The sequence below is a fragment of the Emys orbicularis genome, chromosome 19 (genome assembly GCF_028017835.1).
Source record: "Emys orbicularis isolate rEmyOrb1 chromosome 19, rEmyOrb1.hap1, whole genome shotgun sequence".
NCBI lineage: Eukaryota > Metazoa > Chordata > Testudines > Emydidae > Emys > Emys orbicularis.
Genome location: NC_088701.1, coordinates 22,344,394 through 22,616,083, shown reverse-complemented (window position 1 = coordinate 22,616,083; position 271,690 = coordinate 22,344,394). Strand labels below are relative to the sequence as shown.

The 271,690-nt window shown below is 60.8% G+C and overlaps 16 protein-coding genes and 2 non-coding genes across 23 annotated transcripts; 5 read left to right on the top strand and 13 right to left on the bottom strand.

Annotated features, from left to right (window-relative positions):
- The first annotated feature begins 11,246 nt into the window (after window positions 1–11,246).
- IL23A (interleukin 23 subunit alpha) lies at window positions 11,247–20,866 on the top strand. The gene is made up of 4 exons (XM_065419250.1): window positions 11,247–11,420; window positions 19,753–19,845; window positions 20,285–20,428; window positions 20,717–20,866. The coding sequence occupies exons 1-4, from the start codon at window positions 11,247–11,249 to the stop codon at window positions 20,864–20,866; spliced, it is 561 nt and encodes a 186-aa protein (XP_065275322.1).
- Window positions 20,867–22,756: 1,890 nt separating this feature from the next.
- STAT2 (signal transducer and activator of transcription 2) lies at window positions 22,757–33,547 on the bottom strand. Its single transcript, XM_065419249.1, has 23 exons — window positions 33,417–33,547; window positions 32,887–33,052; window positions 32,616–32,714; window positions 32,269–32,361; window positions 32,029–32,107; window positions 31,184–31,269; window positions 30,699–30,847; window positions 30,019–30,177; window positions 29,582–29,674; window positions 29,299–29,358; window positions 29,018–29,038; window positions 28,464–28,557; window positions 27,955–28,011; window positions 27,497–27,580; window positions 27,313–27,411; window positions 26,866–27,001; window positions 25,290–25,339; window positions 25,119–25,207; window positions 24,656–24,795; window positions 24,178–24,366; window positions 23,701–23,758; window positions 23,112–23,374; window positions 22,757–22,896 (listed from the first exon to the last, which is right to left on the bottom strand). Exons 1-23 carry the CDS (start codon window positions 33,545–33,547, stop codon window positions 22,757–22,759), a joined length of 2,535 nt encoding a protein of 844 aa, XP_065275321.1.
- Window positions 33,548–39,406: 5,859 nt separating this feature from the next.
- Window positions 39,407–40,169, bottom strand: APOF (apolipoprotein F). Its single transcript, XM_065419248.1, has 2 exons — window positions 40,154–40,169; window positions 39,407–40,067 (listed from the first exon to the last, which is right to left on the bottom strand). The coding sequence occupies exons 1-2, from the start codon at window positions 40,167–40,169 to the stop codon at window positions 39,436–39,438; spliced, it is 648 nt and encodes a 215-aa protein (XP_065275320.1). The 3' UTR covers window positions 39,407–39,435.
- Window positions 40,170–44,292: 4,123 nt separating this feature from the next.
- TIMELESS (timeless circadian regulator) lies at window positions 44,293–59,621 on the bottom strand. The gene is made up of 29 exons (XM_065419446.1): window positions 59,525–59,621; window positions 58,879–59,032; window positions 58,236–58,350; window positions 57,647–57,709; window positions 57,362–57,463; window positions 56,788–56,943; window positions 56,272–56,408; window positions 54,836–54,923; window positions 54,357–54,533; window positions 53,876–54,093; window positions 53,384–53,487; window positions 52,697–52,866; window positions 52,180–52,308; window positions 51,511–51,662; window positions 51,260–51,357; window positions 50,829–50,949; window positions 50,208–50,409; window positions 49,614–49,765; window positions 49,106–49,191; window positions 48,849–48,972; window positions 48,408–48,490; window positions 48,094–48,236; window positions 47,350–47,554; window positions 46,937–47,005; window positions 46,405–46,523; window positions 45,316–45,508; window positions 45,109–45,166; window positions 44,719–44,801; window positions 44,293–44,387 (listed from the first exon to the last, which is right to left on the bottom strand). Exons 1-29 carry the CDS (start codon window positions 59,619–59,621, stop codon window positions 44,293–44,295), a joined length of 3,693 nt encoding a protein of 1,230 aa, XP_065275518.1.
- A 12,067-nt stretch (window positions 59,622–71,688) lies between these two features.
- Window positions 71,689–76,891, bottom strand: LOC135891607 (lens fiber major intrinsic protein-like). The gene is made up of 4 exons (XM_065419217.1): window positions 76,520–76,891; window positions 74,187–74,351; window positions 73,628–73,708; window positions 71,689–71,874 (listed from the first exon to the last, which is right to left on the bottom strand). Exons 1-4 carry the CDS (start codon window positions 76,889–76,891, stop codon window positions 71,689–71,691), a joined length of 804 nt encoding a protein of 267 aa, XP_065275289.1.
- A 3,963-nt stretch (window positions 76,892–80,854) lies between these two features.
- LOC135891637 (aquaporin-4-like) lies at window positions 80,855–84,548 on the bottom strand. The gene is made up of 5 exons (XM_065419246.1): window positions 84,534–84,548; window positions 83,057–83,416; window positions 82,154–82,318; window positions 81,918–81,998; window positions 80,855–81,070 (listed from the first exon to the last, which is right to left on the bottom strand). The coding sequence occupies exons 1-5, from the start codon at window positions 84,546–84,548 to the stop codon at window positions 80,855–80,857; spliced, it is 837 nt and encodes a 278-aa protein (XP_065275318.1).
- Window positions 84,549–91,008: 6,460 nt separating this feature from the next.
- On the top strand, window positions 91,009–93,625 carry SPRYD4 (SPRY domain containing 4). The gene is made up of 2 exons (XM_065419592.1): window positions 91,009–91,099; window positions 92,428–93,625. The coding sequence occupies exons 1-2, from the start codon at window positions 91,009–91,011 to the stop codon at window positions 92,973–92,975; spliced, it is 639 nt and encodes a 212-aa protein (XP_065275664.1). The 3' UTR covers window positions 92,976–93,625.
- Window positions 93,626–105,518: 11,893 nt separating this feature from the next.
- On the top strand, window positions 105,519–130,289 carry RBMS2 (RNA binding motif single stranded interacting protein 2). The gene is made up of 14 exons (XM_065419051.1): window positions 105,519–105,601; window positions 118,988–119,169; window positions 121,493–121,551; window positions 122,519–122,610; window positions 123,319–123,476; window positions 124,586–124,665; window positions 125,588–125,697; window positions 126,809–126,855; window positions 126,991–127,084; window positions 127,863–127,913; window positions 129,071–129,181; window positions 129,271–129,351; window positions 129,776–129,862; window positions 130,203–130,289. Exons 1-13 carry the CDS (start codon window positions 105,536–105,538, stop codon window positions 129,854–129,856), a joined length of 1,212 nt encoding a protein of 403 aa, XP_065275123.1. The 5' UTR covers window positions 105,519–105,535; the 3' UTR covers window positions 129,857–129,862; window positions 130,203–130,289.
- Window positions 130,290–131,321: 1,032 nt separating this feature from the next.
- BAZ2A (bromodomain adjacent to zinc finger domain 2A) lies at window positions 131,322–170,812 on the bottom strand. Its single transcript, XM_065419050.1, is given in 32 exon segments — window positions 131,322–131,417; window positions 131,419–131,453; window positions 131,455–131,478; window positions 141,658–141,739; window positions 142,136–142,279; window positions 142,419–142,651; window positions 142,883–143,029; window positions 143,336–143,468; window positions 143,811–144,094; window positions 144,442–144,599; window positions 144,695–144,850; window positions 145,301–145,511; window positions 146,037–146,590; window positions 146,680–146,818; window positions 146,945–147,004; window positions 147,326–147,488; window positions 148,403–148,477; window positions 149,238–149,452; window positions 149,666–149,920; window positions 150,269–150,475; window positions 150,574–150,639; window positions 150,790–150,851; window positions 151,622–151,838; window positions 152,170–152,271; window positions 152,605–152,713; window positions 152,839–152,899; window positions 153,000–153,182; window positions 154,009–154,230; window positions 155,243–155,428; window positions 156,196–156,768; window positions 158,436–158,573; window positions 170,769–170,812. Coding segments are annotated over 31 exon segments (5,283 nt in total). The 5' UTR covers window positions 158,572–158,573; window positions 170,769–170,812; the 3' UTR covers window positions 131,322–131,326.
- Window positions 170,813–175,850: 5,038 nt separating this feature from the next.
- On the bottom strand, window positions 175,851–181,132 carry ATP5F1B (ATP synthase F1 subunit beta). The gene is made up of 10 exons (XM_065419245.1): window positions 181,000–181,132; window positions 180,118–180,300; window positions 179,415–179,589; window positions 178,782–178,903; window positions 178,239–178,423; window positions 177,824–177,982; window positions 177,432–177,554; window positions 177,076–177,288; window positions 176,457–176,658; window positions 175,851–176,078 (listed from the first exon to the last, which is right to left on the bottom strand). The coding sequence occupies exons 1-10, from the start codon at window positions 181,130–181,132 to the stop codon at window positions 175,981–175,983; spliced, it is 1,593 nt and encodes a 530-aa protein (XP_065275317.1). The 3' UTR covers window positions 175,851–175,980.
- Window positions 178,514–178,587, bottom strand: LOC135892098 (small nucleolar RNA SNORD59). Its single transcript, XR_010562292.1, has one exon. It is a non-coding gene; the product is annotated as a small nucleolar RNA SNORD59 (small nucleolar RNA).
- Window positions 179,992–180,065, bottom strand: LOC135892099 (small nucleolar RNA SNORD59). The gene has a single exon (XR_010562293.1). It is a non-coding gene; the product is annotated as a small nucleolar RNA SNORD59 (small nucleolar RNA).
- Window positions 181,133–190,591: 9,459 nt separating the features above from the next.
- On the bottom strand, window positions 190,592–203,129 carry PTGES3 (prostaglandin E synthase 3). Its single transcript, XM_065419125.1, has 8 exons — window positions 202,990–203,129; window positions 195,315–195,428; window positions 195,078–195,147; window positions 194,239–194,337; window positions 193,840–193,929; window positions 192,891–192,953; window positions 192,376–192,400; window positions 190,592–191,779 (listed from the first exon to the last, which is right to left on the bottom strand). Coding segments are annotated over exons 1-8 (483 nt in total). The 5' UTR covers window positions 202,992–203,129; the 3' UTR covers window positions 190,592–191,759.
- Window positions 203,130–208,013: 4,884 nt separating this feature from the next.
- NACA (nascent polypeptide associated complex subunit alpha) lies at window positions 208,014–223,696 on the bottom strand. Of its 4 annotated transcripts, XM_065419133.1 has the most exons (10): window positions 223,610–223,696; window positions 221,547–221,618; window positions 219,411–219,554; window positions 216,987–217,067; window positions 211,398–211,483; window positions 210,836–210,913; window positions 210,154–210,300; window positions 209,668–209,796; window positions 208,751–208,873; window positions 208,014–208,141 (listed from the first exon to the last, which is right to left on the bottom strand). In XM_065419133.1, the coding sequence occupies exons 2-10, from the start codon at window positions 221,614–221,616 to the stop codon at window positions 208,127–208,129; spliced, it is 873 nt and encodes a 290-aa protein (XP_065275205.1). In that variant the 5' UTR covers window positions 221,617–221,618; window positions 223,610–223,696; the 3' UTR covers window positions 208,014–208,126. The 4 variants fall into 4 exon arrangements, with proteins under 4 accessions (XP_065275205.1, XP_065275206.1, XP_065275208.1 ...); XM_065419134.1 differs by lacking the exon at window positions 216,987–217,067; XM_065419136.1 differs by lacking the exon at window positions 219,411–219,554.
- Window positions 223,697–226,751: 3,055 nt separating this feature from the next.
- PRIM1 (DNA primase subunit 1) lies at window positions 226,752–237,245 on the bottom strand. Its single transcript, XM_065419498.1, has 13 exons — window positions 237,142–237,245; window positions 236,385–236,565; window positions 235,611–235,717; window positions 235,210–235,283; window positions 234,296–234,432; window positions 233,766–233,824; window positions 233,124–233,233; window positions 232,312–232,412; window positions 231,570–231,687; window positions 230,853–230,922; window positions 229,998–230,089; window positions 229,017–229,115; window positions 226,752–227,683 (listed from the first exon to the last, which is right to left on the bottom strand). Exons 1-13 carry the CDS (start codon window positions 237,243–237,245, stop codon window positions 227,664–227,666), a joined length of 1,272 nt encoding a protein of 423 aa, XP_065275570.1. The 3' UTR covers window positions 226,752–227,663.
- A 3,069-nt stretch (window positions 237,246–240,314) lies between these two features.
- LOC135891717 (17-beta-hydroxysteroid dehydrogenase type 6-like) lies at window positions 240,315–243,746 on the top strand. 2 transcript variants are annotated; one of them, XM_065419355.1, is made up of 5 exons: window positions 240,315–240,404; window positions 241,089–241,410; window positions 241,973–242,231; window positions 242,610–242,773; window positions 243,526–243,746. In XM_065419355.1, exons 1-5 carry the CDS (start codon window positions 240,315–240,317, stop codon window positions 243,744–243,746), a joined length of 1,056 nt encoding a protein of 351 aa, XP_065275427.1. The 2 variants fall into 2 exon arrangements, with proteins under 2 accessions (XP_065275427.1, XP_065275428.1); XM_065419356.1 differs by lacking the exon at window positions 240,315–240,404 and having other exon boundaries at window positions 241,098–241,410; window positions 242,610–242,770.
- A 4,365-nt stretch (window positions 243,747–248,111) lies between these two features.
- LOC135891713 (retinol dehydrogenase 7-like) lies at window positions 248,112–251,174 on the top strand. Of its 2 annotated transcripts, XM_065419349.1 has the most exons (6): window positions 248,112–248,289; window positions 248,356–248,365; window positions 249,063–249,388; window positions 250,005–250,263; window positions 250,566–250,729; window positions 250,957–251,174. In XM_065419349.1, exons 1-6 carry the CDS (start codon window positions 248,112–248,114, stop codon window positions 251,172–251,174), a joined length of 1,155 nt encoding a protein of 384 aa, XP_065275421.1. The 2 variants fall into 2 exon arrangements, with proteins under 2 accessions (XP_065275421.1, XP_065275422.1); XM_065419350.1 differs by lacking the exons at window positions 248,112–248,289; window positions 248,356–248,365 and having other exon boundaries at window positions 248,974–249,388.
- Window positions 251,175–259,857: 8,683 nt separating this feature from the next.
- Window positions 259,858–267,767, bottom strand: LOC135891694 (retinol dehydrogenase 16-like). Its single transcript, XM_065419317.1, is given in 8 exon segments — window positions 259,858–260,075; window positions 261,456–261,619; window positions 263,742–264,000; window positions 264,547–264,874; window positions 267,484–267,522; window positions 267,524–267,556; window positions 267,559–267,743; window positions 267,746–267,767. Coding segments are annotated over 8 exon segments (1,248 nt in total).
- Window positions 267,768–271,690: the final 3,923 nt, after the last annotated feature.

The following is a 271,690-nucleotide window of genomic DNA, read 5'->3' as shown; positions in this document are numbered from 1 at the left end:
CATACACCCCTCTATCTATCTATCCCCATACACACCCATCAATCTATCCCCATACACACCCATCTATCTATCTATCTATCTATCCCCATACACACCCATCATCCATCTAATCTAATCTATCTATCTATCTATCTATCGCCATACACCCCCTCTATCTATCCCCATACACACCCATCTATCTATCTATCTATCTATCTATCTATCTATCTATCCCCATACACACCCATCATCCATCTATCTCCATACACCCCCTCTATCTATCTATCTATCTATCTATCTATCTATCTATCTATCTATCTATCGCCATACACCCCCTCTATCTATCTATCTATCTATCTATCTATCTATCTATCTATCGCCATACACCCCCTCTATCTATCTATCTATCCCCATACACACCCATCAATCTATCCCCATACACACCCATCATCCATCTATCTATCTATCTATCCCCCACACACCTATCTATCTATCTATCTATCTATCTATCCCCATACAGCCCCTATCTATCTATCTATCCCCACACACCCCATCTATCTATCTATCTATCTATCTATCCCCATACACACCCATCTATCCATCTATCTATCCCCATACACACACATCTATCTATCTATCCCCATACACCCCCTCTATCTATCTATCTATCTATCCCCATACACCCCCTCTATCTATCTATCTGTCTATATATCTGTCTCCATACACCCCATCTATCTATCTATCACCATACACCCCATCTATCTATCTATCTATCCCCATACACACCCTCTATCTATCTATCTATCTATCCCCATACACACCCATCATCTATCTATCTATCTATCCATCCCCATACAGCCCCTATCTATCTATCTATCCCCACACACCCCTCTATCTATCCCCATACACCCCCTCTATCTATCTATCCCCATACACCCCCTCTATCTATCTATCTAGCCCCATACACACCCATCATCTAATCTATCTATCCCCATCCACCCCCTCTATCTATCTATCTATCTATCTATCTATCTATCCCCATCCACCCCCTCTATCTAATCTATCTATCTATCTATCTCCACACACATACTCTATCTATCTATCTCCAGACACAGCATCTATCTATCTATCTATCTATCTATCCCCATACACCCCCTTATCTAATCTATCTATCTCCACACACACACTCTATCTATCTATCTATCTAATCATGTCCCCTATCAACCGAGTAGCTCATCACATCTACCCAAAGACACCGGCTTTTGTCTATTGCTTTATCAGGCAGAGAGATGGGCTATTAAAATGAGCAGCCTTTCGCTAGCCTCTCTAGGTCACAACCCTTCTTGAGCCAGATTCTCATCGTCATCGACACTGCTGTAAACCCAGAGTGAGACCTTCAAAGTCACCAGCAGCGCTGAGCTCACACGCTGGCCCCTTAGGTCTCTCAAACCCCAGCATCCATCCCAGCTTCCAAGGACATGTCTAGGGCTTCAGAAGGAACCCAGGTTTGTTGCTCTAAGGTGGTGGTTTGCCATCTTTTCCCTACTGGGACCCCTTCCCATCTAGCGATACAATTGCTGGTAACTCTATATATGGAGATATACCCATCTCCTAGAACTGGAAGGGACCCTGAAAGGTCATCGAGTCCAGCCCCCTGCCTTCACTAGCAGGACCAAGTACTGATTTTGCCCCAGATTCCTAAGTGGTCCCCTCAAGGATTGAGCTCACAACCCTGGGTTTAGCAGGCTAATGCTCAAACCACTGAGCTATCCCTCCCCCTCCTGATAGCTGTTCCCCACCCCCTGGGGTGTCATGCCCCAAAGGCTGAAAACCTCAAGGGAGAGGAGGGACCTCACTAGTGACGTGTATGTCGTTATTAATCATGTATCACTAGTTAGTCTAAATGTAGGTTATTACAAACTTGCCTTCCCTTTTGGGAGACACTTATTTACAATTCCGTCCATGCACACAGCGCCCGGAGAACACGCCGGTGCTTCTGGTTATTTATTTACTGACACGAAATGTTCAAGCCAATTAAGGAAGTTCCTAGGAAATCTCTGCTTTCTATCAACCAGCGGCAGGTACCGAGGGCCAGATCCTCAGAGGGCTTTAACTCCCATGGGCGTTAGCCACCCGAGTGACATCTCCTTGGTGACCCTGGACGGCAGCTTTGGAACTTGTCTTCTGCATTAACATTCTGTGTTATGCTCTATGAGACGATGCTCATTGTTCATTCCGATGATTCATAGTTTCCAGCCAGAAAGGGCCACTGACCTCCTGGATCAGGGCGGCCCTAGGACTGCCCTGAACCGAGAGTATTCCGGCCTCGTACAGAATACTTGATGGGCATCGTCAGGTGCAAACTGTCAATGTAGGTTGTAAATCCAGGAGCCTTTCGGGCCGCAGGCAAACAGCCACCAAGCGCGGCTCTGAACATACTGACCCCTCCTCCTTCCACACCTGCCTTATGGCTCGGCCCACACTGGAACCAGTCCCCCGGGGAGAGAGATGCTGCACAGTGGAGGACAAATGCCTTCTTTGCCTGATCCCAATCTGTGGCTGTGCACTGGATTTCGCTGACCTAGTTTCCCTTGCTGTGTACGTCCCTGACACCTCGTCCGATTTCAGACCACATCCTGCCTGCCCTGCTGCCCCCTAGACCTGCTGGGATGAAGAGAGCTTCCTGAGGGACAGGGGACAGGGTGTCCTTAGCCCGGAGGCCCAGGTCCTCCAAGGTGTATAGGAGTTAGGTGCCGAAATACCTCGAGGGCTTTCCTGCCGGCTGGGTTTCCCGGGTCTCTAGGCTGCTGGATCTCCTGGCCCACAGAGAAACCAGGGAATCCCCCCACCTGACAGATCAGGGAGGCAGGAAACTCCAGGGTGACTCTACGGGACAGGCGCTGGCTGGAGCTGCCCCCAGTGACATGTCACTCACCCGGCTAATGGATCAAAGTGACAGGTTCGACTAGTTGGTGTCTGGGTGGGGTGGCGGAGCCGAGCGAAGGGCCCAGCTGGCCTGGTATCCTATGGCCGAGAGGGAGGTGCAAGACACGCAGCAGAAGGGGGTTCTGGGATAACTGGCCTCCAGGGAAGGTTCCTCCTTGACCCCGCCTCTACCCGCACCCCATCCTAGAGTAGAGGCCAGGTCCTGTCCTGGAGGTGGTCACTGGTTAATGGCTTTAATCCCTACCATTGTCATTCTGGAAAGTCTTGTCCCCATCACCGGTCTCCATAAATCCCGCTCCGTCCATCGCCTGCTTTCCCTCTCTCTACTCTTCTCCCTCTCTTCAGCCCCACCCATCCTGGCCACGCCGAAATCAGAAGCAGGTGCCAGACCCCAAGCGCCGCCAGTGAAAGCAGCCGCTCTGGGGTGGGGAGACTGCAGGGGCTCAGGGCCGGGGGGTGGGCAGTGGCGGTGTCACGAGGGGGCCAGGTCAGAGCTCTACCCCACAGGCTGGTTGGGTTCTGGTCGCAAAGAGCCAGTTTCTCTTTCTGTCTCCCCATCCGCCTCTAATCTGTATCTCCCTACAGGCCCATCTAGCCATCCATCCCACTCCGCCCAGCCGCGGCATCAACATACCGGGCTATGCTGGCGTTCCCGCCCTGCCCTGGGCCAACAGCGCGAGGCCGAGGTTACGCACTTCCCTAGCCTCAGCGTTCCCCCTGCTTTCCCCCTCCACGCCTGCCGAGATCAGCGAGCCCATTGATAAAAACCCAGAGAGGGAAGTCGGTCTACTATAACATCCCATTTCCCCTTTAGCACCGCGGCCCTGCGGCTGCTGGGGTGGGGACGGGCCCCAGAACACAGGGAGTCGCGAGGGGTTCAAGATCTGCCCCCTCCCCCAATTCTGTCCCTGCCCCACGGCCAGGATTGCCGGCCGTTTAGGCCAGACCCATCTCACGACAGTTGCCCCACCGCCCAGAGTGGGGTTTGTTTGAGGGGAAAGCCTGGGAGAGTCCCCAGGATGAGAAAACTCCCCCTTGGCCCATCCCCTGGGTATCGTCCCAGCTGGCACCTCGGCCCTGCCGGGCTCGGGAAGGGCTGTGTTGCAACCTGTGGATTTCACAGCTGCGTGCAGTACACGCCTGTGCAATGTGGGATTGCAGCGTCCGGCGGGCGGGGGGGATCGGTTTCGCTGCGTGCGCCTTGGAATTCCCATGAGACCCGGCAGCCAGCGCCCTCCCCTTCCCACCCCCCCGCACCTGAGCGGCGCTCGCTGGCTCCTGGGCCCCTGCCAGCTGGCAAGGGCTGCCAGGAAACGTGCCAAGGCCGCTCAGCACAGCCCCCCCCCCCGTGCTAACGAGTCTTTGCTCCCTGCCCCCGCTCCTCCCCAGAGCTTGCCGCGTGCCGTTGGGGGCCAAGGGGCAGTCAGCGGGTGCTGACAAGGGGGGGGGGGGGGCTGTGGCGGTTTGGAGTGGGGGGGCAGGGGTCCCCTCCAGAGGGCTGGCACGCCCCCCTCCCGCACAGGGGCCGGGCACTCCTGGCAGGGTGGCTGGGTTTCTAGGAAGACGGGTGTTTTTCCTCCCACTTGTTCCCTCGAGGCCCTTGCCGGCTGCGGCAGCCTCTGGGGTTCCAGCACTGAGGGGGAAGCCCCTGACAGTGCCAGCTGCGGCCGCTTGCCCTGCAGTGAGACGGGGCCGTCAAAGCGCCAAAGCCACCGCTTGGCAAGGCAGGGGCCTCCCCGGGAGAATTCCTTTCTGGCCAGGCGCCAGCCTGGTGGGGGGGGAGGGGTACGCTGGGCCGACCCCCCCCCCCCCCGGGTTCCCCCGATTGTGGGGGGCCGGCACACGGCAGCAGGTGGCTGAGGGCGAGGTGTGTGGGGCTGGGACGTGTCTGTCACCGGGCACTGGGGGGCACGGGAGTGAGGGGGCAGCACGTGGGGCGGCCGAGCTCTCTGCACCCAGCACGGCCGGACAACGGGCTCCTGCCTGGCGCTGCTGTGGGGCCGCCTGGCTCCCCTCTCCTCTGTGTGTCCCCCATGCTCCCCCCTCTCGCCCCTCTGCCCCTCATGTGCCCCCTCAGCCCCTGTGAGCCCCCTTTTGCTTCCAGCCCCCCATGTGCCCCCTCCCCTCCCTGTGCTCCCCCTCTAACCCCTCAGCCCCCTCATCCTCCCCCCGCTCCCTGTGCTCCCCTCAGCCCCCATGCTCCTCCTCCCCTCCCTGTGCTCCCCTCAGCCCCCATGCTCCCCCTCCCCTCCCTGTGCCCCCCTCAGCCACCTCATCCTCCCCCTGCTCCCTGTGCTCCCCTCAGCCCTCCATGCTCCCCCTCCCCTCCTTGTGCCCCCCTCAGCCCCCCATCCTCCCCCTGCTCCCTGTGCTCCCCTCAGCCCCCATGCTCCTCCTCCCTTCCCTGTGCTCCCCTCAGCCCCCCCAGCTCCCCCTGCCCCCTGTGCCCCCCTCAGCCCCCCATGCTCCCCCTCCCCTCCTTGTGCCCCCCTCAGCCCCCCATCCTCCCCCCGCTTCCTGTGCCCCCCTCAGCCCCCCATGCTCTCCCTCCCGTCCCTGTGCTCCCCTCAGCCCCCCAACTCCCCCTGCTCCCTGTGCCCCCCTCAGCCTCCATGCTCCTCCTCCCCTCCCTGTGCTCCCCTCAGCCCCCCTGCCCCCTGTGCTCCCCTCAGCCTCCCATGTTCCCCCTCCCCTCCCTGTGCTCCCCTCAGCCACCTCCCCCTTCCCCTGCTCCCTGTGCCCCCCTCAGCCTCCATGCTCCCCCTCCCCTCCCTGTGCTCCCCCCTCTAACCCCTCACCCCCTCATCCTCCCCCCGCTCCCTGTGCTCCCCTCAGCCCCCCATGTTCCCCCTCCCCTCCCTGTGCTCCCCTCAGCCCCCCCAGCTCCCCCGGCCGCCTGTGCCCCCCTCAGCCCCCCATGCTCCCCCTCCCCTCCTTGTGCCCCCCTCAGCCCATCCTCCCCCCCTCCCTGTGCTCCCCTCAGCCCCTCATGTTCCCCCTCCCCTCCCTGTGCTCCCCTCAGCCCCCCAACTCCCCCTGCTCCCTGTGCCCCCCTCAGCCTCCATGCTCCCCCTCCCCTCCCTGTACTTCCCCCTCTCACCCCTCTGCCCCCCATTCTCCCTCTCCCCTCCTTGTGCCCCCCTCAGCCCCCTCATCCTCCCCCCGCTCCCTGTGCTCCCCTCAGCCCCCCATGCTCCTCCTCCCCTCCCTGTGCTCCCCTCAGCCCCCCCAGCTCCCCCTGCCCCCTGTGCTCCCCTCAGCCCCCCATGCTCCTCCTCCCCTCCCTGTGCTCCCCTCAGCCCCCCCAGCTCCCCCACTCCCTGTGCTCCCCTCAGCCCCCCAGCTCCCCCTGCCCCCTGTGCTCCTCTCAGCCCCCCCATGTTCCCCCTCCCCTCCCTGTGCTCACCTCAGACACCTCCCCCTCCCCCTGCACCCCCCTCAGCCTCCATACTCCCCCTCCCCTCCCTGTGCTTCCCCCTCTCACCCCTCTGCCCCATTCTCCCCCTCCCCTCCTTGTGCCCCCCTCAGCCCCCTCATCCTCTCCCCGCTCCCTGTGCTCCCCTCAGCCCCCCATGCTCCTCCTCCCCTCCCTGTGCTCCCCTCAGCCCCCCCAGCTCCCCCCACTCCCTGTGCTCCCCTCAGCCCCCCAGCTCCCCCTGCCCCCTGTGCTCCCCTCAGACCCCCATGCTCCCCCTCCCCTCCCTGTGCTCCCCTCAGCCCCCCCGGCTCCTCCCACTCCCTGTGCCCCCCTCAGCCACCTCATCCTCCCCCTGCTCCCTGTGGTCCCCTCAGCCCCCCATGCTCCCCCTCCCCTCCCTGTGCTCCCCTCAGCCACCTCCCCCTCCCCCTGCTCCCTGTGCTCCCCTCAGTCCCCCATGCTCCCCCTCCCCTCCCTGTGCTTCCCCCTCTCACCCCTCTGCCCCCCATTCTCCCCCTCCCCTCCCTGTGCTCCCCCCACTCCCTGTGTCCCCCTCAGCCACCTCATCCTCCCCCCGCTACCTGTGCCCCCCTCAGCCCCCCATGCTCCCCCTCACCTCCTTGTGCCCCCCTCATCCCCCTCATCCTCCCCCCGCTCCCTGTGCTCCCCTCAGCCCCCCATGCTCCTCCTCCCCTCCCTGTGCTCCCCTCAGCCCCCCAGCTCCCCCTGCCCCCGTGCCACCCTCAGCCTCCATGCTCCCCCTCCCCTCCCTGTGCTTCCCCCCTCACCCCTCTGCCCCCCATTCTCCCTCTCCCCTCCCTGTGCTCCCCCCACTCCCTGTGCCCCCCTCAGCCACCTCATCCTCCCCCCGCTACCTGTGCTCCCCTCTGCCCCCATTCTCCCCCTCCCCTCCCTGTGCCCCCCTCAGCCCCCCCAGCTCCCCCTGCCCCCTGTGCTCCCCTCAGCCCCCCCATGCTCCCCCTCCCCTCCTTGTGCCCCCCTCAACCCCCTCATCCTCCCCCCGCTCCCTGTGCTCCTCTCAGCCCCCCTGCTCCTCCTCCCCTCCTTGTGCTCCCCTCAGCCCCCCAGCTCCCCCTGCCCCCTGTGCCCCCCTCAGCCACCTCATCCTCCCCCCGCTACCTGTGCCCCCCTCAGCCCCCCATGCTCCTCCTCCCTGTGCTCCCCTCAGCCCCCCATGCTCCTCCTCCCCTCCCTGTGCTCCCCTCAGCCCCCTCATCCTCCCCCTGCTCCCTGAGCCCCCCTCAGCCCCCCCATGCTCCCCCTCCCCTCCCTGTGCTTCCCCCTCTCATCCCTCTGCCCCCCATTATCTCCCTCCCGTCCCTGTGCCCCCCTCAGCCCCCCATGCTCCCCCTCCCCTCCTTGTGCCCCCCTCAGACCCCTCATCCTCCCGCCGCTACCTGTGCCCCCCTCAGCCCCCCATGCTCCTCCTCCCCTCCCTGTGCTCCCCTCAGCCCCCTTCATCCTCCCCCTGCTCCCTGAGCCCCCCTCAGCCCCCCCATGCTCCCCCTCCCCTCCCTGTGCCCCCTCAGCCCCCCCAGCTCCCCCTGCCCCCTGTGCTCCCCTCAGCCCCCCATACTCCCCCTCCTCTCCTTGTGTCCCCCTCAGCCCCCTCATCCTCTCCCCGCTCCCTGTGCTCCTCTCAGCCCCCCTGCTCCTCCTCCCCTCCCTGTGCTCCCCTCATCCCCCCCAGCTCATCCTGCCCCCCTCATCCCCCTCATCCTCCCCCCACTACCTGTGCCCCCCTCAGCCCCCCATGATCCCCCCCACTCCATGTGGGCCCCTCAGCCCCCTCATCCTCACCCTCCCCTACCTGTGCCCCCCTCAGCCCCCCATGATCCCCCCCGCTCCATGTGGGCCCCTCAGCCCCCTCATCCTCACCCTCCCCTACCTGTGCCCCCCTCAGCCCCCCCATACTTCCCCTCCCCTCCTTGTGCCCCCCTCAGCCTCCCCCCGCTCCCTGTGCGCCTCTCAGCCCCCCTGCTCCTCCTCCCCTCCCTGTGCTCCCCTCAGCCCCCCCGGCTCCCTCCACTCCCTGTGCCCCCCTCAGCCACCTCATCCTCCCCCCGCTACCTGTGCCCCCCTCAGCCACCTCATCCTCCCCCCGCTCCCTGTGCTCCCCTCAGCCCCGCATGATCCCCCCCACTCCATGTGGGCCCCTCAGCCCCCTCATCCTCACCGTCCCCTACCTGTGCCCCCCTCAGCCCCCCCATGCTTCCCCTCCCCTCCTTGTGCCCCCCTCAGCCTCCCCCCGCTCCCTGTGCGCCTCTCAGCCCCCCTGCTCCTCCTCCCCTCCCTGTGCTCCCCTCAGCCCCCCCCGGCTCCCTCCACTCCCTGTGCCCCCCTCAGCCACCTCATCCTCCCCCCGCTACCTGTGCCCCCCTCAGCCACCTCATCCTCCCCCCGCTCCCTGTGCTCCCCTCAGCCCCGCATGCTCCCCCTCCCCTCCCTGTGCCCCCTCCGCCCCCTCATCCTCCCCTCCCTGTGCTCCCCTCAGCTCCCCATGCTCCCCCTCCCCTCCCTGTGCCCCCTCATCCTCCCTGTGCCTCCCTCTGACCCCCATTCTCCCCATCCCCTCCCTGAGCCCTCAAGCTCCCTCTCGCCCCTCATGTCCCCCATCCCTCTGCCCCCCATGCTCCCCCTCTCTGTGCTCCCTCTTTTCTCCCCACCCCACACTACCCCTGTGCTCCCCCCCATATCTCCCCTCCCCCCAGCCCCACCCATTCCTCCCCCTCCCTCCCAAGGACCCCAAGGACCTGGAGTCAGTGCCCGGCCCCGGCCCCGGCCGTGCCCAGGTGCCCGAAGGCTGGTCCCTGGTGCCTCACCTGTCCATGGCTCCAGGGGATCTTGCCCCCCCCCATCCCCCCCCGGCCACAGCGGGAGGAAGTGGCTCCTTCCCGGTCTGCCCTCGCCCGCCCCCGCCAGGCGCTGGCCCCAGGCGCTGTGTTTTCCTCGCCAGGCGGGCGCCCGGGATTCCTGGATTGTGACAGGCCTGGAATGCCCGGCTCCCCGGGGGTGGGGGGGAAGTGCCCAGCTCCCCCCCCCCCCGCCATGCTAAGCAGGCGTCCCCCCCATAGACTGAGTGCTAGGCTCCCCCACATCAGCCCCACTTGCCTATGGGGGGGTAGAGCCCTAACCCACACATCCCCCCATGGTACTGCTAGGTCAGGGCCCCCACCCAGGCATCAGCGGCCCCCACCTGGAGCTGGGGTCCCAGGGCAGCATGAAGGCGGAGCAGCCTGTGGGGGGTGCAGGGGGCTGCCGGGGGGGGTATCGTCCTGAGCCCCCCTCATCCAGTGCCAGCCACCAGCCCCATGGCTCTCGGATCCCTCTCACCAGGGGAGGTGTCATCCCTCCACCGCCCCAGGACCCTCTGCCCCCTGCCCCCAGGGCCCTGCCACTTTGCTGCCCCCCCCCCCCAGTAAATCCATCCCTTCGCCCCTGCCCAAGAGCCACCCCCAGGGCCCTGTCCCTTCACCTCCCCACCCCCTCTGGGCCCCATCCCTTTGCCATTTGCCCCAGGGTCCTGTCCCTTCACCCCCTGACCCCCTTTTGCCCCCCACCCCCTCTGGGTCCCATCCCTTCGCCCCCCTTCCCCAGGACCCCATCCCTTTGCCTGCCCCCTCCCCAGGCCCTGCCCTTTGCCCCCTGCCCTCCATGTTTTTTTCTCATTCCTCCTTGGTTGGAGCGCAGCTCCCCGCTGGTGGGATGAGCCCCACCCCACCCCGGCCGGGCCCCAAGCTGGGCAGCGAGCATTGCGAAGGGGGTTACTGTGGGTTGATGTTTGATGCCTTGGGGAGACCTTCACTGAATCAGCCCAGAGCCCCACCCCCCACCCCCGCCTGATCGCTGGGGTCTCAACCACATCCCGCCCAAATAACAGGGGACACTGCCCAATAGCTGGCTGTGGCAGGGAAACTGAGGCCTGCAAACTCAGCCGGGGATGGGGGTGGGGGGCATAACTGGTTGAGCTGAGAGGGAGCAGGAGGGTCCAGTGCAGAAACCCAGGAATCAGGACTCTTGGGTTCTCTCCCAGCTCTGGGAGGGGAGTGGGGTCAAAGGGTTAGAGCTGGGGGGGCTGGGAGCCAGGACTCCTGGGTTCTCTCCCCAGCTCTGGGAGGGGAGTGGGGGCTGGTGGGTCAGAGCAGGGGGGGCAGGGAGCCAGGACTCCTGGGTTCTATCTCCAGCTCTGGGAGGGGAGCGGGGTCTGGTGGGTTAGAGCAGGGGGGGCTGGGAGCCAGGACTCCTGGGTTCTATCTCCAGCTCTGGGAGGGGAGCGGGGTCTGGTGGGTTAGAGCGGGGGGGGGGGGCTGGGAGCCAGGACTCCTGGGTTCTCTCCCCGGCATTGGGAGGGGAGTGGGGGCTGGTGGGTCAGAGCAGGGGGGCTGGGAGCCAGGACTCTGGGAGAGCAGTGGGGTCTAGTACTTAGAGCAGGGAGCTGGGGCCAGGACTCCGGGGTCTAGCGCCTGTCGCTGACTCCGGGATGACATACTTAGCGGTAAGAAAATACCTTGGGGTTTGTTGGGTTTGGGGAGGGGGCGCGAAGGGGGATTTGGGAGCCGCAGGGTGTTGAACAATGGAGGCATCACTCTCTGTGGGGAGCCACAGGGAGCCAAGGAGCTGGTACGATCCCTGGGTCCCGCTGCCCCCCCACCCCACCCCCGGTATCGCTTCTGCTTTCGCGGGGAGGCAGCGATTTCGCAGTAACTGGCCTCGGGCTGCGATGACATCGTGCTCAGCTGGGGCTGGAGCTGACACCATCCCCGGGGGTGCTACCTGCCGTCCCAGGGGAAACCCCACCTGCCCGTTGAGTCACCTGCAGCCCATAAATACAGCCCGGGCTCAGCCCAGCGCCCCACACACCAACCCACGGGGACACAGCGACATGCCGAACCTCAGGAGCCACTGGTCCAGCGCCCTCCTTTGCTTCCTGGGGCTGCTGGCTGCGTCCCGGGAGAGGGTCCTGCCGGGGGGCCCCGGCCCCGACTGGCAGCGCTGCAAGCATTTCTCCAGCCAGGTCAACAAGCTGGCTTGGGACCTCGAGGGCCACATGAGCTTGGTGAGCGGGGCCGGGCAGGGACTGACGGGGGGGGGGCTACTGGGGGCCAGAGAGGGGGGGCAGGGGAGCCCCTGCCGGCTGGAGGCGGATGGTGTGGGGGGGCCGCGCCGTCTGGGCTCCAGGGTCCCAGCCACAGATGGCCCTGCCCTGCCTCACAGCCACGGGGATGGGCTTGACCTCTGCAGGGCAGGCAGAGCTGACCCAGCTGGGGGCACTCGCCCGGCTGCTGTCTGGCCGTGGGTCCAGCCCCGGCAGCGGCGCGACGGTCAGCGAGAAAGGGGCTTTCAGCACATGGGCAGCGCCAGCGCCAGGAGCGACAAAACACAGGGGGCTGGACGGATGGGTTTCTAGGATGGACAGACAGATGGGAGGAGGGTGAAGATATGGGGTGGGACGGCTGGGGGCGCATGGCTAGAGACAGACAGATGTGGGGGGGTGGACAGGCTGCGGGTGGAACATGTCCAGTGACGGACAGACAGACGGGGTGTATGTGGACAGGCTGCGGGGTGGGGCGTGTCCAGTGACGGACAGACGGGGTGTGTGTGGACGGGCTGGGGGGGACGTGTCCAGTGATGGATGGACAGACAGGGTGTGTGTGGACAGGCTGCGAGTGGGACATGTCCAGTGATGGACGGACAGACGGGGTGTGTGTGGACAGGCTGGGGGAACGTGTCCAGTGATGGATGGACAGACGGGGTGTATGTGGACAGGCTGGGGGGGCGTGAACAGTGACGGACGGACAGACCGGGTGTGTGTGGACAGGCTGCGGGTGGAACATGTCCAGTGACGGACAGACAGACGGGGTATATGTGGACAGGCTGCGGGGTGGGGCGTGTCCAGTGACGGACAGACGGGGTGTGTGTGGACGGGCTGGGGGGGACGTGTCCAGTGATGGATGGACAGACAGGGTGTGTGTGGACAGGCTGCGAGTGGGACATGTCCAGTGATGGACGGACAGACGGGGTGTGTGTGGACAGGCTGGGGGAACGTGTCCAGTGACGGACGAACAGATGGGGGGGGGTGTGGACAGGCTGGAGGGGCGTGTCCAGTGACGGACGAACAGATGGGGGGGCGTGTGGACAGGCTGGAGGGGCGTGTCCAGTGACGGACGAACAGATGGGGGGGCGTGTGGACAGGCTGGAGGGGCGTGTCCAGTGATGGATGGACAGACGGGGTGTATGTGGACAGGCTGGAGGGGCGTGTTCAGTGACGGACGGACAGATGGGGGGGCGTGTGGACAGGCTGGAGGGGCGTGTCCAGTGATGGATGGACAGACGGGGTGTGTGTGGACAGGCTGGAGGGGCGTGTCCAGTGACGGACGGACAGATGGGGGGGCGTGTGGACAGGCTGGAGGGGCGTGTCCAGTGATGGATGGACAGACGGGGTGTGTGTGGACAGGCTGGAGGGGCGTGTCCAGTGACGGACGGACAGACGGGGGGGCGTGTGGACAGGCTGGGGGAACGTGACCGCTCCAGGAAGCAGCTCCAGAAATTCACAAGGTGTCTAAAAAAACCCAGCGCATGGGACTATCCCGGTTCTGAGCTGGGCCTTTCCTGGGCTGGGAGGCGCCAGCCTCGGACAACTTGGAGGGCAGGGGGAGGGGCTGGTATTGCATCCATCTAGGGGGTGACCCCCCGAGCCTTGGGCCCCGGGAAGGAGGGGGGCGAGCAGGGGCAGGTGCACAGAGGAGTGTGCAGCAGCTGAATGGGAATGAATGGGGGGGGGGAAATGGCTGCGGATGGGAGCCATGGGGACGTCTGGAGAGATGGACGGAGGTGGGGAGCAGCTGGGGGTGATGGATGGAAGTGGGGAGCTGTGGGGGCCCCAGCTGCGGCAATGGATGGAGGGGGGCTGTGGGGGGAGCGGCTGTGGCGATGGATGGAGGGGGGCTGTGGGGGGAGCGGCTGTGGCAATGGATGGAGGGGGGCTGTGGGGGGAGCGGCTGTGGCGATGGACGGAGGGGGGCTGTGGGGGGAGCGGCTGTGGCGATGGATGGAGGCGAGCTGTGGGGGGCCCTGGCTGTGGCGATGGATGGAGGGGGGCTGTGGGGGAAGCGGCTGTGGCGATGGATGGAGGGGGGCTGTGGGGGAAGCGGCTGTGGCAATGGATGGAGGCGAGCTGTGGGGGGCCCTGGCTGTGGCGATGGATGGAGGGGGGCTGTGGGGGGAGCGGCTGTGGCGATGGATGGAAGTGGGGGGAGCGGCTGTGGCAATGGATGGAGGGGAGCTGTGGGGGGGAGCGGCTGCGGCGATGGACGGAGGGGAGCTGTGGGGGGGAGCGGCTGCGGCGATGGACGGAGGGGAGCTGTGGGGGGAGCGGCTGCGGCGATGGACGGAGGGGAGCTGTGGGGGGAGCGGCTGCGGCGATGGACGGAGGGGAGCTGTGGGGGGAGCGGCTGCGGCGATGGACGGAGGGGAGCTGTGGGGGGAGCGGCTGCGGCGATGGACGGAGGGGAGCTGTGGGGGGAGCGGCTGGGCAATGGACGGAGGGGGGCTGTGGGGGGAGCGGCTGCGGCGATGGACGGAGGGGGGCTGTGGGGGGAGCGGCTGCGGCGATGGACGGAGGGGGGCTGTGGGGGGAGCGGCTGTGGCGATGGATGGAAGTGGGGGGAGCGGCTGTGGCAATGGATGGAGGGGAGCTGTGGGGGGGAGCGGCTGTGGCGATGGATGGAGGGGAGCTGTGGGGGGAGCGGCTGCGGCGATGGACGGAGGGGGGCTGTGGGGGGAGCGGCTGTGGCGATGGATGGAGGGGAGCTGTGGGGGGAGCGGCTGCGGCGATGGACGGAGGGGGGCTGTGGGGGGAGCGGCTGTGGCGATGGATGGAAGTGGGGGGAGCGGCTGCGGCAATGGACGGAGGGGAGCTGTGGGGGGAGCGGCTGCGGCGATGGACGGAGGGGAGCTGTGGGGGGAGCGGCTGCGGCGATGGACGGAGGGGGGCTGTGGGGGGAGCGGCTGCGGCGATGGACGGAGGGGGGCTGTGGGGGGAGCGGCTGCGGCGATGGACGGAGGGGGCCTGTGGGGGGAGCGGCTGCGGCGATGGACGGAGGGGAGCTGGGGGTGGGCCCTGGCTGCGGCAATGGATGGAGGGGAGCTGTGGGGGGAGCGGCTGTGGCGATGGACGGAGGGGAGCTGTGGGGGGCCTGGCTGTGGCGATGGATGGAGGGGAGCTGTGGGGGGAGCGGCTGTGGCGATGGATGGAGGGGAGCTGTGGGGGGAGCGGCTGCGGCGATGGACGGAGGGGGGCTGTGGGGGGAGCGGCTGTGGCGATGGATGGAAGTGGGGGGAGCGGCTGTGGCAATGGATGGAGGGGAGCTGTGGGGGGAGCGGCTGCGGCGATGGACGGAGGGGAGCTGGGGGGGGGCCCTGGCTGCGGCAATGGATGGAGGGGAGCTGTGGGGGGAGCGGCTGTGGCGATGGACGGAGGGGAGCTGTGGGGGGCCTGGCTGTGGCGATGGATGGAGGGGAGCTGTGGGGGGAGCGGCTGTGGCAATGGATGGAGGGGAGCTGTGGGGGGAGCGGCTGTGGCGATGGATGGAGGGGAGCTTTGGGGGGAGCGGCTGCGGCGATGGACGGAGGGGGGCTGTGGGGGGAGCGGCTGTGGCGATGGATGGAAGTGGGGGGAGCGGCTGTGGCAATGGATGGAGGGGAGCTGTGGGGGGAGCGGCTGTGGCGATGGATGGAGGGGAGCTGTGGGGGGAGCGGCTGCGGCGATGGACGGAGGGGGGCTGTGGGGGGAGCGGCTGTGGCGATGGATGGAGGGGAGCTGTGGGGGGAGCGGCTGCGGCGATGGACGGAGGGGGGCTGTGGGGGGAGCGGCTGTGGCGATGGATGGAAGTGGGGGGAGCGGCTGCGGCAATGGACGGAGGGGAGCTGTAGGGGGAGCGGCTGCGGCGATGGACGGAGGGGGGCTGTGGGGGGAGCGGCTGCGGCGATGGACGGAGGGGGGCTGTGGGGGGAGCGGCTGCGGCGATGGACGGAGGGGAGCTGGGGGGGGGGCCCTGGCTGCGGCAATGGATGGAGGGGAGCTGTGGGGGGAGCGGCTGCGGCAATGGATGGAGGGGAAGCTGGGGGGGGCCCTGGCTGTGGCGATGGATGGAAGTGGGGGGAGCGGCTGCGGCAATGGATGGAGGGGAGCTGTGGGGGGGAGCGGCTGTGGCGATGGATGGAGGGGAGCTGTGGGGGGAGGGGCTGTGGCAATGGATGGAGGGGAAGCTGGGGGGGGCCCTGGCTGCAGCAATGGACGGAGGGGGGCTGTGGGGGGAGCGGCTGCGGCAATGGATGGAGGGGAAGCTGGGGGGGGCCCTGGCTGTGCCGATGGACGGAGGGGGGCTGTGGGGGGAGCGGCTGTGGCGATGGACGGAGGGGGGCTGTGGGGGGAGCGGCTGCGGCGATGGACGGAGGGGGGCTGTGGGGGGAGCGGCTGCGGCGATGGATGGAGGTGAGCTGTGGGGGGCCTGGCTGCGGCGATGGATGGAAGTGGGGGGAGCGGCTGTGGCAATGGATGGAGGGGGGGGCTGTGGGGGGCCTGGCTGCAGCAATGGACGGAGGCTGGGGGGCTGCGATGATGGACGGAGGGGGGAAGCTGGGGGGGCCTGGCTGCGGTGATGGACGGAGGGGGGAAGCTTGGGGGGCTGTGGCGATGGATGGAGGGGAGCTGTGGGGGGAGCGGCTGCGGCGATGGACGGAGGGGGGCTGTGGGGGGAGCGGCTGTGGCGATGGATGGAAGTGGGGGGAGCGGCTGCGGCAATGGACGGAGGGGAGCTGTAGGGGGAGCGGCTGCGGCGATGGACGGAGGGGGGCTGTGGGGGGAGCGGCTGCGGCGATGGACGGAGGGGGGCTGTGGGGGGAGCGGCTGCGGCGATGGACGGAGGGGAGCTGGGGGGGGGGCCCTGGCTGCGGCAATGGATGGAGGGGAGCTGTGGGGGGAGCGGCTGCGGCAATGGATGGAGGGGAAGCTGGGGGGGGCCCTGGCTGTGGCGATGGATGGAAGTGGGGGGAGCGGCTGCGGCAATGGATGGAGGGGAGCTGTGGGGGGGAGCGGCTGTGGCGATGGATGGAGGGGAGCTGTGGGGGGAGGGGCTGTGGCAATGGATGGAGGGGAAGCTGGGGGGGGCCCTGGCTGCAGCAATGGACGGAGGGGGGCTGTGGGGGGAGCGGCTGCGGCAATGGATGGAGGGGAAGCTGGGGGGGGCCCTGGCTGTGGCGATGGACGGAGGGGGGCTGTGGGGGGAGCGGCTGTGGCGATGGACGGAGGGGGGCTGTGGGGGGAGCGGCTGCGGCGATGGACGGAGGGGGGCTGTGGGGGGAGCGGCTGCGGCGATGGATGGAGGTGAGCTGTGGGGGGCCTGGCTGCGGCGATGGATGGAAGTGGGGGGAGCGGCTGTGGCAATGGATGGAGGGGGGGCTGTGGGGGGCCTGGCTGCAGCAATGGACGGAGGCTGGGGGGCTGCGATGATGGACGGAGGGGGGAAGCTGGGGGGGCCTGGCTGCGGTGATGGACGGAGGGGGGAAGCTGGGGGGGCTGTGGCGATGGATGGAGGGGAGCTGTGGGGGGAGCGGCTGCGGCGATGGATGGAGGGGAGCTGTGGGGGGAGCGGCTGCGGCGATGGATGGAAGTGGGGGGAGCGGCTGCGGCGATGGATGGAGAGGGGCTGTGGCGATGGACGGAGGGGAGCTGTGGGGGGAGCGGCTGCGGCGATGGACGGAGGGGAGCTGTGGGGGGAGCGGCTGCGGCGATGGACGGAGGGGAGCTGTGGGGGGAGCGGCTGCGGCGATGGACGGAGGGGAGCTGTGGGGGGGAGCGGCTGTGGCGATGGACGGAGGGGAGCTGTGGGGGGAGCGGCTGCGGCGATGGACGGAGGGGAGCTGTGGGGGGAGCGGCTGTGGCGATGGATGGAGGGGAGCTGTGGGGGGAGCGGCTGTGGCGATGGATGGAGGGGAGCTGTGGGGAGGAGCGGCTGTGGCGATGGACGGAGGGGAAGCTGGGGGGGGCCCTGGCTGTGGCGATGGACGGAGGGGAAGCTGGGGGGGGCCCTGGCTGTGGCGATGGACGGAGGGGGGCTGTGGGGGGAGCGGCTGTGGCGATGGACGGAGGGGGGCTGTGGGGGGAGCGGCTGCGGCGATGGACGGAGGGGAGCTGTGGGGGGAGCGGCTGCGGCGATGGACGGAGGGAAGCTGTGGGGGGAGCGGCTGCGGCGATGGACGGAGGGGAGCTGTGGGGGGAGCGGCTGCGGCGATGGACGGAGGGGAGCTGTGGGGGGAGCGGCTGCGGCGATGGACGGAGGGGAGCTGTGGGGGGAGCGGCTGCGGCGATGGACGGAGGGGAGCTGTGGGGGGAGCGGCTGCGGCGATGGACGGAGGGGAGCTGTGGGGGGAGCGGCTGCGGCGATGGACGGAGGGGAGCTGTGGGGGGGAGCGGCTGTGGCGATGGACGGAGGGGAGCTGTGGGGGGAGCGGCTGCGGCGATGGACGGAGGGGAGCTGTGGGGGGAGCGGCTGTGGCGATGGATGGAGGGGAGCTGTGGGGGGAGCGGCTGTGGCGATGGATGGAGGGGAGCTGTGGGGAGGAGCGGCTGTGGCGATGGACGGAGGGGAAGCTGGGGGGGGCCCTGGCTGTGGCGATGGACGGAGGGGAAGCTGGGGGGGGCCCTGGCTGTGGCGATGGATGGAGGGGGGCTGTGGGGGGAGCGGCTGCGGCGATGGACGGAGGGGGGCTGTGGGGGGAGCGGCTGCGGCGATGGACGGAGGGGAGCTGTGGGGGGAGCGGCTGCGGCGATGGACGGAGGGGAGCTGTGGGGGGAGCGGCTGCGGCGATGGACGGAGGGGAGCTGTGGGGGGAGCGGCTGCGGCGATGGACGGAGGGAAGCTGTGGGGGGAGCGGCTGCGGCGATGGACGGAGGGGAGCTGTGGGGGGGAGCGGCTGTGGCGATGGACGGAGGGGAGCTGTGGGGGGAGCGGCTGCGGCGATGGACGGAGGGGAGCTGTGGGGGGAGCGGCTGTGGCGATGGATGGAGGGGAGCTGTGGGGGGAGCGGCTGTGGCGATGGATGGAGGGGAGCTGTGGGGAGGAGCGGCTGTGGCGATGGACGGAGGGGAAGCTGGGGGGGGCCCTGGCTGTGGCGATGGACGGAGGGGAAGCTGGGGGGGGCCCTGGCTGTGGCGATGGATGGAGGGGGGCTGTGGGGGGAGCGGCTGTGGCGATGGACGGAGGGGGGCTGTGGGGGGAGCGGCTGTGGCGATGGATGGAGGGGAGCGGCTGTGGCGATGGATGGAGGGGAGCTGTGGGGAGGAGCGGCTGTGGCGATGGACGGAGGGGAAGCTGGGGGGGGCCCTGGCTGTGGCGATGGACGGAGGGGGGCTGTGGGGGGAGCGGCTGCGGCGATGGACGGAGGGGAGCTGTGGGGGGAGCGGCTGCGGCGATGGACGGAGGGGAGCTGTGGGGGGAGCGGCTGCGGCGATGGACGGAGGGGAGCTGTGGGGGGGAGCGGCTGTGGCGATGGACGGAGGGGAGCTGTGGGGGGAGCGGCTGTGGCGATGGACGGAGGGGAGCTGTGGGGGGAGCGGCTGTGGCGATGGATGGAGGGGAGCTGTGGGGAGGAGCGGCTGTGGCGATGGACGGAGGGGAAGCTGGGGGGGGCCCTGGCTGTGGCGATGGACGGAGGGGAAGCTGGGGGGGGCCCTGGCTGTGGCGATGGATGGAGGGGGGCTGTGGGGGGAGCGGCTGTGGCGATGGACGGAGGGGGGCTGTGGGGGGAGCGGCTGTGGCGATGGATGGAGGGGAGCTGTGGGGGGAGCGGCTGTGGCGATGGATGGAGGGGAGCTGTGGGGAGGAGCGGCTGTGGCGATGGACGGAGGGGAAGCTGGGGGGGGCCCTGGCTGTGGCGATGGACGGAGGGGGGCTGTGGGGGGAGCGGCTGCGGCGATGGACGGAGGGGAGCTGTGGGGGGAGCGGCTGCGGCGATGGACGGAGGGGAAGTTGGGGGGGGCCCTGGCTGTGGCGATGGACGGAGGGGGGCTGTGGGGGGAGCGGCTGCGGCGATGGACGGAGGGGAGCTGTGGGGGGAGCGGCTGCGGCGATGGACGGAGGGGGGCTGTGGGGGGAGCGGCTGCGGCGATGGACGGAGGGGAGCTGTGGGGGGAGCGGCTGCGGCGATGGACGGAGGGGAGCTGTGGGGGGAGCGGCTGTGGCGATGGATGGAGGGGAGCTGTGGGGGGAGCGGCTGTGGCGATGGATGGAAGTGGGGGGAGCGGCTGTGGCAATGGATGGAGGGGGGCTGTGGGGGGAGCGGCTGTCCCCAGCCCCAGGCTGACCCCGAGCTCTGCTGTCCCCAACCAGGTGAACCTGGTGGAGGAGAAGCCCAGCGAGGACCTGAGCCCCCAGATCCGGTGCAGCGACAACTGCGACCCCGCCAAGCTGGGCTCTGACCAGGTACCAGCCGGACGGCCCCCAGGGTGGGGGGACGGATTGGCGAGCTGGGGGCAGAGGGGGAAGGGCAGATGGGCGAGCTGGAGGGATGGGGGGGGAAGGGCAGATGGGCCAGTTGGGGGGGGAAGATGGGCTAGCTGAAGGGATGGGGGGGGGAAGGGCAGATAGGAAGCTGGGGGGCAGGGCAGGAGAGAGATGTAGAAAATAATCATTCAGCCCCCCCTCAAATAACGTGCTCAGTGAACGAGGGGGACGGCGGGGCGGGGGGAGGGCTGATCTCCCCCCATAGCCGGGCCGGGGTCTCCCCCAGCCACGATCCCCCTGGACTCGGGAACAAGCCCCTAGTTGGGGGTGGGGAGCAGCAGGGATGGGGGGGTCCTAATGGAGTGGGAGCCAGAGACACCCCCCCCCGACACCACCTCATACCCCTTCCCACCCCCAGAGCTGCCTGCGCCGGATCCGCAAGGCCCTGCAGCATTACCAGGCACTGCTGGGCTCCGACGTCTTCGCCGAGTTGGGGGGCCCCAACACCAGCCCCGTGGCCACACTACAGGGCGCCCTGGCCCAGCTGACCAGCCTCGTCCAGGTGAGAGGGGCCCCGCGCCGCGGGATCCAACGGCCCTGGGGGGGGGGAGGGCTGGGGCCCACACCCCACGCGGGGCAGGGGGAATAACCCCCCAGCAGCAGCCAGGGACCCCTGTCGGCTCCAGCAAGCAACCTTAGGGGGGGCCCCTCCAGGCCTTGGTGCCACCAAGCGCCCTGTGCCATCTTCTAAGGCCTGTGCCAGCCTGGGGGGGGGGGGTAGGGCTGGTTCCAGCTCCTGGGCCGGGGGCCACAGCGCCCAGTGTAACCCCACTGTCCTTTCGCCCAGCAGGACGGCAGCTTCACCGAGGGGTCGGGGACCCCGCCGCAGCAGAGCCAGCCCTGGGAACGGCCCCTGCTGCGGCGCCGGATCCTCCACCAGCTCCGCTCCTTCTCAGCCGTGATGGCACGGGTCTTCGCCCACAGCGCGGCCACCCGCTAGGCTGGGGGGAGCATTTACCCAGGAGCCACGGAGCCGATTCCACCCCAGCCGCGGATGCCCGGTGAAGCCAACCCTAAGCTCCGCCCGCTTCTGGACTCTGTTTGGCGTAAAACGCCACCCCCCCCACCCCGTGTATTTATTGCCCGGCCAGCGGGTTATTTATGAGCAGCCGCTGTCTATTTATGCCCCCGCGGGGTGGCTATTTATGCTATTTATCGGCTCCCCAGCCGCCAGGGCCTATTAAAGAGGTTTGATTTGTACAGACCGGCTTACGCCTTGTGCTGTTCGGGGGGTTTATTACACATCTAGGAAGCCCTTGGGGCAGCACAAAGAATTGGAAAGTCCTTGGGGGTCACTCCAGAGCCCAACGCCGAAGGGTCCGCGGCTTCCAGCAGCCCGCACTTAACAACGGTCCTTGGCCCCCCTCAGTCCTGTCTTCTGTTCCCGGGCAAACCTCAGCACCTGGCCTTCCTCCTCCTTGGCTCGTTGTTCTCCAGCTGGTCGCACCTGGCCGGCTTCCTGCAGAGGGTCAGCCAACCAGGGGCAATAGTTGCTAGGATCCAAATGCCCGGGCCGTTGTCTTCTGGACCTCTCCGGGGCAAGGGGCCCAGGCCCCAGCCAGCCAGGCATCGTCAGTCACACCTGGGTCGCTGCACGGAGTAAACCTCCCCCCATGTCCCCACACCTAGTTAACTATGCAGCACCTGGGGAAACTGAGGCACACACAGTCATCATACAAAATATTATGAAAAATTCCCAGCCACATGACTGGCACCGGGTGGGGTGGGGGAGCTGGGGGTTGCAAGGGCCACAGCACCCTTGGGCCACCAAGCTCAGGACAGGACCATCTCAGAGACCAACACCCAGCCCCCCACCCCAGCCTCCCTGCAGCAGCTCCCCGGGAATGGGTCAGGGCCTCTCCAAGGACAGTGCTGGGGGCAGGGGCATCGTCCTCCCTGCTCAGCCCCCCCCCCCACTTCGGGAGGAGGCAGTGTGGTTGAGGGGCAGGGGGGACACAGATGGACTGAGGGGCAGGATGCCTGGGGTCTGCTCCCAGCTTTGACACCCTGGGAAGCCTCAAGCCAGTCCCAGCCCCTAGTGCACCCCCGGGGGGAGGGGCTGCCTGGTAACACAGGCACATACCCCTCCCCCCCAGGCTCGGCCCTCCCTGCTCCTCCCCACATCCAGGCCCCTCCCCCCGCCCTGGAACCAGCCCAGCCTGGGGGCCTCAGGCCCCGGCAGCCAGCCAGGGCCCTGCTCCTGGCCTGGGGGGGGGAGCAGAGTTCTGCTTCGGCGAAGGGCCAGGGGCTCCCCTCCAGAGGGGGGGAAACCCCCCAGCTCTGCAACCTTGGGGGGGCGGGACGGGAACAGTAGGAGAGGGTGTGGTGCCCTCTGGTGGCCATCCAGAGCACAACAGCCCCTGGCAGCAGGAGGGTGCAGCCCACACAGGCCCCCCCAAGGGTATTCACCCACGAAAGCTCATGCTCCAATACGTCTGTTAGTCTATAAGGTGCCACAGGACTTTTTACAGACCCAGACTAACAGGGCTCCCCCTCTGATACTTGACAAGGGGGATAGACAGTTCGGGGGATGACCTCCCCCCACCCCCCATCAGCACCACAGCGAGCTGGGGCGGGGCAGGTTTATTTACAAGAGAAAGAGTTTGTCTCACCCCCGGGGGGAGCCACCTGCACCCCCAGCACTAAGGCCAGAACCCCCCTAGGCAGGAAGGCCCGAGAACCACAGCCCCTCCAGGCCAATGGGAGGCCACGGGGCCTAGCCGGAAGGCAGGGGAAGGGCAGAGCCAGGGCCACCCCCCAATAAACGGGGGTGGGGAAAAGGCCCTGGCCTCCAAGCCCCCCAGCGAGGGGGCAGCTCGGGGAGACGCTGTCACTGGAAGTCCTTGGAGTCGACCTGGAGCGGGGTGAGGTCGTTGGCCCCCAGGAACAAGGCATTGGCAGGCAGCCCTGGTGGGGGCGTGTCGTCCGGCGGGGGCAGATAGGGGTCCCCGCCTCGGAGCACGTTGGAGCCTGCAAGAGAAGGGGAACCGGGCTCAGGGCCTGGGGAAAAGGAACACAACTGGGGCTGGGACAGTGGGGGCTGCGGGTCGGGAGTGAGGGGCACCGGCAGAGCTGGGACGAGGGGGTTGGCCTCTTTACTCCCCGCACCCTCTTGGTGCCAAGCGCCCTCCCCCGCTAGGCCCAGGCCCCGGCCCCCTCCCCCAGGGCAGGAACTGGAGACTCACCAGCCTGATCAAACCTCATCAGGTCCAGTTCTTGCTCCAGCGCCTCCAGCACCTCTTGAGTACTGGCCCCCGGCTCCAGCGCCGGCTCGAGCCCACTGGCCCCCGGCTCCAGCGCCGGCTCCAGCCCATTGGGTCCCAGCTCCAGCATCTGCTCCAGCGCATAGGCCCCCAGCCCCAGTGCCTCCAGGTGATTGGCCGCCAGCCCCTCAGCTGCAGGGGGCGCCACCACCATGTCCTCCGGGAGCCACGGCTCATGGGGCTGCCTAGGAAGAGAGGGGGCCTGGCTTAGCGGGTGTGCGGCAGGGGAGGGGGTGCTCTCAGGAATGGGGCAACCCCACCCAGGCCCCAAGCCCAGCTGGAGCTGCTCTGAAGGGTGGTGAGGGGAGGGGATTCGAAGGGCTGCGTAGCCCCGACTAGGGATGGGAGGGGAGGGGGTGTAGCTGGGAGTCCCCCGGGGGAGCTCCTGCGGCAGTGGGGCGGCCCGGCCAGGGAGAGGGGCTGGGCCCTTGGATGGGGTGGGGGAGAAATCAGGTACTTCCTCTGAAGGGTTGGGGCAGCACGCAGGGACCCCGGCATCCAGCTCCCTCACCTGGAGGACACTCTGATCAGGCGCCGGTTCAGGTACTTCCTCTGCTCCAGCAGGTCCACTGGGGGGAAGGGGAAGAACAGAGGGGTCAGAGAGAGGGGAGCCGAGGCGGGAAACCCCCCCCCCCGCCACCAAACCAGCCGGGCAGCAATTCTCACCTCGGCCGCACATAGAGTAACTGGGAGTGTTGTACCAGGGCTGGGAGGAGTGAGGGGCACCGGCACAGCTGTGGGGCGGGGGGAGCCCAGGGCTGCGGGTCGGGACTGAGGGGCACCGGCAGAGCTGCGGGGAGCCCAGGGCTGGGCTAGCAGGGGGCTGCGGGTCGGGAGTGAGGGGCACCGGCAGAGCTAGGGAAGGGGGGAGCCCAGGGCTGGGCTAGCAGGGGGCTGCGGGTCGGGACTGAGGGGCACCGGCAGAGCTGGGTGTGGGGAGCCCAGGGCTGGGCTAGCAGGGGCTGCGGTGGGAGGCGACCGGCGGTACCTTCCCTCCTCTCGGTGTAGTACTTCCCGAAGGCCTTGTCCCGGGGCGTGCCGGGGTACAGGAACTTGAGGGGGTTCTCGGGGATGTTCTCGGCGGCCACCAGCTGGTAGTCATGGATGATGTCAGGCAGCGGCAGTGACGTCAGCTCCGTCCTGGTGTAGGGCTCCACGGAACGGACCTTGGGCTGACCTGGGAGGGGGAGTCGGGCACAGCGGGGGGAGGGGGGGGTCACTGCCAGGCAGAGCCCCAGAGATGGGACAGGCTGCACCAAGATCTCCCAGCGCTGGGAGGAGAACCCAGGAGTCTGGGTTCACAATGTCCCATTCCAACCATTAGGTAACACTGGCCCCGCCCCACGATAAATGGCACCCAGTGAGGGGCGCAGGGGCCTGGGAGTCCGGACTCCTGGGTTCTCTTGCCCAGAAGAGCCTGGCTCCGGGCCTGGGGAGCAGGGGGCCGCGCCCTGGGGCAGACCCACCTTTCTCCCCGGGCTCCACCCAGCTGCAGGTAATGCCGCCCTCGCGGCTGCTCTCGCTGAAGCGCAGCAGGAAGGTGCCCATCTGCTTCCTCTTCAGCAGCTGCCGTTCCCGCTTGCGGCTCACGAAGCCCATGATGTGCCTGGAGGGGAGCGGAGGGGAGCCCGGGTCAGCTGCCGGCAGGGCCCCCCGGAGGAGCCCCCCCAGCGCCCCCTCCCCACCACGCTCCTCCGGGGCTGCACAGCCCCTGTCCCCTTTAGCTGGGGGGGGCAGCTGCTCCCCTAAATCCTCCTCCGCCCCTATACACAAACCCCCATAATGGGCTGAGCCGGGCCCGGTTCAGGGTCTGGGGAAAGCCAGTGGGGGGAGCAGCTGCAGTTCTGGGTCTGACCACACGGGGGAGCAGGCACCCCATGCACTGCTCATATCAGCCCCCCCCCCGGGTCAGCCCCCGCCAGCCCCTACCCGTCCTTCCAGAGCTGGGCCAGGTGGTCTCGGATCAGGCTCAGGATCCCGTCCAGCCAGGTCCAGAAGGAGAAGATGGGCGGGTTGTCCTGCAGCAAAGAGGAGGCGAGAGGCTGAGGGGGGGTTACGGGGGGAGGGGGAAGGGGACAGGCACACTCAGCAGCCACCTACCTTGGCGAACTTGGCCCAGGTCAGAGTGCTGGCGGGGGTGGCTTCCGGCCCTTTAAGATGGGGGCGGGAGGGAGAAAATTGCAGGGTGAATTATCGCAGCTTCTCTGGGATCCTCGTCCCCCTCCCCAGACTCAGCACTGACCCCCCCCCCCGGCAGGGACCATCGCTGTGACTGGGGGAGCGCCCTGTAACCCCCATATTCTGCGGGGATGGTGGCAGGTGTCGGGGCAGGGTTACCAGCTGCTGAAAGCCGCTGTTCTAGCTAGGTGTGTGTATCATCAGAAGTGCGTTGTAGGGTTGTGGGGCTGGGAAGCGCCCAGAGACCAGCTCTCCAGAGACAACGACAAGGGGGAGAACCGACGCCCGGGGGGGGGAGGGGGGGGCCTTAACGGACACCGTCCAGCAGAGAAATTACACACCAGGGTAGTGTGTCACCTTGTGACTCAACAACACCCCCCCAGACATGCCTGGACCTGCGTTCGCCAAGCACCGGGACTGAGGGGATAAAACAGAACTCAGGGGCCCCATGCTGGGCCTTTCTCCTGCCCCCACCTGTGCTGCCAGCAACAAGAACGCTCAGAAGACTGAAGACGCCAGCAAAGGAGACTGGCCCAGTTTCAGGGATGGAACCTGTGTACTATGAACGGCAATATCCCGCGGGGTGAGGAAAATGGCTTCGTCGATGCTGCCCCGTCTCATAGGGTTCAGAGTTTAGACTGCGGGCTTAGGTCTTATTTTCTCTTGGTAACTAACTCGGACTTTTTGCCTATCACTTAAAATCTCTCTTTTGTAGTCGATAAACGTGTTTATCTTTGCCAGCGTGTTTGCCTGAAGCATCTGGTAAGGGGGTTTACTCAGGTTGGCAAAGGCTGGTGTACGTCCACTTTCCATTGACGAAGTGGGGAACCAATTAATAAATTCGCACGGCTCGTCTTGAGCGGAGCAGGACGGTATATTCCTGGGGTACAGGGCTGGGAGCTGGGGGGATTTGGCTGGTTCCTTTCTCTGTGTGATTCACGAGTGGCTCTGGGAGCGTTCACACAATGGAGCTGGGTGTGGGGCTCCACACGTGGTTGCGCTGAGGGATCCCAGCACCTGGAGAGGTTTGCTGCTCGTCACCAGTAAGGCATTGCGAGAGACAGCCCAGATTAGTGAGTTAACGGGGGCACAGTGCTGCACCCCAGGGATCCCGTCACAATCCCTCCCCCCCCCCCAACGCCGCAGAGGGGAAAGCGGGGTACAGGGAGGAGAAGTGACTACCCCAAGGTCAGACTCAGGAGGAGAACCCAGGTGTCCCGGCACGCCCTGTGCCACTCCTCCCACCCTCGCTGCCCGCCCCACACATATGGGAGGGGGCAGCGCAGAGGCCAGGGGGTCCGGCCCAGCTGCTCTGAGCCCCGTGGACTTGGGGGTCTTCCCTTTAGGCTCACTCTCCCCTCAGCGCTGCCCAGAGACCCCGGTGATGGGCTACGGCCGGGACAGGCCTGGGCCTTCCCCCCCCCAGGGGAGTCTCCGCCTTGCAGCCCGTAGGGGTGCTAGCCAGGTGCTGACCCCCCGCTCCCCCCATTGCCGTTACCAAAGAGCTTTTCCGCCAGCATGTGCAGCTGCTCCTTGTCCAGCCCGCGCTCGGTGGCGGCTGAGAACTGCCAGCTCATCACCTCGGCCAGCTGGGCCCAGGAGGCGGCCGGCGGCGCGGAGAAGAACAGCTGGTTCTGCGGGGAGAGAGCGGGGGTTACGGAGGGAGCTGGGACACCCCGGAACCAGATCGGGGCCCCGCCAGGCCCTGCTGCTGGAGCGGCATGGGGGGGCATATGGGGCCACAGCGACGTGGCTGCAAGGGGCCCCCACACCTGGGCATAGCCGCGGCAGTGGTGGGGAACGCAGCCCACCCTGGGCCGAACTGCACAAGAGGAGGAGATGGCCCCCACCACAAACTGTGGTGTCCTGACCCCCCTCCCCCAGCCTCCCCCACACCGTGCCGAACTCCAGCCCCTGGCCGGCCTGCTGGGGGGGAGCCCCTCACCTTGGGGTCTGGGCTGAGCATGTTGAACCAGAGCACGGAGGCCCAGGCGCTGGAGAGCTGGTTATTGCTGGAGATGATCACCACGGGCAGGGTGGATGTCTGGGGGGGAGGGAGAGCCGTCAGCGGGGGAGGGGGGAGCAAACGAGACACCCTCCCCTCCCCCCCCCAGCCCCTCCTCGCCCACCTGCAGCTCCAGCGCCAGCTCCTGGTACTTATAGTCCAGTGTGAATGTGATGAGGTGCAGCTCCTCCGTGACGGCCAGCAGGCCCTGCAACAGAGACCGGGGGGGTCAGCCAGGAGTGACCCCTCCGGCCACAGGGGGTTTGGCGCCCCCGGCGCTTCAGCGCCTCCCAGGGGGTCCCCGCAGAGGGGCGACCGCACTGGGTCCGGGTTCGTAAGGGAGGTCGTGACCCAGCGGGGGAGGGGGCTGGGCACATCCAGGGGCGGCAGTGGGACCCACCTGGGGTAGAAGCCCCCCAGGGGGCAGCATGGGGGGGGGCTGTCCCCATTAAACCCACTGTCAGCTCTCCTCCCCCTGCCCAGCTCTGCCCTGGGGCTGGACCCCCCCCAGGCATGGCTGTAGGCGCCAATCCCCCCCCCCACCCCACCCCCTTCCCCCACCCCCGCCAGCAGGAAACCCACCTCGTTAGCACCTTTGCTGCCTTTGCCCGAGGCCCCGGCCCTCTGGTCCTTCAGCGACTGCAAAGGAGAGAGGGTGGGGGTCAGCGCTTGGCCCCGCCCCGCCCAGCCCGCAGCTGGGGGGCCATGGGGCTGAACCACCTGCCTGGGGCAGGGCTCCCCACTCCCCCCTCCCGAAGCTGAGAACCCAGGCATCTGGGCTCAGCACCCCACCCATCCTCTGCTCCCCCGTCCACTGAGAACCCAGGCATCCAGGCTCCCTAGCCCCTGCCCCTCCCCAAGCTGGGAACCCAGGCGTCCGGGCTCAGCACCCCACCCACCCTCTGCTCCCCCGTCCACTGAGAACCCAGGCATCCAGGCTCCCTAGCCCCTGCCCCTCCCCAAGCTGGGAACCCAGGCGTCCGGGCTCCGCACTCCACCCGCCCTCTGCGCCCTCTCCCACTGAGAACCCAGGCATCCGGGCTCCCCAGCCCCTCCCCAAGAGTCCGGTCCCCCCCGCGCCTAGCCCGTACTATGTGCCGGAAGTCGCAGACCAGCCCCTCCATCTGTGGATCGTCCTGGACCAGCGTCTTGCTGGTGGACGTCAGGATGTTGAACTTCCGGAACCTGCGGGGAGAAGCGAGAGGGTGGGGCCGTGAGGCAGGCCGGGCTGCGCTGGGGCAGAGACCCGGGTTCGAGTCCCGGCCGTCATACGGCAGTAAGGCCCTGGGCTGGGCAGGGCCAGAGACCCTGGGGATGGGCGCCCAGTAAATACCCAGAGGCCCTAGGCCAAGCGCATGGGGGGCGCTGCCGGCCAGAGGGCAGCGATCAGACCCAAGGAACCTCGGCTGGAGCAGAGCCGGGGCTGGGAACAAACTGGACCCCCGCCCCCTGCCCCGGGGCCACGTCAGGGCTGGTGCCCCCTAGAGGGGAAAGGTCCCGAGCCCCCCTCTGCCCCCGAGCCAGCCAGTCCCTGCCCTGGGGCCGGATGGGAGCCAGTGCCCCCTAGAGGGGAAAGGCCCCAGGTCCCAGTCCGGCCCGTCCCCCCCCCCCCCCCGCCCAAAGGTCTCTCTGGCCTGGCGCTCACCCTTTCACGTCGGGGGGATGCCTGCAGGAGGAAAGACAGGATACCATCAGTAAACCAACCGCTTTCACCGGGGACCCTGCCCCCCCAGGGCTTCCCGAGCCTGTTCCCCCCCCCCCCAGGGTTTCCTTGTGCCCTCAGTGCTGGGTTCCCATCCCCCAGGCAGAGCCCTCTGTCCCCTGCCCCCCACCCACCAGGCTCCCTGCCTTGTGGCCTCCAGGCCTTGGGGAGGGGGGGAAGGGGGGTTAAGGCCCTCACGGGGGGGGGGGGGGAAGATGACTCACTGATCGAGGACGATTTTCACCTCAAGCCGATGGCTTCGATCCTGCAGCTTGACCAGGAGCCTGCGGGGAGAGGAGCCCGTCACCCTGGTCACTGGCCTGGCAGGGCACATGGCCTGCATGGGGGGGGGGGGCAACTCTGCCCCCAGGGCTCAGCGGCCCACCCGCTCCCAATGGGGCCCATCCTGCCAGGGCCAGAAGCAGGGATCTGCCCCCGGGGGGAGGCTGTGGAGTAAGCGCCAGCCCCCCCCCCCCGCACAGGACGGTCGGGGACAGACGGGCTCACCTGGCGCGGACGGAGAATTTGCTGCCAGTTTTCAGCACCAGGGGCCTCCGGTTGGGGAACGGCATGATGGGCTGGATTTCCACCACGAAGGCACTGGGGGGGAGGGAGGCGTTAGCACCCTGGGGTGCCCCCCAACCCCCTCCCCCAAATAGCCCAGCAACCACCAACTCTGTGGCCTGAGCCGGCCACGTCTCTGCACCAAGGAGCCCCTCCCATGCATCTGTGGGGCGGCCCACACCCCTCCCACCCCAGCCCCCCACGCAGCCCCATGCTCCTAGGGGCAGCCCCCCACCCCCGCACATATCATCCCACCTCCTCCCTCGCTCCTAGGGGCAGCCCCTGCTCCCCTATGCACCAGCCCCCCAGGCACACCAATGCTCCTATGGGGCAGCCCCCCAGCCCCCCATGTACCACCTCCCAGGCACTGCCCCCGGCACCTCCGCAAGAGGCAGGAGAGCTGCTCCTGCAGCCGGCTCTCCAGCAGGGGTCGCTGCGTTGTCAGCGGGTCGTGCTGGTAGGTGAGCTTGTCGTGCTGGTCGTGCAGGGCCCGCAGGAGACGCCAAAGCTGGAACAGCACCTCGGCCGCCCCCGTGAACCTGCGGGCGGAGAGGAGCCGGGTCAGCCCGGGGTGGGGGGACCCCTCCGGGCCGGGGAGCCGCGTCACCCAGCGGGATACACACCAGGCGGCCCAGAGACCCCCAGCCCGGGCACGTCCCCAGAGAGCGGCTGTGACTGTCTGCCCGTGGGACCCGCTTCCCCCCAGGCAACCACTCGCTCGTTTCTCTTCCCTAGGTAATCAACCGCAGGCTCCGGTCGGACGGGACTGGCTAAAACCGCCGGCGCCGGGCCCGGATCTCGGGGGACGCGGAGTCACCTGAACATTGGGGCGATAAGGGACCGTCGATGCCGAGGGAGGGAGACAGGCCGCAGAGGCCCAGGGGCGGGCTGGGATGCCGGGGGGGGTCACCCTTGTCCCTGGGTTGGGGACCTCGAATTGCAGACTGTACAGCCAGCCTGGGGTTTGGGGTCTGCCCAGCGCCTGACCCCCTCCCCCAGCTGGTGAAAGGGTCCCAGACTCCCAGGGGGAGGGGGGGCAGCATCCCCAATCACCCCCTACCAGGTCTCCAGGCGGCTCAGGCTGGTGTCGCAGGCTGCCCCGATGCAGGCCCTCCGCTGCCGGTCCTTCCACTCGGCTAGCTCCTCCAGCAGGAAATCCCGCAGCGTCTCACAGCGGCCCAGCAGCTCCTGCGCCCGGGCCAGCACGTCCTGCCAGAGACACTGTCCGTTGTGACCGCGCGCGACCCACGGGGGGGCGGGGCCCTGCCCTACCGGCTCCTGAGAACCCCATGGGGAAGACACCAGCCCCCCTGGGGCGACCGGCCGTGCACAGCTCCCAGCACGACACTGAGCCCGGCCCAGCTGGGAGGCAGCTCCTGGGAAACTGAGGCACGTCCGGACAAGACCAAGTGGGGAAGGGACCCAGGAAAACCAGCCCCCAGAGAAGGTGTGTGTGGGGGGAGGGGTGACTGCCGCCTTGATCCAGCTGCCCCAGGGACCCACGGAGCCCCCCAAGCAGGGGGCTGGCCCCATGCGGAGCCTCACCTTGCGGCTCCGGTCCAGGGTGTTCAGCATGGCCTGCAGCTGCTCCGTCTGGCGGGCCAGCTCGGGGCTGGGGGTGGCGCCGTTGGCTGGGGAGACGGCGATAGGGCTCAGTGAAAGGGGGGGACAGGAACGGCAGCCATGGGTCACACCCCTGCTGTGCCCCCCGCCCCCGGCCCCCTGCAGCACAGCGCCCCCCATTGAGCCCTCGCCCCCCCCCTGCAGCGCCCCGCCCCCTGCTGTGGCCCCCCGCCCCACCGCCTGCAGCGCCCCGCCCCCTACTGAGCCCCCCCACCCCACCCCCTGCAGCGCCGCGCCCCCCACTGTGCCCCCCGCCCCCTGCAGCGCAGCGCCCCCCACTGTGCCCCCCGCCCCCTGCAGCGCAGCGCCCCCCACTGTGCCCCCCGCCCCCTGCAGCGCAGCGCCCCCCACTGAGCCCTCTGCCCGCTAGCTCCTCTCTAGAACGGGGGAGAGGGGGGAGCAGCGCTGACTGCAAGGGGAGAGCGCCCCCTGCTGAACCCCAGCCCATAGAACAGGAGGCCTCAGCCCCCTAGCGCCGCACTGGGGCACGGAGGGCGGCGCTGGCTCTGGGGAGGAGCTCTCCTCTCCGAGTCGCCCCCCACCCGCTCCTGGCCTGGCTCTGCCCCTGTTCAAAGGGAAGACAAAGGCCTGCACCCACCGGGCTCTCCAGCGTCCCCAGCCCGGCCGCTCCAGCACGCTGGGGTAGAGCAGGCAGGGGGGACCCCCCCACCCCTCTGACTACCCCTCGCCCCCAGAGCTGCTCGGCCCCCCCCCCCCCCCGCCAGCCAGCCGGGCCCTGTCACGCTCTGCCCGCCCGGGCTCCTCACCAACCATACGGTGCATCTTATAGCGGAAATCGAAGGTGTCCTGCAACTCCTCCAGGTCCCGCACTTCGCGATCCAGCTCCTGGGGGGGCCCAAGGGAACCGGTTCAGGGGCAGGGAGCGCCTGGGGCACGGGCACTGGCACAGCCCGGCTGGCACCTGGGGCTTGGAGCCACCTGGTCGCAGGTTCAAAGCCAGCTCCGGGCGGGGAGGGGGGCATACGCGATAGCCGGGCCGTACCCACCTGCACTGCTGCCCTGGTCTCCGCCAGGCGCCGCTCGATCTTCTGCTGCCGGTCCGTCTCCATGGGGGCACTGGACGGTGGCTGCGCTGCGGCCTGCAGGGGGCGCACAAGGGACAGGCCCCTTTTAGCCCCACCGGTGCCGCGCCCCATGCTGGGATCCCTGCCCCACCCCCCAGACAGAGCCAGCCGCAGGCCGGGGGAGGAAGGGCCCCGGGGGAGGAAACGGATACCCAGGAGATGGGCTCTCCCCATATGCTGTGCTAGGGGGTGCTGTGCTGCGGGAAGCCGGGGGGGGTGGGGGGAGAAATACCACAAGCCCCCGGATCAGCCCCCCCGGCCCTGCTTACCTGCTGGGCCGCAAGCCCCCTGCTCAGAATGGCCTTCTCCTCCCGCAGCAGGTTGGCGATGACGTTGGCCAGCTGCTCCGGGCACTCCTGGTAATTGGCCTGGAAGAGAGCATGGGGGGTGGGTCAGCAGGGCCCCGCCCCCCCCCCCCAGCAGCCCCCCCCCCCCAGCAGCCCCCCCCCCCAGCAGCCCGCCCCCCCCCAGCAGCCCCCCCCCCCCCCAGCAGCCGCCCCCCCCCAGCAGCCGCCCCCCCCCCAGCGCCCCACTCCCTACCTGCAAGTTGAGCTTGGATTTGCGCAGGTTGTGCTTGAGCACGAAGTCGTCCTCGCTGGCCCCGAAGCGGCTGTACTGGTCATCCAGCAGGGCCAGCAGGGTGTGGAAGAGCATGTGGGCCTGGGCAGAGTGGGGCTCGGCCGCGGGGGGCTCGGCCGCCCGGCTCCTGGGGCAGAGACAAGGGGGCGCACTGCAGAGCCCCAGCCTCGGCGCAGCGTCCCATTCCTGCCTGTTCCCCACAACTCCAACGGGGGATCCATGGGGCCACGCCAGGAGAGGCACCCGGGGGGCTTTGGCTGCATGCTCTGGGGGAGCCCCCAGCTGAACTAATTCCTGGGGACCCACCCACCTTCTCCTGCTCTCCCTTCCCTCGCGTCGGGGGGCATCTTTCCCCTCCCCCCGAACCCCCAAATCAGACACACTCTCCCCACGTTAGAGCTGAGACAACCCCTGTGGATTGTGGGTCCCAGCTGTTGACCCCCCCACCCCCACCCCTCGGTTAACCCTTCCCTCCCCGGCCCGGCAGTTACCAGTTCTGGTCTTCGAGCCAGGGGGCCAGGTACTGCCGCACATCCATGGGCAGGTGGTCCTCCGAGTACAGCTGGTGCACCTGCTCCAGGTAGGTGTTCTCCAGCTGCTGGACCTCCTGCCACTGGGCCATGGTGGGGCCGTCCCCGGCGTCTGGGAAGGCAAACCAGGGCAGCAGGTGAGCGGGGGGCCCCCCCTTCACACCCAGCCCAGGACACCAGCAAGACGAGGACCGCGGGCCACAGAGACAGAGCCAGGGGCTGGGACACGGGGCCCGTCCCCTCCGATCCAGCCCCAGGGTGGGGACTGGCTGGCGGGGGGGCTCCCCAGGGGTCAGGGCCCAGCTCGCCCCCCCCCCCCAGGCTGTTCTTAGAACCACAGAGAGGCCCAGAAGTGGTGCAACACCCTCCCCCCCCCCACCCCACCCCACATCCCTGCTCACATCTGGGGCCGCTGCTCCTGGCTGGTGGATGCAGCTACATCAGTGACACCTTATTTTGGTGGTTGGCATTCCCGCCTCCTCCCTCCCACCAGCCAGTCCCCACCCTGGGGCCAGATGGGAGCTGGCACCCGCTGGAGGGGAAAGGCCCCGTGTCCCATCCCCCCTGCCAGCCAGTGCCCGCCCTCGGGCCAGCGCCCCTAGAAGGAAAAGGCCCCGTGTCCCTGACTCACAGGGAGCACCCACGCCTGGGGCCTGCGCCGTTCCCAGCTCTGCACCCACCACGGGAAACAGCCGCTGCTGCCTTGGGAGGATCAGACGCTGGCCCGGTGGCTCTAAGCCAGCCCCCTCCCAGCCCTGACCCCCAGGGTGCCGCTGGGCCAGGCTCTGCTCTGTATGGAAAGGGGCTGCTGGAGACACGCCCCCCCCCCCCCCAGCTCAAAACAGCCCCTGCTTTCCTTTGGGGCAAGAATCCAGCCTGGGCTCCCCCCCAGCGCTGCCGGTGCCCCTCACTCCCGACCCACAGCCCCTGCTACCCCAGCCCTGGGCTCCCCCACAGCTCTGCCGGTGCCCCTCACTTCCAACCCGCAGCCCCTGCTAGCCCAGCCCTGGGTTCCCCCCAGCTCTGCCGGTGCCCCTCACTCCCGACCCGCAGCCCCTGCTACCCCAGCCCTGGGCTCCCCCACAGCTCTGCCGGTGCCCCTCACTTCCAACCCGCAGCCCCTGCTAGCCCAGCCCTGGGTTCCCCCCAGCTCTGCCGGTGCCCCTCACTCCCGACCCACAGCCCCTGCTAGCCCAGCCCTGGGCTCCCCCCAGCTCTGCTGGTGCCCCTCACTCCCGACCCGCAGCCCCTGCTAGCCCAGCCCTGGGTTCCCCCCAGCTCTGCCGGTGCCCCTCACTCCCAACCCGAAGCCCCTGCTAGCCCAGCCCTGGGCTCCCCCCAGCGCTGCCGGTGCCCCTCACTCCCGACCCGCAGCCCCTGCTAGCCCAGCCCTGGGCTCCCCCCAGCGCTGCCGGTGCCCCTCACTCCCGACCCGCAGCCCCTGCTCTCCCAGCCCTGGATCCCAGCCCAGCATAAAAGGAACCCCCAGGTGGATTCAAAGCAGCAGAGTGATTTGGTGCAGTTGGCAGAGGGCACCCCTTGCCCCTCCCAGGTCGTTACAGTCTCCCTAGCTTTGCCCGTGGGGGCCTGGAGGCCGGAACGCCCCACTGCTGCCAGCAGGAGCTGCCACCTCCGCCCCCAGCCTGGCTTCGTTCCCGTGGGCATTCGAGAACTCGCCCAAACAGCAGCATGTGGATGTGAAACTAGGAGAGGAAACTCGGGCGCAGACAGTACCAAAACAAACCATGTGCCCCCAGCCGCGGCCCCGGCACCCGACAGGCCCTACGCCCCCCGAGTGCCCGGGCCAAACCCTGGGACGTCTTGGGAGAGTCGGGAACATGAGTGCTCCAGTTACAGCAAAGCACCCCCAACTGGCCCTGACTCAGTGGGGGCTGGGGGCCCTCTGCAAAGCCACCAGCCGCTCGCTTTGGGGCCCTGGAGCTGGAAAATGTTTGTCTCTTTAAGGGCATGAACAGCACAACTCCTTGGGAGCCCAGGGCTGGGCTAGCAGGGGGCTGCGGGTCGGGAGTGAGGGGCACCGGCAGAGCTGGGGGGGAGCCCAGGGCTGGGCTAGCAGGGGCTGCGGGTCGGGAGTGAGGGGCACTGGCAGAGGTGGGGGTGGGGAGCCCAGGGCTGGGCTATGGGGGCTGCGGGTTGGGAGTGAGGGGCACCGGCAGAGCTGGGTGTGGGGAGCCCAGGGCTGGGCTAGCAGGGGCTGCGGGTCGGGAGTGAGGGGCACTGGCAGCGCTGGGGGGGAGCCCAGGGCTGGGCTAGCAGGGGGCTGCGGGTCGGGAGTGAGGGGCACCGGCAGAGCTGGGTGTGGGGAGCCCAGGGCTGGGCTGGCAGGGGGCTGCGGGTCAGGAGTGAGGGGCACTGGCCGAGCTGGGGGGAGCCCAGGGCTGGGCTAGCAGGGGCTGCGGGTCGGGAGTGAGGGGCACCGGCAGGGCTGGGCTAGGCTAGCAGGGGCTGCAGGAAACAGCCAGGGTCTAGTTCCGTCCCTAACTTCCGCGCCAGCCTCCCTCCGCTGGCCTGGCTCCCAGCAGCTTGGCACCGTCAGCACTTCCAGCCATTTCCCAACCCCCCCCCCGCCGCCGAGCAGGGCCCAAATCGTGTTCAGAGCCCCGAGGCGCCTTGTTCCCCTTCGCCGACCCGCCAGGGAAGGGACAGGCCTGGGCCTGGCTAGACACGACCCCATGGGACCTTCTGGCCTCCAAGCCTCTGTCGCCCCAGGCCTGCCGGGGCAGAGCACGAGCCCTGTCCTCTCCTCCTCGGACCCCCCCGGTCGGCTCCCCCCGGCTTGGCTCCCGTGGGGTTAAACCCTTCGGGGTGGGCAGAGGAGGGATTCGGTGCAGCTGAGGGCAGCGCCAGGCGGATTTCTGCCCCCGCCCAGGGGCTCAGGCGAGGAGTTCAGAGCCGGCTTTCGGGCAGGCTGTCCCAGCTACCCCGAAGTGGGGCTCGCTCGTCGGCGTTTGGGATTCCCCAGCGAGCTCCCCAAAGGGAAGCCGGGGGCTGGTCGGGAGGGGCCCTGCGGGGGGCACCCAGCTGCCCAGCGTGGCTGGGATCTCACCATGCACAGGCAGAACGGGGCAGCGTCGCCTGCATCACCAGAAACCCGGGGGGGGAAGGAAACTGAACTCGAGTCAGTTCCCTGATCCGGAGGGGGGGGCTTTTCTTAGCTTCGCCCCACAGGGGACACCTGCTCGGCAGCCGGTGCCAGCCGCTGCCCAGAGCTGCGCCACCTCGCCCCGGTCATGCCAAGGCAGCCCCGTCCCGCCCCCGTCCCCACAGGGGCTCAGAACATAGCGGTTCGGGAAGGGCACGTGGGGGGTAACATTGGCCAGGAGGCTCCTGCCCTATGTGGGAGGGCACCATGACAGCCAGCCCCCCCCACACACACGCTGGTGCTGAAAGACTCATCAGCTGGCACTGAGACCAGCCCCCCAGATACCCCTCCCCTGCCCTCTGCTCCCCTGTCCTGCCCCCAAACTCCCCAGTGCCCCCCAGAAACCCCCCATAGCCAGGCCCTCCAGAAAGCCCTCCCCTGCCCCGCCCCCAAACTCCCCAGTGCCCCCCAGAAATCCCCCATAGGCAGGCCTCCCAGATACCCCTCCCCTGCCCTGCCCTCTGCTCCCCTGCCCCCAAACTCCCCAGTGCCCCCCAGAAACCCCCCATAGCCCGGCCCTCCAGAAACCCCTCCCCTGTCCCCAAACTCCCCAGTGCCCCCCAGAAATCCCCCAAGCTCCTCATAGCCAGGCCCCCCAGATACCCATCCTCTGCCCCCTGCCCCCAAACTCCCCAGTGCCCCCCAGAAACCCCCCATAGCCGGGCCCCCCAGATACCCCTCCCCTGCCCTCTGCTCCCCTGCCCCCCAGTGCCCCCCAAAACCCCCCCATAGCCGGGCCCCCCAAAACCCCCCCATAGCCGGGCCCCCCAGATACCCCTCCCCTGCCCTCTGATCCCCTGTCCTGCCCCCAAACTCCCCAGTGCCGGGCCCCCCAGAAACCCCGTCCCCAGACCCAGCCCCGCCCCCTCACCGAGCCGGGCCAGGCCAGGCCGCTACCTCCCAGCTGCGCGGACCAGCTCGCAGGTCCCTTAAGGTTGCCGTGCCGGGCGCCGCGCTGCCCTCCCGCCGCGCAGGGAGCCGCTCTTCCGTGTGCGGGAGGAGACCCCACCCCTGCCCGGCGCTGGTTGGTGGAGAGGCGGGGCGGGACACACCCCTCCCGGCAGCTGCGGCGGGAGGGGAGGCGCCGGGCGGAAAAGCCGAGCCCGAAGCAGGAGCGAGCCGACCGACTTCCCAGAAGTCACGTCCCCGGGAAGGAGGGGCCTGGGAAAGGGGGCGGGGCCGAAATGGGAAAAAGAGAGGGCAGGAGGGGGCGGGGCCTAGAGAAGAAGGGGAGGGGGAGCAGACATGGGGGGGAGGAGCAGGAGAGGGAGGGAAAGGGAGGGAGAGAGAAGGGTGGAGGTGGGGGAGTGGGAGAGAGGGGAGCAGGGAGGGGAAGGGTGAAGGAGGGGGAGGGGGTGGGTTGGGAGAGGGAGGGGGAGCAGGGAGAGGAAGGAGGGGAGAGGTGGGAGCAGGAGGGAGAGAGAAGGGCGGAGTGGGGGAGCAGGGAGGTGGGAGCAGGAGGGAGAGAGAAGGGGGGAGAAGGGGGAACAGGGAGGGGGTGGATGGGGAGGTGGGAGCGGGAGGGAGAGAGAAGGGTGGAGGGGGAAGGAGAACACCCACAGCCCATGCACTGCACCGGGCCCAGGCACTGAACCAAGGGGACGGGACCTTCCACCGGTTGCCTGGAGCCAGAGTTCACCTGCTCACAGGCGGGGGGACCTGGCAGCCGGCTGCTTTCAAGCCCTGCCCTTGTGTACCTAGCGCTGGTCACCTGTGGATCTCAAAGCACTTGACAAACGGGCCCAAGTTAGGACCAGAACCCAGGAGTCCTGGCTCACAGGCCCTGCCAGGGCCGTAGCAACAAAGAACGTGGCCCCCTCCGAACGGTGGCCCCCTCCGAACATATGTCCGGGCGGGGCCCCTTACAATGCAGAAACTGGAATGCGGTATTTATTTTGCCACTTTTAGGGGCCCCCTTCCTTGCGGGGCCCCCTCCGGCCGGAGGGCGCTCGCTACACCTCTGGCCCCTGCTTTCCAGCTGCGCTCACTCCCAGCCCGGAGCCGGGCACAGAACCCAGGAGTCCTGGCTCCGACTGCCCCGCAGTAATGACTAGCCTGCACTTTCCTGGCTGGTAACAAAACCCTGCGAATGCCGAGCTCCATTAGCCAGGACGAGGCCGGGCTGGGCAGGCCACAGGAAGCGATTTGACCCCAGGGTCGTCCATGACTCAAGTTGCAGTGGGGGAGGTCTAGGTTGGATATTCGGAAACACTATGTCACTAGGAGGTGGTGAAGCGCTGGAATGGGTTCCCTAGGGAGGTGGTGGAATCTCCTTCCTTAGAGGTTTTTAAGGCCTGGCTTGACAAAGCCCTGGCTGGGATGGTTTAGTTGGGGTTGGTCCTGGTCCTGCTTTGAGCAGGGGGTTGGACTAGATACCTCCTGAGTCTATGATTCTGGGAGAAATTTGGCCGGCCGGCCCCTTTGAGACCCGCTGATCTTTAGACTCGACTCGTGGCAGCTGGCTGCCCTGGGTCAGGCTAACCCTGGCGGGAGATCACATGCCCATTATCGATTTCAAGCACAGGTGCTCATGCTGAGTTGGCAAGTGGCGGGCGGGGTCCTTCCCTCCTCCCCAGAGCACCCCACAGGGGGCTGGAAATTGGCCAGAGTGACTCCAGCCCCCGTGCCCACTGCGGCTGAGAGAGCCGGCCACCAGGGCCTGGGCTGAGACCCACCAAACTCGTTGCACGTGGAGGCCCCGGCTGGGCATGCAGCTGGGCTGGCTGTGAGCCAGCTCCCCTCCCCACCCCCCCTCCCAGCCGCTCCCATCATGGACACCAGCACTGGGTTCAAAGAATGGGCAGCACCCTGCTTTATTCACACCCAGACCGATGGCGGCACGAAGGAGCTGGCTGTGGTGACGGGGCTGGAGGAGCTCGTGGGCGGGGGGTCGGCCGGCTCCACCTGCCGGAAGTAGCTGATCAGCGACCGCACCCCCAGTTTGACGGCCGGCTTCAGCCCCACAGCTACGCCGACGCCCAAGTTGCCCCCTGCCGTGCCCAAGAGCCCCAGGAGGGCGTCGTAGCTCAGGTCCAGGGCCGCCTCGATGCCCCGCTCCTTGGCCAGCTCCGTGCAGTTCTGGAAGGCGTAGTAGATGCTGGTGCCCACGTTGTAGTAAGTGCTGACCACGGGCACCCACTCCAGTATGCCGTGCACCTTCCGCTCCCGCGCGCTGCTGCAGGCCTCCGGGCTCCCACGCCGCTTCCTCCCTGCCCCGCGGCACCGGTGGAGCCAGGCCTGGACCCCGCGGCCCGGCAGAGCGTAGGCGCCGGGCTGTCCGATCACCGAGAAGGAGGTGGTCCCGTTGGAGGTCACGCCGGCACAGGCAGAGCCCAGCCTGTGGCAGGCCACGGCGGCAGCTGGGAAGGTGGTGTGGGTGCTGGCCACCAGGCCCAGCAGCTGGGAGCTGTCGATCTGGGCCAGGCCCGAGCAACGCCGGGGGCCCACCCCTGCCAGCTGATCCACATTGAAGAGCAGGGCGGTCCTGCCTCTCTTGCCCTGGCTGGGGCTTCCTGGGCGTCCTGCTATCCCCAGCAGCAGCGCGTTGGCATCATCCACCCCCACCGCCCCGTAGAGCCGCAGCACCAGCCCCTCGGCCTGACGGGGGCAGCCAGCCCCTTGGAGGGAGAGGGCTAAGGCCGCGCTGGCGAGGGTCTGGGGCAGCGGCGGGAGCTGGGAGAAACCCTCCAGGGCCTCGGGCAGCAAGTCCTGGCAGGAGACCCCTACCCGTGGGAGCCCCGGCTGGGGAAGCCGCCCCGGGAGGGAGTCAAGCAACACCCTGGCAGCGGCCTGATGGGAGCTGGGCGCGTCGGGAGAAGTGGGGAGGGGAGCGACTTCCATCCCTGGGGGCTTGATGGTCCCAGCGGCGCCTCCCGGTGGGACTGTGGGGGGCAGCCGGTGCCCATGTAGCTCATGGCACAGTAGGAGGAGGCAGAAGCGGAGAAGTGGGTGGTGCATGGTGGGCCGGTCCTTCGGGGGCGCAGCACAGACCCTGCTGAAGAGGAAACGTCACAGACAAAAATCGGGAGCCCCTCCCCGCAGCAGGGGACCCTCCGGCAGGGGACGCCGGCTACTGGCACAACTGGGCTCGAGGGACCAGCCTTTGGCCTCTGGAGTCCGGGGTTCAAATGCACGGTGCCTGGCTGGGAGAGGAGACTGCGGGTCGGGGTGACCGCAGAGCTGTGGGGCGCAGCGTAGCCTAGTGAACACAGCACTGGCCGGGAACTTGGGAGGCCTGATTTCTATTCCCAGCTCTGCCCGGGCCTGGGCCTCAGTTTCCCCACTGTAAAGCACGTCAGTGGGACGTGCGAGCCAAGAACCAGGCGTCGTTATCCCAGGAGAGCAGGTGGCTGCAGGTTGGGATTGAGGGGCACCGGCCGTCCCTTTGAATCCCCAAAGGGGGCCCATAAGCCAGGGCCCCCGGGAGCCGAGCATGGGGGGGGCAGGTTCCCCCAACATATGAGAGTTCAGGCAGCAAAGCAGGTCCTCATTTCCTAGTGTTGCAGCAGCTGCACTAAACTGGGGGCGAGGGGGGTCGGATGACGCACCAGGGTGGAATTCTCCCCCCGCCCCCAGGGAAGAGTGAAGCTGGTGGGCACCAATTTGGCCATTCCCATGGGGGACTGAGCTGCCTGAGATGGGAGAAGAGCCCCCCCTCCCCTCCCCGCCAACAGCAGCAGCCCAGGGCAGGGGGCAAATGCCGCCCCCTGCTCAGCCACATGGGTCCACACAGCTCAGTGTGTCTGATTGACACAGGCAACTTCGACTCCTACCCCACCATGGGCAAATGGGGCATTCCCCCCCCCCGCCCAGCTCAGTGGCACCGATTTGCACGCCCATAGCAGTTCCCCCCGCCCCCCCAATGACAGAGCTGCCCCCTGCCGGTCCCTGCTGGGGTTCGGAGACCAACCCTGGTGCGAAGGCCTCGTGTAAACGTGCAGCGAGAGCAGTGGGGACAAACCACCGAGGCAGGGGGGTTACAGCCTCCGCTCACCTGGGCACAGACGTGATCAGAAGCTCCTGGGCGCCAGGAGGGATGGCAGGATGCCTGGCCCAGAGCCTGCCTGGCCCCTTTTATAGCCCGCCTGGGGGAGGCCCCCAGGCCAGGTGATCCCTTATCAGGCAACTGATTGCAACAGCCTCGGCCCTCCGGTCCCTGCTCCCCCCTCCCAGGGGCCGGCCTGAGAGCCTTCCCCTCTGCAGCCCCCACATGCTCTGTCTCTGCAGTAGGGCCTCGGCAGGGGCTGGCCCCTGGGGATCCCTGGCAGGGCGTCCGCTGGGCAGGCAGACACAGGGTAAGGCGGGCACCACGGGCACTGGGGAGCCAAGGCAGTGGCCCTGGGAGGGGAGGGCAGCAGGGGCCAAGGGATCTGGGTGAGGCCGGCCCGGGCGTCGCCCCTGCCCTGGCTGGGTTCAGGCCAGGGTCTCTGTTCATCTTGTTTGTGCAGCTGTTGATTAAAAAAAAGTCAACCCCCACCCCCTGCAATGTCACCAGGCTGGGCCAGGGCCCCTTCCAGCTGGGGGCGGGGACGGGACACGCTAGGGAGGGGAGATCTGAGCCGGGGTGAGAACAACAGGCCTCCGCTCCTGTGACGTTATTGATATAATCTGGGACCATATAGATCATTGTTGCAACCAAGGTCCTGTAGTGGCACGCAAATCTTGTATAAAGGGGGTCAAATGGGGTGTCTAAGACAAGGTTATGGTTTGCAGGTTATGATTATGCTGTCTATATGTGTGTATCAGTTTTGTAGTTGAAGTTATGAATATTGGCTCTATACTGTCTGTATTTCAAACTTATGCTATGCTGCTGGGTGACATCCCAGACAAACTGGTGTTAGCTCTGCCTAGCCTGCTTGATGGCCCATTAAGGACCATCAGCTATACAATGGACCCATTGAGAGAAGGCAGATAGGCCTTGAGACTCAGCAAAGTATGCAGGAACTTGCCCATGTGACTCCAGACTCCATTTTGCTGTAATTTTCCACAGTGAGAACAAAGAGGTGTTTTTACACCTGGAAAAGACTATAAAAGGCTGATGCCTCATCTCCATCTTGTCTTCAATCCTGCTTCATACCTCTGGAGGGACTTTGCTACAAGCTGAAGCTTTGAACAAAGGACTGAGGACCCATCCCAGCTGGGGATGTTCCAGAGACTTGATTTGAACCTGCAGTTTATTCTATCGCTGCTGCAAGCCTGAACCAAGAACTTTGCCATTACTGTATGGAATTGATTCCATTTAACCAATTCTAGCTCTCATCTCTATCTTTTTCCTTTTATGAATAAACCTTTAGATTTTAGATTCTAAAGGATTGGCAACAGCGTGATTTGTGGGTAAGATCTGATTTGTATATTGACCTGGGTCTGGGGCTTGGTCCTTTGGGATCAGGAGAACCTTTTTCTTTTACTGGGGTATTGGTTTTCATAACCATTTGTCCCCATAACGAGTGGCACTGGTGGTGATACTGGGAAACTGGAGTGTCTAAGGAGATTGCTTGGGAGACCTGCGGTTAGCCAGTGGGGTGAGACCGAAGTCCTCTTAGTCTGGCTGGTTTGGTTTGCCTTAGAGGTGGAAAAAACCCCAGCCTTGGGCTGTAACTGCCCTGTTTGAGCAATTTGTCCTGAGTTGGCACTCTCAGTTGGGTTCCGCCAGAACCGCATTGTCACAGCTCCCCTCCCGCACGTGGAGCCAGGAGTCCTGGCACACACACACTCCCCCGTCCCGGCCCCAGCAGCCCTGGCCTGCCCCACACCACTGCAGCAGGGAGACAAGAGGGAAGGTTGAGCCCATTTTATTTTGGCCTTTGCCCATTCGTAATGACACAGCAAACAAACCGGGGGTGGGGGTGGGGGGTGGATGTTAACTCCTGCTGGAAGTCAAACCACAAAGGGGGCTGGGGGATGAGGTATGGGAATGGGGGGGGGGGGGGAGGAGTTAATGCCCCTCCCTGTCTGGCTCGCCCCGGATCTCCTGGGACAGAAGGACCCAGTGCCCACCCAGCAGGGCACGGCTTATCCGGGGCCCAGCCGGGCCCTGGCCCAGAGGAGCTGGGCCCTGCCGGGGGTAGGGCAGCTCTAGCCCAGGGCCGGGAGTGGGACAGCCTAGGCCCCCTTTTGGCTAAGCCACCCCAGCCGCCCCAGGGGAAGGGCCAAGGACGTCCCCTCCACACATGGGGACGCAGCCCCCAGCCCGCCAGGGAGCACACGGCCCTTTGCTTCCTTTGGGGATCACGACCTTTAACCCTGATGACACCAGCAGCTTGGGGGGGGACGGGACCACATTGTGGGCGACAAACCTTGGAACCCAGAACCCAATTCAAACCGCGTCACCCCCCCGGGGTGGGGGGGAAGTGACCCCTCTGGGGGAATTACAAGCAAAAGGAACCAGGAAGGGGAAGGGGCAGGGGCTGGCTCCTCAGTGCCCCCCCCCCACGTCTGTGCCCCCTACAGCCTGGCCCCAGCGCTCCCCCCCCCCGGCTGTGCGTGGCAGACAGGCGCGGGTGGAGGGGAGTGTCTGAAGCAGCTGGTCATACTGATAGCAGTCTGGAGGAGCCTTGGGGGGGGGGGGGGGCAGGCCAAGGCGACGTACGGGGGGGGGGTCTGGCCAGGCCCCTTTAATCCTCCTCCTCGATCCGCAGGCGCTTCCTCCAGCAGGGGGGGGGGGGGGGGTGTCCTTTAATCCTCCTCCTCGATCCGCAGGCGCTTCCTCCGGCGGGGGGGCCGTGTCCCCTCCCCGTCCGAGCTGGGGTCCGGCTGGGCTGGCGCCGCAGCTGAAAGGGAGAACAGACGAGGGACCTCAGGGCTGAGTCCCCCACCCCCCTCCCGGCTCAGCCCCCTCCACCCCACAGTCCCCTCAGGCTGCCCCCCCGCACCTCCCTCCAGCTGAGCCCCGCACTCAGCCTGTCAGCACTCCAGAGGCTACTCCCACCCCCCAGAGCAGGGGGCACCTGGGGCCCCACTTGGCTCTGCCCCGGGGTGCCCCCGGACGGCAGCTGCCACCAGTGCCCATCCCCTGTGTGTGTGTGTGTGTGGGGGGGGGGCGGCTCTTGCACCCAGGGCCAGGCAGGCTGCAGGGAAGGGCAGAGGGAGGCGCTCGGAGACCTCGGCTTTCGGGGTCCTCGTCCTCGTCGCTGTGGATCACACGGCTCCGCTTGGGGCCCAGCTGCGACTGGACAGGAGAGTCCCTGCGATGACGAGGGAAGGGATTAGGGGCAACCCCGGCACCCCCGACCCCCAGCTCCCCGCCCCAGCCCAGCCCCTTATGAACACTAGACCTCAACCCCCCTGGATGGGACATCATTACCTGTTAGAGATGGGGAAACTGAGGCACAGAGCGGCAGGAACTTCCCAAGGCAGAAGGGAGTCAAAGGCAGGAGTCCTGGCTCCCAGTCCCACCAGGCCCCACCCCCCTCCCAGAGCCAGGGACAGAACCCAGGAGTCCTGTGTGGGCACAGAGCCTGGGTGGGGGCGGGGTTACCACCCCTGACTCACCTCTCCAGATCAGACCCTGGGAACGCTGGTGGCTGCTCCGGGCCAGGTGTTTCCTCCTCTGAAATGGAACAAGAAAGTGAAAGCATCGGGGGGGGGGGAGGGGGTGTGCGCGCGCAACACAACAGTCCCCCCACCCCCACCCCACTGCTCAGCCTGTCCCCTGCCTCCTGGGGCAGCCTCCCAGGCCAACACCCACCCATCGCTCACCTGGCACGGCTGGGGCCCCTCTCTTCCTCCGGGCCAGCTGCAAGGTCTGCAGGGCCTGGGCTCTCTGCTCCGGGCCGGCGTCCGGCCCCCCCGGGGAGCCTTCCTCCCCCTCAGGCTCCTCCTGGGCGATGGAGGCAGCCGCGCGCCGGAGCTGTTCGGGGCTCAGCTTGGCCGGGATGCGCCAGAAGGATTCCTGCGGGGGGGGGACGGGGGACGACAGTGTTAGTGCCGCGGGGGGGGGGTGTCCCAGTGGATTGGACCCCCCCCCCAAAAAACATCCTTTCCCCTCCGCCCCAGGGCACATACCAGCCACCCTCACAATGCAGAGTGTGTGTGTGTGTGTGAGTGAAAGAGAGAGAGTGTGTGTGTGTGTGTGGGGGGGGGGAACGTGATGAAGTGGGAATGTTCTCAATGTTTTCTCTGAATACTGTGTGGGTGCCTCAGTTTCCCCTATGCATTTCTTAAGTATCTTGGTGGTGGAATAAGGGGGTGATTGTTGCAGAGCCCTAGAGGGCCACTGTGATGCTGTCTGCAAAGAGAATGGCTGACACCCTGTCTTCTGGCCCCTCCCCTGCAAAGGTGCCAACTGAAGGTGTTGGAGAACAAAGAGATCAGGTGGCCTCCTGGCCCGGGAAAGAGACAAAGGCAGAGGAGGGGCTGGCGAGTTTCAGTTTGGAGCTGGCTGGGGAAATGAAGGGGGCCCAGACGGGGCTCTGGCCTCTCTGGCCACCCAAGATGGACCCGACTGAGGGGTCCTGTTCTCTGCACCTACAAGCTCTGTTTGGACCGTGTTCCTGTCGTCTAATAACCCTTCTGTGTTACCGTCTGGCTGAGAGTCGAGTCTGGCTGCGGAGTTGGGGGGCAGGGCCCTCTGGCTGCCCCAGGACCCCGCCGGTGCAGACTCGCTGGGGGAAGCGCACGGAGGGGCATATGCTGAATGCTCCCAGGTCAGACCCAGGAGGGTGAAGCTGTGGAAGCGTCTTGCCCTGGAGCCAGTCTGCTCCGAGAGGAGGCTCCCCAGAGTCCTGCCTGGCTTCGTAGGGAGCAGTTCCCGAGCGTCGCCCGGGGACTCTGACAGGGGGTAATTACCTGCTCGTTAGCTGGGGCCCGAACCCCGACCTTTCGCAGCAGCTTCTGGAACCCCTGGTTCTCCATGGCGTCCTCGTTCTCCTCCAAGAGCGGCACCAAGGGCACGGGCTGGGCGGTGCCTGGGGACAGGGGGCACCGTGAGGATGAACCCGCCCCGCGCATGGGGGAGAGGGGGGTCGGGGCTACAGCCGGGGGATCCTTCGAAACCGGGAAATGCCAGGTGGGGGTGCTAGTGCCGGGGGACTCGGGGGGCTCACGTGGGCGCAGCGTAGGGGAGAGATGCACATGGATCCCCTCCCGATGCCCCGGGCTGGCCCCAAGGAGCATCTCACCCCAGTTGGTATTGGGGTGCCCCCATTTGCCCCAGGAGGGAACAGATCCCATTCACGAGCCATCCCCCCGGGACCTTCCCTGCGGCACTGCCGATGTCGGGAGCCCGGGGAGAAGCCGCCAGCATCTCCCGAGCGCGGCAGGGCCATGCCCGGCGCCAGCCGCCCTCCCAGCACCGATCCTGCCCCCCGCGGGTACTAACCATCTTCCTCCCGGTCCTCGGCCGCTCGGTTCAGGCAGTTCTGAAGCCACAGCAAGGAGCCAGCCAGGCCTGCAGGCACAAGGGAGGGCGGAGGTGAGAGATGGCCCCAGGAACACTCCGAGCTGGAGACTCACAAGCCAGGGATCCCAGCGGGCAGTGGCCCCTTTAAGGAGCCGTGGGGCTGCACTCTCTGGGGTTGGGGGGGGCAGTGCGGGCACAGGCCTTAACCTCTGTGTGTCTGGGCCAAGGAGCCGAGGCAGCCGGCATTCGCTGCCCCCCATCCCACCCCCAACAGAGGCCCAGTGGCCCCCAGCCAAGCAGCAGCCCGCATGCCCCACCCAACAGCTCCCCAGGCCAGCAGGAGGCGCTCACGGGTGCGCCGCCGCCACTGGGGGAGCCAGCGTGCTCCTCACCTCCCTGCCTCAGGCGGCGCGCCAGGCCCTGCACGTCCTGCTCCAGCGCCAGCTGGTTCTTGCTGCCCTGCTCCTGGCGCTCGTCTGCGGCCCTGTCACCTGCGCCCCCTTCCTCCCAGGCCTCCTCCTCGCTGTCGCTCTCCTCCTCTTCCTCCTCTGCAGAGTCCTCCCGGCCAGCCGCACCCCACGGGGATCTGTCCTCGCTCTGGAAGGGATGGGAGCGACGGTAAAGTCATATGCCAAGAGCGGGGGGGTCCTGCCCAGGCTCCATTGGGGGGAGAAGGGAGGAGCTGGGTAAGAGAGGGTGCCCAGCCCAGACTCATAGCTGCATCTGATCATAAAGGAGTAGGGTCCAGTGGGCTCGAGCCGGAGGGGGGGCAGCATTGGGAGCTAGGACTCCTGGGTTCTATCCATCAACATGTGAGTCATGCCCCCCCCCATGCCTCAGTTTCCCCATGCATACAATTCGGGACAGGGCATGGCTGGGGGTGGATCAGGGTCTATAAAGTGCTTGGGGACCCTCCAGAGAAGCCGGCGAAGGCAACCGCACCCATTTGGGAAGGGATCCCCAGGACAGGGGGGGCGCCTTCAGAGCCCCCCCATAGGCCTCAGCCCCACGGAAACACATCCCACACAAACGGGGGGGGGGGGAAATTACCCTCTGACCACCCCTCCCAGCAGGGGCAATGGGAGTGTGCCCCCGACAGCAGGGGGGACACCCCCCCCCCACACACAGTGCTGTACCATGCCAGGCAGGCCGGGCTTCCTCTTGCGTTTCTTGTACAGCTCCTTGCGCTCTGCCACCAGCCCCAGGCTTAGAAGCTTCTCCACGACGCGGGCTTTGGAGCGCTTGGCCGTGAGGTGCTTCATGATGTTACCCAGGATATCTGCCGGGGGGCGGAGAGATTCCGCATCAGGCTGGAGAGCCCCTTCATTACACTGGGCGCAGGGATACGAGGGGGTGAGGAGGTTAATGAGTCCCAGCTGATCAGGGACCCCCCCCCCCCTCGATCAATCTGCTCCTGCCCCGTTCTGCCCCCCGGGGTCCCTCCGCTTACCGTCTGCGCCCTGGAACTCCTCGAAGAGCCGCTGCAGCTCCAGCTCCTGCTCCTCCGTCCACAGCACGAGGCACGTCCCCTTCCTGGGCCAGAACACGGGCACTCAGGGGCAGGAGGGACGCCCAGCCCCCGCGCCCCCCAACCACGGATCGCACCGCGCTGGGATGGGAGGGACTCCCCCATGGTCACAGAGCATCAGTGACACAGCTGAGAATAGAACCCAGGAGTCCTGGCTCCTAGTCCCCTCACCCCAGTGCCCACCTCCCCCTGGATACCCCCCGCCCCCCATGCAGAGAGCAGGGGATTTACTGTCCCTGCCACGCAGAGTCCCCAGTGCACGGACGCTGGGTTCTTTTCACTTTGTGGCCGGCTCGGGGCTCCCCCTTGCCCCCCCCCCCAGCCCCTGCCGTTCAGCTCCCGAGAGGCCCAGGGGGCACCCACCTCTCCCGCGGGAAATCCCTCGCGCTCTCGGCCAGCCCCAGCCGCACCAGCTGCTTGACGACCTGCTTCCGGGTCCGGCCGGGAGCCCGCAGGTGTGCGAGGATGCTGCCGACGACATCCGCACCTGGGGAGAGGCCAGGGCGCGGTTACAAAAAACGCCTCCACTCCCCTCTCAGAGCTGGGACAGAACCCAGGAGTCCTGGGCAGCTCCCCCGAACCCAGACGCCCCGGCGGGTCATTAACAAGACGGCTGGTACCTTCCACTCCCTTGTATTTCAGGTACAGCTCCCGCAGCTCCTCCTCCTCCTGCGGAGTCCACTTGGGGGCCCTCCGGGCACCAGAGCTGGGGGAAGCAGAGACCCGGTGAGGTGCTGCTGGAGTCGGAGACCCTCCCCTCCTCGGCTGGGACCCTGGGGCTCTAGCCGCCTGCAGCACGTGGGGTGGGGAGGAGGGTCGCCCTGCCCTAGGGTCACCGTCCTGCAAACCGGCCTTAAATGGGGTGCCAATGTCCCTCCCCTGAGAACCGCCCCCGTGCGCAGGGCCTCCTGGGGATCGTGTGCAGCTGGTGTCAGGGCGCTGCCCCTGCCCTAGCAAAGCGGGCACTGCACCAGGGGAAGCGGAGCAGAAGCGAGAGCAGCCCCAAGGCTGCTCTAAGTAGTAGCAAGCAGGGCCAAGAATACGGGTAACACAGAGAGGACTTTAACGCTTCACCCCCACCCCATCCCAGGGCCTCCTTCAAGCTGGCAGCCTTCAGCCCAGACTCACCCCTCTCCTTCCTGCAGTGAGCTGTAGCCCTCCGTCATCTCTCGCACGGTGGCCGTGCTCTTCCAGAACAGCAACTCCACATAGACCTTCTTGTTGGTGGCTGCCAGGGCAAAGAACTTGCCCAGGACGTACTTGGCAAAGGTCACCAGCTCCTGGGAAGGCAGGGGGTGGGGTGGGGTGGTTAGAGGCTTCACGGCGCCATAAACACCCCCCTTTCCCCAGCACCAAACTGGGAACCTTTCTGGACTGAACGCATGGGCCTGGACCGCTTGAGCCAACAGAGCAGCTCCATTGGAGGCAGCAGTAGCAGGGCTGTTATCTCCGTAGCTGGAGCGTAATGGGCTAGCACAGCGCAAGTGCAGAGGGGAGAGGAAGATTATGCATGGCATCATGGGTATTCTCTGCTTCCCTGGGCCTGCAGGGAGCGGGGCTTAGCTTAGAGCAGCCCTAAGGCTGCTCTAACTGACAGGGGAGCGTGGAGGTTCGAGGCCCCTCTCCCCGGCATTGGCTGTTCCCTGCTGGCGGGTTGGTGACGCAGGCGTAGCCTGGTGAAGGGCGGGCCCTGCCTGGGGCGGCTCCCCAGGGGCCCCTCACCTTGTAGGCGGAGGCCGAGGGGTCGCTGAGCAGGCGGTTGAAGATGCAGAAGACGGAGAGCTGGAAGAGCAGCGCCTCCATCTTGAGGTCGTAGGCGATGCGATGCAGCATCTTGGCCACGCAGTGGTTGGTGTGGGCGCTGTTCTGCCGGTAGCCCCGGAGCAGCAGGACGTAGGCCTTGACCACGCTGGCGCTGGCAAACCTGGCCCCCACCAGCCCCCAACACACAGGTGAGTGAGCAAAGGATCATGGGACAGCTCAGCCGAGGGACGGGGCCCCTTCCCCCCCAGCTTAGCTTCCAAGAGGCAAGGATCAGCCTCCCTGTACCCAATGGGGAAACCGAGGCACAGAGCAGGCAAACGACTTGCTCATAGCCACACAGAGCCAGGAATAGAACCCAGGAGTCCTGCCTGCCCCCCAAGTCCCTCCACATGCCCAAGAGTCACCCCACAGGGTGACAGCGCCTGCCAGCCGGAGATGTTCTGCCCAGCCCAGGGGCTCAGTGTACCCAGCGTTAGGATCCAGGGCACCTCGACCTACATGGCCCAGCTGGCCTCCTGGAGAGAGCGTGTCCCAGCCCTGCTGCCCTGACCCGACCTCCCACTGGCGCGTCCCACTCACCGTTTCAGATAATCCAGGAAGTTGAACTCTTTTTCCGACACCTGGACAGACGCCAGTTCTTCCTCCACCTCCTCCTCCTCCTCCTCCTCCCCCGGCTCCTCGACCTCGGGCGCCGCTTGCCCTGCAATGTCCAGACACCCAGGGATGACGGGGACGCGGCACCACCAGGGAGTCGACGGCAGCACACACAGCCGGCTCCTTACCCCGGGGCTGCCCACCCAGCACCACCCCGCAGCGGGGCCTGCCCACGCCCAGCCCGGGCACTCTGGGGTTAACAGGGCTCCCAGCTGTGTGTGGGGGGGTGAATGGCTGGACTGAGCCAGGCTGGAGCAGTCAGGCTTTGTGTGTGGGGAGGCGGCACTGGGGTGATGGGAGAGGACCCCCCCCAAAAAATGACACCCCCCCCCCCATCCTCTGGCAAGGATACTCACGAGGAAGAGGAGCGAAGAGAATCTGTCTCAGCAGCTGGATCTCCTCGTCCAGGGCTGCCTGCGGGGAGCCGAACACGTCCTGTTCGGGCCACACCTCCCTGGGAAGGGGACACAGACAGGTCGGGCCGGGGTGCTGGGGAAGTGAGAGGCCCCCGCGCGACCCATCGGCCGGGGGTCCCCACAGCCCCCCCAGCACCGACGGCGGGTGGGCGCATCGCCCTGGTGACCCCCAGCGGGGCCGGCGGCAGTACCTGGCAGAGCGGAGCAGGGTCAGGGCGGCCGGCGCCCGGCGGCCCAGCAGGTTGTCCTGGATGCGCACCATGGCCTCCGCTCGCTGCTCCTCCACCGGGGTCTCCGAGGCAGCGTCGAAGGGGACCACGTCTTCCGGGAGGGGCTCAGCCCCCTGGCAGGGAAGTGGGGGGCGGGGGAGAGGCTGGGGTGACTCAGTGCCTGGCAGGGAGGGACCAGATCCAGCCCTGCCCACAGAGGTACCACAGAACAGCACCATGTCCCATTGGGGGGCTGGCCCCAGGCAGGGGGGCACCAGCCCACTGAGCCCAGCCCCCCCAGAATGCCACCTGCCGCCACTGAACCAGGCCCCCCACCCCTGGTGGGCTCAGCCCCCCAGAGCAGCACCCCCCACCCCCCATGGATTCAGCCCACCTTGGTCCCTGGGGACGGGCGCCTGTCCTGCCCCCCCAACACTATGGGGATGCAGCTGCACTTTCACGGTTGCCCCAGATGCCCACACCAGGGGGGCCCCACAGACTCCCCTGCCACCTAGCGTGGCCCACAAGGGGCGTGGCCTGTGCATGCGACAAGGCCACACCCCCGGTGATGCCCAAGCCACGCTGGGCCGGGTCCCCCAGGGCAGCCCTGACCCAGACCGCGCAGGGACCCCAGGCGCTGCCCCCTCCTACCTGGGCGCAGGCGCCGAGCTGCTCCGCCAGGCTGGGCCACAGCTCCTCCAGCTCCTGGGGGGCACGGGGCTGTGCAGGGGGGGCTGCCCGGCCGGCCCGGGGCTGCTTCTTCCTCCTCACCCTTTTGCTCTGCAGGGAGGAGATGGCGCGGTGAGAGGCCCCCGCAATGCTCCCCCTGTACGGCTGGCAGACCCCAGGACCGAACCCCCTGCCCCGAGGCACACAGGAAGCCGAGCTTCTGGCGCCCCCTGCCGGCCACTAGGAGTGACTGTCAGGTAAGGGAGAGCTGGCCACAGCTGGGGGGGAAATGTGGGGGCCGTGGGCCAAACCAGGGGCCAGCCCCGCTTCCCCTGTACCCACCCGGGGAGGGTGGGGGAAAGAGAGGGGTTAGCATGGCCCTGGGTCAGATCAGTGGTGCCTCCCCCTGTCCAAGGGGGGCAAATAAGCAGGTGCCCCCCCCAGACACAACCCCCCCGAAGCACCTCCCCCCAGCCCAGCCCGCCCCCTCCCCAGCTACCTGCACCACCAGGTTGTTCCTGCCTCGGCAGAAGGCCTCCAGCATCTTGAGGAAGAGGTGGGTGGTCTCCACCAGGTCCCGCAGGAAGCAGCGGGGCTGGCGACTCTCCTCGAACTTGCGGAAGAGAGCGAGGAAGAGCTCCCGGTACTCCATCAGGTAGAAGATGTTATCTGGGGTGGGTGGAGCGCGTCACAGCAAGGGAGAGTGAGCGAGCGCCCTGGCCTGGCCAGGGGGCAGCGCCCACCAGGCAAAGGGGCTGACACAGGACTGGTGGGGCTGGGCAGCCTAGGGGAATGAGGTGGGGGGGGGGGGGGCTTTTCCCTCTAGAGGGCGCTGGCTCCGATCTGGCTGCAGGGCAGGGGACTGGCTGGTTTGGGGAAAGGGGGTAGGAGATGGGGCACCAGGCCTTTCTCCTCTAGGGGGTGCCAGCTCCCATCCGGCCCCAGGGTGGGGACTGGCTGGCTCAGGGCGGTGGGGAATGGGACCTCCCCCTTCAAGGGGGAGCTGGCCCCGATCCAGCCCCAGGGCAGCCATGACCATGTCACCCCATGTCATAGCTGGGGGGCCCAGTACCGAGGGGCTGGGAGCCCCAGTTAAGAGCAACCCCCTCCCCCCAGCTGGCTCCAAGGGGTGGGGGTGGGGGCTGAGTGCCTGGGGGGGTGGGGACTGGCCCGGGGGTGCACTCACTCTTAATGATCTTGCTGCATTCCCGCACGGCCTCGTCCGGGGAGCGATCCATCTCCTGCACCGTGGTCAGCAGCTCCCGGTAGGCCTTCAGGGCCAGGTGCATTCTGGGCACGGAGCAGAGGCTGGTCAGGAGAGTGCCCCCCCTTGGGCAGCCGCTCTTGGCACCTAGCTCAGGTGTGTGTGTGTGGGGGGGGGCGGGACACGGCCCCCCTGGCCCCCCAGGGGAGGGTAAGGTGGCAGGTGACAGGCAGAGGGTGAAGGGAGTCAACCGAGGACTCCTGGAGTTGAGAACTGGGGAAAGAACCCAGGCATCCTGGCTTCTAGCTCCACCCCCTTCTCTAAGCCACTAGACACCCCCCCTCCCCTCCCCTGGCTCCCGGCCCCCCCAGCTCTAACCACTAAACCACACTCCCTCCCTGCACTGGGCCGTTCCGGTCCCATTCAGCGCCCCCCCAGGCCCAGTGGAGAGGGGCGGCCGGGCGCCCTGCTCACCGCCTGGCCCACGACGTGGCCTCCTTCTTGTCCAGGAGCATGGCCTCGTAGTAGGCGGTGAGGTTCTGCTCGATGAAGTGGAAGGCGCGGACGCTGACCGTCTCGGACACCAGCTCGGGCCGGAAGCGCCGGCCGCGGTTGAAGGCCATGAAGAAGGCCATGGCCCACAGGTAGTAGGTCTCGTCATGCTGCTGGCTTTTCTCCCGGAGCAGCTGGTCCTGGGGAGCACATACAGGTTGGGGGGGGCAGCGGGGACCCTCCTGCCCAGCCCCCACCCCCGAGACCCTCCCATGCTGCTCCAGGGGCGCTGACGGGATTGGAGCTAGTGATGCTGAATAGCCAACCCCTGAGCTGCCCCCCACCCCAACGCCCCCTGCATCACTGTCCCCCAGAGGGCAGGGGAAGCTGCCCAGCTGGGGTCAGAGGCTCCCAGCTGTGCCCGGGGGGGCCCGGTGCTGCTGCGACCACCGCCCGCGCTCACCTTGACCAGGCGCATGAGGGGGTTGTAGCAGCTCTCCAGGAAGTCTCCGCAGAACTCCCGCAGGAAGAGGCGGACGTTGAGGGCCGAGCGCCGGCGCGGCTCTGCTTCCCGGGCCAGCTGCCGGCGCTTGGGGACCCGCCGCGGCTCCTTGCCCAGGTCGTGGCTGTGCTCCTTCAGCTGCGGAGGGGTGGGGGGGAAGAGTGAGGAGAGGAACATCCCATCCACAGCCCTCCCGCCCCTCCCGATCGCTCTGTCCCGGATCCACAGGGTCCGGTCTATGTCCCAGCCCCCAGGCACATGGGATCCAAATGGCCTCGGGCCACCACGGAGCTGTCGGATCAGTCTCTGCTGCCTTCCTCCAGCCCTGCTCCTTCCTCAGCTCCCAAGGGAGAGCCCCCCCATCCGTCACCCCCCCCAAACATACACAGAGCTCCCCTCCCCCCGGTAAGGCCGGCCAGGCGTGGGCAGAAGGCACCTACGTTGTGCAGCCCCTTGTGGAACACGAGGTCCCTGTCGCCGATGGATTTCAGCCCCTGGACCACGTAGGAGCCGCCGAACCGGGAGTGCCTGGGGGCACAGAGGTTGGGGTGAGCCAGGCGAGGGGGGGGAAGAAGATGGGCTGCAGCGCCCCCCCCCCCCCCCCCCCCGAAGGCAGCAGCCTCTGGCACACAGGAATGCGGTGCCCTCTGAACTGAGGGGCAGGAGAAGGGTGGGCCAGAGCAGTTCCTGCACAGTTCGGTGCCCCTCAACCCCGACCCATAGCCCCCTGCTAGCCCCGCCCTGGACTCCCCCCTCCCCTCAGCTCTGCCCGTGCCCCTCAACCCCGACCCATAGCCCCCTGCTAGCCCCGCCCTGGACTCCCCCCTCCCCTCAGCTCTGCCCGTGCCCTTCAACCCCGACCCGCAGCCCCCTGCTAGCCCAGCCCTGGGCTCCCCCCTCCTCACAGCTCTGCCCGTGCCCTTCAACCCCGACCCGTAGCCCCCTGCTAGCCCCGCCCTGGGCTCCCCCCTCCCCTCAGCTCTGCCCGTGCCCTTCAACCCCGACCCGCAGCCCCCTGCTAGCCCTTCCCTGGGCTCCCCCCTCCCCACAGCTCTGCCCGTGCCCCTCAACCCCGACCCGCAGCCCCCTGCTAGCCCCGTCCTGGGCTCCCCCCTCCCCTCAGCTCTGCCCGTGCCCTTCAACCCCGACCCATAGCCCCCTGCTAGCCCCGCCCTGGACTCCCCCCTCCCCTCAGCTCTGCCCGTGCCCTTCAACCCTGACCCGCAGCCCCCTGCTAGCCCTGCCCTGGGCTTCCCCCTCCTCACAGCTCTGCCCGTACCCCTCAACCCCGACCCGCAGCCCCCTGCTAGCCCAGCCCTGGGCTCCCCCCTCCCCACAGCTCTGCCCGTGCCCCTCAACCCCGACCCGCAGCCCCTGCTAGCCCAGCCCTGGGCTCCCCCCTCCCCTCAGCTCTGCCCGTGCCCTTCAACCCTGACCCGCAGCCCCTGCTAGCCCAGCCCTGGGCTCCCTCCCCACAGCCCTGCCGGTGCCCCTCAACCCCGACCCGCAGCCCCTGCTAGCCCAGCCCTGGGCTCCCCCCTCCCCTCAGCTCTGCCCGTGCCCTTCAACCCCGACCCGCAGCCCCCTGCTAGCCCTGCCCTGGGTTCCCCCCTCCCCTCAGCTCTGCCCATGCCCCTCAATCCCGACCTGCAGCCCCCTCCTACCTCAGCCCTGTGCTCCCCCCTAAACCCAACCTGCAGCCCCCTGCTAGCGGCTGCCCACTGCACAAACAGCACACCATGGAGATCTAGATGGTGTATGGAGCCCCAAACTCGTGTCGCCAGGCCGGTGTCGAGCCCACTTCTCCGAGGGGAGGCACCTGATCCCCCAGCCTCCTTCCCCGTGCCTCAGGGAGCCAGCTGCAGCCCCAGCTCACCTGCTCCCTCGCTGGAACGCCCGGCTCTTCCTCTCTGCTAGCTCCCTCTGCCGCAGCACCTCCAGGTCCCGCACGTCTGCCGCCTGCTCCTTGGCCGGGCGGGCCTGCCCCGTGGCCGCCAGCTGCTCCGGATCCTGCTGGGACAGCAGGCTGGTGACCTGCCCATCCTACAATACGGCCACCCCTGGGGGACTACATATCCCAGAGGGCACTGCTCCACCGGGCTGGGGGGCAGGGTGAAGGCCCCGCTGAGACTCCTTGCGGGTGGGGTGGTGAGGCCAGCTGCCAGGGGCTCCGTGCTGGGCCTCTTGGAGAGATGCCAACACCCCCGTGCACAAAGGTGTGGTCCCCCAGCCCCTTGGCACAACTGGCTGCCGTATGTTCTGCCCCCAAAAAACATGCATCGCTTCCCTCCCTACCCCCCGGAAATGGATGAATCCAGCCAGCTTCCAACCCAGGAGTACAGCGGGGGGGCGCCCTCCTGTCTCAGGCCCCCCGCTCCCCACCCGGGCTCACCTGGTCCCTGAACATCAGCGAGATGATCTCCAGCACGTGCAGGCCCCACTGCTGCTCGGCCGAGGAGCTGGCCAGGAACTTCAGCAGGTCGTCCATGCCGCTGACGTGTATGGCCCAGAGCACCCGGTCATGGGTGCTGGCGTCGTCGTCCACGCTCTGGCACACGGGAAGGGGTGTGGGGCTGAGCGTGGGGCAGGGGCCCAGCCTCCAGCCTCCCCTGGCTACCGCCCCGCCACCGGGGGGAGCTCACGCCACACAAGAGCAGAGCCTGGCATCTCCCACCCTTCCCCAGGGCACGGTGTCCCAGTGGGGAGATCCCGGAACTCGCTACCTGCCCCCCACGCGGGGAGCGAGAACCGGCTGCAAGAGATGACAACCCCCCCCACACACACACTCCGCCCCTCCCAGACTGCCTCCAGTGAGAGCAGCTCCCCCCAGCCCTCCTCCTCACACCAGGGCTGCTGGCCATTCGCCAGCCACACGTGGCAAGGAGACGGAGACCCCTCCCCTGCCCACCAGGGGGATCAGCCCCCACGCCCCCTGAGCAGGGGATCAGCCCCCCCCCCAACATTACCTTCTCCTCCTCGGGGTCGGCGGGGATATGAAGCACGTTCCGCACCAGCAGCAGAATTCTCTCGACCAGCAGGTTGTCCTCTTCCTGCCTCTGCTCCCAGTCCTGGGGGGACCAATGAGAAAGCGACTGATGGAAACCCGCTGCCTCCCAGCTCATCCCAGCCCCCCGGGGGCAGGTTTGGGGCCCATCCTATGTGGCCTATGGGAATTAGGCACTTGACTCAGTGCCAGACTCCCCTTGCCGTCCCCTCCCACCCCCCTCCCCGCAGGCCGGGGCCACACTCACCAGCTGCAGCAGGTCGTAGAGTTTCTCGCTCAGCACCCCGAACACCTTCTCACTGGCGAACGCCTGGCGGGGAGAACCCAGCATGAGGGCCGGGGCCGGGAGGAGAGCGCCCCCTGTGGCATGGGGCGGAAGGGGTATGGCCCCGGGATGCCAGGGTTACGCTGGCTGATGCAGAGCCAGCAGGGGGAGCTTAAAGGCAGACAGGCCTTGTACCTACCCTTCCGGCTCCAGGGCGCAGGAAGCCCCAGTAAAAGGTGGCCAGCTCTGGGGGGGAGCAGCCAGCCAGGGGGCGGAGAAGGGTAATTTTAGCTCCGGGCACCTGGACACGGATTTCCCAGTCACCCAGAGGCCCCCCACTCCTCCCGGTGGCATGAAGGGGGCATCCAGGGCTGGAAAGACCCATGGATCTCTGTGACCACCCCCCTCCCGCCATTCAGCCCTGTGTCAGACTGGGACAGGTGGCTACTTTTAACTAACAGGGCCACCTTGGCTCACCCCCCGCTGGGATGGGGGCAGCTGCCCCCCTTCCCCACAGCCCTGTTATCCCGGGCGGGGGGGGGGGAGGGGGGAAGAGGGCAGGCAGCCTCACCTCTTTGTAGGCCTGCAGGTAGGACACAACCTGCAGGAAGCAGTGCCGGGAGCCGGGGTCGTGCGGGACTTTGCCGAAGCAGAGCAGGGCCGGCTGGGTCAGGTTCACCATCAGCCTGTGGGGGGAGACGGGGGGGGACACAGACATGGCAGGAGCCTCCGGCACCCCCCGGGGCGCAGCCACCCAGCTCTCGAGCGACTTCTCGCCAGGTGCAGGACCCGGCAGAGCGCCTGCTGGAGGCCAACAAGCTTGCTGTAGCCTTGGGATTTAGATCCAGAGGTCCCAGGTTCAATCCCGGCTCACCCACCCAGGGCTGTGGGTTCCTCTCCCAGCCCAGCCCTCTGCACCGCAGCCACCCAGGAGCTCCAGAACAGGGACTGGAGCCGACAGTTCTGCTCCTTGGGACCCAGGCAACGCTCCCGCGTGGGGGAGACAGATTGTCCCAGACTGTGGAACTACCCGCCACAGGATCCTACAGTTTCCTGCGTCTGCCTCCTCCGATATGAGCCCAGAGCAGCACGGACACTGTAGCTATAAGACACCGCACTCCCCCCACCCCCCCGGAGGGACACTAGCCATGTGGCTTGGCGCCAGGCTGGGCAGAGAAGCCCGCAGGCTGGGAGTGGACACCGTGGGGCCGTACCTAACGACAGCGTCGAAGAGCAGCTTGTCCTGTGGGTACTGGGCGATGAGGGGCAGCAGGTCGTTCTGCAGGATCTGGGCCGCGCCCAGCTGCTGGCGGACGTCCCGCGTCTCATCCTCATAGCGCAGGTAACGGATCAAATCCTTCACGCTCTCTGGGGGAGGGGGGGGAGCAGAGGGTGTGACCCCCACAAGCGCCCAGCCTGGCTTCTCTGCCCCACCCACACAGAGTCCCGGCCCTGCCCACACAAGCAGCCGGTCTCCTCCCCCGCAGAGCTGGGCGCATCCAAAGGGACCACGCAGTGGCTGGGATGGAAGCCGCTTTGAAACACCCTTCAGGCGGGGCGCTTCTTCCTTTGGGGTCAGGGGAAGGGCAGAGCTGAGGGTCATTACCCTTTTAAGAAAGTTCTCAAGCACCCAGTGAGGGGGAAAGGGTCGGTCAGCACCCCCCTACTGGGGAAAGGAAGGCACGGAGAGGAGAAGGGACTGGAACCCAGGAGTCCCGGGGAGCAGCTCGAGACCAGGAACCCAGCCATCCCCTCCCGGGTCGGCCTGGTGAGCCAAGGATCTTCCCACCCAGGGACTGGCTCCCCACAGCCTCAGCGATAGTCAGCCCCCCATTCTGGGCTGGCCCCTCGCCGGCGTACCCAAGCAGTCGGGCTCCTTGTGGTACACGTCCCCCTCCAAGTAGCCCAGGGCGCTGCACGTTGCCAGGAGCTCGCAGTTCATCATGTACAAGTCCATAAATCCCGGCCCGGCTAGAAGAGGGAGCGGCCAGAGAGCCAAACCTGCAAGGACAGAGCCAGTGAGGCCTCCCGCCACCGCCCAGGACGGGACCCGCCAGCCCCACCGCTCACTCCAGCCCTTCGCACATCTACAGCACCAGCCGCCCCAGGGTCTCCGAGCCCTTCGCCAGCAGTCATGAGGGGTTGGAGGTGGAAATCACTCTCCCTCCATGACCAAGTGGGGAAACTGAGGCAAAGCAAGATTAAGTGACATATCAAGGGTCATGCAGTGATCCAGGAACACAGCTAGGGGGTAGAACTCAAGAATCCCAACTCCCAACCCCCTCCCCCCCACCACCAACCACTAGACCCCACTCCCCTCCCAAAGCCAGGGACGGAACCCAGGAGTCCTGGCTGCCAGCCCCCCCACTCTAACCACTAGTCCCCGCTCCCTGTGAACCCAGCAGCGAGCAAAGACCCAGCTGAGGACGGGACGCGGACGCACAGGCAGGCACTGGGGAGCTGCCAAGCGCTGGAATGAGCGGCAAGCCTGGGGGACCAGCCCACGACACCCATCTCTGGGGAGGAGCCCTCCCCCCACAGCCCGGCTGCCGGCGGGGGAGTTGCTATGGAAGCAACGCCCGGTGCCCTGGAGACCAGGACGAAGGCAGCAGGCTCAGGTGGCCTGCTAAGCAACGCGGAGCCGGCTCCCTGGCAGATGGAGACACGTGGCAGCTGTCCCATTAGCACCTCCAGCTTCCCCCATCCCGCCCCCCCACGCTGGGGCCCAGCCGCAGAACAGGGACATTCACTCCCTGCCCTGGAGCACAGCCCCTGACAGTTCCCACAGCCCTGTGGCTCGGGAGCAGGTCGCTTCCCGCTCCCGAGCCGGGTGCTACCGGGACACAGTGCCCCGGGAGAGGAAGCGACCCGCCTGGGATCACACAAGGAGTCAAGGGAAGAACCCAGGAGTCCTGGCTCCCAGGCCCCTGCTCTGCCCACTCAACCCCTCACTCCCTGCCCAGAGCCGGGGGCCTGGCTGTTAGCTACGTGTGTCACAACCAGGCTGTCCTTCCAACAGGCCAATTCAAACCTGCGAACAGGAAAGGCTGTTCCCCACCCCATCCCCACAGCCCTGTGAGCCTGTGGAACTCGCAGCCACAGGAGATCACCGAGGTCAAGCACGGAGCAGGACCGGGCATTAAAAAACAGCCGAGAGCTCCAGGCCACAATCCACCCACTAACTACCACGGCCCGAAGGAAACGGCCCTTTGCACCTGCCCTCAGCGGAGACGGGATCCCGGGCCGGATGGTCCCCCGGGTGATGCAGCCTGGCCAAGATTCAGGAGTGACACCCAAACAGCAGCAACACCCCCCCAGGGGAACAGCCCCCCTTCCCTCCAGTACAGATGTGAATCTAAGGGCCCAAGAGGGAGGCAACCAGAGCCCTTGACCACCAGAGCCAGGCTGGGCCGAGGGTCCAGCAGAAAAACTGCACAGTCCGGAGCAGCGTTTGCTCCAGGATCTCCCCCCAGCCCACGCCTCCTTTCCCTGCGACCCCCTTTCTGCTTCTAGCCCAGCCGGTTCCCCCGCCACGGCGTGCACTCACAGAGCCGGTCCTCCCAGGCGCTCCACCAGTCTGCCCCCACCTGCCCTACAGATCCTGGCAGATGAACTCTCTGCTGCCGGCGTCCGCCCTAAAAAAGGCCTTTGCTTCCCCTCCCTCCCCCCCCCCTCCCCCCCGCAGCGCACCGGCACCACCCCCGGGAGCTGGCACATCACATAACTCACTTATGCAACTGCTCCACTTCCCCCGAGCACTGCCCGAGCTAACCCATTGCCCTGCCGCTGTCCGAGGGGGGCCAGGCCGGCCCGGGAGGGGCTGGCCGCGCTAAAGCGGGTCACTGTGTCGGGGAGCGGAGACGCCCCCTCCCCAAGGCCAGACGGTTTATATTTCACCCACTGGCTGCGCGCACCTCAGCCTGATGCCCCATGCCGGGCCTGCCCGCGGCACCCAGCATCCAAGGAGTCAGGCAAAAGGCACCGATGCCAGCACGAAGAGCTTTGGGAAGGGGACAACCTGGCCGACCCCCCAGCGAGGGGATTTACACCCGCTTTAGGGGGCTGAAGTGATTCATGGAAGGTTCAGCAGAACACAGGTGGGAAGAGAACCCAGGAGTCCTGACTCTCCTCCCCCCAAACCCGTTCTAGCCACTAGACTGGCCCCCCTTCCCCAATTAAATCACCCCGCAAGGCAGCCAGACAGACAACAATTGGGTGATGGTCACCCGCCTCCTACTTCAGTCTGAGCCCCAGAGAGCAGCTGAGACACCAGCCTGCCCCGGGCACTCCCCTGGCCTGGGGTCTCCCCAGCCTGCCCCAGCTCAAGGCTGGGGGTTTCAGAGGTGCCCCCAGAGAGCCGTGGCATCCTGCCCCCCACCCAGGGCCTCCAGCTCTTCTGACCCCCATGTGGAAGGGTTGGGCTGGTGCCAGGGCCCCACCCCTTTCCCAGGGAACCGCACTAATCCCCCTGTTGGGAAAGCCAGCCTCAGTTTCCCCTAGTGGGCTGCTCCAAGGCCAGTGCTCCAGCTGGGGTGAGGGCAGTTCCTAGGGACCTGACCCGACATTTCTAGTGGGGAAAAGCAAAGTCGGATGAGAGGGTGGGGCCTCTAACATCTAGCTGGCCTCAGTTTCCACTTCCCCACTTTGTCGATTACCCCTCAGCCCCCCACAAGCAGCCCTCCGCTGCCTTGGGGCAGCAGCGAGGGGGGGGGATGATCGTGTCAGACGGCACCTCTCAGCGATGTGGCGCTGTGTAAGGGACCTGGCGTCTCCTCTCCCGCCCCCAGCCCCAGCCCGGCTCCGTTAACAAAGGCCGAGTGAGGAGGCCGAAATAAATGGGTCACGAGGCACAGCGTGAGGCCTGCCGAGCGCACGAGGCACCGGAGACGTCACCGTCGCACATGGGCCCAGCTCCACGGCGCCTGCCCTGCTCAGCATCCCTCTCCCCGGGCCACGTGAGACGGCGCCGAGGGGAGGGGGAACGGCACCTCTGATCCGGGCCCCATCTCTGCTGCCCCCCCCCCCCCCCAGCTCCCTCCCCCGCCAGTTCCCTTTGCCACGAGAAAACTGTGCTGGTTCGAAGCAGGTTAGTTAAACGGGCGCCAGCCACTGGAAGGATGCTCTGGTTCCAGTCCAAGAACCGCTTCCGGCCAAACCCTCCGGGGACACGCTTCAGCCGAACCGAGATCGGAGTGCCCACCCGCCGGTTAAACTGAACCGGTTTTAAAAGACCAGTTTACACTGGTCCAGATTCCCCACGCAGCCAGGACCCCATCCCACGGGGCAGCGGCTAGCCTGAGGACAGGGAGAGGAGAAATTGCCGCTCTCAGAGGCCCGGCAACCCGGCAGCTCCAGGGCATGCGGCAAACCGGCGGTCAGGAAGAAACTGCCCCCAGCAGCCAGACGACTGTCCACTAGGGGCTCCCTTGCAGCGGTTCATGGCGCTGGCTCCTTGATCTCATGGGGGCCAGGCAGTTTATACCCCCCACCCCCGACTATCCGGAGGCCAGACCAGCCTTGCGGGGCTGAATTGAGGAGGCAGGTGTGTGGAAATTAGCTCCCTGTATTCACTCCCCTCCATCCCTCTCTGCAGGACAAAGCTGCTGCCAGCGAAGTGGGGGCAGCGTCTGCAAACAGGCCTAGAGAGCGGGGAGCCAGCGCCCCAGACACCCAGGGGACCCACAGCTGGCCTGCTTCCAGCCCAGACAGAACCAGAACCAGGCCCAACGACAGAACCAGCGCTGCCAGGTTTATCCCCCCACTTCCTCACCCGCTTCCCAGCCTCTGGAATTTGCTGCCCCGACTGGTCGAGGGGCCCAGATTGGTTGGTCTCTGGGGCACGGTGAAGGGGGATCCTTTGCCTACGAGGGGGCGGGAGGGCACCGACTGGTTGTGGGAGCCCGGCCGAGCCGGATCGCACACCCGGAGCCGGGAGGAAAGACGCCTTTTGATAAAGCTCAAGTAAATTATGAAACAATAAAGGATGCAACCGATCCCCACTCGGGCTGGCGGGGACGTGTCTGGTTACATTGATTCCTTCTGCCGCGCAGGGCCACGGGCCGTGAAACCAATCGCCAACACTCCAGTCTAGACGAACCCCCCGAAGGAGCTCCACAGCGATCCCCGGTGCTTCGAGCCGTGGTGAGCGTCAGCCGGGCAGCGCGGGGTGGGTTCCCCACACGCCAGCCGAGTGGCGACACGTTTTCTGTGCTCCCCGTGCCCTCGGCCCCAGAGATCCCAGCGCCGCTCGAGGGCCCCGGGAGGCAGCTGGGAAACTCGCGCTCTCATCCAGCAGCCGGAGAACTCGGGGTTCAGGTTTTACGGGGAGGGTCTCCCCCCATCACAGCGCTGGAAAATCAAGGACTGGCTGGAAATCGCTACCTAGGTGTTCGCTATTGTTGGGGACCCTAAACCGTCCCCGTCTCCCCCCAGGCAAGGGGCATTCGACACCAGCAAAAGCCCTCTGCAGCTGCAGGGTCTGGCTCCCAGGCTGACCCCCCCATCCCCCATTGCTCGGGATTCACCCCCCCCCCCCCAAACAACACTGTCCATTGCTAGGTGCCGGCAGCCCCGCATGGCGCACACCTACACGCTCACAGGGGCGCCCACCAGAAGGCAGCCACCTCTGGGGGGGAGGAGGGAGCTGATGACCAGGCCGGGAAGGGGGGGGGGGGGCAGGAGGAAAAATACGGCCCAGTTCTTGCCACCAGCACCTCGTGATCCGAATGCACCAGTCCCTGATTCAACACCCCCAAAAGCTACCCCCCAAAATCTCTGCACAGACACCCCCCTGTAGTAACCCCTATAAAAAACACAGCACAGCCTTTCCCCGGGAACCCCCCAAACCCCAGCTCAACCCCCCCATCTGGGGAACCCCCCCAAACCCTGACACAGCCCCCCAATACCACCCCAGGAACCCCCAAACCCCAGCACAGCCCCCCCAAACCCCGGCTCAGCCCCCCCCTCCGGGAACCCCCCCAACCCCAGCTCAGCCCCCCCTCCGGGAACCCCCCCAACCCCGGCTCAGCCCCCCCCCACACCAGGAACCCCCCCAAACCCCAGCTCAGCCCCCTCCTCCGGGACCCCCCCCAACCCCGTCTCAGCCCCCACACACCAGGAACCCCCCCAAACCCCAGCACAGCCCCCCCAAACCCCGGCTCAGCCTCCCCATCCGGGAACCCCCCCAACCCCGGCTCAGCCCCCCCAAACCCCAGCTCAGCCCCCCCATCTGGGATCCCCCCAAACCCCAGCTCAGCCCCCCCCACGAGCCCCCCGAAGCCCGGCGCCCCCTCCCACCCCGGGATCCCCCCAAACCCCAGCTCAGCCCCCCCCCGTCCGGGAACCCCCCCAACCCCAGCTCAGCGCCCCCCACCCCGGGATCCCCCCCAAACCCCGGCTCAGCCCCCCCACCACCACCCCCCGAAGCCCGGCGCCCCCCCGCGCCCCCTACCCGGCCCGGGCTCCCGCGGCGGCACCGAGCCTCGGATGGCGCCGAAATCCTGCCAGGCCTTAAAAGGGCAACAGCAGCCGCCCCCTGCATCCCCCCGCCCGACCTGTGCAAAGTGGAGCTGCGAGCTCCCCCCCTGCTGGGGAAAGCGGCGAGTCTCCCCCAGAGGGGAAACTGAGGCAGGGACAAGGAGCGGGGCGGCTCAGCTGGGGCTGCATCTCAGAGCCATGGATAGAAGAACCCAGGAGTCCTGGCACCCCCTCCCGCTCTAACCACTAGCTCCCACTCCCCTCCCAGAGCTGGGAACAGAACCCAGGAGTCCTGCGCTGCCCGCTGGGGGGGCGGGGGCGGCTCTGGATGTCCTCATCAGGGTCTCCTTTCTGTGGGGACCACAAACCGGGATAACGACACTGCCCCTTTTAAGAGCCGGCCAGTCCCCTCCCTCCTGAGGCCCAGCATGATGGAGCGAACCACCCCCGGAAGGTGGGGGGGTGAACGCACACCCCTACCCCAGGAATGGGCTGCTCCAGAGCCCCAGACAGGGTAACGTGCGTGGGGTGTGCAAGGAGGAGCGTGCCTGGGCAAGGGGTGTGTGTGTTGGGAGAGGTGAGTGTGCAAGAGGAGGTAAGTGTGAAAGGAGCAAAGTGTGTATGTGCAAGGTCTTTTACTGGGAAAGATGACCGTGCAAGGGGCGTGTGCTGTGATAAGCAAGTGTGCGAGAGGAGACGAGTGTGCACGCGTGGAAGTGCTTTCACTGGAAAATGAATGTGCAAGCATGGTGTTCTAGGACATGTGAGTGTGCCTGCAGAGATGCATGTGCAACGAGGAGGATGTGGGTGCAAGGGGTTTTACTGGGAAAGGAGAGTGTGCAAGGGGGTGTGTGCTGGGGGAGGTAAGTGTGCAAGGAGAGTTTGCCAGGAGGGGCGAGGTTTACTTCTGCAGGAATTCTGCGCCAAAAAATTAAAATGCTGTGCACAATAGTTTACAATTCTGCATATTTTATTTATCAATAAATAAATGTGGAGCCTCCAGTGCGCCAGTGCTAGGTAAGTGTGCAAGAGGAGATGAGTGTCCAAGGAGAAGGGCCACTGGCTGCACGGAGGTGGGGAATCACCCTGTAGCCCCCCCACACACACACACACTCAGTGAGGCTGCACCTGACCTTGACACCCCCCGCGGGGCCCTGCCCCTCCACGCCAGGTGCACCAAGGTAGCAAAGGAGAGGGACAGCGTCTTGCACACAAGCCCAGCCCTGGCCCCCGAGCCAGGTGTGGGGCAGGCAGGTTCAAGCCCCAAGTGTGGAGGGGCTTAGTGTGGGAGGATCCAGGCGTGGGGGGAGAGGGTTCTGGGTGCGGACAGCTCTTTGGGGGGCGCGGGGGGATCTGGATGCACAGGGGCTCATTGGAGGGTTCCAGGGCAAGAAGAATAGGACTCTGCAGAGGGGTCCAGGTGAAGGTGTTTGGAGCTCGGGGGCGGGTTTCTGGGCGTGGAGGGCTCAGCGGGAGGGGTCCGGGTGTTGTGAGACTCGGGCTTGGTGGGGTGGAGATCTGGGTGCAGTTGGTTGGGCCTCAGTGGGTTGGGGGTCCAGTTATGGGAGGCTCATTGGAGTGATCCAGGTGCCGGGGGGGAGCTCGCCGGGGGGGGTTGAGTGCAGGGGGCTCAGTGACGAGTGGTCTGGGTGCAGGGATGGGGGTCTGGATGCAGCAGGTGGGACTCAGCAAGGGGGCCTGGGTGCAGAGGGGGTGAGGATCAGCGAGGTGAGGGTTTGGATGCAGGGGGCTCAGTGGGGGGGTTCTGGGTATGGGCGTCTGGATGCACAAGGGCTGGGCAGACAGGGTGTGCTCCCTGTACGGTGACCTCTCCCCCCGTAGCTGAGGAACGATGGGGGCAGGAAGCAGGTGCAGGGGTGCAGAGCTTTCTGTAGCCAGGGGAGGTTTCTGGGAGAGGATCTGACCTGGCCCAACCACTCCTTGCAGGGGAAGAAGTCCCGTCCACCCCCAGCCCAGCCAGGGCTAGCAGCTGAGCCCAGCGCACGATAGGAGCCACCAGCAGGGGTGTCCCCAGCCCTGCCTCCCTGCAGTGATTTACCTCTCTGCCAGCTGCTCCGGGCACCCAGAAAGATGCGCTCGCTTTGCTGGGAAGGGGCGCGTGACCGCTCTTGTGGCTTCCCTTTGCTTCCCCGTCAGAAAGGCATTTTTCTGCGGAGAAGCAAAGTAATCTGCAGGGGGACGTGAATTCTGCGCACGCGCACTGGCGCAGAATTCCCTGAGGCATAACCCAGTAGCTATCTATGGTATTTATCTGGCCCCCCGCCTCTGCCCATGGTATCTTTAAAGCATCGGTCATTGCAAATGCCCCTGTAAAGTGGGGCAGGGCTGTTATCCCAGATGTGAAATTGAGGCACAGAGATGCTAAGGCCTAGATTGCCCAATGTATTTAGGCACCTAACTCTCATTTTGCTGGTGCAAAACCCAAAGGGAAGGTGATGAGAGGAGAGGGGGCAGCTGGACCCCCAGTAGCCTGGGCTGTGGCTTGACCAGTGCGGGGGGGGGGGGGGGCGGTGTCATCCTTTCCACACGGCAGTTTTATTCCCTGGGGTTTGGGGTTTTTTCAGTTCATTCTTTTTTATTTGAAAAGGAAACTAAACAAACACCAGCCGCATTCCCGGTGCTGCCCCTTCTGGCTCAGGGAGCTCGGCCGGTGTTGGGGCAGATGGGCAGGGTCGCCCCGGGATGAAATGCGGCCTCCCCTTGCTCTCTCGCCCCCACAAAGCTGGGCAGGGGGCCGTGGGGGGACAGGGCCGGGGCAAGTCCTTCAGCAGCGGAGACACCCCCCGCCTCCCCATGTGTAACTCCCCCCCCACTTTATGCCTGGGCCCGATTCTCACCCCACCCCGCCCCTTGTGTCGGCGTCTGGACCTGTGCAAAACTGGGCGTGCAAAACCGTCGCACGCCCATTCGGAGCCAGTTTGGGATGCACTGGGAGTTGGGGACTGGCACGGAAAGGGTTAATGGGGGGAGGGGTAGCAGGGCTTTCTGGTGGACCCCTTAGCAGGGACCCCAGCTCCCACAGCCTGCAGGACAATCTGCCTGGGGCTTGTGGCCCTGGAGGTGGGGGCTAGTTTCAAACCCAGCGTCCCCCTCCCATCCAGTCTTGTGCAGGGAGGGGGCAGCTGCAGCCCTATGGGGCTCTGACCCCCACCCCACAGCCGTGCTATCGCAGCCCCAATTTCAGAGCACCATGTGCAGACGCTACCGGCTGCCCCAACTCCAGCAGGGGCTGATTGACGGAGGAGACGCGGTTTCTGCCCTGGATTCGCTCAGTGGAGCTACTTTGGATTCACTCCGGGAAAAGCAGGATCTGGCCCCACCTCCGCTAGGATCCACAGCCCCTTCCCGCCGGCCAGGCCAGGCCTTGGAGAGACCTGAGTCCCGCCTGGCATTGAAACGACAGCTTGTTCCAGCCTCACTGGCAGTGGATGGGGGCGTTCTAGGGTCAGTGATTTAAAGGCAGACGCGCCCATCTGCCCTTTATAAATCCGCCCCGAGTGTGGATTCAAGGCCTCTGGCTCCCCACTAACCCAGCCCCGTGACCCAGCGCAAAGCATCCAATCCAGCCGCACTTGTAGGCCCTAGGCCCGGCCACACTGGGGCAGAGCAATGGTCCATCCAGTCCAGTGTCCGGCCTCTGCCCGTGGCCGGGGCCAGACGCTTCAGAGGGCGTGACCGGAACAGGGCAATTTAAACTGACCCATCCCTCCTCAGCCAGTCCCTGCTACTGGCGGTCAGAGCATGTGGGCTTGCGTCCCTGACGTTCTTGGCTAATAGCCACTGATGGATCGTTCTTCCGCGAATGGATCTAATTCGTTCTAATGCTTTGCCCCAGGGCCCCGTGCAGGGTGGCAGCGGGCAGCCGGAGGGAACCCCCGGGTCTCTCCCCAAGGAATCCCAACGGTGCCCTGTCTCCTCTCTGCCACTAAGGGGCGCTGCAGCCATGGTTCTAGGGGCAGGTGGGGTTTGGGCACCTCACGCAGGCGTTAAAGCCAGCAGGGCCCCGGGGCCCGTTTGAGGCGGGCTGAAAGCCACACCCAGTAAGACAAAGCACAGGGGCGGGTGCCCGTGGAAAGCGAGCGGGGCTGGGCGTGGGGAGACAGAGGTATATGAAGCACGCGAGAAACCGGCTCGTCCAGCCCCTGTGCTGAGGCAGGGCACAGTGACCCTAGACCTGCCCAGACAGGTGCGTGTCCCACCCTGTGCTTAAAAGCCTCCAGTGACGGGGATTTCCCAGCCTCCCTGTGAGCTGGTTCCAGAGAGTTGGAAAACTTTTCCTACCATCTGCCCTAAATCTCCCCTGCTGCAGATGAAGCCCCTTGCTTCTTGTCCTGCCTTCGGTATACGTGGAGATCCCCGTGCTCTGCAGAACAGTCCTGAAAAAAACGTACCAGCTCCCCCCCCTCGCTCGACTTTTTTCAAGATCAAACCCGGAGTTGTAACCTTTCCTCATGGATCCGGGGTTCGAAACCTTGGATCAGTTTTGCTTGCTCTCCCTGGACTCACTCCAGTTTGTCCACACGCCCCGGCCAGGACCGAGCGCAGCAGGACGACGACCTCCTGTTAACACACCCTAGTGACAGCCACCTTTTCCACAGCTGCATCCCGCCGCTGGCTCTTCAACCTGTGACCCCCCAGGGCCGCCCAGCCGTCGAGTCCCCTTTTGTAGCCGTGCATTCGATTTCTCCTCCTTTGCCCTGGTCTTTGTGGAATTTCATCTTGCCCTCCGACGTCTCGAGCTCGGGTTGAATCCCAACCCCACCCTTGCCGCCCCCCCAGCTTGGAGTTGTTGGCAGATTCACTAAGCGCGCTCTCCGCCCCATTATCCAAGCCGTCGATGAAAACATTGACTAGGACTGGCCCCGGCGGGACCCCCTAGCTACGCCCCCCCAGCGAGCCATTGATGACGGCTCTCTAGGGCCAGTCTGTCTTTTGTATGGTCGTTTCACCTCGACCACTGCTCCTCACGTTGCTCACGAAAACGTCATGTGGGACTGTGTCAAAAGCTTTACTCCAGCCAAGATATATTACATCTGCTTCCCCCCACCGCCCCCCCCACTCGGCCTGTCGCTACGACAGTCTCCTGCAGGTTTCCTACTGCGTGCAGTGCTGGAGTCAGGGGTGGCGGCTGGAGGGAATCAGCGGGGCTGGGACACAGGGCCCTCCGAAAGGGCTGTTTGCTCTAGGGGGCTGTGGGCGGCGTGGGGAGGGGCAGTCCCCCTGCAGAGCTAGCGGCCTTCCTCGGTGTCAGGGTCTTACGGACACACACCCTGTGAGGTAGGGACGTAGCCTTAATCTCCAGTTACAGATCGGGGAAACTGAGGCATGGAAAGGGAGCGGGACAGGCCCGCCCTGAGATAGCAGCTTAGCTGGGAACAGAACCCAAATTGTTCCCACAGGTGAACACTTAAAGGGACAGTGCATGCTTTTAACGCCACTTCTGGCAGGCCAGGGTCTAAGCACCCTTCCCTCCCCACCGGCAGGGACTGAGCCCACCTCCTCCCCCAGCATCGTCCCTGTTTAACAGGCAGGGACAGTGAATGGGGTGGCAAAGCGACTGGCCCAAGGCTGCGGACCGGAATTGGGGCGGAGCTGGGGTTCGGCCTACGCAGACCCTGGCTCCGAGCTCAGCCTGGAGGCTCCTCCCGACACCCTGCTGAACAAAGGTTCCCCACCCAATCCTGGGAGGCAGGGCAGTGCTCTTATCCCCATTGACAGAGGGGGAAACTGAGGCACGGGAGGGGCCTGACTCGCCCAAGGGCAACAAGAGAGCTGGGCATAGAACCCAGGAGTCATGACTCCCAGCCCTCCCTGCTCTAATCACTGGACCCCACTCCCCTCCCAGAGCCAGGGAGAGAACCCAGGAGTCCTGGCTCCCAGCCCTCCCTGCTCTAATCACTAGACTCCACTCCCCTGCCAGAACCAGGGAGAGAACTCCCAGCTCCCACCCCACATTAACCTAGTAGACCCCACTCCCCTTCCTCAGCTGGGAATAGAACCCAGGAATCCTGACACCCAGACCCACCCTCCCGCTCTAACCACTAGACCATACTGCCTCCAAAGAGGGGTTTTTTTTTGGGGGGGGATTCAATTCACTGGCAGGCTTGACACACTAGGGGGGGCAGGTAAGGGAAAGCTGGCGGGGGGCGGTCGCACACACAAAAGCACCCACACACGGGGGCAGTTCTGGAGCCTGGGGGCAGTTCCATGGGGTGGGGCATCCCCAGCACCAAGTACAATTATTTCCAAGGTTTTATCACAGCAAAAAAAAAAAAAAAAGAGAGAATTAAATTAAAAATAAACAACAACAAAGAGATACCAGATCCCCTCCCCCCCCCCGGGGTCCCCCGGTCCCCCCTCGCCATCCGTAATCGAGCTCAGCATATTCAGTCCCTTCCATCTCCCCTCCGCCGTGATTCCTACCGGCCAGTCAGAACTACAGTCCGGATACTGGGCCAGGCTTTGCCGCTGGTTCCGTCCCCGCCCCGGGGGCGCGGCGTGTCTGGGGGCGCTGCCCGGGCTCCTCTTTATAGCGCCTGCGTTTTCAGCTCCATGGGCTCCCCGGGAGGCTCCGGGGGGGCCTGGCCTTCTGCCACCTGCTCGCCTTTCAGGATGGCCAGCCGCTCGGCCAGGCCCCGCATGCGGGGGCAGAGGACAAAGTCGTAGAGGAGGCCGGCTAGCGTGGCCCCTAGGATGGGCCCGACCCAGTACACCTGGGGGAGGAGGCACAATGGGCGCAGGGGTTAGGCAGAGCCATGGGGGGGGGGGTTCGTCCATCCCTGAACAACCCGCCCCAGCACCCCCTGCTTCGATCTCCTGTCTAGGGTGACCAGACAGCAAGTGTGAAAAATCGGGACAGGGGGTGGGGGGTAATAGGAACCTATATAAGAAAAAGACCCAAAAATCGGGACTGTCCCTATAAAATCGGGACATCTGGTCACCCTACTCCTGTCCCTTCATACACCCCCCCGACCCCGCTGCTGCGGGAGCCTCCCTGTCGCCCTGGATTTCTCTCTGCCCCCTTCCCCTCCGGAGCAGCCACCCCCCGAATCTCCCTGTCTTGTTTCATCCCTGAAATTCATGGGAGTGGGAGTGGGGGGAGGGCCCGCCGCTCTGAAACGCCACTTGAGCTGGTGTGATGAGACCCAAGACACAGGGGTGAGCTGTTCTCAGTCCACCCAGCAGGGGGCAGCGCAGCACACTGTAATGCAGTTCCCTCTGGGGAGGGACATGGCAGCTGTTTATTCAGGGGTCGTTCCACCCAGCACTGATATGCAGCCACCTCTGGAGTGGAACATGACAGCTGTTTATACAGGGGTCGTTCCACCCAGCAATGAAATGCAGCCACCTCTGGAGTGGAACATGGCAGCTGTTTATACAGGGGTCGTTCCACCCAGCACTGATATGCAGCCACCTCTGGGGTGGAACATGGCAGCTGTTTATACAGGGGTCGTTCCACCCAGCACTGATATGCAGCCACCTCTGGGGAGGGACATGGCAGCTGTTTATTCAGGGGTCGTTCCACCCAGCACTGATATGCAGCCACCTCTGGGGTGGAACATGGCAGCTGCTTATACAGGGGTCGTTCCACCCAGCAATGAAATGCAGGCACCTCTGGAGTGGAACATGGCAGCTGTTTATACAGGGGTCGTTCCACCCAGTACTGATATGCAGCCACCTCTGGAGTGGAACATGACAGCTGTTTATACAGGGGTCGTTCCACCCAGCAATGAAATGCAGGCACCTCTGGAGTGGAACATGGCAACTGTTTATACAGGGGTCGTTCCACCCAGCAATGAAATGCAGCCACCTCTGGAGTGGAACATGGCAGCTGTTTATACAGGGGTCGTTCCACCCAGCAATGAAATGCAGCCACCTCTGGGGTGGAACATGGCAGCTGTTTATACAGGGGTCGTTCCACCCAGCACTGATATGCAGCCACCTCTGGGGTGGAACATGGCAGCTGTTTATACAGGGGTCGTTCCACCCAGCACTGATATGCAGCCACCTCTGGGGTGGAACATGACAGCTGTTTATACAGGGGTCGTTCCACCCAGCAATGAAATGCAGCCACCTCTGGGGTGGAACATGGCAGCTGTTTATACAGGGGTCGTTCCACCCAGCACTGATATGCAGCCACCTCTGGGGTGGAACATGGCAGCTGTTTATACAGGGGTCGTTCCACCCAGCACTGATATGCAGCCACCTCTGGGGTGGAACATGGCAGCTGTTTATACAGGGGTCGTTCCACCCAGCACTGATATGCAGCCACCTCTGGAGTGGAACGTGGCAGCTGTTTAATGGCTGCATGAGAGTGCAGACCAGGGCATGAAGGACAGTTGACCCCTCAGGGTGGGGCATCTCGGGAAGCAGGCCAGGACACCAGGGACCTCCGATGGCAGGTGTGGACCCAAACCAACGTGGCTGCGGGGAGCCGCGCCCCCCTCCCCGCCGCCCCCTCCTTACCCAGTGGTTGGAGAAGTTGCGGGTGATGACGGCGGGGGCGAAGGACCGCGCAGGGTTCATGCCGGCTCCCGTGTAGTACATCTGCAAGAGAGGCAGCGGGAAGGTGAGGTTCCCCCGGGGATCCCGGCCCTGCCCACCCCGCAGCGCTGGCTGGCCCAAGGGTGGGGACAGGGGGGTGGAGCAGGGGGTTGGGGGTCCCCAGCTGCAGGGTTTGTTAGGTCACAGCCATTTCTAGCCCCCCCTCTGGGGTCTCTATGGTGAGTCTGGCACCCCAGAGACCCCGCTGCCTGGGAGACCCAGCATAGCCCCTGCCTTGACCCCCCAGCCATAGGGAGGCGGTGGGTGATGGGGAAGGTTTTATGCAAAGGCGACGAGGCATGGTGGTCCATATGCAAATTAGGGCATTGCCTCATTTACATAACGCCTGGAGCCCTCCAGGGCTGGGGGTGGGGAGGGTCTCCGCTCTGCCACCATTGCGTGGGATGACCCCAGGCTGCACCCGGCTGGCCAGGGAGCAGGGCCCCAGGTCTCGGGGTGGGGAGATCCCGCGAGGCGTTACCCCGAAGAGGTGTCCCAGGGCGAGGGAGAAGCCGATGGCCAACGCCACCGAGCCCACGCGCCCGTTGTGCCGGTCGTCGTACGTGGCGAAGAAGCAGAGGACGAACTGCAGCGTCAGGAAGATCTCCACGGTGGTGGCCTGGGCCAGGGTCACGCCGGGGTGGATCTGCAGTGAGGGAGGGGGACACACAGAGAGAGGGATCCAGATGGGATCGGCAGCACCCGTCCCAGCACTCGGGGGGCAACCTCCCCAGTGTCACCCCTGCTTCCAGCTCTCCCTCCCGTCGTGCTCCATCGAATGTCCACGGCCAGTACCGTGCCCCTCCCTGCAGCAGCTCCCACACCCGGCCAGGTTTCCTGCACCCCCCCCCCCCGGCCCAGTGCTGCAGACCTTGTCAGGAGAGGGCGTGTTAGCAGCTTCCTCCCCCCGCCGCGATTCCAGCCCCCCAGCAATCCCCAGTCTGCAGGGGGCGCTGCTGAGCAGACTCGCCCTCCCGGGGCTGGAGACGCTGGCTGCAGAGGGTGCCTGACACTTGGGCTGGGAATATCAGACCCACGCCCCAGGGGCCCCCCCCAGCTGAGTGCATCAGGCCGGGGGCTGCGTTGCTGTTATGACCCTCCACAGCCTGCAACAGCTCCCAGAGGCCCACGTTGGCCCAGCCTTTAAAGAGGCATTAAGGCGGGGGGGGCGGGAAGGGTCTAGTGACAAATCCACTTCTCCAGCACCACCCCGCTGAACGCCACGGGCCACGCAGGGCTCCCCAGAGACGCAGCAGTGCTAAGGGGAATCTCCACTACCGGTCCGCTGCACAGGGGCTAGGACACACTGCGAAGATCCAGAAAAGGGCAGCATGAGCGTGTCTCTCTCCCTCTCACGCCCACCCACACAATTGTACATGAAGTCAGCGGAGGACAGGACTCTCCCGGGCAGCCCCACAGCTCGCTCGCTGATGCCAGACGCAGCGCACCCTGGCCGGGGGATGGAGCCGCTTTGCGGTCTCACCGGGTGGGAACAGCATCTGATCAGCGGGGAGCTGTTGTTTTCCTAGATCTATTGAGGGAGCTGCTGAAACCTGCAGGCAGGTCCGGGCTCCGGCTGCCGGCGCTGGGAGCAGAAGAGGAAGGGTTTGGCTCCCTGGGGAAACCGAGGCGCGCAGGGACAGCGGCGTGATTCTATCCCTGTCGCGGCGCCAGCGCGGCTCCCGGCTGTTCCAGAGGAAGGAGGGATTCTAGGCCCTCTGACGTCGGGCTCAGGATCCCCACGGGCGGGACGGCAGCCCAGCTATCGGGGCAGCGTTACTCCGCTGTCTTCCCGCCTGTCAGTTCCCCCATGCATGGCTGCAGCGGGCCCTGAAGGGGGAAGAGGCCCCACTGCTGGGTTCGGGTCCCCCAGGCTCCATGCGCTCTGCTCCCTGCCCGGCCCTCAGGCTGTCCGGATGCCCCGGCACGGGACCGTTGGGTCTCGCCTGGCCGGGAAGATAAACCCAGGGGCACAAAGCCGGCCTTGGGAGGCAGCTCCCCCCACCCCCAGGGATCCTCCCTGCCCTGTAGCGCGGACCCTCACCTCACCCTGCCCTGGCGCCCCCAAATCACTCCCTGCCTTGAGAACCACTCCTCCACCCTCACCACTAGGCTCCCCTTCCCGAACCAGGGAGGGGACCCAGGAGTCCTGACGCCTAGGCCCCCCACCTCCTCCGCTCTAGCCATTACATCCCACTGCCCTCCCCGAGCCAGGGAGGGGACCCAGGAGTCCTGACACCTAGGCCCCCCACCCCCTCCGCTCAAGCCATTACATCCCACTGCCCTCCCCGAGCCAGGGAGGGGACCCAGGAGTCCTGATGCTGCTGACTCCCCGCAAAGCCAGGCCCTTTCACAGACTCTAGCACTGGCTGCCGTGGGGCTGTGGGGGGCGACGTGGCACGGAGGGGCCCAGGTGCTTGTTCCTCCCGCGCGGGGCCCACGGCACGGGGCGCAGGCAGCCCCAGGTCCGGGCGGGGATGGGAACGACGGCTGTGCCCAGCATGGGGAGCGACTCACCGCTCTGGTCCCCATGTCGCTGGAGATGGGGCGGGGGGCTGGGTCTGAGCCCCATAAACCAACCATCTATTCATGGGGGCGTTATGAGGACAGGACCCTTGCTCCCCCAGGATCGGGGGTCCCCCTCGCCCCCACTATGGGGTCCTTTCCCAGCCTGTCTCCTGGTCCTACCCCAGCCCAACCCTGCCCCCCATGGGGAGTGCTGCACCCCCTCATCCCAGGCCCCTGAACCCCTACCCCGAGAGGCGTCCCGGCCCCCCCAGCAACAAGGAGCCCCCCCATTCCCCTCCGGGTTACCGTGTTGAGTGCCAGGTTGCCGCGGATGGCGGCCGGCGTGAGCCCGTAGAGCACGGCCGCCCCGGCCACCCCGCCCAGCACCTGGGCCACCATGTAGAAGACGGCGCGGAGCAGGGAGAGCTGGGCGCCCACCAGGAAGGCGAAGGTGACGGCCGGGTTGACGTGGGCCCCACTGACGTGGCCCAGCACCTGCACCAGGGTGGCCGCGGCCAGCCCGAAGGCCAGGGCCACCTGCAGCACGTTGAGGGGCCCGACCCCCCAGCGCAGCGAGGCCCCCAGCCCGAAGAAGACGTAGATCATGGTGGCGAAGAACTCGGCGAAGACGGCCCTCCAGAAGGAGGGGGAGCGCACCTCCCACATGGCGGGGGGCATGGGGGGGCGCGGGCTGGGCCAAGCGCCTGCAAACTCACTGCCCCCACCGGCTCTGGCTCCTTTCTCCGGGGGACACCCAGGCTGGGGGGTTTATATGGGGCCCTAGGTCCAGCCCAGGAGGTGGGATTCAGGACTGGGACTCTTAACCCCTTCATTGCCTGCAGCAGGGATGGGATGCGCTTGGCTGTATAAAGCCCCCCCCGGCTGATGCCAAGAGGGAGGGACAGGATGCGGAAGGGACTTGGGGGCGGGGGGAGGCAGGGGGGGTCGAGCCCCTGTGGCGACGTCTTTCTGCCCCCCACCCCAGGAAGAGCCCTCCTGTCCCGCCGACCCAGCGTTCAGCCGCTCCCTGCCACCCAAAGAACGGGCAGAGCTCAGGACACGGAGCAGGACTGTCTGGGGGCGGGGATGGAGCTGCCCCCCAAGTCACCTCTCCTATCCTGTGGGGGGAAATCAGGGTCTCCTTGTCCCTGGCGTCCAGCCCTTGGGGACTCAGCGAAGTGGGGGGAGGGAGATGCCGGGCAAAGGGGGCGTTATGGGCCCGTAATGGGCCGGGGGGGGGGGGGGGTTCTCTGGAGCAGCACTGGGGGCAGCATGGATCCCTCATGGTATTTCTGGGGAACCACCAGACCATGTGGGGGGGGGGTGTGCTGCTGGCCCCATCCCGGGGCATCCGAGCCCCTCAGGACACCAGAACGACCCAGCCCTGGGGCCAGGCCCCGTCTCCTGCCACGCTGGCTCCTCGCGGCCGCCCGGGAGAAACGCTGCGGGGACAGGAGAGCAGCTGCCGGGTCCGTGGCACGGGGCAGGGGGTGGGGTCAGGCTTCCCCATGCAGTTCAGCCAGTGCCCCCAGTCCCCAGGCACAGCCGGGCTCCCCCCAGCTCTGCTGACGCCCCTCACTCCCGACCTGCAGCCCCTTTGCTACTCCCGTCCTTCCCATCTACACCCCCGTTCCTCCCCCCCCATGCCGTGCTGCCTGCCCCTCGCATGTCCTGCCCTCCTTACACCCTGCGGCCCCGCGCCATGTCTCGGTGGCTCTTGCCAGCGGTGCCAGTCCAGGGGCACCACATCAGCATCTGGCAGGGACCAAATTGGGAAGATTTTTTTCTCTCGGCCCTGGGCGACAAAACCCCCAGGGCCACCCCTGCCCTGGCCTGGCCTGGTGACCCCTGTGCTGGCGTGAGCCGGGCGGGCTCTCCGCACCCCTGCGGAGCCCAGCGCCCTCGGTCCTGCCAGGGTGGGGTTCTGGCAAGGACCCGGGTGATTGGGGTTATCCTGAGCGGAGGGGCCAGGGTTAGACCTGAGCCCAACCCGCGCCACTGCCCGGATCCCCACTCCGAGCTGGAGGCGCGGAGGTCAAACCCCATTCCCATCTGAAGCACCCCCCGGATCAGTCCCCTGGGGGCTGCAGGATCAGGCCCGTGCTGTGCCCCTCCCCCTCTCTGGGGGGGATTTTGTCTCTCCAGCACTTTGCAGCCAATTCAATGGGCCCAGTTGTTTGCCAGGAAGGTTTACTCAGCGCTGGCTTAACGGGAGCTAATTCCCCCAAGCCGCCGGGGATTAGCTGCGGCCGCGCCATTGGGCGGGCGGGCGAGAATCTGCCAGGCCTGCATGCGGCCAGGATAATGGGTTTGCTTCGCTCAGCACCCACCGAGCGCCCGGCCGGGCCTCGGCTGTCGGACCCGGGCTGGGGGGATGGGAACCAACGTGCCCTCACTCGCAGCCACTCTGCTCTAGTTCGGGGTCTGACTTTCGAATTCAGGAGGGGGAAGCCTGGGGGGGCTATTTGTGCCTGGTGCTGTACACCCCTCAAAAGCTTTATGCACCCACAACACCCCCCCCCCCCGGGAGCTGTTCTCCCTGATTTACAGGTGGGGAAACTGAGGCACACAGACTAGCGAAGTGACTTGCCCAATGTCACACACAGCGAGTCTGTGGCAGAGCCAGGACCAGAACCCAGGAGTCCTGGCTCCCAGCCCCCCGCTCTAACCACTAGCCCCACTCCCCTCCCAGAGGCAGGGACAGAACCCAGGAGTCCTGGCTCCCAGCCCCACCGTAGGGTGACTAGACAGCAAGTGTGAAAAATTGGGACAGGGGTGGGGGGTAATAGGCACCGATATAAGACAAAACCCCAAATATCGGGACTGTCCCTATAAAATCAGGACATCTGGTCATCCTAACCCACTAGCCCCACTCCCCTCCCAGAGCCAGGGACAGAACCCAGGAGTCCTGGCTCCTAGCAGCCCCCTGCTCTAACCCTTTGGCCCCTGCTCCGGTGCCAGCTGGCGTCCAAGATTCCCCAGCGATGGTTGTCATGGTGGCAGGGCTAGTTACCCCTCTGCTTCCCCCCCCACAGCGTCTGCCCTCGGGCCTTTACCGCCCCCCCTGGCAGAACCCCCCCAGTTCTCCCACTCGTAGACCAGGCCCTGGGGCTACGGCCCCAGGCGGATCCATCCTGCTTCCAGCTGGGCCCGGCCCCCGCGGCTCTCCGGGCCCTGACGCACAGACCAGGCAGCTGTTCAGCCAACGCCGGCTTTAATCGGGGCAGCATGTGGGGGGAAAGGGGGTTAAACCCACCGACAGGCCACGCCCACGGCTGTCGTCCCTCGGACCCTGCCATGCCGCTCGTTCAGTAGGTGCCAGCCGGATTCCCCCGAGCGACGTGCCCGTTCCAGCCCCTGCCTCAGCCCCTCTGCCCTCCTGTGTTCCCGGCCCCCTTCCTGCCCCAGGGGTTGCTGAGACGTGGGGTATCTCGAGCCCGCTTGTGTTCCCTGCCAGCCCCCCGTTAAACTAACCCGGCCTGCCAGCCTGCCGAGCCCTCTGCCCCACGGATCACATCGCTCCAGGCGGGCCCAGGGGACGCTGAGAACGAGCAGCCGGCTGCAGCTAGAGCGGGGTGAGCCCCGCTCCCAAGTGGTGCCGCTGGCTTGTTCTGGGGGCGATCAGCAGTTCTGGGGGGGGGGGGCCGTGCGTGAGAACCTGTAGCCAGGGCGGCGTGTGTCTGTGGGGCAGGGGAGGGTCCAGACCTATGGGCAAACCCAGCCTGCGAAGGGGGGGGGGCACGAAGCCAGAGGCCGTTTTGCCCTTGTTCTCGGTGGCCGTGGGGGTCCGTGTGGCGCCCAGTGAGCAGGCTGCAGATGCAGAAGCACAGCGCCCAGCCCTGGCCCCAGCTGCTTTGGGGCCCCCTGTCTGGGGTGCCCCAATGCCCCATGGGGCTGTGGGTACAGCAATGGCGCAGGGACGTGGAGGGCCCGCAGGGTGCAGTGAACCAGGCCGGGCGACGCCACCCGCTGCTGCCCGCCTGGGAGCAAACCAGGAGCCTGCCAATAATAGTCAACAGTCACATGAGCCGGCGGGCTCCCAGCCAGCACCAGGGCTGTGGGCATGGACCGTGCCAGAGCTATCCTCACCCACAACGAACCCTGGCACGGTGCCAGCACAGCCGGAGTGTGCCTCGCGCCCCCCAGGAGTCAGGGGAGCGGCACTGCCATTTTGAGAGGGGGAAACTGAGGCACAGAAAGCGGGCAGTCACGCACTCAGTGAGTGGCATTGCTGCGGATAGAACCCAGGAGTCCTGGCTCCCAGCCCCACCCTACTCTAACCACTAGACCCCACTCCCCTCCCTAAACCCGAGATAGAACCCAGGAATCTTAGCTCCCAGCCCCCCGCTCTATGCACAGGCTACGCTGTGTGTCCAAAAGTGGTGGCCCTGTTTCCCTGAGCCCCAGGACTGAGCTGTGGCGGGTTCTGATCCGAAGTGGCCCTGGTCTTGCCCGTCCCCTGCCCCCACCGGTGGATGCTGGGTGCAGCTGGCACCGGATCTGGAGCAGCACTGGGGGTGGGGGTCGCTCAGTGGGGCTAGCAAGGGGGTGAGGGTGGGCTGGATCACGACACTAGGGGGTGGCTCATGGAGGCTGGCAGGTCCTTGGGGGGCAGGACGGGGCGGGGGAGGCCGCGCTGGCTCAGCGCTGCTCCCCCTTGGGGGCCGGCTTGGCCCGGGCGGCGTCCTGGGGGGCGGTGGAGAGGGAGGAGCGGGACACGCTGGCCGTCTCCACAATGTCGATGTCCCGGCAGGTCAGGCAGGCAACCAGCTTCTCCCGCGAGGCGCTGGAGGCGAAGAGGAACTCGTAGGAGAGGCCGGCCAGCACCGCGCCCAGCGAGGGGCCGATCCAGTACACCTGGGGGGGGGGGGGCAGGGGTCAGACAGGGCCCAGCGAGATCCCATACACCTGCGGGGGGGACAGGGGTCAGACAGGGCCCAGCGAGATCCCGTACACCTGGTGGCGGGGGGGGGGGACAGGGGTCAGACAGGGCCCAGCGAGATCCCGTACACCTGCGGGGGGGACAGGGGTCAGACAGGGCCCAGCGAGATCCCATACACCTGGGGGGGGGGGAGGCAGGGGTCAGACAGGGCCCAGCGAGATCCCGTACACCTGCGGGGGGGACAGGGGTCAGACAGGGCCCAACGAGATCCCGTACACCTGGGGGGGGGGGAGGCAGGGGTCAGACAGGGCCCAGCGAGATCCCGTACACCTGGGGGGGAGGGGACAGGGGTCAGACAGGGCCCAGCGAGATCCCTTACACCTGGGGGGGGGACAGGGGTCAGACAGGGCCCAGCGAGATCCCGTACACCTGGGGGGGAGGGGACAGGGGTCAGACAGGGCCCAGCGAGATCCCTTACACCTGGGGGGGGGACAGGGGTCAGACAGGGCCCAGCGAGATCCCGTACACCTGGGGGGGAGGGGACAGGGGTCAGACAGGGCCCAGCGAGATCCCGTACACCGGGGGGGGGGGGGGCAGGGGTCAGACAGGGCCCAGCGAGATCCCGTACACCTGTGGGGGAGGGGACAGGGGTCAGACAGGGCCCAGCGAGATCCCGTACACCTGGGGGGGGCAGGGGTCACCCTCCCCACACTCCCACTGCCGGATGCTCAGCTCCAGGTCATGGACCCAACATGGTCTTTGCTGGCTGGGTCAGCCCCCCCGCCCCGCTGTGCCCCCCCTGCGCGCCCCAGCCTGGCTCACCCAGTGGTGGTCCCAGATGCCCGTCAGGACGGCCGGGCCCAGCGATCTGGCTGGGTTCATGCTGCCCCCGGAGAACGTCCCCTGCAGAGATGGGAGGGCAGGGGGGTGAGCGGACATTGCACGGGCATGGGGGGAGTCGGCCCCATGGGGCCACAGAGGGAGGGCAAGGCTGCGCCAACGGGATCCCGGGGGGCCGGCCTTGCCCTCCCTTGGGGCGGGGCGGGGGCGTCTCTTACCGCGGCCAGCGCTCCGGCCGTCACAGAGAAGCCGATGGCCAGGCCGCCCGGCTCGCCCGCCCCCCGGCGCCGCTGGTCCTCCACGGCGAAGATGGTGAAGACCAGCTGGAAGGTGGAGAAGGTCTCCATGGCGAGCGCCTGCCCAGCGTTGCCCTCGCTGCTCACCTGCGCCCGGGGACAAGACAAGCTCACACCTGGCCCCGGCCCGGCCCTCAGGCCACGTGGGCGGCAGGGAGAACCAGGGGCTCTTGGGCGCTCACCCCTGGGGGGCGTCAGGGGCTGTGTTGGTGTCTTGGTGACCCAGCAGCGAGAGGTCTGGGGGGGTTCCCTCTGGGCTGGGGGGACAGTGAAGGGGGATCAAATCTGGGGCCCAGTTAGGGCGGGATCCCTGCTCCTTGGGCATGGGAAGGTGGGAGTCTGACGGGTGGCCCTGCCCACAGGGCCGGGGGGCAACACTTCCATTGGGGAGAGGGGTGGCACTGCCAGTGGGGCTGGGGGGGTCAGGGTGGCACTGCCAATGGGGCGCTGGGGTTCAGGGTGGCACTGCCAATGGGGTGAAGGGGGTCGGGGTGGCACTGCCAATGGGGCACTGGGGGTTCAGGGTGGCACTGCCAATGGGGCGAAGGGGGGTCAGGGCAGCACTGCCAATGGGGGTTTCAGGGTGGCACTGCCAATGGGGGACCGGGGTGGCACTGCCAATGGGGGGCCGGAGCGGCACTGCTGTCCCCCCGGAAGGCAGGTGCAACCTGTATCAGTAGCCAGAGCACACGCGTCTGTCGGGCCAACCCAGGGCCCGGTTACCCAGCCCCCCCAACGCCCATGGGCCCCAGACAGACGCCGGGGAGCCCAGGGCCCAAGGGGCAGCTGGGGCGGGGTCCCCAGCGACCCGGCTCAGACACTCACCCTGGTGACGAGGTGGCTGGCGGCTGCCGCGGGCAGCGCCAGGTAGACGGCGGCCGAGGCCAGGACGGCGCCCAGGCACTGGGCCAGGACGTAGGCAGCTCCGCGCAGGGCGTCCAGCTTGCGGGTGCAGAGGAAGGCCAGGGTGAGCGCCGGGTTGGCCTGGGCCCCACTGACCTCGCCGAAGCAGTGAGCCAGCCCCACGGCCGCCAGCCCGGCTGTCAGAGCCGGCTGCAGGGCGGGTGGGGCTGTGACGCGCCCGGGCCCGCCGGGGCACGAGGCCCCCAGCACCAGCCAGACGAAGATCAGGGTGCCAGCCGCCTCCGCCAGCAGGGAGCGCCAGAACCGCCGGCTCCGCAGCTCCTGCGGGGGGGGGGGGGGGGGGCGACAGTCAGCAACCAGGTGAGGGGGAACCATGGCAACAGATTTGGGTGTGTCTGGTCTCATAGCAACGGGCGGGGGGGTCTGGAACCACGGCTGCAGAGGGGACACTGTGGGGAGGGGAGGTCACAGGGCAGGTGGGTGTATATGGACGGACAGAGGGACAAGGGCGGATGGGTGCATATGGATGGACTGACAGACACGGATGGGTGGATATGGACAGATGGACGGATGTGGGTGGGTGGATATGGACGGACGGACAGAGGGACACGGACGGTTGGGTGGATATGGACGGATGGACACAGGCGGGTGGATGGATATGGACAGATGGATGGACACGGGCGGGTAGGTGGATATGGACGGATGGACACGGGCGGGTGGATGGATATGGACAGATGGATGGACACGGGCGGGTGGGTGCATATGGATGGATGGACACAGGCGGGTGCATGGATATGGACAGATGGATGGACACGGGCGGGTGGGTGGATATGGACGGATGGATGGACACGGGTGGGTGGATATGGACGGACGGGCAGATGGACAGGTGGATGGGTGGATATGGACGGATGGACAGAGGGACACGGGCGGGTGGGTGGATATGGATGGACGGACACGGGCGGGTGGATATGGATGGACGGACACGGGCAGGTGGGTGGATATGGATGGATGGACACGGGCGGGTGGACATGGACGGACGGACGGACATGGGCAGGTGGGTGGACATGGACGGATGGACACGGGCGGGTGGATATGGACGGATGGGTGGATGGGTGGATATGGACGGATGGACGGACGGGCGGGTGGGTGGACATGGACGGGCGGGTGGGTGGACATGGACGGACGGATGGACGGGCGGATGGGTGGATATGATGGACGGACACGGGCAGGTGGGTGGATATGGACGGACGGGTGGACGGACATGGACGGACGGGCGGGTGGGTGGATATGGACGGACGGATGGACACAGGCTGGTGGACATGGACGGACGGATGGGCAGGGAGTACAGAGAAGTTCTCCCAGACATCCCAGGTGCCCCATAGCCAGGGCTCAGCTGCCCGCTGGGTGCTGGGGTGCGGGCGAGGCGGGCAGCCCTTACCTCGCTGATGGCCATGCTGCCCGGCTGGCTCCTGCGGGCTCTGCTCTGGGAGACACAGGGTGCTGCGCTGCTCTCCCTCCAGGGATCCTCAGACCCCCCTCCCTCCCCTCCGGGCCGGGCTCCTCTTAAAGGTACAGCAGCCGTGGGCTCTGGGCAAGGGGCCGGAGGGGCATCGGGGCAGAGCCCGAGGGTGCCCGCTGGGCAGAGGGGGCAGCAACGTGTTTCCTGCTCCTGGGAACCCCCCAGTCTCCTCAACTGAACCTACAGCAACCAATCCCCACCCACACGCCGTTTTCCTGACCCACAGCCCCCTACCGCCCCAGCCCTGGGCTCCTCCGCTCCCCCCAGCGCTGCCAACACCCCACATTCCCTGTAACTCCCGCCCCGGGCCCCCCGTCACCTCCAGCTCTGCTGATGCTCCTCACTCCCGACCCGCAGCCCCACCCCCCCTGCTATTCCAGAACTCGGCTTCTCCTGAGCAGAAACTGCCAGTTTCTTTATTGGGGACCTGGGTGGGGGGGCTGTCAGGACCAGCCTGTGCTCTGGGTGAACAGCTCCTGAGCCCGGGGCCAGACAGGGAGGCTGCCCATGGAAAACCCCGGCTGCCCTGGGAGCGTCACTGGGCCCTGGGGATCAGCTGGGCCAGGCTGGCCAGAGCCAGCGGGACCTTGGGCAGCGGAACCAGGACCAGTGGGGGGGGGGGCCTGAGAAGGAGCAGCCCCCTTGGGTCTGGAATAGGCAAGACAGGGTGGGGCAGTTGGGGTCTGGGATGGGCAGGGCTGGGGGGGGGAGATTTGGGGTCTGGGATGGACAGGGCTGGGGGGGGGAGGTTTGGGATCTGGGATGGGCAGGGCTGGGGGGGAGGTTTGGGGTCTGGGATGGGCTTGCGGGGGAGGATTGGGGTCTGCAATGGGCAGGGCCGGGGGGGGGTTGGGGTTTGAGATGGGCAGGGCTGGCGGGGGGGGGAGGTTTGGGGTGTGGGATGGGCTGGTGGGGGGGAGGTTGGGGTCTGTGATGGGCAGGGCCGGGGGGGGAGGTTTGGGGTGTAGGATGGGCTGGGGGGGGAGGTTTGGGGTGTGGGATGGGCAGGACTGGGGGGGGGGTTGGGGTCTGTGATGGGCAGGGCCCCTGTGTGGGGGGGTGTCCGACTCCCAACCTGAAAGCGGGGTGGTGGTGGGGGGAGTTTGGTGACTCAGGCACCTGGAAACCAGCGGGTGCCATGGCAACCTGCCCCTTTGAATCTCAAACAGGAGCCAAAGGCCTTTCTGAAGGGGGTTGTCACGACGACCATTGTTCAGGGCTGGGATTCTCCCTCCTACCGGAGATGAAAGGACCTGGGAGCATGTGCACAGGTGAGTGTGAACGTCTGTGTCAGTGAGTGTGCGCAGGCAGGGGGAGGTTGTGGGTGCAAGGAGCGGGGGCGGGGCTATGGGGCTGGGTGCCCTGTGATTGGGGGTGCGAGTCTGCTCTCACGCTGCTGTCACACCCATGGACCACTCCCCAGCCCCAGCACGGGGGCACCGATCCCAGCGGGGGCCTCTGGAGACGCCAGTAGCACCAGTGCCCCAGGTGAGCCTGGGGAAAGGCCCCCGCCGGACACCGGGACACATGGGGGAGCGTCTGCGGGGGCACCGGGCGCATGGGTCTGCAGATGAGCATGTGTCTGTATCAATCGCCCCATTGTAGAGACAGGGAAAGTGAGGCGCAGGGGAAGCAATTCCTATTGGTGCAGCTGCGAAAGAACCCAGGAGTCCGGCCACAGTGCAGGAGGGGGACAGCGCTGGGCCACCTGGGCTTCAAACCCCCTTCGACCGGAGGCCAGGGCCCTAAAGCCACTGGAGCCGTCCCTGGAGAATTCCCCTCCGCGCCGCCCCCCCAGCCTTGCCCCCCTCCACCTCCCAAGAGCTCCAGCTGGAGTCAGCGGGGCTTTAGAGCTGAAGCACCTGGCTCAGCAAAAGCTGAGGGCGCAGCGGCCCCGGGCTGACCCCGGCCGGTGCCGCGCTGGCCCTATTCATCCTGCCATTCTCTGCCCGGCGCGTGCTGACTTGCTGCAAAGAGCCAGAACAATCAGAGGCCTCAATAGCTGAAACAAAGCCCCCCTCATCCCCCTCCCCCCCCCCCCCCCGCTGCCACCCAGCTGGGACTCCAGCCTCCCCCCCCCCCCAACATACCCACGCTGGGCGGGCGGCCCTGTCAGGCCCCATCAGCATCAAACGCCAGCCCAGCGAGAGCCCAGCTCTGCCCACCGCTGCTGCAGCCCTCGCCGCGCCCGCCCATGGGTGGGCACCGACGTTACTCTCGCCGTGCCAGCTCCCTGCCCGCCCCAGCCACCACGTGGGTGCCCCTGTCGTTGGCATCTCCACCCTCCACCCGTCCCTGTGCACACACCCCCTCTTGTGCCCCCCCAGAGCTAGGCACTATGTTCAAAGAGCCTCTCCCCCACAGGGAACCACGGAGACACCCCCCAGCGAGGACCAGGGAGAAGCCCCCTCTCCCCTTTGCATGGAGCGGTTGCTGCTGCCCCATCGTGCCTTTATCCAGCACCCACTGGGGATGACAAACTCCCCCTCCCGCTTTTCAGCCCCAATCCCTGGCACCGCTGCCCACACACGGCAGCACCTGGGGCTGTGCCCGGGGGGAAGGTGTTTGCGTTGTCCTGTCTCCCCGGCTCTCCTCCCCCCTCTGGGAGCCATGGGATGAGGTGAGACTGATCTGAGACCTGCTGGTCTGGGGCAGGACAAACCAGCCTCATATTCCCCCCACCCCAGGGTGACCAGATAGCAATTGTGGAAAAACGGGACAGGGAGTGGGGGGTAACAGGTGCCTATATAAGAAAAAGTCCCAAAAAACGGGACTGTCCCTATAAAAATGGGACATCTGGTCACCCTACCCCACCTTATAAACTTTGTGCTGTTCCAGCCAGACCATTCCTCTCCCTCCCGCCCCCAGCCAGTCGGGGGCCCCTCTCAGTTCCAGGGGCTTGCTCTGTTTGGGGCATGAAACTCCCATCCAGCCCTCACCTCCCGCCCTGAGCCAGGCAGAGCGCAGGGGGACAGCGACTGGACGGGAAGCGCTCTCCCCAGGAGCAGAGGAAGGGGAATAAATGGGGCCAGGTGTGGAAGGGCCAAGGGAGAAACCTCCCTCAGAACAGAGCTTGGCCGACCTAGATCCGGGCTCCTTGTGGGATTTCCATCCTCTCGTAACTGAAATACGTGGGGCCTGTGAAAACACTGAACCCGATTATTCCGCAGCCTGGCGCTCCAGGCCCGATTCTCCGTGGCCCTGCGCCTTCTTCTGCAGTCATGTGTCCCCGCGCTGATTCTCACTCACGCAAAGAAACATGGCATTCGTGAAACCTGGTGGAATGATTCCCACGACTGGACCATTAAAATCACCATCCACAAAAACCTGTGTAGGAAGGACAGAGGGGGACAGAGGTGGGTTTTGGGGGGGAGAGGCGCTCTAGTGAAAGACACCCTTCCCTGCTTTAGAGATACTGGTAACTCAAGCACAGGCTCCCGAATGCATGTGGATCAATGTGCTAACGAACGACACCCAGGCAGAGGTGCTGGCGGGGGTCCGTAACAGGCCACCGCATCAAAACAGAGAACAGGGGGCGAGTTCCTCCGTTAGCACCGGTCTCTGTAATGCAGAACTGCCAACCCCAAAGGTTCAAAACTCACCCGTCAGGCTCGCCAAAAAGCATGAGATTCATGACTCTTTCAAATCAAGAGATTACATAGAAATAAGAGATTTGGTGTTGTTTTGATTCGCCTCCTGCTTTTTGAGCCTTCAGGGTGCACTGGCTTCCCATTTTGAAGCTTTCTCCACAGTCACAAGGGCTAGAAACTTACTTGTTCTTTAAGAACGAAGGCTAAAATCATCCCAGATCCACTCGACTCCAGAAGCTGGGCCTTTAAGGAAAACAATAATTATCACGAGATTTATGACAAAATCAGGAGAGCTGGCACATTGTGGAACAAATGGTGGTGTTCTTCTGGGGGGCTCTGATTTGGGAGACGTATGCTGGAGATTCCCAGCTGCTGGTGGGAAAACATCATTAGTGTTTCTGGAAGTTACAGGTGGTGAAAAACTGGAGAGGGTGCAGAAAAGAGCCACCCAAATGATTTAAGGGGCTCCCCTGCCCCTAACCAATCAGAGCTTGTCCGTGGAGAGGAACGGCTCTACAACAATGCCTGACACAACAGCGAGAGATTTAAGGACCAAACTCTGTTTGGCTGGTCAGAGAGAAGCTGGAGGGGGAGCTGATTACAGTTAGGGTGACCAGATGTCCTGATTTTATAGGGACAGTCCTGATATTTGGGGCTTTTTCTTATATAGGTGCCAATTACCCCCCACCCCGTCCCGATTTTTCACACTTGCTCTCTGGTCACCCTAATTACAGTGTATAAGTACCTTGGCGGGGAGATAACGCCAGACATCTAGTGGAGACAGGGAGAACAAGAACCCACAGCTGGTAGCTGAAACCAGACAAGTGCAAATTAGAATGCAGCAGGCTCATTTTTATTTTTTTTTTAACAAGGAGGGTGATAAAGCATCGGAATAAATTACCCAGGGTCCTCAGATCAAGGCTGGCTGCCTTTCTGGAAGGTGCTTTAGCCAAACCCAGGTTATTGGGCTGAACGCAGGGGGAACAAGGTGAAAGGTCTGGCCTGTGTTGTACATTTCATGCCCACTTTGCACTGGTCTAAATGACTGCACAGGATCTGGGATGATGGAGAATCAGGCCCGAAATACAGAGCTCCAAAAATCTCCAGCGGCTTCACTCGTGTCACAGGGGATGTGGGTGGAACGTTACTCGGTACCAATGTTCCACAGCAGGGTGGTGGGGAACAGTGTAAGTGGCTCTGGCTCCCAGCCCCGTTCTTGCTGGGTCCCTGGGTGAAAAGAAGCCACCGGTGGCGCGTGCAGCTAAGGCCGCCCCCAGGCAGGTTCCATTAATAACTGAACTGTTGAGGTGATATCCAGAGCCGAGAAGGAATTGCTGTCCGCAGCTTCAACGTCGCCACAGACCTGCTGTGTGACTGTGCGTAAGTCATTCCCCACCCATGCCTCAGTTTCCCCTCCCAGCCTTTGTCATACAGTTTAAGGCCAGGGGCGAAGGGCTGTTTCTCAGCATAGGTGTGTACACCGCCCAGCACAATGGGATTCTGTTCTACTCAGGTTCTTAGCTGTCCCTCCTCAGATAGGATGGTGACGAGGGCTGTATAAATTCCTGAATACACTTAGATTAGACCGAATAGTCTCTGGACTGAGAGGAAGGAGGGGCCAATGGTTAGGGACCCAGCCTGGGACTTGGGAAACACAGGTTCTGCCACAGACTCCCTCTGTGTGACCTTGGGTAGGTCATTCAGCCTTTCTGTGCCTCGGTTTCCCCACCTGTACACTGGTGATAATACCCCCGCCTCGCCTCCCGGGGCGTTGTGAGAATACATATGTTAAAGACTACGCGGGGCTCAGATCCTGTGGTGAGGGGGGCCAGGTGACCTTAGTGAGATCCTTGTTGGGGCAGGGACCGTCCCGCCTGCTGTCTGTGCAGTGCCTGGCGCACTGGGGGTGCTGCTGTCAGACCCATAATAATAAGTTGTTCTTTGCGGCACAGTCAGTTGAGGTGGCTGTCGAGGACCATGGGGACGTTACTATGGATTATAACAGGCACCGAATAGTAATAACACTTTGCACTTCTCTGGGGCCTTCAGACCACATGGATCTGGGCAAATATCTGTGCCTTGCTCCCCCTGCCCTGCCCTGGGGTCAGCCCTGGCCCGCAGCTGGGCACAGAGTCAGAACAGGGGGAGCCCTGGGACTAGAACCCAGGAGTCCAGGCCCCCAGTACCCCCTGTTCTGACCCCTAGACCCCACTCTGCTCTCCGAGCCGGGATGGAACCCAGGCGTCCGGGCTCCCAGCACCCCCTGACCACTCAACCCCACACCGCTCCCAGAGCTAGGGAAAGAACCCAGGAGTCCGGGCCCCCAGTACCCCCTGACCACTCAACCCCACACCCCTCCCAGAGCTAGGGAAAGAACCCAGGAGTCCGGGCCCCCAGAACCCCCGACCACTCAACCCCACACCCCTTCCAGAGCTAGGGAAAGAACCCAGGAGTCCGGGCCCCCAGTACCCTCGACCACTCAACCCCACACCCCTCCCAGAGCTGGGACTAGAACCCAGGAGTCCTGGCTCCCAGGCACTAGACCCCACTCCCCTGCCCTCGCCAGGGATAGAACCCAGGCGTCCGGGACCCAGGGCAAAGCCCCCTAGTCAGTCCCCCAAGCTGGGCTCTGGACCAGGGATTTGCCCCGCCCCTTTGTCAGGTGGGGGTCAAAGGTCACACATAGGCCCCGCCTCCCTGGCTCCAGCGGAAGCCAGGCCCATCCAAGATGGCGGCGCTTCCGCCCGGGTCACGTGAGGCGGGAAGGCCGGGGAGGGTGGGGACTGGTCCCACGCAACTCCAAGATGGCGGCGCCCATGCTGAGCGCTCTGAGGCGGCCGGGCTGGGGCCTGCGTGGGGTTGGGCGGGCTCGCGCGAGCGGCCCCCACCGGAGGGGTAGGCACCGGCCGGAGCCCCGCCCCCAACAGCCGCCGGGGGGGGGGGAACCGCCCCCATGAAGGGCCCGCGGGGGGGGTGGTACTGCCCCCCCCGAGCTGGCGTGGGGGTGGGGGGCTGGTACTGCCCGGCTCTGCCCCCTGACCGGGCTGGGGGTTGCTGGGCGGGCTCTGGGGGGGGGAACCGCCCCCGGGGTTGTCTCGGGGGGGTCTGCGGCTGGCATGACATCACTTCCTCAACACTGACCTGCCCTGTTCTTGCCCCCCCCCCCCCCAGCTGGCCTGGGCCCGGTTCCTGCTCTCTGCACTCTTCATCCCCCTGTCCTGGGATTGGGACCCTAACTCCCATTCTCCCTGCTGGGGCAGTGTGTGGGCCCCCCCCCCCCCCCCCCCCCCGAAGCTGGGCTGCCTTTGCAAAGGTTGGTGCGACCTTGTCAAGTGCTTTCCCAGTCCCTGATGCACGGCCCCTCCCAGCCCCTGAGACTCGCAGCCTGACCTTTCTCCCATTTCTCCGCAACCCGTTTCCTGGCCAGCTCACTCTCCTCCCTGACACTTGGCTCCCACCATGGAAAAGATTAGCGCAGCTGCAGGGGCGGCTGCTTTTAAAGGGCCGTGGAGCTCAGCCCCACGGTTAAGCTTTGTTTAAGAACCATCCGTGAGTGTGATTTGCAGGGCGCAGGGATCCTGTCTGGGTGCTCGCAGGGGTCCCCGCACCAGAGACTGGCTTCAAATCGAGAGAAATGGGCGTTGGGTTCTTTAGATCTGTCTCCTGCGTTAGGATTCACGTTTTTCCCTGATCCTATGAAGGTTACGAACTTACTCCTACGGTTTTTTGCTGGGAAGCTCTCCAGGCGCCGAGACATTTTGCAACATTTGGGGGGTTTCTTGACTCTCGGTAAAATTGCAAGAGTTGGCAATGCTGCGATCGTTAATGCCTGTATCCTTGCAACACCCTTGGGAGAGAGGGAACTGTTATTAACTTCATTCTACTGGTGGGGCAGAAGAGAGATTTTCAAAAGCGACCTGCCTGTAAGACACAGAGCAGGGTCTGTCTCTTAACTATGTCTGTGCGGTGCCTAGCACAAAGGGGCCCTAATCTCAGGTGCGACTGTAACCCTAAAAATGTCAGGTGTTAGCAAAACAGGAAAGGACCCTGAAGTATCATTTTTATTTTGTGTGTCCTTTAAACCAACAATCTAGCTCCCCACCCCAGCCCACTAATGTGAACTTTCTTGGTTCTAGTCATCTTGGAGTGGAAGAATTTGCTGTCCTAGTGGATTCTTTTTGTGAGCCCTCAGTAAAGCTTCTTGTCTTTTCTGTCTCCTGCAGTCATCAGTTTCAAGCTAGATGAGCGAACGGCTCACAGCAGCCTGGATCTCTCCAAAAAAGACACCAGCGTCATTTACCGTATGCTGGGGATTGACCCAACCAAGGTCCCCCAGAACCCCGAGCGATTTCGGGAGTGGGCGGTGGTGCTGGGGGACGCTGCCGTGTCCAGCGGCCAGCACTACTGGGAAGTGACGGTTAAGCGCTCGCAGCAGTTCCGTATCGGCGTGGCTGATGTGGACATTTCCAGGGAAGGGTGCATTGGGCACGACGACCGCTCCTGGGTGTTTGCGTACTCCCACCACAGGTGGTACGTCATGCTGGCCAATGAAACCACCCCCATCCGCAACGTCGGCAACCCCGAGCGCGTGGGGCTGCTGCTGGACTATGAGGGCAAGAAACTCAGCCTGGTGGACGTGGGCAAACAGGTGTTAATCCATACCCTGGCCACGGAGTTCCAGGGGCCCGTGGTGCCCGCGTTTGCTCTCTGGGATGGGGAGCTGCTAACTCATTCTGGGGTGGATGTGCCCAAGAACCTCCGGGACAGTTAACGGTTAACCCCAGGGCCTGGGATGTCTGGACGTGTCCTTCTGTAGGGAGATCCTTCGACGATGCTTCAGCGTGAGGCAGAGAAAGGGATTTGGTCAGTCCCCTCACCCCGCTTAGTCCAGAGGGGGCGCTCTCCAGGCTGCTCTAGCTTGCTTTCCCCTTGGGAAGGAGCAGTCCCCCCTCAGCCCCAGCTAGGAACCAACTCCCGCTCTTCTGCTCAGCTAAAGCAGGGTCCTCAGGCCAAGATTCTGCCTGCTACATCTGTGGCTCAGCCCTGGAGCAGAGAATCCCCCTGCTGCCCCTGGGGATCCGGCAATCCTGAACTTGTTTCCCTTCTCCATCTCAGCTGGTCCTTAGGAACTTTGTGGCCATCTGCCACTCCTGGGCCAAGCGCCCTGCCGGTCCCTGCGCCCGTCCTCACCTAGCGCCCCGTTTGGCAGATTTGGATTTGAATGACATGAGGCTTTGCTAGAGGGAGGGAAGCGTCACTGTTGTCCCCTTCTATCTCAGGGAGGGGAGGACAGTTGGGCGCAACAGCTCTCAGCCGGCCGGTCCTGCATCTCAGCGGCGGCACCCAAACCCAGCTGGAAACCTAGATCCCGTTCCCCTCCTATGTCGGCAAACGAGGCCGTTACGCTTCCGTTTCCCCAAGTGCTTTATTAATACGCAGCACGGGAACCACAGCATCCCCCCCAAAGCTGTGCTCACTTCCCCCCACTGTCTAGAACCAATCAGCAGGCCCCAGGGATGGGCAGGCAAACGGATCCTGGTGCCGATGTTGCCACGTGGCTGTTCCTAGGTGCAGGGGGAAAACCCGGGAAGGAGCATTAGTTTGGGCAGGGACTTTCGGTCTGTAGCTTTCCTCTCAGCCAAGGTTTGTCTGGCTTAGCTGGGGGAGCTGCTACCCCCACCCCCCGCCCCATTTGCCTCTGCCCCTTCGCAATCCTCCAGGGCAGGGGTGGCCAACCTGAGGCTGAGAAGGAGCCAGAATTTACCAATGTGCATTGCCAAAGAGCCACCGTAACATGTCAGCAGCCCCCCGTCAGCTCCCCCCTCTGCCCCCAGTGTCTCCCACCTGCCAGCAGCACCGAGCCCTCCATCCCTGCGAGCTGTTGTGTGGGGTACAGGAGGCTCGGGGGGGGGGTGAACAAGGGCGCGGCAGGCTCAGGGGGAGGAGTGGGGCTGGGGCCTGGGGCAGAGCCAGGGGTGGAGCAGTGAGCACCCCCCGGCACATTGGAAAGTTGGCGCCTGTAACTCCAGCCCCGGAGTCGGCGCCTATACAAGGAGCCGCATATTAACCTCTGAAGAGCCGCATGTGGCTCCGGAGCCACAGGTTGGCCACCCCTGCTTCAGGGGAAGATCCCATCCCTCAGCAGCCCCGGTGCATCCAGCTGCGTTCACACAAACCCAGCCCTGACTGTGTGTATTGGCGGCCGGGCGGGTCTCCCCCCCCTGTAATAAACCGGAGAATCCTCAGCGGCGTGCGTCCCCTCTCTCTGCGCCGGTGCCGGGAGGGGACTCCTAGCGAAAACAGCCGCTCCCTAAACAGTGCCCAAACGCAGCCGGGTTGGTCTGTCTGGGCCCCCCACCCGCAGCTTTGCTGATGCTCCTCAATCCCGACCTGCAGCCCCCTGCTAGCCCAGGCCTGGGCTCCTCCCAACTCTGCCAGTGCCCCTTACTCCCGACCCACATCCCCCTGCCAGCCCAGCCCTGGGCTCCCCTCCCCCAGCTCTGCCAGTGCCCCTCACTCCCGACCCGCAGCCCCTGCTAGCCCAATCCTGGGCTCCCCCTCACTCCCGACCCGCAGCCCCTGCTAGCCCAGCCCTGGGCTCCCCACCTCCAGCTCTGCCGGTGCCCCTCACTTGCGACCCACAGCCCCTGCTAGCCCAGCCCTGGGCTCCCACCCCCAGCTCTGCCGGTGCCCCTCACTCGCGACCCGCAGACCCCTGTTCTGTAGGGGTCCATCTTCCCAAAAGCCAGAATCTTGCTCTCAAATAATGTCCCAATCCTCCCCTCCTCTGTTCGGATTTATTAGGTGTGTTACGGTTGCACTAGGAGCTCCAGTCCTGGGCCCGTTGTGTGCGGTGCTGCATGAACAGAACAAAAAGCCGCTCCGGCCCCTAAGGAGCTCACAATCGAAGTGCGCAGACAGACCTGCTCAGAGATCTGGCCGTGCAGAAGCCTCAGTACTGCAAGAATCAGAAGTCGTGGGGCTAACAAGACGTGCGTTAAACCACTGCGCCAGCTGCTGTTCTCTGCCGGAGCTGCACTTCCCCCTTCCTCTGTACGTGGTGCGCTCTGGGGAGACAGCCAGACCCTCTGATCCGACTACTGTGGGGAGAAATAACCAGCACCCACAAAACAAACACTGAGAACACAAATCCACACACTGATCTCAGAGACCCACCCTCACCCCAGAAACAAAGGCTGGGCTGGAAGGGACTGCGAGGTTAGGGCCAGATAACACTAGCCCAGCCCTGACAGCTGTTTGTCCCACCTGCTCTTAAAAACCTCCAATGCTGGGATTCCACAACCTCCCTTGGAAGCCCGTGTGGGAGTTTAACTACCTGGAGAGTTTTTCCTAATATCCTAAACCGCCCTTGCTGCAGATGAAGCCCGTTGCTTCTTGTTCTCCCTTCTGTGGATGTGGAGAACAATTTGTCACTGTCCTCGTTAGAACAGCCCTCAGCGTATTTGCGGACTGTTCTCGGGTCCCCCCTCAGTCGGTTTTTCTCCAGACTAAACCTGCCCAGTTGTTTTAACCTTTCCTCACAGGTCAGCTTTTTTCAACCTTTGATCGTTTTTGTTGCTCTTCTCTGGACTCTCTCCAATTTGTCCACGTCTTTCTTAATGTGCGGCACCCAGAACTGGACACAGTTCTCCAGCTGGGGCAGGACAGTTACTTCCTGTGTCTTACGTATGACGCTCCTGTTAATACAGCTCAGAATGATATTAGTCTCTTGCAGCTGCATCTTCAACTTGTGATCCACTCGAACCCCCAGATCCTTTTCAGCAGGACGACCGCCTGGCCAGTTATTCCCCCGTTTGGAGCTGTGCATTTGATTTTTCCTTCCTAAATGTAGTACTTTGCACGTGTCTTTATTGAATTGCATCTTGTTGATTTCAGACCAATTCTCTCATTTGTCAAGGTTGTTTTTAATTCTAATCCTGTCCTCCAAAGAGCCTATAACTCCTCCCAGCTCGGTGGCATCCGCCAATTTTATAGGCATCCTCTCCACTCTATTATCCAAGTCATTAATGAAAATATTGAATAGTACCAGGCCCAGAACTGACCCCTGGGGGACCCCAGGAGATACGTTCTCCCAGTTTGATAGCAAGCCATTGATAACTGCTCCGAATACCGTCTTTCAACCAGTCGTGGACCCACCTTAGAGGAATTTAACCTAGACTGGATCTCCCTAGTTTGTTTATGAGAATGTCATGTGGGCCGTGCTGAAGGAAATTAGGTTGGTTTGGCATGAGTTGGTCTTGACAAATCCATGCTGGCGGCTCCTTATAACCCTGTTATCCTCTACGTGCTTATAAATGGACTGGTTAATCATTTGTGCCAGTGTCTTTCCTCGTATCGAAGTCAGGCTGACTGGTCTGTCACTCCCCAGACCCTCTTTTGAAAGGTAGGTTCTGTGTTTGTCCGTCTCCAGACCTCTGGGACCTCCCCTGTCCTCCAGGAGTTGTCAAAGATAATTGCTTCAGCTAGTTCCTTAAGTACCCCAGGACGAATTTCATCAGGCCCTGCCGACTTGAATACATTTAACGTAGCTAAATAGTCTGTATCTTAGGCTTTCCCTGTTTGGGCTGGTTATTTAGCATGTTGAGCATCTGGTCACCATTAATGTCTTTAGTGAAGACCAGGGTGGATAAAAATCAATGATTTTTTTTATTTAAATCGGATTTTTTTGATAAAATGCTTTTTGAGGAAAAAACCTGTCTAAAGATAGTTTTAATCAAGATACATTCTAGTTCAAAGATAGCGCATCATGGAATAGGGATTCTAAATTCTATAGTATGAGACAATATATTCATGTAATGAATAAGAAAAGTTTTGTAAATGAGTTCCAGTAGTTCATGGATTAGGGACCCAATCTTACGGGGTTCCAGGGGCTTCTGTATAGATTTAGGTTAATCTTTCGATCTACCCAATGGGACTCAGTGCTCAGTCTAGAAGAGACCATCAGAGATGCTTAGTTTTGCAGTTCTCAAACTGTGGATTTGTCTCTCCAGAGGTAACATTCTTGTTAACAGCAAAAATGTTTTAAAATAAATAAATAATATATAGAGGTGAGAAATAACAGACCTCAACTTTATTGTCCCTCTGCAAATGTGTGTACACAGAGTCAATCCCTTACCTCTCTCTAAAAGTGCAAAGTTTCAAAAAGTTCAATGACTAGAAGATTGTTGGGGGCGGAATAGATCTGGACAAGGAGAAGAAGTCTGGAGATAAATGTGAGGGACAGGCAGTAGAAACAAAAGTGAAACTGTTTGAGCAGCATATTCGAGGGCCTGGCATAAGATGAGACAGCGGGTGGGTGCAGCCGGGCGGAGGAGACAGCATGCCAAGGTGTGGCCAGAGCCCCCCAGCTGCCCGGCCAACATCTGAGCCTTGACACCAACATGTAACCCCCCTCCCACCTCCAGCCTGGAGTGTTCCCAGGTGAAGCCCCGATTCTGCAAATGGGTCCATGGAGAGTGGATCGGATCTCAGGAGCGGCGCTGACCTCTCTCGAGGGGGGCAGTTTGGAAATTCGTGCCTGTAAAACTCTGATCCAAGCAAAGGAAAAAACCCCAGGCCACCGGCTTCCCAATGCGCTGTTATCCGAAATGGGGAATAAGGGATAGAGAGACAGACTTAAAGGCATTTTAGTTTGTGGTGGCAGCATGGCCTAGTGGCTAGAGCCCTGGACGGGGGCTTGAGAGACCTGCCTTTGGGCAAATCAGGAATTAGCCTGTGGAACTCTCTGCCACATGATGCCATGGAGCCAAGAATTTAGCAAGACTAAAAGGGGGGGTGCGATGTTTCTACGGAGCACAGGAATAGCCAGTGTTAGAAGAGCTGATGCTAACACAGATTTTTGGAAGGGAGATCAAACCTCACACTCCGGAATTAAAAACAATCTCCTAGAGGTTAGAATGAGACCTTCACAGAGGCTTGATTATCCCACATCCACCTCTGGCCGCTGTCTGAGGCAGGATACTGGTGCAGATGGACCAGGGGTAAGGAATCCAGGGGGGAAAACACTCTGGGTCTAGTGGAGCGGTTCCTGCAACCCTACAATAACAAACCACTGCAGTTTTTCCAAGCTTCTCCTCCGTTCTAGTTGTGTGTCATCACCTGAGGAGTGACGCCCTCCCCCCTGGCCATGACCCGGGCACAACACAGAGTAACAACACATGGGTAAAAAATGTGTGGCCGTCTGGCTTGGGCCTGGTGTGTTTAATGGGAAACAGACGTTGGTTTTCTAACCTTAGCAGCTGACAGTTCCGGGCCGCTCTGAAACGCCCCCTGGTTCATGCGCACGTAAATATTGATTGCATCAATACAAGCTAGCCAGTAAACCAGCCCAGGTGGCCAGCCGGCTGTTTTGCATTTCAGACCCAGACCTCCTAGCCTGTTTGATCTCTCGGTTTGGCGGGTGAATTTGATGCTTCGAGGGGGAGGCGGAAGAGAAGAGGCGAAGGCTTGCTTGGCACTGCATGGCCGTGGTCCCCGTCCTCTCCCTGCTAAGGGAGGTCAGGAATTACCCCCACCCAAGAAAAGGCACAGACTGGGAATAGAACCCAGGAGTTCTGGTGCTTAGTTCAGTGCCTTTGCCACAGGATCATCTTTCCTTCCCTTAGGGATTTTGGTTCTCGTCAGACATGCAGTCCCATTGCAGAGGGGCAGGTTCTGGTTTAGCTGCTGAGACCTAACATCCCCTCACCCACCCGATAGTCAGGGGTCTGCGGATTAATTTGCCACTCTTGGGTTTCCTTAGGGGAACTAAAACCCTGTTGATTTTTACAGAGCCTTTGGCATCATGGGAGGTAGGTCCCATCATGCACCAGAGGCAGCAGGTTTAAAGCTCCTTCACCCCACGCACGGTCAGCCTGTGGAACTCCTTGCCAGGGGATGTTGTGAAGGCCGAAAGTACAACTGGGTTCAAAAAAGATGAGCTCCGTTCGTGGAGGAGAGGCACCCCAGTGGCTATTAGCCACAATGGTCAGGGACGCAGCCCCATGCGCTGGCTGTTATAAATCCATGGGATGCCCACATCGTGAATACGGCCTGCAGATGTGGTCGCCCCGTCTCAAAAAAGATCTAATGGAATTGGGAAAGGTTCAGAAAAGGGCAACAGAAATGACTAGGGGTATGGAACGGCTGCCGTATGAGGAGAGATTAATGAGACTGGGACTTTTCAGCTTGGAAAGGAGATGACTACGTGGGGATCTGATAGAGGGTTATAAAATCATGACTGGTGTGGAGAAAGTAAATAAGGAAGTGTTATTTACTCCTTCTCATAACACAAGAACTAGGGGCCACCAAATGAAATTAATAGGCAGCAGGTTTAAAACAAAGAAAAGGAAGTATTTTTTCACACAATGCATAGTCAACCTGTGGAACTCCTTGCTAGAGGATGTTGTGAAGGCCAAGACTATCACAGGGTTCAAAAAAGAACTACCTACATTCATGGAGGATAGGTCCATCAATGGCTATTAGCCAGGATGGGCAGGGATGGGGTCCCTGGCCTCTGTTTGTCAGAAGCTGGGAATGGGCAACAGGGGATGGATCACGTGATGATTCCCTGCTCTGTTCATTCCCTCGGGGGCCCCTGGCTAGGGGAAAAAGCGGGCAGACAGGACACTGGGCTAGATGGACCTTTGGTCTGACCCACTCTGGCCGTTCTCATGTCACCTACTGCCCAGGTGGGGCATACCTTGACACCCCACTAGGTGGCAGCATTCCTCCTTCATTTCAGTGCCCAGAGGCTGGTGTCCCTTGGGTTGCAGGCAGGAGGGGGCAGTTCTGCGGAGGATTTGGGGTGGGATCGTGGGGCCGTGGAGCTGCCCCTCTCTCCACCTGGGTTGGGGTGGGGGCGGGGCACACGTAGCGCCGCTCACCCCACCCGCCAGGAAAGGAATCACGATGCCCCACGGGCCCGGGAAGTCGTTTCTGAGCCATGGTGCGTCTTGCCGGCTGGGGGAACAATGCCCGTATGAGAACGGGACGTCGTCCTGCCCGCGCCCAGCGCTCTGCTCCACCAGGCTGGCACCACAGAGCCGGGCAGAGCAGCTGGGTTATGCCACCTTAGGGGAAGGGAGGAACTCACCTGCTTTATCTGGTTTCACTGCCCGGCCTAGGGACCCAGGTGTTCTGGGTTGGGGATGCCCAGAGGTCAGGGCTGGTTAACATTTGTACAGCACAGCTTGTTTCCTAACATGAGCTAACCCAGCCTCGCAGGGAGATGGGGATGTACTGTAGCGATCGAGGGTCACTGCCCTCTGCTGGATATTATCAGAGCAGCGCAAGTGTGTGTCATAAGCCCTATACTGCTATCAACTAATGGAGATTCTCTGCTAGCTCAGGTGCAGGGGCCTGGGTTCCTGGAGCAGAAGGGTGCCATTTTAACCCTGCTGTCACCATGTCCAGCATTGAGTGATGACAGGGAAGGTATGGGGGGGCAAGAATTTGATACAGAGGGGGGAAACAGGCACAGGAGGGCTGACACCCTTAGTGGTAGCGCTGGGAATAGAACCCAGGAGTCCTGAGGCCTAATCTAGTGCCCTACCCACTGGCCCGCACTGCCTCTCCTGATGCCGGGTGAGCACATCCACAGAACAGAGATGATGTCCTAGGCTCCTTTGGCATGGGCCTGCAGAGTCCATTCCAGCTGGGTGCCGGGATCCAGTTCGGGTCTTCCCCCCTCTCCCGTTTCTAAGAGAATTTACGGGCTCAGGAGGGGGGTGGAGTTTGCCTTCTAGGCTCCGCCTGGAATGGTGGCAGGGAAATCCTGGACTGGAGTCCTGCCCATAATGCACCCATCTGGAATGGACTCAGGCTGCAATCCCGGCTTTGGGCCCCTGGCAGGGCGTGTGTCAATGGGCCCCCATCCCATCAGGGGAGGCCGTGCAGGGGGAGTTCGGGGCTGGGTGGAGGGGGATTCGATTGACCCTGCTATAGCCCGGAGATTCCCACGGTAACCCCCCCCCCAAGACATGGGTAAGCCCAGGGGTGCCCGTCAGGGAAGTTCCCCGCCTCGGCCAGAGGGGGACACTGCAGAGCACGTCCCCCCCCCCCGTTTGTAGCTGATTGGCCTTGCTGGAGCTCAGCCTGCGCTCTGGCCACATGTTCCCTGCCCGGCCAGGCCCCTGCCGAATGGCTGGCCGGCGTCCAGCACATCTGCAGGGAGCGCGGCCCAGCGGCTGCAAAACCTGGAGGCCGCGATGACAGCAGAGGCCACTCCGGCCTGTTTCCTCCCCCTGGGAGGCCACCTCCCAGCTGGGTCCCAGAGCCCGAGCCCCCCCACAACAAGGCACCTGCTGCTGCCCCGGCTACATCGCCCGCCCCTCTGCAGATTGGAGAGGAGCGCCTGACTCCCCCCCCCCAAATCTGCCATCAGCTTGAGGACCAATTGGGTTTGAGCTTTGCGGCCCCTGTTGCAAATAGATCCAGTGCCCCCCCACTTTGTCAGGCCATTTGGGGAACCCCCCCCGGCTTCGCTGGAGGACTGGAGCAGCCCAGGGACCACGTGGCCACCCCCACCATCGGCTCTTGAGCGAAGGCTGGGGTGGGTGTGACCCTATGCAGCCCTGATGGGGTTTAATGCACCCCCCTGCATCCCAGAAAGCAGGCCAGGCCTCATTTGGGGGGGGACAACTGGGGACAGGGAACTGAGCATCCCGGCATTCTGTGTTGGGGGGGGGGCTCCCTATCCCGCCTCCCCTTAGGGGGCCTCCCGGGATCCCACGTCAGCACCTTCCTCTTCCCAGCCCCCCTCGCCCAGGAGCTATGCGAGGAATTCACAAACAATCCGGCCGTTGGCTCAGGGTCTGGCCTGGTGTGTGTGGGGAGATCCGGTTTCCCAGCTCCGGCCAGCTGCGTGGGGAACCCAGGAATGCGCCGCTAACCCCAGCCAGCCCCCCACCCCTTGCGCCATCTTCCTGGGGCCTAGCCAGGGAAGGGGCAGACAGTCCTGCCCTCCCACCTGGGTTGGTGGTGGGGGGATGCTCCAACGGTGGGGGCCTGAGAGGGCCACAGCGAGGGGCATGGTCTAATAGGCGCATACATTTGCATGCATTTTGCTGAGTTGCTTTGTTTCCAAGGCCCGATTTCGGAGCGCCACCTTCTGGCCCGTTCTGCCCCACGGGCGTTCTCCTGTCTCCCCCACCCGATCTGTCTGTCCTCCAAGGCCCAAGGCATCCCAGCTCCGCTCTGGGGCGTGAGCCCACCCGCCGACTCCAGGCCAGGTTTTCCTCCTTGCTCCTCGGGAGGGAGGGGCAGAGCCGCTACCTGCCTCTGCTGCAGACTGGGTGGGTCCCTGGCCTTTCACCTGCCGCAGCTGCAGGGAAATCCCGGCCTGGGCTCTAGTCCCTGGTGGCCTGGGCTGGAGACTGGTTACCCTGCAGGAGGCGTCTGTGACTAACTGGGGCTGGTCCTAGGCCCGGGCCCCCCAAACTCCCCAGAGCGAGAGGAGGCGGCGGCTGTCACCCCCATAGCGGGGAGATTCATAGATTCATAGATTCTAGGACTGGAAGGGACCTGGAGAGGTCATCGAGTCCCAGTCCCCTGCCCGCATGGCAGGACCAAATACTGTCTAGACCATCCCTGATAGACATTTATCTAACCTACTCTTAAATATCTCCAGAGATGGAGATTCCACAACCTCCCTAGGCAATTTATTCCAGTGTTTAACCACCCTGACAGTTAGGAACTTTTTCCTAATGTCCAACCTAGACCTCCCTTGCTGCAGTTTAAACCCATTGCTTCTTGTTCTATCCTGTGACCTAGTGCTTAGAGCAGAGGGAGCTGGGGGGTGAGGGATAGCTCAGTGGTTTGAGCATTGGCCTGCTAAACCCAGGGTTGTGAGCTCAATCCTTGAGGGGGCCACTTTAGGGATCTGGGGCAAAATCAGTACTTGGTCCTGCTAGTGAAGGCAGGGGGCTGGACTTGATGACCTTTCAGGGTCACTTCCAGTTCTAGGAGATAGGATATCTCTATTAATTATCATGACCCTTCTGTCACTGACTCACTGGATGAGCTTGGGGAGCCAATCTCCCTGTCCTCTCCATGCCTCAGTTTCCTCATCTGTCAGATAAGGGTTGCTGATTCCCTGCCCTTGGGGAAAAGCTTTCCATCCAGCCCTCTAATCCATCTGTCTATCAGCCCTCTAATCCATCTGTCTATCCCTCCATCTACACCCCTATTCCCATCCCTACATACTTTTCTCTCTCTCCTTCCCAGCTCACCCTGCCAGGCATCTGGCTCTAATAGCCTCTCTTCATTGCAGCTCAGCTCCCCTGGGACCCGGCTGCTCCCTCCCCAGGGCTCCCTGCCTCCCCTCCCCAGAGCAGCATCCGCAGCTGGGCCCTTTGTTTGTTCCAGCCCTGGAGCTGGGTTCCACATCCCCTCCACTTGGAGTGGTGCTTGTCTCACCTCCAGGTGCTGGCCCACCCTGCAGTGACCTCAGAGACCCCCCACCTGCAGGAGAGACCCTGGGGGGGGGGCATCCAGCCCCAAATACCTAGAATCAACTGCCCCATGAAACCTCACCCCGAGCCCGTAAAGCTCCTCCAGGTGCAAGGAGCTGGGATGGGTGCCCTGTTCTGGGGGGGAGCCCTTTGTGTTCTGTTCTGCACCCCCCAACCGGGGCTCTCCCAGCCTGCCTCCCCCGCCCAGGATCTCCCAGCGAGCACAGATGGGTGTGGACTGGGGACCAGCTTGCTCCAGGGTGAAGATGGGCAGGGGGCTGCTGATTTGTCTCAGTTCCCCCAGAATCTCAGTGTGATCGGCACCCAATTCCGCACCTCCTGGGCCAGCTGCCTTGGGGCCGGCCCACCCTAGAGGGGAAAGGCCCCGTGCCCCACTCCCTGCCCCCCCCTCCCCCCGCTCCAGCCAGTCCTCTCAGCTTGGGCCATCCTGACGTCACAGCTGCAGAGAGATGCCAGGGCCAGATTTTCCAGGCCAGGCCCCACAAGTGCGTGTTCTGGCCATGCCCAGCAGCCCCAGTCAGGGATCCAGACCCCACAATGCAGGGAACCCCTGCTCCAGATGAGGGGGGAGGGAGGAAGGGAGGGGTGTATGGGAGCTCTGGACTGGGAACAGCCGGGTGCGTGGCTGGGACTCCAGCTTCCCGTGTGCCGCACAGCACGGGAAGGGTTAAGTCTGTCCCCATCCTGAGCTGGGTGTGTGCGTCCCCCCCCCCACGTCTCTGGGTGCCTGGGCCTGGGTGGGGCCTCGTGATCCCCGGCTACGGAGAGCAGGGGGCCCCATGGCCCTGGAGCGCTCCCCATCCCTCGGTGACTCATGTGAAAGACACACAAGGTAACACCCAGCAAGGGCAGCATGGCATGACCCAGCCCAGAGGGGGCGACGCTGAGACCGGCTCGCACAGCTCCTAGGGTGGGGGTGGCCCCAGGATGACCCCGTTCCTGCCAGGAATATCCCCCCAGCTGGAGACCATGCCCCTCCCCCCGGGGATGTTAGGCTGGGGCTACCCTCTGTCTAACCCCCGCAGTGTTGGCCACCAGGGGGTGCTGGTCTGCACCCACCCGCCCCTCACCAGGCCCCAGGTGACAGCCCTGCCCAGACATGGCTGGGAGATGAGTGGGGGTCTCAATAGGGGGCGCTCTCCTCTGCTAGTCAGTGCTGGCCCCAAGGCCTGCCAGGAATGGGGGCAAGGGGCTGGGCTCACGTGGGGGGCCGGCTGGAACAGGGGTGAGAGGCCTGCCCGGGGGGGGGCTGGGCCTGCCCGGGGGGGCTGTTCCCCGAGTAGCGCGAGCCAGACAGCCGGAGACAGGACGTCGGGCCCAGCACCCCGAATGCCAGCCTGCGCCTTCGCACCCTGCCGCCGGGCCTGGGCAAGGTCCGACTTCCCGCTGCTGGGTGCGTGCAGCGCCTGGCGCGGCGGCGGGGGGCCGGACGCTGGTTTCTCCCAGTGAACCTCCTAAAGCCGAAACCAGGGCAACACCCGCCCCCACCCCAACCACTTCTGCAACGCCCCAGCCACCGTGGCACCCCCCCGGCCCAGCGGCTACTGATTCTTTGGGCTGGTTGCCCCCGGGGCTGGCATTATTTCGGGGACCCCCCCCCGGGCCTGTGCTGTGCAGGAGGTCAGACTAGAAGGAGCCACAGTGGGTCCCTTTCCGCCCGCCCCGTGGGGGAGGAGAAGCGGCCCCTCCCTCGGGCGCCGCTCCCTCCGCGGGCGCTAGGACCCAGTGGAAAGTTGTCATCCCGGCCCTAGATTCCAGGCTGGCTTCCCTGGGTGTGACGTCAGCCAGCAGCCCCGTCCCCCCCCCCCTCCAGCGCCCCCCCCGCCCCGTTCCCAGGCCCGTAACATTAGGGAGGAAAATGTTACTTTCCGTCCAGCCGCGGGCCGCCATCGCCACATTTGGCTACAATAAGACCAGCAAGAAGGTAGGAAAAGCGGCTGCGTCCTGCCCCCCCCTTCCCAGCGCGCCCCAATGCCTTTGGCCCCCCAGGAGAGGAGAAGGGGGGGGTCCCATCTCCCCCCCCCGCTCCCTGCACCTCCCGTTAGCCGCGGGGCCCGGCTCAGGCCTTTGTGCTGGGGGAAGTTCAGGGCGCTGCCCCCCCCCCCCATCGCCGCCCTCCCCCCCCCCCCCCCCCAGCACCGCCCAGGGTGAAGATCTGCCCTCCCCGCGCTGCTCCACCAAGTGTAGACAGGAGAATCGCTTTTCCGGGCACCCCCCGCCCCACTACCACCACCACTCCCGGGCCGAGCTGGGCTGCGCCCCCCACCCCGGAGTGTGGGGTGGGCTGAGGTGTGGGGGTAGGGGGGAGCTGATCTCCACTTCGGGGTTCAGGGAGGTTCCCCGTGTTCCGGGGAGAGGGGTTTGATTGGTGGGTGAATATCCCAGGCAGGCCAGGCCTGGCACCAGATTCCCAGGGACGGAGGCACGTGGGTGCCAAGGGAGGGGGGACCCCGTCTGTTCCCCACCTCCCTCCGACTGTGGTTGGCTCTGGGGCTACCTGGGGGGGTCTGTGTCCCCCCCCGTGCAGGCAGAACGCGAGGGGGGTGTTATTGGCGTTGGGGTCAGAGTTAGGGGGTTTAGGGTCTTGCTGGGATTAGACTTTGGGTTTGGATTTTGGAGTGGGGTCTAGTGGGTTAGAGCTGGGGGTGGCTGGGAGCCAGGACTCCTGGGTTCTCTCCCCAGCTCTGGGAAGAGAGCATGGTCTAGTGGTTAGGGGGGCTGGGAGCCAGGACTCCTGGGTTCTCTCCCCAGCTCTGGGAGGGGAGCGTAACCTGGGGGTTAACACAGTGGGGCCTGGGGAGGGGGGAGCAGGACTCCTGGTTTTAGTCCCAGCTCTGCCACTGGCTTGGTGGTGTGACCTTGTGAGGGACAAGCCTCTGTGCCTCAGTTTCCCTGTCTGCAGAGTGGCGCGCGGGGGCAGGGGGGTGAATTCTCATGTCTCTGAATCCCAGCGAGACCCTCTGCCCTTCACAAGCCCCTTCTCCCACAGCACCACCGGGGGGCAGAACCGTTGTGCCCTGTTATCGCAGGGGTAACAGCTGGAGTCTCTCTGTCCCATGGAGCAGGGATCCATGCAGCACCCGGGGGGCCTCCGATACACCCCCCCCCCCGGACCCCAGATTACACCCAGGTGGATGGCTCTGTAATCCAGACCTCTCCCTCCCCTTTCGGGGCTCCCTTCTGCAGACTATGGCTTGGATCCCCCCCACCCCCTCTTGTCCCCGTGACATTAACGTCCTGAGCGTTGGAGATGAGTCTGCAGCACCAGCCAGCCAGAAGCCGTGACTGACTGGCCCCATCACCCACCCCGAGTGTCCACCCCCCACCCCCAGAGTCCGCCGCCGAGTTAGGCCGCGAATGCCAGAAACGCAGGAGCTGGGGAGCAAAGTGAAGGCCTCCGAGAAGCCAGCTGGACACATGTAAAATCATTCCTTTGTGTGTGCGAGATCTGTCACTTTCCAAGCCGCTGAACTTTCTCCAGGGGAGCGTGTGTGTCGTTGGCGGGTTCGTGTGTGCGAGTCTGGGGGATCAGCGCGTGGGTTGTCCGCAGTGTACTTGCGCTGGCCTTTTCTGTCAGAGGGGCTTTACGGGGTGTCGGCCCCGTGTTTGGGGTGTTTTTTGCGTCTGTCTGTCTTTGTGTGCCCGGATTGTCTCCCTGTAACTGCTGGTGCGTGTCGGGCTGTGTATTTGGGGCAGCGGCGTTTGGATGTGCACCTGTGACATAGTTGCCGTATTGACGTGTGAGACGGTGAGTTTGTTGACATGCTGGTGAATTTGCTCTAGTGTGTCTGTGTTGGTGTGCGTGCGATGGTCGTGCGTGTGGCGTACTGGTGAGTCTGGGTGTGACAGTGGGGGGGGGGTGAGTTTGTGGCGCACCATTGGAGTGGTGTGTGTGTTTGCAGGGGAGCCGCTGGGTGTGAGTGCGTTGTCCGGGGCTTTTGTAGATCTGGGTGTCCAGTCGGGATCTGGGATTGTGGGATGCAGTGGGACATGGTCCACCCCACATGGGCAGTTCTCAGCCACAAAACAGCCACGCCTCCGATGTCTGTAATGCAGCCGGGGACGCGGGGAGTCAGAATACGTCTTCCCTGAAGTTAGGGGAATTTTTGCCTCATAATTTGCTGACTGTCTGAGTTACTCATCTCGAATGAGTGGAAATGCTCTGCGGGGAACTCTGCGATTTAGGCCAGTTCTTGGGCTGTGACATGTTAGTGATTGATTTTTGCGTATTTCAAGGGGTCCAGTGGCTAGGTGGCTGGTATTGTTTTGGTTTGTTTTGGGCAGCCCATGTTGATGAGGCTCTGATCCGGGCGGGGAGTTTCTAGTTGCTTCATAAAAGTACCGTGACTAATAGCTTCATAGACTTTTAAGGCCAGATAATCCCATCTGACCTCCTGCCGTGCACAAGCCGAAGGGCCTTGCCGTTCCTGCACCAAGCCCATATCTTGTGGCCGAGCTAGAACTAATATCTCGACTGGACAGGAACTCAGCTCACACTCCAGGGCCACCTAGTGTCCTGTCTCCGACAGGGGCCATCACCAGATGCTTTAGAGGAGGATGTAAGAACCCGCCTGTTAGCCCACACCCCCCTGAGCGATGCAGTTAGAGAACCTAGTGTAGACAGCGCTGTGTGGCGGGAGCGCTTCTCCGAGCAGCACAGCTCTCGCCTCTCGCGGAGGTGAATTCACCGTGCCGATCTCCCGCTGGGGGCATAGCGTCTTCGCTACGCACCACAGCTGCACCAGCGCAGCAAGGGACGTGGAGACAGGCCTGGGGTCTCCCCCTCCCAGCTGTGTAAATGGCCGTCTGAGTCCTGAGCCCGTGTCTTACCTCTCTCTGCCCTCCTGGCGCCTCCTGGGATGTCCGCACTGCTTGGGAACCCGGCTCCGTGGATTCGGTGCTTCCACACTGCATCTCCAGCCTGGGTTAACACTCGCTAGCCCAGGGGCTCCCAGCCACGCTGCTGCGTCCACGCCTCTGTCTCGGGTCTGCGCCCACACTCCAAAACGCCGGGGCTGGGACCTAAGTCACAGTGGGACTTGGTTCTGACCCCCCCTCCCCTGCTCCAGCAGGTCCTAGGACCCGGGTCCTGAGCAATTGCTGACCTGAGCCAGACTGATTTGTGTGTGGATGGAAGTGGGGCTTGGCTCAAACCTGAGTCAGAGCCCAGCCTCTAGTGTGCAGGGTAGACGTACCTAAGAACCCCAGTCATGGGCCAGGGGCCCGTGGTGCTAGGGGCTGTACATTATTTAGGTCTATTACGGTAGCACCCAGGAGCCCCATTCATGGGCCAGGGCCTCATGGCGCTTGGCGTGGGCTGGCAGATCTCTGGGAAAAGGCCGCACTGGCCCCGGAGATATTTGACATGATGGTTTAAAGAACCAGCCCCTCTTGTTAGCTTGAAATGAAACCCTCGGCCCTGTAGCCTTTCGCTTGTGAGCTGCCTGGGGTCAGCGGGGCCCTGACCTGCTCCTGCGAGCCAAATGCGAACTAGACATTATGCACCGGAGCAGCCCCCTCTGGGGAACTGGAGTGAGTGGCCTGCCAAGGGGAGCGGGGGGCACAAAACCTAACTGGCTTCACGACTGAGCTTGCTAAGTCTGTGGAGGGGACGGTCTGATGGGACTGCCCACAATGGCACGCAGCCGATCTGCGACTACTAGCAAATATCTCCACCGGCGGGGACGGGACACTGGCTGGGGAGGGATCTGAGTTACGACAGAGAATTCTTTCCTGGGTGTCTGGCTGGTGGGTCTCACCCACATGCCCAGGGTCTAACTGATCACCAGATTTGGGGTCGGGAAGGAATTTCCGCCCCGGTCAGATTGGCAGAGACCCTGGGTGGTTTTTGCCTTCCTCTGCAGTGTGGGGCACTTGCAGGTTTCAACTAGTGTCAATGGTGGATTCTCTGTAACTTGGAGTCTTGAAAGCAGGATCTGAGGCCGTCAGTGACGGGGTCTGTCACAGGCGGGGTTATGGACATGTAGGAGGCCAGACTACGGTCTCTGGGTCTGAGCTGGCAAGGCCCACGCCTGAAAAAGGAACTGCGGTGTTGGGGTGCCGGGGGGACGACCCCAATTCCGAGTAGAATAATTACAACGTAGCCGTGTAGGTGTCCAAATGGAAATCTGAGCAACAGGGAGGCTGTGTGGCCTAGTGGTAAAGCACGGCCTGGTATCCAGGAGGCCTGGTTCTAGCATTTTGGGCAAGTCACTTCTTGTTCTGTGCCTCAACTTCTGCATCCGTGAAATGGGGTTAATGATCCCACCCGCCCTCGGTCACGTGCTGTGGGAGCGGCGCTCGGTGCTGTTTGTTTTATACCTGACAGTTTTCGATGTTTCTGTTAGTTTAAAAACAAAAAATCGGCCGGTGAACCTCGATCCTGCACCAACTTCCCCAGGTGCCTCACTTCCCGCTCCTGGGACGTGCCGTGAGCTTTGGGGGGGGTTAAACATGTGCGTGAAACGGGGCCCTGGGGATACGTCAACTAGGCCAAGCGTCCCAAAGGCCTGGCACCCACAGATCAGGCCTGGAGCTTGCCAAGATCCCAGCGGGGCGCGAAAAGGGGCTCGGCGAGAGCGTCGCAATGGGAGTTGTGCGGTGAAATGTTACCCTGATAATATCATTATTAATGAGGGGTAATCGGGTAGCACCCAGGCACTCCAGTCAAGGCCCCATGTGCCGGGCGCTTGACGTGATTTATTAGGTGTATTACGGTAGCATCTAGGCGGCCCAGCCATAGACCCGCTCCCTGGCATTGCTTCCTGGCAACGGAGCCCTTTTGCGAACCTGGCTCAGACGGTGGGCGCTGGGCAGCGTGACCCACGACTGCCGTGCAGCCCCACGGCCTAACAGCAGCTTCAGCCCGTCCGGGAATGAAATAAATCTTTGCAAATGTAGGTAGCACTAGAAGGGGAAAAAAAATTCATTGAGGAATGTCCTGGTATCAGCCACACCCAGCTGGCATCACTGCCCAGGCATGTGGTGTTGTGATCATTAGTGATGTCACCCACCATGTCCTGTGGCGGGGGGAGAAGAGAGAGCGCGAGAGAGGACAATTCTCCTGCAGGCCAAGTTGAGCGTCACTGGAGGTTCCTGTCCCTCTGTGGCTAGGTCTACACTACAGCGGGGGGTCGACCTAAGATACGCAACTTCAGCTACGTGAATAGCGTAGCTGAAGTGGCGTATTTTAGGTCGACTTACCTGGCTGTGAGGACGGCGGCAAGTCGACTGCTGCCGCCTCTTGCCGTGGTGGATTTCCGGAGTCGACGGCAGAGCGATCAGGAATCGATTTTATCGCGTCTTCACTAGACGCGGTAAGTCGATCCCCGATAGACCGATTGCTACCCGCCGATCCGGGTGACACTGAGTCGTCCAAGTGTCACTGCAGGGGCTGGTGGGTGAACGCAGGCCCGAGCGGTGGTTTTCAGAACAGGCACTTTGGGCTCCCGCCTTTGTGAGTTTTATGTCCGGGATTTGTTTTGAAATTCTCCGAGGCGCTGACCAAACTTTAGCTCAATGCAAAGATTTCCTCCAGAAACAGCATTTTAATAACGATGACGACCGCACCCCCCACCCCATTCTTGTGTCTCCAAGCGCTTTGCAAAGGGGGACAGCGTCAGCGCTGGTTCGCAGCTGGGGAAACCGAGGCACGGCGCTGCAGACCCAAGAATTGAATGTAGATCGCCGGACTCCTGGCCCAGAACTGAGCCTTGCCCACGACCCTGCCTCCTCTCAGGGCCTGGGGCTGGTGCCTGAGAACCCGAGAGTGAAATTGACTAGAAACGGACTCTAAGCAAGTGTGAAACTGACCAGTCTGTTTTCACTTTGGAGCAGCCAACCCCCAGCCCTCAAAATCATGAGGTTGGCTTGAAAATCAGGAGATTTTATACAAATTGTTCTTCGGCGCCTCCTCCTGTGTGAGCCTTTGGGGTCACACTCAGGTCACGTTTTCATGCTTTTCCCTGCAACCAGGAGGGCTAGAAATTTACTCTTTGGGTTCCCCCCCCCCCAATTAAAGCCAAGATTTTCGCCTGACCCTCTGGCTCCTGGAGCAGGGTCTTTCAGAGGAACACCAGATATTGTGAGACTCATGATAAGATCATGAGCATTGGCAACGCATGGAGACCCGACATTTAAAAACACAACAACCCAGGGTGGAAAAGTAATTAGTACCTACGAATCCCAGGCATGGACCCAGCCCCAGCAGTGCTCGGCGCTGTACAAACATACTTCAGATTGTTCCATTCCACTCACCTCTGGGGCGTGCCAAGAACCCAAGGCAGGGGGATGATTATGCCTTGAATAGCCATGCATTTGATAAGCTCTTACTGTCTCAGGCTTGGATTTTCAGAGGAAAACTGAAAATCTCGCCGGCACATCCCAGCTTAGGGCTCCACCAGGCTGTATAATAATTACACACTGGCTGGGCCAGTGGCGGAGACTGGCCCTACGGCCTGGTGGTCAGGGCCCTCGCCTGGGATAGCGTCAGGCGGAGCAGGCAGTGGAATCAGGGTTTCCAGCACCACCATGCTCTGATCACTGGGCTGTTGGCTATTCCGGTTTCTGACCTGAAATCCCACCCTGGCCCGGGAACTGGCGGCATCGAAACGCACGTTTACACGGAAAGTTTCGGTTGCCACAAACCGGCGTTTTCCCTGGTTTGGTTGAAGAACTCGGCGCAGAAGCTGCGCCGTTTCATGCTCTCTGTCCGGCTGGCGCGCCTTCCCTGGGCGTATTGGGTAGCAGCCTGACCGCTCACAGCGCCGGGCGCTGCACGTAGGGTAGCTTCCAGTCTGGAGAGACAAGGGAGGGGCAATCCAGGGACAGCGCGGGGACGTGCCTGAGGTTGCAGGCTGGGGCCGTGGTGTTGCTGGGAGAAGAACCCAGGCAGCCTCGCAGCCAGGCCCCTCAACCAAACTTGCTCCTGGAGCTGGGGAGAACCCAGGAGTCCTGACATGTCGGAACGCGGTTCTGCCACCGGTCGATTCACCAAACCCGCCCCCTCCGTTGCTCTCAATCCCACTGACATTTGTGGCCTCAATCCTCCAGACCCACCCGCCTCTAACTCTCCCTGTCGCCCTGGGCACGCAGCGTCGGGGGTCTCCCCAGATACTGAGTCCTGTCGGCTTCATGGGGACGGCGCTGCAATACGGGGGCTAAGGGCGGCATTTGGGTAAGGGAGTTAGGCACACAACAGGAATCTGGCACCTAACTCCCCTGGGCCCTTTGACAATCCCTCCCCCCATCCCCCCGCGCTGTACCATGTCCCTTTCCACGTCCCGCAGGGCGCCCCCCCATCCCCTTTAACTACCAACTCAGCCAGGCCTCCCTCCCCTGGCAGCTCTCTCCGCCTCGCTGCCGCAGCCCCGACCTACCACCTGGGCTTCTCGGAAGCCAAACCGTGTGCTCGGCCAACGCAGCGCGGGAGTGAAATGAGCAGCGGAGGGGAGAGGCGCTCGCGTCCCGTCCACCCTCCCAGAATAACCATGTTCACACATGATGCTGAGAACGTGGCTGGGGCCAAGTCACGTGCTTTAAGCGTGTTTCTTTTCTTGCCTGTGTGGACCTGCCTGGAGAGCCGCGTCCTGCCCCTCGTGGTTTGTTCCGCCCTCCAGGCTCGGCGGCAAAGGCAGAGCAAGAGCCAGTGGCTGGGAGGTGAAGCCAGAACCGTCCCGACTAGACGTAGGGCCCAAGTTGTGAACAGGGAGGGGAATTGATCCTTGGACCCCCTGCCCGAGGCATGTGGGGTTTCTCCGTCTCTTGGAAGGCTGTGCCTCGAGATGGGGCTTTCGCGAAGATCGGGTGTAGCTCAACCACAAGGTATGGGCTGGCTGCGGGAATCCTTGGGACAGGCTCTCTGACCTGGGGAGGTGTGTGTGGGGGAAACTGAGGCACGGACATGTCTTGCTCAAGATCCTGCAGCAAAGTGGGGTGAGAACCGAGGAGTCCTGGCTCCCAGCCCCGCTCAGTAAACTGATCACCTGCTCCTGTGCATCGGGAAAGCTTCAAATGAGGAAACGGGTGTCAGGGAAATTCAAGTGGGCGTTTCCCCTCTGACATTCAGCCCTGACCTGGTTTTGTTTCACCCTGTCTGGGCCCCTTTCCTGTCCCAGGTCTCCGGTGCTGGCCCTGATCCTGTTCAGTTTGGGGTCCCCTCTAGTGTCCCTAGAAAGACTCATTTCTGTCTCTGGTTTTGTGAAGGCGACTCTGCTCCCACCTGGCTCTGGACTCACTTCAGGCACCCCCCATCCCCTTCCCATACCGTGCCTCAGTTTCCCCAGCAGTGTCTCACAAGGAGGAGTTGATAGATTAGTATTTGCCAAGGGGTTTGAGCTCCCTGGACAGAGCAAAGCTTTGCTGATGAGCCAATGCATGTGGGCCTCTGGCGTTGCCCTCTGCTGGATCGCACAAGAACTGCTCACGTGTGGACCATAGACCCCGTACTGCTTTGTGCTACTGGAGATTCCCCCATTAACTCAGTGGGGCTGGGGGCTTTCGGAGCGGGGGGGCTGAGTTCTAGACTTGTAGCTGTTGTGAGGCCTGCAAATTCTGGGGTGAGTTCCAACTCCGCGCCTGTCAGTGTCCCGCTCCCCAGAGACGCTCCCACGCCGGGCCGGGCTGGTGCCGGCTGCCCAGGGAGGAGCATTGGACCAGCCCCAAGCGCTGCCCCGGGCCAGCCCCCCTGGCCGCTGCCGTCCGGGAGCAGGGAGCCGGCTGCTGCAGGGGCGGATCCACGTGGTGAGCTGCCCGGCTGGGTCGCAGCCCCTCTCAGCTCCTGGGCCCAGGGATGCCGGTGGTACCGTTCCCCCTCACTCCCGACCCGCAGCCCCCTGCTAGCCCAGCCCTGGGATCCCCCCCCCAGCCCTGCCGGTGCCCCTCACTCCCGACCCACAGCCCCTGCTAGCCCAGCCCTGGGCTCCCCCCCAGCTCTGCCCGTGCGCCTCACTCCCGACCCGCAGCCCTTGCTAGCCCAGCCCTGCCCCCCCCCCCAGCCCTGCCCGTGCCCCTCACTCCCGACCCGCAGCCCTTGCTAGCCCAGCCCTGCCCCCCCCCCCAGCCCTGCCCGTGCCCCTCACTCCCAACCCGCAGCCCCCGCTAGCCCAGCCCTGGGCTCCCCCACAGCTCTGCCGGTGCCCCTCACTCCCGACCCACAGCCCCCGCTAGCCCAGCCCTGGGCTCCCCCACAGCTCTGCCGGTGCCCCTCACTCCCGACCCGCAGCCCCTGCTAGCCCAGCCCTGGGCTCCCCCACAGCTCTGCCGGTGCCCCTCACTCCCGACCCGCAGCCCCCTGCTAGCCCAGCCCTGGGCTCCCCCACAGCTCTGCCGGTGCCCCTCACTCCCGACCCACAGCCCCTGCTAGCCCAGCCCTGCCCCCCCCCAGCCCTGCCCGTGCCCCTCACTCCCGACCCGCAGCCCCTGCTAGCCCAGCCCTGCCCCCCCCCAGCCCTGCCCGTGCCCCTCACTCCTGACCCGCAGCCCCTGCTAGCCCAGCCCTGGGCTCCCCACCCCCAGCCCTGCCCGTGCCCCTCACTCCCGACCCGCAGCCCCCGCTAGCCCAGCCCTGCCCCCCCCCCAGCCCTGCCCGTGCCCCTCACTCCTGACCCACAGCCCCTGCTAGCCCAGCCCTGGGCTCCCCACCCCCAGCTCTGTTGGTGCCCCTCACTCCCGACCCGCAGCCCCCTGCTAGCCCAGCCCTGGGCTCCCCCACAGCTCTGCCGGTGCCCCTCACTCCCGACCCACAGCCCCCGCTAGCCCAGCCCTGGGATCCCCCCCCCAGCCCTGCCCGTGCCCCTCACTCCTGACCCACAGCCCCTGCTAGCCCAGCCCTGGGCTCCCCCCCAGCTCGGCCGGTGCCCCTCACTCCCAACCCGAAGCCCCTGCTAGCCCAGCCCTGGGCTCCCCCCCAGCTCTGCCCGTGCCCCTCACTCCCAACCCGCAGCCCCCTGCTAGCCCAGCCCTGGGCTCCCCCACAGCTCTGCCCGTGCCCCTCACTCCCGACCCACAGCCCCCGCTAGCCCAGCCCTGGGCTCCCCCACAGCTCTGCCGGTGCCCCTCACTCCCGACCCGCAGCCCCCTGCTAGCCCAGCCCTGGGCTCCCCCACAGCTCTGCCGGTGCCCCTCACTCCCGACCCACAGCCCCTGCTAGCCCAGCCCTGGGCTCCCCCACAGCTCTGCCGGTGCCCCTCACTCCCGACCCACAGCCCCCGCTAGCCCAGCCCTGGGCTCCCCCACAGCTCTGCCGGTGCCCCTCACTCCCGACCCACAGCCCCCGCTAGCCCAGCCCTGGGCTCCCCCACAGCTCTGCCGGTGCCCCTCACTCCCGACCCGCAGCCCCCTGCTAGCCCAGCCCTGGGCTCCCCCACAGCTCTGCCGGTGCCCCTCACTCCCGACCCACAGCCCCCGCTAGCCCAGCCCTGGGCTCCCCCACAGCTCTGCCGGTGCCCCTCACTCCCGACCCGCAGCCCCCTGCTAGCCCAGCCCTGGGCTCCCCCACAGCTCTGCCGGTGCCCCTCACTCCCGACCCACAGCCCCCGCTAGCCCAGCCCTGGGATCCCCCCCCCAGCCCTGCCCGTGCCCCTCACTCCTGACCCACAGCCCCTGCTAGCCCAGCCCTGGGCTCCCCACCCCCAGCTCTGTTGGTGCCCCTCACTCCCAACCCGCAGCCCCTGCTAGCCCAGCCCTGGGCTCCCCACCCCCAGCTCTGCCGGTGCCCCTCACTCCCAACCCGCAGCCCCCTGCTAGCCCAGCCCTGGGCTCCCCCACAGCTCTGTCGGTGCCCCTCACTCCCGACCCACAGCTCCTGCTAGCCCAGCCCTGGGCTCCCCCCCAGCTCTGCCGGTGCCCCTCACTCCCGACCCGCAGCCCCCTGCTAGCCCTGCCCTGGGCTACCCCCAGCTCTGCCGGTGCCCCTCACTCCCAACCCGCAGCCCCCTGCCAGCCCAGCCCTGGGCTCCCCCACAGCTCTGCCGGTGCCCCTCACTCCCGACCCGCAGCCCCTGCTAGCCCAGCCCGTGCCCCTCACTCCTGACCCACAGCCCCTGCTAGCCCAGCCCTGGGCTCCCCACCCCCAGCTCTGTTGGTGCCCCTCACTCCCAACCCGCAGCCCCCGCTATCCCAGCCCTGGGCCTCTCCTGAGCTCCGAGCCAGCCTTTCCTGAATGCTGCAGCGGTTTTGCAATGTGGAGCGACGCCCACACAGGGCGAAGCAGATCCACCCCCCCCGCCCCAGTGACCTCACTCAGCAAATCACAGCCCAGCCTGGGGAGCAGGGAGTTGCTGTGCCCGGCCCCGCATGTGCATTGCACGCCCCTCGCACGCTGGGGCACAAGCGTTCGGGCCCTGTGGCTCTCCTCGTGCATTGCACGGCCCCTCCCTTCCATCCCCCAGTGCACATCCTGCCCTGCCGGGCCTGGGGGGGGAGTCTGGGGCAGGGGATGGGGGTCCAGCTGCGAAGGGCTTTGACTGCGGCCCAGGGGTTAGGGGCTGAGCCGTCCCTACAGGCCGGAGTTGGGGTTGGTTCCAGGCAGGCGGGACCTGGGGTGTGTGTGTGTGTGTGTGTGAACTGAACACGGGGCCTGCAGTTCAGCGCAGGGGGGGGGAGTGTTCCTGCTCCCCCCCCCCCCCCGCCCGGCTCTGCCCCAGGAATCCCCCCCTGCCCCAGGCACTGCCAGGCGGATCACGGCCAGCCCTGTGGCTCTGTCCTGGTGGGACCCAGGGCAGCGGCTGACCAGAGTCACCGGAACCCCAAGGAGCGCGTGGGCCGGTGGCTGGGAGCCCGGGCTCCTGGCTCCTATTCTGGACTGTGCCACTGACTCCCTGCATGACCTTGGCCCTGTCTCTTAGCCTCTCAGCTGGTGGCGGGCGTCTTACACTGTCGCTCGTTCCACCGGCATCCAGAGCGCCCCCGGGGGCGAGCGCTGCCTGGTGCTCTGGGGCGGGCGGGGCCGGAAGGTTACAGGCTTGGCTGGGGGCAGGTGGGTGCTTGGGAAGCTGGGGCTGTGACCCTGGAGGGATCCGGCTGGATTTCCGCAGAGGAACCTCCACCGCGGCTGAGTCAGCTTCCTCCCTCCCCGTTCCGCCCTGCGCCGGGAGATAACCCCGAGGAGCCAGCCTGGCCGGCCGCAGGCCGGGCTAAGAACATACCCGTGCAGCGCTTGGCGAGCAGCACCACCCCAGCCCAGGCAGCGGAGCAGTTGGGGAAACTGAGGCACGGGTGGGGGAAGGGACTCATCCGGGGTCGCACGGTGGGGTCATGGCAGAGCTGGGATCAGAATCCAGGAGTCCTGACAACTGAAGAGGGGGAGTCGGGCATGGGGAGCCCAGGGCTGGGCTAGCGGGGGGCTGCGGGTCGGGAGTGAGGGGCACCGGCAGGGCTGGGGGGGGCAGGGCTGGGCTAGCAGGGGGCTGCGGGTCGGGAGTGAGGGGCACCGGCAGGGCTCGGGGGGGGGGGCAGGGCTGGGCTAGCAGGGGCTGTGGGTCGGGAGTGAGGGGCACGGGCAGTAGGTCTCCGGGGATGGGGGAGGTTCGATACTCCAGGTCATGAAACCCCCCCCCCCCCCTGCACTGAAGAACTTTAATTCAATATTAAAGCTGTTTTGAGCCGCTTTCCTCATTGGCCAGCTCATTGTGATGTCACAATGGCCACATGGCTGGCTTCAGCTTGTTTGCATGCTGCGTTCTGATTGGTTGGAGTTGGCTGCTCAGCTGGTGGCAGCACTGGGATTTTTGCTGCCTCTCCCGGGGGGCGGGGCATGTGTGTACATATCGGGGGGTGGGGTGGGAATCACCCCCGGATCCCCAGGCATTTGCCCCAGGCCCATCAGGCCGGGAGGGGGCAGGAGTTGGGCGTTTAGCAGTTGGGGTCCTGTGATCAAGCCCTAGCCGGTGTGCGGGGATGGTTTGGGGGGTGAAGCCTCAGGTTTGATCCCCTCAGACTCAGCCCCCCCGGATCCCCTCCAGGCCTCATGCCATTGACTGTACCTAGGATGGTTTAAACTGGCCCCCGTCATCACTGACTTACTCAGGTCCCCAGTACCTGAGGCAGGGGGTTGTTACAATCAGGCCTCAGGTTCAGTGGAAGCTCCCTTTGCTGTCTGTCTGCTGCCCCCAGCCTGCCACCCTCCCCGCTAAGGACGGGGCAGGCAGCCCCTCTCTCTGTTGCTCCCTGAGACCCCTGGGCAGGAGGAAAGATTCAAAGAGCTGGAGGGGGAACGTGACCCAGCCAGCTGCGGATCCCACTGCCCCCACCAACGTCCCTTGGGAGCCTCGCCCCCTGCTCACCAGCTCCTCCCCCTCTTGTCTCCCAGCAGCCTTATGTGTCAGTGGCCCAGCAGATGGCGCCCCCGAGTCCCAGCGGCAGCAACAACAACAGCAGCAGCAGCAGCAGCGGAGGCGGCGGGGGAGGCGGGGACCAGCTGAGCAAAACCAACCTGTACATCCGGGGCCTGCACCCGGGCACCACCGACCAGGACCTCGTCAAGCTGTGCCAGCCGTACGCCGGGGGGGGCGGGGTCTGAACCCCGAGGGGGGTCCACCCCGGGGGCAGCGGGGCGGGATTGAGGGAAGCATCCATGGGGCTGATACATCCCCCCCGGCAGGGCGCAGAAATGGGGGATAGCGGGTGTCCGACGGGGGGGGGGGGCGGGAGATGGGGGGGATCTGACATAGGGGGCGGGAAATGGGGGTGTCCCACGTGGGGGGGGGGCGGGAGATGGGGGGGATCTGACATAGGGGGCGGGAGATGGGGGTGTCCCACGTGGGGGGGGCGGGAGATGGGGGGGATCTGACATAGGGGGCGGGAGATGGGGGTGTCCCACGTGGGGGGGGGGGCGGGAGATGGGGGGGATCTGACATAGGGGGCGGGAGATGGGGGTGTCCCACGTGGGGGGGGGGCGGGAGATGGGGGGGATCTGACATAGGGGGCAGGAGATGGGGGTGTCCCACGTGGGGGGGGCGGGAGATGGGGGGGATCTGACATAGGGGGCGGGAGATGGGGGTGTCCCACGTGGGGGGGGGGCGGGAGATGGGGGGGATCTGACATAGGGGGCAGGAGATGGGGGTGTCCCACGTGGGGGGGGCGGGAGATGGGGGGGATCTGACATGGGGGTGTCCCACGTGGGCACATGGGGTACCCTGGACGCTCCCTTAGACCTCAGCCAGAGGCTGAGATGCGGCCGTGACCCCGGGGCTCGTCCCCTCCAGATGCTGCTTCTGCCTGGGGCTCGGAACAGAGCCGGAGACCCCCCCCCATCTCCCTGCCCCCCCCATCTCCCTGCCTCCCCCCCCCAGGACTCCCAGCTCACCACAGCCACTGGTTTCGTTTGGGGGCAAGAATCCATTCTGGGTTCCCCCCCATGTCCGCCGGTGCCCCTCACTCCCGACCCGCAGCCCCTGCCAGCCCAGCCCTGGGCTCCCCGTTTTGGGAAGGGCTTTGGGTGAGTGGGGCCCCTGGAGCTCTGCGTTGGGCGGGGGTGGGGGGATATGGGGGGGCCCTGCTGGGCAGCAGCCCGTGGGGGTGGATCTGGCCCAGGAGCCGGCGCTGGGGGGGAAGGGGGGGCGGTTGCTGCCGTAGCCTCAGCTCACCCCGGCCGGGAATGCTGGAAGTGGCCCAGCGCTGGCGCCCGTCCTGGCAGCCCGTGCAGTTCGGATCAGGAATTCGCAGGGGGAGGGGCTCCGGGAGATGCTCTCAGCTGGGGCGGGGGAGGGTGTAACCCCTTCAGGGATGGGTCAGGATTCGGGGGGGTTTCCACGTCTCCATCGCACCCCGATTTTTCCAGGGCCTGGCGCCTCCTGCTGTGACGTGGCTTCACCCCCTTGGGGGGCTCGGGGTTGCTGGCTCCCACGCGGTTTGTGAAGGGTTAATTCAGCCTTGCTAATGGGGGAAACTGAGGCACAGGGAAAGGTGAAAAGGGAGGGGAGTGGAGGCTAGTGGTTAGAGTGGAGGGGGAGGAGGGGATGGAAACCAGGACTCATGGGTTCTCTTCCCACCTGTGCCGTTGGCTGGCTCTGGGACCTAGGGAAAATCGCTCCCCCTCTTCCCCCCTGCCTCAGTTTCCCCGCCACCCATTTCCATAGGTGGTGTCTATCCAGGGCCATGTTCCCTGCCCTGCCTTTGGGCTCAGGGGGTCCCCCGGTGCCCGCAGCGCCAGGGACTTGCTCAATCCGGCAGCTGGTCGGATTTCCTCCCCCACCCTGCCTGTCTCGGTCCCTCCCCGCCAGGAAATCCGGCCAGGCTGACCCGAGGGGGGATGGGCTATTTCCTTCCCTGCCTTGGGGGGGGGAGGGGCTCAGAAGTCATCTGCCCTTTAAAAGGCCCCCCCATGGCTGCTGCATCCTGGGGGAGGGGAAATCTCATGACCCCCAGTGCTGAAGGGGGCGGCTCTGGGAACTGCCCTGCCTGGGATCCCAAGCCTGCCCCACCCCTGGCTTTGCAGCCGCTCTGTGGGGCCTGCGGGGGGCGGGGGGGGGGCTGGATCCCCCCCCCCCCCCCTGGGGCTCGCTGCCCCTAGGAATTCCTCATTTAACCCTTTCCCAGCTGGGGGATCTTTCTTAGCTGGCACCAATGGGCATTCGCCCCAAGTTCAGAGCTCTGCCCCCTACCCCCACCCCGGCTGCAGGATTCGCCTTCACTTCCCGGCCTAAATCAACGCGGCTGTTAAACAGCCCCTGCCCCACCCCAGAGGCAGCCGCAGCTCAGCGTCGGGCAAGGTTTGGGGGTGGCAGGCGCTGTGGGATGCCCCGTTATGGGTCCCGCTGGCCGCTCTGCCCCATGCCCACTGTAACTCTTCTCTTTGGCATCCCCCCTCCCCCCCCAGATACGGCAAAATCGTTTCCACGAAAGCCATCCTGGACAAGACGACCAACAAGTGCAAAGGTGAGGCCCGGTGCCCCACAGCGGCGCCACGGGAGGGTCCCTGGTTCCTGGGAACTCCCCTGCTGCTTTCCCCAGTAGTCTGGGCTCTGGATACATTCCAGCAAAGGGTCCCCATATACCCAGCCCCTGCGCCTCACCCCAGAGCCAGCTGCATCTCAGCACCAGGTGATGGGTCCCTGTATAACATGCCCCTGCACCCCACCCCAGAGCCAGCCGCATCTCCATGCTGGGCGAGGGGTCCCCATATACCCAGCCCCTGCGCCCCACCCCAGAGCCAGCTGCATCTCCGTGCCGGGCGAGGGGTCCCCATATACCCAGCCCCTGCGCCCCACCCCAGAGCCAGCTGCATCTCCATGCTGGGCAAGGGGTCCCCATATACCCAACCCCTGCGCCCCACCCCAGAGCCAGCTGCATTTCAGTGCCAGGTGACGGGTCCCTGTATAACCTGCCCCTGCACCCCACCCCAGACCCAGCCACATCTCCGTGCCAGGCGAGGGGTCCCCGTATACCCAACCCCTGCGCCCCCCCCCCAGAGCCAGCTGCATCTCAGCGCCAGGTGACGGGTCCCTGTATAACCTGCCCCTGCACCCCACCCCAGAGCCAGCTGCATCTCCTTGCTGGGCGAGGGGTCCCCGTATACCCAGCCCCTGCGCGCCACCCCAGAGCCAGCCGCATCTCTGTGCCGGGCAAGGGGTCCCCGTATACCCAGCCCCTGTGCCCCACCCCAGAGCCAGCCGCATCTCCGTGCTGGGCGAGGGGTCCCCGCATACCCCGCCCTCACCCCAAAAGGGCCTCCTCCCAGTGCCAGGTGAGGGGTCGCCGGGTGATGGGAAGCAAAAAATCCCATAAAGGGCTTTGAGACAACAAACCGCAAGATCCTAAATATCCAACACACAGGCTCTGGTTTGAGGCTGCTGGGTCCCCCTCCCTCCCTGCACCCCCCTCACTGTCCCTGCTTCTCTCCCAGGCTACGGCTTTGTCGATTTCGACAGCCCCACGGCGGCGCAGAAGGCCGTGACGGCGCTGAAGGCCAGCGGGGTGCAGGCCCAGATGGCGAAGGTAAGTGCCCCGGATGCCCCCTGCCCGCACGGAGATGGGGGGGCACTGGGGGAGAGAGAGAGAGAAGTTGCTGGGGGTGTGGGGCCTCCTCCTAAAGCACTGAAAGGGTTAATGGTTCCAGCTGTAGGAGGTCCCTTCCCCCGGACTCCCACCACCCTGGGGTGCCTCCCCCGCCCCCCGTGGTGCAGGTTTGTGACTCGCCCTGCAGCTGGTTGGGCTCCGGCTTTGCCCAGGTGGCTTTGGGGGGGGCGCCGAGCCGCCCGGAGAATCGGGGCCATGGGGCTCTCTCGGCCCGGGGGGGGGGCGCGAACGGGGGCCTATCTCAGGCCAGGCCAGAGCCATGGATGATTCTTCCTGGGCCAGATTTGGACTTTCCGTCCTGCCCCGGGACAGGGGAAAGTTCTGAAATCTGGGGGGTTGTCCCAGGACGGGGAGCCCGTCTCCCAGCTGTCCTCTGCTCCCTGGACGTCCCAGCCCTGGGCTCCCCCACAGCTCGGCCGGTGCCCCTCACTCCCGACCTGCAGCCCCTGCTAGCCCAGCCTTGGGCTCCCACCCCCAGCTCTGCCAGTGCCCCTCACGGAGTCGCAGCCCCATAGGGCAGGGGAAGAGGAGGTAATTCCCCACACTGAGGCCAATTTCAGGGGAGGGGAGACCCTGGAGGCCCCTTTGGGGGGCGCTGGGCAGCCCCTCACTGCCGTGTCTCCATAGCAACAGGAGCAGGACCCCACGAACCTGTACATCTCCAACCTGCCGCTCAGCGTGGACGAGCAGGAGCTGGAGGGGATGCTGAAACCCTTCGGACAGGTGATCTCCACCCGCGTCCTGCGCGACCCCAACGGCACCAGCCGCGGCGTCGGCTTCGCCAGGTCAGAGCCCCCCACCCGGGCACCCCTGGGGGGGAGGTGTTGGGGGGGGCGGGTCGTTGGCATGGGAGGAGATGGGGTCGTTGGCACTGGGGGTTGTCAGCATGGGGATTTTGGAGGGGGAGAGGGTCATTGGCACGGGGGACGTTGGTGCTGGGGGTTCTCGGCATGGGGATGTTGGAGGGGGAGGGGGTCATTGGCGCTGCGGGTTGTCGGCATGGGGATGTTGGCATGGGAGGGGGAGGGGGTCGTTGGCACTGGGGGACGTTGGCTCTGGGGGTTCTCGGCATGGGGATGTTGGCGCGGGATGGGGAGGGGGTCGTTGGCGTTGGGGGTTGTCGGCATGGGGATGTTGGAGGGGGAGGGGGTCGTTGGTGCTGGGGGTTGTTGGCGCTGGGGGTTCTCGGCATGGGGATGTTGGCGCGGGAGGGGGAGGGGGTTGTTGGCGCTGGGGGTTCTCGGCATGGGGCTGTTGGAGGGGGAGGGGGTCGTTGGCACTGGGGGACGTTGGTGCTGGGGGTTCTCGGCATGGGGATGTTGGAGGGGGAGGGGGTCCTTGGGGGTTCTCGGCATGGGGATGTTGGCGCGGGAGGGGGAGGGGGTCGTTGGCGCTGGGGGTCGTTGGCGCTGGGGGTTGTCGGCATGGGGATGTTGGCACGGGAGGGGGAGGGGGTCGTTGGCACTGGGGGATGTTGGCGTTGGGGGTTCTCGGCATGGGGATGTTGGCGCGGGAGGGGGAGGGGGTCATTGGCGCTGGGGGTTGTCAGCATGGGGATTTTGGAGGGGGTCATTGGCATGGGGGACGTTGGCGCTGGGGGTTCTTGGCATGGGGATGTTGGAGGGGGAGGGGGTCGTTGGCGCTGGGGGTTGTCGGCATGGGGATGTTGGAGGGGAGGGGGTCATTGGCGCTGGGGGTTCTTGGCATGGGGATGTTGGTGCGGGATGGGGAGGGGGTCGTTGGCGCTGGGGGACGTTGGCGTTGGGGGTTGTCGGCATGGGGATGTTGGAGGGGGAGGGGGTTGTTGGCGCTGGGGGTTCTCGGCATGGGGATGTTGGCGCGGGATGGGGAGGGGGTCGTTGGCGCTGGGCTCAGGCCTTCTCTCCCCCCACAGAATGGAGTCCACAGAAAAGTGCGAAGCCATCATCACCCACTTCAACGGGAAATACATCAAGACCCCCCCAGGGATCCCAGGTGGGCGGCAGGGCCTCGCGGTGGGGCACCCAAGGGGGAACCTGGGCAGCGGGAGCCGGGCAGGGGGCTGTTATATAATGACTCTCCTGGGGGATGGGACCCTTCCCTTCCCTTCCCTTCTGGGTTTAACTCCTGCCAGGCCAAACTCAGGAACAATGGGGACAGCAGGGGGCTGCAGGGAGCCCAGGGCTGGGCTATCAGGGGGCTGCGGGTCAGGAGTAAGGGGCACCGGCAGAGATGGGGAGGGGAGCCCAGGGCTGGGCTAGCAGGGACTGTGGGTCAGGATTGGGGGGCCCTGGAAGAGCTGGGGGGAGCCCAGGGCTGGGCTAGCGGGGGGGCTGCGGGACGGGAGTGGGGGGGCTGGGGGTCGGGATTTGGGGGCCCCAGCAGAGCGTGGGGGGAGCCCAGGGCTGGGCTAGCAGGGGGGGCTGCGGGTTGGGATTTGGGGGCCCCGGCAGAGCGTGGGGGGGAGCCCAGGACTGGGCTAGCAGGGGGGGCTGTGGGACGGGAGCAGGGGGGGCTGCGGGTCGGGATTTGGGGGCCCCGGCAGAGCGTGGGGGGAGCCCAGGGCTGGGGTAGCAGGGGGGCTGCGGGACTGGAGCAGGGGGGGCTGCGGGTTGGGATTTGGGGGCCCCGGCAGAGCGTGGGGGGAGCCCAGGGCTGGGCTAGCAGGGCGGGCTGCGGGACGGGAGCAGGGGGGGCTGCGGGTCGGGATTTGGGGGCCCCAGCAGAGCGTGGGGGGAGCCCAGGGCTGGGCTAGCAGGGGGGCTGCGGGTCGGGAGCAGGGGGGGCTGCGGGTTGGGATTTGGGGGCCCCGGCAGAGTGTGGGGGGAGCCCAGGGCTGGGATAGCAGGGGGGGCTGTGAGACGGGAGCAGGGGGGGCTGCGGGTCGGGCGTGACGCCTGCCTCTGTCTCTGGGCAGCCCCCTCAGATCCGCTGCTTTGCAAGTTTGCCGACGGGGGGCAGAAGAAGCGCCAGCCGCAGGGGAAATACGTGCAGAACGGGCGGGCCTGGCCGCGGGACGGCGACTCGGTGAGACCGGCTCCCTGGGGGTGGGAATCGGCCCCTCGCCCAGCCTGGGACCCCCAGCCGCTTTCTGGCCCTGGATGGAGGGGGGCTATGGGGTCCCTTGTCTAGGGGTACGGCTTTGTGCCCCAGGGTTGCCGGGCGCCCGGTCGAAAAGGGACCTGGCGGCTCCGGTCAGCACCGCCGGCCGGGCCGTTAACAGTCCCGTCAGCCGGGCTAAGACAGGTGCCTCCTGCCCTGGCGCCGCGCAGCTCCCGGAAGCGGCCGGCACGTCCGGCTCCTGGGCGCAGGGGCAATCAGGGAAGCTCCGCGTGCTGCCCCCGACCCCAGCGCTGGCTCCGCAGCTCCCATTGGCCGGGAACTGCGGCCAATGGGAGCTGCGGGGGCGGCGCCTGCTGGCATGGGCAGCGCGGAGCCAGGGCAGGTGGGGAGCCTGCCTTAGCCCTGCTGCACCACCGACCCGGAGCCTGAGGTAAGCGCCGCCCGGCTGGAGCCCACACCCTGAACTCCTTGCCCCACGTCGGAACTCCCTCCCGCCCCCTAACTCCCTCCCGGAGCCCACACCCCCTCCCACACCCCAAACCCCTCAGCCCCACCCCAGAGCCCGCACCCCCAGCCAGAGCCCTCGTCCCCTCCCGCACCCCAACCCCCTGCCCCAGCCTGGAGCCCCCTCCCACACCCCAAACCCCTCTTCCCAGCCCCACCCCAGAGCCCGCCCCCCCAGCTGGAGCCATCACTCCCTCTCACACCCCAAGCCCCCGCCCCAGCCCAGTGAAAGTGAGGGAGGGTGGGGGAGAGTGGGCAACCGAGGGAGGGGGGCTGGAATGAGTGTGGGATGGGGCCTCAGAGAAGGGGCGGGGCAGGGGCAGGGCAAAGGTGTTCGGTGTGCCCCCAACCCACGAGCTGGCGGGGGGTGTGTCTCTCTGCCAACTGACGGGGGGAGACATGGATGGGTGTGGGGGGCTGATGCGCCCCTCTTTGCCTGGGGGGTGTGAGATGCTGTGGCAGGGCAGTGGCAGCCTTGGGGGTCGCGGCGGCAGGAGGGGGGGTTGCTGCAGCCGGAGGCAGGGGGGCCGCGCTCCTGGGCAGGCCTGACCCAGGTGTTGTGTCCCCACAGAGCGGCATGACCTTGACCTACGACCCCACCACGGCTCTGCAGAATGGGTGAGTCCCTGTGTCCTCCCCCCCCCCCCCCATTGCCCCCTATGTGTGCTGGGGGGTGGGGGGGCACACTCCCTTTCTGTGCATCCCGCCGTGGAGTTTAACCCCATGACGCCCGGCACCCTCCTCCCCCCACAGGTTCTACCCGACCCCCTACAGCCTGGCCCCCAACAGGATGATGGCTCAGACCACGCTCGCCCCTTACCTCCCGTCACCCATGTCCTCCTACCAGGTACCAGCGCGGGGGGGCTGCCGGGGGCCTGGCCAAGGAGCTTCCAGCCGAGGGGGAAGGGGGCTGTGTCAGGGTGTGACCCCCAGCCGGGGGGCCGTGTCTGAGGGGCTGCGTTGGGGTATGACCCCCAGCCGGGGGGCTGTGTCAGGAGCTGAGGGTCGTGTTGGGGTGAGACCCCCTGGCTGGGGGGCTGTGTCAGGGTCAGACCCCAGCTGGGGGGCCTATCAGGGGCTGGGGGGGCCGTGTTGGGGTGAGACCCCCGGCTGGGGGGGCCTTGTTGGGGGTTGGGGGGCTGTGTCGGGGTGTGATCCCCTGGCTCGGGGGCCTGTCAGGAGCTGGGGGGCTGTGTCGGGGTGAGACCCCAGCTGGGGGGCCTGTCAGGGGCTGGGGGGCTGTGTCAGGGTGAGATCCCCAGCTGGGGGCCCGTGTCGGGGGCTGGGGGCCCTGTCAGGGGCTGGGGGGCTGTGTCGGGGTGAGACCCCAGCTGGGGGCCCGTGTTGGGGGCTGGGGGCCCTGTCAGGGGCTGGGGGGCTGTGTCGGGGTGAGACCCCAGCTGGGGGGCCGTGTCGGGCGCTGGGGGGGTCGTGTCGGGGTGAGACCCCTGGCTGGGGGGTCGTGTCGGGGTGAGACCCCTGGCTGGGGGGTCGTGTCGGGGGCTGGGGGGCTGTGTCGGGGTGAGATCCCCAGCTGGGGGCCCGTGTCGGGGGCTGGGGGCCATCGGGGTGTGACCCCCCCCAGCTGGGCCCAGGGACCTGCTGACACCCCTCTTTGCCCGCAGGTTCACAGCCCGTCCTGGATGCACCATCAGTCGTACCTCATGCAGCCCACGGTGAGGCCCGGCCCAGCCCCCCACCCCTCGGGGCGGCTCCCGTGTCTCCCGGCCCAGGAGGCCATGGGGGGGGCAGGGCGGGGGGGGCTCAGGGGAAGTAGCTTCAGGGCGGGGCCAATGAGGCTGCTCTGACATCACTTCCTGGTAACCATGGGACCCAAATGCATCACTTCCTGTTGCTCAGAGGGATTTCATTGCCAACAGGAAATGATACATACTGAGTTTACAGATCACTTCCTGTCCCTCGCTTGGTCTCTGACATCATTTCCTGTACAGCCTTCCCACCAGGGAAAGGGCCTTTCTGGTGCCAGGGTCTCGGCTGGCCCTAGGCTCCGCCCCAGGCTCCGCCCCCAGGCACAGACCTATGCTGATTGGCCGTACCAGCCCCCGTGGCCCCAGGCTCCGCCTCAGCCCTGTGCTGATTGGCCGTACCAGCTCCTGTGGCCCCAGGCTCTGCCCCCGTCCCTGTGCTGATTGGCCGAACCAGCTCCCGTGGCCCCAGGCTCCGCCTCCAGCCCTGTGCTGATTGGCCATACCAGCTCCCGTGGCCCTAGGCTCCGTCTCCAGCCCTGTGCTGATTGGCCGTACCAGCTCCCATGGCCCCAGGCTCCGCCTCAGCCCTGTGCTGATTGGCCGTACCAGCTCCTGTGGCCCCAGGCTCTGCCCCCGTCCCTGTGCTGATTGGCCGAACCAGCTCCCGTGGCCCCAGGCTCCGCCTCCAGCCCTGTGCTGATTGGCCATACCAGCTCCCGTGGCCCTAGGCTCCGTCTCCAGCCCTGTGCTGATTGGCCGTACCAGCTCCCATGGCCCCAGGCTCCGCCCCCGGCCCTGTGCTGATTGGCCGTACCAGCTCCCATGGCCCCAGGCTCCGCCCCCGGCCCTGTGCTGATTGGCCGTACCAGCTCCCGTGGCCCCAGGCTCCGCCCCCGGCCCTGTGCTGATTGGCCGTACCAGCTCCCGTGGCCCCAGGCTCCGTCTCCAGCCCTGTGCTGATTGGCCGTACCAGCTCCCGTGGCCCCAGGCTCCGCCCCCGGCCCTGTGCTGATTGGCCGTACCAGCTCCCGTGGCGCTTAGCCCCCCCGTTGCCAGGTCCCTCTCCTCCCAGCCGCCCCCCCCCCCCTCCGGCCGCTCTCCAACCACTCTCCTCTCTGCTGCAGGGGACGGTGCTGACGCCGACCATGGACCACACCATTTCCATCCAGCCCGCCTCCATGATGGGCCCACTGACCCAGCAGCTGGGCCACCTCTCCCTCAGTAGCACTGGCACGGTAAGGCCCCCGTCCGCCGGCGCCAGGGCCCCGGCCTGGGCTCCTTTGTGCACCAGCCGCCACCTGACCTCTCCTCTCTCCCTCCCCAGTACATGCCAGCGGCAGCAGCTATGCAAGGAGCTTACATCCCTCAGTACACGCCCGTGCCTTCCTCCAGCATCTCAGTTGAGGTAAGGGCCTTGTTCCAGGCTGGGGGCACAGCTGGAGGGGCAAGCTCCTGCCACATCTGTCAGCCGGGGGGTGGAAGTCCTGGGGGCCGCGGGTTCTAATCTCCCCTTCACCCCTCCGCCTCGCTAACCGGCCAAGCCTCTGATCACTCACCCACCCAGCATTGAAATGCAGCCACCTCTGGGTGGGTGAGTGATCCCCTGCAGCAACCTTGCCCTGGCAGGCTAGGACAGGAAGTGCGCCTGTCTCCAGCTGGCATCAGGTCAGCACGGGGCATTGGCAGGGAGCAAAGAGCATCTCCCAGCACCACTTGCTGCAGTGCCCCCTCCCCAGGCCTCCCGTTCGCTGGTCAGGGTAGGGGTGCGGGGGCCAGGCGGGGAGGCCGGGCCAGCGTCACCCCACCCCCCCTAACCTCCTGCCTTTCAGGAGAACAGCGGCCAGCAGAGCCAAGTGGCTGTCGAGTCTCCGTCAGATCACGCTGCCTACTCCTATCAGTACAGCAAGTAACTGCAGGTAAGGGCTGGGGAGGGGGGGGGGGAGAAAGAGAGCCTGGCCCTCTTGGTGGCTCAGGCCCCAGGGTAGGAGACGGGCTGGCGGGGGGGCGGGGAGTGGGGTACGGGGCCTTTCCCCTGTAGGGAGCACCGGCTCTGATCTGGCCCCCGGGCAGGGGACTGGCTGGCTATGGGGGACGGGGAATGGGACATGGGGCCTTTCCCCTGTAGGGGGCACCAGCTCTGATCCAGCCCCAGGGTGGAGACTGGCTGGCTCAGGGGGATTGGGAATGGGACATGGGGCCTGTCCCCTCTGCTCTTTGCAAACCCCTATATCAGTGAACTGTTCTCTCTCTCGTCAGCTGGACCAGGCGTCTCTGCTCCGAGCGCTCGCCCCGAGGGAGATCGCCACCTCCTCTTTGATTTGTGCTGCATCTAGAAGATCGAATCCAATTTTTTTTTTCTTCGTTCGTTTCTTTCTTTTGCAAAGAAAACAGTTTTGTAAAAAAAAAACCAACAAAAAAAAAAAAACGGCAATAGACTTTGCTCACCAAGGAACCAAAGCGGTGGAATGGGGGGGCTGGGTCACCAGATCCACTCCGTGCGGACGGACAGACAGACTGAGGCCTATTTTAATAGGAGGGGGGAAAAAAAGTGTTTGGTTTATTTTTGGTCGTTGTTTTGAAGAACCCCCCCCCTTTTTTTTTTTGGGTGGTTCTTTGAGGAAAGGCTTGATCCAGGAGGGTGGATCTGGCTGCCCCGGAGCGGCGAGGCTGCAGATTCGAATCTCTGGGACAATCGTCGTTTTCTTTTGTCAATTAAGGATTACTTTTTCGTTCCTTTCTTTTTCTTTTCTTTTCTTTTTTTTAAAGGAAAAATATGCAACGTTTGAACAATTTTATTTTGAGGGGTTTTTGGTTGTACTGCTCCCCGACCGATTCCGCCCGTTTCTTTGCCCCCCTCCGGACGCTTCTCCACGCCTGAAAGCCACTGTAGGATAAAGAATTTTTTTCCGGGGGAGGGGTTGCTTTAAAAGAAAAGGAAAAAACCGCCACAAAAACCTACAAAAAAAAAAAAAAAAAGCCCCACAGTTGATTTTATTGTTTTTTGCTTTTTTTTTCTCCCGGGTTTTATAAAAAAGGAAAAAGTCCAAAAAAAAGAAAAAAGAAACACTAAAAAAACCCAGGATCTAATGAGATAAACCTAGCAGGAATCCGTGACTTTCCACCGGGAGGATGAGGCGGGAGATACGCTGCATCGTGCACTGGCTGGCGGGATTTTGGGCAGGGGAAAGGTTGGCCACGAACTCCGTGCCAGGACGCAGCTCCAGGAAACCTCTAGGATCCGTAATCTTCTCCCTGCTTGAGCTTTGCCGGACAGGATCGCTGCTCGTGTTGGATTCCAGCTTGGACTGGGGGGGCTTCGTGGTCTCTGCTCCGGCCCCTGTCCTTTCCTATTAGATGCTACGTACGTGGACTCGCCTGGGTCAGGACTCCGGACTCGGCCCTGGCCCCCCTTCCAAAAGCCTCGTGCCGCTTTTCTGCGTCACCAGTGACATCTTGTGCTTCCGGACTCCGCTCTGTCCACCTGTCCCACGCGCCTACGGCCCGAGGGGACCCGGCACCGGCCCCGTCCGCCCTGCGGGATATACAGTGCCTTCACTGCCTGCGTTCCAGACCGTGCCAGCAGACACCCCCCTGCCGCCGTGGTGACCTCCCCGCCCCCCACCACTGGGATCCGTGCACAGGGGGGGGAAACAGCCGATTGGCAACCCACAGATTTCCCCCCCCCCCAAACCCGTTGCTCTTCACCGCGGGCCACAGGAGGACGACAGGGCCCCGTGCCGCACCCACCTCCGTGGACCAGGTTGTGGGGGGGTTGGTTGGATTCTGGGCGCGGCTGGATTGCCCCCCTTCTTCCTGAGAGGGGGGTGCTGAGTGGTGGCTTTTTGGGGCCGGGGGGGGGGGCAGAGCTGGTGCTGCCCTTGCTGCAGAGGGGGATCTCATTTCTATGCACATCCCAGCCCCTCCTGGACCCCCCCCCCCCACGCACGCCATAGCAGGAGGCAGGACAAGTGCAATAAACCAGAACGCCGCCCCCCACCCCCCAGATCCCTGACCCCCAAATCTCTTTTACCTGGAGACCAAGCTCTTAAAGGTACCAGGCACTTTAGACTCATCTGCACGTTCTCAAAACAATGCCCCCCCACCTTGTGAAATGCTCTGCTGTGATTCCTCCCCCCCCCCAGATGGTGCTAAACCCTCCCCCTGCCCCACTGGATAGACACCCTCCCCCCAGTATCTGTTACATTGGATAGACTGTGAAACAGACAGGCCGGCCCCTTCTCCGAGGGACATACTGGGCCCCCCATCCCTGCTGGTCTCCCCTTCTTCAGAACCCCTGCCCCTCACCCCAGTCCTAACCCTCCTGGGCTGGGGGTCGGCCTGCCGTGCCCCTTGGAGAAAATAGCTCTTATGCAGCTGACAATCAGTGATGTTCGTATCGCACGCGCGAGTGAGTTGTGTATTAGCGAGAGAAGCAGACGAATGGGGGGGTGGGGTTGGAGGGAGAAGGCAGCCCCGGCTAAGGGGTTTGTAGAGGGGGCAATGGGTGATTTATGCTGGGTGTGTGTGGGGGGTGCATCTCCCCCCCCCCCCAGTCCATTCTGGGCAGGGGTGAGGGGCGGACTCTTGTTAGGTGTTTTCACTTCCATGTTCCAGTTGGGGTGAAGAATGGTCAGGGTCTGGCAAGTTAAATGTTAACCCTCCCCCCCGCCCAGCTGAGGAAGCCAGGGGGGCACCCAGCCAGCCTGGGGTGGGGCGGGGAACAGCGGATGCTACCCCCACCCCCCCAGCTGCATGGTTTCTGGGAGCAGCCCAGCGGCCGGCCCAGCTCCACCTTTCCTCCCTAGACACTAAGGCCCATACGTGCCAACACAGAGGAAAGGGGGGCAGAAAGGCTGCCCCACATCATCCGCGCTGAGCCCCGCTCCTGCCAGCAGGCCCCTCCCATTCTGAATAAAAGCCCCGGCTTCCCCCTGGGCCCATTGGCGGGGGGGCAGGCCTCCAAAATGCCCAAATCCGCAGGCGGCCGGCGCCTCGCTTGGCCCCGTGCGGTGCCTTAAATCTGCATTGCGGTGCCTGGTGCTGGCGCCGCTGGGCTCGAACCCGGGACCCGGGGAGCCACACGCCCCGTGGGGGCAGCAAACCTGCCCTGGCGCAGGAACCGTGCGGAAATCCGCCGGGCTCCGACGCGCTGGGCCAGTGCTGGGGGGGGAGGGGGACAGAGCCCCAGGGGGACCCTGAGAAAGCTGCACACTGGCTGCCCCCCTCCCCCAATGGCTGCGTTTGAAGATTTTTGTTCTTTTTCATGAATTTTTTTTGTAAGTTTCCTTTAAAAAAAAAAAAAGAGAGAGAAAAGTTTCCTCGTCCTTTCCCAGCCCCCTGGCCGGGGGGGCGCAGAGCTGTGGTTTTTGCTGCTCCCATGTTCTGGGTGTTAAGTTCCACCTTTTGGGGGGGCGGGGTCCTGCTGACGCTAGCGCTGGGGGGGGGGTGTTTGGCGTCGCTGGCCGTGACGGCGTCTTCGGTTGAAATTGTTTGATGCAGGTTTTTTAAAACTATTCTATTGATTTGTGACATGAATGCACGGCGGGGGGGGGGGGCACTGATGTGTCGGCGGAGGGGGCGATTTGAGGAAGGTTTAAGTTTGTTTGTTTTTTCTGTGGAGTTGCTTTTTGGGGTGCTTTGGTTGTGCAGCCCCTGAACAGCCCCCGCCCGCCAGCTCGCAGGCCTGCTGTTTGCTCCTGGGGGAGGGGGTGTCCTGGCCATGGCTGCTGGGCGGGTGCCAAGTGCCCAGAGCGGCTGGCGCCTCCAGCAGGCACAGCCTGGCGGTGCGGGCGAGTCCCTCGTCCATTTCAGCTGCATGGGGGGGGGCATCCCCTCAAAAGCCAAGCACCCCCCCCCAAAAAAAAACACCTCAGCACTTTGTAACAATTTGGGGGGGGGGTGGCTCATTACAAATAAGCCAATATGTTGCCCTGGTAACACCTCCTCCCCTCCCCTCCTCAGCTAGTTACCTGCCCCAAACACCTCAGCCTGTCCTCCCCCCCCCCCCCCCCCCCCAGCCAATAAACCTCCTGTCCCTGCCCCCCCACTGACAGGCCAGCCCTGGGCCTCTGAGCCCTGGGCCAGTTGAGGGGGCCCAGCGCGCCAGGTTCAGTGTTTTGTCCCGTTAACCAAAGATCACCGGGCCCCACGGGGCCGCCCCACAGCATCAGGGCAGCATCAGCACCGCCCCCCCCACCCCCCGACCAGGCCCTTTCCAGGCAGCCGGAGACACCCATTGTCAACCAAAGCAGCTGGGGCCAGGCCTGGGGCAGGGAACAGGCTGGGCCTCGGCAGGCGGGGGGTGGTGGGGGGCAGTGTAGGACCCACAAAAAGAGCAGTGAAATCTAAAAGCAGCCGCTCTGCCTCGAGCTGGGTTCCTTGCCCCCTGGGGGGGCCTGCTTGCCCCCACCCCACTGATCTTGGCTCCGTTCGCCCCCTCATGGGAGGACGTTGGGGGGGAGATGTCTCGGGGCAGAGGTGGGGCTGTTGCTGCCCTGTGTCGTATCTAGGAGGGGGGTGCAGGGAGGTCTAAGCATCTGGAGTGTTGGGGTGCATGTGGGGGGGGGCTAGTCTCAGCTCTGCCCCTGCCCCTCTCCAGCATTTCCTGGGCTTGGGGTGCCCCAGGCTGCGGGGTCTCCCCTACCACAGGTTGTTGGGGGGCCCGGGGCCCTGCAGCCCTAGCCTAGCCATGGGCCAAGGCTGGCCCCTGCTGGTGGCCCTAGGGTAGGTGGTGGTGGTGGGGGGGGGGCAGTTGGCGCTGCAGTTCCCTGGCTCCCGCCCCACTGCTGGTGTTCAGGCCTGAGCAATAAGAGGCCATTCGCCCCCCCTTGCCCCACTTCCAGTGCGGGGGATAGGGCCTGGCTGGGCAGGAATCCTGCTGGATTTTGAGTCTTGTGCCTTGATCGTTCCCTGCCCGAGATCCAGCCCCTGCACTTTAGGGTCGAGCGCAGGGCGGGCAGCGTTTAGCTCCCCCATTAACAGCCTAGGCCAAGAGACCCCCTTGCCCACATGCCTTGTGAGTTGTGCCAGTCCCTGAGGCCTGGCAGATCCTGGCTTAGCACCCCCCGGCCCCCAGCGCACTGCCCGTCATTGGCCAGCGTAGCTTCCCCCCTCCTGAATCCGGCTCTGCGTCCAACTCGCCCCCGCTACACAGCTACCTCGCCCCCACGGTGGCGTCTCTCCGGCGCGTAGCCCCCAAGCCCAGCGGTGCAAAGCCGTGGCCCATTTCCTGCTCTCTGCCGGTCCCCCCCCCACCCCGGGGGGAGCATTCATGGTTTCACAAACCTCATGTTGCTGCTAATTACTGGGGCGCCTGTCCGCCAGACAGGGCCCCTCCGGTTGTGTTTTCAGATGGCGTTTTGTTCCGTTGCCTGGGTCGGGGAGTGGGTTAGGCCTCAAGCAGACTGGGGCGGGGGACGACAGCAGGGGGGGGTCCCACCCAGGCTCACACCCCGGCAGCTAACCAAAGAGGGAGAAGTAGCCGCATTTGTGCTCAGCATTGGGGCTGGGAAGCCACGGGGGGCGGTGGATAAAACAGCCTCTGGCATTAAAGGACAGGCCACGGGTGCTGGAACGGCCCAGCTGCCATGGGCATCGCTGGTGCCTGGGGACGGGAAGCCACAGCCTCAAGGCTGGTGCCTGCTGCCTTGGGACCAGCCCAGCCTGGGGTTTAATCCCAGCAGAGGAGCGTTAGCCGGGGAAGCAGAGCCCGGGCTCGCCGGGCAGGCGAGCTGGGTGCCAGACTGGGGATGCTGGCCAGTGCCTGGCCTGCCAAAAACCGGTTCTTGCCTGAGACGGTGAGGGAGGGGTGCAAGGCCTTGGGCCTGTGCCAGCTGCTCCCCCCCCCATTGAAATCGGCAGCTCCGAGCCTTGAGCTGTAGCGGTTGTGACCCTCAGAACCACCCCCCCAAGCTGTGGGCGCCAGCCCCATCTCAGCCCGCATGCTGCACCCGCGGCCATCCCAGCGCCCGCCTCTGGCCTCGGCATCGTAGCAGGCACCAAATCACACGTGAGACCCGCGGGTGTGGGGTCATGCGCCTGCCCCGCAGGGCTGCAGGCTAGCCCCAGCGCTGGCTCGAGGCCATAACCGCTGGGCAGGGGGCTGGGTCCCGCTGGAGAAAGGGGACGCTAAACCAACCACCTCTTTTGTCATTGCCCCTGTGCTGCTTCTCCCCCCCCCCCGCCATGTCTTGCACCGCCCCCCCTCCCCCCAGGAGTTAGCACCCTTTAATTTATACCAAGGAGCATTTTGTACAGGTTTTTAAGTTTTGGGGTTTTTTAAAAAAAATCTCGAGGTTTCTAGTTTTGTATTCTTCCCGCTTCTGTGCTCCAGCCGGGCTTGTGTGTCCCCCGTCCCGTCCCCCCCCGCCTCTGATGGAGCTCCCACTCGGCTCATGTGGAAGTTTTTGTTTTTAAATAAAAAGGTGGGAAAGAAAAGTCGGCTCAGTCTCCTCTGTGGTTTGGCGGTTGCCTGGGAAAGGCCTGGTCGGTTAGTGCAGCCGCAGCAATTCTGGCTTCCAGCACCAGGGGGCGCTCTCCGGCAACTAGTCACATGGTGCACAACCTGTGGAACTCATTGCCAGGGGACATGGTGAAGGCCAAAAGCAGAATGAGACCAGTTCATAGAGGTCCAGCCCTGGCCCCTATGCTCCAGGTGGCTCTAAACTTCTGTCAGAAGCTGGGACTGGACCCAGGGGCTGGACACTCGCTAATGGCCCTGTTCTGTTCACACGCTCAAGTATTGGCCACTGTCCAAGCTGGTCCTCTATTCTTAAGCCATGGGGGTGGGGGGACAGTGTATTCAAGGCTGCGCTGCAGCCCAGCATAGGCTCTGCCCCCGTCCACAGGGCAGAGATCACCGGCCGTGACCCTGGGGCCGCACTGCAGCAGTTGCTGTTATAGAAGCTGGGCTGAGACGGGACACGCTCGTGTCACAGCAGGGGCCAGGCTCACACCTCCTCAAGCTGGGTTAATTGAGGAGCACGGGAGAGAACGGAGCCGGGGGAGCAGCAGGAACCGGGCCCTTGTAGCACTGCCCGGGGCCCAGCGGGCTGCAGCTCGGTCCTGCTGCACCAGAGCGGCCAGGCTCCCTCCTTGCATTCCCAAGCCGAGGGGGCGGCGAGGGAGCCCAGCGGATCAGGCGGGTTGAGATGCGTCAGAAGCAGCTGCACAGGCATGACTCAGCGGGCGCAGGCAGCCAGCCGCCCTTGCAGCAGCAGCTCCCGCTCCACCAGCCCGGGAGCCAGTTAAAAGGGACGCGGGCGGGAGCCACCAACTCCTGGCTGCATGGGCACAGTAAACGTGAGGGGGGGGGGGGCGGCAGAGGCCCAAGTTCCATTCCTTGTAGTGGGTGCCTAAATCCCCTAGGCAGCTGAGCTGAGCTTTCTAACGGTAACAGCCTCATTTACCCAGCAGCTGCGTTTTGGTGCTGTTACAGTGCCCTGGGGCGGGTGCAGTCAGACCATCATGGGAGTGCTCCAAGCCACACCCCAGGGAATTAGCTACCAGGTTACGCGCCCCTTGCACCCCGGGGAACCGTGCCCAGCCTGAGGCTGGCGCGGTAGCAACGCCGGAGCGAAGAAAACACGCCCCAGCCAGTTATACCAGGACAAGATCTGAGCACGGCCTGGCCACAGGCTGCTGTCCTTTGCCCGCTTCCTGGCACGGCTAGCGAACGTTGGGGATGAGATTTTCCAGCAGGGGCTGGGGAGTGGGGAGATGGAGCGGCCCGGAAGGGGATTGCTGGGGAATTTTTAAACATCCTGTTATAAAATGAGGGAGGGGCGCTTCTACTCCAACCAAACGGGGAAAAAAAAAAAAATACAGAGAGCAGAGGAATTTTTCCCTACAGCTCACGTCCCTTTGACTCAATGCTCCCAACTCTCTTGGGCACCGCTTCTGCCTAATGCCCGTTCTTCCTTCCCGACACGCAGCCTGAACTTCAGACGTGAAAAGCCAGCTGGGCTCCCCCCCCCATCCAGCTGCTCCCACCAGAAACACCCCCGACGACACCGTCTCTATCAAACGTGGGTTTGTTTTTATTCTCGCAACTTGACAAGCACTCTCTACCGCTGTACTTGTGGGAACATCACATGGCAACAAACAGGAGTTAATCTAGAATATTTTTTTTTCTTTAAACCTTATTAAAAATGAGATTGGTCCTAAAAATATAGAAAGAAATAAATTTAAATTCACAAAAACTGTACATTATCAAAAAGTCACTAAAACACCACATTTGGTTATATAAAAAAGAGCCAGTCCTGTTCCTTTTACAAGGAACATCAGAACATTTTTCTTTTACGGTGGTTGGTTCTTCCTGTTTTATCAGACAGAGACGGGGCGGGAGGGGAGGGGGAAGGCCAGTTCTAGACAACCCCTCCCCCCCCCCCCCAAAAATGTAATTTACAAAGCCAACTCATTAAGGGTTAAAAAATAAAATATATTCCGCATCTTAACATTTCTCGTACTCAGTCCAGAATGGATTTCTACACTCTGGTGCATCCCCAGTAAGGAAGAGTAGACGGGTGGGATTTCAGACACGTCTGGATCAATTTTGAGGGGATGGCAGGGGCTAAGAGGGAAGGTGGGGATTTAAAATTCAGGGTGTTTTATCAAGAAAAAAAAAAAAAAAAACTTTTTAAAACACCACCACCACACCATTACAGAGACTAAAACCTTTCCATGACAAAAACAAAACACAAACCAAAAAGAAAAAAACAAAACCGACAGATCCAAAATATTAAAAAAAAAAAAAAAAGTTTGTTACAGCGCAGTTTAGATAAAATATAAATATTTATGCATAATATAAAGTCAGTTCAAATCCACCTCTTATTTCAAAGCAAAAAAATAAAATAAAAAGTTTTTGAGGTTATTTGATAGAAAAAAGGCTACTTTTTAAAGACGACGGGAGGGGGGGTGGGGGAATGCATGACAGGCTGCTTCCATCTCAGGGCTTCCCACCCCCCACCCCTCCCAAGGTAGGTTAGTTGATTTCAGTGCTCGTGGGGAGTGGACAGGCAGGGGGAAGGGGGGGGGTGTCCCAGATGTCGCACAGCTGGACTGGACTGGACTGTGAAGCGGCTCCACTGGGGCCTGCCCGCCAGCCGCCCCAAAGCGAGTACCCGTAATATCGTGGTTTTGAGGAGCTGGGGGGCGGCCAGGGGGTTGACTTCCACACCGTCACTCCACCTCTGTGACTCTCCATCCCCAGACAGGGCTTAAGACTTGGGAAAGGCAAGGAACCCCTCCCCCCCCCCCCACTTTCCAGAAAGGCCTGGGGGAGACCAGCAAGGGCTGCACAGTGAACGAGCAAAGGGTTAAGGGGGGGGGCTATCGGGGGGTATTTCCAAAGACAACAGGCAGTGGGGGTTAGAGATAACCCAGCTCAGCCTCCCCTGCCTAGAGAAGGCCTGGCCGGCCCTCCAGCATTCACCATCACATTACCCTCAGTACTGGGGAGCTGTGGGGCCCAGGCTGCAGCCGCCCAGCTGCCACTAGGTGGCGACCGTCCGGCGCAGGGATCCAAGTGCCCCCCCCCCCCCCATTTTAAGCTGGGTGCCTAACCCCCCATGGCCTTCACCTCCAGCTCTCGGCACCCAAGCTGAGGACGGGGTCACGGAGTGGAGGGAGACTCTCCATTTGGACCAAGTGGCCCACGGGACGGGCTCCCCGCGGCCCAGGCACCCCAGGCCTTTCCCCTGCCCTGAGCAGGTTGGCGGGGAGCAAAGTCGGCCACCCCCCCGGTGCACCTTCACCAAAGCGCTCCCCCCCCCCCCCCCACAAGAGGTCCCCCAGGCCTGGCGAGCCGCGCTGGGGGAAGGGGGGGCTTGAGTAGAGGCGGGGTCTCCCACAAGCTGGGGGCGGGGCTTGCACACTGGGCGGCAGAGTCCTTGGTGCCAGCAGAGCCATTTGGGGGGCGGGGGGGGGGGAAGATAGCTGGGGGGCTGGCGCGAGTGGCCCGTCCTGGGACAGACGAGATCAAAACTGCAGCTCTGGCTCCCTGGAGCCGCCAACAGGAATCTGGGAGGTGGGGGGGGTTGCTGACACGCTGGGGCTGGGGTCCTGGAGCTGCCTATGCTCTGCCACCCCTTTGCTCCCCCCTCCCCAATCCTGTTGTGGGACAGCTGCTGGCTCAGAGGGACGGGTCCTGCCCTGCTCCCCCTGCCCGTTCTTTACCCCTGCAAGGCGGGATGGGTGCTGCCTGCAAAGAGCACACGGGGGGCTGGGCTGGGCTGCCCCCCCCCCCCCGGGTGCAAACCCACCAGCTGGGGGGGGGGGGTTTAAACACCACAAGCCCTACTCTGGGGGGTCCTCACGGTGAGGGGAGGGGCACACACACATTCAGGCTGGGATCCTATGAACAAGCCTAGGTCACCTGGGGGGGGGGGGGGGGAGGAGATCCTGCTGAGGGCAGGGAAGGAGCTCCCCCACACAGAACCACCCCCTCCGGCTACAGGCCGATACTCAGCCCAGCTCCCTGTAGCCAGATCCGTGGGGGTGTCCGATCCTCCCTCAAACCCCTATTATCTGTGTGGGTGGGGGGGTGACAGCCCTACAGCAGAGAAGGATCTGACCCAGTGGGGTGGGGGACACACAACAGGAACACCCCCCACTAAAGGGCCTGCAATGGTAGGGCCTGGTGGGGGGCGGGAGGGAGGGGCCTTTTGGGGGGGTTGGGAGAGGGTTAGGGTTGAGGGGGGATGGGGAACCTGCTGAGGGTAGTATAAAGGTCCCGGAAGGTTAAGGGCAAAGGGGCAGGCCTGGAAAGGTCCCAGAAGGTAAGGGGGGCGGGGGGCAGGCTTGGAAAGGTACCAAAAGGTAAGGGCGATGGGAGACAGGGGGGCATGGGAAGGTCCTAGAAGGTAAGGGGGGGCGGAAGAGCAGGCCTGGAAAGGACCCGGAAGGTAAGGGGGGGCGGAAGGGCAGGCCTGGAAAGGACCCGGAAGGTAAGGGGGGGCGGAAGGGCAGGCATGGAAAGGTCCCAGAAGGGAAGCAGCGAGCCGGGGGGGGGGGGGAGTGGGGGGGGGCTGTGTGTGGAAGCAGCGCGTCCCAGTGTCGTTGCGAGCGGGTCCGGGCGTGAAGCTCGACGCGAATCTCGAGGAGTTGAGTTCACTTTACTGGCCATTAATGCCTCTGGGACAGCACACAGCAGTGCTGTCCTCATACACGTTCACTACGAACTATTGCTATGTTAAATACTCCCAGCCAAGGGGGCGGGGGGGGGGGGGGGGTCTTTCTTCGTGTGCCGGGTCGGGCAGTGGTGAAGTGGAAAAGGAACCCGACGAGCAATGGCCCGGTTTCTTTCGTTTTTGGCTTACACAGTCCGTGAGTCCGGGTGGCTGGGGGGGGGGGGGGGGGAGGGAGGGAGCAGCCGGGCCGTGGAGACGCCCCGTTACCCCAAGCCCCCGGTATGTGTGTGTGGGGGGAGGGGCTTTTCCACGCCGCGCCGGGACCAGCCTCCGTCGGGAATTCAGCAGGCAGCGAGATCGGCTCCAGAGGAGTCAGTTCTTTCACGGGGGGAGGGGGTCTCTCTCCCTACCCCAAACCGCACGAGACAGGTCTCAGGTCAGGAGCGTGGAGGGAGGGGGGGGGGCACAGTCCCCAACCCCACCCCTGGGCTCCCACTTCACGGGTTAGGAGCGTGTTTTCCCTGATAAAATTCCTCCCACCGGCTCTCGAAGAATCTCCGCATGGCGCGCCCGGCCTTGCCCACCTCCGAGTCGTCCTCGTTGAAGGTCTGGCAGTTGTCGAACACCAGTGTGGCATCGGCGGCGAATTCCTCGCAGCTCACGTACCTGGGGAGGAGCCAGGGAGACTGAGTCACCCCTGAGTCCTCCCCCCCCTGGATCACAGCAGCCTCTGAGAGCAGGGAACAGCTCTCCTGACCTCTGCTACCACCCCATCCCCATTGCCTGAATCCCCCCATCCCCATTCTGGCCCTTTCCTTCTATCCTCCTCACCCAACCCCACGACACCCGGGTGGTGTCTAGCCAGCCCCTGGGAAGGAGGAGGAGCGGCCCCCGCCAGCCCCACACAGCCAGATGGGTGCAGGTAGGTTCTTCGTCCCTGGGGCCAGGCGGGGAGGGGGGAGGGACGCTCGGCGCCAGCCTACGAGGTCCATACCGCCCTCTGGCTCCTTGCAGAGATTCCCCCCCCCCCCCCCCCCGAGAGTCCCCTGCCCCGACACTCACTCGCCCCGCAGCAGCCGCGTCCGCATGGTGGCGAAGTCCATGGGGTTCTTGATGATTTTCCTGTAGCCGGGCACCAGCCGGGGGTTGACGGGCTCCAGGAAGGGCCAGGCGTCCTCCTGAGACTCCATCTCCATCAGGATGATCCTACAGAAGGGGAGGGGCGTAGCACAGGGACATGTACCAAACTGGGGCATGCAGTGCCCTGCCCCCCCGCTGGGGCATGCCCACGACCCCCCTCCCCAGGCCCCGCTCCAGCCAGGGGGGCACACCCCAGGGTACGTACTCGCAGAAGGTCAGGTCACTGCTCTGGCCCCGTGGGGACAGTCTCCTCCGCTTGGAGGGGGACAGGCCCTCCCCTGAGTAGCGGGGCACCGACAGGGTGTCACGCCTCCGCGGCAGGACCCGGCGCCCAGGGCTCTCCTCCTCCTCCGGGAAGCCCCCCCCGAAGAGACGCCCGCCTTTCCGCTTCTTGCCCCGCCTGGGCGAACTGGGGTCGTCGTAATACTCGCCTCCCGCCTGCAAGGAAAGAGAGACTGGGGGAGTCACCCGCTGAAATCGGTCGCTCCCCACCCCCGAACCGCACAATAGGGAAACTGAGGCACGAGGGGAGACGTTCCTCTGAGGTCACACAGCCACCACCCAGCAGGGGTGGGGGAGAGAGGGTGTGATCTGGGCTCGGAAAGATCTCGGTGAGGGGGGCAGCCCATGCAGGGGTCGAAGCCCAACTGGGCTCCCACAGGAACGTACCTGGGAGACACAGACGGAGCAGAACCAGTCCCCGTCCGGCACCTCCGTCATCCTGGGCCGGTGGCAGTAGAGGTGGCAGCCGCGGTCGCAGCCGTCACACAGCAGCAGGTGTTCATCGTCGTCCCCCTTCCGGCACACCAGACACGTCTGGGGGCAAAGGAGAATGTGAGGTGGGCGGGCTGAGAGAGGCCCCCAGCCCCTAACAGGAGCTCAGCCCAGCCCAGCCAGACATTTTATTTCTTACCCTACTAGGTCCATCCAGTACAGATCCAGCCCTGACCCTCTCCCCGCCCCTGGAGTAGGATGGTGGCTCTCCCAACAGAGTTCCAGCCCCGACTCTCCCTCCTGCAGCAGGGAGTTCCACAGGGTGCCACCTCTTCCCTGCACTACCCCCTCGTCCCTGGCGCCTCCTGATGGCCGGGAACCATCGAATGTCCCCCCCGCACCCCTTACCACTTTGTTGACCGACTTCTCCCAGGCGATGGATTTCTCCAGCTGGTAGATGCACAGGGAGACCTGGGCCGCGCTCCGGCACCGCTCCAGGGTCTGGCGCCATGTCCGCATCCGGGGAGTGATCTCGTAGGCGCTGGCGGAGGGGAGAAACAGACACTCAGCCTGGCGCAGGGAGGATGCCCTGACAGGGAGCTGGTTGCATGCTAAGTAACCCTCACTGCCACCCCCCATCCAGCCCTGGAGAGGGGGTTACTGTCCGGGTTGTCCAGAGAGGGAAACTGAGGCACAGAAAGGAATCTGCCTAAACCGCATGGCTAGGAAGAGAACCCAGGAGTCCTGGCACCCAGCACCTCCCTGCTTTAACCCACTAGACCCCACCCCCATCCCAGAGCCAGGAGTCGAACCCAGGAGTCCGGGCTCCCAGCCTGTGCTCTGGAGCCCCCGTTGCCTGCCCCCCCGCGTGCCAGGCACTCACATCTCCGTGCTGCCCAGGTCCAGCGCCTCGTGGCTGCTCAGCACAGCCTTCTCCACCACCACCTCGTGCGGCGGCCACAGCGGCTCCTTCAGGTACCGGCGCTCCATGTTCTGCTCCAGCGCCGCCAGCCGCAGGACAGCCAGGTCCAGGGGGTTGGTGGCCTCCCGGGAGGGGGGCAGCCCCTCCCGCCGGTTCTTGAGGGTGATGTCCTCTAGGGCCCCTACCTTGTGCTCACAGTACCGCAGGTCGTCCCGCGCCGAGTCGGGGCTCGGACACGTCCAGCCCTGGGGGGAGGGAGAGCCTTAGAGGGGGGCTGGGATCCCGGGGGGGATGGGGATGGTGGTTCAGCCTGCTCGGATCCCAGCCGGCTTTACCAACTACCCAGCAGCACCCGGGGCTGCCTTGGGGTCATTCATCCAGGTGACAACCTGCTGAGCTCACAGCCCTGGGAGGAGGGACCAGGGGAAGAGTTCGCTGGAATGACCGGGCAGCCACCTCTGCCAGGGACCCGAACCCTGCGCCAAGTGCACCCCGCAGCAGCTAGCAGGGGGGCATACTGCAGCACCCACTAGCTCTCCCAAGCTACATCGGGGGGGGAGGGGGGGCGCAGGGCGGGGGCCAGGCTCCTCACCCGGATCTGCAGATCCGACATCAGGACCCGCTGCTCCAGCTCTTCCACCCACTGCAGGAGGGCGAGGTCCATCTCGTAGGCCCACTCCGTCACGGACCACCGGGCCAAGGCTTCCTGAGACATGGGGTGGCCGGCGGCCTGGGGCTGGAAGATGGGATCTGGCCAGGAGAGAGGCAGGGTTAACAGCCCGGCGTCCTCCCCCCCACCCACGGCCCGGGTCCTCCCCCTCCCCCGCCCGCCGGCGTGTCCTCACCAGCAGTGGCGCGGGCGCAGACCTCCCGCAGATACTCCTTGTGCTTGGTGAGGTGCTTGTGCAGGGCCTTCTCGCGGATCCCCCGCGGGTGCAGCGCTCGGACCACGGCCTCCAGCTCCTCCGGGTCCTTGAGCCACCACCAGCCGCTCTGCATCTCTGCAAGGCAGCCACGGAGCCGGCTGAGCACTGGGGTGTGTGTGTGTGGGGGGGGGGGGGGCAGCTCCCAGTCACCCTGCAGGGGAAGGGGACCCCAGCAGGGAACGGGAGACAATCCCCACCACCCCGCAGCACGGCAGGGAATGGGACCCAGGAGTCCTGACTGGCACCCAAACCCAGCTCTCTGCCCTCAATGAGACGGGGGCGAACGTGGTCTCCTGTCACCCTGTGCTTCACCCGAGGCTGGGTGCCCCCCGTGAACGGCAGGGTGGCGGGGGGACGACGTCAAGAGGGAGACCCACCCGCCCCGCCCCCAGGCAAGGAAGGAAGGGAGGGGAGGGAAGGTGGCACTGGGGGAAGAAGCCGTGCCGGAGGTGGCTGCCCCAGGGGAGAAGAAAAGCAGTGCTGGGGTCATTGCCCGATGCGTGGAGGGGGAGGGGGTGTCCTCACCTGGGGGCACGGGCTGCGCCATCAGCTGGGTGAGATACTTCTGCTCAATCTGCTTGAAGAACTTGGTGGGGGGCCGGCCCCGGCGCTTGGGCTGCCCTGGCAGCTCCTGGGCCTTCTCAGGTCCGCCCCGGCCCCTGGGGCACGCGCTGGGCACCCTGGGGCTGGCGTGGACGGGCGTGGAAGCGAGGGGGGGAGACGTGGGGCCATTCGGCTGGGAGGAGAGACAGCGCGGGTGAGAGGTTCTGGCTGCACAGCCCTCGCCCCAGTCCCGCCGCCCCCCCGGGAGCCAGTCCCTCCAGCCCCCCAGGGGCTCCGGATCTAAGTGACCCACGTCACGGGGCTCCCCTCACTTCCCATGGGCCTCGTCTGTGTTCCTGCCCCCCTTCCTCGGGGGCCAGCCACCACCCCACTCCTCCCCTCGCAGCCCCCTGGATATGGGGAGGTGGGTTCCTCCCCAGACTCAGCCCCACCCCAGGGAGCTGGAGCCCACAGATCCGCCAGGCTTCAGCTAGTCCCCCGACCCCTCCCCGGGGCCCAGATCCTGCCACAGGGGCGAAGGGAAGGGGACAGGGCGGCTTTCCAGCCCTGCTTAGAGCGACACCTATAGGGGTCAGAGGGGAGGGTCCCTTTGGCAGTGCCAGCTATGCCCACGGGGTCAGAAGACAGGCGCCTGCCAACGGGGATCTGCTAGCCCCCCCTCCCCCACTCCAGCAGCAGGCGCGCGGCCGGCTCTCACCTGCCTGCCCGTAGCCTTGGGCTGGTCCCCGGGGTGAAGGCTGCGAGGCTGGGGGGCGGCTCTAGCGGGGGGCTCCTCCGAGGAGGTAGTGAGAGGGGGAGCGGCATGGCAGGGCGTCCTAGGCAGCAGGTTGAACCAGGGCCCCTGTTTCTCCACTGTCTCTGGGAAGCTCTCCTCCAGGGCGGGCGCCTCGGGGGCAGGGGGGCTGGGGTCCCCCTTCCCGGGGCTGCTGTCCGGGGTGAGGACCGAGCTGTTGAGCAGGGACGACTGCGTCTGGCTCAGCCAGGACAGGAAGGCCGACTGGCTCAGGTCGTGCTGGCTCTGGCAGGGGGCCATCGAGTCCTCTAGGAGCCCGTTGAGGGGCGGGGGCTTGGGCCCGCCCGGCCGGGCCGGGTCCTCTTTGCTTTTCCGCGGCCGGCCCCGCGACCGGGAGACCATGCAGTTCGGCCGGCTGGGGATGGGCAGCTCAACCGGTTCCTTCTTCACCGGGGAGATCTCCGGGGCAGCCTCTTTCTCCTCCTCCTCCTCCGTGTCCTTGGGCCCCTCCTCCGCGGCTGCAGGGGGGGCGGGAAGAGATCAGAACCGTGCAAGCCTCTCCGTTGTAACAGCCCCTCCTCCCCACGAGGGCCCCGACCCAACTCACCTGCCTCGGAGCCCTCCACGAAGATCCCGCCCAGGTGGGGCAGGACCCAGTACCGCCTGCGGTAGCGGTCCTGGCCCAGCGCGGTGGCCCGCAGCGTCTGCGAAGCGTGGAGCAGCTTCTTCCGGAAGAACATCTGCCTCTGGGGGAGGTGAAAAAAAAAAAAAGAAGGCAGAGAGGGTGAATGGGGGGAGGCATCGTCTGCTGGGGGCTGTCCCGGGGGATCCAGAGCCTGCCAGCTCCTCACCCCAACTGGGGCCAGCCTTACCTTGGCTAGCTTCTCGATCTGTCTCTCCAGCTCGGGGACGCTGCATGCAGGAATGCTGGCCTGAGCGGGAGAAGGGACAGTCAGGAGGAGTGAATCCTTGCCCACCATGTTACCCTGGCTCTGCATACAGGACCCCCTTTACCCCTCGAACATCAGCAGCTCTGGTTCACCCTTGCGCTGTCGCCCCTACGGCACAGCTGGGGAAACTGAGGCACCAGGGAATGAGACTTGCACGAGTCAGTGGTAGAGCTGGGAAAAGAACCCAGGAGTCCTGTCTGCCCATCTCCCCTGCTCTAACCACTAAACGACACTGCCTCCGAAAGGCAGAGGCGAACGTCCCCACTCCCCTCGCCTATTGGCCTGGCCCTGCCACGCGGCTACCTCCTCATCCTTGCGGGACTTCCGGCCCCGGCTCTCTTCCTCCTCTGCCTCCAGGCCACTGTTCTCCTCCGTGATCCGGGAGCTGCGCCGCCTGGGCCCCTCGTCCAGGCCCGTGATCTCGGACTCCGGGCGGCCCGTCTTCTTGGCCAGGGCGATTTTCAACCTGCAGAGCCGCAGAGGGAACGAACGTCCTGAATGCCAGCCGGGGACACCGACTCCCTGCCGCCCCTCAGGTACCCAACCCTGCATGGGCTGGGGGCAGGCGCGCAGTTTGGATCCAACAGGCCGAGAGCTCAGATGTTGCCCTGGCAGAGCGGATCCAACAGCGTACAGCCGCCTTCCAATTCACCAAGACACCTGGAGCCCCGCTGCCCTCCCCCCATAGCCACCCCGCAAGTTTCTCTGCCAGAAGCAGGGCTGGGCATTTGACCGGTCCTAAAAGAGTCGGTCAATTCATCAGTCAAAAATGGCCAAATATTTTAAAGCACTGACTTCTTCCAACTATAAACCACAGCACCAGAAAAACTGGAGGCGTTCATGACCTCCCACAGGCTTCGCCTGAGATCAGTGATCCTCAGACAGACTCGCGACCACTTAATTATTGGCCAATCTAAGCTATTAGCCAATCAGGATGCTTTTGCTAGGTTATTAACCGACTGTAGTTGAAAAAAGAATAATACCCAGTCAGTCATTTTGCAATGAGAATCATCGATCAATAAACACTAGATCCTCTCTAAATAGGAATATCTAGCCCATGAAACAGTGAATTCACACGGCAGTGGCTCTGCTGGGTAATCGGAGTGCTCAGACATTGGTGCTTCATTCCAGACAACCAGCTCCTCGAGCTCGGAGCGGAAAACACGATGAAATGAAGTTCCAACCGATGACAGGTGCGATCGCAAAGGTAGGTCAGCGCCTGTTTCAGGGCATCGCGCTGGAATATTTGACTCCGGTCGGATAATAAGCAGGTCAGTTGACATTATCTGGCTGATCAATTGACCAGAAACGCCGTCCCCCTCTGCCCCCAGCCTCCTCCTCGACCCAGCCAGCCCACCCAAAGCCCTCGGTAGCACCCACCTGCGCAGCTTGCCCTCGATAATCCATTTGTTCCTCCTGTAGTTGGACATGTTCTCCAGAGTCTTGTCGATTTCACTGCAAGGACAGCCCCGAGTTTAGCAGAGCAGTCTGTCCGGACCTCGCCCCACCACGCGCCCCCTCGGGAAGGCAAAGGAGCAACACTCCAGGGTGCCAGGGCCGGATCTCGCCTCCAGGCCCAGCCTGTTGGGTCCCTGCCCATCACGTGCTCAGGAACGGTTCAGAGCGTGTACGGCTGGGGTGGGCAGAGCGCAGCCCAGAGACTACGAGTCCCAGCATGCAACACTCCCACCTGGATTGGCGCAAAGCTTCCTACTCAGAGCCAGATGGCAGCACTGCATTCTGGGACTTCTTGTCCGCAAGCCCCCTGAGCGCTTAGCCCAATGCATGATGGGATAAGTAGTTTCTCTGACTTGTACCATCATTTGGCTCAAGGCAGCCCAATGCACGCTGGGATATGTAGTCTCCCTGGCCTGCACAGCTAGGGTGACCAGATGTCCCGATTTTATAGGGACAGTCCTGATTTTTGGGTCTGTTTCTCATATAGGTTCAAATTACCCCCCACCCCCGTCCCGATTATTCACACTTGCTGTCTGGTCGCCCTATGCACAGCCCCTACACAGCCCAATGCATGCTGGGATATGTAGTCTCCCTGGCCTGCACAGCCCCTAGGCAGCCCAATGCCTGCTGGGATATGTAGTCTCCCTGGCCTGCATCACCCCGTAAGAGGCAACAGCTGGGTTTTGCTCCCTGTTCTAGCCACCGCCCCCGCAAGGCTGCAGGGCACAAGCGGCCCGGCCTGGCCCCCACTCCTCACTTGATGATGAGGGCGCTGCCGTTGAGTTCGTTGACCAGGAAGGCCAGGATGGCCGCCTTGCGGTCCGGGGGCAGCGCCTGGAAGGGCTTGGTCCGCAGGCCGTGGCACAGGTCGGCGTCGGCCCCGTAGGCCATGAGGAAACAGCGCAGGATCTCGGACACGGTGTCCCGGTTCAGGCTGATTTCGGACACCTTCTCCCCGAGGATCTTCAGGGACTGGGGGGCGGAGGACAGGAGTTAAAGCAGTGGAGGAGGGGTGAGGGGAGGGTCCATGCTGGGATATGGGGGGAAAGCCTGGCTGGACAATGCTCCAGGTCATGCAGGAAGTGTGGGGCGGAGCAGGAAATGGAACCTGGCTTTCCCTGGCCCAGGCTGGCCCCCGCCCCATTGTTCATACTGAGTCCAAGGGGCTCGGCCGCGCCCATGTACCTGGCAGTAGGAAGGGAGGCCGGGGTCGTAGAGGGCAGCCCGCAGGAGCCGCACCAGCAGGTCCTGCACCTCGCCCAGGCTGTCGTCCACGCCGAACAGCCCCTCCTGCAGGGTGCAGAGGCTGGGGACGTCCCGGGGCACCTCGAAGCCCAGGACCCGGCCGTAGCTGTGCAGGAACTCCACGATGGTGAGGCAGTCGGAGAAGGCCCCGCTGGGCAGGACCAGGCCGGGGATGCGGGAGAATGGCGGCAGGGGCTGGGGGAAAGAGAGAGAGAGCCGAGCGGCTGGTCAGCGGGGCCTAGTGGGTGGAGCCGGGACCTTACCAGGTTTCAGCATGGTTCCCTTCCACCCCCTGACCCCCAACACATGGGCATGTGATACCAGCCTCACCACCCCGAATGGGCCAGCGCAAGAGGCACCAGGCCCCGCACCCCATGTGGGGGGCTTGCTCAGCCCTTGCCCCATGGGGAGCCCACCCCGACCCACTCGTGGGAGCCCAGGGCAGCTGGGGGACGCCCTCCAGGAAGCTGCAGAGCCAGACGGGCGCTAGCCTCGGGGGGGGGGGCCTGATCTCCCCCCCTCCTGCCAGGGGGTTCACCTAACCTGATGGTCGCCCAGGCACATGTCCTCCGTGGGCTTCTTCATCTCCTCTAAAATCATCTGCTGCCGGCGCCGCTCCTCCAGCCGCCGCTGGGCCAGCAGGTTCTTGTCCACCTTCCGCACAGCCTTGGCCTTCTCCTTGGGCCGCCCCTTCTCCTTGGGCCGCGCCTTCTCCTTGGCCTTCTCCGGCCGCGCCTTCTCCTTCTTTGCCTGGGGGACAGACAGAGCGGCGGGGGTGTGAGTCAGGAACACAGCCCCCCCTTCGTGTCTCCCCCCTGCCTCCCCCACACAGGGCCCTCCACACCCACCTTGGCTTTCTTCTTGGCCTCCTTGGGCTTGGGCACTTTGGCCTCCTGCTTCTGTTTGTTCCTTGCCTGGAAGGGATAAAATCCAGCTCAGGTGCCTGGCGGGGAGGGGAGTCCCAGACTGGGAGGGGGAGGAGGGGGAAGTGACACCCTCCCAGCTCCGACTGGTGCCCCAGCTGGAGGGAGGTTGAGGGAGCCCTCCCCCAGCGCCGCTCGTACCTTTCGCCTCATCTTCTTCTTGATCTTGCTCATCTTCAGCTTGTCTTCGTCACTGAGCACCTCTGCAAGTCGGGGGGGTGGGGGGGGAGGAGATAGAGTCAAGGGAGGAGCCTGGAACAGCCAGGGGGACACCCCATAACCCACTCCCAGACCGGGCACAGCTGCCTGGCCCTGGATTCCCGTGCCCCAGCAGCCGCACAGGCCTCTCTAGGCCCTCGCCCCGCTGGGGGGTGGGCAGGTCTGAGCTGTGGGTGCCACCTGGCGGAAGATTCGTGTCTCCTGGTCGCTGGGGATGCGGGCAGCAGGTCCGCACGCTGTCCGGAAGCTGCCATTCGACTGGCACAGTAGCGTTCACAGCAACGGGTGTGTGCCATGATTGGGGGGGGGGGGGGGCAGGGGTTGCACTGAATGGAGCAACCCCTGGTTGGGGTTGGGGCTGCAGTTTTCAACCCAGCCTGCCCGAGCGGACCCAAGCTCCGGTTGCATCAGCGAGGTGCCCCGAGGGCGCTGTCCTGGGCTGGCAGCGGAGATCAGGCCCGCGGCACAGCGGGCAGGGTGTCGCGTGGGAAGCCGGGGGGGGGGGGGGGTCCCACTGGGGGAGTCTCACACCCTCCAGCTGGCAGCGTCTTAGCTGGGCTCCTCCCTGGACGGTGCCTTTGCCACCAGGGCGCGCAGCGGGTTAGGGGTGGGGCCGGATCCAGAGTGGTGCTGAGCTGCCCCGTCCCTGCTCTGAAATCAACGGGAGCGGCTGGCGCATCGAGGCAGGAGGCGTCCCCAGGAGCCGTGCTCCCTTCAGGCACAAGGACTGCCTGGCACGCGGGGAGGGGGGTACCTTGGGCTTCCAGTTTCTTCAGGAGCCTGGCGTCAGTCTTGCTCAGCAAGTCGGCCATCTTGGCCTTGGGGGGCCGGCCCCGGCCGCGCTTCACTTTGGGCGCCTCCTTGGCCTTGGCCTTCTCCTTCTCCGCGTTCCGGGGGCGCCCGCGCTTGCCCGTGATGGCCTGGATGCGCGAGGGGATTTCCTCCCGGGTCAGCTTCACCCACTGCGAGCCCTGCGCGGGGGAGGGGAGAGCCAGACTGACCCCTGGGGTCTCCACACCAAGCCCTGGCCCGACCCCCCCACCCAAGGCCTGGGCCCCCGGGCAAGTCTCCTTTCATGCCCATAGCGAGGGCGCCAGATGGGCAGGGAGGCCCCGGGGAGCACAGGACGGGCTCTGACCTGCCAGCTGGCAACGCCATGGGGCCCCGGTGCCTGGGCCCTGCAAACCCTGCGCCTCGGGTGCATCCCCAATAAACGCCTCATCCCCCCCGCTCCCGAGAGACAAGCAGGCCCTGCAGCCGGGCAGAGCCGGCTCCAGCCTGCGCCCCGGGGAAGGTGCCCACCTCGGGCGTGTCCCGCTCCTCATAGAAGTCTCCGACGGGCATGCGGGGGCTGAAGCTGAAGTGTTCGCGCCGGACGTCCTGCACCACATTCCGGCTCAGGTACTGGGGAAGAGACAAGGCAAAGGGGGTTGATCAGGGTCCCGCGCTGGGTACAGGGCTCCCCCCGGCCAGGCACGGCCATCAGGACACCCCCCCGTGCAGCACAGCAGGCAACCCCCCCGCATTGTACACTGGGCATCGTCATGGGGGGCAGCCCATGACGGGCAGCTTCCAGGACAGAGAGTAAGCGGGGGGGGGGAATTGGGGGGCACCGGCTGAGCTGCTGGGGTGCCCAGCAGCAGGGATCTGTCCGCTCCAACCCGCCGTGCCAGCCTCCGGACGGCCGCGGGCGACAGATTCCCCCCCCCTCCCCCCTCGACGGGGAGAGACGTTTACCTTGATCACCTCCGGGAACTGCTTCATCCTTTTGCCGCAGGGCCCGTAGTACCATGTCTCCCCCTGCCAGCGGTGGCTGCCCTTCTTGATTCGCACTTCCCTCCTCCATCTGCGCGGGAAAGGCCCGTCAGCAGCCGGCACCCACCTGGGCAGAGCGCTGGCCGTTCCCCCCCCTCCGCCCCCCTGCCATTGGCCCCGGACACCCCCCTCCCCCAAGTGCGGGGTGCCACCTACCCGTGCTGCAGGGGGAAGCGAACCTCCTCCGCCGTGGCGATCCGTCTGCGGGGGACTTCACCTGCCAAGACAGGGGGACAGTCACTCACCGAGCACCAGCTGGTCGCTTACAGGCCGGGGCGGGGGCGGGAACACACTGGGGGAAGCCGCTTCTCACCTACCCCTTGCTGATGCACTGAGCGGGGCTGCCAGAGCCTCCAGGCAGCTGTCCTCAGCCACTTCCTCCTCCTCCTCCTCCTCCAGACAGGCGCCTGGGGACTCCGGCTCCAGCGGGGGGCTGCGCTCCAGAGACCCCGATTCCTCCTCCCCTGGGTCGCCCCCGTCCTGCAGGTCTAAGCTGCTGTCTGCAACACCAGGGAAGGACAGACACTCGTGGGGCAGGGGGATACGCCGTCTGCTACACCCATGCTGTATGTGTCCCCCCGCCCCCAAGGCAATTCCAGCTATTCGTCTCTGCCCCCCCACCCATAGGGCAGGCCCTGGGACCCCGCTTTCTATGGGGGGGGGGGGGTGTGCAGCAGGATGAAACAAACCCTGTCAAGTCACGCGGCGAGTTTGCAGCCGAGCCGGGACGGCAGCCCCGGTGCCACGTCACCTCTGCTCTAACCGCTGAGCCTCGCTTCCTGCAGAACTGGAGAGGCCAGGTGCAGGATTGGGGCGTAAGGAGGTTATGGCTCCCAATACGTCCCCTGCTAAAATCCTGCCGTGGGGGAACCGCCCCTTCGCCCCTACTGCTAGCCCCCGAACCTTGCTGCTTTTCATGGTTCGTCTGGGATTTTTCTCCCCTGGCTGGAGCCCTTAGAACAAACCCCCCCCACTCAATACCCCCGGCTTTCCACAGGCACACCTCCCTGGGGGTACGCCGGCCATCTGCAGCCACCTCTTATCCGGAGCTTGGAAGCTCTGTGGGGCAGAGATTGCCTTTTTTCGGGTACGGACAGCACCCAGCGCCGTGGGGCCCAGGCGTTGCCGTTAACACACAACACTAGGCAGGATCCCTCCACGTCCTGCACCCACCTCCCCGGCAGTTCGAGATGGAGATGGCTGGGCTGGAGATGGCCCAGTGTCTGCTGGGACACGTAGTCCCCACCAGCTGTGCGCTTTGCAAAGCAGCCCGGCCCGGCCCCAGGGCCACTCGTCAGCCGGTTCCGCACCAGAGACACCCCCTACCTTGCAGGACGGCCTCCCCCAGGACAGGCGGCGAGTCGGGGCTGACGAAGAGCGAGGAGGGGCCCTGGCTGTCATCCGGCAGCAGGTTGAAGGACCTGGAGTTGTTCAGGGAGGGGCTCTCGGAGCACTCGAGGGTCGAGATGTCCGGGGCAGCCTCCAGAGAAGACTTGTCGTTCACCAGCTGGGAGTTGTCCATCTCGTAGAGATCTCCGGTCCCTGGGTCTGCAGGTGGGGATCGGAGTAAGACGCCTTAGGCGCGTCCTACCGGGGGCGAGCGTTCACCCCACCGTGGTTAGGGTCGCACCCGGGGAGGAGCTGGTATCTCCAGCTGGGGTGTGTGTGTGTGTTTGGGACGTTAAACCCACACTGCGCGCACTTCCAGTGATTCCGGCACACCAGGGGTTAATGGATTTCGCTGGCTCCAGCACACCAGGGGTTAATGGATTTCGCTGGCTCTAGCCACGCCCCCCCCATCCTTTGGGAACCGAAACCCAAGATGGCTGTGTAATAACCATCCCGGAAGCGAGTGGGGCTGGGTGACTGTGTATAAGGAAGCCTGGCCCTTTAAACAAGGAAGCCAGGTCCTGTAACCCCACCCCTATTGGGAGGGATTTTGTGACTCCGCCTACCAGTGGGAGGGATTCCCCAGCCAGAGGGGTATAAGAGGCAGCATGTGTGTCCCCCTCCCGCCCCCAGTGCTGATCTGACAGGCTCTGGGCAGAGCTGGGGGAGGAAGTTCGCACTTAGAGACCATGTGAACCTGGAGCTCTGCCTCCGGGGGTCTCAGCCCCCCAGCTGACCCTGCTGCTGGGGCCGACTGGCTCAGGCCAAAGGGAAGTGGGAAGAGTTTGCCAGGACCAGAAAGGGACATTTTTCAAGGACCGGGATGGGGGCCAGCAAATAGTCAGCGGCTTCAAAGACGCCCTCGGCGCCAGACTTCCCAGCGGCCTGAGCCCCAGACCCGCAACGCAAGCGGGGCAACAGACGGAGCCTTTGATTGGCCGAGAGCCAGCCCATTTCACGAACCTGCCCCCCCTCACTTCCTCCACTCCTCACCCCAGATCGAAGAGGCTCTTTGAATATCTCACATACCCCGAGCAGTGCTCTCTGGCCCCACAGCCGGCCGGCCCGGGAGCTTCCCCAAGGCCAGCGCACGGAGCCCCAGGAGAGAGCCTGTTTAATGCCAATGCATTGGGCGGCTGACCTCCCGGGGAAGGGGATCCACCCTCCCTACCTCTAGCCAGCGACTCGAAGGGCTCCAGGGGGTCTTCGCTCAGGAGGGGAGGGTCTGCCAGGGGGCCGGCGATAGCGGAGGCGTCGCCCAGGCAGCTCCCAGTGGTGTCCGGGGACAAGACGGACGCTTCCTGGCTGAGCGGCTCCACGGCTGGCCCGGAGCTGTTGTAGCTGCACATTTTCAGGTCTAGAAACAACCGGCCCCCCCACCCCAAAGAGAGCACGTTAACGCAACCCTTCCTTCCCCCCCCACCCCCCCGGACACAGGTATGGGAGCCCCCCCAGCAGGGACCCCGCTTCAGGAGCGGAGCTCCAGACAGCAGCCCCGGTTCCCATCCAGCCAAGCCAGGAAGACGCTGCTGGGGCAGGACGTCTGTTATGGGGAGCTCAGCGGGGCCCCCACTCCAACACCCCCCCGCCCGCCGTGGCACAATTACTGTTCCCCACCCCCCCAGACCAGGCTTTCCACACCCCTTTTCCCAACACGTCTTGGGGGGGGGGGGGGGGGCTTGTGGCAAGTTTGCCGACTCGTCTCGTCCCTCCTTTGGGAGGGGGAGCCCCCCGCCCGGCGCACCCCTCCCAGGGTCATGGGCTCGATCCTCAACCCCCGCCCTCGGGGAATTCCCCACGCACGCCGGGGGTGTGTGTGTGTGTCTGCGAGTGCAGAACGCGGGTAGGGAGCCGGGGCAGCGCCGCTGGGCCCACCTCTTCCACCGCTGCTGAAAAAGCCCTTGGGGCACAGTGCCGGGGGCCCAACTCGGAGCACTCCCAGGGCAGCTCTACACCACGGCAGGGATTGGAGCGGGGGGGCAGAGGGGTTGATTTAGACCTGGCCCCCGCCCCCACACAGCTGCATTAGAGGAGCTGATAACCCAGCCCTGGGGGGTTCTGGTCCCTGAACGTGCCAGTCCCATCAGCTCCCGCTACCAGCTATCCCAGGCCAGCGCCACTCACCCGGCTGCGTCTCCTCCAGTTCCTTGCTGCCCATCAGAGCGGCGCCGGTCTCCTCGCCCGCAGGCGGCATCTCCTTTGCCGCCAAGGACCCCTCCTGGCCGGTGCCCGGCTCGTCCTGCGGGCCCGGCGGTGGCGAGAAAGGCTGGGCGCTGGAGCCCAGCATGGGGGAGGGCTGGGAGGCCGCGTAGAAACCGCTGGCGCCGTTTGGCACGAGCTCGAAGCTCTGATCCTGGAAGTCGTACAGCTCCTGCGAATCGAAGCTCAGCCCCATGGAGCCGGCGGTGCCGTTGGCCCAGAACTCCTGGCCCGCCCTGGGGTTAGTGTTGTGCCCCGGGGATGCCGGCCGGGTGCCCCCGAGGATGCCGTTGAGCGGGTACTGTCCGAGGCCGGAGAACTGGGAGACGCCGGGGGTCTCCTTGAGGCCGCCGGGCTGGTACGGCGGGTAGTTCCAGAGATAGTCGTACGGGTGGGGGAGGGCAGAGGCGTCGGGGGAGTGCCCGGCAGAAAAGGTCCCTGAAGTACTAGTGTGAGATACAGTAGATAAGCCATTCCCATTCATGTCGCCATTCAGGCCTGCCGAGGGAAAGGCAGAGCCCTTGGTTAATTGGTCGCGCCGGGGACATGGATTGTGGGGGGGGAGAACCCGATTTTCCTCTCTGCGGGGAAGAGCCCAGCTGAGGGGGGAAAGCCAGCGGGTGTGGGGCGGGGGAGAAGGATCTTCCCTGAAACAGCTCAACTGGAGGGTGTGGGGCACAGATACCCCCCCACACAGGCAACTCTAGGCCTGGGACAGCAGACGGGAACAGGCAGCCACAGAAGGGCTGTCCCCGGGGAGCACCTCGCCCGACCCAGACGAGGTCCTGCCGTCCAGCTCCCCGGCCCCCTAGAGAGCATGGTACGGAGGGCGCCAAGAAGGCCGGCTGCAGACGGACACCCCCCCACCCCATGCACGCAGGTCACCCAGCACAAAACGGGGCCTTGGGGAGACGGGAGGGTTGGTCGGATTTCTCCCCAGCTGCCCGGGTCTCTCCCTGGCCCCCGCATGGGCTGCGGCAGGGTACTGTGCCCCAGAGGCTGGGACCCTCCGTCCCGGGAGAAGCAGGCCTCGGAGACCTGCTGCAGACTGGAACCGCGTGGCCAGCCGCCTGTTGGCATCCGAGCCACCCAGAGCCACGGGCGCGGGAAGTTTGGCAGCTCGGGCTGTGAGCCGGAGGGGGGGCTGCCCCGGCAAACGTCCCCAGGAGCGAGAGAACGCGCAGGTCGGGGTGAAACCCGCCAAACTGCCCCAGCGCCGGAGTCCTGTGGGGATTAGTTGCCCCTCGGCTGGGCTGCTGGCAAGATCAGCTGAGCAGCCAAATCCATGCAGAGACCCGTCCTGGCAAGTCCTTTCTCTTCTAGGATGAAGCGATCCCAAACAGAGCCCCATCCCCTCCGCTAATCCCCTCCAACCCAGCCAGGATCCCACCCCCCAGGCTCCTCTCCTGCGCCCAGCCCAGCGTCTGCCCCGTGGCCCAGCTGCCTTCAAACCGGGTGAACTGGTCCTCTCTGGTGGCCGCCTCCTTGGGAGGAGGGTCCCCCGGCCCAGGGCAGGCTGGGCGACTGGCCCCCTCCAAGCCCCACCTTCCTGCTCTCACCTCCTGGGTCTCCTGCACCAGACAGTCCAGTCCTGCTCCCGCTGGAGCGAACCCAACACCAACCCCCACGTTGGCCGGCAATAGACCGGGGACAGGAGAGTCTAGACACGGCTTCCTTCTTTCTGCTGCAGGGGGTGCCCTCAGCCCGCCCCCTCCCCTCCCCCCAACTCCTCGGGACCCCCCTGCTCTCTCAAGGGAAGCACCACCACTGGGGACAATTCAAACCCAAGTCCTGGAGGATGGCCCTGGCCAGGTCAGTCCTGCCTCGGCCCCCGCGTCCAGGATCCCAGCCCCCAGCGAACCTGCCGACCAGGCCGCTCGGACGCGTGACACCAGTCAAAACGACGCAGGGTTTGCGCGGGAAGTGGGATCTAGTGAGTTAGAGCAGCAGAGGCCTGAAACCCAGGACTCCGGGGTTCTTTTCCCATCAGACACTGACTCTGTGCAGCCAGTGGAGATCCCCAGCTTGCCAGGAAGGGGAGGGTGGTCACTGCGGTTTGCTAAGCACCCCAGGGTGCTAGAGACCAGCGGCGGGCTCTTATTTCTGCATGGTGGGTGGGCCGAAGGGTCCAAGCCCACTCAGAGGCCAGCCCCCCACGCACTTACCTTTCCCTTGCGGGGGGAAGTTGATCGGAGACCCGTTAGTGTAGAGGCTGTCCCCTGAGGAAGGGGCGGGCTTCAGTCCTGAGGCAGTGGGGACAGAGGGGAGGCCAGGGAAGTTAAAATGGTTGTTCGTTTCCATTTCTGAGGAGAGAAAAGAGACGAGACACCAAAGGGTTAAATGTGCCCTGACCCGGCACCGCTGCCCAGGCAGGACAGGAAGTCCCCCCCACGCCCCACAAACTGGGTACAATGCACCCACCACCAGCTAGACACCAGGCAGGGATCAAGGCCAGGTACCCAAGCGCCTTGCCTCGAGGGGGGGTTGGATGAAAAACAAGCTGAGCCGGAGAGCGGTGCACTGAAAAGCCCCCCCGGAAGGAGGCCGAATGGGTGCGAAAGCAACCGAATCGCAATCGGTGGAAGGAAAGTGGACGCGGAAACCAGCGTGCGAAATCCCGGCCTGCGTGACGCTGACAGCTCGAGGCTCTGAGAAAAGCTGCCGGGTCCCCACTTCCCATCACCGGGAAAACTCCCTGCAGCAGCCCCCACAAGCCAGCAGCCCTCCGGTAAACAAACCGGCGTCGGCGTAAGACGGCGCTGCACGGCTGCGCTGGGAGCTTCGCGGAGGGAAGCAGCTATCGGGAGAGCTCACGTGCTCCCGGCCCCGGATTCGGTTTTGCGTTAAACTCGGCCACTCTGCGGCTAGTCGAGGCTGCGGAGAGTTTCGGCTGTAGCCGGAGGGATCCCACGGGGCTGCTTCTAGCATCTTCCCACCAGCGGGCCGGCGTGTTTCAGTTCAGGATCCTCACCCCCCTCCCAGGCCGGGAGCTGTTTGCCCATTTCACTGGGGAAAAAGCAGCATTTCCTGTTGCCGAGATCCACGCGAAAGAGACCAGCCAGCCGAAATAAGCCAGGGAACGTCATCCCAGGGCACAGAGCCCAGCTACCTCGGCTTTCCGACGGGTCACTCCTGCCTGAGCGGCGCCTCCCAGACACACCCACCCACCACGCCAGCTGGGTGTGGGTCGGATCTTTCGGTTGCTGTCTCACATACACAAAGGGCCAGGGCTAACCACACGTCTGGACGGCTGCCCAGCGCCTCCCCGTATAAAGGAATGGGGACAAGGAGTTAATGCAGGACTCCGCCCGCCCCCGGTCTGCCAGAAGGAGAGCAGCCCCTCCTCACTCCACCCCCAGGGCAGAGTAATAAAACTTGCTTTCTATTAGCCCTTTATTCACTAGACTCCTTCTCTCTAAGTGGGTGGATTAGCCCCATTTCACAGACGGGGCAGAGAGAGATGGACGTGCTTCCCCACGGCCACACAGCAAGCCAGAGTCGAGAAGAGAACCCAGAAGTCCTAGTCCCCCCACTCCCCATCTCTAACCACTGGCCTCCCATCATCTCCAACTCCCCGTGGGCGTCTCCAGGGAATTCGTACACCTGACAGCCCGCAGTGCAAACAAAACCTGAAATTCAGCCCGACCGATTCCCCTGGGACTGCTGCTCCTTTCCTCTTCGATGGCTTCTGGAACAAGCCCTTCAGGGTATCTCTGCCCGCTCCCAACTCCAGGAGAAAGTCCCCCTGACCCAGGCACCAGCCTTAGCCAGCAAGGAAAGCAAACGCCGACCCCTTCCCAGACGTCGTAGCTTTCTAGCATGCGAATGCCGGTATCCCCAAGAGACCCCAACTGTCGATGGGGCGTGTGCCTAGGAAAAGGCAGGCGACCCTTCAGGGCTCAGGGAAAGGAGACGCGGAGAGGGGAAGTGACTTGTCTGAGGTCATCCAGCAGCAGAGATGGTTGAGGACCCAGCTCAGTTCCCCACGCAGGCCATGGTGGATTCCGCTCCGCCTCATTGAGTTCCAACACAAGGGTTTAAACACAGCAGGGCTGAGGGCCGGCGTGAGCCCAGCAGCCGTTCTCGGAGGGCCGCACCAAGGCCACGGCCTTGCAAGCAGCAGCAGGCCAGGCCCGGAGTGTCGAAAGAGAGACCGGCGATTTCATCACTCTCTGTGGCGTTCGCTGCAACGCCCCCAGCCCGGAGGAGCCCCGCGGGCTGCTCCCCGTCAGCGCAGGATAACGACAGCGTCTGATTCACCAACTCGGGAAATTTCATCTCGCACACGGGGGGCCCCCCCCTCGCTATTGCTTCGGGAGACTCCTCCGCCCCATCCGTGCTGCTAACTGGGGAACAGGTCACATTCACTAGCGATCAGCTGAGAAAGTGACCTCCCCCCCCCCACACACACACACACTCCCTTCAGAGACACGACTCCCTTTCACAGCCACACCAAGAGTCCCCCACCGCACGGAGCATCCCGGCCCGGCTCAGCTTGCTCCTACAAGCCACAACAAGAAGAGTTCTTCAGCCAGCACCTGCACTGGGGAACCTGAGCCCGACGCAGTAGCGTGGTTATAAAAAACAAACAAACAAAAAACCAACAACACACCTTTCCGGGACACCCCAGCAGCAGTTTTTTGGGGCTGGGAAAACCAGTTTCTGGCCCTTTAAGGGCCAGAGGAGGAGTCGAGAAGCCGGAACCAGACAGGTGGCTGCTGCAGGGTCAGCTTTGAGAGCACAGGGACAAGCCAGGCCGGTGCCAAGGTGAAGGGAGGTGCTGGGGACGGGAGGGCGAGGTAGCTAACCGGGGGCGAATGAACCCCGGCCTTAGGAAAGCAGCCAGGAGGAGGAGGAGCGTAAGTGCGGCCTGGCTAAGAGGGAACCAAATAAAAGCAGGGAAGATGGGGAATTAATTACAGCGACGGAGGAGGGAGATTAATAGGATGGGAGCGGTTCGACTAATAGGGTCAGGGTTTGAAAGCAGGAGCCGCGGCTGCGAGAGAACATTGGCTGCAGCAGCGAGCTGAGCTCCTCCCCAGATGAGCGACACTGGAGGCGAGCGGGTGTCATTCGCCTGATGGGGGTATTGATCGCGGGGCAGGACCGGCACCGGCAGCTTCCAGACGCCTCTCTCTGACCTCTCCCCTCGGTAACTGATGTGTCTGTCCAGCCCACCCACAGACACATCTCCTTTGGCCTAGGCCGGCCCACGGCCCAGCATGGACAGGTCTGGGCAGCATCCGATTCCTTTGAAACAAACAGCAGCTTCCCTCCACCCCAAAAACACCCGCAAATCCCATCCCAACAACCCCAGTCCTTAGCTCCCGCCCGGAAACGAGCCACTTGCCCCAACCGTCCAGCCACCTCCCCACACCCGAGCAGGAGACAGAATTAGGTGGTGACAAGAACAAGGAGGATTCTGGACCCAGCCAGAGATCCGGAGCAAATTAGAAACATCACAGCCAGGCCCGGGCGTGGGGGCTAATGGAGGCAATTGTGATCAGTTTGGAGAGCAGGGCAGCAGGATGCTTAGAAACCCACGGAGCAGCTCGCAGAACCTCGGAACCAGCCAGAAGCTTTCAAAGACGGCAGCCAAGACTTTAGGCCCTGTATTATCTTAGGCTAAAGCCAACGCCGAGTGAAACGCGAGTGGGTGGTTTGTTTTGTTGATTTCATTTCGATTAAAAACAGGGGGGTTCTTTGCTTGCGATTTCAGCCTCTCCAACGCAGGTTTTTTGCCAAGCCAACATGGCAACAGACTAGTGATACATTTGCGGCAGCGCCAACAACATGCTCCGTGTTTCCCCCACCACTTCAGACCTAACTATCCACGAGGGGTTAACCGAAGGGGTGATTTTAAACCAGTTTCATTAAACCAGCGTAACCTGCACGTGTGCCTCCTTATATTGGTTCCTATCCAGCTTATACATCCGTTTGTAACTCACATCGGTAACCAGACAGGTGCAAACTGAACCAACATAACCAGTTTGAAACCAATATATACCCACGTCCACACACAGGAGCTGAACCAGTTCACACAGATTTGAATTAAACTGGGGCAACTTGTGCCTAGACAAGCCTGTAAAACTGGTCCCTGCTCAGGAACAATAGATGGTTTTAGGCCCAGCCAAGCCAGGGTTTTTGTCCTGGCACAACCATGTCTGGTCAGGGGTGGGAGATTTTTTGGGGGGGCTATCCAGTTACACCAGTACAACCCTTCGTATGAACACTGTTACCCCAGTATAGCTCATTTCCCTTCCTGTCCGTTTCCATGGGATAACCGCATCAACGCTAGGGGAACGGAACATTTCTCCTGGACTCGTTAAAGTGGTACATCTTGTGCGTTCAGACAAGGCCTTCTACCCGTCAACAAGGTCCGCCAGAGGCGGGGGGGGGGGGGGGGGGTTCAGTGCAGACAGGGTCTGGGCCTCACTCATCCACAAGGGACCCGAATGAAAGAGGGAAACCGCCTATAAAACACAAGCGTGAGAAAGGCCTAGCCAGGGGAACCAAGAGCGAGGGATAAACACGCCCAGCGTCAGTGGCCACCGAGTTAGATTTTTAAGGTCCCCCCCCCGTTCCGGCTTGTCCCCAAGGGCCTTTAACTCACCGGGGGAAACGGCGAGCTCTGAAATAGGGTTTTTACATTTGACTTTGACCCTTGAAGGTAATTTTTAACAGGCAGAGACGGACCCGGGCCGGGCAGGTTCCCGAGCTCCGGGAGGTCCAGAAACCGAAACCGAATCGGATTGAAAAGAGAGAGAGAGAGAGAAAAAAAAAAAAAAAAAAGGACATTTCAAAAACAACAAGAGACGCAACAAACCCAGCTGCCATTTCCCAGCCACTTCCTGCGGGGGGGGGGAGGGGGGGAGGGATGCTGGCACCAGGGCTCTGGGTGTGAGACAGCCCCGGACCCCACAGGGGATTTCCCCCCCTCAGCCCCCCCCCCAAAACTGGGGGATCCCCCCCAGCCACACAGCAGGGACTCCCCTGGCTATCCTGTGATCTCACCCAAGGATTCCCCCCTTCCCCACCACACACAGGAGATCCCCCCCCAGCTATTCCCCCCCCCAAAAAAAAACCCACACCAGGAGGGGATCCCGCAACAACCACATCCCAAGCCACGCACAGGGGGCCGCACCCCCCCTTCCCACGCAGGGGGATCCCTAACTGGGAGCCAGGGCTCCTGGGGGGTCTACCCCGCACCCCAAAACCCACCGAGCACAGGGAATCCCCCCCTTCAAAGAGGGAATCCCCCATAGCCCTGCCCCCCAAACCCAGCCCAGGGGGCCCCCCATAACCCAGCCCCCCCAAACCCAGCCCCAGGGGGGGTCCCCCATAACCCAGCCCCCCCAACCCAGTCCCAGGGGGGTCCCCCATAACCCAGCCCCCCCAAACCCAGCCCCAGGGGGTCCCCTGCCCAGGCTGCGGGGGTGCTCTCCCATCCCCCCCGCCCTGCCCCCCCGGACCTGGAGCGGCGGGCGGTGCCGGGCCCGGCTCGGCGCCCCGGCGGCGGGTCCCGCTCACATGGCCCGGGCCGGGCTGCGGGCTCGGGGCGGGCTCAGCATGGCCGGGTCCGGGCAGCCGCGTTGGGCAGGAAGCGGGGCCGGGCGGGGAGCCGGGTCCTAGCGCCGCCCTGTTCCCCCCCCCCCCCCCCGGGTCCTAGCGCCGCCCTGTTCTCCCCCCCCCCCGGGGATTGGGGGGCGGGTCCGAGCGCCGCCCTGTTCCTCCCCCCGGGGATTGTACCAACACTGGGCCCCTCAAGCTCAGTCCCAGAGAATGGGGGTGTCCCCAAGGATACAGTGGGGAGGGGGGCTGCCAGGGAGGACACCAGGGACACAGAGGGGGAGCGGCTAGCAGGGTGGGAGAGGTCCTGATGGGGAGAGGGGTGGGGGGCACCGAGGACACAGGGAGAAAGGGGCACCATGGTAGGACTCCCCAGTGTGATGCCAGCCTGGGAGACTTTGGGGGAGCCCCCTCCCCCCAAGTTGCAGGGGGTGTTATCTCCCCTTCCTTAGCTAAAGCTCTAGTCCCCGTCCCCCGTCCCCCCCACACACACACACTCAGGCAGGGGCATCTCCTTAGCTTCGGCTCCCTCCTCTATTCAGTCCCATCCCCAGACACCCCCACACCCAGCTCCAACTCACGGCTCCCCTCCTGCCCCCAAAGGGACCCCCTGTCCCCCCCTAGAGCTCATGGTGCTTTAGAGTGGGGCAGAGCCAGCACACCCCGCCTTGCCGAGGGGAGACCGAGGCACCCAAGGGAGTCACAGCAGGGAACAGAACCCAGGAGCCCTGGATCACAACCCCACCTCTGCTCTAGACCCCACTCCCTGCCCAGAGCCGGGAGCGGAACCCAGGAGTCCTGGCTCCCCATATTGTGCTCTAACCATTAGGCAATGCCACCCGTCCTCCTCCGCAGCACTTCATTTCGTCACTCCCCCCTCCCCAAATCCGAGCTCCCCAGACTCCCATATGCACGGCCCCTTTCTCCTACCCCCGCCCCCCATCCCCATCCTGCCTCCCCAGTCATTCCAGGCTCCACTTTAAAAAGCCACTCCTCATTCCCAAAAATCCCTCCGTGGATCTGCTGCAGCCAGTCTCCTCCCCCCCCCCCCCCCCCCCCCGGTCAGGCCACAAGAGCCTTCTCCTCTGCAGCTCCTACTGCCAGGAACCGGCTCCCTGCCTCTCCCATCCAGGGAGCCTCCCAGTTCTCCTTTCACCTCCCTCTCACTCGCGCGCACAGCTCAGGAAAGCACAGAAGACGCCCCTCTAAGTGTAGCCGACTAGATCCTGAGCACTTACAGCCTCTCCCGGGTGCATCCTGCGTCCCCGCTGCCCGGCTCCCAGGAGCGCGAACAATCCCAACCCCAGGCCAGACCCCCACCCCCACGTCACAGATGAGCCCCAGGGGCAGAGACGAGAACCAGCCTTAGTGGGCAGTGGGTTTCGATCACCCCATTGTGGATCGGAATCTGGATCCGAAGCCCCGTCCCTGCATCTAATGTGACCCACAAAGCGGGGGGGTCTGACGAGCTCCTAGCAGGAGAACGTGGATGCTGGACCTCCGTGGAGAGGCCAGTGGCTGCATCTCCTGGCTCTGCTGAGCCGGGTCCAGACGCCAGTGACTGGAGCTTTCCAGCGGCCGTAGCGTCAGCAGACTGGCGCTGCTGGAATCCATCAGCTGCCCCGAGATGGCTCCCTCGCGGCTCCGGGGGGGGAAGTGGAGGACAAGGAGGGGCACACGCACGGATCAGAACCGATCCGGGGGGACGCAGGGAGCAGGCAGCCAGAGATGGAGAAATCTGACAGTGCCAGCGGGCACAACAAAGCGCCCCCCCCCAAGCCCACGTCAGCCGTCTCCCGGTGCCAAATGCTGACTCAGCCAAACAGCTCGGTATTGTTATCTGCCCTCCCCTAGGCCTCTCGCCCAAGGATCTCAAAGCACTCCACTGAGCCACCAGCTAATCCATCAGCACAGCCCCTCCGGGAGGCAGGCATCACTCCCATTTTACAAGTGGGGAAACTGAGGCACGAGCAGGGGAAACAACTCACCCACTCCACCCCCCAAGGCGGCGCAGCAAGTCAGTGCGAAGAAAATAACCCAGGAGTCCATATGCACGGCCCATCCCCCCAGCCTTGCATCCTAAGCCGGTCCTAGCTCTGCTTCCTGTGGCAGACAGTAGGACGCGGGCCGAGTCCTAGGGCCTGCCGGGGGGAGTGGGGAGTGTCTACGTACTGGCCTAGACCAGCCTGGCCCCACAGGGGCCGGTACACGCAGCGGGGAAGATGGAACGGGCACGGTGGGGAGGAGACAACTCCTGAATCCACAGGGACGGGGACCTGAGCTGAGAACGTCAGACTCATCACACAGAGTTCGAACCCCCCAATGGCCAATTAGTTACATCCCCACCCCCCCACACCCACACCCTCTCACCTGCCCTCCTCAGAATACAATCCAGGGGGGCACAAGCAGGCCAGCCCAGGCCTCCGAGCCCCACAGGCATTTGCCGGCCCAGCCCCCTCAGGCGCAGGCTGCAGCCCCCCCAGCTCTCGCTAGGAACGCAGCATTCAGCTGCCCTTTGGTGCAGCCCCCCGGGGGGGGGGGTTCCCAGCGCTCTCCCCATTGCCGCGCAGGGCCCAGCTCAGCCAGTCCCCCTCCCCCCCAGCCTGCCTCCCCGCAGGGGTGAGGGGCGCACCAGGCAGCCCCATTAGCGAGAGCCGCGCTCAGCTCCCGTTGGGGGCGGGGGCTTCGCTCGCCTCCGATGCCAGAGGCGTAAGTAGGTTAGAGAGAGCGCTGCGGTAATCCCAAGCAAGGGGGGGGGGGGTTCTGGCATGGGAGGGGGGCGGGTGGATGGAGCAGGCCTCCAGCATGGCTTGATGCGCTGAGCAAATGTGGGAGGGAAGGGGCTGTAGGGGAGGGGCGATGCAGGGGATCCCCCCTCCCCATTCACACGCAGAGCCCCTGCCAAGCACAGAGCTGGGCACATGGTCCTGCCCGGCGAGCTCCCCAAACCGCACAGGGCCGCTTCCCGTCTCTGAAACAGCCCCCGCCTCCATCTGCTCCTGGGGCCACAGGCTGCAGGGGGAAGGAGCAGGGAGGGGTTTCCAGCCTGCAGGGTTGCAGGCGGGGGTGCCAATCAGCTCCCCTTGACTCGAAGGCTGGGGCGATCCAGGATGAGATGACTCCCATCTCCGCCCCCACCCCCGAAAGGCTTCCAGCCCCTCCCACCTGCATCACTGCTCTCCCTAGACCTCCACAGCCCCTCCCCAATCTCATCCCTCCTCTCGTAGGAAGCCTCCAGCCCCCCAGGCTCTGAACCCAAAGCAATTAGGGGGGGACTGCCTCTGGACCCTGCTGCTCTCCTGCCTCCGTGCCACCCAAGGGTGCAGATCCCCGTGTCCCCTGGGGCGGGAAGAGAAGGGACGCTGTATCCACCTGGGCTGGCTCTCCCCCCCCCACCCCCAGGGGGGCTGGCTGGATCGCCCCGCTAGCCAGCACGGGGCCCCACCCCCACCCACTGCTGCCGGGCTGGTCTATTTCTAAACCCTTTTGCTTTTCTCCTGCTCAATTCCTGCCAGTTCTGAACCTTCCACCCCATCCCAATGGCCCCCCAAACCCCCTATCCCAGCAGCCCCAACTCCAAGAGCCCCCCTGCCCAATGTCCCCCCGACTCCCCCACAGCCGCCAAGCCCACCGAGAGACAAGCTCACAAGCCTGGGAGGCAGCAGATGAAGGCTGGGATGGGGGACCCCCATCACCACCCCAACTCCTCCGACATGGAGAAGACGCCACAAGCTGGCTCCAGCAGCCAAAGCACCGGGGGAGGGGGGGAAATAATGTGCCCCCTCCCCCAAGCAGGGAGAAGGGACCAGGATTGGGGGGGAGGAGGGCAAGCCCCCCAGCTGCTCTCACCTGGCCCCCTCAAATACACACAGGGCCTGCCCCCCCCCCCATAGCCTCGGGAAACAGCCTGGCTGGAGACAGCTCAGACCCAGCAGGGACTGGGGGAGCAGGGGGGCACCGGAGCTGGGGAGGCGGGGGGGGGGGGGAGCAGGGAAGAGCCATAAGATGATCTGGCCACGTGGGCTTCTTTCCTGCACCCCAAGTTACCGGCTGCCCCCCCTTCCAGTAGCCCCCTGGGAGCATGGAGACAGGGCAAGGCACGGGCTGGTGTTCGGGTGGGGGGCAAGGTGCTAACAAGCCCAAGAGGGATGGGGGGGGCGGGGAGAGGCAGTGGGGGCTGGCTCCAGATTGGACTGTGGCTGCCAACTCCTCCCCTCTCTCCCATGTCCTGTGTCCCCCCCCCCCCCCCGCCCGCCAATCAGAGACAAAACCAGGAGCCATTGTGGTCTGGGCATCACTCCAGGCGGCTGCAAGGTGCAGGGCGACAGATGGCTGAGCTTGGCGAGCGCTTGTGCCAGGCAGTGGGGGGGGGGGGGGGGGGGGGCTCACACACACAGGACCTCCCCCCCCCCACCCCGCCCAACCCCTGGAGCCCAGCCTGCACTTCCCCTCCCACCAGCCGGCAGCCAGGAGGCCTTCCCCCTTGCTGCCCGTGAATCACCACCAGGACAAGCACAGGCACCTCCCCAGCCAGGAGGGGGGGAAAGCTGTGTCCTGGCAGGCCCTGGGAGAGGTGCCCGGGATGGGGGGGGGGACAGGGCTCCCCCAGGGCCGGCCTGCCCAGGCGACTCTTGGCACCACCGATAAGAGACACGGGAGCCAGGCAGCAGCAGCGTGAAACGTGACCAGGCCAGGCCGGGCGAGCCCTGCGCGGACCGCGCCGGCCTCGGCTCGCTCTCCTTCCCAAGGACACGGCGCCAGGGAAGAGGACACAGGCCCCCCTGCACCGTCCCTAGCACGGAGCCACAAAGATGGAGACACCGGAGGTGTCCTATCAAGCAGGCCCTGGCCCGATGCCACGCCAGGAGTCACCCGCTGCACCCGCCCCCCACTCACCCAGGAACCCCCCCCGCCCCCCGCTTGCCACAGCTGTGCCAAAGCAGCTCACGCTTCCCAGGGACAATTTGCACAAGCATTTTCACTGTGTGTGTGTGTGGGGGGGGGTGTTATTTATTTATTTATTGCTGACACCACCACCCCAGAAACTTTCCTTTCCTGTGAAAATATTTCCCCACAGGCAGATTCACCCCCTCACCCTGGTCCCCAGAGCCGCCGTGGGTCAAAACTTTTCCGTGCAAGACTTTCACCAGGCCAGTGTCTCACGCCCCGTCTTGCTGCCGCTCGGTTCCAATGCCTCCGCCTCAGTTCTGCCCCTCGCCCCAGCTCCCCCTTAGCCCAAACCCCCTGGGCTCCCTGCCCCCGGACTCCCTGGCGGGGAAATCTGACCCCACCGGCACCTCCAGGGAGCAAAGGGCTTTCACTGGTCCCAGGATTCTCTCCCTGCTGGGCGGCACGTGGCTCTAGGACCCCAGCACCATTAGCCCATGCCCCCCAGCGACTCCAGGAAACACTCCCGCCATCCCCACAGATCCCCTCTCACAGTGCGGAGGTCGAGGCTAACAAGGTCACAAGTTGCCAGGCAGCAGCAGAGGGCAAGGGAGGAAGCTTCCAGCATCACTCACCAGTCAATACGAAACAGCTGGAGAGAGGGGATCAGCCAGCCGACTGGACCCAGCTGAGATCATGGTGCCCCCCTACCACGCACCTGCTGCCCGGCCCGGCACTTCAGCCCCCGCTGGCCCAGGCTAGCCAGACACTGCGGGGAGCTGCCGGCCCGGTGAATGAGGAGAAACAGCCAGGCCTGGGCTTCGCTCCAGCTGCCACTGACCCTCTGCTCTGGCCTCCCCCTGCCACCCAGCGGGACCAGAGGCAACGGGCACCACCCAGCTAGAGCCCTACAGCCTCCAGACTGGGCCCCTAACACACACACTGACCCACGGTTCCCACTTTAACCCCCTACCCCTGCAACCAGGCAAACGTTCTCCCCGTTGTGCAAGTGGGGAAACTGAGGCAGGGAGGCAAAGCAACTCCCAAGGTGGCCGAGCTGGCGGTGGAACCCAGGAGTCCTGACTTCCCGCAACCCTGCTGTAGCTACTAGATCCCCTTCCTCCCCCAGAGCCGGGGATAGAACCCAGGAGTCCTAGTTCCCAGCCCCTCCCTCAAAAACTCTATTACCCAGTGACCCCTCCTTCCACACCCATTGCCAGCCTGACTGCAGGGGGCTGGGGAGGACACCCCCCAGTAGGAGAACCCCTAAGAGGGACACCCCAGATGACAACGATCACAGAGAGACCCGCAAGTGCAGGCAGGGGCCGGGCCATGACAGGAGGGAGGGTCCCCAGAACCCATCCCTGGGAGCTGGGCAAAGCACAGGCCAGGGAACAATCCTGCCCCAGAGCCCGTGGGGCAGGGAGGGGGGGGGGAAGAACAGGCCAGACAGGGCTTTAGCAGCTGCATCCCAGGCCCCAGACCACCCTTTGCACCCCCCCAATGCATCACAAGCCCCAAACTCCCCCAGACCACCCTTTGCACCCCCCAGCTGCGTCACAAGCTCCACCCCCCCACACACTTTGCACCTCCCAACATCCCCCCCCCCAGCTATGTTCCAAACCCCAGACCCTGCGGGGCCCCCCTTTGCACCCCCAACCCTCCAGCTGCATCACAAGCCCCACCCCCTCCTTTGCAACCCCCCCCGCTGTGTCACAAGCCCCAAACCGCGTCACAAGCCCCAGACCCCACTCTCCACCCCCCCTGAGCTGCGTCACAAGCCCCAAACACCTCCCCCCCCCCGACAGAGTTGCACAAAGTTTGTCCCAGCATCCAACGCCCCCTTCACCTGGGGAGGGCAGAGCTCCGGGACCCCCCCCCCGCGCGCCAGGCAGCCACCCCGGGGGGCGCAGGCCGGGCCCATCCGGCTCGTGCTGCCTTTGGGACCCAGGAGGCTGCACGCAGCAGCTGGCTGGAAAGACGCTGCTGGGGGGGGGCTCCTGAGCCCATCCCGCCCCCCCCATGCACCCCGCGCGCCTTACCGGGGCGGGGGGTCCCGGGGCTCCGCAGCTCCGGTGCCGCCTCTGCCGGGCTCTGGCCGGGAGCAGGTGGCTGCGGGAGCCCGGGCAGGCGCTGATGTCACCGGCGGGCGCTGCCTCCTCCCAGCCCGGCCCCGTGCAGGCGGCAGCCGGATGAATTATTTAAAGGTGCAGGAGCCATTTGCAGCCGGAGCGCAGCGAGCCCCAGTCCGGGGGGGGGCGGGGGGCGACCGCCACTCCCCACACCGGCCCTGATTTGCAGGAGGGGGCGGCGGCTACAGGCCGTAATGGGGAGCCCCCCCCTCCCAGTGCATGGGGTGCCGTGGCGGACGTGCACTGAAATGCCCCCCCCCAATGCACCGTGACCCATGTGCATCGTAATGGGCCCCCCAATGCACCATGTGCATCATAATGGGGACCCCCCCAATGCACCCGTGACCCACGTGCATCGTAATGGGGCCCACCCATGCACCATGTGCATCATAATGGGGACCCCCCCAATGCACCCGTGATCCACGTGCATCATAATGCCCACCCATGCACCATGACCCACGTGCATCGTAATGGGCCCCCCAATGCACCATGACCCACGTGCATCGTAATGGGGCCCACCCATGCACCATGACCCACGTGCATCGTAATGGGCCCCCCAATGCACCATGACCCACGTGCATCGTAATGGGGCCCACCCATGCACCATGACCCACGTGCATCGTAATGGGGCCCACCCATGCACCATGTGCATCATAATGGGGACCCCCCCAATGCACCCGTGACCCACGTGCATCATAATGCCCCCCCATGCACCATGACCCAGGTGCAATGTAATGCTCCCCCCATGCACCATGACCCACGTGCAACATAATGGCCCCTCCAATGCATGAATGCCCCAGGGGTTCAATAGGAGGCGCTCTTCCCACAGCATTGGCATCGCCTCAATCCCCTGCGTGCTGGTAGGGGATGCTGTGCTGATGGGGCCACTGGAGATCCCGACTGCTCGTGCCCATGACATCCTGCCAGCACTCCACCAATGGAGGGGTTAATCAGCCGAAGAAGGGGGGTCTTCACTTCCTGTCCCAAACCGAGCGTGTTGCTGAGAAGCTGCTAAACAGCTGCCGCGCCCCACCCCAGAGGCAGCTGCATTTCAGGCTTGGGGGAGCGATCTTTGTACGACCTGCTGCTGGGCTCCATCTCCGTGTGGTGTGACCCCCCACCCATATAAACAGCTGCCTCATCCTGCCCCAGAGGGGGCTGCATTTCAGTGACAGGTGATCGCCAGTCTAGCTAAGTTGCAAAGCATCCTGGGAATCTTCTTCCGAAGCCTGGGCCTGGTCCCAGCTAAATCTCGTTCCCAGGGAAGGGGGGAACCCCCCCCCCACCTCCGTCCTGATCTGAAGCAGCTGAGTGGCCAGCCGGACTGCATGGGGTACCACTGAGGCTTTGCCCCATGGGCAGGGCCGCTAAGTAGCCAGTCTCTGCCCATGGCGGATGGGGGGGGGTAGAGTTGTTTTTTGCAGGGGTCTGATCCACACATGTCCTGGGGCGCTGGCTGCTTTATGGCACCTGAAGCTGCCAGGCAAAGGTGGCTCCCAGGCCGGTGAGAGAAATGAATAGGGCAGGGAGATCTGGGACCGGGCACCCCCCCGGTTGGAGGGGCGTGAGACCCCCACTGCTAGCCTCATCTGAGGGGAGAGACCCAGCCCCTGCCTGCTGGGTTTGCTGCTTCCCTCCCTGGCATGCTCAGCCTGACGCTCCCCTGGGGCCCTCTGCATTAAGGGGCGTTGAACAGGGGGCAGCCCAGGGGCTCGGTGTTCCCCACACAGCCCCCGGCATCGAGCTCCTCGGTCAGCACACCCAGCAGACCCCGGAGAAGCGCTTTTCCCCAGCCCCCTTCCTGTGCCCGGCCTTTGGCTGGCTGATTGCGCAGGGGAAAGAGCTGGCACCGAGCAGCCGCTCCCTGGCCCATGGGCCAAAACTCTCGGACTCTGAGCCATGGGGAGAGGCCGCCTCACTCCCTGCTGTGTGCTCGGGCCAGCCTGGGACCCCACTATCCCCCGCCGGAGACTGCAGAGCGCCCCACGGAGCCTGTTCCCCACCTCGGCCCCGACAGGGGGAGCCAGGCGGGTGGGATTTTCAGCCCCCCGCCCAAATGCTTTTCCCTTCGCCTGCTCAAAGGCAGGAGGAGATGGGCCCCCCAGGCACCACGTCCCCAGCCGGGAGAGAGCCCATCTCCGCACTGCACTAGCCCCAGGGGAGCGGGGCGGGAAGGGGGGGCACTGGTGAATTTCCCCATGCAAGGAGCCAGGGTTTCCCGGGGCAGGCGGGGCTGGGGCCTTGGTCCTAACTCATTTCCCCCCTCAGGGGGCTGTGGGGGGGGGGGGACTCCTCCCCTTCTCCCACAGATCAGGCCCCTCTCTGACCCCAGACCAGGCCCCTCTCCCAGCCAAGGGCCTGGATTCAGTGCCAAGTGGGGCATGAAAAACTGACCTCCCCCCCACATTTATACTTCACCCCCCCACCACCCACCACCCCCCCGGTCAGAGGCCTCCCCCTTGCGAGGCTCCCGGCCCCCTCTGCTCTCACTAGGGGGAGCCCCGAGCCGGGCCCAGCCACACAAAAGGCCCAGCTGCTCTGGGGATGGTGATTAAAGCCAAGAGGCAGCCGAGCAAATGGCTCTTTTGTGTTTTCAAAATGGTGCAAGAGACAGGAGGCCTGGGGGGAGGGGACTGCTGGGCACCCCTACGATGAGAGGCCCTGGGGGGGGGGAGGGGGCTGGGGTGCCCCCCCCCCCACAGCTGGCTTCACTCCAGCTACCAGGCCATGTGTTAACCCTCCCCCCCAGAGAGCAGCTCCCCAGGGTCTTGGCTGAATCCTGCATCCGCTTGCACCCCCCGGCCAGTGCCGCGGGCCCAGGGATGTTCAGCCAGCGTGTGCTGAGCCAGCGTGTGCACTCCCCTGCCAGGCCCCGGCAGCCTCAGCCCTACACCCGGCCCTGCAGGGCAGGACCCACGGGAGGGGGGGGGCCGGGTCGAGGGCTGAGCTGCCAGCGCCCTGGAGTCTCCTACCCCGGTGCCTTTTAAAATCAGCCCCCAATAATACGGAAACCCCCCCTGCCGACACTGACCGCCCCACGCTCCCCCTTGGCAAGGCCAGCGCCGGGCTCTCCAGAGGGCCCCCCCCCCCCCAGCTAGGAGCCCCCTCTGGACTCGGCTGGGGCAGATCCGCACGGCTCGGGCCAGCCCCACCTATGGTGCAAAGGGGCCCTGCCTGCTCCTAGCTACCCCCCACCCTGCTGGGTTATAGACGCTGCCAGAAGAGCGGTTTGGAAACCTCCCTCCCTCCCCCAGCCCGGGGCCATGCACCGTCCAGCTGGATGAACCGGCCCCTTCCCCTCCGGCAGGTGCCCACAGCCTGGCAGGGAAGAAGGGAAGGGAGCCGCCTGGGACAGCCAGCAGCTGGATGAGACCCCTGCAGGGAGGGCACAGGGTTGGCTTCAGGGGTGGGGCACTCCAGAGCTGCTCCATTGGCACATGCTCGGGGGTCCATGTGCCCTGAGGCCCCAGGGCTCCGCCCAATCCCACAGCTCTTCTCATCAGGCAGGCCGGGGGCTTTGCTGTCCACCCCATAATTGTGTTTGGCCTCCCTGAGGCAGCTGGATAGGGTCTTTGGCTCCTGTTGGACTATTGCCTTCAGTGGCTTAAACAGCTGCCACGTTCCAACCCAGAGGTGGCTGCATTTCAGGGGCCATTGTATTGTGGTAGGTGCCAGGTGCTGCACAGAGACCAGGGGCCTGGACTGGCTTAACTCCAACCTAGTGCAGAGCCCAGAGCTGGGGGGCAGAACTGGGTTCAATCACTTCCCCTCCCCAGCTTTTGTCTAAGCTCCTCAGGGCAGGGAGCGTCTCAGCGGCTGTACAGCCGCTGGGGGCCCTGAGCTGTTAGATGCGACCGTAGACCCGTGGGAGCTGCTCAGGGAAGATGCTGGAGGAAACAGAGGGGCCAAAGGGGAACACCCCAGTTACTGGGCATGAACCCAGCTCGTGAGCTCTCTTGCTGCTGCTGGGGGTGGAATATCCTCTCCCCAGTCCACCACGAGGAGTATTGAGCAACTAGACAAGGCAACCAGCTGGGAACTGCGTCCCCCCAGCCTCCCTCTCCTCTTGCATGGGGTACAGGCTTCGCAGAGCAGCGGGTGTTTGTGCTGGGACCCAGCCACTCAGGAGTTAACGGTGCCAGCAGCAGCAGCCCGCAGGTACAGCTGAGCAACCCGCTGCTTCTCCCTCCTGGACTCTGCTCTGGCACGTCTCCTGCAGCACTTCCCACAAGCCCGCTGCTGCGTCATCGCCCGGCTGCCAGCGAAGCCATGTTAAGCAGGCACTGGTGCCAGACCGGGGCTTTCAGTGCAGAGGGGGGATGGGGTCAAGGACTGGGCACGGAGCTCGCTGTCCTGGGGAGGTGCTGAGCATATTGGGAAGCAGACAGGGCTGGGTACTCGCCCCATGGCCAGTGGCCCCCACCTCCTAAAGCCAGGCCCGGCCCAGCCCTACGGTTACAAACCAAGAGAAACGGGCTCATTGAAAGAGCCCACGGGCCCTTGGGAACAGAACAGCGCTGCCCGAGGGGGGAGGTTGGGGCAGCCCAGCCCAGCGTAGCAAGAACTATGCAGCAAGGAGGCTCTGGAATCTCAGGCCCTCGCCTTCCCCAGCCATCAGGGGACCGAGTTCGGCCGATGCCCCCACCCGCTAATTAACCGTGGGCAGGAGCTGGGCACTGTGGCGTCAGCACCAACCAGGGACCAGCCAGGCGCGACAGCAGCTCCGGTTCGGAGAGGAATGACTCAGCAGTGCTAGACTCATCTGCCAGGCTGGGACAAACTGCTCCACAGGGCGCCGAGGGGAGCGAAGGAGGCAGCCCAGGCCCAGTGATCAGCTGGGTTGGAAGCTAGTTGAGCCGTTTGGTAGCCCTGTAAATTATGCTGCCACCCCCAGAATTCCTCCCCCCCCCCACACACAGATCCAGCTGTCACCCCCCACCCAGAACTCTGCCCCGTGCAGATTCCCCCCCCCCACACTGACAACAACCCTGCTTCATGTTTTAAGACAGATGTTTTATTGGAAACTTTAAATATACTCTGCAGACACGACACGACACCCAGCTGGGGCCCTGGGGAGCCGGGTGGGGATGCGGTGGGGGAGAGGCATGACTGAGCCAGTGGCTCATGAGTGCTCTTCGGCCAGCTTGTCCGCCTTGGCCACAGCCTCCTCGATGGGGCCCACCATGTAGAAGGCCTGTTCCGGCAGGTGGTCGTAGACACCTGCGCACAAGGGAGCAAGGGACAGCAGTGAGGAGGGGGGGGGACTCCCCACAAGGGGGCAGCAAACACCAGGGCTTTTACACAGCTGGGGAAGGTCCCTGCAGCTTCACAGGAATCATCTCAGGGAGGGGGGGGGGGGCTGTTCTATTCCCCCCCCAGCTTGAAGAGCCGCTCCCCAGATGAAGCGGCAACACAGCAGCCAAGCCCCTGCCAGGCAGCCCAGCAAGACGGCCATGTACCTCAGTGCCCTGCTTGCAGCTCCAGGAGATGTGGGCCCAGCCTCCCAGCTGGGAGTCTCCATGGGCCGCAGCCATCATCCCCCCACTGCTAGGGCTGGGTTAGCTGCAGAGTCAATAATCCCCTCCCCCAGCACCTCACCTGCCAGGATCTCCTGGAAGCCCTTGATGGTTTCCTTCAGAGGGACCAGTTTGCCCACGTGGCCAGTGAAGACCTCGGCCACCTGGAAGGGTTGGGACAGGAAGCGCTGGATCTTGCGGGCGCGGGCCACTGTCAGCTTGTCCTCCTCCGACAGCTCGTCCATCCCCAGGATGGCAATGATGTCCTGAAGGGATTTGTAGTCCTAGAAGGGAGAGACAAGCGCTGCAGGCCACCGGCAGGCTGGCAGAGCTGGGGGCAACCAGAGTTGCCTGCTCCTCGGCAGCGAACCGGGGCTCCCAGATCCCACAGGCTGGATCCTAGAGCTTCCCCTTCCCATCAGCCTAAGCCTCTAGGCCAGCTGCTTTCAGCGACAGTCCAGCCCGGGGGCACTGAACATGGGACCTCGAGGTCCCTTCCAGCCCGTCGCAGAGTCCCCAAGCGCCCCCCCCCCAGTCTGTGCTCCTCCCCTCTGGACAGATGGGGAACCAAGCCGCAGAGAGACTAAGGGACTTGGTCCAGCTAACAGCAGGGACCCTCCCACGGCAGAGTCACGTCCTAACCACTGGGCCTTCGTCGCTCTCACGCCTGACCCCATACACCCTCCTGTAACAGCTCTCACCTGTAGGATCTTCTGCACCCCCCGGGCCACGTCATAGTGCTCCTGCCCCACGATGTTGGGGTCCATGATGCGGGAGGTGGAGTCCAGAGGATCGACGGCAGGGTAGATGCCCAGCTCAGCAATGGCGCGCGATAACACAGTCGTGGCGTCCAAATGGGCAAATGTGGTGGCAGGGGCAGGGTCGGTCAAGTCATCAGCTGGCACATAGATCGCCTAGGCCACAAGGGAGATGCCAATGATGTCATGCTACGGCCGGCACGATGGGAAACCCCTCGATGAGCCGGGAGAGGCCGCTGTGTCCGAGCGGGCACTGAGCGGCCACTCCCCAGAACACGGGCCGCTCGGGCGCCGGTTACCTGCACGGAGGTGATGGAGCCCTTGCGGGTGGTGGTGATCCGCTCCTGCATGGTGCCCATGTCAGTCGCCAGGGTGGGCTGGTACCCCACGGCCGAGGGGATTCTGCCAAGCAAGGCGGAGACCTGAAAGGGAGCAGGGCCAGGTCAGGCGGAGGCTGCAGAGACACGGACGGCCTTGCCCAGAGGGGAGCCTTTCACGTGGATCGGACGAGGCGGGGCAGTTCCACGTGAGCCACAGAGAAGGGCCATCTGGAGCTACAGGGAGAATTCCTCCCCCTGCCCCCCCTTTTCACTGGTGGCCAATGTTCCCCAGCTCACCCCATTGGCCAGGGGACCTGCCAGTCAGGCTGGGCAGGTGACCATGGCTCCCTGGTGCCGCCCTGCCACCATACCTCAGAGCCAGCCTGCGTGAACCGGAAGATGTTGTCTATGAAGAGCAGCACGTCCTGGCCCTCCTGGTCCCTGAAGTACTCTGCCACCGTCAGCCCCGTCAGCGCGACCCTGGCGCGGGCACCCGGGGGCTCATTCATCTGCCCGTAAACCAGGGCGACCTGCAGCACAAGGGGAGCAAAGGTGTTACCAGGACAGCCGGGGCTGCTCACCGGGCCCCACCCAAGAACCTCCTAGCTCTGCCCCCAAGGACCACGCGTTTCCCCAGTGGGGCTGACCCAGAGGCTCTTTGCTTGGCCATCCACACAGCACTGCTCAGGGTACGCTGCACAGACGCGAGGGTTTGGCTTTCGCTCCTGGGCAAACACAGCAGAGCAGCTCGACCCCCTGGGACCTTAACCAGGGGTGCCCCCTCACCTTGGAGGTTGTGTCCTTCAGGTTGATGACCCCCGACTCGATCATTTCATGGTACAAGTCGTTCCCTTCGCGGGTTCGCTCCCCGACGCCAGCGAACACCGAGTAGCCACCGTGGGCTTTCGCCACGTTGTTGATCAGCTCCATGATCAGCACGGTCTTGCCCACGCCGGCGCCTCCGAACAGACCTGGGCGAGGGGGGAGCGGGTGCAGTTGGTTAGCTCAATAGCGCCCCGACAAGCAGCTGCTTTGCCACGAGGCTCTCCCTGCCCCTTTTTCCTTCTCAGAAGGTAGATAGTGGCTTCAGCAAACTCAGAAGAACGAAAGTCATCAGGTTACTCATCAGCGAAGGAAACAGGGCACGTTAGCAAGGGCAGGAACGGACACTACTTCTGAACCCACCAAGCTCCTCTTACTCGGCCCCCCCCAGTAACAAAGGCTCAGGGTGGCTTCCTAAGCTCTAAAAGGGAGTCTAGCTCCATGCGCTGACCCCCCCCCCGGACCCCGCCTCCCTCCCCCACATGGCCCCTTTGATCTGCAACGTACCGATTTTGCCGCCCTTGGCGTACGGTGCCAGCAGGTCCACCACCTTGATGCCGGTGACCAGGATTTCTTGCTCTACGCTCATCTCAACAAATTCCGGGGCTTCGGCGTGGATAGCAGCAAACCTGCAAGACAGGGGCCCAGGGAAGCATGTCAGCTTGCAGAAGTCGGATGGCCTGAGTGGATGGCATTCAAGGCCTGCTAGGGCGCACCCTGCTGTGGGCAGGCGGCCGCAGCTGGAGGAAACACAACGAGTCGTTGGGGTCTCTCTTTTTGAGGGCAGCTCTTAGCAGAGGTTCAGTGCCACCTCACCGCGTCTCTGCATTTGTACCGCACCTAGGCAACGGGGACCCACGCTGGCTGGATTCAAGGCACTGTTGAAACCGAAGGGTAAAAGTGACTGAATTGGGAGAAGACACCGGATGTTCAGTTTAGCTCCTGCCAAACAAGTCCCAGTGGAGACGCCACTGCAAACTCACAGCCATTTAAGAAGGCCCAGAGGGCCTGTGACAATACCCGCCCCGCATTCTCTCATGCAGTCCCAAGTGACGTGCAGCCCAGCCTCTTTCAGTTCGGATTTGCAGGGGCTTGCTCCTTCTCCCCCGCCCTCCGAGACCAGAGACCGTTTGCACTTACTGTTTGGTCGTTATGGGGCCTCTCTCGTCGATGGGCTCCCCAATCACATTCATGATTCTACCAAGGGTCTCGGGGCCTACGGGGATTCTGATTGGGGCCCCGGAGTCCAGCACTTTCTGTCCTCTCACCAAGCCTTCAGTACCATCCATGGCGATGGTACGAACCGTGTTCTCACCTGCCAGGGCATGGGAAAGGAGCATTACATGGATGCTACATAAAGGCCATCACAGGTAACAAGACAGTTGCTGCAAAACCTGTCCTGACTGACCACAGCAAGCACAGAGGTGCCTCATGGGGGGAGATATCTCCTAACTTAGCAGGGAGGACAGTTCCAGGGACGCCTAGTGGTTAGGGCGCTAACCTGGGAGAGCTACATTCAGCTCCCTGCTCTGACACACGTGGGTGACCTGGGGCAAGTCGCTTAGCCTCTGGTACTGGAGGCTACATAAGTACCCAAGGTGGAAGGGACATCAGAGCAGGCGACACGCACAGGAGTCCCTGGGAACAGTTTTCACTGCACCCCCCGCTGTAGCTTCTTCCTAGACAAATCCAGGCCAGCTGCCATTTTAAGCCTGCTCCTCCTCAGATCACAGTCCTGGCTTCAGCACGCTCAGAAGAACGAAAGTCATCACGCTGGATCATCAGTGAAGGAGGGAAGCCTCAGCCCTATGCCAGTTACAGACCCAGAGGGGACGCCGCTTACCCAGATGCTGGGCCACTTCCAGCACCAGCCTGGTATCCCTGCCCTGCACCTCAAGGGCGTTCAGGATCGGGGGCAGCCCCTCGTCGAACTGGACGTCCACCACGGCGCCGATGACAGCCACGATGCGGCCCGTGGCAACCCCGGGCTTGGCGGCGGCGGCCGCCTGCGCTGCATAGTCCCGTCCTGGGAGAGAGCAGAGGAGGTGAGAGTCAAGGTCAGACACTGGGACAGGCTGCGATGCCCCTCCAGGGGCTTCAGGGGAAACAAGCGGCTTGTCAGAGGGGGCTGGGCCCCATGGGAGAAAAGATCCTTGCAGCTGTTGCCCATCTGCACCCCAGGGGTACCAGCGCCCCCTGCTCCCAGGACAAGTCTCCCAGCCCTGAGTTTGGCCTCCCGCAGCCGGGGGAGCCCAATCTCCCTCCAAGCCGCCCCTGACCTGGGTCAGTCCCATCCCAGCCCCAGTGCTACAGCCCCCTCCCCTGGCTGGCCACCCCCCCACCCCCTTCAGCCCAGTTCCGGCCCAGCTCAGCTCCCTCCCCGCGGCCGCCCCCCTCTGGAGCCCGGATGCCCTGGGGTCCCCCCCCCCACTGCGGGCGGGTTCCGATCCAGCCTCCCCCACTGCAGCCCAACCCCCAGATCCACCTCCCTGCTCCCTTCAACCTAGGACCCCCCCCAGCCTGGCTCTCCGCCCGCCCCCCCCCCGGGGGCCCGTTCCGGCCCAAGCCCCCCCCCCCTCATTCCCGCCCGCCCCCCCCCGGTTCCGATCCAACCTCCCCCACTCCCGCCCGACCCCCCCCCCAGCCTGGCTCTCCGCCCCCCCCGCGGCCCCCCCAGCGCGGCCCGGCCCCAAGGTGACCCCGCCCCGCCCGGCCCCGCACTCACGGGCTCCGCCGGCGGCCGCGCCCCGCAGCAGCAGGTCTCGGAGCGGCCCCGAGGCCCCGGCCGGGCCCAGCGCCCCGCGCCGCAGCAGGGGGGAGGCGGCGGCGGCCGAGCAGCGACCCACGAACCCCAACATGGCGGCGCAGAGTGAGCCCGGCCGCCCGCCCGCCCAAGACCTGCGCGCGGGGGCGGGGCCGCCTGGCCCCACGTGACCCCGGCCAGCGCGCTCTGTTGGGCGGCGGGCTTGCCAGTCCTGCGTCCCCGCGCGCTCATTGGGCAAGGCTCCTGCCCACCGCTCCGGGCCCGTCTCTTCCATTGGGCGGGAGCTCTGCCACTCAGATGACGTTGCCCCTGCCAGTTGGTCGGCGCAAGGGAGGAAACCCTCCTCGGGCGCTTGAAGGGGATTGGCCGGCGGGGCTGGAAAAGGCGGGCTCACTACTTAAGGGCACAGGACCCAGGAAGGCGTGACCACGTGTCCTGCCTTGTCCTTGCTCTAGGGCTGGGCCAGGCAGCCCTGGCCTGGCAGCTGGGGGCTGCCCAGGGGCTGGTTTTGGGGGAGGGTTTTTTCCTGACTCCTGATCCCACAGGCCTTTCTCAGCCCCTGGAGCCGACGTGGTTCCCGGGGAGCGTCTACACCTAGCCGGGCCCTTGGCCTGGTTTTAAGCCGGACGGTCCATTTTTCCATGGGTTTGACCCCTGTCCAGTACTGAGACAAAAACCGCACGTGGGTTGGTGTGGGCTCACTTTGAAGAGGGCAAAGCTCCCTCCCCACTGGCGGGACCTTGCCCCAGACATTTTTGGGACGGAGCCGGGGCTGGGGGGGAGGTGTCACACGATCCACCCTGCCTTGTAACCCCAGCCTTGCGGGAGCCAGGCTGGTGGAGTCCATGCTGCGCTGTGAACCTGGGCTCACACTTGCTGGGCGTGGGTCGCTCAGCCAGGCTAATGTACCCACGCTGCACCATGCAGCCCTCGGGGCTGGGATTTGAGCTCCATCCGCACCGCCAAATGGCAGGGCTTGGACCAAAATGACAGTGGGACCCGAGCTCTGACCCATCCCCCTAGCAGGGTCCTAGGATTCGGGTCCTGAATGCTTGTTGACCTGAGGCTGATTTGTGGGTGGACGGAAGGGGAATCGTAGCCAGCACAGGGATTTTTCCCAGGTCACACAATGAGGCAGTAGCAGAGTTAGAAACAGAACCCAGGAGAAGGACCTTGGAGTCCTGGTTGATCGCAGGATGACTATGAGTCGGCAATGTGACGTGGCCGTGAAAAAAGCTAATGCGGTCTTGGGATGCATTAGGCGAGGTATTTCTAGTAGGGATAAGGAGGTGCTGCTTCCGTTATACAAGGCACTGGTGAGACCTCATTTGGAGTACTGTGTGCAGTTCTGGTCTCCCATGTTTAAAAAGGATGAACTCAAACTGGAACGGGTACAGAGAAGGGCCACTAGGATGATCCGAGGAATGGGAAAACCTGTCATATGAAAGGAGACTCGAGGAGCTCAGTTTGTTTACCCTAACCAAAAGAAGGCTGAGGGGGGATATGATTGCTCTCTTTAAATATATCAGAGGAATAAATACCAGGGAGGGAGAGGAATTATTTCAGCTCAGTACTAATGTGGACACGAGAACAAATGGATATAAACTGGCCGTCAGGAAGTTTAGGCTTGAAATTAGACGACGGTTTCTAACCGTCAGAGGGGTGAAATTCTGGAACAGCCTTCCAAGGGAAACAGTGGGGGTGAAAGACCTCTCTGGCTTTAAGATTAAGCTCGATAAGTTTATGGAGGGGATGGTTTGATGGGATAACGTGATTTTAGTTAATAGGTCAATAACGTGCCATCGCTGGTAATTAGTATCAATGGTCAATGTGGGTCTGGCTGGAGAATCTTGCCCGCATGCTCGGGGTTCTGCTGATCGCCATATTTGGGGTCAGGAAGGAATTTTCCTCCAGGGTAGATTGGCAGAGGCCCTGGAGGTTTTTCGCCTTCCTCCGCAGCATGGGGCAGGGGTCGCTTGCTGGAGGAGTCTCTGCGACTTGAAGTCTTTAAATCATGATTTAGGGACTTCAACATCTGAGTCAAGGGAGAGAATTATTCCAGGAGTGGGTGGGTCAGCTTTTGTGGCCTGTATCATGCGGGAGGTCAGACTAGATGATCATAATGGTCCCTTCTGACCTTAAAGTCTATGAGTCTATGAATGTCATCTCACCCAACCCAGAGCTGGGAAGACAACCCAGGAGTCCTGGCTCCCATTTTCCCTCCATTAACCGCCTCATTCTCTGCCAAATCAACATCAGTGATGTATTAGTGCTCCGTTCCCACAGTCAGGGGTAGCCCTGGCCCTAAGTTATGCCACCATTTTAAGTCTGCCTTTTAAAAAAAAAAAAAAAAAAAAAAAAAAAAATCTTTCTGTAACCGTGAAGCTTGAATAGAAACCATAGTGATTTGATCACTGTAGCAGTGACGTGCATGGCTCAGAGGGTGGTGCTCTCCCCCTTCGGGTCTTTACTGACCTCAATGATCCAATGCAGGGTTATGAGGTGCCTCACAAGCCTGCTTCAGTGCCAGTGCCCAAAGCAGGGCTCTCTGCCCTCCCCTCACTAGGTGCTAGCCCATACTGCTTTTCAAATGAAACATAAAGGTGATGCCCTGAGCTCCTGCGGTCACTACAAATTCCACATCACTTTTTCCAATGGCTAGTCCAAGAGTCCTGGCTAGAATCTCACTGGGGTAGTGATCCTCAACCTCTTCCCACCCCTGCCTCAGTACACCTTCTCCCATCTAGCCATTAAGAAGGGTGGTTGCTTACAACCCCCATGATGATAACCCCTTCACTACGGTAATTACATTGGCTCCAGTTTCATTTGGACACATTGTTCTCCAGAAATTCCTCGCCTAAACTCATGTGCACTGTTATAAACAGCTGCTGTGATCCACTCCGACATGGCTGCATTTTAGAGCATAAGGGAGGAGTGAAGGTATCCCTGTGATCCGTTCTCCCATTGGTTTCTAAAACATTTTGGCTCCCCTCCCCTTGTGATGGAAAGTGCTATTAACAAAACAAAACAAAAAGATATTCTCTGAGATACAGAAAAATTTGGATGTCTGATTATTTGTAAGGAAGGTCTTAAACAGGATGGTCAGCAAAACATAGGTATCCCTTAGATTCTGTAATCCCAGAGCTGTCATACACAGGAATCTACCACCACCACCACATGAGCAAGACCCACAGATGAGTTATCTACACCTGGCTAAAGAGACTCCAAAAACAGGGAATGGTACACAGCCTTGACATGTTCAGTTTAGGCACAAAAAGTTTTCCAAAACCTGTGAAGATCACTGACGAATCACATCATTGAATAAGGCAGGTGGTGGATGTTTCTGAAGTCAGTAATTAGTATCCACATGCTATAGCAAAAACAAGACCTGATCTGTCACTGTGAGACCTTTTGATCATCAAGATAAACCTGAGATGGCTGCACACCAATGCACTTGTATGATAGGAAGGCTAGCTAAAATAACCTCCCCTTTCAGGCCTTGAAAGTGCTTTACAATCAAACACCTTATTTCACATCCCCAGCATAGAGGTAGTTTATTATTCCCCGTTTTACAGCTGGGGCAACTGATGTGCTGCGAGGCGCTTTGCTAACGGTGGCAGAGTACATCAATTTCAGTAGAAATCAGGTGTCCCCACTCCTGTCTTTTAACTATGAGATGCTCCCACAAGAAGCTCATTACCAAACTGGGGACTGTAATTCTTATCAGCACCGATCCACATCGATTTAAAAATATTTAAGCATTTTTTTCAGTTATTTTTAGTTTTTACAGTTTTAAATCTATAATTTTGCACATTTTAAAACATTTTGTATTGATTCTAAATTTAATGATAGATGTTGAGAATCAAAAAGTTCAATCTTTATAATTATTAAAACATATATTGTCAACATCACATGTCAAAATATACAAAGCAGATCTCCTTAAATCAAAAGCTAAAGTTCCCAAGCAGCATTTCTTACGTTCCCTCTCTGTAAATTTCAATGATCATCAATAGAAATATTTCTTTTGTTGGTTTGTTGGCATGCAACGAAACCAACATTTACCAATCAAAATCCAATTCTTCCAAGCCTAATTTTAGATGAACATCAAGGTCTTTACAGTAAAGAAAACATTCACAAGATCCTTAACTCTGACCCCTGTGCATGAAATAAAGACACTAGAGCAGCTCTGGGGAAAAAAAAAAAATCTACTTGCCGGAGATGATGATTCTGGAGGGATGAGCAGAAGATTAGTTTTCATTGTGGTAAGGTAGAACAAAAATCTTGTGCCCGGACTGGTAATTTTCATGGGAGTTTTACAAGGTTGATAATTAAAAGATTTTTTTATTTATTAAACTCCTCTGGCTGCAGATTGATTTTCTTTGCTTGTCTATTGTTTATCCTGCCCTGAAATGGGAAATGCAGCCACTTTGATAAATGGACTGAAAGGTAACTCTGATGTCACAGGAGCTTGTGCATTGTGCCTCTTTGTCCTCCGTTGAAGTGTTATTTTGTAACTCGGTCAATCCTTATGCCTCCCATAACAGTCCATGAAGCGAACTTTCTCTGAGCGAGCCTGGCCCCATTCTACATAGCTATCAATAGATCTTGCTAAAGTGCAGACCTAAAATTAGTACTGCCGGCCAGCATTTCGAGCCGCCCCGCATTTCTGAAACAGGGACGCTTGTTCCACCCCCTAGGCCCAGGTACGCTCACTCCACTACCACGCATTCTCACCACACGCTTAGAGCCGAGATCAACAAGGACAAGCACACACTGGAGACAGTGCTGACCATTGGCTGGAAGGTGAGCTGTCTTTTTTATAGGAGATAAGCACAACGCATGTAGGGTCTGAGCTGTAGCACACTGAAGTCAATGGACTAAATCCCCAGCAAGGCTAATGGGCCCCCTCTAGCAATTGACAGTTGAACTAGATTAGCATGAGTAATAGCCCCCCAACTTGTTAAAAGTTATTCTGCACTCTTTATTGTCAGCCTAGACTTGTGACTAAGCCTTGGTAGTGTTGTGGTTTATGTAGCCCCAGGTAGGCAAACTGCGGTATCCTTTTTGTCTTCTTCCTCACATGTACAGTATTGCATGCAGTGTTTGCGGGGGGGGGAGGGGGGGGAGACACTAGGAGGGATTTATAAAGGACTTTGTATATGCCCGGAGCCTGACCACCACTGTTTTATATTTACCACCTCACAGAAAGAATTACAGTGAGCACACACTCATGGGGACTCGCACTCAAGCGGATATGGACTGAAAACAGCAGTTAATTGAATCTAAAATGAGCCTTGTTACCATTACATAGGGGGGGATGCCAGGAGAGATATAACCTGTCTATGACCTATACATACCTGTCATCCCCTTTACCGGCATCATCAGTGGCTCACATCGCTCCAAGTTTAACTGGCCCAAGAGGAAGCAGTCCCTTTGTAGGACTTTTGGGACACCCTTTTGGAAAGTAGCAAAAATCATCTCTGCCTATTCGGCACTTTGGTGCTTTCGTTCCCTCCCTCAACCATAAGTTCCTCAGAGTATAGACAAAACACCACTCCTCTTGGTTTGCTTTGCACTCTCTTCTAGGAACGGCACAGCCCAGTATTTGCAAACCACAAAACAGATGCTTGAGCATTATCTGGTGTAGCCACAGCTTGACCCGCTAGGACTCCCAGTAAACCAAGACAAACCAATGCTAAAACCAGTAGAGAGAGAGTTGAGTTCATCGGGGCAGTCAGACTCCACAAAAGCCTTTCTACTGTAATCCAGGTTCCAACTGTTAGGGGACCAAGTGCTGCCGCTCAAAACATACCTCTCACCCCAGCATGCAGCTGCCTCAGTCTCCTGGGTCACGTGGCAGCACGTACTGATGTAGGTCGGCATGACTAGCTTCAGTGTCTACCCTGAAGCATCACCATTTGGACAGAGTGGTTTGAATGCCAGTGTTCGTTCTGTTGTTTCTAGATCCGTGGATAGATCCTCTCCAGGTCTGCCGGGGGGGGGGGTCCCCTTTGTTTCCCTGATGCCAACCCTCACTCTAATCAGACGCATCCTCATGGAGTGGGGGAAGATCATATGGGGGTCTCTGGAGGCCGAGGGCCTCTGGTCATCTTAAGGCTTGTATAAATATCAGGGAGGTAAGAGCAGTATGTTTAACCTGCTCAGCCTTCCTCCTCCACATAGCAGGGAAGAATTTATTAATTCGAACAGACAACTCTGCTGCTGCCTTTTACATAAACACGAGCACAATTGACCCAACTGTGCCTGGAGGCATTTTGCCTCTGAGACGGTCATATAAACTCCTCGATTAATCTCTGAGCGGCTTAGCTTCCAGGGAAACAAAACACATTAGCGGGTCAGCCGAGCGGGTCCTTCTCTGATCACCACTAGTGGTCGTTATGCTCAGATGTGGGTAAATCCATCTTCTGGCTCTGGGGGATGCCCCAAATGGACCAGAGCAGGATGCCCTTCGTGCCAATGCCCCCAGTGCGCTGTTGAAGATAGTGAACAAGAGAGTTGAGTGGAGGTCCTAGCTGGAGGGGCCCCACGGTGTCCAGACTGGCCACTGGTATGGGCCTGAGACCCATCCTTGCCTGGACCATGGTCTCTTAGAATGAGGCCAATGGTGAGGGGGGAATACGTTCCTCATCCTAGAAGGGATACAGACAGTATCACATCTGAGTCTGAAGAATCCAATGCTTCTGCCAACAGAGGGGCAGAACCAGTTGGGACTGGTGAGGGATAGCCAAGCCCAGGGATATCGTCGGAGGCTTGCCTCTCGATTGCACCGGGTTCTACGGACGCTTCGGAGGTAATGGCACTACAGGGTCTTGACACAGCAAGGTAGGAGCTGTAGGCATCAGTACCAGCTGTCCACCTTCTTGTATTGCTGGCAATACTGGTACTAATAGGCTAAGCAGGTCCCTTGCAGCTGCATATGCTTCTGGGGTGGTTAAGGACAGCACTGTCTGATTGCGCCGCAGAGATCTTTCAGGGGACGGCCCGGATGGACCCGCCCGGGTTCTGGAGGCAGCAATCCTCTCTCCCTAGGCAATGGGAGTCTCAGAGTCTCTGCCTCTACTTGGCTTGGGTACAGACACACTCGCTCAACGCACCGAACTTGAGGAAGGCCTGTCTTTTCTCTGTACTGGCGAACGGGAACAAGAGGCCACAGTCCGTCTGCGGTGGGGCACTCCGCACCAAAGCGGATGTATTTGGGGTGCTTTTCCCGTGACATGACTCAAATGGAGCCTCCATAAGCAGCACTTGAGCCTCACCATTACCTTCCTGTGAGTAGGGCTTGAATCCTTAGCAAATATGGCACTTGTCACTAACGTGGGATTCTCCCACACATAACGAGGGTGGGAGTGGGCTGCTGGCCAGCACAGGTTTAGCACAAGTCTGGCAGGGCTCAAATCCCAGCATGAAGCATCGTTCCAGTACGGAGAGAGAAAAATTGGTCAAGAGTCCTAAAATGAAAGCCTAGCGCGAAGAACTACGTAAGGCTAACTAAATTCTAACAACAGGCTCTATACACAGAGCGCCAAGCGCTTCCCTCACAAGTCTGGAATCACTGACAACCATCACTGGCGGTAAGAAGGAACTGAAGAGGGTCGTGCGGGGGGCACAATCCTCTTACATCAGCACACGTGGCAACAGAGGGCGCTCGGATCACCCCGATGAGTACCACTGCAGGAAAAACCTCTCTGGCAACTGCTTGAGGCAGGCATGCATCTCCAGTGGAATAGATGTGTGCTAGCACCCACGGACCATTCACCTTCCCTGCAGCTGCTACCTCTCTCTAGAGAGCCCAGTTCTTTTCCACGCGTTTTTATTTAATGCAGGGGTTTAGGCAATTGCTTTCAACTGGCAGCGACTCTACTGAAGCAGGTAATTTGGTACCTAAGTTAGATATAGGAGCTGGACAACGGCCAGCTATTACTAACAATATTTAGGACCCCTTTAAAAGGGAAGTTGCTTAAGTAGACATCCCCGATGAGCAGAGGGACACACTGCTTGTGACTTCAGCAGCATATAGGGACAGTAACAGAACTATGACAAAACCTGAACAAGCAGGGTCACGTCTTAGTATTAGTTGCATGAAGCCCGATTTATGATGTGCCAGGAATAAGCCAGAGGGCTCCTGTTCTGCAGAAGGTACCAGGTAAAGCCGTAAGTGACAAGAGTGTCAGGCAACGTTCTTTGCTGTACCTATTGTCAGGTAGCAGCAGCTGTCATCAGTCCTACATCCACAGTTCTATGAATTGTCTCTTGTACCCAGCACAAAGCACAGGAGATTAGAATGATGCACACAGGGCTGTTCCAGCTTACATCGGAGGGGCACAAGTGACTCCTTTATAAAGGCTGACCGGCCCAGGAAATCTCCTTTCCTCTAAGGGTGAGCCTGGCCCACTCCTTTTCAGTGTCTTTTGGCAACTCACTGCTCCTCTCTCATCAGATAGTGTCAAGGCTAAGGCCAGCACCAAGAGGGGTTAAATGAAGATCAAAAGGCAACAGAGGTGATCGATTTGCATCCATCTTCTCCCTTCTATGGCCTTCACTCTGCTAAAGGCATACAGATTTGCAGTCACAATAGCAGTTCTAGATCGTATCCCCCACAGATTCAAATGGCACAGCCCTGCACAGTTTGAGGTAGGCGAGCAGCATACACACCTGCACTTACTGAAATTTCTTCTGGGCTTCTGCACCTTTAGCTCTGAATCATTAGGCCATGCCTACATTATGTGCTTACATGGGTATAACTGTCGTGCAGGGCTGCGAAAAATCCACACCGGTGAGTGATGCAATTAGACTGGCCTAACTCTGCTGTAGACAGTAGTACATCAACAGAAGTGGATTACCCGTGCTGATGGGAGAAGCTGCCCCGGCAATGTAGCAGCATCTTCACTGAAGCACTAAGACTGCAGTGGCCCAGCTAAAGTGTAGACCGACCCTTAATAATGATCCCGCTGGAAGGAGTCTTGTTTTGAGGAAAAGTACAAAGCAGGAGCCTCCTGCTGGGGATAGGAGAAACTGCTCAGAATCAAAAAAGCACTTTTGTCTTCTAACTAAAAGACATGTGGATTTAGCAACACCAGACTGTTCCCTAATTCCCATAGCTGGAGCTTGAGAAAGGCTAAATGTCTGCAGAGTTCAATCTCTGCATGCAGGGACCAACTCATGGCAAGACTGTTCGGCAGAAGGAGCAATCTTCATGGAGACCCAACCCATGTCATGGTGAGTTAATTGACGACTGTTCATAAATACACCAGAGATGTATTGAAAGACCACCAAGCTACAGTTATGGAACACGCAAATGTGCATGGCAACAAGGCTAGGGCAGGTACTACAGCCTGCACTAGAATACTGAAATAATACTTCAGAGCCTCTTTGCATCAGTAGCAGCACACTTCAGCTGTAACCGTGCAAAGCTTTCCACTTGGGAGTCCAGAGGTAGAACATAATGAAATCATGAACAAATACACCCAGCACCTGACAAAGCCCAAGAGCCATTTAAGGGAACTAAAAGTGCCAAAATGCAAAAGCTCAAAGATTTAGGAGGAGGACAAAACATTGTTTTATTTTAGTCAAATCACAACACTTTTCTTTTTTAAACTGTTGTCAAAGTGTACCTACAATTTTCAATTACAGATCCACTTTTTTGAAGGTTTGCTGGGAACATTACAACTTGCCTCCTTCGAACAGCTGAAATAATCCCACACTAGTATTCCAACTAAAAAAAAAATCCATTCCAGCAAATAGTAAGAATACATGAAGTTACAGTCAACCAGACAGTTAAAAGGACAGCCATGGAGTCTTCAACAGTTTATTAGAAAGAATGTAGACATTTAAAAAAAAAAATCCCCTCTGCTCTTAACACAGATTGAGGTTTTTCAGTCTCGTAATAAGCTGGTCAAAATAAATGAAACAAAAACCCAATAGTGTATTAACGTTTTGTCACTTGTTTCCATACCAACAGTGCAAATACAATTTGGTCTAAATGTACAGATTGACAAGCAACAATGTACAGCCAGCCACTTTCACCCCTCTGTACTAAGAGATGTAAAAGCTTGAGGGTCAAACAATACCAAATGTACAGGCTTCACCCATTTAAGTTAGGGGTTCACTAGTTTTAGCTAGGATACATCTGGAACACTAACTAGTGATTAAATACAACAAAGTGAAGCAATTTTTTTTCCTTTTTATTAAAACATTAGTGGAATACACCTGAAGACACCGCAGAGGTATAGCATGTTACCAGTTTAATTTTGTAAGCCAATTAAAACATTGTTTCAGTCAGTTGAGTTCCAGGTATAAAAATCTGAAATTTTAAATGATCTGCAGTCCACACTGAGGGGAAAAATGCTAATTTACCACTTCCTGTAAATTGAGAATTTTCCCATTGTAATTATGTCTTATGACGAGGCAAGGAGGCTCTAAGCCCTTTTTATTGCAACTTGTTTTGTAGCGATTGCCTACACCTCAATTGTTTTTTGGAAGTCTGGAAAAAAAAACATTCCTGCATAACATTATTGCCTCATGTGGCTTAAGACTGCCCTGAACAATGGTACACACCAACCATCAGTGAAACCATTTAAAACAGATTGAACATGGGTTAAAGGATGCAGTATCTGCCTTTAGAGCGATCAACTCAGGAATTCTTCGGTTATGAAATGTTGTGATGAAGTTCTTTCCCCAAACCTTGAAGACGACAGTTCTCCTTACTCCAGATCTGGCATTTCTGAGGATAGAGTTAGTGCGTTAGTGTTTGGGTTTTGTTTTGAACACAGATCACCTAGAACCCGTTGCACTAGGGGCTGCAGAGACACGATCCCTGCACCAGTCTAAGGAGCATGCAGTGCAGTTTTCTAAGAATGCTTTTGCTAGTTTGTCCACTGGTGCAAAGACAAGTTAGGGTCTCAAATATGTGCAGAACTTGAGAACGAGTCCTCGTAACCGCTGCATGAAATACAAGACTTTAGTCAATTAGCATCTACACAGCACCATGTATGAGATGCAAATTAGTCTCTAGCCTCAACAACTGTTGTTGGGACTGCAGCAATCTGCAAAGTTCAAAAGTGACACTTGCAACTCTTGGGAAAGTTTACGACTCTGTATTCGACAGTCCATTAGATCACACTGCCTAGACGACATATGTAAGAGTTAGACCTGTACTGAGTACACACTGCAGGCTAACTAGAACACAGTCACTTGTGGCGACATGCAGCACGACACTTAGTGCTGGCAAGCTCTCCACAAGACTGTCCTACTTTGGGTGAAACAAAGCTTATGTAAGACTAGTGCTCAGAAACAAATCTGCATGCTAAAATAACTTACTTTCATCATCACTGTCTGGTGAATCCTGCAGAAAGAAGAAAAAAGTTGGCAAATAAGTCAGGTAGGTCCTGAAGCTGCTCCTTCTGCCCTGACACTAACCCAGTAAACACCACCACTCAACTTCATACTGAGGATGTTTAAGACATCCTTTTGATCAGATTTACTGTGACGTCCTTCAGGAAGGACCCTATACCTCTGGTGAACCTTACATGCTTCAAGGCAGAATTACCAAGAACCACAGCTGAAGGTTTGGCAAGGTTGGCTCAAGCACAACAGCTGCAGTGGTAAAGCCACTACCATTGAGGTCATTGCAGAGGACACAAAAGTAGGTTTTTCCAAATCTGATGTACTGTTCATGCACAAAGGAAATGAAGAGCAGGAGTCCAGATATAGCCCCTGCTTCCAGTTAGGGAAGCTTCTGAGAACTCTGAAGTGGTGATACAAGTTGACCTGAGCAAGCCTTGACATATCTGCTGAAAACTTAACACTTTAAGAAATCCCCATAAACTACTTACATCATCTGCTCCATCTACTTCTGGCAAATCTACATCTTCATCTCCACCCATGTTGTTCATCATCTGTTATAAAGGGAACTAGTGTTAAATTAAAGCCTTTGTCTCACTGACATTTTCTCATGCTCTCTATAAAACCCAGGGAATACTGCATTCCAAGTCTAAAACCAGTCCCAATTATCAGAGTCCTGCTCCACTTGATCAGTCTCCATTGTGCTTTCTGTAAGCCCTTCTACACACACGCAGTAGTTACTGCCTCTTCATTAAGAATATTTCATGGGAAGAGCCCAAGTAAGAATGCAGACTAGCTAGATTAGTATAAATCTCAACACGTAAAATATTGTTTTTAAATTAACTGCATCTCAATCTGATGGAAAGTCAAATTAATGCATTAGCTGCCCTCTACCTCTGGAGAGCCACGTTAAGAATAGGTTTGGTCACAAGCGCAAATAATGCTGGTAATCTCATCAGAGTCCACAGCACCCCCCCACCCCAGCAGAACTGGCAATGTCTGCTCTGGAGAAGACATGCCTTCTAGCACAACCTATGTGCACCTGTTCTACTGCTTTGGAGTGCTGTGCAAGCCTCCCTTTGCACTAAGCCTGGTTCTTCAAAGTGCAATTAGAGATCATCATAAGGAAAGATTAAACATACAGAAGCAGCAGTCAATGAAGTGTTTTTTTTATATAGACTATGATCAACTATATTTTATGTATGAAGTTGCTATAATTCTAAAATTGTTTTGCTCTAGTTGGAACCTGCCAAGTCACTCATTTGGTGCTGGCAACAGCTGGAGTTGAATGTGTAATGAGTTCACATTGGTACTGATGGCCAAGGAGCCACTTGGTCTGTTAAGACGACTGAAGAGGTCTGATTGCCTAGCTACCAGCTATTGCTTGCAAACAAAACCCCAAAATGGAACCCAGGCCTCTGGGTTCTCCTCTTCCCTCACCTCAGAGAAGCGATCAAAATTGGACAGGTCTTCATCTGAATCATCTTCCCAGTCTTTCCAGTTGTTGAAATCCACACTGAGCCAGTTGAGCTACACAGCAATACAAAGAGTTATCTCCTTGAGGGACGAATATTTGTTCTAGGGTTGTGTTGGGGGTAGAGGAAATAAACAGGAAAAGTTTTCCTTCACATTAGGAAAATGTAGGCAGGTTCTTCGAGAGCTCCAAACAAAATGGCAGATGGGCTGAATGACCTGGTAGGTACTACAAAGCACACAGTAAATGCTCAACCTGTTCATCATCTGACATGACACAGGAACGCTCCATAATTTGAGTGGAGTGACCACTGCTTCCATGAGTATAATGAAGAACAAAAAAACCCCCACAGAATGGAAGCATACCTTTGCCTTCTCTTTTGTTAACCTTGGCCATGACTGGCCAGATTCTCCTTTTCTTAAACAACACAAGATAGATCTGTCTGTTCTTTTATGCTTGGATTCCTGGAATGAAAGAATTGTCCTATTAACATGGTAGAGTCAGGCGATAGGAGCAACTTCAGTAAAATTTATACATCTGCATTCACCCACCCATTTGAGAGGTCATCACTCAGTTATGCTTGAGAGGATGAATAAAGTATATACAGTAGCTGCCTCCTCTCATGTGGCATGAATACTCTTTACAATGAATACTTGAATAGATCACCAAAGCCTACTGGAGTGTCTATGGAACATTGCATTGTGATCTAGCATGTACCAAAATAATCCCTCCCTCCCAATTTTGGACTAGCCACAGCATTCAAACTGGGGAAGGGATTGCAAAAATTCATTATCCACCCAAGACTGAAACCCCACACTCCTGCACAGCAACATTTTACAAGCTAGTAAAAATACCTGCTCTACCAGGCACAATGATGCTGATTGTGTGTGTGTGTGTTTGGTTTTGGTCCATTGAGAAAGATGAACAAGGCTAAAGCAAGGAGCGCTAAAAAAGGACGTGTAAGAACAGTGGTGAGAAGCACACAGAAGTGCAATCAGTAAGTACTCAGCAGACTTTGACATGCCACTCTTCAAGTAGCAGAGAGAAAGGACCAGAGATCCCTTTCTTAGACAAAAATTTCTTTAAGTACATTAAGTTACTAATGGGGCTCATTACCCATAGTATCCAAGTACCTCACATATTTAGAGTCCCTTTTTCTTGTATAATTAAGGGTACAGAGAATAAAAGTTCAGAAAATACTTACATTTGGATCAATATAATTAAAAAGATCGATTTCATTTAAATGCTTAAAGTTATCACTTCCACCAAGACAACTGTAAGAGAAAAGAATTAAGCTAGTTATGTAGCTGGACTGAAAAGTCCCAAAGCAAAGATAGTTGCAATAAAATAAAGGTACGTGCTATTTAGTTAGAAAAAGGGTCAGGTCAGCATTTAGATACTGAAATTTCTCTTCCACTTGACAATGGTCTTAGTTATTTACCTGAATGTAAGTTTGGATTTTTCAAAATTTACGTTAACATCTTTACTGTCTTCAACGCAAAATTCAATAAAGACGTAGTCCCTTCGGTCATACCACTTTGCAGAAGCAGGCTGCCTAGAAACAGACCATTTAAGAGAATTAGATCAAAACTGAAAACTTGTGCCATTTAATTAAGTCTCAATGTTAAAAAGAAATTATTTCTTAATTTTAAGATGAGTACCAAAGCTCAGCTGTCCTAGTCTGCTAGTAGATTCAAGGGTGGACATTGCCACTGTATGCACACTTCCACCTTCCAAACAGCTTTAATAGCATCGGTCTAGTTTTCACTGCAATAAAGGCAACTTTCATCAGCAAGAGAAAGTCATCTTTGCAGTTATGAGACGCACTGCAATGAGAAGCTTAGTACAATGCGAGTAGCAGCCCAAATGGGGCTTAGGTTGAAAAATAGACAGAAGCTGAAGAGAGAATAGAAAATTACTCAGTGTATAATCCCCCAAAACATCGCCAAGTGGTAACACTCCTTGAATGCTTAAAGGTTACCACAGATAATGAAATGAAATGAAGAGATCATACACTTAAGGCAATCAGAGCCCTCTTGGCTGATATGCTACTCCAGTACCTTTGAGTTCTTGCTGACGCCAGTGGTTCCTATTTAGCCAGACTGAACTTTGAAGCAAGTTCTCTAGTTAAAAACTGTATGAAATAGATCAGAAAACTCAAGTTCATGAAGATGAACAGGTAAGAAAGAGTAAGCTCAGTTTAATTTGCATGTGAATACCATTAGAAATTGCCAGCAAGTGAACAGGTTTGTAAACAGGATCTAGACAGACAGTTTTAAGGAGAGTAGTCTTTCAGAATTAGCAATGAGGAAACAGAAAAAATCTCATTGCTATTTAAAGGTGCTGAGATTTATTATGAATTAGAAATACACTTCACTTTATTTATTTATTAAACCCTCCCCATAAAAGCCGCTATCCCTCAGCTCCAAACTACTGTATTACAAAAGTAGAGAGTGGGCAGGAGCCATGTAATTACAAAAAGTTCAAGTAAAATACAATGGACGCATCCATGACAAGCCTCTAGGAATTGTATCATTTTGAGGTGACCATGTCAGATCTCAGCCTAAGTAGGATAAAGACTTGCTCAGTCCTCTATGGAGGCTCCATAGAAGAGCACAGGTGCAACAGGATATGTGCTTGACAATTCAGTAGGTGGTAAGCAAATGCCCCAGGATAGTACAAAACAGATCATCTGCTTTTTGGATAGGATGTAAAGCTGAAGCCCTGACCACACAAGATCCATCAAGATCTTTGTACCACAAGTGATACAAACAGCAGTATCAGTGTCCTGGACAAATTCTGACCTGGGTAATTAGATTCTTCCTCCTTATTTCTCTCAGTAGCTTCATTTCCCCTGCTCTAGAGTAATCAATGCTTTTGGTGCAGAATGGAAACCACACTGCATCCCATAGGCGGCTGTATTTAGGTGCCCAGGAAGCGAAGCTTGTAAAGCATACAGCATTCTTTCAGGGTGACAGACTTTATACAAATCAATTGATTAGCTTTGCTGTCAAGATTTTGAGGTCCCTAAAAGTTCAGTTGCCTATCCTATAGATTCCTTGTAACACCAGCTCCAAACTGATTCCTTGTATGTGTCTAGTGTTGGAGGAACAGACAAGACTTGAAAATGGCCTTATACTGAAGTTATCACTAGTTGGTTTTATATTAAGCAGGAAGTGCGTAGATTTGATCTCAGTACCTTTAAAAGAATTGAGTATGATTTAATGGCACTTTTTGGTTCCACCTGCACTGCAAGATCAATGATGTTACAAGAGAGAGAGGTTGTTTTGCAGCATGATGTGGTTGTTCCCATGTGAATCCAAGGCCTTAGCCATGCCTAAGTCCTGGTTACACTGCCAAATAGAACCACACTTTAACTGAAAGGGGTGGGGAGAGAGGGAGAATGGGATAGACAGCCACTTGGGTCACTAAAGATAACTGCACAAGCAAGCACCTTCCACATGTCTCAGTATCACAGAACAAGAGTGGAAATCCTTTGTCTTCCCCACAACTTGCTAACACTACAAGCATGCACAAGTAAAAGTCCCATTTCTACCAGAAGTAGGACAGTGTTAAGTGTCAGCATACTCATCTGACAGGTACAGCTACCATGGTTCAGTATGCCCCGCTGCATTCTTCCCAGCAAAACTGTTGACAGATCAGTACAGCTGACATGCAAGCCAGGCTGGATAACTGAATTTCTGCATTCTGGAGGAAAGACTAGTCACCTCACTTTGCATAAGCTGCTGTTGCCGCGAACACAAGACAGGAAGCGTTTTTCACAAGGTGCAATGGACTTTGGAATACCTTCCTCCAGAGACCTGGGAGGTAGGACAGTAGTAACCCATTTATAATGTTAAAGGGCAGATCTCAGAGAACCACAATGCTGAACACAAATACAGCCCTGCTCATGAGTTCAGTAAATGTTTGACATTGGAGCAATGTAAAGAAGTGGTCTCAAGGTTTTATTCTCCAACATAAAATTCTGACTACCTCAATATACTGGCTAAAAGTAAATTATTAATACTACACAAGTCTAGAGCATTCAGTTGCATATGAAAGAATGGGTATTTGCACTTTGTATGTACAACACATGTAAAGAGCTATGAATTTGTGGGACACTAGCTTTTTCCTGCCATTACATGGAGGGATTGAGAACAAGATGCTCTGCAGTCCAACCCTCCATGTTAAAGCATTGCAATAACCTGCCAAAAAGGGAATCTTAATACAAGGACAAGTTCTCAGACCATTTCAACAGACCACTGCTACACTTTTGAAAGGTAAAGCTTCTGAGAAATTCTGACTCAGACTCTCAATTGACTGAGTCAAGCATGAAGTATTCTGCAATATTTGACACAAAACCAATAACCAAGCACATTTACATGCACCATTACACCTTTAGCAAGGGATTTCCTCCAGCCATCTTATAATGCAAGGTTCAGTAGGTTCTGTAAGTTTATTTTATGAACAGTATTTTCAGGGTTAGTGTCAGATGGTTTTCCCAGCACACTAAAGGCAGTGTTTCGGTGTTTAATTTCACTCTTGCCAGAAAGAGTAAAGGAGCTGTTCTGCACATATAGCTCTTGTATGCTTCTGTCCAGTTACTGCAGTGGAGTCTACCTAAAACTATTCAAGTGCTACTCTGATTATACTAGAAACCAAGGATAAGAAGCTTGAAGGAAAGAAAAGACGTTTGTAAAAGGGAAACCATATATTTTATTTTTGCTGAACTTTTAGCTTGTGATGTCTTACTTGAGAGGTTAAATCTGAAAACAGTATAAAGTTTCGTTTGAGAGTATTCCAGTAGTACAGTGATTTTATGTTGCTAAGTGAGTGGACTTATTTTAGTGGACATGGTTTTAATCAAAACCTTTATCACGTGTCTCACTTATTCAAATGCATAAAATCTGATTCACAATCACACTGATTTTCAAGCAATAGGCATATGATGGTGGTGATGAGGAACTCAATAGGGGAAAATGCAAACTCTGAAATTCTCAGAATACTATCCCAGACGCAGCTTCTAGCCATATACAAATAGTTGCTACCACAGAAGAGACCCACTTTATTGGCAATTCTTGCACCAGCTCTACAAAGACTGATCTGATAGCAAAGGCGACTGGGTTCACAATTATGTTTTCCTAGGCTCCACGGGGGGGGGGGGGGGGGGGGGAAGTTTCCATTAAGGTCTAGTTCTATCTTTCTGGGACTGAGCATAACCCAATAATGCCCAGGTAGGAATTAAAAGGTTCCCTCAACCACAAACAGTGGTCTTCAAATGTGAAAAAAGAATCCATTCCTGGATGGGTTGTTTGAATTCAAGCAAACCACTCCAACCCATTGGGTGAAAGACTAACTTCCTTCTAGTGACACATTTGAGAAACAGTATGTAAGGCAAGAAGTTTCCTTTCATATTTGTGAGGACCCATGCTGGCTAAGTTTAGTAATAAAAGAGCGCTTATTCCCCCAGTTCAATATTTTTAATTCCTTATTTGACAAAAGCCTCACTCTGCGAAGACTTAAAGGCATGTAGTGAAAGAAGGACAAGGGTAAGTGTGCTCTGCTTTTATTTGCCTAGCCCAGACATCAGACTTGCTGCCTTTGGATGCTATGTACGCTAGCCATCTCCCATACTGCTGTGTGAGAATATGAAAATCCAACTCAAATCATCAGTTATCACCCAGAATTGTTACATCATCAAGAGAAGGGACAGTGATCTCTCTTCTAATGCAAGAGATTTACTGAACACTATTAACATTTAGCCTTTTAAGAGTTATATGCATATGTAACAGCTACACATCCGAAGAAACACAAGCCATACCTTCAACATCTTTGCCAAGATTAACCGGGTCTTACAGGAATAAGGTACTGCACCACTATACAGTATTTCCTAAGAGTCTGTTTAAAAGATTAGCCCTAGAATTAAATGGGGGTTCCCTTCCCAATTATTTAAGCCATGTGAAAAGGAGGTGATAGTAGCAAGAGGACATACACTAGACCCATGTTTAAAGTTTGAATCATTATCTTGTTTTAGATTTACATACTCTCTTCTCCCCCCAAAAAAGGCTTGCTGCAGTCAGGATAACTGCTCTGGAAGTCTGACCAGCAGATAGCCATCCAGATCAAGTTTTCAAAAATTAGGCTGTTTGATGGCAACCTTAATTTAGGCCCCTACATGATGTGCCAGGAATCAGAATTTCATAACACAAACAGTAATGCAAGATGCACCAGCACTACTAACAGAAATTTCAGATGAGGCAGTACTGTATCTCTATTTTAAGATTCCTGGAAGAAAAGAGGACCTACAGTGTCGATAAAGTCTGCATGTTGACTAAATTCTTTATGGAGCACTCGTGCAGTAAGATCACTCCACACCTATACAACCATTATGCAGTACTAACCATGACACATTGCCTGACTAGTAGTGGAGAAATGTGGTCAGGATTTTCAAGGGCACCAGTTGCATGCATTATCATGAAAGCCTACCATTTTCCTCTCTTCCCTCAGTGTAACCAAGTCCATTTCACAAGAACAACCTTTCATCCATGAGGGCTGAAAAAGTTCATTAGTTGGCCAAGCGGTCACTTGAGCTACAAGGAATGAGGCAGAGTTCTATCACATCAACTTCTCATTAAGTCCTAAATGCACAATTAGGTTTGTCCAATATTTCAAACAATTTATACCATGACACACAACAGTCATGTACCCAGAAAGTAAGTAGTATCTTTAGCAGAGTTAAAGTAGTGTTCTCTGGCCCCTTACAATAAGCAGTCTTCTCCATATTGAGTTATCTGTATTTCACATTCTGGTGCTCTTTGCCACCAGATGAAACACACACAAGGAAACAAGTTTCATTTACTTAAGAATTGTGACCATAGTACATTAGATTAGAGCCAGTCACTTCTGGTTGCCATTGTTCTCAAATAATGAAAGACCACCTCAGCATTATGGGTAAATTGATGTGTTTAACCTAAGCGACTAGCCCATCACACTGTGCTGTGTTTCATCTTGCATCTTCATTCCTACTTTGCAGTGACCTCTTCACTAGCTTCCATCTGATGGGAATCCTGCCAAATTAGCGATACTTGTCTGTCACTTCCACATGGCATTAATGCAGTGTGTTCTACATCAGACTACACAGGAAACCACCTGGAAGCTACAGCTGGTGCAGAATACAGTGACTCCTCAGCTTAGCAAAGTTAATTGTATGGACTATGATGGAACTGGTATCCTGCAGCACTTGCAGTTCAAAGGGTGGCTAGTGATTTGGACGTGCTAAAATAAACTGGGGTCCTAGCCACCAAGACACAATCTTTTCCCATATATTACCACAATTCAAATCAACCCCCAGGCTATCTTATTCTTTCCCTGGTATTGAATGTCATGGGGGGGGGGGGGGGGGCGCGCTAGGTTTCAGTGAAGGGATCTCTACCATGTAATTCTCCCCCAACAAGGCCTGAGTTGGTACACTTTATTGACATGCTGCAAAGTTTGTTTGGTGAGCAAAGAATTTACCTGAGGGCCTGATAGTAGTGAAGAGTATTTTAGTCTATTGGTGAGTGTGGGATTTAGTTTTAGGTAATGAAACTAGCTTTTATTACAAGTTATTTTACATAGGTGTACCCAGAAACAAGGCAATAAGCATATTTAAAATATATTAAAATAGTTATGAGAATGCCTGTATTTGTGTTCTAGAGATTCATCATCTGGTCTGGTACCATGATGTAGACCCACAAAACTAAGCAATTCTATGCTGCAATTGCCACAACCAGAAGTCAACTCAGGAAGTTTTTGAGTAACACAGTAGTTGGGAATCTCAGTTATTTTATGATATGCACACACCTAATATTTTACATTGCTTTGGAATGTAAATGCCTGTACCACTTTACAAATGTTTGGGCTCAACACCCTCCCAAGTCTCCATTTTACAGAGAGACAGAAAGAAATACGGCCGTACAAGTGAAGTGGCTTGCTCAAGGTCACAAAGCATGTCAGAAGTCAAGCCACGAAGAAAATTCAGAGTCCTATCTCCCAATCCCCCATGCTATTACTAGTTCATGGTCTGCCAGAGTAAGTTTCTTGTTTCAGTTTCTGTCACGTTTTGCTGGTTGAGAAACGTGGTTTATAAGAAGATTAACACACTAAAGAACTTAAACAGCCAACACCAGTTAATATAGTGGCTTGCATTTCTCTTAATCTGTAAGGAAGAGAAAGGAATTAAACTGCTGTTGTGTGTCCCATTTACACTTAGTTTTGGACTGTACTGAGTGCTGCTGCTCCAGAAATACAATGTAAGTGGCCAACCCCTCAAACAGGGAAGCTGTTAGATAGTGCAGAGGCTGATCGTTCCCTGAATTCTTAAGAGGGAGGGGGGGCAGTTACAGGTTTGAGTGACAACCTCAGGTGCTCCTAGGAGAGACAGGAACCCTGGGAACCCTGACAACACCTTACCTTGATAAAAACAAAGGCTGCTGGTTACATCCAGCCCCTCTGGCACTACTACTCATCCCCTGGGCTGTAGGGACCCAGTGTGCCTGCATCGCTCTCCTCCCACCCGCCCAAATTACCCTCTCCCACACCCAGACAGGTGACCACGCCTAAGGGCTGAGCTGTTCAGCCCTACACCCCCCCCCATGTGCCACCCAAAACCCCTGCGCCCGCCTCCCCCAGCCCACGTGCCCCCCCCGAAACCCCTGCGCCCCCCCCAAAACCCCTGCACCCGCCTCCCCACGGCCCACGTGCCCCCCAAAACCCCGCCTCCCCCAGCCCACGTGCCCCCCAAAACCCCTGCGCCCGCCTCCCCCCAAAGCCCTGCGCCCCCAACCCACGTGCTCCCCAAAACCCCTGCGCCCCCCCAAAACCCCTGCGTCCGCCTCCCCACGGCCCACGTGCCCCCCAAAACCCCGCCTCCCCCCAGCCCACGTGCCCCCCAAAACCCCTGCGCCCGCCTGCCCATCACCTCCCAAAAGCGCCCCCACAAGTGCCGCGAGACTCCGCCGTCGCCAGGGCCGCGGCCTTGCCGGGCCCCTCCCCGCTGCGGGGGGGAGGGGGGAGTAGCTCCCTCCCCCTCCCCCGGCTCCACAGGCCACCCCGGCCCTCATCCCTTCCCCCCTCACATGGCGAACGGCGGCAGGGGCGGCTCCGGGTCAGGCGGGTCCCCGGCTCAGGGCTCTCTGGCGCGGGTGGGCAGCGGCGAGAGGGACCGGGTCCGACCAGCGTGAGGCGGCGGCTCCTCCTCAGGGCTCGGCCTAGCACCCACAATGCACCGCGCGCTCGGGCAACGGCGGCTGTTCCAGGCGCTGGTGACGCAGCAAAATACCCCGCGCTCCCGCCTCTCGCCGCACTCCCCGCCGCGCATGCGCCGGCGCCCGCTCCCTCAGCGCGCTTTGCGCCCAGGTGGGCCCTACCGGACGCAGAGCGCATGCGCCCCAACCGCCTCGCGGCTCTCGGCCTTCCACGCGCGCGTGCCCAGGGCAGCCTCCTCCGGAGTGCGCACGCGCTTCTCCCATCCCCTCAGCGCGCACGCGCGTAGCCTCCCTCTCGAGTCTCCTAATTTGCCCCCGTCCCACGCGCGGCGCATGCTCCCATGCCTCCCGCTGTTGCTACAGGGCGTGGGCACAGCTCCCCGGCCCAGGGTTGCCATGGAAACGAGAGAGGAGGATGCTGGGACATGTAGTTTTCTTGGGCCCTGTTGGTGCCCCGAGGAAGGGGGGGTGTTTAGCAGGGGGCCATGGGGCCACAGGAGCTGGAACCCACCCCCCTCATTTGTCCACCAGCTGCTGTCTGCACTGCTCCTAAGAACGGCCGTACCGGGTCAGACCAAAGGTCCATCCAGACCAGTATCCTGTCTGCCAACAGTGGCCAATGCCAGGTGCCCCCGAGGGGGTGAACCGAACAGGCAATGATCAAGTGATCTCTCTCCTGCCATCCATCTCCACCCTCTGACAAACAGAGGCTAGGGACACCATTCCTTACCCGTCCTGGCTAATAGCCATTAGTGGACTTAACCGCCATGAATTTATCCAGTTCCCTGTTACAGTCCTAGCCTTCACAACCTCCTCAGGCAAGGAGTTCCACAAGTTAACTGTGCGCTGCGTGAAGAACTTCCTTGTATTTGTTTTAAACCTGCTGCCTATTAATTTCATTTGGTGGCCCCTAGTTCTTATATTATGGGAACAAGTAAATAACTTTTCCTTATTCACTTTCTCCACATCACTCATGATTTTATATACCTCTATCATATCCCCCCTTAGTCTCCTCTTTTCCAAGCTGAAGAGTCCTAGCCTCTTTAATCTCTCCTCATATGGGATCCGTTCCAAACCCCTCATCATTTTAGTTGCCCTTTTCTGAACCTTTTCTAGTGCCAGTATATCTTTTTTGAGATGAGGAGACCACATCTGTACACAGTATTCAAGATGTGGGCGTACCATCGATTTATATAAGGGCAATAATATATTCTCAGTCTTATTCTCTATCCTCTTTTTAATGATTCCTAACATCCTGTTTGCTTTTTTGACTGCCGCTGCACACTGCGTGGACTTCTTCAGAGAACTATCCACGAGGACTCCAAGATCTTTTTCATGGCTAAATTAGCCCCCATCATATTGTATGTATAGTTGGGGTTATTTTTTCCAATGTGCATTACTTTACTCCTGTAGGGCCAGGGTGGAGGGACACTCCCCTCTTCCTTTTAAAGTGCTTTGAGATCCACAGGCGAAGAGCAGGGACGTGCCAACTCCTCGACGCCTTGGGAGCCAGAGCACTGCTCCCCAAACCTATTCCCAGCCCAGTCCGACGCCCATCAGAGACCACTGGCGCGGAGCCTCTTCTGTGCTGAGAGGGCAGCCCTGGAAGGCCTTGACATCCATGCAGAGAGTGGTGGTTGTGTTGGATGCACTCTCTTGCCAAAAATAAAGAGAAAGACCCAGTATTGCCAGAGGGCTAGGGAATGATTCATGTTAAAAGCAAAAACCTCATTATAAAGTAAGGAGCAAAGCCCCCGTTCATGAAGGAAATAGCCATGCACGTTTTGCTCCGTATTTATGAGGGCTCCTCCTCCACAGCCTGTCTTTTTGGGGCATTATAAAATAGGCTTGGAAGGGTTCGATTTTTATCGGTAAACGTCGATTTCACCAGACACACACAATATCATATTAAACTGAAACTTTAAAGATAGGCAGAGAAAAATGCTGCTTGAGAACTTTCGTTACAATTATATCCTGCCCGCCACCCACTATAGAGTCCCACAATTGTGAAAATGTAAATCGATCCAAAATTTAAAAATGTTTACAAAGATGGATATCCATCAAAATTATGAACAAAAAATAAATAAATAAATTCCACCACACCTAATTATAAGCTCACCTGAGTTGCCTGGGAGATAGCAAGCCGGCACCCACACTGCAGCGGGGGGATTCTTTAGAAAGCTTTAACATCCCCATCAACAAGAGAGAGAGAGATTCCCTCATTCCAAAACAGTGAGAGAAGCTGAGTTCACTCGCCTTTCCATTGGATAAAGCTGCATTTTCAAAACAGGGCAACATCCAGGCAGCGAAGCAATTGTCTAGATAATATGCTGCCATTCTCTCAGACAACCAGTCAAATCAATAATTAAGCCTTATCGATGCACCTGCAGGCTCAAAGCAACATCTGGCAGATTAGAATAGCTCACGAAAATCAGCTCTACCCCACCCCAAATAGGACTGTGGAAGAGATCCTTTCAGGTTTTACTCCTATTCTCACCTACCAGCCTCTGAATGCAGCCAACTGGTGTCCTAGGCTACTTTCAAATCCTATCACTTCTCTCTGAGCGCTAAAGTCTTCATGAAAACGATCGAGCCCGGCTCCCTGAACCTCACACTCCAGCATACTTCCCAAATTTAGCTACAGCTCTGCTCCATCTTCCTGTATCCTCCAAAAGCTTCCCATGGGAGATTCAGAACTCTGCCTGCTTGGATTTACATGGACAGACTGTGACTAACAGCAGTATCTATAGCGCTTGTGCACAGCATGAGGGGCTTCCAGCTAGCGGCTCTCCCTGATGTCATTTGGGGTTCCTTGCTGACTATTCTCCGCAGTGTAGCTCATCAGTTTTAATGAGTTGTTCCACGGCCCAGTTTTTATTGCACAGGGGGGAGAGCGTTACTAAGCAGTGGCAAGATTCCCATTTTCACCGCTCCTGCCTTTTCTTTTCATGACACTTAGGATTTCATTGGGCGTTAGCTCCCTCCCTCTGCACCACATTCAACTTTCTGGACAAGGACAGGTTTGCTTGTAGGCTGGGGGGACGAGAGGGAAGCAATCAAAGACAAACCTCATTACGTGGTAGTACACGACAATGCCATTAAAGTTCTAGTAATGCAGCATTTTAAAATGGTGGGTATTGTCATTTACTTTGTACATACCTGGCACAACAAGGCCCTGGCCTGACTGAGGCTGGCAGGTGCTACTGCAATATAAATGTTAACACCCTGACAGCAAGTACGGGCAGTCACTCCACCTTCAGAGTTATACAACAGGGTGTAAATAAGAGATGAACGCCAAGAAAAACTTCCCACCGCTGCCGATCCAAGGAAGCGGTGGAAGAGCCACCAGCTGAGCACAGAGTTGCCAACTCTTGTGATTTTGGGGTTATTTCCAAAAGCTCCAAGTGCTGAAATCAAGAGATTGCAAGGACGATCTTTTTCTTCTGTTTTTGTACAGTACCTAGCGCCATACAACAAATAAACGTTGTAGCCCAAGAGAGGTCACTGGACTGGGCCTCAGGAGACCTGGCTCTGTCAGTGGCCTGCTGGGCGACCTCGGGCAAGGCACTTTCCTCTCTGTGCCTCAGTTTGCTCATCTATAAAATGGGGGTAATGATACCTCCTCTGTAAACGAAAATCACTAGAGAGCCAGGGATGATTCTTTCCTTTTAAAAAAAAAGTAAGTTCCTAGCCTTCATGCTCGCAGAGAAAAGCTTAGACACATGAAGCGAATGTAACCTAAAGCCTCAGAAACCAGAAGGCAGATCAAAAGAACGTGACGTTTCTTTTTATAAAGAGGTTACGATTTTTAGGCCAATCTCACGATTATGTTCAGTCTCATAGGACTGTAAGGGACCTCGAGAGGTCATCTCGTCCAGTCCCCTGCACTCAAGGCAGGACTAAGTATTATCTAGCCCACCCCTGACAGGTGTTTGTCTAACTTGCTCTTAAAAATCTCCAATGATGGAGATTCCACAACCTCCCTCAGCAATTTATTCCAGGGCTTAACCACCCTGACAGTCAGGCAGTTTTTCCTAATGTCCAACCTAAACCTCCCTTGCTGCAATTTAAGCCCATTGCTTCTTGTCCTAGTCTCAGAGGTTAAGAAGAACAATTCTTCTCCCTCCTCGTAACAACCTTTTATGTACTTGAAAACTGTTATGTCCCTTCTCAGTCTTCTCTTTCAGACTAAACAAACCCAATTTTTTCAATCTTCCCTCATAGGTCATGTTTTCTAGACGCTTAAATCATTTTTGTTGCTCTTCTCTGGACTCTCTCCAATTTCTCCACATCTTTCCTGAAATGTGGCGCCCAGAACTGGACACAATGCTCCAGCTGAGGCCTAATCAGCGCGGAGTAGAGTGGAAGAATTACTTCTCCTGTCTGCTACTACATCCCAGAATGATGTTTGCTTTTTTTTGCAACAGTGTTACACTGTTGACTCATATTTAGCTTGTGGTCCACTATGACCCCCAGATCCCTTTCATGTTGGTAACACCGGAGTCATTAAAACCTGGAGCGGACTAGACACTTGAGAACTCTAAAGGGAGCAACCTTGCACCACCCTTGGGGGGGTGGGGGGGGATGAGGCCCCTCAGAGATTTTCTAACCTCTGAACATTAGAATTTGCGACTGAATTTTACACAGCGAGTGTCCATAAGCTCAGTGTTCCACACTCGCAACGGAACATTCATGACCTAGAGTCTGAGCCCTTTGCTGCCCCCTACAGACTGGTGGACCTTCCCACTGAGCAAGGAAAAACTAGAATTAGCAGGTGTGCTTCCCCAGGAACAGCAAAGGAGAGAGACTGTCAGGCCCGGGATCTTCTCTGTGATCAGTGGTTACACCTCCTTGTGACCTCAGGGCAAACAAAAAGCAAAACAAAAAATAAAAGATTTCACCGACAATAAGCCACAACTTTTATTTATCGATAGAAATAGTACAAATGTTAAATTTAGCTGCATTTTACTCTTCTCTGAAAAACCAAAAGGTTCCTCCCTTCTGATGGCTACATCGTCAATTCCTGGAGAGAGAGAGAGAGGTTAGAAACTATGGCTGGGGGCAGATCTGAAATTCCCCGGAGCCTTCACTAAGCTCTGCACGCCACCCCCCTCCAGCATGCTGATGTAGAAGCAACAGAACGGCGTGAGCTTAACACTGTTTATCTACCAAGCAGGGCCAAGCGGCCTTGGGGAAGACTGTTATGGCTGCTCTGAAGGCAGAGAGCTGTGCGATATCCTGCTTGGATACACGCGGGGGGGGCAGGGAGGACAAAGGCAGGGGGCGCCTACCCCCCCCCCCAAATAATTATTTACATCACAACACAGACCCAAGCGGATTTTGTACCATCGGATCTGTTATTTTCCCCTATTCCCAATGGCGACGTTGGTGCAGACAATGAAAACTGCCAGAATGATGCAGAACAGAGGAGTTGAGACATGAAGAGAAGAGGGGGTAAGTAGGGATATGCCCTCATGGTAACTAATCAGTAAGCTCCTCACACCCATCAGCAGTGAAATAAGCGTGCCCTGTTCTCCCCATCCAGGGAGGATTCACTCCAAACTGTAACGTCTACTCCCCAAGTTTTGGGTTTGCTCGACTGGCTGGGAACTTGGCTTTGGGGGCCACTCACCATAATAGCATTTACAATATCGTTACTGTTGTTCTTCAGGGCCCGGACAGCCTTCGCCCGGGACACGTTCGCCTGGGACATGACCAGCTCGATGTCCTTCACCTCGACGCCGGTCTCATCAACCTAAGCGAGAAAAGACCAGGACTGTCTCCCAGCTGGCGGCACAGACCTCTCTGTGCCGTGCAGGTACTGATGGCCCTGTCCCACTGGGGGTAGCCACAATTCAACCCAAGCAGTAGCAGCAGTCATGATCTGATTTCATTGCTTGCAGATTGGGGAAATGCCTGCTTCATGGAAGCACAGGAATGACCAGGCTGGATCAGACCCAATCTGGCCTGTTATCCTGTCTCCTGACAGTGGCCAGCACCAGCTGCTTCGAAAGGAAGGTGCAAACAGCGTCGCAGTAGGGGATTCTGGGATGGCCATTAGGGCAGGGAGGCGGAGGAAGGGACAGGGAATCCCCAGGCACCACATCTCAGCGTATCCAGCACGCGTTATAGGGGCAAACGGGCTCCGATGCCGTGAAGGTGAGTGCAACGGGGAGAGATCACAATCCATACAGTAGCAGGAGCCCAGTAACGGTAATAATCAGTGCTGGTGAGAAGTGCCTGCTCCGGAGCGGGGAAGGATAGTAAACGTCCGGGGACTGCCCTCTGCCGGGCTTCCCAAAGAGAGGACCGGTCGGTATGATGGTTTGCGTGAGGCGTCCCCCTAGGAAACGGGCTGGAAACCCACCCCCGACTTGCTTCACACAGGGGTCCTGGACACCTGCCAGATGGAGACACTAGGGTGGGCAGCTAGCACGTTCCATTAACCACACGTGCACATTAATACAGTGGGTCCTTTCATCTGAACTGCACTGGCGGTGGGCTTCTGTTTCAGACCCCAAACATGACTGGGCCCTGGAGGCCACATACCTCCTCCTCTTCGCTCTCCTCCTGTACGGTGGGAGTCTGTGTGTTTTCCTGAATGTTTGAGACGGCTTCTCCTTGCACTTTGAATTTCTCGGCAGCTGCCAGCTGCGCCTGCTGGGACAGATCTTCGATCTGGGGGTTGGGAGAAGCACAGAGCACGGTGAGATGCTGGCGAACAGGCTGCAATTTGAAACTGAACCCAAAGAGAAGCCAGGACTTCAGAATGGAGGTTCAGACATCCAAGGCCTTTCGAGTCAGCCCCAGCCACAGTGCAAGCACAATGGAGATGAGCAAACTAGCCTGCAGAGAGGGTTCAAAGCCCACTCACATCCCACCACACACACACCGCAGCAGGGAAACTCATCTAGGCACACTTCTGTCTGAAGCGAGACGCCACAGAACTGCAATCCCTGAGGTCTGGCTGCTGTGAACACGGATTGAAAGAGAGGTCAGATGTTCCCCCGCCCATCACGAGCGGGCTCAGCTCACCTTTGCCTCGCCGAAGACGATGTAGGTGTCTGATGCGGGGCTTTTGTACACGTCTGGCTTCGTGATGACGAAGAGGATGTTCTTGGATTTCCGGATGGTGACTCGGGTTACACCTGTGACCTGGCGAAGGCCCAGTTTGGACATTGCCTTAAAAGCAAAGGAGAAGGGAAGAGAAATAGCTCATTGAGACAGTCTAGGCCAGGGTGTAACTAGCTCATCGGCTCAGGACATCGGGATCCCACAAAGAAACCTCTGACACTTCTGTGTCCGAGAAGCCTTCAAAGCCTTGTAGACAGAGGCAGAATAGAGAGAACCTGGAGGCAGCGTTCACTCCCAGCTCTGCCACCGCCTTGCTGGGTGACCTGAGGTCACCTCTCTCTGTTTCCATTTCTCCTCTGGAACGGGGGCACCTCTTCAGCTGGGGGTCGCCAGGGCTGGCCTCTGAGGTCATTGGATGAGAAAGGCGTCACACAAGTGCCCCTCAGTTCCATGCCAGCCTTGCCAGCACAGGAGGCCTTGCACTATACAAGCAGCACCATGCTGGGCATGACAGGGCTAAATCGAAGTGGATATAAGCCCCAATGCACACTGAGATCTTGACAGAGCCATTCCTCTTCCCAGCGGGTTGGGCTGACACCCTAAGGGAGGGCGAGGAATTGGGCCCACTGCCATCTTCTCTTACCTTTCGTGCTTTCTTTTCACTCCGACTCTGTTTTGCTTTGCTAACTGGTTCTTCATCTATTTCAGCTGCTGCTGCGAGCTGCAGGGACAGAAAACAAGCGGGACCTTAGGAAATCCTGGGGAAGAGGCCCAAGGAACCAACAGCAGGGGGAGCAGCTGAGATGGTCTCTCTCAGAAACTGGGGAGCTTAGTTCAGGACACAGCCTGTGCCACATGCACTGAGAGCAGCATAGCCAGCTCACTGTATGGGGGAGGGAGGAACAGAACTGCTCCGCATGCGGGCGTGACTCTCCAGTAGCCAGCATTCACAGCGGTGTGAGCTAGCAGGGACTGGGAGGGATGCGTCTGGGTGGATTAAAGAATGGGGATTTCCCCCTAATCTGTGAGCACAGTGAGAGATGCACGTTCACGTCCGCCTCAAGTGACTGCTTGGGCTCAGTCAATTCACAGATCACGGCCCTACACAGCGCGAAGACGAAAGGGCCTCGCTCACTTCCAGAAGCCAGGGATCCTGCAACTCACCCCCACCGCACACGCTCAGCTGCAGGGAGCGGACCCCTCACCTGTGCCTGCTGTGTGGTGGCCTGTGTAGAGTCTTGTTCTTCGAGTTCTGGCACCGATTCGTCACTGTCGGATTCTGTGCCGGACCCTATGGAAACAAACGTGCATCACATTTTCCAGCGTGGGCCCCTGTGGGAAGTAGCAGGCAAGTCTGGAGGAAACAGAAGGGGCCAAGGAAGCTGCCCTGTTCTGGCAGAGCCTTTGCCACGGAGTTGTTTAGGGTCTCGTTATACCAAAGGCTGACACTGCTCCATCACCCCAGTTCATACCGAAATGAACTTCAAGCCAATAAACGTATGCAAGACCTGATAGAGGAGCAGTTCTCCCCTCTCCGATCCCTCCTGGGTAATGAAGGAACAGGCACATCCAAGCAGGACAACACAGACTAGTAGCACCAACCGCTTTGGAAATCCAGTGCTCTGAAACGGTGGGGAAAAACCTTGTGCAGCAGCAGACAGAAGCCTAGTAGTCAGACGGGCTGGGGCCAGACTGCATGACTGCCTGCTCCTTCCCCTCTTGCTCTCTCTAACAACTAGACTGGAGCGGATCAGAACCTGGTATCTATGAGGCCACTGGTTTACAGACCCTGCCGACACAGCTGCCACTGGATTTTGGATAGGGAAGGGAGGGTGAATTAGAGGACGAGGGGGGGATGGTTGGTATTCTGTCCCGTCTAGAAGCTGAGAAACGGGAAGGAGTTTAAGGTACTCCCCTAGGCGAAGTGGGGAAGTATCTGCACCTAATTAGAGGGCTGAGCGAGGGCACTGGGCACCCCCCATCTCTTTTAAAACCAGCGGGAGTCACAAGTACTCAGCTCTTGGGAGAATCCAGCTCCAAGCCCGAACCTCTACATTCATCAGCAGTGAAGCGTGTGATAGGCAGGAGCAGGTGATAAACAAGTGTAAAGGCAGGTTCGACAACACCCACAGCAGAACTCGCATCACCAGGGACCCAGCTGGGGTGGGGGAGACAAAATCTGACGCTCTGTTAATGCCTCTTCAGTCTGTTTAAATGACAGCAAAGTGGGGGATTGGAGGAGCTCAGGCCTAGAGCAGGGAAACTGGCTACGATTCCCCTTGAGCTGTTTGCACAAAGCCAGGCCCACACACGGCTCTATTAAAGGGGATGGTATGACACCAATTAAACCAAGAGCCCTTCGCAGGAAGCAGCATCTCTGGTTGCGTATCTGGGCCACTGCCCAGAAGCCACCCGGGTTCTGGTAAGACTCGGAGGACCGCTGGCAGTTCATGCAAGTCTCCGCTGCAGTGGGTGTCGTTAGCTTGCAAGCCGGGACGTGTTGGAGAACGAAACGTGCCTGGCAGCACAGAAGTGAAGAAGCAGAATCTGTCTGTGTCACACTCGACCCCCAGCGCAGACCGGGCGGGGCGAGTTACAACCCTTCTCTCCTGTGCTACAGCCAGTTCAGAAATGAAGAGCAGCTAGGGCACAAACCCTGCCCCATTTGTGATTTCCACGTGCCCCAGTCTCACTGGGAGTGGACAGAAGGCTTGGTAACTAGACAGACCCACCAACCACCCACGCCCTGACCCTCGGGCCGTGCACTAAATGCTGTGTGCAGCTTGGTTAGGGTGTGCATAGGGCAGGCCACCACCACCAGTGACATACAGCAACACTCCCGTGGCCCAGAAGTGAGCGCAGATAGGTCAACTGACCAGCACACACGCGAAGAACTATCACAGGCCACGGAGACACATTTTAACACTAAACTTGCTTCCAGGGAAGTAAAAGGATAACCACAGGTGAACCAGCCGGGACGCTAAATCCAAGCAGAACTGTGAGCATCTGCCCAACACAGGCAGCCCAAAGTGACCACGATTAACCCTGGGTCCTCTGGCGATCTTTGAGCTAACCTAGATCCCCACCAGGTTGCGGAGAAACAGAGAATTCGGAGAGGAATGGATTAAATACACAGCAGGCGTTGGAGAAACATCCAAGTGGGAGGCTCCGACTGGCCTTTCAAGCCCTACGCAGTTCTGGTGACGCTGGTCCAGACACAACAGAGTTCAAACCATCCCCCCCACAAGCCAGCCCCATGCTCAGCGCGTCCCCCAGACCCCTCTGTTAGTGACGTGACCTGCACTCGAACAAACTGCAGAAGCTGGTGCCCAACACAAGAGCAGGCAGCGGGCTGTGGCCTGCCTGACACTGGGACGCCCCGTACCCCAGCCAGGATCCGGGTCAGCGCTCACCAGGCAGCTCAGGGCTCAGCACAGGGTTATTCTGGCTTCACTACATAGCATGGCACATCACTTCTAAATGCTACGTTTCTAGGCTAACAAACCAAGCAGAAGTGTGTGTGTGTGTGTGTGTGTGTGTGTGGGGGGGGGGGGGGGGGGAATCAAGGCCCAACAGTCTCTAGGAGGTTAGTACTCGGTGGGCAGCCGCTGACACTCCATGCACACAGCAAACCGAGGCCGCAAATACCCTTGTCATTCTTCAGCACGGGTTGCTTGGCTGGAGGAAGAGGAGCTGGGGCCTCAGCAGGGGCCACAGCGGGTCTGGGAGAGGAGAGATCCACCAGGATCGGCTGCAAAGGCAGTTCCCCGGCAGGCCCCTCGGGAGGGATGAGAGGCGGCAGCTCGTCGTCATCGATGGTAGCAGCACAGACGGGGGCGGGGGGACTAGCTGGTGCTTTGGGCGCAGGACCAGGTGAGGAGGAAGGCGGGGATGGTTTAGGAAGCCCAGGGTGGGGGGTTAGTTCTTCAGCGGGGGAAGTGGGCAGAGGCGCAGGGGCATGGCTACTCGCTGGAGTAAGGGGAGTGGCAGGGAGGTCAGTGGAAGCAACTGGCGAGGAAGCAGGTTTCTGGGGAGCAAGGAGGAGCTCAGGGGAGGAGGCGGGAGCTGAGCCAGGGGCAGCAGCCTCAGTTACTGCCTTTTGGACAGGGGGAGAGCCAGGGGTCACCAGAACTGGGGAAGGGGGAGAAACAGGGGTCACAGGAGAAATTGCAGCCTCAGGGGGGGTGACAGGAGCTGGTGGAGATGCAGGAGCCACCAGAGCTGGTGTCACACTGAGAGAAACAGGAGCCACCAAGGGATGGAGAGGGGCTGGGGTAGGAGCCATAGGGGAAGGGTGAGGGGTTGGGGGAGAGGCTGGGGTCACAGGGGGAGTGGAGGGGGCTGGGGCAGGAGCAGCAATAGAGGCTGGGGCCTTTGGGGGAGGGAGAGGGGTTGCGGCAGAGGCAGGGATCACAGGGGGAATGCAGGGGGCTGAGGCAGGAGCAGGACCCACAGGGGAGGCTGGGGCCTTTGGTGGAGGAGCAGGGGCTTGGGGGGAAGTGGAGGGGGTTGGGGCAGAGGCAGGAGGAGCAGTAGAAGCTGAGGCCATAGCAGAAGGGAGAGGGGTTGGGGGAGAGGGAGGGGTCTCAGAGGGCATGGAGAAGGCTGGGGCAGAAGCAGGACCCACAGGAGAGGCTGGGGGCTTTGGTAGAGAGGCAGGGGTCTCAGAGGGAGTGGAGGGGGCTTGGACAGGAGCTGTAGGAGAGGCTGGGGTCTTTGGGGGAGGGAGGGGGGTTGGGGGAGAGGCAGCGGTCTCGGGGGGCATGGAGGGGCCTGTAGGAGAGGCTGGGGTCGTTGGGGGAGAGGCAGGGGTCATTGGGGGAGAGGCTGGGGTCTTTGGGGGAGGTAGGGAAGTTGGGGGGGAGGCAGGGGTCTCGGGGTGTGTGGAGGGGGCTGGGACAGGACCTGTAGGAGAGGCTGGGGTCTTTGGGGGAGGGAGAGGGGCTGGGGGAGAGGCAGAGGTCTCAGAGGGAGTGAAGGGGGCTGGGGCAGGAGCCACAGGAAAAGCTGGGCAAGAGGTTGGGGCCAGAGGGGCAGCAGCACAGACCACCGGAGAAGCTGAGGCCCCAGGGGATGTGAGAGGGGCTACTACAGGAGGAACAAGAGGGGCTGGGGAAGTAGGTTGGGCCACAGGGGTAGCAGCAGCCAGAGCTGATGTCACAGGGGGAGAAACAGGAGTCAGAGGGGTGAGGGGGGCAAGGGCAGCAGTCACAGGGGGCGTAGCTGAGATTGCAGGAGGCGCAAGAGGGCCGGGGGCCGCAGGAGCCACCAGAACAGGGGCCACAGGAGGAACAAGGGGGGTCAGGGGAGAAACAGGAGCTGTCAAAACTGGGCATCTAGGAGAGGCTGGTGCTGCCAGGGGGGCAGGAGGGGCCAGGGGAGAGCTCGGGGTAACAGAGGGAGATGCCAGTGCTGGGCTCGCAGGAGTAACTGGGGAAGCAGCAGGCCTGGGAGAGCCTGGAGTGACCGAATCGGCTGGGGCTGCAGGGGGGATAGGGGGAGGGGGGCTGGGCACTGGGATGCCAAGAGCTGCAGCTGGGAGCTTTAAGGGAGCGGAAAAGGTAGGAGGCATCCGAGCTGGGACCACAGGTGGGGAGGCAGGGGCTGCAGGGGGAGCTAGTGCTGGGGAAGCAGGAGAGGTTGGGGAGGGGGGCTGCTCTAGTGACACAGCCAGGCCCGTGGGGGCACTCGGAGAGGAGGGCTGGGCAGGGTGAGCGGCAGGGGCTGCAGCTAGTGCCAGGGAAGGAGCAGCATGAAGAGATGGAGAGAGAGAAACAAAGTGAACCAATGAGAAAAGAAAAACAAGGGAGCAAGGGGAGAAAGGTGAGTTATCCAGCGCGACCCCGCGTGGGCTGCAGTTCAGTTACCTGGGCAGACGGGCGGCCCCAGGCGACGGCCCTTTAACACCACGGCCCTTGCGGCTCTCAAAAAGCTCTCCACACACAACAGACACCTCCCCCTCCCCCCAGGGAGACCGATCAATGTATTTTAACACACAAACCCAGGACATGCCCCGTACAAGTGCCTGACAAGCCAGGTGGAGCGGTCGGTGTCTGGTTGGTTCGACGTTTGCCTGGCTCTGGAAATCCCGCTCTGGCTTTGGTGGAGGATGCTGTCCCAGCAGACTGGTACAAGCATTCAATTCTTCTCCCAAAGGGATTCTGGGAGCATGGGGGAAGTTATACACCCCTGTGCTTCACACAGTCCAATTCAAAGCTTGGCTCCCTCAGCTAATATGGAGGTGTGGTCGGCAGAGGCGGCAGGCCTGGGCATGCAGGGCTCCACCTGGATCCAAACAGGGCAGGATCACATGCCGGGCTTCGCGGGCACCTGCATATTAAAGAGGAGCCTGGCTGCAAACCGCTCCTTTTTAGGCAGGTTAGGTTAGGCCCTGGCATTTGGGATGCCTGAGAACAGGAAGGAAACATCACAAGTTGCCATACAGCTCCTGAAAGTTGCGGTTTCATCGTCCCAACACACCAGGCACTCACACGCATTCTTTATCCCAGGAAGGCAGCCCTCAGATCCTAGGAGCAAACACTCCCTCCTTCTCCAGCCTCACCCATCCACAAACGTGCAATTCAAGGCCTCGTGTGCTCCTGGAATGCAGGTTTTCTGTTACGCGTAAGTGAACCGAGGCGCGCGGCAGTGACACGGGAGAAGAACCCAGGAGTCCTAGCTCCCAGGCTCCTGCTCTTGCATTGCACTCTCTGCTAAACGGTTTTGTTAATGGACTACCCAGCACAGCAAACATTGTTAATGAGACGCACGGGGGGGACATGAGTTCAGAATACCTGACGCTTGGACAGGAGGCTCAGAAACAGCGGCTGCGGGCGCTGCAGGAGCACCGGCAGGAGGGGCAGGGACAGCAGGAGCTAAACAAGCAAGAGTGAAAGGTTATTACCGACAAGTCCTTCCAATCGGGAACTGCTGCAAGCAAGAAGGTTCTGCTCCATTTCCAAGACAAGAATGGTGCCGCTCACCTTTCACCTCTGGAGACCAGAGTTCAAACCCAGGCTGGGCCGCAACCCAAGCGAGCTGGCGTGGGGAAGATGGATCCAGGACAGCGTTGTCCTGATGATTCTGCTGGTCAGGAGCGAGGTGCACTGAACCAGCTGCACACCAGAAACAAGCCGCGCCTGCCCATATGATATATAAGTCTAGCGAGGGGCATCAGCCCTTTACTCTTTTGAGCGCTCGATGCCCTCCAAGCCTCCGAGGGAGAGAGCCCAGCGCGGTCTCTGGAAGAGGCTGGCAGAACACTGAACTAGGGAGAAACCTGCGTAGTCTGTATGGAAGGGCAGGGGAAGAGGCCGCGTTTGGCAGCGTATGTGAATGAGCTGGTTCTCGTGAGCTGCAGGCATGTTGTTTAGTACAGCAGGCAGAGGGGTCAGGCAAGGAGAAGGGCTGACCTGCTCCAGTTCATATTCCACCATCAGGTACAGTTCCACTGGAGACATTGTGACTCACGCAGCCTGGGGCAGCTTGCAACCCCAAAACGCCAATAATTAAACAGGAACAGCAGAGCTGCTTGGGCTGTTACACCAGTTAACCCAGCATCGGCTTCCAGGGGCTAGGAATGAGGGGGGCTTCATGAGGAGCAGGAGGGTGGGGAAGAGGTGGTCTGTGCCCAGCAGGCCTGAGGCATGGTCTGCAGGTGTCTGGGATGCAGAGGGCTTCTCCGCATTGTTCTCCTGAACAGCTTGAGAATAGAAGGGAAATGCCTTTTGTGAGTCTGACGCCTGGCTCCCACTCCAGAAGGCCAGGTCCTCTCCCAGCAGGGCAGTGCTGACTAATGCAGCATGCAGGTAACCCCAGCGCTGCACTGAGCAAGTGGCTACAGCTTTCACTGACCCTCCTTCTCCGGGGGGAGTGGGGGGGGGAGGGAGGGCGGGAAGAGGCTGAGTCACTGGGATAGACATACAGGAAGCTGCAAACCTACTCACCCTCATAAACCACGCCACCTCCCTGCTCGTGCTAAGAGACTCCCCTCAGCCCTACCTCACTAGCTAAGATGCCAGGCCAAACTCTAAGCTCTTGCCTGAACCAGGTGATAGGAAACCCCAGGTGCTGACATTCTGAGAGCTGCAGCCCTGATCCAGGTAAGAATGACTGACTCGTTTATGTGTCAGCCACTGATTTAGGGAGTGTGCACAAAAGCCACTTTGCATAGGTCACTTGACTGCTCACTCAGTGGCAGATGCCAGCCACACACCCTCAGCCTTTCCCAAATCGGGTTTAGTGCCAGTCAGAGACCAGAACCTGTCATCTCTCAGCTGCTGAGAGCCAGACAGCTAGGCCCAGTTCTGCACTCAGTGCACCAAGGAATATGTCTCGAACCAGTGCCCACTTGTGGGGTGAGGCCCCAAAAGAAAACCCCCTCCCAGCCCCAAGGAAAGCGAGCAGGAGTTGGTTTCAAGCTTTAGTGAAATGTATGACGAGCAGATCCCAGAGTAGAGTCTAAAATTGGGAGTCCTGTAGCATGGGGGAAGAAAGGCCCAGCACATGCCCCCCAGAAGTTACCGGCTTCCGAGTAGGGAAACCGATCGGTTTCTTAAAGGGGAACTACCAAATCTAACAAAGGGGCGCTAATCTCAGAAAGGTGCTGAGCCGAGCATGAACCAGGCGGCGGGGGCATTCCCCATAACTTTCCCTCTGAAAAATTCTTTCCAGTCTCCATGAGGCCTCGTTGATCCTTCCACATTCACTCAAGATGCCTCAGACATGATCACTCTGGACATCACTGAGACACGATTGCCATGCAGTCGCCAGCTCTAACGCCTCCCCACCCCCCACCCAATGTGCTCCAGGGGCATCTCCTGCCAGCCCAGGAGCAGTGGATTTCATTGAGGCCACAAACAATTGGTGAAGGCTCCTTGTAACTGCGCTGCGGGGGTGGCAAATGAAGCCCCATATTGTTGGTCCTCAGGAGTTCAGCACTGCGTTACGCTCTTTCCACGGGCCAATCTAACTCCCGCAGAGATACACCTGGGTGGCAAGAGGTGCGATGAAACCAGCTCAGAGATTAAACCACACACACACACACACACACGGAATCGTATGCCCCACCAGGCTTCGGAAGAGTCTGCTCAATGCGGAGTTGGTATTTCTAATGCCCTAGATGAGTCAGAGCCCGATTTTATTTTACAGACAGGGTAACTCTTCGCGCTCCCCCCCCCGCCCCCCCACTCTACCTCCTGTAGTAACTTGAGACCTACCTGAAGGCTCCAAAGCAGACTCAGCCTGGGAACCCTCGCCTGCCACCTCAGGACTCTTGGTGGCAACTGCTCTGGTCTGCTCAGCTGCCAGGGTCACTCCTGTGAGAGGCCAGCTTGCTTCCCCGGGGGCCGGGGGAGGAGTTACTGCAATAGCATCAGCTGTTGAGTACACACCACCTACTACCAAGACCCACCAACCTTTATATACTCCATGGCGTGGGAAGACACCCAAGAGATGAGAAGAATCAACAGTGGGGAAAATGTGTGAGTTATCCTCGGAGACCCAGAGAAAAACCATGCCCTGGGACGCTGCAGCTCTGTATTCACCCAAAGGCACAAATGGTGCCTGAGAAGTTACCCTGCCATAGGAATCGCACCTACCCCTCAATGAGGCCTTTAAAGAAAATGACAGCATGACAATACTGCTAGTCACACTGAGCTACCTACTTGACTCATGACCAACAAGCACCACTTAACCATCATGCTGAGAACTGGACTTTAGCCCCACCCACCTCCCTCCAGGTTATTTCCCTTCACAAAACCTTTCCCCCAGCCGCGTTTGATCATCCATATGGTCCCAATTTTTCTTGTTGGCCCCAAGTCAAACTCACACAGCCCTTGGACAGAATTCACCCCATTGACCAGTCATGCACTGTGTGGCTGCCCCATACCTCAGGCCCAGTCCTACATCATGCAGTGTGCCCCGACCCTCTAGGCAGAAATGTAGCAAACAAGGCCATACTATTTGCTAACTGGATCACAGCACCCAGGAAACCTTCAAGAGAGACAATTGAGAAGCACAACATACAGTGGGTTTGAAAATCATTACTAAATTCATACACACTGCAAAACACAAGCAGGATTCTGTAGCTTTTTTTGTTTTTTTAAGCTATACCGACTCTCAGTTCAACTCCTCCCTCCCTCCAAAGAGTAGTCAGGCGTTCATACAGCACATTCATCAGTGGTGCATCACAATGCGCGGTGAATGCCAAACCCTGCTGTAACTTTCTGGCTGAGGCATCATGTTACTCCCTGTGTCCACTTTTAGCCATTCCATTGGAGAGAATCTGTTATCTAGTCAGTTTCAAGGAGTTAAAAGGAATCTCAGCTCCTAGGCCTGCCCTAGCACCCTGTGAATCTTTGCAGATTTACAGCTACACTGTCCTATGGCTTTAAAATGTTTCTCTCTCCCCTGCTGTTTTGGGAGAGACCTACACATGCAATATGGGAAACCGAGTACACAGGGGAAAGAGTGAAATTGACAATACACCAAGTGCCCTCACAGACACAAAGAAAACAAGCTGAAAAAAATTAATATCTCTAATCTGCTTCACTAATAAGGACTTCCAGTGTTACTCGTAACAACAGTAGGTTACAAATGCGTGATATAAGCTGACGATGGAGGGAATCAGCATGTTACTGAACGTACCAAGCATGCTTTTGCAATTCCACTGTAGGCCGTGTAACACAGAGCTGGCTACACTGGGACTGCTTTGTCCGACTCTGAATGTTACCATATATTTAATAACTGATATCACTGCTGGCATAAAGCGCCTTTTGAGCTGGTTGAGTGAGAAACACCCACACAATCATGTGGCGACGCTGTGGGAGAAACAGTTCTGCCTTGTACAACAGCAGGCAGCCAAACAATGTGTGGTTAAGAGAAAAGGCACCAAGAGCAATGAAACCAACATCCAGCATTTCACCGGGTTAGAGCAGCAGAGACCCACACACTTGTGTTTCACTTAGTAACCACAGCAAATCAGAACACTAGTTAAATGAAAGCAGGTTGGTGTTTTACAATTAGTATTCCTGCACATCACACACTGCCAAAGCCTTGGTTGTACAGCTGGGCAGCAGTGCCCACCGACCCCTTACTGCCCTTCAAGCATGCTACCACCATTTCCATTCAAAGAGCCCCCTTAACTCATCCACTGAGCAAGTGAAACCCAGTCAAGTTACCAGCACTCAACCTTCCTTCTTCAAGGCTTTTAACTAGACTTCCAAAAGCCACCAATGATCAAAATATTCTTGTTCTCCCTCCCCACAAACTGGCTTCACCTGTTCTTGAAGTTTAGGCTGGATGAGTTTTGGGATCCTTTCAGAAGGTGTATAATAAAGCAAAGCAACACTAACCTGTCTCAGCCTGAGGCTGTGGCAGTTCCTGCTCTGTGGCTGGGACGGTTTCTGTCGCTTCACCAGGCATTTCTGAGAGCAAGAAAGAAAAAACAGATGCCACCATTAGTGAAGGATTCAGTTCTTTGGGATTTGAGGAGCTAAGAGAAAAAGTCCCATGACATTCACAATTAATGTCTCTCCCACAATCAGGAAAGCCAAACAGATGCACTTTTGGGTGGCTACAAATAAGGAAGTTTCACAAAACTTTTGAAACAAGCAAGAGAGAAACTGTAATTTTATTTCACCATGAAATTGCAACTAAGTGGTCTTTCCCATTACCAAACCCCTGTATCACAGCATTTCCCATTTCCAGCAAGTAAGTAAACTCGTTATGTATGTCCTCAGAGGCAACAGGTCTGCAATGGTGATCATAGTGGCCAAGAACTTAAGATTAAAAATGGAACTGCATATTCATATGGGTATCACGCATATCCAGAGTTATAGTTAATGCCAATGCAGTTAATGGAAATGATATGAACTCTTGTGCTTCAGGACAAAACCAAATCTATTAGAGATCAAAATGCCACTTTGTGAGTGTGTGTGGTGGTGGTGGTGGTGGTGGTGGGGGGGGTTATGTGTCAAATAATCCCTCATCTGCCTGCTGTAGGGTTCTTGCACCTTCCTCTGAAGTTTCTGCTACCAGCCACCATCAGAGACAGGATACTGGGCTGAAATGCACTGGCAACCCCTATATTCCTATGAAACTCAGCAGCCTAGATATCAGAGGGGTAGCCGTGTTAGTCTGAAGCTGTAAAAAGCAACAGAGGGTCCTGTGGCACCTTTAAGACTAACAGAAGTATTGGGAGCATAAGCTTTCGTGGGTAAGAACCTCACTTCTTCAGATGCAAGTAATGGAAATCTTCAGATGAGATAACTAACCTCGTTATCTCCACACTGATTTATACCTGCCTCTGAAGATTTCCATTACTTGCATCTGAAGAAGTGAGGTTCTTACCCACGAAAGCTTATGCTCCCAATACTTCTGTTAGTCTTAAAGGTGCCACAGGACCCTCGGTTGCGTTTTACAGCCTAGATAATAATTCTTGGCCCACATACACTGCACTTTGGACCTGGCCAACGGCTCTTTACAGACTTCAGTCAGCTCTCACAACTCCTGAGTTTAGAAGAGGGGTGTCCTTCTCTACTTGAGAGGAAAAACTAAGGGGCAGAAAGTTGAAGTGACTTGTCAGAGGCCACTTGGTGAGCTGGTGGCAATCAAGGATCAAACTCTTCCTGTCTGATGAAGGAAGTACAGGGAGATAGCAGGACCCAGAAGCTTTGGCCAAGGGCACTGGGACAATCCTGTATTGTGAGATGCACCCTCCTGCGACCTTTAACACCAGCACCTCTGGTTGTGAGGTCTCCTCAGAAACCCCCCCACGTTCAGTACAGCACTGGGGATCTGGTTTATCTACCTGGGCAGGATGAAGAGCTGAGTCAGACCTGGGATGTGAAGTTGTGGGGGCTCCAGACAGTTCGGGGGGGTTCACACTTGAGGCTCAGACCCCCACCCCCACCCTGAAAGCTCAGGGTGTGCGTAAGAGCTGGCTCTACTCCTCACAGTCCCGACTCGTGACCCACCCCAGAAGAGGATGGGAGTGAGGGAGACTTGGACACCCCCCATTCGCAAAGGGAAATGACTCACCCTCCTCGCCCCCCCCCCCTTGCTCAATTCCTCCCAACCAGGCGACCTTCTACCCCAGGAGGGGGGAGACACTCCCCTACCCGCCAGGTACCGGGGAGGGGCTTCCACTGCCGCCCCCCCCCACTCACTCAGGAGCCGCAGGGACCAGTCACCTCCTCCCCCCGCCCCCACCCGGGAGCCCCCCTCCCCGGGGCAGGGAGGCCTCGCAGCCGGGCACTAGCTGGGACCCAGGCTGCTCCAAAGCGGGGCCCGGGCCCGGCCCCCCCTGGCTCCTCCCCCACAGGCCGGTGCCCCCCCGCGCGGCCCCCCACCCCCAGCACCCCCGGCCGGGCCCGCCGCGGGGCGGATGGCGGCGGATAGACGCGGCGGGACTCACTGTGCGGGGAGCCGGCTTCAAGATGGCGGCGGAAAGAGAGAGACTGAGGCGGAGGGGGCGGCGCTTCCGGGAGAGCGAGCGAGGGCTTCCGGGGCAAGGGTCACTCACCGCCCTCTTCCCAGGAGCTCTTCCCGACTCCCCCCTCCCACCGCGGGACAGTGAGCTCCAGCAGGGGCTGTTCCCTGCGCCTCCCTCCTCTTTCCCAGAGCCCGCCCCCCCCCAGACAGGGGCTATTCCCTGCGCCTCCCTCCTCTTTCCCAGAGCCTGCCCCCCCCAGACAGGGGCTGTTCCCTGCGCCTCCCTCCTCTTTCCCAGAGCCCGCCCCCCCCCCAGTCAGGGGCTGTTCCGTGCGCCTCCCTCCTCTTTCCCAGAGCCCCCCCATCAGGAGCTGTTCCCTGCACCTCCCTCCTCTTTCCCAAAGCCCGCCCCCCCAGTCAGGGGCTGTTCTCTGCGCCTCCCTCCTCTTTCCCAGAGCCCGCCCCCCCCAGACAGGGGCTGTTCCCTGCGCCTCCCTCCTCTTTCCCAGAGCCCGCCCCCCCCCCCAGTCAGGGGCTGTTCCCTGCGCCTCCCTCCTCTTTCCCAGAGCCCGCCCCCCCCAGACAGGGGCTGTTCTCTGCGCCTCCCTCCTCTTTCCCAGAGCCCGCCCCCCCCAGACAGGGGCTGTTCCCTGCACCTCCCTCCTCTTTCCCAGAGGCCCCCCCCATCAGGAGCTGTTCCCTGCGCCTCCCTCCTCTTTCCCAGAGCCCGCCCCCCCCAGACAGGGGCTGTTCCCTGCGCCTCCCTCCTCTTTCCCAGAGCCCGCCCCCCCCAGTCAGGGGCTGTTCCCTGCGCCTCCCTCCTCTTTCCCAGAGGCCCCCATCAGGAGCTGTTCCCTGCCCTCCCCCACCAGGGCTAGGAGACCCCCCACTTAGTCCCAGGGGCTGCTCCCTGCTTTAAAAGACCCCCCATATTTCCCCCACCCAGGGGCTATTTCATGTTACTCTCCCATCTCTGCCAGGACCTGCACCCCCAAGGTGGGGGGTCCCAAGGAACTGCTGCCGGTTCTGCCCCCACCCCCATTCTGGCTGTGGCCAGGAAGGGGGGCTCCCTGAGGAGGGAGCTGGGGGTTAGTCTGCTCCCCGGCCCAGTTATCTCGCACTCTGTCGGGGTAACAGATGCAGCTGGGATGGAGGTTTGCATTTGCGATTAAGGAACGTGGCGTCTCCCTGCCCCACGGAGCAGGTCGGATTTTCCAAAGAGCCCAGTGGCTCTCAACCTTTCCAGACGACTGTCCCCCTTTCTGGAGTTGGATTTGTCTTGCCTACGACCACGTTTCACCTCACTTAAAAACTACTTGCTTACAAATCAGACATAAAAATACAGAAGCGGCACAGCCACACTGTTACTGACAAATGGCTTCCTTTCTACCATCTAATTATAAAATAAACCGATTGGAATATAAATATTGTACTAACATTTCAGTGTATAGTCTATAGAGCTATGTAAACAAGTCCTATGAAATTTTAGTTTGTACTGACTTGCTAGTGCTTTTTATGTAGCCTGTTGTAAAACTAAGCAAATCTCTAGATGAGTTGATGTACCCCCTGGAAGACCTCTGCGTACCCCTAGTTGAGAACCACTGTTCTAGAAAACCTGCCCTCACTGTCAGACACAATCCCTCTCCTTTCCCTCCCCCCAAAACCGGGCACTTGCTTACTCCCAGGTTAGTTAAATTGTGCAAACGCCACTGGAGATGCTCCAACTTTGATTTGAGAAGTTTACTGCAGTTCAGCTTAAACCTAGTCCTACTCCACTTAAGCGAGCGTTCACAGAGAGCTCTAAACTCATTTAAATTCACCCCTTTAGCTAAACCGATGCAAATGACCCTCACACTGATCTTCCTGAGACCTTTCTGACTCGCCCATCCCTCTGAGCCTGGGTCCAGGGCAGGCCAAAAAGGGGAAGCTTTCAACTTAAGAAGTATGTCTGAACTTTTTATTTTCTACTGGTACAAACAATAACCCCTAGCTCTTATCAGTGACCTCCCTTTGGGATCTACTATCATTATCCCCATTTTAAAGATGGGGAAACTGAGGTATAGGGAGGTGAAGTGATTTGCCCCACTGAACTGGGAACAGAACCCAGGTCTCCTGCTTCCCAGTGTGGTGCTCTGTCCACTAGGAAACACAACCTCTCTGAGATTCCTGTAAGAGGGATGCACGAGAGTAAAATCATTCTCTCTTCCAATTTGTGCCCAACACGTGCTAGGGGCTTTACATAGCTACAGGCAGGTGAGATCTCTGCCCTGCAGTGTGTTCCCCATTGAAAGCTCCAATCTTGCAACTGGAGCCAAAAAGCTAGACCCCCGTGTCCCTACAGAGGCATATGGATTCAAATTAAGAGTGGGCCACTTTCTGGAAGATGTGCTTTAGTCAAACACCTGTTAGGGGACTTAATGCAGATGTCATTGGCTGAAATTCTCTGGCCTGTGTTATACAGGGGGTCAGCTGAGATGATCTAACCGGCTTTAACAGCTATGAAAAAACAAAATGTGATTTTTAACCCACAGATGCCGGCAGGGGGATGGTGCCGGGTCTGGAATAACTTTTGGGTCAATTTCAGAAATTGACTCCAGTGGATAGTCCCTTGAAGGTCAGCAGGGGGCACTCTCGCAACTTGATTAGTCTAGCAATGACTTTAAATGACTGGTTGTCTAGAAAAGGACAGGATTAAAAAACAACAAACAACAACAACAACAGCTAACCCCTGCACCTAAACTATCTGACCGTGAGCCTTTAAAGGCCAAAGGGCTCTGGGAGAACTGGAGTGGCAAGGGAATACTTACTTTACCCCACTCCTGAGTCATGTTTGTTTCTTTACTTTGATGACTAACCTCAGCATTAGAACAAAAGAGAGAGCAACAAAGGAAATGGAAGAGCCAGGGACCCACGTACCTATTGCTCACTGTATCCCTCAGACCTTTCCAGTCCTGTACCTAGCTGCAAGCCCACCTCTGCTCTTTCCCCTGAGACATGGGGGTCTAGTGACCTTTTCAGATCACTGGATAACTTCCCAGCCACGCCCCGTGAACCCAACCAGCAGCCCACAGCACAACCACCACCAAAAGGACACACGGTCTTTAACGGAACCCTTTAATCATTTTCTTTTTGCATAAAAAAGTACAAAAGAAGGATACACAGAGCGCCTCCTACTGGGCCATCAGACCCAGCTGCCTGGAGTCATTCCAGAGCTTGCGAATTAAACCCTGCAGCAGGGAGAGGACTACACAGGCTGCAGCCACAAGGGAACATTAAGCAGGAGGAGGGACAACTGGAGTAGCCTTGGATGTCTGGAATAAGTCAGTCGAGGTCAAAATCTGGAAGAGCTGGGCCCGGGGAACCATTGCTTAGAAATGACAAATACAACGGTCCAATCTCATGCATCTGAGGCTGTCAGGCAGCTTCTTCCATTAATAATGGTTTGCCCCAGAGCAGCAGTTACCCTGATAGAAAGAAAACCCGTGGGTCATTTTTGCAGGCATCAGCCAGGTGCCGATTCCAGACCCCTGCGCCCTCGGAATCCATCAGCCAATGAGAATTCCTCCCTTCCTCTCGAATCAGCCAGCTGGGATCCCCTCTCTCCAAATTCCCACTTTACCAATAGCTCTTGGTCAGGTAGGTAAAATTCCGCCTTGCCCTTGTGCCGGCAAACAGGGGTGGGTGGGTTAAGCCGCCTGCTGTTTGCAGACGAGGGGAGGAACTGACATCAGCCCATGCCCCGTCGCCTCACACAAAAGGAAGCAGTTCTAATTTCTTGCCAACAATCCACAGCGTAGTCTTCTCCCAGTGCACGCTCCAAGCCCAGGCTCACGCTGGCCCCTGCAAAATGAACATCCAAATCCTCTCTCTCCAGTAGGCAAGATCAGTTGGGTTTCCTTTTCTTCGAAGTCTGCTGAGTAAAGCCTTTAATACCAAGAATAAGGTAACTAGAGCAGTCCGCTGTCCTGATCAGAGCTCTTGTAACGGCTGGTTGGACATACCAGATGTAGATTTCCCCACTGGAGACACCAGAATCCTCAGAAATCTCCTTGTAAGTCTAGAGGAAAGAAACGCGGGATCTTAAACAACAGAGAAAGCTGCGCCTGTGGCTTATTATACGTCTGCCTTCCTTTTCCTCTAAGCCAGTGATACTCAGACCTCAGCGGTTCAGGAGCCAAATCAGCAATCAGCACTACCCAGCAGAGCCAGCGCCGTGTGAATTCACTGTTTCATTGACAATAGCTGCTCTATATTCATATTTAAACGGAATGATGGGGAAATATTTAATGTATATATTATTCTCACAGCAAAATGACTGACCAGGTACTATTACTTGATCAACTACAATCGGTTAATAACACAGCAAAAGCATCGTGATGGGCTAATAATTAAATCACGGTGTTTTAATATCATGTGGTGCAAAGAGCCGCAGGAGACACACCGAAGAGCTACCCAGTCTGAGTATCGCTGCGGTAAGCAGGAGTTGATGGGCATTAAGACACACAACCTTTTGGGTTACGTTCTCATTGAACAGATGTGTTGTGAGCAAGACATGAGAAGTCATTCTTCCGCTCTACTCTGCGCTGGTTAGGCCTCAGCTGGAGTATTGTGTCCAGTTCTGGGCACCGCATTTCAAGAAAGATGTGGAGAAATTGGAGAGGGTCCAGAGAAGAGCAACAAGAATGACTAAAGGTCTTGAGAACATGACCTATGAAGGAAGGCTGAAAGAATTGGGTTTGTTTAGTTTGGAAAAGAGAAGACGGAGAGGAGACATGATAGCAATTTTCAGGTATCTAAAAGGGTGTCATAAGGAGGAGGGAGAAAACTTGTTCACCTTCGCCTCGAAGAATAGAACAAGAAGCAATGGGCTTAAACTGCAGCAAGGGAGGTCTAGGTTGGACATTAGGAAAAAGTTCCTAACTGTCAGGGTGGTTAAACACTGGAATAAATTGCCTAGGGAGGTTGTGGAATCTCCATCTCTGGAGATATTTAAGAGTAGGTTAGATAAATGTCTATCAGGGATGGTCTAGACAGTATTTGGTCCTGCCATGCGGGCAGGGGACTGGACTTGATGACCTCTTGAGGTCCCTTTCAGTCCTAGAATCTATGAAGAGAGCAATGCAGTTCATCCCTCAGCTGGTTTAACCAGAGTTAAGAACACCCCTTTTACCTGCAGGGAGGACACAACCTAAGGGGAGCTGAAGTCACTTTCCAGGGGGACACAGCTGGAATAGAACCCAGGCAGCTGTGCGCTGACCATTGGGCAGTCTCGCCCCCTCCCATGCTTAGAAGTGAGGACCACATTTCTGTGGGGAGAAGGGAGAGCCCTGAAAGGTTTCGAGCAGCCTGGAAGAGGAGAGGCCCCGCCCAGTCCCCTCCTCGGTCCCTACCGCTCTTCTTGAGAAGCTCCCCTTTGCGAGACTTGTCCATTTCCTCCACAAACTGTTCGAAGACTCTCACGTACGGAGCCAAGCTGGTTTTCTTGTAGTCTAAGGGACAAAGAGAGACATGTGCAAAGGATCTGCCAGCCATACAGAGCGTATGCAAAGCCTCATTTTACAATCCCTCAAACCTGGGCTCTCAAGGCTGGGTGTATCAAGAGGCGACGTGAATTCAACGCCCATCCAGGCCTGTATCTTAACTTAGCCTTCATAGTTTCAGCGCTGGCTAACTGCCTCAGGCCTACAGGGAAAATTCCCCCCTGGCATTGCCCACAATGCCGCAGTGGGACGCTGCCACCACAGAATGGCAGTGTTGCCTAGTGGCTAGCGCACAGGCTCGCGACTCGGGAGTCCCGAGTTCAATTTCCGGCCCTGCCACTGGCCTGCTGGAGTGACTTCGCCCGTGTGTGCCTCAGTTTCCCCATCTGTAAAACGGATAACGTGAAAAACGCTACAGAAGAGAAAGGAGTTAATTCTTATTGAAATGCCACTGGGCTTGGCAGCAGTTAACTGACACGTCTGAGAGTATGCCACATGGGTTTGGAAAAATTCTAACTCTGGGGGCACTTTTTGTTCTACTTTGGAAGCTCATTTTCCGGGCGCAGCAATTTCCAGGGGTTGCCTCTTTCCTCCCCTTCGTGAGCTGAAGACCTCTGTGCTGCGCGCCCTGGAGGAGCTCCAGCTGCTGCATGAAACCGAGCCAGGCCCTCAGCAAAAATATTCTGTGGTTGATGAGTGGCTCTGGGAGCGAGAGGAACCTGGTTGAGGCCGTCGTGTTACCGCTCTGGGGACCGGAAATACTGACTAGGAAAGAGGGGTATCAACTTTCAAGGTCTCCTGTCCCCTAGACCATGCCCCCTTCCGAGGTCCCGTATTAATGTGCTTTAATAAAAGCAGCATCTTTCTTGACTCCTGCCTCCAGCCACTCACCCCTGGTGCGGCGCTTGGGTTCCGGCTCCGCCTCGTTTTCCTTCTCTCCATCCTCCTCCTCGTGAGCCGTGTCCAGTTCACGACAGAGGCAGCTAAGGACAAGCAGAGTGAGAGTCCTTTACAGCTAGCTACCCAACGCCGCTAGTCAGCCTCTAGCCATGATCGGCCCCACTGAACAGAGCAGCACAGAGCAGCCTCATGGCACAGCCTCTCGCTGGTGGAGCGCAGACCCGGCCCACTCCGCGCCGGACAGATCGCGCCAGAGAGGGGTTGGCTGCCCCACAGTGTAAAAACCAACCAACTGGCCCCATCCACCTTGCGCTGATAAATACTTTGGGGGTCTGCACTCATTAGGAGGCTCCATTCCCCCCACGGGCTCCCCGTGTGCCACCCTCCTGTCCCCCCCACGCCAAAGGCTCTGGGTGTCTCCTATTCTCCACATGCCAGGGGCTGAGTCTCTCACTGTCCCCTGCTCCATTCCAGAAGCTCTGTCTCTCTTTCTTTTGTCTCCCCATTCCAAAGTACTGTCCCCCCCCCAGGATTGGCAGGTGGCTGCCGTGCTCTCTCCCCGACCATAGAGCGTGATGTTACTAAGAGGAGGCCGCATGCTAGGAAGGGTGAAGTCTCCTCTCCCTCTGGCTCTCCTTGATGGCTGAGCATCTGCCCCACAGGGCAGGGGCTCTGGGCATCCCCCATTTTCTCTCTGATCTCCCCCAAAATCAAAGGGGTTCTGCCCGTCGACGCCGGAATCCCAGACTCAACCGGAGGCAGCGTTCAGAAGTGATTATGTTCACAGCCAGACACGTCCCATCACGCGGAGAGGGAGGTCCCGCAATCCCGGCCCATCACCAGTACCTTATGGTTGGAACGGCCAACGGGTCGAACTGCTCCAGCTTCCGCAAATCGATCGGGACCGAAACACGACCTAGGAGAGGCAAAACCAGCGTCACTTTACCAGCGGCGTGTTTCCTGTGTCGCCCAGAGGCCACAATGAGGGGTCAGGGCCCCTTGGGCTGGCAGCTGCACAAGAAAGCAGCGAGACAACCCCTGGCCTAAAGAGCTAGCAACCTCGGTTTGCTGCGAGTCTCAGGTGGAGAGACACGGCCAGGGCTGGAGAGAGGGAGGGGACAGGGACAGAAGCCAGTTTAGCACAGCGAGATGCAGTCACAGCTCACCATGAGCCCAGGCAGGGGATGGGACTGTCTTTTGGTTGTGTTTGGACAGCACCTAGCTGTCCAAATTATGATGATACTGGCCAAGGGGTGAGATGAGGAAGGGGAGGTAAACACGGTGTGGATTTCTGGACTGCACAGAGACCTGGGTCGGAAGGAAGCTCACGGCGCCAGGATCCCCCATTGCATTAGCCAGGGGAGCGTCTGGCTGGGAACTCGCTCCCCATCCTGGTCTGAAACGAGGAGGGGGCTTCGGGGCTGCCGATGGGGCGGAAGGCGGCTGGCTGAATTTCTCACGCTCGCGCCGGTGAGATCCCCTACCCGCGGAACGGGGATAACACGACTGCCCCGCCTTGCTGGATGCCGGGCCAGCGGATCTACACCAACGTGCGCGCGTGACCTGTTTTGGGGTGGACGCTGAACGGGCTCTTCAGTAAGTGGTTGACTCCCCTGCTGACGTTGATATCCAACCGGGGGAAGCAGTACTGCAGCATGATCTCCGACTCCGCGTGGGAGGGCTAGGAGCAGACAGACAGTCACGGGCTGGGGACGGCTTTTGTGCTACGAGGCCCCAGACGCTCCCTGTCTCTGCGCCCTCTACAAACGAGTCCCACCCTGGAGATTCCAGGACGTCACCATCCTAGGTACAGCCAGAGGCCCCGATTCTGGATGCAAACCAGCCACCAGGGAATACCCCTCGTCACAGGGTGCTGTGGGCAGGGCAGGCGCTCCGTATAGCGTCCCCAGCCGAACGGGGACCAGCGCTGGATTGGGACTCAGAAGCCTGGATTCTATTCCCAGCTCTGCCACTGGCAAATCCCGCTGCTGCCCCGTGCCTCAGTTTCCCCATCTGTAAAATGGGAGGGAACGATACCGATCTTTGTAATGCACTTCGAGGTCGACGGATGGAAAGCGTTACATAAGAGCTAGGCACTGTTATTATTCGAGGGGCGTGCCCAGATCTGGATACTGCATACAGGGCTGGGGCAGAAGCAGAGCGTACGTTAGATCAGACCCCAGAGCCTGATCCAAAGAGCACTGAAGCCAACGGGGGGGAAAAATTCAATCGATGGATTGGGCCCAAAGACCAACCGTCCCCCACGAGCCACACACCGCCTCGATTCTCTCCCGTCCCCAGCTACGTTCCTTACCTTGCATTTCTCCATCTTCTTTTTCAGGAGCTCCCAGCGCTGGACTGAATCATGCTTTTTGGGGAATTCCCGCAGCAGGCTCTCTCGAACCGGTGATCAGCTGTTAAGGGGTTACAACAAGGCTCGCCTAGGGGCCAACCCCCTGTCAGGGGAAGGCCAGAGCTCGAATATTCACAAGGCAAGAGCTGCGTCACCCTCCGAACGGGTAGCACGGGGACTGGGGCTCTGTTAAGCACCTCACAGAGACAGACGAAGGCACCCAGTCTCTGCCCAAGGAGCTTACAACACTGCATCAATCTCACACACACACCTTTGTATTTCTCTAGCGCCAAAGGAACGCCAGGAGCATTTCCCATCTCAGAGAAGTGGGGAAATGCAGCTGAAACCCAGACCTGACCAACAGACGCGGCTATCGGTCTGTTACAAGGCGTGTAACGCGACAGCCCCTAGAAGCCCTGACCGAGATTGTCCCAGGTGCTCTCCGTGAAGGCAGGACAGAACTCTTGAGCCCCAGCAGGTATAAACTGGTGTCACTCCACTGCGGTCCATGGGCAGCCCCCCCCGGCGGTGTGAAGTGGCTGCAGCTCCCGCGAATTACAGGCTCGGCCCGTTGATTTCACGGCCCAATAGGCTTCCTTGACAGACGTCACCCCTAGAGCCGAGCTGAAGGCACTCGGCGCATCCCACACACAGAGCTAGGCGCACGCCTCTGTCTCGGGCGACCCCAAGAACCAGGACCCTCGAGTTCTTGCCGCCCCATCCGCTGAGCTGCAGAAAGGCCCCCGCGACCAGCCGAAGGATATATTCTGGGACGAGGGCAACCACCTTCTCCCAGCTCTCGCTGCTGCCCAGGATATCCTGGCCCACCAGGGCGTATTCTTCGAAGTACGGCTCCACCAGACTCAGCGAGTGGCTGGGGAAACAAGGGGGGGCGGGGGATGAGAGAGCTAAGGAGCAGAGGAAGGCAACACAATGTCTGGATTTACCCCTGACGCCTCTACCATCACATGGCGGGCCGGACGCTCAGCTACTTCCTCCCTGCAGATAGGGAGAGGGGGACCTAAGCTGTATTCTGGGACCAGGCAGGATCCTGCCTGGCTCCTGATTAAGTTAGAGCAGCCCCAGGGCTGCTCCAACATACACTCCTCTCCCTGTGGCCCTCAGGAAGCAGAGATTAGCCATAACTCAGTGTGATCTTGTCACACCCTCACCTGCCCCCTATGCCAGGGGCTGGACACAGAGCAGATGCAGAGCCCCTTACGTCTTGCTCCACGCCAGATTGGGGAGGGCCCCAGCATGGGGGGCTCCCAGGGAGTCATTCTCACCCACTTTAAGCTGCTCTAAGCGGCACAGAGGCGCCTGAATACAACCGAGACCCAGGCCCAATGAGCAAGGCACGCCAGGCTGGGGTACATGAGATGCCATCCAGCGTCACGGCAACTGACCTGATGAACGGGTGAATGGGGTCGGTCAGGTTCACCTTCTTGACGGTTTCGGACCCGCCCTGGGAAGCAAAAGAGGAGACGGTTTGTACAGCCCAACCCCTCCCCTTACCCGGAAACCGGGCGCTGAGCGAGGAGGATAGAAGATTCTGGCTCGAGGGCACCATCTGCAGAGAACCCTGAATGCTCACAGCTCCAGCTGGGGTCCAAGCTCCGGATCAACCACGGACGCCCCAGAGGTTAGACCCCCACAAGCCTGAGTCCGCAGACCTGGCCTCAGACTCGATGTCATGGGTCTTATTTTTTTGCAGTGTAGACGTACCAGCTCTGCCTAAGTTGTACAAATAGGGGGGGCCAGCACTGCCCTGCCTCTCAGGGGGGTGAGGATAAAGCCATTGCTGATACCGCCGTGACCGGGGCCAGACGAGCCCCCACGACCGACAGGCCCCATATTTGCGTTGCCTGGCTTCGGAAGAGAGACGGGACGCAGCCCGTTTCTCAGCCCAGCCCCTGCCCCGTCAACTCCCACGCACCTTCACGAGGGTGAGATACTCCACCGCCGCGGCGCGCATGGCGCACGACCACTTCCGGACGGAGTCGTCACACACCCAGCAGTGGACGCCTCGCCGGCCCGAATACACCCACAGGCGGTGCTTCACCCCAAAATCCTCTGCAGGGAGGACACGGAGCAAAGTCAGCGCAGAGCTCAGCTTGGAAACAAGAAGGACCGTGCAAGACATGGGTAAAGCTCTGTGGAGCAGAATTCTTGGCCCCCCTGGGCCCCACAGAGGGCCAGGACACGTTGGGTTACGTTCTGGAGTCTGCAAACAGACCCGAGGGAGGCCCTGTTTTATTTTGCATCCCATGTGCCCCACAAGCCCCCTTGCCCTGCCTGGCTTAGCCCGTATCCCTGTTGGCAAACGGGTTAAAACGAGCGGCATCATAAATGACACCGAGAGCTGGTCAGGAGCCCAGTGCGAACAGCACCGCTCGTGCTGAAGCTGGGCCAAAGGAGCCCGCCCGGCTCTCGCCAATATATATGTGGCCTACATATCCCAGCATGCAGTGCGCCATCTCGATCTGCAGTGCACACTGGGACCTGTAGTCTCTGCGGGTCTCACCGCCACATGCCCGGCAGCTGAAATGGGTCGCCAAGGCGGCTCTCAGCTAGGGTGACCAGATGTCCCGATTTTATAGGGACAGTCCTGATATTTGGGGCTTTTTCCTATATAGGCTTCTATTACCCCCCACCCACTGTCCCGATTTTTCACACTTGCTATCTGGTCACCCTACTCTCAGCCAGGTGGAGTTTGGATTCCCTGGAGAGCGTGGGGGAGACACCACCGCAGACGTTCGGGACACGGTTAGAGAGGAAACGTCAGAGCCCCAACAGTGCCACGCAGACCGGCCAATACAGCAGCGGCCAAGGGGCGCGGCCGGTACTTGCCCACGAGCGCGCGGTCGATGACACGGATCGCGATGGTCATAAGGGTCCAGCACTTGGAGCAGATCTCGGCGGAGCTGAAAGGAGAGCGGCACAGAAGCAAGGCAGGGTAAACATGAGCCTTCCACAATATAAACCTCCATGCCCCGGGCACGGCTGACCAAGCAGCCACAAGGTCCTGCTGTCAGAACCACACCCCGTTGCCTACCCCTTGGTCGTAGTCAGGGTGGGAACTCTCTGGAGCAGCGCATTTGTGACCTTGGCCCGGCCCCGTGCCTCAGTTTCCCCATCTGTAACATGGGGTTCTTTTGTCTGCTTCATCTCTTTAGACTGCAAGCTGGTTGGGACAGGGACTGTCTCACAACATGTCTGTGCTCACTGGAGCGGACGGCAAGAGCAAATACCTGCAGCACCTCCGGACGTCGTCGTAATCCGTCATGTCTATGTCGAACACCAGCTCCTTCTCCTGAGCCTGGAAGGCACCCATGTGCACGGTGTTGCGCTGGCTGGGCTGCAGAAGGGGAGGAACGGGTCAGTTTCGACGGCCGCAGGGGCCGCGCGGGCGACTGCCAGTTTGGCCGGGGATCCCTCCACGTGACCTGCTAAGCCAGCGGCGTTGCGTTCACGCGCCACCCGAGTTGCTGCATCACAAGGCAACGGGGATCAGTTTGGCCACCAGCCCTTGTGACGGCTGCTGCGACAGAGGATTTTGTGATGTTCTCCCAGCCCCGGGGGGCTAGCACCTCGCCCAGCTTTCATTCTCTCATTACCTGGGAACAAGGTCAGGTCTATAATTAACAAGGTCATCCCTTTTCCCAGGTTAGCCACATCCCTCTCTCTGCCTTAGTTTCTCCATCGATAAAGAAAAACGATAAGCCACCTCAGTGACCTGCCCGTCTACACTCCAGGCGCTAGAATGGCACGGCTACTGTGGCACGGCTACTGTGCCATAGCTATCCTGCTGTAAACTCATTGTGTAGACGCAAGGAACTCCACTTCCCCGAGTGACGGTAGCATTCGTCCATCCACCAAGCTGGATCTACACCCTGGGTTAGGCTGGCAGAGCTGAGGGGCTCCGGGGGGTGGATTTTTAGACCCCGGAGCTCCGTCGCTATATTGATGGATGTTTTACGCGTAGACCGGACCGGAGAATACCGGATCTCTCAGTCCGGACTCACTCGATGCGAATACACGGCTCCCACGTCGATCTTGTAGGGGTTCATTTTCTGCATCTCTTTCTCCAGCTCCTGGGGGCTGTTGAAGGACTGGTACCGCACGTAGATGTCATCGCGCAGCGTGAAGGAGAACTCCCGCCGCTGGAAGTAATTCTTCACCACTGCAAGGGAAACGGCGTCGAATCTAGTTGCGCTCGGACTGTCTGAGCGCCCTAGGGAGATGTTCGCGTGCACCCTCCCCCCGGATCTAACGGCCCTCAGGCCTGACCGACAGCCGCCCGTCCCCTAGCTTGGGACTCCCCCCCCACACAGCTCCTCACCCCTTAGATCCCCTCCTTCCCTGCCGCCCCCCAGAAGGGTCCCAACTGCAGGACCTGGGCCGTTTAGAATCCCCCCTTTTACACTTCCTCATCCTGCTCCCTGCCCCCATCTCCCCCCCACTGTACACACTCCCTCCTCCCCCAAATTCCCCCCGCCCCGGGCATGGCCCCTCCGCCCTGTGCACGTGCCCCCCCCCCCCCTGTGCATGCGTCCCCATCTCCCTATGCATGCACCCCCGCCGCCCCCTGCGTGCACCCCCATATCCCCATGCACCCCCACTGCCCCCCTGCGTGCACCCCCATCTCCCCGTGCACCCTCCCATGCACCCCCTACGTGCACCCCCACCTCCCCGTGCATGCACCCCACACACACCCCCATCTCTCCCCCGGGAGCCCCCAGCGGCCCCTCCCCGGTGCAGGCGGCCCGAGCTGCCGCTCACCCCCCGCCGTAGCTGAGCCAGCGCCCGTAGGGCCCGTAGGGGAAGAGGCGGCGGTAGTAGAGCGGTAGCAGGTCGGGCAGGGAGCCCGGCTCGAACCCGGCCATGGCCCGCGGGGCGCGCGCGGGAACCGGCTCGGCCGCGGCGCACGTGCGCAGGGTGGGGCCGGACCGGGGCGGCTGGGAGCTGTAGTCCGGGCGGGGCCTGTCTCCGCGTCAGCCCCCCCTCCCCCCCCCCCCGCATTGCAAAGCCCCGGACTCCCAATGCAGCTCAGCCCGGGGGCCGCAGCGCCTTGCAACCCACCCGCAGAGCCCCTGACTACAGGGGCGCCCCCTGCCACGCCAGCGCCCTCACCCCAGTCCCAGCACGGGCCCCCGGAGGGACAACCCAGCCCCCTGCCAAGCCCCTGGGGGCCGTGCCCAGAGCCCCCTGCATGGCCAGGCGAGCGCCCTGCACTCTTGCAATGCCAAGTCCTGCATCAGACTGCAGCCCCCCCCTCGACTGCGATGCCAGGCCGCTCGCGCCCTGGAGGGCCACCCCCTCCCCACATACACAGCCCTCCACCCCGGCCACCACCACGCAGCACATGCATCGTTCCGGGGGGGGGAACGGGAACGGCCGTGTGTCAGAGGCCCTGTACTGATCACGAGTCATGGAGATCCTCCGCCATCTCACGGGATCAGGGCCTGCGCTCCTCTATTACCATATTGCTTCTCTGCCCCCCACCTATCTGTGCTTCGGCTCGGCATACGCTAAGCACAGAGCGATGCTGTTTTCACCTTGCAGTCTGTGGCCATGAAGCCTTGGCGGGGGACGGGGCGGTCCAGAAATCAATCATTGATTGAAGGCTGGGGCCCAGTCGATCCTGTCCCTGCTTTCCCAGGGGCTGCTTCTCCAGCCTCCCTTCAGCCCAGCCTCCCTTGCTAACAGGCTGGCAGAAACAAATGCACTCCCCTGGCTGGTGAACCGCTGGGGGAAAGTTGATATTTGCTGGACCTTGGCGCAGTTAATTATTCATTTCCCCATCGACAGGGAAGGTGCTGCAATTCCACAGAGGGCTGGTAGCTGGGGGCAGAGCGGCACCACAGTCCAAAGCTGATCCTGAAATTCACATGGCCGCTGCAGATTTCCACCGACCCCCGTCTCCAAAACGTCCAATAGGAACAAGGGAGAGATTTAGGGTCTGCGTGACAAGGACAATATGCTACGGCCGGACTACAAACCCTCCTGCTTCAGCGCATGAGCCGGCTTCTAACTATCAGGGGTCAGGAGGAAACAGTCTCTGGGGGACCCTGATCCCAGCTGCCCCCCACAGGGCCTCTTGTGCCTGCCTCTGGCGCAGCTGGGACTGGCCCCGAGCAGAGCTGGGGAATTAAGGGCTGTCCTGGTCTCATCCATCTTGCCGTGCCTGGGACAAAAGACTGGGGTGGCTTCCCGTCCCCTGCCTTGGAACGGATGCTTCACCGTTCGTCTCATCGGCTTAGACTGGGAACTTATGGGGGCAGGGGCTGCTCACTGTGTGTCTGGCCAGCACCCGCTACGATGAGGCCCTGTGCAGCGCCTGGCAAGATGGGACCCTGATTGCAGTTCAGGGAGGCAGGGGGGCGAGAAGGTCTGTGCAGCACCAGGCATGCAATCCAGACCAGTGCGGGGCTGTGTCCCCCCCCCCCCCGTCCTGCAACTTGGGGTGCCATGCAAGGCCTTGCTCCAACCTGGACTGCTCACAACCAGCCTGCAGGTCACTCCCAGGTGTGTGTGCGTAACCACAGCCTGCCAGGCACACCCTGGTTCTCCCCAGCCTGGGTTACACTGCAGGGTCACCTCAACACACTCCCAGTCCCGGATTTCCCCCTCCCCACCCCGTCCCAGAAATGTACGTCCTGTGCTGCCCGGCCGTCTCCTGGACAGTGTGAATGCGGTCAGTCTGTTATTCCTTCAAGGGAATCACATACAGCAGCTCGGCACCTAAAGAGTTACCCAGACACCTCAACGCAAACACACTGGGTTAGGTAAAACCGTAAAACAAGTTGGTTACAAAGCGAGAGGCTTGAAGTGAGGACGAGCTCCGAGGCATAACAAATCAGAAATGGCTACAGGAGAAATAAAGATAAAACACTTCCTAGTGCCGAACTTAACAGTATTAGCTACAAGCAGAGTTCCTCACCGCATGCCTCCAGCGCACGGTCATACTGACCAAACTCTTCGAGTCAGGCCCCGTCCCCCCAGAGTCCAACAGCTGTTTCCTTGATCTTCTCAGCTGCAGAGAATGAGATGGGCAGGGAGGGAGAGAGAGAGGGGTCCCTGGAGGCGTTTGCCCCTCCTTTTTATCGTTTATGGGACATTGAAAAACATTGCCAGCTAAGAACCAGGGGACAAAGCGTCTATGTGGAAGGATGTTCCCTGCTGGGTTTTTTCACCTGTATATGCTTACATGCACGTTTCCCTCCTTCCCCCTTTGCACCTGATGATTCTATTTACTGCCTAAATGCAAATTAAGGCAAACACACGTTCTTTTGCGCAGGACAGACCCGCTTGCTGACTTCTGCCTGGGCTCGGCTGTGGGGTTTGGACCTTGTGTAAATAACATCGTGCGGGGAAAGCGTCTCGCTTCACATCCAGTGCTGCCAAGCCTATGTGGCCAGGACGCTAGTGACCAGCAAAGGATGAGTTTCCAAACAATACCTCCCGAGGTGTCCCTTGTACGAAGACGGTTCCAATGGCGTGCCGGGTGTGAATACAGGGGTGCGTTCCATCATGTGTGGGGAGGGCTGCGCAGTGCCAGACACAATGGGGCCCCCATCTCGGTTGGGGGGGGGGGGTCCGTCCAGCGCTTGGCACACTGGGGCCCTAATCTCAGGGAAGCACCACAATCCCAGGTGTTCCCTTCTGTCTGTCTCTAGACACACCCATTCCAGCCAGTCTCCCGGCCCATCCATACTCCCCCGGCGACGGACTAGGCTTTGATACCCCCAGTCTGAGCACCCGGGAACTCAGCACCGCTGGGATTTCACGGGCTGGTTTTTCTGAATCCCTTTTGGGGCCAGATCAAACTGACAAGACCCTTTTGTTTAACCACAGGCAGAACCTTGCCCCCTGGCCTTTCCATGCCCCGCCCCCATCCAGCGCTCCGCCGCCTGCCCGGGACCTCTGCCCTGCTCCGCTCCACGGGGCGTGGTATGTTCCTCGCCTTCGCTGTGTCCAAGGCTGCAGAGCAGGCGGACCAGGCGGGAGCTGGCACCCAAGGCAAGCGGAGACCTTGTTCACAGGTAGCTGGTTGTAGGCTTGACAGGAGCAAAGCGGCCGGTGTCCTTGTTAGTGATGGATACAGAGAAGGGTAGGGGGCAGGGGCTGGCTCAGGGCTGCTGGCTCAGGCAGATTTCAGCCGTAACGTGAACCGTTGTCCGCAGGCTGGCACAACTGGTGAATCAAAGGGGTGGGTTCTCCCCTGGCGTTCACCTCCGTGCCCAGCGGCTGTACACCAGCCCCAGGTGGGATCTCGTACCGTTGGACACTGGTGTCAATGGTGACACGAAGCAGGAGCGAGCCGGATCCTAGGGGGTGAATTTAGCAGGGCTCAGCACGTCGGCAGCAGGACTCCAGCGGCCCAGGGGGAGTTGCTGGGTGCGAAGCGCAAGTGAAAATACGGCCCGTGTTCTGAACACATTGCGGGGAGCTGAGAGCTCTGGAAGCTCCGGCTCTGTCACCCTCCAACCCTGTCTTTTTCTGCTTACAGACGTGTTTTAGGTCCATAAGGAGTTTAATTCTAAAATCCCAGGCACTGTTTCTTGTAAAGCCCCATTTGTATTAGATGAGTCCTGTGGTTGCTGCAGGCAGGCGTCTAAGCGCTCCTTTGTTGCTCTGTGCTGTTAAGCAGCTGCTCCGACCCACCCCAGAGCTGACTGCATTTCAGTGCAAGTCTTGCCCCATCTGCTTGGTTGGTTGGTTTGCAGTGTGGGAGGATGTGGCTGTACCTGGCTGCCCTGCTGGGGCTGTACTTCCTCCACCGATGGTACCGGGAGCGGCAGACTGTGGAGAACCTCCGAGAGAAATACGTCCTGATCACCGGCTGCGACTCCGGCTTCGGGAACCTGCTGGCCAAGCAGTTGGACGTGCAGGGCCTGCGGGTGCTGGCGGCTTGTCTCACCCAGCAGGGCGCGGAGCAGCTGAGGAAGGCGACGTCGCAGCGGCTGCAAACGGTGATCCTGGACGTCACCCGGACCGACAGCATCGCCGCGGCCACCGCCTGGGTGAAGGAACAAGTGGGGGACAAAGGTGGGGCCCCTGAATCCTCCACCTGCCCCTTTGCCAGGGGCAGCTCTGAGCTCACACAGGCTGGGGCTGTGCTAATGCGACAGGCAGGAAAGGAGTGAAGGATCGGGAGCCAGGACTCCTGGGTTCTATTCCCATCCGGGGGGGGGAGTGGGGTCTAGTGGTTAGAGCAGCGAGAGCTGGCAGCCAGGACTCCTGGGTTCTATTCCCATATCTGGGAGGGGTGTGGGATCTAGTGGCTTAGAGTAGGGGGGGCTGGGTGTCCGCCTCCCCCGCCCCCTCCGCTCCAGTTTCAATGCACCAGTGCTTCTCCGCCCAGGATGAAGAGCCGGCGGCAGCTGCGTTCAAGGCACGGTGATGCCGGATAATGCTGGATAACCTCAGCACGACGCAGACGGTCCCGGCACACGCACAGAGAAATGGCCCTTTAGCAGCTGCCCCGGGCACACGTGGGGGATTGGGGCCAGGACGGGGGTTGGTTTAATTGCCAGGTTGGTGCCGTTAGGGGATTTCAGATCGAAGGGGAACAGCCTCCCCCCATGCTCATTCGCTCTCCCTTTCCCAGGGCTCTGGGGCCTGGTGAACAACGCGGGGCTCGTCTTCCCCGTGGCCCCCAACGAGTGGCTGACCAAGGACGACTTCGTCAAGGTGCTGGACGTGAACCTGGTCGGCCTGATCGAGGTGACCCTCAGCTTCCTGCCCCTGGTGAAGCGAGCCAGGGGCCGGGTCGTCAACGTGGCCAGTATCCTGGGCCGGCTGGCCTTCTACGGAGGGGGCTACTGCCCTTCTAAGTACGGCGTGGAGGCGTTCTCTGACAGCCTCAGGTACCCGCCCCCCTGCCCCACCCCGGCCCCAGAGCAGCCCAGAAATGTCCAAGCGCGGAGAGGCCCAGGGCTAGGAGTTTCTAAAGCGATTTGGGGGCCACAAGTTTTGAGGGCCTGCCCTGAAACCCCTTAAAAGAGCCTGATTCGCAGAGACGGTCCTTAGCGCCCGCCCTCTGGGGAGCAAGCTCCTTTGAGGGTCCCCTATCGGCCCCCCAAATCCCTAGTGCTTTGGGAAGCCTGGCCCTGGCCACTGATTTCCAGGCGCATTGATTTTAAGGGGCCCCAGCGTTGGGCCTTGTTCCCAAAGGGGGAGTCGTGCTGGGCTCCCGATATCCGCGGTGTCCGGTGGCTGGCGGTGACGGGCTTGTCCCATTCCAGGCGCGAGCTCCGGCCCTTCGGCGTGAAGATCGCCATTGTGGAGCCGGGCTATTTCCGCACTCCCATGACGGAGACCCAGCGCAATCTGGAGTGCCTGGAACAGAGCTGGCACCGCGCCCGCCCCGACATCAAGGAGAGCTACGGGCAGCGCTACTTCGACAGCCGTGAGAGCTCCTGCAGCGTCGTGGGGAGACGGGGACTCTCTGGCCAGGCTCCCGAGGGTGGGAAGAGGGGAAAAGCCAGCCAGCCCATAAACCATCGGTCCCCTCGTCTCCCCTGACGGGGACCCCGGAGCTGCTGTGCTGGGGCGTCTGCCCGAATACAGCCAAATTTCTGCAAAGGGGCGCTCAGCTGCTGTAATGAACTCACACGCTAGGTGTAGGGGGAGAGATTGCCCACTGCAGGACGGATGCTCGCTGTGCGGTTGTGGGTGGTAGCCCCTACGCTGTTAGTAGCTAATGGAGATTCTCCGCAGGTAGGGCTTTTGCAGCACGGGCTCCAAATTCGGGGCAGATTAAGACTAAGGGGGGGGGGTGTCGAGTCCTCTGAAGATTTTAGCCTCTCCCCAGAGAGTCAGTTGCTTCCAACTAGGGGATTCCCCACAGTTATGCCCTGACTTTGACTGGAAATCCAGTTCCCAGGGAGACATCGTTATGTTTAAGAGTCAACACGCCAATGATCTGAATAGGGGCAGCGCTATCGACGCAGGCTGCCTGCAGACTCAGGAAGTCGCCGTAACTGGCGGAGCATTTCTCTGCAGCCATGGGGGTCAAAGCTTAGTCCCCCCTCCCCTCCCACAAAAGGCTGAATCCCTCCGGACCAAAATCTGCCGTGTGTGTGTGTGTGTGTGTGTGTGTGTGTGTCTCTCTCTCTCTCTCTCATATGGGACTGACCTCTCCCCCTTCTCTGCCTACAGGCCACAAGCTCACCAGAGAGATACTCTTGACAAAACCCAGCACCAACCTCTACCTGGTCACCGACTGCATGGAGCACGCGCTGACGGCCCGTCACCCCCGCACCCGCTACTCCGGGGGCTGGGACGCCCAGTTCTTCTACATCCCCCTCTCCTACCTGCCCACGGCCTTGGCGGACTGGGTGCTGACCTGGACTTGGCCCCGCCCAGCCCAGGCCGTGTAAGTGGGGGGAGGACAAACAGGAGACACCTAAGGGGGCATCGCAGGGGGCGGAAGAGGAAGAAGCTGGGAAATCCAGCAGGGGCCCGTCTGCACCGGAGGGCGGGGGGGGGGGGGGGGCATCTGCACTGGAATCGGTGCCAACGCCCCCACCCCGCACGGTGCAGACGAGCACGGCTCCCGGCAGCGCCTTCTTAAACGGGACTGGAGCCTTCTGTTGAATAGTTAAGGGCCAGCTCACTTCCCAGGCATGCGGCTGGGAGGCGCAGGCTCTCACCGGCTGGGGAAAGCAACCTGGGCCGCTACAGCCTTCAGCCCCAGCTGGCCGTTACCATCGCGGGCAGCTCAGCAAACGCCCAGGCCAAGGCAGCGCGCAGCGCCCCTGAGCTAGTTTGCTTCCAGGGCCCGTTTCCTTGTGCTGCCTCCACCTGATGGCTCTTGCCTTAGATTGGAGGCTCCTTGGGGCAGGGCGTGTCTCTTTGTTTGGTGTTCGTACAGCGCCTAGCACCGGGTTGTGGGGGGGCTGGTCCCTGACTGAGGCCCCTGGTGGGGGGGTAGTGGGGTGCTACCGTCATACACCGAATAAAGAAATATTTCCCATTGATTCACTCCCTCCCTTGTCTCTTTGGTTCCTTGTTTGGATGGGAGCATTTGCTGCATTGGAATAATACCGAGCTTGTCTCACCCCTAGATCTCAAAGCACCGCACAAAGGAGGGCTGGGGCAGGATCCCCTTTTTACAGATGGGGAAACTGAGGCACGGGGCGGGGGAAGAGACTTGCCAAAGGCCATCCAGCAGGCCAGTGGCCGAGCCGGGAATAGAATGCAGCCCTCCCAAGCCCCAGTCCAGTGCTCTAGCCAATAGGCCGCACTGCCTCCCATTTTACAGAGTGACACTTTGTGAGCCCAGGTCCAAAAGGGATCCCACAACAACGCAGCCCCCGCCCCCCTCCCCACACACCAGGGCTGAGCCTGCGTCCCCAAGAGCATGAGCAGCGTCGAGAACAACTGGGACGCGAGCTCCCTGCACGCGCTGTGATGCAAAGCCCCCGTCCGCAGGGCAACGGCAGCCCCCTCGCCCCAGCTGCAATGTGGGCTCTGCCTCCCGGGTGCATAGTGGGGGGGTGTAGGCTGAGCCGAAGGTGGGTCTTTATCATTGTATCTTGAGGATTAACAGGTTCTTGTCCCACGATTAGGCCCAGTAAGATTATTGTAAACTTATTATATAATTTTGGGAACCCCAATGTGCACAGGTGCAACACTCACACGGCAGGAACTCTCTCTCTCTCTCTACAAATATATATATTTATTAATAATTTAGCAAAGTTTATACACACACTTTAACTTACCAAGGCAAATAGAGATAATACAGAAAGTACATTTGGACGTTCATACTCACACCCTTATTTTTTATACTTAACTATGATGTTTTTTATCACCGTCATTGTCCTTATCTTCCCCGGTGGCCGTCATTCTGGCCCCTCCCAAGGTCTACATCTCTTCAACCTCTCTGCTGCCCCTGGGATGTGACTTTTATAGTCAGTTACGCTGCCGCTGCCATGACCAATGCCTATTTACTAGAGGTCCTTATTTGTATTTCCTCCCCTTAAGGGGTTCGTTTTTCTCTAGGTTAGTCTATGGCTGATGTTACCCGATTAGCATATACGTCAATTTGCTGTCATGGTATCTTTGCGGTCGGACGTTCTGTCCGGAACCTTTCGCATGCTGGTGTCAGCGATGTTCTGTGAGTGGCTGATGTCAGTATTCTGGACAAAATCCCCCCTCTGGCATGTCACTTTCAGTTCCCTAGAACTTATAAGTTACTTACATTTCTCTATACCAAAGGTTCCAAGCATCAAGCCTCACACTAAAGCCAAATCTTACAGGATAAAAGCCTGTCGGTTCCTTGTGTTGCTACTAAACAGAATAAAGCAGAATAACAAAGCAATGAATCGAATACGGGTAAGTGGCCCACTGGGCTACAGGTGCTGAGAACCCAACTGCGGGTCGGACACTTGCTCTGGCGGTGGCCACACGCCCTCTGGCTCTAGGTGGCAGGACCCTTCCCAGCATTGCCCCCGTCCCGTCAGGGTTATGATCCCCTCCACGACTGGGCTGCAGGGCCCCTTGGCTGGGGGCGTCTCCCTGCGCTGGGCCCGCTGCCCAGGGTCCCCCTCGCTCTCCCCAGCTGCTCCCCGCACTCGGCTCCGGACGGCTCCAGCCCCAGCGCCAGCTCCATTCTACCCCAGCTCCATTCTACCCCAACTTCTTGGGCTGCCTCTCTGGCCGGCGCGGCCCTGCTCCCGGGCTCAGCTCGGACCCCCGCTCTCTTCCAGGCAATTCCAGCTCAGACGGAGAACAGGACCCCCCTGACTTCCTCATTAGCCTGCCCGCCCTGTCAGTCAGGCTGACCTGGAGCGCTGGCCTCTCCCCATTGTTCCTGGGGACTGTCAGTCTCAGGGTCCTGATTTCCCATCGACCCTTCCCCTTTCCTTTGGGACTGGGAGCCAGCCAATCAACCCCCCCCCCCACTGGGTTTTAGTAAGGGGTCAACAGTCCCTGTACACATGCATTAGGTATCTAAGTAAGCAGGGCTGAAACGCAAGGCCTGCAGGCTGAGGCCTGTAAGATATCAGCTTAGCCAGACTAGGCCAGAAGCCTGAGAAATGCTTGACATGAGTAAGTCACCAAAGAATGAGCCGATGCCACGAACTGACAGGAAGAAGCGTGCCAACGGGGGGGGGGAGTGCCAAAAATGAACTGCAGGCTTCTCCTCGTGCGTAACTGCCAATGAGAAATAAAAGGAACTACAAACGACCTATGAAAAACTGGGAATCCCCCTGTTCTGGGGGGACACAGTGCGAATAAGGAACAAGAGGATGGGTGCCGTCACGCACATGTGCAGAGTGTCGGTGTAGCTGGCAGCACAAGGTAAAAGAGGACTCCCAGACTGGGTAAAATGAATTCCTGACGGGAAAACTCTGGCAGGAACGGCCCCGTTCCTGAGGGCCAGGCAGCCATCGGACTCCGAGAGTATCCCGGAGGGGGTGAGTACCGGACGGCTGTATTTGTAACTTGGGCGCAGGGCTCGATAGGATTTCTATACGCTTGGGGAATCAGAACCTGAACTGTAACTTGAATACAAGTGATAACCCAGACTAGCCCACAGAGCTGTGAATGTCTGGGTGGTCCCTACCCTTGGTCTTTGTGAAGCGAGCAGCAGAGGGGACTTTCACGCTGAGGCGCTCGCAGCGGTCGCCCCCCGAGCCGAACCCACGCTGGCGTAAAGACAGCATCACTTTAACGGAAATAAACGGCTAAAGCAGGAAATGGCAGAGAATCAGGGTGGGGAGGCGCCTCCCGCCTGCAGTTTACACTGGGTGAAATCTGGAGTGACTCCGGAGCTCAGACAGAATCTGGGGTAACCTAGGAGGAAAGGCAGCCTGCTTCTCTCCAGCCAGCCCGCCTTGCTCCAGCGTGGGAGGGGCGGTGAATGCGCTCTGTCTCCCTGACCCACAGGTCGTTGGGCTCTGCCCCCGACCCTGGCAGGCCTCGGACAAGGCAGGGCGCTGGGCCTTGCCCCCGGAGCCAGGCAAGCGGAGATTTGCTAGAGTGCAGGAGGGTTAATGATTTCCATGCAGATAGCAGGGGCTGCAGTCCCAGCATGGGGGAGGGGGTTCGTTTGCTCTCCGAGCAGGGTCCGGTGCTGAGCCTGACCCTCATGCAGCCCACACGTCCCAGCCCCACAGAACAGGCCAAGGGGGGGGGGGGAACGGGACACGGCTGCTGCGGGCCGAGGAGCTGTGGCCGGGCTAACGTCACTCCTGCTTCAGGGCACCAGCCTCTAACTCTGGGGGTCAGGAGGAAACAGTCCCGGAGCTGCCAGTGGGATTCCTAGGGGTGGATCTGGCGTAGGTCCCTTCAGTCGGGACTCTGTCCCAGCCCCCGGCCCCGCTCTGCTCCAGCAGGGCCGAAATCTAGGGCAGGGCCCTTACCCGTTTGTTTCCAGGACCCCCCCCCCCCCACACCCACCCACCCATTTGGGTCCCCTCTCCGTGGCCTGGTGGAAGCAGCCTGCACAAGGATATCAGAACTGGGGGGCTCTTGTGTTGGGTCCTGGTGGGATCTTTCCTGGGTGACTCCCAGGGCTCTGCCACACAGTAACGAGGCCAGGGCCAGCCCAAGAAATACCATCGATTGCCAGCTGGTCCCTCTCAGGCCGCCCGGCCCCACCGCTGGGGCCCTGGGGCGGCCGGCAGGTTCGGAGCTGGTAGGTGCAGCCAAGAAATGCAGCACCGCTTCCCCCACAGGCTGGAACCAGTCCCTTTAAATCACAGGCAGGACTTTGCCCCCTAGACACTCCACTTTGCATGCGCTCCCTGCCTCCAGCCGGGCCCCAGCCTCTTGCCCGGGCCCCCTGCACTCCCAGGGGAGGTGTTTATCCTTCACCAATCGCCAGGCTCGTCCTGTCTGATTTCCAAAGTGCCAATTCCCCAGAGCACAGCGGGAGCTGGAATCCAAGGCAAGCGGGGCCCTTGCTTGCAGCAGGTAAACTTTCCCCCTCCTGTTGGCTTTTCAACAACCCCCTCCTGGATCCTGGACCGTCCCTGGGAGCGAGACTCAGGTTCCCGCTGTCACCCCTTCCCTGGGGATTTTTTTCCCTTGCCCTCTTTGGTGCCATTTTCTTCCTGTCACTTTCCTTTTGCCGAACCCGCGGCAGGTTTCGCTGGTGTATTTTCCAGCACTGGACCAGAGGGGCAGTTCAAAGCCAGGCCCTTACCGGCCCCAGGCTGGCACGAGCGGGCCGGGTCTCCAAGCGACCGATCAGACCGGGCCTTTCTCCAGCCGCCAGGCTACGAGGCGTCTCTCACCATGCTTTTCTCTCTCCCTTTTGGGTGGGTGTGTCTGGTTCGGCCCTCCAGGAAATGGGTTAGAACATTAACAACCCCAGCAGCTGCACCCCATCTCAACTAACCCCCCACCCACGCAAAGGACAGGCGGTAGCATGTTTAATGCCATCTAAAAATACCCTCAGACGGGGTTTCTCTATTGCTATAGGGAGATGGTTGAAAGAAAGCCTGGCTTATCCCGTTGCATTTCAAAGGCTTACACTGATTCATCCCCTTTTTTCCTCCCCGTCTCTTGAATAAATAGTTCAGATTTCTAACGGGGTCTTTGCGGCTGAGAACCCCCAACGAACGGTGGCTGGTTAGCGCTGTCCTGCCGCAGGGTCACGTTGACAGCTGGGGCTGTTTCCCTCCATCGAAGGTCAAACAAGCCGTCCCACAGTGGTCCTCGGATTATTTGGTCTGCAGCCAGAGTCCGCCTGTGAGGATGTGGCTGTACCTGGCCGCCCTGCTGGGGCTGTACTTCCTCCGCCGATGGTACCGGGAGCGGCAGAGCGTCGAGGGCCTCCCGGAGAAATACGTCCTGATCACCGGGTGCGACTCCGGCTTCGGGAACCTGCTGGCCAAGCAGCTGGACGTGCGGGGCCTGCGGGTGCTGGCGGCTTGTCTCACCCAGCAGGGCGCGGAGCAGCTGAGGAAGGCGACGTCGCAGCGGCTGCAAACGGTGATCCTGGACGTCACCCGGACCGACAGCATCGCCGCGGCCACCGCCTGGGTGAAGGAACAAGTGGGGGACAAAGGTGCGGCTTGGATGAGATGCTGGTGGTTATTGCACGGGGCTGGGGCCGGGGCCGGGTCCTGCCCCCTCGGCCTGAGGTCTCAGGAGCCTGCATTAATGTCCTGCCCATCCTTCGCCCGAGGCTGCAGAGGGGCCGGGGGTGGGGGCAGTGGCGGGCACAAAGACAATGGTCGTGTTGGCAAAGTGCATCCTCATGGGGGCGGGTATTTCCCGCCAGAGCTGGGTGGGGAATTTCCTGTGCCCGTCCCCCACCCCCCCAAACTCCTCTGGGGAGACGGGCAGGTCTGGGCACAGCAACAGGCCAGATGGGCTTTCAGAGCTTGTGTTCTGCTCAGCTGGGGGGGGCCCAGCCCCATGTGTCCCAGCTTTGCTGCCCCCCCCCACCCCCCCACCCAGTATCACAGCGAGGCAGGCGGCCGTGCTCTCGTGCTGGGACTGAGAAGCAGGTCACGTCGGCCTGGCCCGGGAGACCAGTGACCGGAGCAGCCCTGGGGCTCTGTAGCAGGGGCCCCCGGGAGAGGGCAGGAGGGGAGATAGGGCCTGATTCTCTGAGCACCTGGGCTGGGAGGGGACTGGGAGATGAGCCACCCCCCAACCCTTCTGTCCCCTCTGCCCAGGGCTCTGGGGCCTGGTGAACAACGCGGGGATCGGCATCCCCACGGCCCCCAACGAGTGGCTGACCAAGGACGACTTCGTCAAGGTGCTGAACGTGAACCTGATCGGCCTCATCGAGGTGACCCTCAGCGTCCTGCCCCTGGTGAAGCGAGCCAGGGGCCGGGTCGTCAACGTGGCCAGCACGATGGGCCGGCTGGCCATGATCGGAGGGGGCTACTGCCCGGCCAAGTACGGGGTGGAGGCGTTCTCCGACAGCCTCCGGTGAGAGCCATTACTAGCCGCGTCCGCCGTCGTGTCCTGACCGGGGATGGGTTTGGCCCAAGAACCTCGGTGCTCCGGGAAGGTCGGCAAAGCTCTGCCTACCTCGAGCAACCCCTACTGGTCTCCAAACTGCCCCCCGCACACCCTGTGCGTCTGGGACCTCCCCCCATAACCAGACACTCCTCCGTCTCTGCCCCCCAGGCACCTTCCCTCACTCCCTTTGCATCCAGCCTTACCAACTCCGTGGGGGGGTCCTGTGCCTCGGCGGGGGCTTCCGTAGTCATGTCGTCGTTCCATTCCAGGCGGGAGCTCCTTCCTTTCGGGGTCAAGGTGTGCATCATAGAGCCGGGCGCCTTCGGGACGCAGATCTTAAATACCCAGATCATGAAAGACATGCTGCAGGAGGTGTGGGGCCGGGTCCCCGCCGAGATCAAAGAGTCGTACGGGCAGCGCTACTTCGACACCTGTGAGTCCGAGGGGGTGACCGGGCCGGGGCTGGATGCTGCTGGGGGGATTGTAGCCGGATGAGGGCGGGAAATAAACTGAGCCCCGCTGGTGCGCAGCCACTTGGGGCCTGCAGCGCTGCGGACGGGGTGGGGCTGGACCTTTCCATTCCAAAGCCCGTGGGGCTCTTCTCCGAAGCCTACCCCGCCCCGGGCCTGACTTTGGCCTCGTTTGTATTTCCACACGCAGATTATGAGCAGTTCCTCCAGCTCTTATCCACGGCCAGCCCCAACCTCTTCCTGGTCACCGACTGCATGGAGCACGCGCTGACAGCCTGCCACCCCCACACTCGGTACTCGGGGGGCTGGGACGCTAAGCTGTATTACCTCCCGCTCTCCTACTTGCCAGCCTGGTGCCAAGACTTCCTGCTGACTCTCCGGCAGCCCAAACCGGCCCAGGGCATCTAGGAGGCGTCGGCGGTGAAGCCACCCGGGGGAGATGTTACGGTTGAGACGGCAGCATCTCGCCGTGTAACTTACTAGCTTCTGGGGTGCAGCGTGTTGCTTGTTTTAAAGCCAGCGGGGTGGGACTGATCAGGTGTCATACTCCGGTTAATGGAAAGAGCCAGGTAGGGTGAGGGGGGGGGGTCTGCTGCGGGGGGAGGTGGGGGATCTGCTGCCTTCGCAGACCAGCTTCCGCTCGGTCCTGCTCATTTTCTACTTCACTGGAATGCAAGGGGCTTCACCAGCGCAGAGAACCGTGCCGAAGGGGCCCCGGGTGTATGAATCGAAGGGAGGCACAGGAGAGGTCCAGGCTGGTCAGGCGGTTACGGCCCTGCGGCGGGTTTCAGGGGAGCTGGGTGCCATTCCTGACTTTGCCACAGACTCACTGCGCAAATCATTTGCCGTGCCTCAGTTTCCCCATCTGTAGAATGCAGGCAGTACATCTTCCTGGGTTTAAACGGTGAGCTCTTTGGGGCAGGGACTGTCTCTCACCTGCATCTGTGCATCAGCCAGCACAACGGGACCCTGATCTTGGTGAGGGCCTCCAGGCCCTACCATGATACACGAAACAATCAATCTAATTGCATTGAACTCGAGTAAAATCACTGGTTTCAGGCTAGGGCATGGGGTTAGTAGAGGCCTCGCTGGCCTTTTTTGTTTATTCACAGAGCCAATAAATTGTTGCAAAAATGTTCTGGTAACGTCAGCTTTTCCAGTCCAAAAGACAACAGGGCTGGGGTCCGTACCCGCTCCGATACATACGTCGGCCTTCAGAAATCTGTCAAGCCAGGACAGGCCAACGCGCCGGGGCGCCACTTAACGCTTCCTTCCAGCATTAAGATTCGTTCCCTCTTGGTTTGTGGCTGGGGACGAGTCTCTGCTTGCAAATCCCACCAGCTTTCTGGGTACGTCTCGTTCTTCCTTCTTCCCTGTACAACTCCCACTTGAGAGGTCAGCTTTTCCGATAGAGCAGTGGTAGCGCCCTAAAAGTGGGTGGGCCACCGGCTGCCCCTTCCCCTGAGGCCCCGCCCACACGCTGCCCTGCCCCACCGAGGCCCCACCCCTGCACCGCCTCTTCCCCGAGGCCCCGCCCCCACTCTGCCCCGCCCCACCGAGGCCCCACCCCTGCACCGCCTCTTCCTCCGAGGCCCCACCCCCCACTCGCCCTGCTCCCTCCCGCCTATCGCTCGCTCTTACGGCTGGTAAAAAGTGATGGGGCCATGGCCCCCTGGTCTCCCCATTCCGGTGCCCCGACTCCACCATTTACATTAGTTAAACCTGCAAGTGATCCGTGCCCCATGCTGCAGAGGAAGGCGAACCTCCCCCCCCCCCCGGGTCTCTGCCAATCAGTCCCGGGGGGAAATTCCTTCCCGACCCCAAATCTGCCGATCAGTTAGACCCTGAGCATGTGGCCAAGACCCACCAACCAGACCCCTGGGGAAGAATTCTCTGTCGTAACTCAGCGCCCGGGATTTTTGCTACCAACCATGTGGCTTAACAAAGTGAAGGTTAAGTGGGTGACTTGGTCAGTCCGTCCGGGGAACAAAGATTTAACAGTGGGCTCCTCACTCTCGCAGAGAAAACTCTAACGCGATCCAATGGCTGGACTCCGAAACTAGCCGCATTCAGACTGGAAGTAAGGGGGTCAATTTTTAACAGTGGAACAACTTACCAAGGGGTGTGGCGGATTTCTCCATCGCTGGCAATTTTGAAATCTAAGCTCTGCTCTAGGAATTACTTCGGGGAAGTTCTCTGACCTGGGCTGTTATGCAGGCGGTGAGACAGATTATCTGGCCTTGGAATCTAGTCATCGATGGTTCTTGTTCTACCTTTCTCTGCTAGATGAAAGCGCCCCCTTGTACCTGGTATTTTCTCCCCAGGAAGGTCTTTGTACCCCATCATCAACTCAGCTGTCCACCGTGTGTCTAGAGCTGAACAGATCACGCTGCACCAGGCTCCAGCATTCCCCCCCCCTCCCCCCAAGCCCCCGGATCATTTTCCTGGCTCTGATCTGCTCTCTCTCTCCAGTTCGTTCACCGCCCCTTTCCGAAACGTGGACAACCGATCTGAGGGAGGGCAGGGGTTGGGGAAAGTCAACTGCTCCATCTGGTGAATGCACTGCGAGCATGGAGAACGCTCCGAGCCGGGCCATGCCCCGGGGGCGACACGAGAAAGCTGGAGATGAACGGGGCCGTGACGCTGGCCTCTCTGTGTATGTTAGACAGTCTGGCCCCAAGAGCTGCTAACAGCCACTCAGCTGGCGGGATCAGGCCCCAACATGGCCAGGTTTCCAAATCCAGCTGGCGGTTTCCGGAGCCGTCGGCTCGCTGTGCGTGTGGAGATGCGGGGTTTCCTCTCGCTTCAGGAGGAGGTGGGGGGGGGGGGGGAGTTTTCCTCGGGTTTAAACAGCCTGATTTCCATTTGGAAAACCCCAAATGATCCCCCCTGTAAAAGAGCGGGAGCTCTCCGGGGCAAGGCTGGAATCTTCATAAGAGCACCCCCAGGTTTGCCAGCACCTGGAACGGGGCCCCTCAGGGCTGCCTTGTCTCTCCCAACTGAGCTTTTCCAGTCCTGTCCTAGGAACCTCCCTCCAGCCCTTTCCAGCTGGGCTGGCTCATTAATTAGGCCTCCATGTGCAAGCAGGCCAGTTAATTGGCCTCTTGGGCCCACACTAACCCTCTCCTGGCCCCTACGGGGTGAACACTCCCCTCAAGTTAGGACAAACTTTCTGCCCATCTGGTTAAGCCCTGGCCCAGGTGACCAAGGGAGGCAGCTGTCCCCACTCCACTGTCGCTCTAGATCCTCGGTGGCTGGTTGGGATGGGAGGAACCAGTCACTCCCCACCAATTGCAGGTGGATTCTCTTTGGTAATGTTCCCCCGCCCCGTCTGCCTCCAGGAGCCTTTTATCAGGTTCCCAACCTGGGGAAAGAAGGAGAGAAGCCGACTGCACTGAAGGCTGCAGCATGCCAGGCCCAGCTCCTGTCAGGGGCCAATTCCCAGGTAATGGTCACGTTCTGCCCCGGGGACTTTGCAGGGTGACTGGTCCAGCTGCCGTAATTCCAGCCAACGCGGCAGGTGTCCCCCAGGTCGGAGGGGGAGTTGGCACCGGGCAGGGAGGCTGGTGCTGCTGGCTGGAGAAGGCGCAGAAACATACAGGTGCTTAGGGCAGGAGCTGGCTTTTATTAGACGTTTGGGTGTCACCCCACGTGACGTCACGCAGAGGAGACCAGGGCCCCAGCGTGGCACTGGAGGGAAGTTTCTGCAACTGGCTTCTATTGGAGGCAGCATGAAGTTAAGGCTCTGGGTGGGGACTCGGGAGAAGTGTGTGCCGTTCCCAGCTCTGCCAGAGACCCTTGTGTGGCCTTGGCCACGTCATCTGAGCGCCTCGTGCCTCAGTTTCCCTTCTCCGGGAAGGGGACAGTACTTCTGTCCCTCCCGGGGGTGCGTGTGTGAGGTGAAGTCTGTTAATGACTGTGAGGCACTCAGGTGCTACAGTGACGGGGTGGGGGTGGGGGTGGGGTTGGGGACGCACAGAAGTCCCTAGCTCTGGAAGCGGTTGGGGGTGTTGAGGGGATGGTTTGGAGCCAGTTTGCCCGGCGCGCGTCCCTGGGAATTAAGCAGAGGCGGAACTGTGCATTTGTGTTTATTGACTTTGTGCGTATATTCTCTTGATACATTGGGTTCCTAATCAACAGCGCTATACCTGTCTTGTTAGGACGCTTGGAATTACAAACAATGCTGGGGTGGGACACAAACCTGTTCAACCAATGCAATCATCATTTGCCTGCCTGGTGCGAAGGTTGCGGATCTCTCGAGGCATCTGGATAGACTTATGTGTAGTGCTGGGGAGGAGCCGGTGGTCGTGGTACATGTAGGTACCCGTGACAAAGGGAAGGGTAGGCAAGACCTCCTGGAGGCCAAATTTAGGCTGCTAGGGAAGAGACTGAAATCCAGGACCTCTCTGGTGGCATTCTCAGAAATGCTCCCAGTTCCACGCGCAGGGCCAGGTAGGCAGGCAGAGGTCAGAGTCTCAATGCGTGGATGAGTCGATGGTGTAGAGAGGAGGGGTTTAGATTTATTAGGAACTAGGGAAACTTTTGGGATGGGGGGAGCCTATAGAGGAGAGATGGGCTCCACCTAAATCAAAGAGGAACCAGACTGCTGGCACTTAACATTCAAAAGGTTGCAGAGCAGTTTTTAAACTAGGAGATGGGGGAAAGCCAATTGCCGCAGAGGAGCATGTGGATCGGACAGAGACTTCTCTTAGAGGAGAGTCTATTGATAGAGATTCTCTAGGTTTTAGTCAGAAGGAGAGAATGGAAGAGGATAAAGTAGGGGCCAGATCAGACGAGAAACATTCACATAAAAAAGAATCTGACACATCAGAAAAGGGCAGACAAATAAACAGTGACAAGTTTTTAAAGTGCTTGTACACAAATGCTAGAAGTTTAAATAATAAGATGGGTGAACTAGAGTGCCTCGTGATATAACAGGCATCACAGAAACCTGGTGGAGTGGGGACAATCCATGGGACACAATCATTCCGGGGTACAAAATATATCGGAAGGACAGAACAGGTCGTGCAGGGGGAGGGGGGGTGGCACTATATGTGAAAGAAAATGTAGAATCAAATGAAGTAAAAATCTTAAATGAATCCACATGTTCCATAGAATCTCTATGGATAGTAATTTCATGCTCTAATAAGAATATAACAGTAGGGATCTATTATCGACCACCTGACAGGACAGTGATAGTGACGATGAAATGCTAAGGGAAATTAGAGAGGCTATCAAAATAAAGAACTCAATAATAGTGGGGGATTTCAATTATCCCTATATTGACTGGGTACATGTCACCTCAGGATGAAATGCAGAGACAAAATTTCTTGATACTTTAAATGACTGCTTCATGGAGCAGCTGGTACGGGAACCCACAAGGGGAGAGGCAATTCTAGATTTAGTCCTGAGTGGAGCGCAGGAGCTGGTCCAAGAGGTAACTATAACAGGACCGCTTGGAAATAGTGACCATAATATAATAACATTTAACATCCCTGTGGTGGGAAGAACACCTCAACAGCCCAACACTGTGGCATTTAATTTCAGAAAGGGGAACTATGCAAAAATGAGGGGGTTAGTTAAACAGAAATTAAAAGGTACAGTGACTAAAGTGAAATCCCTGCAAGCTGCATGGACGCTTTTTAAAGACCCCATAATAGAGGCCCAACTTAAATGTATCCCCCAAATTAAAAAACACAGTAAAAGAACTAAAAAAGAGCCACCGTGGCTTAACAACCATGTGAAAGAAGCAGTGAGAGATAAAAAGGCATCTTTTAAAAAGTGGAAGTCAAATCCTAGTGAGGTAAATAGAAAGGAGCATAAACACGGCCAAATTAAGTGTAAAAATGTAATAAGAAAAGCCAAAGAGGAGTTTGAAGAACGGCTAGCCAAAAACTCAAAAGGTAATAACAAAATGTTTTTAAGTACATCAGAAGCAGGAAACCTGCTAAACAACTAGTGGGGCCCCTGGACGATCGAGATACAAAAGGAGCACTTAAAGACAATAAAGTCATTACGGAGAAACTAAATGAGTTCTTTGCTTCAGTCTTCACGGCTGAGGATGTTAGGAAGATTCCCAAACCTGAGCCGTCCTTAGTAGGTGACAAATCTGAGGAATTGTCACATATTGAAGTGTCACTAGAGGAGGTTTTGGAATTAATTGATAAACGTAACAGTAACAAGTCACCCGGACCAGATGGCATTCACCCAAGAGTTCTGAAAGAACTCAAATGTGAAATTGCGGAACTATTAATTAGGATGTCCTTTAAATCGGCTTCTGTACCCAATGACTGGAAGATAGCTAATGTAACACCAATATTTAAAAAGGGCTCTAGAGGTGATCCCGGCAATTACAGACCGGTAAGTCTAACGTCAGTACCGGGCAAATTAGTTGAAACAATAGTAAACAATAAAATTGTCAGACACATAGAAGAACATAGCTCATTGAGCAAAAGTCAACATGGTTTCTGTAAAGGGAAATCGTGTCTTACTAATCTATTAGAGTTATTTGAAGGGGTCAACAAACATGTGGACAAGGGGGATCCAGTGGACATAGTGTACTTAGATTTCCAGAAAGCCTTTGACAAGGTCCCTCACCAAAGGCTCTTACGTAAATTAAGCTGTCATGGGATAAGAGGGAAGATCCTTTCATGGATTGAGAACTGGTTAAAAGACAGGGAACAAAGGGTAGGAATAAATGGTAAATTCTCAGAATGGAGAGGGGTAACTAGTGGTGTTCCCCAAGGGTCAGTCCTAGGACCAATCCTATTCAACTCATTCATAAATGATCTGGAGAAAGGGGTGAAAAGTGAGGTGGCAAAGTTTGCAGATGGTACTAAACTGCTCAAGATAGTTAAGACCAAAGCAGACTGTGAAGAACTTCAAAAAGATCTCACAAAACTAAGTGATTGGGCAACAAAATGGCAAATGAAATTTAATGTGGATAAATGTAAAGTAATGCACATTGGAAAAAATACCCCAACTATACATACAATATGATGGGGGCTAATTTAGCTACAACTAATCAGGAACGAGATCTTGGAATCCTCGTGGATAGTTCTCTGAAGATGTCCACGCAGTGTGCAGCGGCAGTCAAAAAAGCAAACAGGATGTTAGGAATCATTAAAAAAGAGATAGAGAATAAGACGGAGAATATCTTATTGCCCTTATATAAATCCATGGTACGCCCACATCTCGAATACTGCGTACAGATGTGGTCTCCTCATCTCAAAAAAGATATATTGGCATTAGAAAAAGTTCAGAAAAGGGCAACTAAAATGATGAGGGGTTTGGAACGGGTCCCATATGAGGAGAGATTAAAGAGGCTAGGACTCTTCAGCTTGGGAAAGCGGAGACTAAGGGGGGATATGATAGAGAGATATAAAATCATGAGTGGTGTGGAGAAAGTGAATAAGGAAAAGTTATTTACTTGTTCCCATAATATAAGAACTAGGGGCCACCAAATGAAATTAATGGGCAGCAGGTTTAAAACAAATAAAAGGAAGTTCTTCTTCACACAGTGCACAGTCAACCTGTGGAACTCCTTGCCTGAGGAGGTTGTGAAGACTAGGACTGTAACAGCGTTTAAAAGAGAACTGGATAAATTCATGGTGGTTAAGTCCATTAATGGCTATTAGCCAGGATGGGTAAGGAATGGTGTCCCTAGCCTCTGTTTGTTAGAGGGTGGAGATGGATGGCAGGAGAGAGATCACTTGATCATTACCTGTTAGGTTCACTCCCTCTAGGACACCTGGCATTGGCCACTGTCGGTAGACAGGATACTGGGCTGGATGGACCTTTGGTCTGACCCAGTATGGCCGTTCTTATGTTCTTATCTGCCCTGACCCCTCTGATCCTATCCTCCCTGCTGTGTATTGTCTCCAATAGTCCTTTAACACGGACTAGACCCCGCCCTGCAGCTTCCCAAACACCAGGCAGTCTCAGACTCTTTTTGAAAAGAAAAAGCCCAGGCTTGTGGTGTCTAAAGAGCTTGTGCGAGAAGCTGTCACAAGCAAAGAGTCCAGGGCTTTCCCACAAAGGTCAGTTACAGCTGGATTTCAGCCACTGAACCCGGGTGCCTCAGTTTCCCATCTGAAAAATGGGGACAATAGTTCATTTCTCCCATGCTTTGTCTGCTTTGCTTAGCAGGTCCGCTCTCCGGGGCAGGGTGTGACTCAGCGTCTGGGCAGCGCCCAGGACCCCGGGGCCCTGATCCTGGTCCAATAATAAGCAGCAGTGGGGACTACCTAGGGCTAAGCAATCAGGATCACCTTGGATTTGCCTTCCAGAGACAGATGCTGGTTGGCTGTGAGTTCTTGGGTCTCTGGATTTAGACAGGCTGTTTGCTTAAGCTAGACATGATGCAACTGGGTCTCCTGACACAGGGGATGGGGATGCACCAACGGACAGGGACGTCTCTCACACGGGCGTTGAGGAACTGCTTAGGAAGGAATCTGCAGGGTAAGTCATTCTCGGTGACGCCGGCCAGCAGGATCTGTTCCGGGCTGACTAGCGATTCGCTCCCGGCCTTGCCTGCAACTCCCAGCAGGGGATCCATCCAGCGGCCAAACTGGTCTGGCCCTGGACCCGAGAAGAGGCCCAGCATGCAGTGGGTTGGTTTCATCAGAGGCTCTCGTATGGTGGAGTTTCAAACTGCTGCCTTCCCTCCAGATGGGCTGGGTTACCCTGCTGGGGTCGCCGGGGTGCCGAGACACCCTGGACACAGATCATGGAGATTTGGGGACAGGCAGATAGGAAACAGAGCTGAATACCAAGGACGGGCGGGTCCCGGACACAAGGAGGGGGTGGTCTATGTCCGGGGAGTGGGTTAAAGGGAGGGGGGATGTTGTGCCAGGGTTGGTTAGGAAACCACATTCCATCCCAGGACACGGAGAAGAGGTTGCAACGGTGAAGCAAACTCCAAGGAGCTCTGCTTTGATTCAACATTTGTAATTAAGAACTGATTTGCATAGTCTCAGCTGGGCGCCACGGGACAGGGGGTCTCACCCCCGCCGGGAATTCGGACCCAGTGTGTTAGCGACACTCCTCCGGTCGCTGCCCCCTGCCGACATTCTAACGCCGCATCTTCCTCCTATGCTTTTTGGGCCGGTACTGGGTAGGACCACGTCAGCACGATGTCGGCGAACCAGGTGGGCAGGTAACTCAGCGGGAGGAAGACCAGCTTGGCGTCCCAGCCGGCGGAGTAGCGGGTGCAGGGGTGGCGAGCCATCAGCGCGTGCCCCATACAACGGGTGACGATGGACAGGTCGGAGTTGCAGGATTTCTGCAAGTTGTGGGTGGCACGGATAACTGTGCAGGCCAAAACAGAGAGTCAGGTCCCGGACTGAACGGGTTGGCCGAGAGGTTAAAGGGGAAGGACGGATTGTGAGCACAGGCTGCGAAACGGCAGCGGCCGGACGGCCTAGTGGTTAGGGGCTCACCTGGGCTGCTGGAGACCCAGGTTCAATCTCTGCTCTACCCCACGCAGCCGGGGTGAGCCTAGGCCTGTCGCTCTGTGCCGCCGTTTCCCATGTCGGGCCTGATCCCACCAGCTGAGCGGGTGATACAAGGGGCCAGATCCTGGGCGAGACCGCGGGCCAGATTTGCAAAGGGCCGGCAGACGCCTATGGAGGCAGGGCAGCGCCTCGTGGAATTTTCAAAAGCACCTCGGTGAATTCGGTGCCTAAGTCACCTGGGCACCCATGATCGTCCCACTAGACTCATACCTGCAGCGTTAGGCGCCTAAATACCTTTGTAAACCTGGCTCGCACCAGACTGGGCCCCTTGCATCACCCAAGGAAAGACGCTGAATGCGCAATCGGAGACCCCCAGGGCTCATTCGTACAGAGGTCTGCGCCCGTGGCAGGTCTCAGGGGCTTAGGGAAGAATCCAGCCAATGAGAGGCAGGGATCCAGCCGGTGCTCCCTGGGTCTGAGCAGGGGTGAAAAGCCGCGGGAGCGTTTCTGTCGCTGACGCCGGCACACAGATCTGAACGCGGAGGGGCCATCTGTCCGTAGTCACTGTCCAGAGCCAGGCACCGTCTCTGCACCCGGCTTTCGGACACTCCCCCCACCATCCACGCCTCTCCACCTGAAGGGGGGTTTGGTTGATCAGCGGCTCGGGGCTGAGCAGAAAAGCAAACTCCCCCAAGAGAGAAGCAGCAGCTGCCCCTGATTCACCGGTGGAGCAGCAGGGGGTGAGGGGGTTATTACTCTCAGGAGATCAGCGTGGGAGTTCCGCTCCCGTGCAAGGGTCAGCAGCCTTCAGGGACCGCGTGTGCGAAAGGCACACCTGATCTTGGGGCACACGCAAGCACGGCCCAACCTCTCTGAACGGTGCATTAAATTGTGGCCACATTTAAGAACGGGGGTTTCAATCTGGTTCAGCCAGCTGGGCTGAGCTAGCCGGATTGAAAAGAAAAACACCTGATTTCCTGGCTAGACAAGGCCTAAGCGGGAACGAGGAGTCTGACCTCCCAATGCCGTGCATAGCGTGGTGTCATTTGCACTAGTGCAAAGTGTGTGTGCAATGCCACTCAGTCACAATGCACGGCAGCTGAGAATCGGCCCCTGTAGCCGCCCCGTGTCCGCCGACACGAAGGCCGCTCTGCGGCAGTGCAGGGCCGGGGACGAGAGAAGGGTGCGCGGTAGCTGCCAGCTGGTGGGGAAGGAAATGGGGCAACGTACTCACAGGTGTTTAAGTAACTCTCCCCGTAACTCGCTTTGGTTTCCTCGGGGAGCCGCTCCCAGAGGCGAGTGAAGTTCTCGATAATGACCTGAGGGTTGGTAATTGTGGTGCTGAAGTAGCCCGGCTCGATCACACACACCTTCACCCCGAAAGGCAGCATCTCACGCCTGAAACGGGACGAGCAGGATTAACCCGTGTGGGAACAGCACCTTCCTGGGGGCTGGGCTGGTTCCCAAAGAGGTGAGATCCGAAACGTGCCTTGAACTAGCCCCAGTCTACACGTAGGTCTTGTATGTGGCCAGGTTTGGTGGCTTCTACAACCTGTGCGGACACAGTGATACTGGAATCAAGGGGCTTTCGGGTTTGTCTACACTTGAAAGTTCATTTGGATTGAGGTAGATGTGAATTAAAAGCGCAGTAGTTATTCCAGAATACCTCCATGGGTGGATTAGTCGCCCGAGCCCCATCCCATATGGGAACAGCTATTCTTTGTGACCAGTATAACTGCGCCTCTGCTAGGGAGACTGGACCCTGTGAACTGGACCAGAGAGCGAAAGACGTCCCGCTTCGGGGTTTTATAAGGCCTCAGGGCCAATCCTCAGCTGGGGTCAATTGGCAGAGCGCCCCTCAACTTAACGCTTTCCTGAGTTCCTCCATCCGAGGCTCTGGCCCTGGACGTTTCACTGACTTACAGAGCCGGCAATGGGCAGTCCTCGGGCCGTCCCAGGATAGGAGAGAGACATGGCGGGGGAGGTCATCTCTTTCACTGGCCCAACTTCCGTCGCGCGAGAGAAAAGCCTCCGAGCTTACGCAGAGCTCTTCTGAAGGGGCATGTGAAACGACTGACAGAGCCTTGCACGTGCTGCCTGGCAGCTAGACCTTCCTGGGAGCCAGGCCAGCTCTAAACCAGACCCTTTGGCCAGGATAGCGCCGTCAGGGAGTTGGGTGATTTCCCCTAGTGTAGACGCAGTGATACCCGCATCAATGTGCTTTTGCCAACATGGCTTGTTTCACTGGCTGGCATGAACTGAGTCGACGCTAGCAGCGTTGTCCAATACAGGTCTGCTGGCACATCTTTGCTAGCGCAGACGGGGTGGGGAAGGATGGCGCAGCTGCTGGGAAGAAAGGGGAATTCCTCTCCTATGCTGCGGCCCCGATCCTGCTGCGGCTGTGGGTGGGTGGATCCAGGGATCCATTTCGTACTTAGCCTGGGGCTTTCAGACGCTGGTGTGTAAATTGCACCCACAGCACACGCGCGGGGCTGGGAGCACACAGGAAAGTCGCGCCAGACTAACCTCGGGTGTGACTTCGAACCCGTCTTGTTCAGCCAGCCCCAGCCGGGGGCCCTGCTCTCAGGATAAGGGCAGCCGAGTGCGGCCTAGTTTAAATCGGCTGGAATCACAGCGTCTGCAGCAATTGAACTCGCTTGGTTTAAAACCTGATTCGCATTAAGCAACTCTCCCGTGTAGACAAAGCCCAGCAGCGCGGGGCTGCATCCGGAGGAGCCTCTGAGCTGACGCAAGGAGACATCAAGTCTCAGTGAAGAGCCCGTCTCCACAGCGAGGGCTGGAGCTGCAGCGCCCCAGCTGGCCGGGGCAGCAATGTCCCGTGCAGACGCTGCTGCAGCGCAGGGGAAGCCCTCGCACGCGTGCTGGCGGGTCACACCCTGCCCCGGAGCAGCTACACCTGGAGAGTCGCTTGACAACATCCCTTCCCTGAGGACGCGCACGGTTGCCAAAGCGAACGCTCCTGAAGGAATGAACTCTTAACTACCGGGTAACAGTCACCTCCAGGCCTTTCCACCCCGAGCCAGCCGGCAGGATGGAGAAACACCCTTCGCTACAGTCACAAACTTTGCCCCGGTTTCCCCTTTCCTTCTCTAACCTCCCAGATCAACCGGGGGCCAGGCAGGATTCCAGTAACCCCTTCGATGCCGGAGCACCTTCTCGCTAGTGGTTGATGAGAGGTTCACGAGTCGGTCGCATGTTTTTAAGGGCCAAAGGTGACAGATTCAATCCCTGTGGCCATCCCCGACCAGGAGTCCCGTGGGCCCAACCACTAGAGGGAGACAAAGATCCAGGTGCATCGTGTCCAGAAATACACACATGTCACAGCCGGGCTATTTGCACGTTGCAGCAAGTACATCCGGGCGTGTATTCACCATTCGGCACTTGCACCATGGGTCAGTGCACGGGTGGTGGTGGTGTTGGCGGGGGTTGCACGGGGACATCCCCACCCTTCGGGGCAGAATGCGCAGCTGAAAAGGGCGCCCCGTCACTGGTCACTCACCGGAGGCTGTCGGAGAACGCCTCCACGCCGTACTTAGAAGGGCAGTAGCCCCCTCCGAAGAAGGACAATCGGCCCATTATACTGGCCACGTTGACGACCCGGCCCCTGGCTCGCTTCACCAGGGGCAGGACGCTGAGGGTCACCTCGATGAGGCCGATCAGGTTCACGTTCAGCACCTTGACGAAGTCGTCCTTGGTCAGCCACTCGTTGGGGGCCGCGGGGATGGCGATCCCCGCATTGTTCACCAGGCCCCAGAGCCCTGGGCGGAGGAGATGGGGTGTGTGACTGGGGGGCGCTGTTCCCTCTCCTGTCCCTCACCCAGAAATCTCCGCTCCTCTCCCACAACCCACTGCTCTCTCTCAGATCTCCACCCTGCTGGGAGGACGGGACGTTCCTTCTCCCCGGATCTGCCCCGCACCCCCACAGCTGTTAGGGGAGGGACGGAGGACACCCCAGGAAAGTTCTCACCCCCTGCCTATGCTCTGGGCTGTGAACGGCCAATAGGAATAGAGTCACGCTGTCCCTTGCCCCCTTGGCGGGCAGATTCCAGCAGGCTATGCCCAAGGGGAAGGATGGCCCCTGCTGGGGGGCCTGGGGAGAGCAAGACCCCCCCCCCCAAAAAAAAACTTCAGTCACAGCTCTCCAACCTGCTCTACAGCCCGGGTGACACCCACGGGAGAACTGGGTGTGACTGTGCCGCATGCTAATAGGACAATCAACACCCATATGCCTGTGATGAGTGTCTAGCAAGGGGCGTGACCCGGGGCGGGCGAGGGATGGGCACAGCCAGACCCGGGCCCCGCACCTTTGTCCCCCACTTGTTCCTTCACCCAGGCGGCGGCCGCGGCGATGCTGTCGGTCCGGGTGACGTCCAGGATCACCGTTTGCAGCCGCTGCGACGTCGCCTTCCTCAGCTGCTCCGCGCCCTGCTGGGTGAGACAAGCCGCCAGCACCCGCAGGCCCTGCACGTCCAGCTGCTTGGCCAGCAGGTTCCCGAAGCCGGAGTCGCAGCCGGTGATCAGGACGTATTTCTCTCGGAGGTTCTCCACAGTCTGCCGCTCCCGGTACCATCGGTGGAGGAAGTACAGCCCCAGCAGGGCGGCCAGGTACAGCCACATCCTCACAGGCGGACTCTGGGGGTGAGAGGAAAGGGAAGCGTTACAGGGCACCGGCTCTGTCTCAGGGGGCACCCGACAGCCTGGTGGACTCAGGAGAACCGGGTTTGATTCCTGGCTCCGCTACTGACTCCCTGCGTGACCTTGGACAGGACACTTGCTTGCTCCAGGCCTCAGTTTCCCCATCTGTACAAAGGAGATAATCCTCCTCCCTTTGTAGGCATAGACTGGGGGGAGGCCTGTGGAGCGAGGGGCCCTGATCTCAGCTGTGCGGGCAGTGGAGCACATCACCTGGCAGACCCAGTGATAGGACCAGCCTGTGCTGGGTGTCCCTGGGGTTCCCTTGGTAAAGACAGACCCCAGGGTAACTGGTACCACGCCAGGGACACACGTACCACAGGGGCTCTGCTGCTGCCTGTCCTTTGCTGCCGGCCCAGGGATGAGCTATCAGTGACGGGGCTCGAACCCTCCCGCACCTCGGACTGGACTCCCCGCTCAGTTTAGCATTACGCACCCCCACTCCTGACAGAGCCCGTCTTTGAACCCTCCGAAGGTTCAGCTCCCACCGAGAGGAGTCCGGCGTGTCCGGGTTTTTCCCCTGAAGTCAATACCTTACGTGGCAGCTGCTAGATGACCCAGGACTGACCCCTTCCAGAAGCTTCCCTGAGCAAATCATTTACCAATCCCTCCCCCCCATGTTAACCACACAAGAGCGCTCTGGGGCTGGCCGCGTTGAGCCCCTCCTGTTGCGACACCTGCAGGAATCCAGCCAGCTAGGGGTGGATTAATACGCCCATGGGTCTGTATTTCGTTCCTCTCCCCCGCCCGTCACGTGTCCCAAATGAGATCCAGGCCCCATCGCGCCAGGTGCTGCACAGACATCCAGCAAGAGGCAGCCCCGGCTTGGAAGAGCTAAGGGCCAGATTTTAAAAGATATTTAGGCACCTCACGCTGGGAGCTGGATGCCTAAATAGCTTCAAAAACCGGGGCCTTAAAGTCTAAGTAGCCAGGACAGACAAAGGGCGAGAGGGGAAACTGAGGCACAGAGAGGGGAAACTGAGGCATGGAGCAGGGGAAGTGACTCACTCAAGATCACCCAGCAGGTCACTGGCAGACCTGGGTTCTATTCCCGACTCCAGCCCAGCGCTCCATCCACTAGGCAACACTGCCTCCCCTGTTTGCTTTCTCAGATGGGGGGGCCCCACGGGGTGGGAACTCTCTGCCATGTGGGGAGAGCCCCGAGCACATCGTGAGTGCTACAGTACAGAAATACAATCATCCCCATAATAGCTCGGCACTATTACTAGATTCCCTCTGCGGGAGAGTCTCCTACCAACCCAGGGTGACCAGAGAGCAAGTGTGAAAAATCGGGACAGCGGGTTGGGGGTAAAAGGAGCCTATATAAGAAAAAGACCCAAAAATCGGGACAGTCCCTATAAAATCGGGACATCTGGTCACCCTATTAACCGTCCCCTCTGCAGCACGGCCAGCAGTTTGTTTCATTCAGCAGCTCCTTGGATCAAAGGCTGGATGTGAGTCCCGGATTCCACTGGAGGTTTGGTTTTCACACGACATCCCCGGCTTTTCACCCTTTAGCCCTTGTGCTTGTGAGCTGAGCGGGCTGCAGGAGTTATAGGGAGCCCAGGGCTGGATTAGTGGGGGGGGGGGGGGGGGCTGTGGGTCGGGATTGAGGGGCATCGGCAGAGCTGGGTGTGTGGGGACCCGGGAGGGAGTTGCCGGAGTTGTGGGGTGGGGAAGGGAGCTCTGGGACTGAGATGCACTTTGCAGTCAGGCAGCAACTCGCCCAGCATTAAGCTGGGCAATCGGCTTTCCCTTTCAGGAGCCCCTCCGGTGAAAAGCCAGAATCCGGGCCGTGTGTGTGTGTGGAAAGAATAGAATGAATTAAAATATTCTTTAGAAGGGGAAACAGGGTTGGGGCAGGGAAGGGGGCAGATGGTGTGAAAACTCCTGAAACGTCCAGGTTGGATTTCGGCCCAGCAGAACGTCAATTTCAGTTTCAAATTTGCGCCGGGGAAGGCAGAGGCTGCAGGCCTCCCAGCAAACAGCTGGCTGGATCCGGCCAGGGGCTGAGCCCCCGGGCCTCAGTCCCACGCAACGGCGCCCGAGCACGTGCTCCACTTTCAGAGTGCGCCTCGTCCCGCGAAAGTCAACGGGGCTTCGGGGGAAGCGGGTGCCTGGGTGGTCTGCAAGCGGGGGGGGGGGGGGGGGGGGTCCGGTCCAGTGAGAGCCAGCTCCTGCCAGCAGCGAGCAGGAGTGTCGTGGGGAGAGGAGAACCGGGCCCGGTTCGCGCGAGGCAGTGGCGCATTGGGGGGCAAATTCCAGCCGCGGAAGTGGCAGCCCAGCTGAAGCTGTTCTGCGTGGCGAGCCAGCGTTTCGCCCCTGCCCAGGCGTGAGGGTATTCATAGCAACTTCCCCTTTGGACACTTGGCTCCACTGATAAGGTGGGGTCCTGCACCTGAAGCAGCCAACGTTGCACCCCAATATCCGTCCTGCTGGCTGCCCCCCGCCCCAGCTCCCCCTCCAACCTGGGCGAACCCGCCCCCCTGGGCTGGAATTGCTGCTGTGGGAATAGCTGCAGGGGCAGAATCCTGCAGTCTCCCCTTTACCTGGGTAGGTCTCCTGGCACTGCAGGAACTGGGTCCCCCGCCAGATTGCAGCCTCCGGCTCCTTCCGCCCTCTTTCCTGTCTTGCTGAACCAGATCAAAGGCTCCTGGAAGGGAAAGAGGAAGCATTAGCAAAAGGCTAGCAGCCTGCGATTGGTGGGGAGTGACTGGCCGTCCTAGCAGAAGAGCCAACCACAGAGGCTGGAGACCCAGGACTTGGAGAGGGGAGAACTGGGCTCTAGGGCTGGGCTCCATGGGGCAGTGGGAAGTCCCCCTAAGCGCAGCATCGCAGAGCCGGGGACCTCTTCCTCCCTGCTGGTATCTGAGCGAATCGAGCAGGAAAGGACAGTTTCCTCGTCACTCTGTCTTTGCCAGGAGCCATTTTGGTGTCATCTGCAAACTTTTTCAGTGATCAGGTAGCAGAGGGGCAGCTGTGTTAGTCTGGATCTGTAAAAAGCAACAAAGTCCTGTGGCACCTCATAGACTAACAGTGTTTTTTTAGAGGTAACAGATGACATGCGTCTGACGAAGTGGGGATTCACCCACGAAAGCTCATGCTCCAATACCTCTGTTAGTCTAGAAGGTGCCACAGGACTCTCTGTTGCTTTTTCTCAGTGATGATTTTCCCTTTCCTTTCAGGTCATTGACACAAACATTAAACAGCGCCGAGGCCAGAACCGAGCTGTGGGGACCCCACTAGAAACCCCCACGGCCCCGAAGATTTCCTGGTTACGGTTCCATTTCGAGACCGATCCGTTAGGGAGCTTTTCTTCCATTTAATGCGCCATGTTAACGTTCTCTCATTCTAGGTTTTGAATCGAAAGGCCGCCCGGTACCCAGTCGAACGCCGTACAGAAATCTAAGTCTATTACATCAGTGCTGGCACCTTTATCAACCAAACTTGCCATCCCATCAAAAAAGATAGCAAGTTCATCCCACGGGATGGATTTTCCACCAAGGCAGGTTGATTGGCATTAATATTACCCTCCTTTAAATCATAGAATCATAGACTTTAAGGTCAGAAGGGACCATTATGATTGTCTAGTCCGACCTCCTGCACAACGCAGGCCACAGAATCTCACCCACCCACTCCTGTAATAAACCCCTAACCTATGTCTGAGCTATTGAAGTCCTCAACTTGTGGTTTAAAGACCTCAAGGTGCAAGAATCCTCCAGCAAGTGACCCGTGCCCCACGCTGCAGAGGAAGACGAAAAACCCTTTAGCTCTTTATGAATCAAATTAATCAGTTGCCTGTAAAAACACCCACACAAATTCACTCTCGAAGATTCATTTAGGAAACAATAAATAACGACACCCAAGCTCCAGCTGTCCTGACATGACAACGAGGGAACGCAGAAACAGCCAAACGGGATCGGAACCAGGGTCTGGCTACCTCAGGAGCCCCATTCTGCCTGGTCTCCCAGCAGCTCTGGACGCAGCTCCGGGATAACCCATCCCCAGGACAGTTTCTTCCTGACCCCCAGGTCGGCTCACGCCCTGAAAGCACAAGAGAATGGGTAACATGTTATGACGGCTCCCCGCTTGCAATGTGATTTAGGGATCCCCCCACCACACCGTACTAGCAGGCTCCCAGGAGGTGACACCAGCCCCCAGTAACACACCGCGTCATGACCTGCTGCATAAAACAGGCCATAGAGCTTCCCTGAATTAACAGGGCTTTGGCCACACAACAAAGTTGTACCACTTTAACTATCCTGGTCTAGTTAACACGGTGCAGCCTCCTAGTGTGGAAGCAGAGCTACTGGCAGAAAAGTGCTAACACTATTCCCCGAGGGGAATCAACCAAACCGATGTAACACACCTTCTTCTTGGGCTATTTGCATCCACCACAGGTATAACAATAGTGGGAAGCAATCACCCCCCTGCAACCGACCCAGTTATACCAGTCTGTGTGTAGACTACAGCCCTGCAACCCGACGGCACTCAACTACCAGGCTGCCTTGGCTCTCTGCCTGCTGCCCGGTGGGGGGTTGGCTGCCTGTCCCGGCTGCTGCCGTCGCCGTGCTGTGGGGCGAGTGCCCCAGAAATCGCAGCGCCTCTCACCCCACGGCACACACAGCACAGCGGGGGTTGGGGTGGCAGGAGCCCACGGGCAGGAGATGGGGTTGGCGCCGACTCAGGTTTGGGGGGAAAGGTCGGAAAACAAGTCAGGCCTGGGTCTAGTTCTGAGCAGACCCCCGGTGCAGACCCAGTTTAAGGAACAGCGTAAAGGTGGAGACAACTTTGGGCACAGCGACGCTCCAGCGTGACAGGCTGAGGTGCTGAGACAGGCGTAGACGCTCTCATGAACCTGTGCTGCTGGGTAAGTCCATTGCAATTGTGCCCAGACTCTGACATTCCCCCCACCCCCCCCCCGCATTTAATTCGACCTTCATGCCTGCAATGGCTTTGCTGGACTGCGGGCAAAGACTCGTTGCATTCTGGAGGCTGCTGCAGATCCTGCTCCGGGACCCGACCGCGTAAGGCCGGATGCTATCTGGCCAGATCATGCATTCGTCCTTCCCCTCCGGAGAGCTGGGTCCGAACCGGCTTTGGGCCCAAGCCAGGAGGGAAGGGAGCGACTCAGGATCTTTGACCGTATCACAAACCAACGTGCAGTCGTCGCTTTCTGATCAGGAGAGGGGTCGGACTGGAATATCAGAAGCGGGGCTTGGCTCAAGGTTGAGGGGCGCTGGCAGAGCATTCTGGGGGAGCCCAGGCGTGCAATAGCTGGATCGTAGCCCCCTCGAGTAAACAAGACGACACCTCGCTTGATTGCTTCCAGCTTGCATCAATGTTACTAACAGGTTTCAGAGCGGTAGCCACGTTAGTCTGTATCAGCAAAAAGAACAGGAGTACTTGTGGCACCTTAGAGACTAACAAATTTATTTGAGCATAAGCTTTCGTGGGCTAAAACCCACTTCATCGCATGCATGCAGTGGAAAATACAGTAGGAAGATATATATACACAGAGGACATGAAAAAATAGGTGTTGCCATTCCAGCTATAACGAGAGTAATCAGTTACGGTGGGCTATTATCAGCAGGAGGGAAAAAAAACGTTTGTAGTGATAATCAGGATGGGCCAATTCCAACAGTTGACAAGAAGGTGTGAGTAACAGTAGGGGGGGGGAAACCAAGCATGGGGAAAGAGTTTTTACTTTGTGTAATGACCCATCCACTCCCAGTCTTTATTCAAGCCTAATTTAATAGTGTCCAGTTTGCAAATTAATTCCAGTTCTGAAATTTCTCGTTGGAGTCTGTTTTTGAAGTTTTTTTGTTGGAGTATGGCGACTTTGAGGTCTGTAATTGAGTGACCAGAGAGGTTGAAGTGTTCTCCGACTGGTTTTTGAATTCTTGACGTCCGATTTGTGTCCATTTGTTCTTTTGCGTAGAGACTGTCCGGTTTGGCCAATGTACATGGCAGAGGGGCATTGCTGGCACATGATGGCATATATCACATTGGTAGATGCGCAGGTTACTAACGTTTCCAAGGAGAGGGGCCCACCACTAGGTGGTCTGAAAAAGCTGCAAGCAATCTCTTTACCTGGCCGTCTCTGCCTGAGCTAGCAGCCCCCAGGTGTGGGATTTTGGAGACCCCGGATGCTACTGAGTCATCTGTCTGCCCAGCATTTGGAAAATCCTCTCTGCATCTGGCGTCTGCTTCACGTAAAAGAACAGGGGCTGTTTCCCTCAGAGAGGAGACGGACACAAAGGGACAAGATATCACTTAGATTAGAAAATCTTTGAGGACGGACAATAGTTTTGTTGTGTGTTTGTACAGCCCCTAGCGCAACGGGGTGTTGGTCCACGAATGAGGCTACCGGGCACCACAAATAACGACTGCTAAGGAGAATAACAGATCTAGAAAATAGCAAATGGGCAAGAGACGGTCGATCCAGGGTTCCCCTTGCTCAGTCTCTTCCCCCGAGATCAAGGTATTTCAATGGGTGATAAGAATCGCTAGAGTTATAACAGTCAATGTAAAAATAAGCAAGATTTTAGGCAATAAACCCTGATGCTCCAGGGCACGAACTGAGCTCTAAGTACGGGGGTCAGGAGGAAACTAGCCGAAGGCGCAGGTTATCCTACAGCTGCCTCTTGCAAGGTTCCTTGCACTTGTCTCTAAACCAGGTGGTCCTGGCTACTGATGGAGATGGGGCACTGGGTTAAATCCGGTTTGGCAGTGCCCGTGTCCCTAAAGCCTGCA

What these genes read in the sequence shown, in the direction of transcription:
- IL23A (XM_065419250.1), top strand. Translation starts at nt 11,247, where the DNA reads ATGCCGAACCTCAGGAGCCACTGGTCCAGCGCCCTCCTTTGCTTCCTG. An exon ending in CCAAGCTGGGCTCTGACCAG is followed by an intron (nt 19,846 to 20,284) that starts GTACCAGCCGGA and finishes TCCCACCCCCAG; the next exon opens with AGCTGCCTGCGCCGGATCCG. An exon ending in AGCTGACCAGCCTCGTCCAG is followed by an intron (nt 20,429 to 20,716) that starts GTGAGAGGGGCC and finishes TTCGCCCAGCAG; the next exon opens with GACGGCAGCTTCACCGAGGG.
- STAT2 (XM_065419249.1), bottom strand. Translation starts at nt 33,547, where the DNA reads ATGGCCCAGTGGCAGGAGGTCCAGCAGCTGGAGAACACCTACCTGGAG. An exon ending in CTGAGCCGCCTGGAGACCTG is followed by an intron (nt 30,178 to 30,698) that starts GTAGGGGGTGAT and finishes CTCCGCCCGCAG; the next exon opens with GTTCACGGGGGCGGCCGAGG. An exon ending in CTGATCAGAGTGTCCTCCAG is followed by an intron (nt 23,375 to 23,700) that starts GTGAGGGAGCTG and finishes CTCTCTTCCTAG; the next exon opens with GCAGCCCCATGAGCCGTGGC.
- TIMELESS (XM_065419446.1), bottom strand. Translation starts at nt 59,621, where the DNA reads ATGGACTTGTACATGATGAACTGCGAGCTCCTGGCAACGTGCAGCGCC. An exon ending in ATGCAGCAAGATCATTAAGA is followed by an intron (nt 52,867 to 53,383) that starts GTGAGTGCACCC and finishes CACCCACCCCAG; the next exon opens with ATAACATCTTCTACCTGATG. An exon ending in AGGGATTTCCCGCGGGAGAG is followed by an intron (nt 48,491 to 48,848) that starts GTGGGTGCCCCC and finishes GTTCTGGCCCAG; the next exon opens with GAAGGGGACGTGCCTCGTGC.
- LOC135891607 (XM_065419217.1), bottom strand. Translation starts at nt 76,891, where the DNA reads ATGCCCCCCGCCATGTGGGAGGTGCGCTCCCCCTCCTTCTGGAGGGCC. An exon ending in CCCTGGGACACCTCTTCGGG is followed by an intron (nt 73,709 to 74,186) that starts GTAACGCCTCGC and finishes CCTCTCTTGCAG; the next exon opens with ATGTACTACACGGGAGCCGG. An exon ending in GCAACTTCTCCAACCACTGG is followed by an intron (nt 71,875 to 73,627) that starts GTAAGGAGGGGG and finishes CTCCTCCCCCAG; the next exon opens with GTGTACTGGGTCGGGCCCAT.
- LOC135891637 (XM_065419246.1), bottom strand. An exon ending in CCAGCCACCTCGTCACCAGG is followed by an intron (nt 82,319 to 83,056) that starts GTGAGTGTCTGA and finishes CCCCGGGCGCAG; the next exon opens with GTGAGCAGCGAGGGCAACGC. An exon ending in CGGCCGGAGCGCTGGCCGCG is followed by an intron (nt 81,999 to 82,153) that starts GTAAGAGACGCC and finishes CCATCTCTGCAG; the next exon opens with GGGACGTTCTCCGGGGGCAG.
- SPRYD4 (XM_065419592.1), top strand. Translation starts at nt 91,009, where the DNA reads ATGGCGGCGCCCATGCTGAGCGCTCTGAGGCGGCCGGGCTGGGGCCTG. An exon ending in GAGCGGCCCCCACCGGAGGG is followed by an intron (nt 91,100 to 92,427) that starts GTAGGCACCGGC and finishes TGTCTCCTGCAG; the next exon opens with TCATCAGTTTCAAGCTAGAT.
- RBMS2 (XM_065419051.1), top strand. Translation starts at nt 105,536, where the DNA reads ATGTTACTTTCCGTCCAGCCGCGGGCCGCCATCGCCACATTTGGCTAC. An exon ending in GGCCGCGGGACGGCGACTCG is followed by an intron (nt 125,698 to 126,808) that starts GTGAGACCGGCT and finishes GTGTCCCCACAG; the next exon opens with AGCGGCATGACCTTGACCTA. An exon ending in CCCTCAGTAGCACTGGCACG is followed by an intron (nt 129,182 to 129,270) that starts GTAAGGCCCCCG and finishes CTCCCTCCCCAG; the next exon opens with TACATGCCAGCGGCAGCAGC.
- ATP5F1B (XM_065419245.1), bottom strand. Translation starts at nt 181,132, where the DNA reads ATGTTGGGGTTCGTGGGTCGCTGCTCGGCCGCCGCCGCCTCCCCCCTG. An exon ending in GCTCCATCACCTCCGTGCAG is followed by an intron (nt 177,289 to 177,431) that starts GTAACCGGCGCC and finishes CTTGTGGCCTAG; the next exon opens with GCGATCTATGTGCCAGCTGA. An exon ending in CTTCCAGGAGATCCTGGCAG is followed by an intron (nt 176,079 to 176,456) that starts GTGAGGTGCTGG and finishes CCTTGTGCGCAG; the next exon opens with GTGTCTACGACCACCTGCCG.
- PTGES3 (XM_065419125.1), bottom strand. An exon ending in TTAATTATATTGATCCAAAT is followed by an intron (nt 194,338 to 195,077) that starts GTAAGTATTTTC and finishes CTTTCATTCCAG; the next exon opens with GAATCCAAGCATAAAAGAAC. An exon ending in AAGTAGATGGAGCAGATGAT is followed by an intron (nt 192,401 to 192,890) that starts GTAAGTAGTTTA and finishes TTCTTTCTGCAG; the next exon opens with GATTCACCAGACAGTGATGA.
- NACA (XM_065419133.1), bottom strand. Translation starts at nt 221,616, where the DNA reads ATGCCTGGTGAAGCGACAGAAACCGTCCCAGCCACAGAGCAGGAACTG. An exon ending in TCGTCTTCGGCGAGGCAAAG is followed by an intron (nt 209,797 to 210,153) that starts GTGAGCTGAGCC and finishes CCCAACCCCCAG; the next exon opens with ATCGAAGATCTGTCCCAGCA. An exon ending in AGGAGAGCGAAGAGGAGGAG is followed by an intron (nt 208,874 to 209,667) that starts GTATGTGGCCTC and finishes TTTCTCGCTTAG; the next exon opens with GTTGATGAGACCGGCGTCGA.
- PRIM1 (XM_065419498.1), bottom strand. Translation starts at nt 237,245, where the DNA reads ATGGCCGGGTTCGAGCCGGGCTCCCTGCCCGACCTGCTACCGCTCTAC. An exon ending in GAGCCGTGTATTCGCATCGA is followed by an intron (nt 235,718 to 236,384) that starts GTGAGTCCGGAC and finishes CCCCTTCTGCAG; the next exon opens with CCCAGCCAGCGCAACACCGT. An exon ending in GGTTGCCCTCGTCCCAGAAT is followed by an intron (nt 232,413 to 233,123) that starts ATATCCTTCGGC and finishes ACAGCTGATCAC; the next exon opens with CGGTTCGAGAGAGCCTGCTG.
- LOC135891717 (XM_065419355.1), top strand. Translation starts at nt 240,315, where the DNA reads ATGTTCCTCGCCTTCGCTGTGTCCAAGGCTGCAGAGCAGGCGGACCAG. An exon ending in GCGTTCTCTGACAGCCTCAG is followed by an intron (nt 242,232 to 242,609) that starts GTACCCGCCCCC and finishes GTCCCATTCCAG; the next exon opens with GCGCGAGCTCCGGCCCTTCG. An exon ending in GCAGCGCTACTTCGACAGCC is followed by an intron (nt 242,774 to 243,525) that starts GTGAGAGCTCCT and finishes CTCTGCCTACAG; the next exon opens with GCCACAAGCTCACCAGAGAG.
- LOC135891713 (XM_065419349.1), top strand. Translation starts at nt 248,112, where the DNA reads ATGCGCTCCCTGCCTCCAGCCGGGCCCCAGCCTCTTGCCCGGGCCCCC. An exon ending in GGAACAAGTGGGGGACAAAG is followed by an intron (nt 249,389 to 250,004) that starts GTGCGGCTTGGA and finishes CCCTCTGCCCAG; the next exon opens with GGCTCTGGGGCCTGGTGAAC. An exon ending in GCAGCGCTACTTCGACACCT is followed by an intron (nt 250,730 to 250,956) that starts GTGAGTCCGAGG and finishes TTCCACACGCAG; the next exon opens with ATTATGAGCAGTTCCTCCAG.